The following is a 288,358-nucleotide window of genomic DNA, read 5'->3' as shown; positions in this document are numbered from 1 at the left end:
TCAGGTTTCCCTCTGCTGCCAAGGGCTGGGCTCCTGACTACCTCCCCGGCACCTTACTGTTCTGGGAGGTAAGAGGCAGCTCCTCAAGTCCCACTCCAGTATCTGTGTTGCTGGCAGAGGAAGAGCGAGCCCCGCATTCGGCTGCCGCTTCCGGGGACTGGACGTACCACACCACCCAGGGCTCTGGGTGTCCACTGTTGGCAGAAGCTTCCCCAGGGCTGTGTGCTGCCCTGAGCGAGCCGTGAAGGGGCCCTCACCCTGCTCCCCGGGGAAGCAGCTACTATTTCCAGCTCGGTGATTCAAGCGGGCCTCCCAAAGAAGGGGTGATTGCAAACCCGGCCTCCACCCCTCCCTCTTCCAGTGATTGCAACTCCTGGCTCTGGCTGGAGGTCTAGATTGCAAGATAAGGAAGGAGCGGGGCCAATTTTCTGGTGGCTTCTTGGCACGGAGTTCTCCTGTTTTTGCAGCAGCCACAGGCCCGACCTACATCCTTCCTGGAGACTCTAGGGTGGGGCGCGAGCAAACTCCCCTCTCCCCACTTCCCCAGCCCCTGGCCCGGAGGCTGTCTTGATTTGCTATGCTCAGAGCCTCCCTTTGCGGGGCGGGGGCCTCCAGATGGCCCCCATTAGTGAAGGATGGTTTTTAAGGGGCTCCTGGAAATGGGTTGCAGGTGGGCTCCCGGGCACTTGGCTTCCCAACCGGCCTCTCCAGCTCTGTTTGCTTTGCCTAATTGTGTTTTCTCTGCTGATTTGTCTGAGTAAAGTTTTTCTTCCCCACTTTGTCCGAGGTCTCCATGGTGCATCTGGTACCCATTTGGCTGGGGAGGGGGCAGAAGCAGGGTCGTTAATTGAAGGCTTGGCACAGGACTGTGTGAAGCAAACTGAGAAGAGAAGCAAGTCCTGGGAGAGCTTGGGGAACGTGGTTGGCCCAAGCCTCCGTATGGGGCGCAAACTCCACAACGTTCATCCTTCCACTTGGTTTCCTCCCAGAAGCAGAGCTGCAGGGAGCCTGAGGAAAGGATTTGGGGGTGATTCTGGCCAAGATTGCAACCCCTGCTTCCGTGTACGCCTCAGGGGGGGGCTCCTCTCTCCTTGGGGGCAGGCCGTGGCTTCTCAGCAGGTGGCCAGGGGGCCAGGAAGCCCTGCCTGCAAGGAGTGTGGGACCGCAGGGACTGGGAAAGAAACCTGGTCTCCATTCTTGCCTTCCTCTAGTTTGGAGTCGGGTCTCTCATTCTGCAGCAGGAATCTTGGCGCCAGACGCTGGTCCGCTTCCCAGATGCCGAATAGAAGTAAAAGTGAAGCAGCACCCGTTGGAATCCCCGTTTCTGGCGGGGGGCCCGGGACGGGGGTGCTCTGTGCCCGTTCACCTGCCTGTCTGTCTGTGCCTCTGACTTTGAGAGAGCAAAAAGAATGCACACTCAGGAGTCACAAAGTTTGGGTTTCCTGCGGTTACTACTTCATGCACGCCTTTCAGTCAATGCCTATTCATTTTGGAGCCTCGATTTTCCATCTGGAAAATGGGCCCAATTACACTGTTGTGAAGAGTCAATGAAATGATTCAAAACACGTCAGCTCTGCAGATCTTTAAGGACTGTACACGTATTCCTCCATCCTGCTTTACGGAGGAGGAAACCGGCAGAGACAAGCCAAGGGACGTGTCCACAGTCTCATCGCTAGGGAGGGAGCGAGGCCCAGAGCCTGGGCAAGGGCCATGGCTGGTGGGTACACACGGAATGCCAGCCCTCTCTCTTGCTCCCTCGGGCCTGCCTCCCGGAGGCAGCTGCTCAGGCCACCCGGCAGGACAGCCACATGGAGCCAGCAGACAGAACACAGAAATGAGACGTGAGGAGAGGAGGCTGGGTCGGGAGGACCTAGCAGGCAGGGAAGCTGAGGGGAGCAGGAAGGAACGCAGGAGCTGGGGCGGCCAGCCCTCTTCTAGCCGCTCCCACCCAGGCCACAGCTCCGCCGAGCTGGGTGCTCTCGAAATCCGCAGTCTGTCTGTGGCTCTGAGGATTCCGACCACAGGTCAGGCCGGTGGCCTGCTGCTGCTTCTCTAAACATCTCCGGACTTAGGGCTTCTCCATCCAATTGCTCTTCCCCAGCCTCTGGGCACTGGCCAGTGGGACCAAGGTGCTCCCAACCTGGCTGCCTCCACACGTCTCCTGCAAGAGAGGCCGGTCTCTGGTCTGTGCCCGCCCCCGCCCCTGCCTGGGTGCTGTCATTACTGTGAAGCCACTGCTTCACTGCTCACTGAATCCCTCACAGACCAGGGATTCCTCACGGAGAGAGGTGGCCCAGGTGTTTGCTGGCCGCACCCCTGGACTTCACCCAAACCTGTGAAGGGTGACCTATTGGGTGTTGTGGATGATGAAGCTCGTGGGAAGAGAGTGACCTGAGGGAGAAAGGAGCAGGCATTCACCAGATGGATGGAAGGACCCACACCTAGTGGTCTGCCTGATGCCCGATTCCTGTAAGGACAGTGGGGAAAGGAACAAAGAGCCCCATGGAGAAGCATGTAGGGAGAGAGGCCTCCGAGAGTGAGCTGAGCAGCTGGCCGTGTCTCAGTCCCTGATTCTGTCCGTATTTACACACATCAGATCAGGCTGGGCTCTCTGGGCCTTGGAAGATGTGTTTTCACAGGCCACCCCATGGGCCTCACCCCCCAGAGCAGAGGCATCGGGCTGAGAAGAAGGGCTGTGGATTCAGTCCCTGGTGTGAGCCCCGCTCAACAAGCTGGTTCCCTGCTCGGAGCTTCAGTTTCCCCTGATGAAAATAGGGATAGCAGTGACCCTGTCACTGGAAAACACGTCACCTAAGCTCCCTGGCACAGGTGTGTATTCAAGAGGAGATAGCTCCTTCTTTGTGATGTTGACCAAGAGTTTCTTCAGCATTCCCTCCCACTCCTATGGAAGGCTTTTGGAATGTCCCTTCTTGCCTTCTAACAACTTATAACTTTTTACCTCCTACCTTCTACCCAGGGCCATTGACGTCATGATCCTCCTACTGGAGGGCAAGCAGCTAGCCCCAGAGAGCAGGGACGTCTGTGTCTGAACTCAGGAGATGTGCACAAGTGACTTCCAGAGCTTTCTTGTCCAGTAACTATGGTCAATGGGCAGTACAGCACCCATCTCCTGATAAATCCAAGGCATCAAGAGGCAGACCTCTTCGGGAACAGAGGTCCCTGCCTAAAGCAGTCAGCTTACACCAGCCCTGTGCTGGCTGAGAGCGTGGAAAATGGAGAATGGGTGGTAGAAATAGACGAGGAGTATTTGTTATGACCTGGAGATCAGCTGGTACAAGGAGACCAGGGCTCATTCCACTCACTCTCTAACATTAAGTCCTGGCAGAGCTTGCAGCTTTGCTTAAAGACTTAGTTGAATTGGAAGGTTCATGAGGGTATGAAGGATGCAAGGGACTTCCCTTGTGCCTTACTTAGTTCAGATCCTCTCAGAGAGACACTCCCTACTTGAAAGACTATTGCAAGGGAACAGACTGGACAGGCTTCAGAACCGCTCAGCCCAGCAGCAATGTGACAGTTTCTGCCCCGGGGTGTTCCTGAAGCTGCCACGGGAATGTCCATAGAATGTGCTAGGCGGTCATCCTGGGACAGCCTGGAGATGTGGGGGAGTGAGCGCGAGACGCCACCATTGACCACTGGAAGACAGGAGCCTGTGGGTAGATACTCAATCGTTTCATTCCCTGAGCAGAGAAATCTGAGCTATACCCCCTCGGGCTCTTCAGAAGGTACCATGGGATTGGTTGCCCACAGGGACAGCCAACTCATTCCTACATCTTTGCCTTTCCCACTCTTCCCTGTTTCACTCCTCAGGTCCTCTCTCCGGATCCCTGGGATCACAGGCTTATCAGGGAAGCCTTTGTCTCAGGCACAGCTTTCAGGGGAAATCAAATGAAGACAGCCATTCATAAAGTTGAGAGAGGGAGGGGAAGGTGTGAAAGAGTCTTTTCACAGAGTGGAAGTATCATAAAACCGCCAAGCATGCTGGCGGTGAGCGCAGGAATGTGTTCAAGGTAAACCCTCCAGCACCTCTGTATTTTCTGCTAGAACTTGGAGCATCTCAGCTATGGTCACAAGATATGTGGATAGGGATTTATTCTTGAATGGGCTTTTGCCAGATGGATTTGATGGAAAAAGAAAGGCAGGAAAAATAAGAGAATTCATAAAGCAGTCATCGTAATGGTAGACCGTGGAATGAAGCAGAACAAGGAGGCAAATGAGGATATAAGGAGACACACACACACACACACACACACACACACACACACACATATAAGAGGTTATGTATCTCCTTATATATAGAACCTCCTTCTATATAAATAATCTTTGCATACATATGCATATATATGTTATCTTGACATATATATATATATATTTTTTTAAAGATTTTATTTATTTATTTGACTGACAGAGATCACAAGTAGGCAGAGAGGCAGGCAGAGAGAGGAGGAAGCAGGCTCCCTGCTGAGCAGAGAGCCCGATGCGGGACTCGATCCCAGGACCTTGGAATCATGACCTGAGCTGAAAGCAGAGGCTTTAACTCACTGAGCCACCCAGGCACCCCTTCTTGACATACATTTTGTTTCTTCATAAAGAAAGATACAAAGATGGTAAAGTCAATGGATTGACATCAAAGAGATGTGATGGCAGGGTTTGGAACACAAGCATGAGACTGTGGCTGAGTGGGGAGTAGGGATTAAAGATAGTTGGAAGTGAGGAAGGAGGTCATGGAAGGTATGGAATGGTCCACGATTCTACAACGTTGTTAAGTCACCAAGAATGGTGATGGGAATAGCCTTGGAGAGCCAGATCATGGAATCATTAATGAATGAAGGAGAATAGATCAATAGCCAACAGTTGCAAGTAAGGCTGGCAGGTACTAAAGTGTGACATGAATTTCAAAGGATCTGGGGGTTTTTGAAGGAAGAGGGAAGAGAATTGAATTTCACGTGGGTTAGGACACCTACCCCACCCTTGAGCCCTCTGATATAAGAAGAAAAAGGGGCGCCTGGGTGGCTCAGTGGGTTAAGCCTCTGCCTTCAGCTCAGGTCATGATCTCAGGGTCCTGGGATCGAGTCCCACATCGGGCTCTCTGCTCAGCAGGGAGCCTGCTTCCTCCTCTCTCTCTCTCTGCCTGCCTCTCTGCCTATTTGTGATCTCTGTCTGTCAAATAAATAAAATCTAAAAAAAAGGAAAAAAAAAAAAAAAGAAGAAAAAGGCAAGGCCCAAAGAGCCTCCACGTGAGAGGCTGCAGATGGGGTGGGATTTACAGGCGACAGCCAGCTTCCCATTCGGGCCAGACATGAAGAGACCTTACAACAAAAGACAAAAAGCACAGATAGAGGTGCCAGATCCTGTGTGTCGGGCTGCAGAGATGTGAAGGTTGGGAACCTGGACAAGGAGTGAGACAAGGAGTGAGAAACAGAGCCAAACTTGCCTTGTAGGAATATTGCCAATTTGAGAGGAACTTCATATAAGTGGCCAGGACAGTATCTGGTGACGATGCCAATGATGAAGAAGATGATGATGATGATGATGCTTATGGTCATGGTCATGGTCATGATGGTTGTCATAGTGATGATGGTGATCATGATGATCTCAAGTAGAGCTAGAGTTAAAGACACATTTCAGGTAAAGTCAGGAGAAGCACGGTCTAGGATTCAAGTGTCCTTGAGTCTCATCCTGAATCCTCTATGACTAGCAGTATGGCCTGAAACAAATGAATCACCTTTCCTCTCTGGGCCATGGTTTCTTCATCTACAAAATGTCAGGGATGGATACATCAGGGGCTGCCGCTCAGAAGTGGCAGAGTGGCCATGCATAAAATACAGATGATAATTTCTGAAAGACTTTTTCAAAATGTGTATTTGCTCCCCCCAAAGCCCCTAGCCTTGACCTTATCATCCCCAAGAGATCAAATCTCATTCTCAGGTTAAGGGCCCAGAATATGTATTTTTAAAAAGTCCTCCAGGTGATTTAATAAATGTGTCCCCTGCCCCTCTCCAATGCCGAGCTCTCTTTTCTTTTCTTTCTTTCTTTTTTTTTTTTTTAAATTTAAGATTTTATTTATTTATTTGACTGACAGAGATCACAAGTAGGCAGAGAGGCAGGCAGGGGCGGGCTGGTGGGGGTGGGGAGCAGGCTTCCTGCTGAGCAGAGAGCCCAATGTGGGGCTTAATCCCAGGACCCTGGGATCATGACCTGAGCAGAGGCAGAGGCTTAACCCACTGAGCCACCCAGAGGCCCCCACCTTTTCTTTCTTTAGGGAATTGTTATGCCAAGAAACTGGTCTTTCCTCTCCCAAATGTCATTGCTCAGAAAGTGATAGTGAGAAAGATGTAGTTTGTCAGGCAGAGCTGGGTTGGAACATTTATCAGAGGGACCAGATGCCCTGAGCTCTGCCCTTGGTAGGCAGGTGGCCAAAGAGCAGGCAGAGTTATTTTTACAGCTTTATTCTTTGGGCATTTCCCCATTGAAATGCATAAGAATAAGAACTGAATCAGCACAGCTCAGTTTTGCTGCTGTTGTTTTTGGGTTTTTATTGAATATCAGACCACACCATGCTGTTGGCCAGCCTAGGCATTGGCTTTCCTTGAGTGGGGAGGCCCCTTGGCCAGTCCTCAGGGGGAGATGTAGGAATTAGAGGCACAGTGGTGGGAGTGAAGCCAGTACACCACACACAGGCCTATGTCAGGCACCCCTCTATGCCCAGCCCCTAGAAATGTACTCAGCACATAGTAGGGATGCAAAAAGTACTTGTTAAACTGAAATCTAAGGGAAAGAAGCAGTAGACCAAAAGGATAGCAACTTAGGGAAATTCATTGGTTTTCAATTGCGGGGGAAAAAAATGGCTGCAGAGAACTACAGTGTTGTGCTGAGCCAAACTAGCATCAAAACTGAAGGACAGAATAAAATCCCTGACCTGCAAGGACTCAATCCCCACAGGCCCTCTCTGAGCAGATACACTCAACTTTTTCTAGCAAGAAGAAAAGTGACCCTAAGAGAGTGATCAAGTCACAGGAAAGTGGTAAGCTAATAAAACTGTAAGCTTAGTAGTTAAATCTAAAAAGGTTTTGATGGCACGATGTGAAAAGAATTTCAGTGTGGTGGGTTTGGGATGAAGAAGAAAGTGAAAGCAAGCTAATTTGGGAATAGTATCAAATCAATAGATAACTTTTCAGGGAAAGTTTAGAGATACTGATGAATACCAGAGATTGACAGAAAGATATGTGTTTTTTTTCAAGTGTAAGGATAATCATCAGAAAAGAAATAGAAATAGGGTATAGAATGTCCAAACTTCTGGAGGAAAAAAGAAATTCAAAGAATTCAAAATCCATTAAAACAGATGGTAGAAAAAGAAAGGAAAGCTAACCAAGATTTTTTTTTTAAGATTTTATTTATTTGACAGACAGAGATCACAAGTAGGCAGAGAGTCAGGCAGAGAGAGAGAGGAAGAAGCAGGCTCCCTGCGGAGCAGAGAGCCCAATGTGGGGCTTGATCCCAGGACCCTGGGATCATGACCTGAGCTGAAGGCAGAGGCTTTAACCCAAGGAGCCAGCCAGGTGCCAAGCAAAGATATCTTTTAAAATTGGAGACCTGGAAAACATTAAATAAAGCTGTAGAAATATATCCAGTCATATTAGTTATCACAATATATGTAAATGGGCTAAATTTCTCCTATTGAAAGACAGAGACTCACCAATTGGGTAAAATAAAATCCTCTGTGCGTCATGATGTGAAAATGTTGGAAAGCTTATTTTTGGAGTGTATACCCAGGAGTAAAATTTCTGAGTCAAAGAGTATGTGCCTATTTGTTTTTACCAAATATTGCCTTATTGCTCTCCAAATTAATTGTAGTAGAGTTCCCATTGCCTAATATTGATATTGTTACACTTCAAAATTTTTGCCAGCATGTCAGGTATAACATTGTTATTGTATTTTGTGTTACCTTGCTCACTAATGAGGGCGAACATTTTTACATGTGATTTTGGCTATTCCAGTTTATTATGTGAATGGCTTGTTCCTGTCATCTGTCCACCCACTTATACATTTTGGCTTGCCCTTATTGATTTGTAGAATTTCCTTATAAATTTGGAAAGTAACCTTTTGTCAGCTCTATGCATTGCAATATCTGATCCTTTGATCTGTCTTTTCATTTTGTTTGTGGTATGTTTGAACTCGATTAGCTTAAAATGTCATGCAACCAAATTTTATAGACTATACTTAGTGTGACTTGTTTAAGAAATTCTTTTGTACTTGAAAGTCATAATCAGATTCTTCTCAGCCCAAAAGCTACTTCCTTAGAAGAGTCTTTTCCAATTCCTCGAAATATATCCTGTCTCATTGTTATATGCTCTTGTGATACTGATTCTTTCTTTTTTTGCAGTTATCCCAGAGGTAATTATACATTTATTTGTAAACATTTAATTGACAAAAAGTCTGACTCCTCCCTTACAGGGTAAGTCCAGGAGGTCTCAGACCATGTCTTATATTCTCTCTTTCATTGTAGGAGCTCCAGGGCATAACAGTTTCTCCATGTGATAGCTAACACTTACTAAGTTCTTATTTTATGCAAGCATTATTCTAGGACTTCACCCGTACTCGTTTAATAGTTATGACAGACATATAAGAGAGGCATTATATTGTCCATACTTTAATGATACAGAAACTAGTGCACAGAGAGGCTAAGCAACATATTCGGTGTCACACAGCCAGTCAGTACCAGAGCCAGGATCCATATCCAGGTGATCTGGCTCCAGACCCTTTGCTCTCAACTGTTAACGTATGTTCCTCCAAGGAACTCAACAAATGTTTACCAGATGAAATGAGTAAAAAAAAAAAATCTACAATTTTAGCACAGTTCTCACAGAAATAGAATTTTTTTTTTTAAAGAGAACTGGTATATTTGAATAAGAAACAACAAGCTGTATAAGTTATTTTTAACAGAATTACATATATTCTTCCAAATACTTAGGGAGCAGTAACAAAAATGTACTTCTACTATGATTCAAAGGAAATTTCAATAAATATTAAGTAGCTGAATTTATTTAAATATATTTACTAGCCAAATGCAATTGTACTGTAAATTAACTACAGGAGGAGGGCAAAAAACACACTTTTTGGTTTTGGTGGTGTTGTTCTAAGTGTAATTTACACAGTCAAATGCACAAGTATTCACTGTGCAGCCATAGAATTTTGAGGCACACACCTAGGAAGTCATCATTCGGTGGAAGATCTAGAACATTTCCAACACTCCGAAAAGATTTCTCCTGCCCCTTTCTGGTGATTCCCCTATGCAGAGACAATCACTGTTCTTGAGCTTCATGTAAATAGTGTCATGCAGTAGATAAGCCTTTGTATATGGCTTCTTCCACTCAGTGTAATATTTTTAGACGCAGTCCTGAATGTTGTGTGTAGCAACAGTTCATTCTTGTGTATTTATTCACTTCTTTTTCTTAAAATATTTTATTTATGTCTGTATTTATTTAAATTTACCTATTTATTTATTTCACAGAGAGAGACAGTGAGGCAGGGGTAGTGGGAGAGGGAGAAGCAGACTCCCCACTGAGCATGGAGCCTCATACAGCGTTCAATTCCTGGACCCTGGGATCATGGCCTGAGCTTAAGGCAGACGCTGAAGGACTGAACCACCCAGGCACCCTTATTTATTTATTTAGAGAGCATAAGTTGCAGAAGAGGCAGAGAGGGAGAGAATCTCAAGCAGACTCCATGTTGAGTGCAGAGCCCGACACGGGGCTTGATCCCGGGACCCTGAGATCATGACCTGAGCTGAAATCAAGAGTCAGGTGCCCAACCGACCAAGTAACCCAGGTGCCCCTATTTATTCATTTGCTAAGTAGTAGCTCTCTCTGCCAATATATTGCTATGTGGCAATCTGGATTTCAGTTTGGGCTTATGGTACATAAAGGTAAAAGAAACATTTTTGTACCAGGATTTTTCTGAACGTATGCATTCATTTCTCTCCAGGCACGTACCTAGTAACAGAATCTCTGGTTTGTGGGGCCAGAGTCTGTTTAATTTTATTAAAAACTGCCCAAAAAACTACCACTCTTTTCTGAAACAGTTGTGCCATTTTATACTTTCATCACCAACATTTGATGTTTTAACATCTTTTCACTGGCAGCCCTTTGGTGGGTGTCAAGTGGTATTTCACTGTAGTTTTAATTTGCATTTCCCTGATGACTGCTAATGTTGACTACCTTTTCACATGTTTTTTTTTGGCCATGCATGTGTCGTCTTGATGAGTTGACTGTTCAAATTTTTATTCATTTTATAATGAGCTGTCTTTTCAATATTGATTTGTAGGAGTTCTCTCTGTCTTCTAGGTATAATTATCAGGACATTTAGCACAGGCTTTTAAATAACTCCTAGGTTAAAGAGAGAATCTTCCTGAAATGCCAAATAACTCAGGAATGAATGAGAACGTGAGCACAGTGGTAGACGAAATTTTGTGGGATGTGTGCAAAATGATACTCAGAGGGCATTGGATAGCTTGAAACATCCTAATTAGATAATGAGACAGGTTTGGGGGTTTTTCTAAGGATTTTATTTTGAGGGGCACCTCGATGGCTCAGTTGGTTAGGTGCCTGACTCTTAACCTTTGCTCAAGTCATGATGCCAAGTTTGTGAGATCGAGCCCTGCTTTGGGCTCTGTGTTAGGCATGGAGCATGTAAGATACTCTCTCTCCCTCTGCTCTCACCTCATGCACATGCTCTCTCTCGCTAAAAATAAATAAATAAATAAATATGTTATTTTTAAGTAATCTCTACACCAACATGGGCTCAAATTTACAACTCTGACATCAAGAGTTACATGCTATACAACTGAGCCATCCAGGTACACTGTGAAAAATTTTTTAAAAATAAGCTGAACTTACAAATCAAGAAGCTAGGTAACAAATTATAAGGTAATCCCCCAAAACATAGAAGAAAAGAATACATAAACATGAGGAAATGCAGGGGCTAATGGAGTAAAGGCAAAAATGAAAAATGATCAAGTCTTTGATCAAGGCCAATTATGAACAGAGAGGAAATTAATGAAACATTAGAAGTAAGAAAAGATATATATTGTTAGGACATATACAACATAAAAATACACCATGCTCAACTTCTTAAAATAAATTTGCAGTTGTGGATTTATTTTTTTTAAAGATTTTATTTATTTCTTTCACAAAGAGAGACACAGCGAGAGAGGAAACACAAGCAGGGATGGTGGGAGAGGGAGAATCAGGCTTCCCGCTGAGCAGGGAGCCTAATGCGGGACTCGACCCCAGGACCCCGGGATCATGACCTGAACCTAAGGCAGATGCTTAATGACTGAGCCACCCAGGTGCTCTGCAAATGTGGGATTTAAAATGGGTGATTTCCGGGGCGCCTGGGTGGCTCAGTGGTTAAAGCCTCTGCCTTCGGCTCAGGTCGTGATCCCAGGGTCCTGGGATCGAGCCTCGAATCGGGCTCTCTGCTCAGCAGGGAGCCTGCCTCCTCCTCTCTCTCTCTCTGCCTGCCTCTCTGCCTGCTTGTGATCTCTCTCTGTCAAATAAATAAATAAAATCTTAAAAATAAAATAAAATAAAATGGGTGATTTCCTAGCAAATATAAATTCTAAAATTGACTAGAGAGAGAGAAATAATTACAGATACATGTAAAATTTAGGCCAAGTTAGTTATAAAGCTCAGATCACCAAGAAACAGATAGTTTTGGGGTTATATCACTTCTTTCTGAGCACAGCATAAACTTGGAAGCTTCTCATCTCATCTATGAGGCTTGCGTAACCATGTAACAAGACTAAACAAAGATATCAGGGAGTGGGGAGCAGAAAATAGAGATCAATCACATTTATGAACAAAGACACCAAAATCCTAAATAAAACATTAGTAAATTAAATCCATTTGTGTACTAAAAGAATCAGACATATTAACTAAGTAGGGCTCATCCTTGGAATGCCAGGATATTTCAACACGAGGAAATATTAATGTAGTTCATTTGATCAGGAATTAAGAGAGAAAAACCATAATGTCATCTTGATAGATTCTGAAAAAAATATTGTAATGAGTTCAACAGTATTGTAATGAGTTACATTTATGATGTAATGAAACACTTAACAAAATAGAATTAAAATAAAACAACCTCCTTTTAACAAAGGAAAGAAACCCCTCTCCAAATCTCACGTTCAATGGTGAATCACTAGTTTGAAATCAGGAACAAAGACAAACACTATTATTATTCAACATCCTAGCTAATGGAATAAAATAATATAAACTAACAAAACATATAAATATTGAAGAGGAAAGACAAAGCTGTTTTTCCTTGCAGACCATATGATTGTCTGTTTGGGAAATCCTTGCAAATCAGCTGAAATACGATCTGAACTAATAAGAGAATTTCAGTAAGTTAGCCCGATACTACACCCCGTTAAGAAGCAATTGCAAAATATCATGAGAAAAAAAAAAAAGATGACATTTTTGGAACTCTAAGCTACCCAGAATAAACTGAAAAATGTGTAAGAACGACACGGGGGTGGGGGGAAACCAAATGGAAACAATTTCCACAAATTGAAGGAAACATTATGAACTGTAGGAATTATGAAGGGGCCTGTCAGGATGAACTGGGCCGACACTGTAGCATTTGACCAGTGACATCCCATTAACACCACGGCTTTACTCTCTCACATATAGGGTCACCCAAAATGTAAATGCACAATTCCACGCACCTGTCAAAATTAGATGTTATTTTAGCTCCTTACCCTGATGGCCCCAAGCCGTTTGTTTGTTTATTTGTTTTTTAATTTGAGCTGTAGGTTTTGCAGAACTGAAACCTCACCCTTGGAATTCCCGCTGGCCGTGTATTCCTGGCTCGGTTCAAGGAAGTCACACAGCGCTGTGGTTTCTAGAAAGAAATAAAGTGGATTGGAGGGATGAAGGCAGCTCCTGGCTGGTCTTCGGGCAGCAGGGAAAGGCTGAGATCTGGTCATGGAACCATGGGATTAATATTATCAAAGCATATGGAGGTTGGGGGTTAAAGGAAAGCCTGTTCTCCAGTTATGCTGAGATATTTGCTCAGTATCTTTGGAGGACTGAGTTCACGTGCCATTTTTCTGGTTCCAGAGAACTCGGCTCGCGAGTTCTTATGTGTGTGCCCCGTATTTGAAACTGGCTCGTGGATCCATGGAGGCATAACCCTCGAGTCCTGGCTGGGATCTGCAAGACGCCCCGACCTATGTTGAGAGTGAGTTTTCCCAAGGGCTTTGAAGCTTAAGGGGGACCCAGTGAAAAAGCCTTAGATGGCCAAGCATCTTGGAATGCTGATAACCGAGTAGCCTAACTAAAGAGAGGAGATGAATGCCAGCCTCAAAGTTTGGGAAATAACAGGTGTCAGGATAGAAAAGTTTCCCAAGGGGCGTCTGGGTGGCTCAGTCGGTTAAGCCTCTGCCTTTGGCTCAGGTCATGGTTTCGGAGCCCTGGGATTGAGCTCCGCATTGGGCTCTCCGCTCAGTGAGGAGTCTGCTCTTTCTCTCTCTCTCTCTCTCCCTCTGGCCCTCCTCATCACTCATTCTCTAACAAATAAATAAAATATTAAAAAAAAAAAAAAAGAAAGGTTTCTTCTTTCAACAAAAAAAGGGAAAGTTTCCCAAGAAGTTGGCAGTTTATCTTGAGGCAGGGGGTAGTCATATCAACATAAGCCTTTTCAGGAATGGGGTGACCTAAAAAAAAAAAAATTAGGGTAAAATAAAACATTTTAATAACTCCTGATTCCCATGGAAACTACCAAACACATGGTCGCAGGATGGCTCCTCAATGCTTCACCCTGGGGTTTGGCCAGTGAAGGTTGATGCAACCTCCAGGCTCCAGTCCCAGCAGCGCCGTCTAGGCCAATGAGTCTAGAAATAAGGTCCCATGGGGGACACTTACAGCTATACTGGAAATTTGCCTCCCTGGTCAGTGGTCTTTGTCTGCATGGACAATGGAGACTGTGGGGCTAGGTGATTTCCAGGTAGGGACAGGGCTGATCGTTGCCCTTCTCCCAACACTCCTACCACCACAGACAGCAAAGCAGCCAACCTACTCCAGGCCTGTGTTGGCCTTTGGCAGGTGACAGAGGGAGTAGCAGAGGAAGGGGAAGGAGTGTGCCGGATTTAGGGCAGGGCTGACCTCTTGGACTGAACTTGAGGGAAGCTGGTCAGATCCGGAAACAGGTGGGCTGTTCATCTTCCTCCTCTACAACAAGGAACTGAGTTTTTGTGTTCTCTTCTGCAAACCCCACTTCTCCCCACCTGGTCAGACGTAGCCAATGCACCTGCCCGACACCCAGGCATGGTTCTTCTCGGAACCAGCAAGCCAGGTGCAATCTTCACTCCACGTCAGGTTTTGTGTCTGCTCTCAAGTTCTTCCTTTAGCTCTGCCTTCAGTCAAGTTAGCATAATGACATGCACTGTCTTTGCTTGAAGGTACCTTGCATCCTGTGGGGAAGGAGCCGAATACTTTAGTTTCAAAATATGATGATGAGATCCATGCCAAAAAGGATGAGCCTATTATTAGCTGTCCAGATTCCTTTTAGGTGAACGGGGGAAACCCCACAGCCACCACCCCTCGAGTGCAGATTTTAAAGCAATAACATCTAAGTGCTCAGACAGGTATTTTAAAGCCACAATTTAAAATTATAATCCTATTAAAAAACCAACAGGTTTGGCAGTAATGAGACTTTTTTTTCCAGAATTCTTATTTTGCATTCGACCCTGAATGTTCCTGCTTCACCCTCTCCTCAGAGCATAAACTGTCAAGCTGTTCATAGGTTTTGACATAAAGTTCGTTTGGCCCCAACCACTCTGAAAAAGGGAGTTTTTTTTTTTTTCTTTTTGCATTTGGTTGGTTTTTTTATTCGTTCATTTGTGCATCTTGCTTTTAAAATCTACATTCTCTAGGACCTTTGGAAAGGGTACTTGAGTGGAAGTCAGAATACTTACAACACTGAAAAATCAAATAATCACATGATGAAAAGGAAGGTCACAAACAGACATTGGCTGAGTTTGCCAAATTTTGTTCCAGAGGTTGGTAACCTTCTGTTTCAAAACAGGAAAGAAGCTAAATCGTGGGGAGTCACCTACACACAGGCTTTGCTAGATAATTGTTCAGCTGCCAGTTCAGGGAGCTTAGCAAACCCTGCTCCCTGGTTTCTGAAGACTGAATTCATTTATTGTCTTAAACAAGGGGGAAGAAAAATCCCCATTAGGATTTTCAGATCTGAGTGCTTTCTTTAAGTATGTAGTTTACCTGTTTAAGGCCTTGGCAAAGAAAATCAAAACGCCTATCTTAACAGTTACATCTCAGGCTTTAATTATTCCTATTTTTGATCTTGTAGCTGGAGCTCTAAATTAAACAGTCTTCCTTTAATGTGGGCAGGTGCTTAAAAAAAGCCTTTCAACTTGCAAACTTTAAAAAAAAATTTTTTTTTTTTCTTGCATGAACAGCTTGGGTGGGGAGTTGAAAAGAAAGTGCCGGCTACGGCCTTTTTGTTTTACCGGGAAGCTGATGGGCCATTACTTGGCAATGTCAGGAGTGCGATGTGCCACGTAGACGGGCGAGGTGCTAGGAGTGTGAGGAGTTGCCCTGGGCGGGGAGGGGAGCCAAACAGGTGCGCAAAGCAAAGGTAACGGCCAGGGGTCCCTCTGAGAATCTTCCTTTAATTCTCTTCCTCTGGTTGTGGAAGATATTACAAAGATGGCTCTTGAGGAGAAATATTAAGAAGACCCGAGGCAGCCCACCTTTAGGGAGAGCGAGAGGTAGAGCATCAGTAACCTTTTCTCCCTTCTCCCGCCGAGGTGTGGGGTTGAGCCTGATGGCGTGAGTTGACATGTTGGGGTAAAATTGAGTCTCCATCTGTTTGTAAAATATGGATCTATATTTCTCTGTGTGTAACTGGGGAAGGGTGGATCCACAGAAGTGTGAGTAAACAGATAGTTCCGGAAGAAGAGGAACTGTCCCCAGAACAGGAAGGACCGGGCTGCCCCAGGATAATGATAAACAGGCCGAGAGAGAGAGAGAGACAGAGAGAGTCCAACTGTGTGTTGCAACACAGGGGATTAACTCTGCGTCCTGGTGGAGAGCTGACTGGACAGTCTCTACCCCCTCTAGCAAACCTCTGAAGAACACCTCGGATTATGAGATGTGCCTGAGGCCTCAGAACAGAATAACAGAGCGGTCAGCAGGAATATGGTGTTCCCCCGGGGTTCCAGATGCTCTGGCGAGTGCTTTCCCTGCATCCACTCATCCAGTCCTCGGGACAGCTCTGCAAAGGAGGAGCTGTGGTTAGCTTCATGCTTCAGGGGCAGAAAAGGAGACGCAGAAGTTTTACGTAACGTGGCTCAAGCCACCTGCAGAGGAAGCAGCAATGGCAGTGCGGGGAGTCTGAGCCCGGAGCCCATGCTAAGAATGGCTGAACGTGTAACAGTAAAAGAAGATAGAAATAAGCAGTGAGTCTGCGTAGGAAATGCTGTGACCCAGACTTGAAGGACCTCAGATGGGCGGTGGCAAGTTCTGTTGGAGGACTCAGAGGTAGTCAAGAGGAGAGGAGGAGGAGGGGGCTTTTCCGTGTATCTTATCAGAGCCACAACCCAGGGTGATGAAGTCCTTACCACCTTGCAGTTGGATGTGGCTGCTACCGAGGGGCCGGTGTGGAAGTGGCCCTTGCTCTGTTGATTCCCTCCTGCTCCCCAACTACCTGCGGGTGATGGGGAAATGCGCCCCCTGCTGGTGGCGGGTCTGCAGGCTCAGGGCTGTGCTGATGCATTCCGGATGGGTAGACTTGGTCCAAGTCGGGAGACCCGTCCAGAAGGAGGATGAACTGCTTGCTTATGGTTGGCATTGAGGGAGAGACACAAGAAGGCTCACGGAGTTACCCACCAGCCAACACAGACGCTCAACAGACTCAGTGCCCATAGACGCTGAGCTCCAGAACGCTGTCTCCAGCATGACCCTGGGAAGGAGTGACCTTCTCCTCCTCCTCACAGTGAAGGCAGTGGGGGCTTGGGGGCTTAGAGAGGGCTCACTTGCCCCTACTTGCCCCCAGCCCTTCAGCTGCCAAATGCCAGAGGCAGAATGGGTAAACCGAGGCTATGGACTCGATCCCACTGGTTTAGTGGCGGGGGCCATGCTGAGACCCTGGCTATCCCTCTTTGTGCCGAATTATACAACCTCCTCTTTTCTAATTAAGCTTCGGTGCATTTGAATGCCCAAACCTCACCTAAGAGTTATTTTATGATTCCCATAGAACTCCACTGAATATAGGTGTGATTGCAATCATCAGGGCTTCGAGGAGGGTGGCAAAAATGACTAATTTCTCACCTTTATCTACAAATGGCAGAGGTGGTGTTTCAGGACTGAGTGAAGTCACAGGTGCAAAAAAAAAAATCAGAGCTGTTGGCTCACAGCCAGTGAACCCCTTCATGCTCTCCACAAACCAGGAGGTTCTTCAACCCACATGCCTTCTCCTAGATGAGACGTGGAGGTCATATCAGACTGAGCTCCTGGGAATGCTCTGTCCTCGGGAGACTTTGGGGGAACAGAGAAGGGCTTGGGGGAATCCTTGCGACACAACGAAATATGAGCTACATGCTACTAAACCCTTCGTACCCCCTAAGTACTCAGCATCAACTCTCTAAGTTAGCGCACCAGCCTTACGAAGTGAGGACTATGTCAAAATCCATCTTGTAGATGAGGAGATTAAAACCTTAGCAGATGAAGTCACTTGTCTGAGCCTTGTGGCCCCAGAGCTTCAGCCTAACCATTGGGAATATTCCCTCGCCCACTCTGGTGACATTAGCTTACACACAGCTGTCGCAGTGGGTTGAGTGTGTGGTCCAAAAGGAAACCTGGTTCTGCCATATTTTTCAGGCCCCTGACCCCTTGGCCTGGGAGGCCGTGGGAGTCCTGCAGGGGGAGGTCACCCAGCTCTAAGAGGAAGGAAGCATCTCATCGTTTTCCCACATGAAGCCTCCCACTTCCTCACCTCTAAATGGATTTGGAAGAACTTCTGGGTTTGTCCCGGGATGAGGGCCTCAGGGACACGAAGGGGTCTTTAGGGCTATATCATCTCAGGTCTGGTCAGGGGGTCCAGACACATCTTGAAAAGCCAAATCTGAGTGATGGACTGGAAACTTCGAGGTCTTTCTGTATCACGAAAAGCAGTTTGTAACCTACAGCTAGGACTAGACATGCAGAATGGTTATTTCAGGTGGCGTTTTCCTCAGAGGGCAAAATTGGACTACAAAACGTGGGATTTGGCCAAAGGTTCCTCCCTCCACAACTGGCTTTGAGTGTAGGGCTCAAATTAAGACAAGAAGACTTGAAATTTCCTCTCCAAATGGTGGGACAGGTTTTGGAAATGAGAGTATATTTGGAGATAGGTCATTTTTGACCTGGATACACAATCTCTCCAATTTATAGCTGAAGAAAATAAGACCAGGTGTTCTCAAGGTCATTCCTTGGCTGATGAGGCTGGGAGTTGAACCCATGTCTGTTAACTGAAAAAGTCCAAATCCATGGACCTGTTTATGGCCAGTGGCTCACTTATGCCTTTGAGTGCTTGAGGCTTTTGTATAGGTCGGGAGCATCTGGAAAAAATCCCTCTTCATGATCCCTCTTCTCAGAAAAAAATGTGATATTCAGGCTGTTATAATACCGTCTTAAAGAATAATGTTTAGGAACTCAGGGGTGGGCATTTAAACATCCAGTTTCCTGCTTCCATGAGAACAAAATAGAAACTTGTTGTCAACCTATCCAAAATATTTGAGATCACACTCATACCTTTGTCACTAGAGTTTAGTGAGCAAAACAGACATTTTCATGTGACTCAGGATCCTGCAGTATCTCAAGATCATTGTCCTAGAGATCTCTATGTGAAGCTTCTAAGAAATCACCTAGTCTGACATGTTTTAATTGTTTTTTTTTTTTTTTTTTGGCCAATTTGACCTTTTATGTCTATAAAAGTAGATGGTTAAATGTCTAATTAATCGAGAAGTTATGGGTGGTTGAATTCTGGTTCGTTGAGGTCTTTGTATATTATATAATCTGCTCTGCCTTTGTCCTCCCAGACTCCTCAAACAGGCTGTAAAGAATATTTAACGGCATAGAAACTTCTGGATGTTTGTTCTGCTACTGTGAATTCTTCGTCACCTAGAGTGTGTTTGCTGTCAATCCAACGGGAAAAAGATAAAACACCTGAGTGACTGACACCCAGTTTTGAACCTCCCCAACTGTCTTGTAGTCTCTCATCTTGTATCACAGTCTGCAAGGCTCAAGGGAGCGGGTAGCACAGGGTTTTGACCTCTTCTTAGACCACATGTGCTGTGGTGCCCGTGCTGCTGGCGTAGTGACTTCAGTGTTTCCAGCCTCCCAATGGACAGCCCTTCTGGCAGGAGAGATCAGGCGCCCATCTTTCTCCCTCTGAGGCAGTCAGGTTGGTAACTTGAGAATCTGTATAAATGACAGTGCCTTTGCCTGCCTTATATCATCTGCTTTGGGTCCCGTGATTGCCTCCTAAATCAGAGCTTTTGTCCTCCTTCCTTTGATCAAATAGAATCACAGCAATTAAATGTGTTCTTAACATAATCACCCTTTCCTTTCTGGACCCTGGGAAAGCAAGTCTCCCCAAGTTGTCTGGGGGGTGTGTGTGTGTATGTGTGTGTTTTCCCCAGGCTTATTTTCAGGAAAGGGACAGAGCCTTCTTTTAATAATGTAGTATTTTTTTTTTTAAGATTTTATTTATTTATGTGACAGACAAATAGGCGGAGAGGCAGGCAGAGACAGAGGGAGGAGGAAGCCCCTCCTCAGCAGGGAGCCCGATGCGGGGCTCGATCTCAGGACCCTGGGATCATGACCTGAGCCGAAGGCAGAGGCTTTAACCCACTGAGCCACCCAGGTGCCCCAGGACAGAGCCTTCGTGAAGCTAGACACAGGAAAGAGAATTAATGTTCAGGTCTATGGGCAACAACGAGGAAGTCTAGAAACTGAGGACAGAAACCAAGGTGTATGTAGCTGGGTCATCGGGAAATGGAGCAGAAGGATTCAAGGGGGCTCCCACAGGGTCAGCCTCCAAGTATTCCACCATCAGGGTGGAATACCTCCATTCAAGTGTCCCTCGGTATCAAGGGATACTGAAACTGTTCCTCTGGCTCACTCCTGGCCATCAGTGGCTCCTTGTGCTTGTCCTTTACCACAGCTCGCCCTTAACGTTGGCTGCTCTAGTTCTAAATGTACTTCCTGACTCGTCACAAGTAATTTCTCCTGCCAGTGGGAAGTTTTTCTCTTATTCATGGCTCCTTTTCGAGAGAGAGAAAGAAAGAGATAGAGAGAGGGAATGTAATAGGTTCAGTTCTTTCTCTTCCTTTTACCGAGTTATTTTCTTGGACATCCTATGGCTCATGGGTCATTGGAAAGGTATCAGGTGGTTCTTTTGGTGGGTTAGGCCTCCAACCCCTGACCCAGTGAGCTGTGTAGGAGGGATATGGGTGGGGAAGAATGGTTCAAAGGCAGGCCCCCACCGAAGCTGCAAAGGCTTTACAGTGTGCCTCAGTTTCCCTTTGAATAGCATACCAACCAAGATAAGCAGCATTTGAGGTGCAATCTATCCATCAACTATTGCTTCCATGGAAGACCCGCTTCTGTAGGAGACTGGAAAATGCTGGAAGAAAGGGAGAGATGTGTCTTCCGATCCAATCGCCCAATGCCCATTTTCCAATTTGAGGACAAAGCTGCTGGGCAATCGGGCTACTTCAGAGTGGACTCGGGGAGACATGCCCATAACCTCTGCGCCTCTGCTGCGCCCCAGGCTTCCAGTGCTGCTGGAATGAGAACAGCGTCTTCGTTACGAGCACACGTGTGCACACACCGCAAGGCAGGGGCAGGAACCCAGGGGCTTGGGCAAGGTGTGACACTGCCCTGCGGTCTTGATGGGAAGCCTCCCGTTGCCCCTGTCCCGTTGGCCTGAACCGAGCGGCCGGCACTAGCTCCTGCCCTTTCAGACAGAAATGCCTACAGAGCTGCTATTGTTTCCCTTAGGTGACAAATGCCACGAGCCCGGGCCAGCCACGCCATCCTGGAGCCCAGCTGCTCCCGCGCCACCACATGAGAAGGGAGCTTTGTTTTAATTGTCACATTTGTTGTTTGGAAGGATGCTCTTCAACCATGGAATTTTCTGGGTAACCTTTCCGTATGAATTGCACGCAGATGTCCCCGTGGAAGGTCGTGATTGGTCTGGAAAGGTTATCTTCCTTCGTCTAGTCGGCCGTCCTCACAAAAGAAGAAAGTTCAGGTAAGGAGCCCAGGGCTGGGGTGCAGGCAGGGAGAAAGGTCATTTGGTCTATCCGATCGTCTGCAGAGCCCCCCACCGGCAGGTGGCTGCATCCGTCCCTTTGCTGCTGGCCTACCATGGTTTGCCTTGGCCTAGAATAACCCCGCTGGCTGAAGCTGCATCCCGAAGCTTCCCCCAGATCACCCGCTTCCTGGGAACAGGTTCTCTTTGAGCAGATGTAATGCATCCTCCAGTCTCCCTGAGATAAGCCCTGTAGAGAACTCTCTCGTTTGGACAACCGAGCCTCCCTCGGTAGGTTCTGGGAGGGTTTGTTAAGGGGACAGCGTACTACAAATGACACTGTCCAAACAACACTGTTTGAACAACTGCCCTTTCTAAACCAGAACCGAACCAAACCAAAACCCAGAATCTCTCTGGAAACTTGGTTGAGATGAATATGTTTCTTATTACCACAGAGCAACCTGGTAACCCCTTCTCCTCTCAGGCAACAGGAGAGGGATAGATTTTTCAATGAGACACACTCCTTGAAGCTCCCAAGGAAACAGGCCTCCGTCATGATTTATATGCGGTGAGGGGCTTGGATTTCTTGCCCCTCTGCCCAGTCCCCCTCCCTAAAATCAGACTATTTATTTTCCTTCTGGGTGGAGGCCTTGAGGCAGCATAATTAAGCCAGGAGGTCAAGCCAGGGCAGGGTGGGAGAGAGGGAAGGCAGCACAAAGCCTTGGACAGCTCTGTGCATGAGGGAGAAGAGAGAAGGTTCCAGAGGCGTGAGGGGATTGCCGTGGCCGAGTGCGAGGTTCTAATGAGTCACGTCAGCTGTTGACTGGGGATTCGCAACAGCTGCACGCACAAGCCGGGGCAGGGTCCTTGGGGAAGCAGGTGGTGGTGACGCGAGGGCGGGCCTGCCCAGACCTGCCTCCATTAGCTGTAATTATGCTCAAGACTTCTGCTGGGGGGCAGCACGGAGCCATCCAGGCCTGCTGGGACCACCAGAGCCCCGCGTTTTGAGCCCGTGGTCAGTCAGCTGTAAAAATGGGCCACAGTTGGCAACAACAGAAGGAGTCGGAGGCCTGAAGCAATTTTTCTTTGAAATCAGCTTCTAAATTGCAGGGAGTCCAAGTAAATTGACACATTTACTAGCGTGAGCTCCCTTCCCCGTTGCCGCTTCACTGCCTCGGCCGGCCTCTCCTCGCTGGAGCCATTCTGGGCTTGGGGGGCAGGAGTGGGCTCTCCTGGTGCACATTATCATTACTGACACTAACGAGTGCAGAGTGCATTGTAACTTACCAACTGAAAAGCCCTTTTTTTTTTTTTTTCCGCAAAGGAGGCCTATAATCTTACCCGGGTATGGGGGAGCCCCATAAAATAAAAAACAAAAAGGTAGCAGGTGCACATTGCACGATAAACACAGGTTACCCCGCAGTGTGGGCTCTCTTGCCCATTCGGCTTCCCAGGTAGAGAAAGCCACTCTCTTAGGTGGCAGAATTCTCTTATAATTTAGCCCGTCTGAATCCCTAAGTGTTTCCTACCCTCGCAGGAGCTGGAATCACAGGACAGAAGCAGACCCTCGGGAGTCTCTTGGTCGACAGGCCGCTCAGCATCTACAACAGCATCTTCCTTGCTCCGCCTGGAACTGTAGGCCTGGCCCTGGGCGGCCCCGAAGCTGTCAGAGAGGAAGATGGCATCGACCGTGGGCGGTCCCTGTGCGTCTGCGGGATGGGGCTGTGGGCGCAGGCAGGAAAACAGATCCCCATTTGGCCACTTAGTGGCTGGGCACAGGACTTCATCTCCTGAGACTCAGGCTCCTGGTCCCTCGGTGAGGACAGTGACTCCATGAGGCTCGGTTTGGGAGGCAGTGATCGTGTACCAGCACCAGCATATTGTACCCGCCCTGAGTGAGCATCTGCTATTTTTCTTCTTCCCAGAAGAGCATCAGGCTCACATGTTCCATTCCCAATGCTGGGGGAGCTCAGGCAGTGTGTGTGTGTGGGGGGGGTCGGTCACGTCCCTTGATGTGTGAGCCCCGACTTTCTGCCTTCCATCCCGTACACACAGTCCTCTAGCCAGCCTGGTTGGGGCCTCTTGAACTCTGACCTCTGCTCCTTTGCCTCTGTCCTCCTCCTCCCTCCTGTCTCTGTCCTCACGCACAGGTAGAAGTCCCATTCCTATGGGGAGCCTCCCCCAAGTCCCCCGGAAGGATTCCTAGAACACTGACTAGCACCACTTGGCTCTTACCCAGTGTAACACAGCGATACTAATTAGCAGCCGATGAAGCCACGGTGGCCTCTGAAGCCAGAGGGCGCACAAGGGGCTCTTCCTGTTCTGTTGCATTTTCCTCACCACCCAGCCCAGGGGCTTGGCTCAAAAGAGGTGCTCAGCCAATGCCGGCTCATGCACCGTAAAAATGCTGGGAGGGCTGAAAACTGGCCAGAAGACCAGAGGGTGTCGGGATTGTGTCTGGAATGGACCAAGCACCTTCTCGGCGCGGGGATGGGGCAGGGAACAAAACACGCAAGGATGAGGACACACGCTCAGTGCTGGGATCAATAGTTCTTGCATGGGTGGGAGTGAGGGGCGTGGAGGGGGTCACCACGCTCTTGACAAGTTGATTCAGGCTGGTTTGCCCTCTAGCAAAATGGGTGCTCCAGTCCCCTGACTTCCCTGTCCCGTATGGTTCCAAGTGAGTCCTGGCCTTGTGAGACCAAAATTGGGAAGCGGGAGGTAGAGCAAGAACCGGAGTTCTCCAGCTCCAAACAGAGTGCGCGGTGCCAGCCACCCTGTTGGCTTGTATATCCCGCCAGCTCAGCCAGGGGGTGTGGGGCAGCCCCTGGCTCTGGGGGCCTTCGAGCTCCCACCAGACCTCCTATAGCTTCTCCAAGTCCAGCTCTGCAGCACGGGGGGCCAGCATCTGCTGCAGGTCCCCCGTGGCATCAGGGTAACAAGAGGGTTCCCTGCGGAGTCCGGTTGTCGTGTGAGTCTCAGCTCCCCTTTGCAGGTTCTGGTTTGTTCTCGCTGTCACCCGCAACTGCTTTCTTCTCACCTCGTGGCCTGGTCGACGTCTAGTCACTCACCGACTGCACTGCCAGCCCAGGCCAGCATGCAGCTAGCCCCTGCAGACTCTACAGGTCCTTCCTTGGGAAATCACCCCAGTGGTTCTGCTTCTCTGATTCAACACAGCCTGAACTCAGGGGGTATAGATCACATTTGCGGACCCTCCTACCAGCAGGTAGGGTGCTGGCCACACCTTGTTGCCTATGAGAGTTCACGTGCATGGAGTCAGTGTGGACCCTGAAAATCCCCATCACGGAGGAGAGGGACTGGGGCGCCCGGCGCTCCCTGTCTCTCCTGGGCTGTTCAGATCGTGACTGGGAAGTGGTGGGACTTGCTTATGCAGATGACCACCACTGGAGGAACAGCCTGATCATTAAAGAATCCCATTTCCCGAGATTCACCGGATGCATATGCCTTCAAAGCAGCGGCAGCAGCTGGACCTGGTCCTCCAACGAGGAGCTGCTGGCACCAGCTGGGACCACAAACATTTGCATAGGAGTTGGCCCTTGGGACACAGCGCTGGAGGGCACTTTCCCGAGGGGCCAGATACAGCCCCCCTGAGCAACAAGGCTGGGTGGATCCCAGGCAGGTTGAGATGAGGAAAAACATCCACAAAGGAAGTCAAATAGACAACAGTGTATATATTTACAGGAGGAAAACAAAGGGACACAGATGAAAAGAATGAAAACCGTAAACCTCCCAAGATGCTGGGTTAATGAAACCTCCACATCTGTCACCAGAGTGCCATAATTTTATCATCCTTCTCACGCAATGCTGTGCTATTTTGGGTTCTGGTGTGTGTGTGTGTGTGTGTGTGTGTGTGTGTGTTTCCCCCTGTCTCACCTCTGTGTACCCAAGATGTCTGACAAACAAACATGTAAGAAAATGCTTTATGTTCCCAGGCACGGATGAAGAATTCATTAGAGGAGATGCCTCTCCGAGCTGCCTTCTCAATGCCATCGGACTCTGCCCTGAGAAAGATCTCATCTGAGAGCAGAAGCCTAATTAATTTGCCCACGATGGTTCTGTGCCTGGGAACAGAAACCCTGTTGCTCCTTGCTCGGAGGATTCTTTCCCTCAGCCACGGATCCAAGCCGAACGGAAAAAACCTGCCAGCCTCCCTTCTTGCAAAGACAGTGTGCCTCCCCTCCCCCGACACACACTGTGTCCAGGCTTTCTCTGTCCTGCTTTGTCTAATTTCCTTGGTAAAGGGGGGAAACAAAAAAAAAAGGCAAAACAAAACAAAAGAAAGGAACTTGGAACTCTTTTGAGGACAAGGAAGGAGAAGCCAGAGGAAGTGGAAGCATTTGATGCTATCTGATTACCATCTGTTCACTGAAGTGAGATGCCGAATCCAATGAACAGTCCAGAGCCTAGCAGGACGGTCCTGCTTAGCCATGCCACGCCTTCCCTCTCGGCCTTTCTAGCCAGGCCCCCTCTGCTTCAGAAGGGCTGCAACCCCCACCTGGGCACGTCTTCCCGCCCTGAATGATACCAGAGCTGCAGGCTGCGCCCTACATTCCAGGCTTTGGGGGCACCCCTTCGCACCTGCCTTGTCTGGCCAAAGGAGTGACAGGTTAGCCCTACTTTAGGGGGCGTCACTCTGCCTGGAGCCCCAAGGCCGGAGATTGCATTGTCCTGAGAACAGTATTTGCTGCAGTGGGACCAGCCATGAAACTTAAGAAGGCTTGCCATCCATCTCCAGCAGGGAGGGCACAGGACAGGGCAAAAGACTGGTCCCCAGCCAGCCCGAACAGCCATCTGCTACGATCAAATCATTTCTCCTTGGAACATGGTGACACTTCACTGTAAAAAGGGAACTGAGCCAGTTGGGGACATCGGCTTGGGCCCATTCCAGCCCTGGTAATAAAAAGTTCCGTTTCCCTGGGAGCGTTTTGCAGTGACAGCAAAAAGGGTATGGCCAGGTGCCCCCAACCCCTCTCACATCTCCTCGTGTCCCCAGCAGATGCTGTCATATCCTGCATCCTGCCATTTATATGCATCTAGGTGAGAGAGTCAGACCTCAATGAGCCCCACGGTCTGCTCAGAAGATTTATTTTGCAATATAAAATGCATGACCTCCTCTCCCCAAACCACCTTCAATCCTACATCACATGATTCCCCTTGAACTCTTTACCTGGATGTTCATCATTCCTCGGCAAGCTCTGTGCTTTCTCCGTTCCTTCTAAGATGGCATCGTGTCTACGCAGAGATCGCCAACGTTTGTTCCCAAACACATCCTTTCTCAAGGTCGAGCACAAATGCTACATCCTCCTTGAAGCCTTGGCTGAGACCCCAGTGCTCCTGTTCCCTACCCGGAGGGGATCTTCTTTTCTAGATTTCCCTAAAACTCCCCTATGTATGGTAGCCTATTTCAGGGGTCGCGTTCATTTCTGCATCATTTAGTGGTCGTCTAGCTCCAGAGTACCGTGGTTAAGTACATGGATTCTGGAGGCAGAATTTCTGGGTGCAAACCTGGACTTAGGTATTCACTGTGTGACCTTGGGTAAGTTGTCTAAACTGTCTGTGCACTAGTTTCTCCATTTGTGAGATGGGAATAGTAACTACCACGTATGACTGTTGTACAAACTAAATGAGCAAATTATGTCCAGTGTGCGTAACTGTGACTAACAATGGTCAGGAAAGGTGGTTGTGTTTATTACTATTACTATTATTATTATTATTATAAATATAGTATAATTTATAATAATAATAAATATAATAATTTATTATGGCAGAGGTCCATCTTATCTACCACATAGGGTTTTGCATATTGATGCATGTTTATTTATAAATAGATGGCCGATGGATCCATAAGTCTTCCATTCCTTATAAGTTGATCCCATTTTCCTCCCTTAGGTTTTTGTTGTCTTTTTTTTTTATTAAAGATTTTATTTATTTATCTGACAGAGATAGAGATCACAAGTAGGCAGAGAGGCAGGCAGAGAGAGAGGAAGGGAAGCAGGCTCCCTGCTGAGCAGAAAGCCCGACCCTGGGATCATGACCTGACCCAAAAGCAGAGGCTTTAACCCACTGAGCCACCCAAGCGCCCCTCCTCCCTTAGTTTTGAGTGACAGGGGACTTGACCAAACTGATTTAGACTTTACATGATATTATTAACACACTTCGTAAATATAATACATCAGATGATCTATTCTTTCTACCTCAGCATGCCATCTCATGCTGTCGCTCCCCAGCGGCAATATCGAGATGCTCTTGGCGGCCTTGTGTGGTGGTGTCATAAAGCCAGTCCTGGCCCTCTGGGCATCCATAGCTCAGATGAAGCCTTCTAGCAACAGAAAACAAATCAGGGCACCTGGGTGGCTCAGTTGGTTAAGTGTCGGACTCTTGATTTCGGCCCAAGTCATGATCTCGTGGTCGTGAGATCAAGAGAGCTCTGCATTGGGCCCCACGCTCTGCGCAGGGTCTGCTTGAGATTCTCTCTCTCACCCTCTGCTCCTTTCCCGGCTCATGTGCTCTCTCTCTCTAAATAAACACAATCTTTAAAATAAATCACTGCAGGCCTACATCTATCTGAAGAGCCTGTAGTCTTCCAACATGGTTTGGCCCACCATGCAGAGGCCAGCCCAGTAAGGCCAGTTGTGGGTTCTAGAAGCAGAAGTTAGTGATTCAGACACACCCCAGCTCTAGGAAGGGCCTTGGAGAAGCCATGGAATGTTTGTCATAGACCTGGTACGAACCCTCAAATTTGGAACATGTCTCCACACCAGTATTGCTGTCCACAGGCCTGTCCTGAGGGTCCTTTGTAAAAGGCCTTGGTGTTTTCGGTGTAACCTGGATTCTGCTGGTTCGTGACCTACCTCTCTTCAGAATTCTAGGGCAGATGAGAGAAAATAGGGGATGAGAAAGAATGAGGGGGTGGGGAAGGAGAGAGGGAGTGGGGAGAGAGAGAAGGAGAGAATACCAGTGAATTCTCAGGGAGAAGGGGAGATTTCAATGTGGACATCTTTTTCCATCGTTGTTACCATGAATGAAACAACAGTGCAACCCGTTCAGACTATCAATCCCAGAGGGAGAGTGAGGACCGGGTGCACCCAGGGAAGACAAGGGGACAGAGAAGGTGCACCAGCCCGGTGGACATGGACTGTGGAAGTTTCATGGCGGCCCAGCGATCCGGAAGCCTTCATAGCTCTTGTCTCTCTTGATGAAAAATTTGCAATGTTTACACTGTGGCAGAGCAAATGGAACTGTGAGTTATGATGCACAATTTATGTCGTTTGACACTTGTCTCGTGTTTCTCGCTGGCTCGGAGCTTTATTGCGCTCAGCTTCGTGGAGGGAAGCTGCAGAGGCAAGGGGTGGCACTGTGCCCACTCCATCCTTGAAGTCATGTTGACGGCGGATGTCTATTTATTTAAATTCCTTCACTGGACAGAAAAAGTCTTCGCGGAGCAGAGTGGGAGTCCCGGGCTGCTTACAGATCTAGGCGGGAAAGACCAGGTGGGCTCCGGGATCGAAGGGGAACGGGAAGGAGAGGCTGTCTTGAATAAATAAATGATCAGAGTCAAAACCCTGCCCAGCGATGGCTCGGCTCAGGCGTGATTGTCATGCGGTGTAAATTTCTGTATTTTGTGATGTAGTCGACCTCCTCCCTTAACGAGCTGCAGGAAACATGATTGGAACCCCATGCGGGGATGCTGTCTGCAGGAGGGGGGGATCCAAATAGAGCCAGCCCAGAGCAGCCGTGAGCCTCCCGGGGGGGGGGGGTTCATGGAGTCCCTTTCAAGCTGGTAAATACAGCCGATTTCTGTTGAAAGCAAATATGATGACAATGGTTTAAATAATTGAAAGGCCAAATAAAACCTTTGCAGAGTCGGTTGAGGTGTTAAGCACAAATGTCTCAGGAGCAATTAATTTCAGTCCAGATCAAAGTGGTGAACGGGGCTGCTGGGAAGGCTCTGCACCTGCCGTGAGGGTGTGGAGGGGGGGTGCGCATGCGCACCTTCCTGGGGTTTCCGGGGGAAGAGGAGGTCAGTGCCCCGTTGACTTCCCTCCCGGTGCAGGACTGTGGAAAGGAAATCGTGTCAGGAGCTGCGCTGTGTGGAAGCCTGAATGTTCCATGCAGAACGAACCTCCCTGGCCAGGCCCTTTGCTCGCAAGCGACAAACGTCAAGGTTGGGTTGGGCTCACTTTGTACTGGGAGCTGCCTTCCCACAAGCTGCAGGCCCTAGATTTGGGGGCGGGGGAGGGGAGGGGGTGCCAAATCCCACACGGTGGTCTGAGGCCATCCCAAATAATATTACCTGTGAAGGCCTCAAACTCCTCATCACACAGGCAGGGGCCCCTTCCTTGCCTGAGAACTATCACCAGGGACCCTCTCTTTGCTTGGCTGAGGCACACAGCACAGCGCAGAGGAGACCCCAGGCCACCCCATGAACACCTTGCCCCTTGCCCAGCTACGACTAAGCTAATAACCCTCTTGTGGGATCAGACAGCCATTTAAAGGGTAACCAACCTGTTTCTTACTCATTAGATGGAAGACTCAGTGCAACATGGAGGGACGTCTGGCCCTATCTCCTTCTATTTTAAAGGAATTTACCCTTGGACCTAGCAACCCCCCTTCCAGGCTCCCAGGATACACAGATTTACCTGTGAGTGTGTTCAGTGTATGCAAAAACTGTTCACTGCGGGATTGCAGTAGCCAAAGGTGAGCATTAGCGCAAGTACATATTAATAGGGCACAGGTGAAAGAAATAATTTTACTTCTGGGAAACAGAATACCATGCCACTATAATAAAAGTAAACAAGGGTGCCTGGGTGGCTCAGTGGGTTAAAGCCTCTGCCTTCGGCTCAGGTCGTGACCTCGGGGTCCTCAGATCAAGTCCCACATCGGGCTCTCTGCTCAGCAGGGAGCCTGCTCCCCTTCTCTCTCTCTGCCTGCCTCTCTACCTACTTGTGATCTCTGTCTGTGTGTCAAAATAAAAAAAAAAAGAAAAGAAAAGCAAACAAATCTGCATGAATTGATGCAGAAAGATCTTTAGGATAGACTATCAAGAGAAAAAAGCAAGGTGCAGAGCAGTGTCTGTCATACACTGCTTCCTATAGCAGTGTTTCTCAAAGTTTTCTTCATTATCATCCCCCTAAGAAGCCTTTAGAGGCTTTTTTTCCTGATTGCCACCCCCCTGAAATTTTAATAGCACGTGTATCTGTTTCTGTGCTGCATGTCTAATGTATATTTGTGATTTATCCATGAAAAAAAGGGAAGAATTTTTCGCTTCCCAAAATCCATTTTCACCCCCTTGAGGGTGGTATCACCCCCATTGAGAATGCCTATTCAATAAGAAAGTGAGAAAATAAGTATATTATGGAACACACTGAAAGGCTTCATAAGAAACTAATAAAAAAGAGTTGCCTACGAGGAAGGGAGGGAATGAGGAGATCTGGGCAGAGGTGTGACCAAGATTTCCCCACGGAGGCGCACCTGGCTGGTTCTGTGTGTCGAGCACGCAACTCTTGGCCGTGCGGTTGTGAGATCGAGCCCCATCTTGGGTGGAGAGGACTTAAAATTAACTCTAAGGATTTCCCCCATGTATTCACTTTTCCATTATTTTTGTTTTTGAACTATGCAAATATATTGCCTATTGAAAACAATGCAATCAGAAGACATAGAACTTCATTTTTTTCTGAAGTAAAACAAATGAGAAAACCGAGGACATCTGAGGCTGTTGACACTCTTCCCTACTCACGGGGTGGGGGGTGCAGCTCTGCTCCCCAGTAAGAGTCTTTTGTCCTGCTGGGGTTTATTTCTCAGCAAAAGGAAACTGAGACTATACTCTTCATCCTTTTAAGGGCTGTTTGGGCTCGGGCTCAAGTTTTGAAGATTGCAGCTTCTACTTGAAAAGCATCAGTCTGTTCCCAAGCCCGGGGAGGAGCCCACACAAGCCTCTCCGAGAGAATGGGAAATGCAGGAGGAAATCGCCCGTGCTCTCTCTTCCTCCCAAGGGCACACATAGGCCATCTCAGGGAGGGAACAGGATGAGGCAACCGAGTCCTGTTGGGAAGAGGTACAGAGGCAGAGCTCCTGGGCCCTGTAGGCTTCTGGGCAACCAGAGCCTGGAGCGCAGGGGGTCAGCTTCCTCCATCAGACTGGTGTTTCCTCTTCCCATAGGGAGCACTCCGGAGAAGGAAAGGCCATGCTTAAGGTTGATTAGTAGACCAGAAATTCCATTGTGGGATTAACAAAACAAAGAAGAGCAAAGCATCGGGCTCCCACTTCAGTGTATCAGCAGTTTTAATGTGATTGTGTAATGAGGCAGGATGATAAATAAGATATGCATGATTGCGCCCTCTCCTTTGCTTAAATATCAAAGGCTACAATGCCTGTTTGGTATGAATGGCCTGCCTTTGAATGAGTTTTGTTTCAATGCTCTAGAAAGTGACGTAGGGAGGAGGGAGTTAGTACATTGGGGTCAAGTCCTGGTTGTGCCCCCAAAGCCTCAGCATTCCCATCTATCAAATGGGTACAGTAACAGCTGGCATGTCCACAAGATGACCCTGTGGTAAAGGGTAAATGATTCAATATAAGAAACATTTCCTAAGAGTCGGATACTCTCACTGTTGACATTGTTACTTCTCAAAGAGGGAAGGAGGGAGCGAATCTTGCTTTTCAGGCCTCAGGACAGGACAAAATGGACAAAATGTACCAAAATGGCAGCCTCAAGGCTGGATTTTATACCCTCTTGACACTATTTCCCTTTGGGGCCTCAGGTTTGTCCCTGAACTTGAGTTTTCTCTCCTCTTTCCAACTCTAGGTGATGCTCTTTGAAATACACACTGGGAAAGGCAGTTCAGGCCGGGAAGCCACGCTACATTCCCTTCTGCTGGGCCTCGTCCTGGCTGGGCTTTGGGCAGCAACATTCTCTGTCACGTGAGTTCCTGGGACCCTGTCCATCCTACTGATGGAAGACTCTGAGCTTTACATTTTTAAAATGATGTATTTATTATTTAAGGTCCTTAGTAATACGCACTTGCTGTTTGTGGACCCTTTTAAAGAATCAAATCGTAAACTTGAATTACAAATTAAGAATGAGGTTCTTAGAATTCTCCATTTGACCAGATACAAGACATTTAAAAACCTCTAAAGGTGTTTTGAGAAAAACCAGGCTTTAAAACAAACAAATGAACAAAAAAAAACAAAACACAAAACACAACCCCAAAACCCCACGTGTGTCATTCCCATTAAGCGACGTCTTTAGGTAAAAATAATAGAAACCCCCTTCCTGCCCAGGTAATGCTGGTTATTCTAGTTATCTGGTCAGTGGGTAAAAAGCCAGCACTGAAGGTCTCATTTCTTATTGCTAGAATTTTATATTCGTTCTTGGTGGATGCCTAAACCAGGTGGTGGGAGAGAGGGTAAGCTGGCATTTCCTCAGCCCCGTCCTGCTCTGCTGGGGAGCCGAGTGTCAGCCCGTGATCGGCTGCTTCTGTCCCTGTGCTATCTAGCGGTTTTGGGTTTTCTGGGCATCTGTGTGGGTAACTGAAGTTGTGTGGCTACCGACCTTGAGGTGGCTGCTGACCTTGGTTCTCATCTCCTTGCTTTCTCCACTGCTGTCCTCCTTGGGCTGTCTTTGGCCAGGAGACACCCCTGCAGAATCGCCTTCATAACCCCGATGCATGTTCTGTCTCAAGGGCCTACCTTGCTCTCCTGCACCCCTCTTGCCAGCCCCCCGCCACCCTTCTCCCCTTCTCCGTGCACAGGGTTGGAAAGCTGTGGTCCATTATCATAGTCTCTGGCAGACAGGAAGCTGGGAGCCTGTGGGGACCTAGCATAGAGCCCTTGCTGTTGGGACTGACCTTGGGGAGCTCTCCCAGTCAGTCCCCCATTCTTTAACCCCATTCTCACCGCTCTGGTAGTTCTGCTGGTGATGGTGTGGAGGCCCCAGGCGAGAGGGGACAGTCCATGATGCCTACAGCTTGCTGTGTTACCGCCTTGCCCTGGAGCTCATCCCGGAAGCCTTTTCTCCCTCAGCAAGGGCCAATCCCAGTCTCTCCACCTCCTACACTGAGAAGGTCATTCCTGGCCTCAGGACAGGACAAAATGGACAAAATGTACCAAAATGGCAGCCTCAAGGTGTGGTGTCTCTTCCTTGGTGTCCTTCTTGTTTATTGAAACCATAATCAGGAACCGTTTGACTATTACCCAAGCCTTCACGGCAGTGACCTTGACCCAGCAGGCAGGTGCCTCAGATATGTGAGTCCTCAGAAGCAGCTCCCCAGAGCTTGGCATTGCCTTGTGGAGGGCGGGCAGGAGGTGGCTGGGTCTGGCCCAGTGGCTCGCCCTTGGGGGGACTGTGACAGGGGCTGGGGGCCACAGTGGCCGCTCCTCCTGGGTTCGATGGTGATTAGGCTGGCGGCCGCAGCAGTGGGGCTGCCTGGGGCTCTCTGAGCTTTCTTATTTTATTTTGTTTTATTTTTTTAAAGATTTTATTTATTTATTTGACAGACAGAGATCACAAGTAGGCAGAGAAGCCGGCAGAGAGAGAGGAGGAAGCAGACTCCCTGCTGAGCAGAGAGCCCGATGCAGGGCTCGATCCCAGGACCCTGGGATCATGACCTGAGCTGAAGGCAGAGGCTTTAGCCCACTGAGCCACCCAGGTGCCCCTGAGCTTTCTTATTTTAAATCAAAGGGAAAAAATATGCTTACTGTAGAAAACAGTGATGAAATAAACATAAAATGTATGCAGAAGACAATAGGCATTGCTGGTAATCACATTACTTAGAAATATGGAATATTAACATCTAGTTGAATAGAGGTCTGTGTATTTATTTGTATATATGTATATGTGTGTGTCCATGTATGCCGATATATATACATAGAAAGGAAGAGAAATAAATAGAGATGAATGCACGTGTGTGTGTGTGTGTGTATGTTTGATAATAGGGCACCGGGGTGGCTCAGTGAGTTGTGTCTGCGCTCAGCTTGGGTCACTATCCCAGGGTCCTAGGATTGACCCCTGTGTCAGGCTCCCTACTCACGGGGAGTCTGCTTCTCCTTCTTCCTCTGCCCCTTCCCCTGGTTTGTGTTCTCCCTCTCTCTCAAATAAATAAAATCTTTTTTTTTTTTTTTTAATTTATTTGACAGAGAGAGACACAGCGAGAGAGTGAGCACAAGCAGGGGGAGTGGGAGAGGGAGAGCGAGAAGCAGGCTTCCCGCAGAGCAGGAAACCTGATGCAGGGCTCAATCCCAGGACCCTGGGGTCATGACCTGAGCCAGAAACAGACGCTTAACGACTGAGCCATCCAGGTGTCCCTAAATAAAATCTTTTTATTTTTTTTTAAAGATTTTATTTATTTTATGACACAGAGAGATTACAAGTAGGCAAAGAGGCAGGCAGAGAGAGAGAGAGAGAGAAGCAGTCTCACCACTGAGCAGAGAGCCCGATGCGGGGCTTGATCCCAGGACCCCGAGATCATGACCTGAGCCGAAGGCAGAGGCTTAACCCACAGAGCCGCCCAGGCGCCCCTAAATAAAATCTTTTTAAAAAATAAAAATTTTGGCAATATATTGCAAACAACACTCCAAATTAATAAACATATTTTTAAAAGATTTTAAAATTTTATTTGAGAAAGAGAGAACAAGAGGAGTGTGGGGCAGAGGGAAAGGGAGAGAGATTCCCAAGCGTACTCCCCGCTGAGCATGGAGCCAGATGGGGGCTCAATCCTAGGACCCTGAGATCAAGATCTGAGCCGAAATCCAGTCAGACGCTTAACTGACTGAGCCACCCAGGCTCCCCAGCTTTTAACTTTCTGCTTTTCTTATGAAGTCGTTGTACATTTTCCTATGTTTTCCTTCTTCTGCATCAGGCTTAATACCGTCCTTTGCCCACTTTTTCAAAGAAGTTTTTTTTTTTAAAGAAGACTTTTTAAAATAAGATTTTATTTATTTATTTATTTGACAGACAGAGATCACAAGTACGCAGAGAAACAGGTAAAGAGAGAGAGAGGAGGAAGCAGGCTCCCTGCTGAGCAGAGAGCCCGAAGTGGGGCTTGATCCCAGGACCCTGAGATCATGACCTGAGTCGAAGGCAGAGGCTTTAACCCACTGAGCCACCCAGGCTTCCCCCTCAAAGAAGATATTTGTTATTTTTCTTTTGACTTATAAGATTCGTCTATTTATTTATTTATTTATATTTACATTTACATATTTATATATACACACACACTCATACTTTTTAAAGTAGAAGTGTGGAGCCCAACACAGGGCTTGAACTCATGACCCTGTGATCAAGATCTGAGCTAAGATCAAGAGTCAGACACTTAACTGATGCAGCCACCCAGGCACCCCCTAAGATCCCTTTGTTCTTAAGAGATGTTACTTGTCCCACCTAGGACTTAGCATTGGCTGCCCTTGCTGACATTTGTGTGTTCTGCACAGTGTAATACCGCTAGCAAACTGAATTTGCTCAACTCCATTCAAAAAGATGCTGAACTGAAAAGTCGGTTATTTCCCGCACTGCGTTATCCTAAGTGTTATTTGAATTGTTCACTGTGTCCTGCTTCTCCAGTGCCACTCAGTCAGAAATTTCATTTTTCTCAGCCAACTAAAGCAAGGTCATTCCTGCTTATGAGGCCCCATGGAAGTTGTTCCCATTTCTCAGGTTTTAGTTTAGACATCACCTCCTCCAGGAAGTTTCCCTGATTTCTCCATCTTTCATTGCACTCCTTTTACTCTTTCTTTGAACTCTTGGAGAACTTAATATCTCTGTGACACATTGAGCAGTTTAACTAGATATCCTTTTGTATCATTAGTATATATGTGTGTATCTACATGCATACATATATATATTTCACCAATCAGTGAAGGACCCAGCATTTCTGATAGTCCTTCTAAATGTTCTTTACAGACTGGAGCAGAGATGGTCAGTTGTTACTGATTGGCTAATTCACTGAATAAGAGATTAAGACCCTGAGCATTATTCCCAGGCTTGAAAGCAACACTGGAATGCTTAAGAATATTGAAGGTCACCATCAATGATACACTTTTTCCTCCTGGGTTTTTCTTTGGAACCGTATATGGTATCCTAGTAAACCTCACAGCAATATGCACAAAGAGGTGATCGAATAAGCTCTCCCAATTGCTATCTAGTTGAGTGCCATGCTGTGCATGTTTCACAGGGAATCACATGAACCTGGGTAACTCTTTGTGTCTCTAATACTTGGGAGGAGTTGTAGGTCCAGCTCTTGCCAGAAAGTTTGCCACTTCTCCAGGGAGGAGTACTCATGGGGCATAGACGGGAATAAATCATCCACTGGCAAAATGACCCTTTCTCTTGCCGGTGTTGACCCCTCTTCGCACAATGGTAGCTGTTTATTTTGATGAGGATGCCTTTGAACCTTGGCTCCAACTCTCTGAGAAAGGATGAGGGGAGGAAGGTCCCATCCTACCAGGGAATCAAAGAGGAACATCTGCTGCGTTTGGAGGACTGACTTGAGGAGGAGACCCCCTGAGAACCAGATCTGAAGCCTGATTCTGGAGATGGGGGGCTCTGAGCAATCTTTTTTTTTTTTTTTTTTAAGATTTTATTTATTTATTTGACAGAGAGAAATCACAAGTAGATGGAGAGGCAGGCAGAGAGAGAGAGGGAAGCAGGCTCCCCGCTGAGCAGAGAGCCCGATGCGGGCCTCGATCCCAGGACCCTGAGATCATGACCTGAGCCGAAGGCAGCAGCTTAACCCACTGAGCCACCCAGGTGCCCGGCTCTGAGCAATCTTAACTCTCTCATCCCTCAGCTTGAGTCCGTCCAGGGGAGAAGGGTCGATGCCTCTGGTACTTCCCAGAGCCATGGCAAGACGTAGCCTGCCCTAAGAGTAACGAGGCTTCATAAGGATGTCAGTAACTTCTTATTTCAGTACAGTAATTCTGTGGTGAAACTATTAGGATTATGTGTGTTCAGAGGAGCTCCAAATGCCTAAAGGGGCTATGATTCTTCCCATGTGACCACATGAGGCAAAGGTGGCTGCCATTTCTATTCCAGATTCCAGATTCTAGAATCTAGATTCCAGATTCCAGATTCTAAAACTGGTACTCACGGATGGGGCCAGAATTACTGTTCGAATGGGTGAATTCCACATTCCAGAAAGAGGAAATCCCTTCTTCTTCCAAAGCCAGCTGCTCTGATGGCAGCCCAGGCCCTCTGAAGCTGGGGGCAGTGTGGAGGCGTTGCTCTATGGGCTTGGCCTTGGACGGAGCCTGGAGGACTGCTGGGGGCAGGAGGGAGTTGACAGCGTGGGTGCCCTGTAGGAGGGCTTACCTACAGGGGAGAGGGAGCAGGGTGGGCCCCAGGCTGCGTTTACCCCATTAACAACTGCTGTCTAAAACTTGGACCCCATGATTGTAAATGGAACATTTCGTGTACAAATGCAGATTTGCTGCTTTTCTGGAAAGATCAGCCTCTCCCATGGCGGCCTTGGACTTACGGTGTCTCATGGCAACAAGCTGGTGGGCAGAGTTGGCTCTCCCTTTTAGCTCTGTCCCCACTTAGCCTCTCCAGCAACTGCCATGCCCAGCAGATTCCAGGCTTGATAAGTGTGGGTCCCAAACTCAGGAGCGCCGCTGCTGCCCCACCCCCCACATCCCTCTTGAGACAGAGCTGGGAGCAGAATGAACCCTGTAGAAGGGATGGGGGACTGGTGGGAAAAGTTGTTTCTCCCTTCCTCCAGAGAAGCCAGGGACCGGGTTATGGCGAGGGTGCTCTGAATGCCAAGAAGAGAGGATGGAGAGGACTCGGGATTTTCTCTGCTACACACGTGAGTACTTTGGGACAGGCGTGGACCTGAGGCTTTTCTTCCTAGCAGAGCTCTTCCCAAGGGAAGCAGCAGCACAGCCAGGATGATGGGGCGTGGGAGGGGGGGGTCCCCTGGGGTTTCCCTGGAGGACTGCATCCAGTGCTCCCTGCCTCTCTGGGGAGCCCCACTGGCTTTCCAGAACCTCAGTACTCCTTCTGCAGAGACAGGAGGAAAGGCAGTCCTGGAGCACCTTCGCACCTCTGTGGCCTGCATCTGCCCCCCTCCCCCACCACCCTCGGCTTCCGAGATTCCGAGATTCTGAGACTCTTGTTGTTGTCTGTCTGTTGTTGTCTGGTTTGGGTTTGGGTTTTGCACTGGAAATATTTAGCATCTACACACACGCTGACGCTGTTTTCAGCCGGCCCCTGAAGCCTTCTGGATTCTGCGGTTGCCTGGTTTCTTCCTGCTCAGGGGCGGGACTCCTGCCACTCCTTCTGGTAGGTCTTGTTTACCTCTAGGGGGTATTTCTTTGAAGACAGGATCCTGTAGCACACTCAGCTCTGTGCAAACTGTGACATCATTTTCCTGGGGCTAGTCAGCTGCAGATCACAGAGAGGCTCTGGTGTCTCTGCCCCAAGAATGCCCCGCTGGGCATCCAGTTGGTATCAACCCTCGGAGGTAACTGGGGATCTGTTTCCATCCTTTGAGAGACCTGCTTGATGAGGGAGAAGGGCCAGGAAGTACGAGGCTGAGGTGGGCAATGGAACACTCAGGGAGAAAGTGCTTCCAGCTTCTGAATTTTGAAGCACCAATTTGAGAGCCACACCCTGGACCCCGTCTGCCCACCTGCCCATCCAGGCAGGGGACCCAGCTCGTGGAGGCCTGGGGAGCACAGGGCCCCCATTTTCAGAGAAGCAGAACACAGGAGGTTTCTCTTCCTGGAGCAACAGTTCCAAACTGGTTTTGGATCATGGATCCCCCAGGAAATAAGAAAGCTCCAGGACACGTAGAATCCTAATAGAGATGGATGGGGGAGAACCAATAGGGATTCTTACTGCCTTGTGTGGTGTAGACGAGACATGGACACGTTTGAGAAGTCCACAGTCTCTGACATGCAGCCTAAGGCCCGCTGGGAGTCTGGAGACCAAGAAAAATCTCTGATTGGAACTTTCATTGGAAAACGGCCCAAAGCCCAGACAAGCATCTCTCCATCCACCAGCTACAGGGAGCACAGGGGCTGTTTGGGGGATAGGTTGGAGAGAACTCTTCCCTTCCTTCCATCAATATTCAGTATTCTGGAATATCAGTATTTGAAAAATGCAAAGCAAAAGTCTGTCGTCTGCCAGGGATGTGGGACCTTCTCAGCTGGCCCTAGATTCTTGTCCTGGAGACAGGAGGCAAAGGTTGAGCCCCAGGGCTGTGGCTTTGTGCACAGCTCCCACCAGAGAGGAGTCAGCAAGGCTGGGGAGGACAGGCTCCTATCCACCAGGATTTATGAATCAGAGAGTAAATCTGGCAGCACTGACTCTGAGTTTGGCCTGTGATAACAGGGGCCCCTTAGGCCCTTGCAGCGGGTGTCTTTGATCTGATTTATCATGCAGACTGTGGGGAATAGCGGTCCCCCTCTGCTAGCACGGAATGGATGGCTTCCTGGAATCGGGTTGGGTACATTGCTTTCGCCATGGGAGGACGCATTCATGGACCCAGACCAAATCCCTCAGCAGAGTTACGGGGGTTGACCTTGGCCTGAGTTGTCAGCACAAGCACCTGGCTAGAGGTGTGAGGCCCGTCCTTTAGGGTTACAATCCCTGATTTATAGACAAGAGACCCAAGATCCTGAGAAGGTAGGGGAATCGGTGTTCATGAGGCGAAGATGTGACTTCTGGGGGAGCCCTGGGTTCTGGGTCCAAAGGATCTGGGTTCAAATCAGAGCCCTGCCACGGGGTTACAGGTTTGCCTCTTTTTGTTTTTTAGGCCATTCCCAGCCCAGGTTTCCTTAGGAAATGTCTAAAATGGAAATAATATAATGTATGGAATTGATATGAAAATTAAATGAGAATGCATCCTAGTGGAAATCCTGACTATAACCTTCAAAAGCCCATGCGCCATATTGTTTTTCCCTTGTTCGTATACTATCATGCAGTGACATCTCTTCATAGCCATGGTCCGTTAACAATGACCCAAAATGAGGCTGGTGAGATACTGCCAGGACATTGCCCTGTGTCCTCACACCGAGAAGACCTGTCCTCATTTCTTTTGTTCCTACATTACTTTAACCAACATGAACCCAAAGGTCACTTTCCATTCTCATTCCATGGGCAAACCAGTTGGGGCTTATTTCCAGGATCTCCTTGGTTACTCTCAGGTACCTTTTGGTAGATCATTTTGATACCAAGGCAGACAGAGCAGAGCTGAGGGTTTCACATTTCCAACATCCGCATTGTTTCCTTGAACTCAGAACTCTCCGTGATGGCCTCTTCCAATCCTGTTCTATGGGTTTCCCTCTGTCAGTTTTATCTCTCACGTCCTCTGGCACTGACTGAACCCAATGTCAGATCTTGGCTCCTTAACTGTGTAAACATGCTCGTGTCTGACAGGATCATTAGTGCCCAGTGAGGACGCTCTTTCCTCCTGCCATCCACAGCCTTCCTCACCAACAGACCACCTTCCCAGAAAGAATTCCCAACACCAAGGCATCTCTCCTCCCACAGCTTGAAGGAGCCTCTCTCCTTCAGAAAGCCCCTAGCGCTTGTCTGTGTCTCTCATAGGCCAATTTTCTCCTTTCTACTCTGAAGAATATTCATTCAATCTAATCTACGTGGCTTACCCCTTCTTCTCATAGATGTCCTTGAAGACAAATGCCCTTGATTCATCCTTGTCGTCCCACGATACCAAACATGGTACCTTTCACATATTTTCAAATGAGTTAGTGAATTAAATAGATTAAAACCTTTAAGTATGGAATAAAATGGTTGAACTAGCTCGAATATTGAAAAGTTAGAATATATCTGGAGCAATGTAGTCCTATTATTTTCAAGTATATGTCTTCAAATAGGCTGATCCAGTCTTCATCCATATCTTTAGGGAACCTATTTCAATGAATAATTAAGTTATTATTAATATTCTATCAATTATTTACATGTACTTGGTGCTTCTGAAACAGTTCTCGGGTCTCTGGAAAGAGATTCTTCTCCTCCATATTTTACTGCTTCTACCTTGAAATCTACTTCCTTAAGTTATTGTTCATAACTTGCGCATAGATATACTTCAGCCCAGTGCCTGTCTGAAGCCCAGTCATCCATCCTGGGAGATGCTTCATGAAAATAATCTATTTTGTCATCTAATAATTTTAGGAACTATTGTGTCCTCTTCCTTACTCTTGAAGATTCCACTGCCAGCTTTCTGTAGGAATGCTGCATTATCAGTATGCTTCTGCTTTAATTCAGTAGCCATTTCTCGGAGCCTCCAGCGGGTTTTTAGAACCCATGTAAGGTGCTGGGAGTATATAGGAGACTGTCCCTGACCCTGTCCTCAAGACATTACAAATCCTAACATGGCAGAAAGATGAGGGCAGTGGCAATATGGCGGCAACTCACAGAGATAATCCCCTCTATATTGGAATCCAGCATCCAGAGGGAGTAGGGTCACTTCCCAGGCCCATTCTCCTGCTCTATGCCACCTCCCCCATGGTGGGGGACAGACAGAGGTCTCCCCTGAAGCCCAACTTCACTCTCCACCACCTTTCCCATGCCCACCTCCTGCCACAGGCAAACTTTAAAGGGTTTCACACCCTCCCCACCCTTTCCACTGAGTGATTTTAGGTAAAATCCCATGAAATTGCCGACAGTCAACCAGTTGGTGCCTAAAAATGGCACATTTGTATGTTTCAACTCAACGTTTCTTTCTCCCTTGGCCTCTAGAACCTTCCTTTGGAGTAGGGACCAAAGAGGAATTTGCATAGGAAGAAGCAAAAGGACTGTCCCAGTTGGGGTCCTGTCACTGCACCTCTCTTAATCCTTGAGGAGGAGTGTTTTCCACAGCTCTGATCTCGACCTGTGATTACCTCTTAATACTCAGAGCCCATTCACTCATGATTGCAACTGGCCACTTCCTAGAGAGACCCTGGGGCACACCCCACCCTGTGTCCTGAGATCCAGCCCTACATATCTCACCTGCAGAGGGGAAAAGTGTGTGAGGGTTGTGTCCCACCTGTAATGGCCCCTCACCCCGGACCAAGAATGGGCACAGGAGTGTGGATGGACTTGTACACCCCCTCCTACTTTCGGTGACACAGCTGCAGCCCTGTCCCTCCTCAACCTAAAGGGCACCATCTTCCTCTTCATATGACCAGAGCAATGACTGTCAGGCTGAGGGCAGATCTTTTGGCAAAGATGGGAAACAGGCACAGAGAAGTAAAACAGCCATCCAGCAGAGCGGCCAAGAGCCCTGCTCAAAGGCAAAGTTCAAAAAACATCAGCCCGGATTTTTTTTTAAAAACTGAAAACAAGAGAAAGAGTTAAAAACCAGCTGTCTTTCTGGTAATGGTCTAATGGTCATGTTCTCGGGTGTCTGCTGCCTGCAAGGCGATGTGTGGGGTCCCAGGGGACAAAGGGTTTCTTAACCCGGGGTGGGGAGGAGGAGGATGAGTTCCATAACCAAGGAGGGAGATCATGTTAGATACATCAGAATGCATTTTTGGCTTCAGTGACCTGAGGAATAAAATATTCTCATATATGTCGTGGTCATGTTTTATGCCACGGATGCTTTTTTGAAGAGCTTACGTAATTCAAGACAAACTTTCCCATAGCCATAAATGTGAAGTCAGGGGATGTGTTCCAGAAGAGCCTAAATCTGTAATTACTATGTTGTCTTTTGGCTTGACCACTGTGCATTCCCCCTAGCATTATCTGTAATATTTCGCAAAGCCTTTCCCTGTATTAATAGCATGTCAGAGTGCGTGCATGGGTTTCGCTGTGGCATTTACCACATCTAACTTCCCTTGCCCAGATTTCAAAGTGGGGGAGCTTTCTATCAGCCTCAGCATGAGCACCCCCATTGAGAGATATTTTAGATGACAACAGATTATACCATGCAGATTAACACCAGCAAAATCGTCACCAAGATGCGAAACCAACTCTTGGATTCTTGTGACTATTAAGAAGGCTCACTGATTACGGATCCTGAGAAAGGACCACAGGCATTTCCGTGGCCTGGCACATGGGAAGAATAGAAATGGTTTCCCAGGACCTCTGCTGGTCTTGAAATCAGGCAATTCTTGATGGATTTCAGAGGATTCACATTATGTTCTTTAAAGATTTCAGAGGGTTTGTAATGTGTTTTTATTTTTTTTATAGATTATATTTATTTATTGGACAGACAGAGATCACAAGCAGGCAAGCAGAGAGAGAGGGGAAAGCAGGCTCCCTGCTGAGCAGAGAGCCCGATGTGGGGCTCGATCCCAGGACCCCGGGATCATGACCTGAGCCGAAGGCAAAGGTTTAGTCCACTGAGCCACCCAGGTGCCCCTGTATTATGTTTTTTAAAGATTTTATTTATTTATTTCACAGAGAGAAAGTGCATGTACAAGTAGGGAGAACAGCAGAGAGAGAAGCAGGCCGCTGCTGAGTGAGGCTCCCAATGCAGGACTTGATCCTAAGACCCTGATTTTGTGACCTGAGCAGGTGAAGGCAGATGCTTCACTGGCTGAGCCCCCCAGGTGGATAGGAGGATTCCTATTCTAATTTCGTGTGTTGCATGAGACTGTCAGGTCAGTTCTATTTTCTATCACATGGCTCAGATTGGCCCTGTGTTTGTTGTCATAACCAAATGGGATCCCATGGGCCTGACCACCTCAGCTGAAAATCCTGAGGAGACTGTGGGCAGGTCAAGGGGAGAGGGGGAGCACTGCAGGGCAGGCTGGACCCAGGAGACAAGTGGTAGCAGTGAGTGGGCAGCGAGTTTTCCACCGCAATCTCCTGCCTGGCCTGGGGCTCTTCTCTGCCATCTTGGAAATGGAAAGTCACTAGTGGCCTCCTATATCCCCACAGGAAAATGCCCTGGGAGGGTACTCAGGTAGCTGGACCCCCCGATTCGTTCTAGAGGACTGGTTCGCCAAACGAGGTCCCTGATCAATGACACCCACAGCACCTGGAGGTCTTGTTGCCGTATAGCTTCTGGTCCAGCCCCACTGGGTAGGGCTTCTGCATTCCATGATGAGCTCCCACTGGATGCCACTGCCAGCAGTCCAAGGACCACGTGTTGAGTCGTAAGGATGTAGGGTGCTGTTTCAGGCCATCTGCTTCCATACCTCTTGTCCCACTTACAGATGCCTAAAAATCCACCCTTACTAGACGGTGAGAGGAAAGGTCCAGCACAGCCAAGGTGAGAGAATCAGTGATGAACTCTTGGACAGGATGGAACAAGTGGTGAGTTGCAAAGAACTCTCCCTTCTGCTGTGATGAGTGCCCCGACTCTGACCCGGGAGAGAGGGCGGAGGAAGGAGTCTAGGGAAGCCAGAATAACTTGGAGGACTTGGCCTTGGCCGCTCTGCTTAGGACCTGGCCCATTGCTGCTGGCCTCCCAGCTCAGCTCAGGTTCCCCAGCCCCCACCCTCTCCCATCCCCTCTGCTTTTGTTATTTAATATGTCTGACTTCATAGAAAGGAGCTTTGTTGGGGCAGGGGGGGGGGGGGGGGGGGGGGGGAGCTAATGGAGGCATCAAGGTATACACTATAGACCTTGCCCTCTGGGGACGTGATGCAATTTTTAACTGTTTCCAGAACAAGACTCAAGCAGCCCAACGCCATACAGCTACCGCTGGGATTCATTTTCAAGTTTCTAAAGTACTTTTTTATTCTGGAGAGAGAAGCCGAAAATCCTGGGGGAAACATGCTCGGCTTCGGAGAAGCCACAGGTCCTTTACATGTCAGAATATATTCAGCTTCTCGGGGAAATGACACGCCAACGAATTTTCACATAGAATTCATCTTGGTGTGCCCACAAAGGCCAGCGGGCAGTACGCAGTTGTGAGATTACTGAGATTTCTTTTTCTTCCTTCAACATTCCTTTTCCTGTGGTTTTAATGATGTTTATACAATCAGACATTCATTTTAGGAGGCCACAGCGTCTCTGAACTGTTTCTATTGTGCATTGTATTGGTAGGGATAGAATAAGCTCATTATTCCCGTACAGTCAGGAGAGTGGGAAGTGATTAAACCTTTTGATAAGAAGATAAATGATAGGAAATCCGAGTGAAAGCCTGCACCGCCCGGAGTCAGAGTTTCCACAGGGAGTTTGCACAAAGCCTTCCTTCTGTGCAGGGTGCCCTGGGCAGCCTTCTCCTTCCAGCTGTGGTCCCACATTGGCTGTGACGCTCTTACAGACCCACACCTGGGGCCGCAGTGCTTCCAGAGAGCAGGACCCTGGGCGTGGTCCGGCCTCCGGTGCTGCGCTCCCATGATACCCTTGTTCACTGCGGGCCCCCTGGTGCTTTCTGCTTGCAGATGCCCCAGACTGGATCTGGCTGGCACAGACCAGCACGCAAGAGCTCTTGGGAATAGTTATCTGATGGACAGACTGGACAGACAGATGGATGGACAGATGGAAGTTTATCAAGCTTGAGAAAGGCCGTCATGGAGGGCGTAGTCCTACGTCAGACGTAGGCAGGGACAGATCATTGACAAACCCGTTTCGATCTTACATCCCTTACTGCTCAGAGGTATAAGCTTCCTCGTGGGTGAGGTCAGGGGAAGCCCACCATCCTGAGGAATTTTGTGGGCACACAATGACTTATTTAAAAATGTGTTGACCAGGACGCCAGGGTGGCTCAGACAGTTCAGCGTCCAACTCTGGATCTCATCTCGGGCCTCCATCTCGAGGTCGTGAGTTCGAGCCTGTGTCGGGCTCCACGCTGGGCATTGAGTCTACTTTAAAAAAAATAATAATAAATAAAAATTAAAAAATAAATACATACAATAAAATTCAGTAAAATAAAAATGCATGGACCATCGACGATTTGCCCACATCAGACCCCATAGTGCACGTTCCCTGCGCCTGGGCGTTTCCAGCTCCCAGCTTCTTCTCCCTCCGTCCTGGGTCCTGGCAGAGTAGAGGCTGCCCTTCTTCCATTCTGGAGTTCAGTAGCCACGAAGCCCAGGGTCAGTAGGAGATGAGGGAAAGACCCATCTGCTCGTGTCTGAGCCCACCTCCCCAGTGGGTCTGCCTTTCAGGTCAAGTACTACGTCCTTAGCGTTAGCGGCTGGCCCACGGCCAGCACAGAAGCCACTCCTGTCCTTGAAACTTCCGAAGTTTCGTGGAGCAGGGATACAGATTTTTAAAAGGTGAACTGGCATTCCTCTAGAGGGGGGAAAAACCCAAGAAACAAAAAAAGTCTTCCCTTTTCTTTATGTGTAAGTCAATAAACCAAATGAAAGAAAACCCCCAAACTTTGCACTAGTCACCCTATTTAAGCTCTCGTTCTCTTGCGTGACCAATGAATAGCTTTGTCACTTCCATGAGCCGTATTCAGCTCTCTTCTTCGGAGTTAACTGGGACAGGTTGCCAGAGCGCCAGAGAACGTCCGAGAACACACGGGACCCTGTTGCCCACTCTGCTCACGTAATCCTGCCTCAGGAGTTGAGGAAACCAGGGCTTTTGCTCGTGTCAGGCTAAATGAGAGCACCGGTAAGTATCTTGAGCAATGCTAATAAAATGAGGCCAGTGATTCCATTTGCTGTCTCGTATATGAAATGATTTTGTTTATACGGGTCTATTTATACCAGGTCCTTTACCTTGGCGTGCATAAAGTGAGTTTCTAGATGGCGAACTTCCCCTATTTGTTGTGGTGAGAAAATACAGAATGAGGGACACGGCAATAAACGGAAGAAGTTTCCGGTTTAGGAATCGAAAGATGGGCGTTCGGATCCTGGCTTTTGCTATTTACCTGCAGGCTCTGTATCCAGAGTGGACACCTGACCCGTTTGCTGGCATGGCCCCCCATGTCCCTGTCTTCAAGGAGGAACAGCTCTTTCCCACCCAGGTACCGGGCTTTCCTGGGGGCTGATCCCACAGCCCTGCCCTCAGGAGCACAGGGGCCAGGCCAGGACATTCAGAGTGATGACGAGTAGCTCCAGACTGGACGTGCCAGGTCAGTGTGAAATTCAAACTTGTGGCCTTTACCGACACCCACTGCCAGAGTCTTTTTTTCGTTTTGGCTGGGGCTCCTCAGCAGATAGACCACAGGGCTAGAGCTTCGGGTGGTTATTTGCCACTCACAGGAAGGCGAATTCATTGCCAAGGTGGGGAGAAAGATATATTTGGGAAAACATTAATTGAGCACCTGGATACAGCCATACCTGACGACTGATGCCTGGACGTTTACCGCTAGTAAACGTTCCCACTTGGTCTTTTTATTTTCCCTCCTTTCTGCCTGCCCTTCCTTCCTCCTTCCTTCACTCCCTCTCTTTCTCCCTCCATTCCTCACTCCCATCCATCCATCCATCCATCTGTCCATCTCTGGCTTGGTTTTTCTTCGCCGGCCCTGAAAGAACAGTCACCTCTCTGGGCTTTCGTACATAATTAATGAAGGAGGATAAAATGGGTTTCCTTTTATCGAACAGGGTTGACGACTCTAGCAGACGTTCTAGAGGCCATGGAGCACTTTGGGAAGTGCACTCATTCTGGCTCCCACTCAGAATATTCAAGCACCAAAAAGAGGCAGCGTGTCTTCAAATCTTGCCAACCCTGCGTCACGGGAGCGGTGGCCTCGCTGTCATGGGGGCCGTCGGAGTCATCCAGCGGGGCTGGTGGATGGGCTGACTGCTCTCACTGGGGGAGACCTCCCAAAGCCTGCCGCCTTCATCCTTGGTGTCCTGCTGTCACCAGAGAACGGGTACCCAGCACCCCAAATGAGCTGAGCTCTGGTGGGGACACAGGTACAAAACGGTTTGCCTCTTTCTCACTGTTGAGTCCGCACATCCCTCATGGGGACCACTTTTTACCCATCTGAGGGGGTGAACGCTTGGACACACTCCGTGGCTCGTCCTCTCGTTTACAGACAATGAGAAGTCTTCCAGTCCTTTGAAGTTTTACGAATACTTTCATTTTCATAACTAAAACACGAGTCTGCCCTCACAGTGAAACTCAAACTTACCTCCAAAGTGAAATCTGGGCTCGGGTCTGGAGAGGGACAGGGGAGGGAGGATGCTGGCGTCTTCCCAGTCACCCCCTGCCTGGTCCTTTTTCCTCCCTCCCTTCCTCACTTCGGGGGACTGGTGGTGGCTCCTCCTGGGCTTGGAGAGGGTAGAGGGAGGAGAGGCAGGGTGGGAAAGGCAATATTTGGCTGTCATCGTGCCCCACGTTGTTGCCTCCTGTTTTGACAGGTTCCCGCCATGCTTCTTTCTGTCGTTGTTGTGTGGGTGGCATTCTCTTACTGGGGAGGCTTCAGCTACACTGGGCACCACCTTTGTCTTTTCATCCCCTAAGCATATCGCAATCTGCTCACTCATGGGCTCCTGTTCCCCTCCAGGTGTCTCACAGGGGTCGGGTCTAAGGTCCTGCCAAGCCCCTCCCCTTCTTGTGGTCCAATGTTGACTCCGTGGGAGATTGCCTTTGTGGACATGCCGTCAGCCCCCTCTGCTTCTCTGCTCTGCCTCCATGCCCCCTGCAAGCCTCTGCCTCTGGACTTCTTGAGGTGTGAGTCTGACCCGACCTCTGTTCCCAACACCCCCCAGGGGACACGGGTCAGAATCTCCAAGGGATTCTTTGGAAGCCTACCCCAGCTGGATTGAAAAGAGGCAAGTCTTGCCTCTCCATCTTGACCCCAGAGTAGGAGGGAGGATTTGTGGGGCTCTGCATGCCCTCGCCTGCCTTGAAAGAAAGTCTGGAAGCTTCCTAACCCTCCACCCTTTGGGATCCTCCAGGCAGATTTTGGCAAGAGGACAGATCTTCACAGTGGCCTGCCTGCCTGAGTGGTCTAGCACCCCACTTTAGAGTGGGGCCTTCTTGTCTCCTAATGTTCACGGATACGTCTCAGCTTCTAGAGTTTCAACTGAGACAGAATCATACCGAGTCCCATTTTAGCGTCCTACTCCCTGCCTTGCGGTCCCTGTCAGATTTTCTGGCTTGACTTCTCACTGTAGGTGGGATCTTCTTGGTAGAGGAGTCTCCTGTCCCATCTTTGGGATTCCCCACCCCCCACCAAAGCATCTCTCTGTCCAGGAGCCAATAGGTCAGGGCCACGCACAGTGGCACCAGGAGTGACAGTCACTTACCTTTCCAGGGAGCGTTCGCTCAAGACGCCTTGCTGCTGGGCTCACTTGGGAGGATTTCAGTCCCACGTGTTGGGACCTTCAGTCACTTGCCCACGTAACCGACATCATTATTGAGATTCTGATATAAATGACTGGTCTCCACACCTTTGTGAATTAGACCCCGGAAAGGAGACCCCGAGAGGTTAAGTAGCTCCCCCGAGGTCAGGTGGCAGGACCGCGGCAAGACCTCAGGGGGTGCGTGACCCCCCCCATCCGTGACTCTGGTCTTGAGACCTCGCGAGCTCCTTCTTCAAGCTCATTATCATCCGTTCAGATCCCTTCTCCCATTTTGCACCCAGCCACCGAGATATCTGAGGATTCATATTAAACAGAATGCAAACATTGCCAGAATTCATTTCCATTTCCATTTCCAGCTCTGAGGAGGTGTTACCTTCAGAGTCCTCTGCTGAGCATTTTTCCTCCAGCAGCAATAATTGTTTTTGAAGAACTTGACACACATTTCACTGGGGCTCCGTGCTACCAAGCGGGCAGGGAGCGGCAAGGAACGGAATTCCAAGAGCCAGACTTGCACTGCGCTGTGCCCTGGGAGGGAGCCCAGCACCCCGCTCCCATTAACAATAATGATAGGTGTGCACTAAGCTCTTCTTCGTTGCCAGAAACATATTTCCTCCTTTGGGGATCTGTCCTGATCCTTGGCCCTTCTGTGCACACCGCCGCCACGGCATTTGCTCTGTAATTTATGAAAGATGTGTGTTGCAGCTGGGTGCCTCAGAAAATTTAAAATCATTTAAAAGCATTCAGCATCATCTTTAAATTAAAGCTCCCCAAATCCCTTGCCTGACGAGTATAATTAAACTCAGACCCACACAGGTGAGTCTTTTAATGCATCCTACGGATCCGGAAGGGCCCAGGCGAGGTCTGAGGCAGGAGCAGGTCCATGGATGCGGGGGTGGGTGGGGGGTGCTCTTCACCCAGAAGGTAACACAGGCCTGCTCAGGGCTAATCATGGAGTTTGCCGATAAAGCTTGGCCGAGCACCCTTATGCCAGGATGCTCTCTGTGCTCCCCAGACATGTCTTACTTAGCTTACTCCGCTCATCAGGGAGGATGGCTTTCGCGCCCATTCAACATCCCAAGCCAGCAAGGTCAGGGCTGGCCTGACCTTGGGATCCTCAGAGGGGTGCTGTGCAGAGGACTTGAGTTTGGGACCAGAATCACCCATTAAAACCGTAACAACGACATTTCCCACTTAACCTTAGATTTCTATTTTCCAGACAGTGATTTTTTTTTTTTTTTTTTTTTTTTAGACCTGGGTCCCTAGACCCTCGGGTGCTGTGAAAAGCGGTAGTTTTGGAACGAGAGGGACCCAGCCTTGAAGCGTGGGCCTGCTGCCCCCGGTGACTGGCCTTTGCAAGTCGCACTGCCTTTTAGCTTCAGCTTGCTTATCGGTAAGGGGTCAGCAGATGATGGTGTTTGCTCCGCAGTGGCCGTCTTGCCATGAAACAGAGCTGGGCACTGTTTCACGTTGCCAGGGTTGGCCTGCTTCCGTGGTGCACACTGGCTGGGTAGGTCCCCAAGGGGCTGGGCCATTGTGGCACATTTCCCCAGGCGAGCAGATCATCCTAACCTGCCTCTGATTCCCGAACCTGAAAGCAAGGGCATGTCCATGTGCTCCCAGACAAATATGTCCCTGTGCTCCCAGATCCTTGGAGTCGGGATGCTAGAGGAACAGAATCGCTCTATTTATTCATTCATTCGTTCATGTACATTTATTTGTGTAAATGCATGTAAATTTATTTATTTGAATTATTCATTTATTTATTTAAATATACTTATTCATTTGACACAGGGAGAGAGAGAGAGAGAAAGAGAGAGCGTGGACAAGCAGCGGGAGCTGCAGAGGGAGAAGGAGAAGCAGGCTTTCCGTGGAGCGGGGAGGCCAGTGTGGGACTCAGTCCCAGCAACCTGGGATCATGACCTGAGCTGAAGGCAGACGCTTAACTGACTGGGCCACCCAGGAGCCCCCTATATATTTATTTTTTTTTAGAAGACTTATTTTTGAGTAATCTTCTACACCCAACGTGGGGCTCAAACTCAGAACCCCAAGATCAAGAGTCACAAACTCTACCGTCTAAGTCAGCCAGGAGCCCGATCACTCAAATTAGGTTACAGAGAAAAAGATGACTTAGGACCTGAATGATCCAGAGAATGGCTTTAACTCTGTGCCTGGTGGGACCGGAGGCCCCCACTCCAGGTTCTCCTAGAGATGCGCAAATAGATATATTATCATTTTACATATATATTATAGATAATTAATAATATTATATTATCATAACTTATTATACAATATATACTTATATATAACACTATATGATTATATTTAATAATATATATAAGTATACATAAATTTCATTAAGCATTTTCACATTGATTACATATTGACATAAAATATCTTGGATATAATTAATCTATTTCTTGAAATTAATTTTATTGGATTCTTTAAAACTTTTTTTAGTGCAGCTTCTAGAAAATTAAAAATCACATATGTTGCTTATACAAAAAATGTCTGTACCACCCTCGAGCTTTTGTTTCTTCATGGGGTAGGTGCACAGCAGACTTACCTCAAAGGTTTTATTTTTTTTAATTTTTTTTAAAGATTATTTATGTATTTATTTGACAGACAGAAACCACAAGTAGGCAGAGAGGTGGGCAGAGAGAGAGGAGGAAGCAGGCTCCCTGCTGAGCAGAGAGTCAGATGCAGGGCTCGATCCCTGGACCCTGGGATCGTGACCTGAGCCAAAGGCAGAGGCTTAACCCCATGAGCCACCCAGGCGCCCCTCATCTCAAAGGTTTTAGTCTCTATCCACATGTCATTGCTCTGAAGCCTCAGAACCCAAACCTCAGGGTGGCCACAGCTCAAGGCTGGATCAGGACAGTGTTCCCGGGTCCTCAGGGGCCCCAAGGCCCCCAGCAATGGGGTCAGAAGCGACCTTCAACCTACAAGCAGTTGACACCTCTTGTTCCTGGGCCTTTCCTCTCCTCCTATAGCCAACACAGAGCTTCTCCGGATTTCCTGTTAAATTCATGAGAGAAAGCCGGCCTTGCTAACGCGTCTTCTCCCTCTGCTCTCTTTGTGGATTCCAACAGCACCCCAGCCCTTGTTGGGATTCTGGACAAAGCACGGAGGAGGCCCAGGTGAGGCATTCATAGAGTGAGAGGAAATCTTGCCACTGGGGAGAGAGAGCCCTTGTGATGGGCTGAGTTTTGTTCCCTGCACATTTATATGTTGATCCTCAGAAGGTAGACAGAGGGCATTTAAAGAGGTGATTAAATTAAACGGAGGTCATGAGCTGGGCCCCCATCCAGCAGGACCGGTGACCTCATAAAAAGAAGAGATGAGAACACAGACACACACCCAGGGAAGGACAGGTAGAAGACAGCCATTTACAAGCCAAGGAGAGAGGCCTCCAAGGATGCCAACACTGCCTACATTTTGACCTCAGACCTATAGTTTCCGGACTCATGAGGAAATAAATTTCTGGTTTTCGAGGCAGTCTTCTTTTGTGGCAGCCCCAACGAGTTAATACAGCTTCCCAAATGGACTTGCCCTGGGCCCAGTGCTTCTGCCTGCTCAACCTGCCTGGGCTGCCATCTTGTGACTAGAGAAGGCAGCCAGGGAAATTGAACTACGGGAAGTCCAGGAAGTCCGTCATCCAGCTGTGCCCTCCTCCCCCAAGCCATGGCTGGAAGCACAGGCCAAGCCGGGAGGACTCCCCCACCCCCATGCTTGCTGTGGTGCTGCTCTGGCCAGCCGCTCCTTTCTGCTCTGCTAGCTCCTGGAGGATGAGGTCCAGTTCCCCCACCTGCTGTTTACACTCTGCTTCCCTCCTGAGTTAGCAGCAAGAATACAAGGACTTGCCCTGGCTTCTCGGCAGCTCAGAGGCAGCGGTGTTGCTTTGAGAGTCACAGACCGGGGCTCTTTGTGGCACAGGCCCCAGAAGAGCTGGTGGCAAGGTCGCGGAGGTCCAAGAGAAAACCTAGTCATCATCGGAGGCCTTGAAACTTTTAAAGTGACTCAGCAGAGCTGTGTACACAAAACTTTATCAATTATGCATCATAAATAAGTCATTTAAATGCACAATGTAGTAATTGAATATTACTCTAATTCATAGCAGTATGGAGTAATTACGAACCACACCCCAGCCTTCTTCGAAATGCAGAGGCCAGCAAAACGGACTGTCCTTGAGAGGCCTTGCTGTTGGGGAAAGATGCCCAGAGTATATTAATAGGAGGCAGTGGAGAGGTGAGGATCGCTGGGGCTGTTTTGTGTATCTCTCGACCTGTCTTTGCCCATCCCGCTCTGATGGCGGAAATCTAGATGTGGCAGCCCTCGTCCCCTCCTCTCTGCCGGGCTTTTGAGTCCAAGGAAGGGCCAGCTCTTTGGCTCCTAACAGCCTGTGGCGGACACCCCAACCCCAGCACTGACCTCTGTAGGGCACACCTGGGCCTGGGACCCAGCGCTATCCCCCAGAAGGGGCCCACTTTCCCCTCCAAAACCTGGGCCTCATCCTGAACAAAGAGCTTTAGATCGTCCTGCCTGGTATCTCATTATATTGAGAGAAAACTCTATAGGAGAAATAAGAATACAGAGGAATGGAGTTAGTAACAGGGAGCACTGAGATGCTTATAAATTACATTCACTTACAGTGGTCATCCCCAAGGGGTGAGATCACGGGTCACCTGTCAGTCTGTTGCTCAGCTTTTTGGTCTCAGCAGATACTCATTTTTCTAATGATAGTAAAAAAGAGACCAAGCCTACAAACGACTCCTTTCTGCCCTTGAATCAGATGCCCTGCACCATGGCAGTAGCTGGCCCATGCCTCCAGACTGCACAGAGTCCGGATGGCGTCCAAGTCATGTGACTAGCCAAAAGCTCAGCTCATCTCTTAGAGTCTGGTTTCCAAACAGGCCTGCGTGCTGGAGAGTGCTGGAGAGTGCGCCCGTAGGAGGGAGAATCCAAAATGCAACCTCTGGCAAAGGGAGAGGCCCCTGGGCAGAGGAGGCTGGGAACCACAGCCTTGGCCGTCAGTCTCAGCCCAGATTTCTCTGTTTTGCCTGACCTGTCTCCCTCCGTGAGGTCTGCTCCTCAAGGCCAGATGGTGTCAAGGAGCTGGTTTCCCTGAGAGCACAGCAAAGCATGTGTGTCTCTAAGGGGAAGATAGCTGCAGCTTTCTCTCTTCAGAAACCACAGCCAAGCACCCTGCCATCCCTGCACCCCAGCCCTGCCCCCTCCTGGCAGACACCAGCTTCCCTTCCTCCCACGGTCTTGTCCATTTGACGAGGGAAGGAGGAGGGAACGAGGGACTCAACACTCAGCATTTGCCGTGAGCCAGGCGCTCTGCAAAAAACAATCTAGTTCAATTGTCCCGAGAATTTGGGGAGATTGTTGTGAGGATCCGCTGTTAAAACTAGAGCTAAAGAGGGAAGAAATAAGTCAACTACCACCACCATGCAACGGGTGACCCGGACAGTCAAGATCTGAATCCTGGTTTTCTGACATCGACGTTCAGGCTGCGGCTAGTTGTGGTGCATCAGTAGGGGGGACAACTAGTTCTAAGACTCCACATCTGTTCTTTTTTCAAAGATGTGTTCTGTGATCTGAGAGGCTCTTTTGCCTGGCTTTGCAATAAGCGAAGATACAGACACCTAGGCATGTATGGTCCCTGGAGCTTATCCCGTAAGGAGAACTGTAGGGTGCCCACCCTTGGGCTAGAGAATTGTGGATAAAATAGGTTGCATGGCTTTGCCATCCTTCCCCTGACTAGACAGGGACCACCTGAGTGTAGAAAGTATCATTCCCCCTTGTGCTGACTCTCCTCTCCAGGCCTTTCTTACTATGGAATCTAGCACTAATATCCCACCACTATTATACCTTTAAAGAGTGTTGAACCAGAGTCAAATCAAAGTAGTGAACAGATGAGACTTTGATTTGTCTTCCTTTTTTTATTGACTGTATTCCCCATGCTATACCTTTTATCCCAGTGGCTTCTTCAGTCTGTAGCTGGAAGCCTGCACCTTCCACTCCCTTCACCTGTTTTGTCCATTCCTCTTCCCTGACCAGTAGCCATTAGTGTGTTCTCTGTATTTGTGGGTCTGTTTCTGCTTTTTTGTTTGTTTATTCGTTGGTGGGTTTTGTTTTTATATCTCACATAGGAGTGGAGTCATATGGTATTTGTCTTTCTCTGCTTGACTTACTTCATGTAGCATAATATCCTCTAGGTGCTAGCATGTTATTCCAATGGCACAATCTCATTCTTGTTGACGGTCAAGTAATATTCCATTATATACATATACTGCATCTTCTTTATCCATTCACCTATCAACGGACACTTGGGTTGCTTCCCTATCTTGGCCTCTTGGCCACTGTAAACAATACTTTAAGGAGATGAGCCTTTTATTCTATGCCCTGCTGTGAACCCTACATGGGATGGGTGTTTCAGAATTACATAAAACGTACATCACTGTTGTGGCGCATTTCATAATGTGACCCGTTGTTCTTTCAGCATAGTTTAGGAGGTTCTTGTATGTCCGGCTGTCTAGGTACTATTTTTACATAGCCACCTGGGACATTTCTGGGTTCTGCTGGGGGTAGTTGAGAGAGGAAGGCAGGGAAAGGAAAACTAAGTACTCTGAGGAGATAAAGTCCAGAGAAACAGACCCCTGTGAAGACGTTGGAGCCGTCACTGAGGGCAGAGTTTACCAAATCCCCTTCCTTTCTCCACCATCTGTATGATTTGCGTCATTACGACAGTTTGCTGAGCCATTATTTATTTAATATTTCCATTTTACTTGGTGAAATTGTAAGTATTTTGGCCTCATCTCAGGCAGTAATATCCGTGAAATGGCATACCAGTGATCTCTCTTTCTGAAACACACTTAGATTAGGACATGACAATTTATATAAAAAGTATTTGCCGGGGCTCCTGGCGGGCTCCCGTCAGTGGAGCCTGTGACTCTTGATCTCGGGGTTGTGAGTTGAGCCCCATATTGGGTGTAAAGATTGCTTAAAAATAGGGCATCTGGGTGGCTCAGTGGGTTAAAGCCTCTGCCTTTAGCTCAGGTCATGATCCCAGGGTCCTGGGATCGAGTCCTGCATCGGGCTCTCCACTCAGTGAGGAGCCTGCTTCCCTTCCTCTCTCTCTGCCTGCCTCTCTGCCTACTTGTGATCTCTGTCTGTCAAATAAATAAATAAAATCCTTAATAATAATAATAATAGCAATATCTTTTTAAAAAGCATTTGTGTAGCATATAGAAATCATCTGGAGGGGCATACTTGGGTAATTGATGCCGGGGGACCAAGAACTGTCTTCTTCTGCATGGTGCCCTCTGTACTCAGAGATCTGAGAGCTGCAGGCTGCCAGCCCCCCGACTCCTCCCTGGTGTTGGTTGGGAAGGACAGTGGTGCTGACAGTATGGTCAGGCCCTGTGGTACACCTGGCAGGCACCTGCCCTCTGCAACGGGACCAGCATTTCCTAATACCGATGAGCGCGGCTGCTGCTTAAAGAACAGTCCCCATATTTTCAACCCCAAAGTAGGGGTACATGGGTTGGTCCCAAGAGAGGACCTTTAGAACTGAGACAGTCCCGGAAAATATAGGGAATGAGCTTGCTGTCGTCTGAGTTTCTAAGGGAGGGGAGGTGGGGCTCTTCTCCTGCCCCTGGGGACAGCTTGTGCCCTTTGCTGCCTCACTGGGTTTTTATGAGCTGGCTTTAAAGGAGCTAGACATTTTCGGGGCACCTGGGTGGCTCAGTGGGTTAAAGCCTCTGTCTTCAGCTCAGGTCATGGTCTCGGTCCTGGGATCGAGCTCCATCGGGCTCCATGCTCCATGCTCAGCAGGGAGCCTGCTTCTCCCTCCTCTCTGCCTGCCTCTCTGCCTACTTGTGATCTCTGTCTGTCAAATAAATAAATAAAATCTCTATCTTTTTTTTTTTTTAAAGAGCTAGACATTTTCACACACTTTATTTCTTTGTCTCTTATTATGTAATACCCTGAGGGTCTTTCAGGAGCATCCACTGCTGTGGTCAAAACTGGGGAGAGAGAGAGAGGGAGGGAGAGGAGGGTGAGAGGGAGGAAGCAGCTAAGTTGAGGGGTGGGGAACGGGGGTGGGGCTCACCCCTGAGAAGGAAAATAACATGAAAGCCTGGGAGCCCCCTGTGTCCTCCCCCAGAAGAGGAGGGAGATAGCAGAGAAAGTATAGTGCTCCCGTTGGGCGAGGGGGTCTTTGTAACCTTTACAGAACAAATGACTTACCGTGTGATTTTCCTGCCTCACTCACCACAGGGCATCTTCCTTGTATGCACTGGGCACGTAGGACTCCTGATTGCAAGTGACCGAAGAGCCAGCCCGGATCATCCTCAGCACACGCTGAAGGCACTGGTTATGTAGGCTGCAAAGCACCATGTAGGACTCCTCTCGGGCAGGTCTGGGAGTGAACCTCAGCGTGTTCAGGACTCATTTCCCCTTCAGTAGGCAGTTTGGTTTCTTTTTTCATCTCTGACTGAGTGGGCTTCTGTCTTGAGAAGAGGGTTTTAGAATGGTGACCGTACCCCCTTCTCCGGTTTCCAGGGCATATTCAGCTGCCCCTCAATGGCCGTCAACTTTCTGGCAGATCAAGTGTAGCAGGAAAGGTTAAAGGCCATTTCTACCACGTTCAGGCCTCGCTTGAACTGTAACGGAGAAAAACCAGAGGGCAATGACCGGGCATTGAGCTTGGTTCAGAAAGATGTCTCTGATGCTGTCTGCCCCCGATATGCAAAATAATTTATAGATTGCCATCACCAAACTGGGACCTGGCCTACCAGACTTCTCCACTAAAATGGAGAAAGGTTTTTTTTTTTTTTTTTAAGATTTTTATTTATTTATTTGACAGACAGAGATCACAAGTAGGCAGAGAGGCAGGCAGAGAGAGAGGGGGAAGCAGGCTCCCTGCTAAGCAGAGAGCTGGTTGTGGGGGCTGGATTCCAGGACCCTGAGATCATGACCTGAGCCACAGGCAGAGGCTTAACCCACTGAGCCGCCCAGGCACCCCAGGAAAGTATTATTTATTTATTTTAAAAGATTTTATTTATTTATTTGACAGAGATCATAAGTAGGCAGAGAGGAAGGCAGAGAGAGAGGAGGAAGCAGGCTCCTTGCTAAGCAGAAAGCCCAATGTGGGGCTCGATCTCAAGACCCTAAAATCATGACCTGAGCCACAGGCAGAGGCTTAACCCACTGAGCCAGTGGGTTAAGAAAGAAAGTATTTATTTATTTATTTATTTTAAAGATTTTAGTTATTTATTTAACAGAGAGAAATCACAAGTAGGCAGAGAGGCAGGCAGAGAGAGAGAGAGAGGGAAGCCGACTCCCTGCTGAGCAGAAAGCCTGATGCGGGACTCGATCCCAGGACCCCGAGATCATGACCTGAGCCGAAGGCAGCGGCTTAACCCACTGAGCCACCCAGGTGCCCAGAAAGTATTTTTTTTAAAGACAATAATACACCTGTCCTTGGCAGTGATGGAGACATTTAGAGATGCCCTCTGGGCCAGACGCACTGTGACCTAGCAGGTGCCTGGTGAACTCTTGTCTCTTCTCCACGTGATCTCTCCCACTGGCTCCTCTCCGGCCCCCTGTCTTAACAAGTCTCCCCTTCAGACTTTCTCCTCAGGTTCCCAACTTTAGCAGACAGCACAACCCAAGGATGCAGGCCACATAGGAAACCAGAGGGACTTGGGTTAGAATTTCCTGACCAAGAATACAGAATAACTCAAACTTACCACGAGACACTGATATTTGTTTCCTCCTAGGACGCTTAAAATCAAATCGATACTCTTCATATATCTGTCTGGAGGAAGGGTCTCGGACAACCTCACAGGGCCACCTTTTTCCTGAGACAGGATCAAGTCTCAGTTCCATCATCCTAGAGGGGAGGGGTTTCCTCCTTGCCCCCCGCCCCTACTCACTTGGCGCAGCCCCCTTAAACGTGGGCCAGATGTTGACTTAGCCAGGAGAATGGTGGCTTTGCTGCCATTTACCTTAGAAAAAAGACAAATGGAAGTCGATTTGAGTCCCTTGGATTTACCATCAGCTTTCACTTTTCATACCTGGTCTCGTCAGATTGCCCAATAACCCTACTGGTCACTGCTGTGTTCCCACCCCAACCCCCAAGCTCAGTGGCTGAAAACATCAACGATTGTTTTCTGAACTAGGTAGGCTTGCGATTTGGGATGTGCTCTGTTAGGGAAAGCTCATCTTGGCTTCACGGAAGGCAAGCAGAGTCAACTGGACTGGTGGTCTCCTCCAGGGGCTCTTGGGATTGATTTCCTTAGAGCGTGGTGGCTGGGTTCTAAGAGTGAGCGTCCCAAGACAAAAAGTGAAAACTTGCAGTTTATGTAAGCCCTGGGTCTGGTCACTGGCATAGTACCATTTGTATCAAATTCTACTGGTCAGCTGTCACAAAGCGGGCAGGAAGACCTATCTCTTTCAGTGGGGGGAGTGGTGAAGAATTTGGGGGCCACACTTTTTTTTAAAGATTTACTTTTTAAATTTTATTTTAAAGATTTTATTTATTTATTTGACAGACAAAAGATCACAAGTAGGAAGAGAGGCAGGCAGAGAGAGGGGGAAGCAGGCTCCCCACTGAGCAGAGAGCCCAATGGGAGACTCAATTCCAGGACCCTGGGATCATGACCTGAGTCGAAGGCAGAGGCTTAACCCACTGAGCCACCCAGGCGCCCCTGCTTATTTATTTTAGAGAGAGAGAAAGGGTGAAGGCAAGCTAGGGAGGAGCAGAGGGAGAGGGAGTGGGAGAGGGAAAGAACCTCAAGGAGACTCAGCGCTGCGTGTGGAGCTGGACGTGGGGCTCAATCTCAGGACCCTGAGACCATGACCTAAGCTGAAACCAAGAGTCGGACACTCTAAGGACTGATCCATCCAGATGTCCCAGGGCGGGGGGTGGGGCATGTTTTAAAATTGGCAAATTGAGGGGCACCTGGGTGGCTCAGTGTGTTAAGCCTCTGCCTTTGGCTCGGGTCATAGTCCTAGGGTCCTGGGATCGAGCCCCATGTCGGGCTCTCTGCTCAGCGGGGAGCCTGCTCCTCTCTCTCTCTCTCTCTCTGCCTGCCTCTCTGCCTACTTGTGATCTCTCTCTCTCTCTTCGAAATAAATTTAAAAATCCCCCCCCCAAAATTGGCAAATTGAGATGAGAACCCTGAAGCTCTAAGAAGTTTCCTGACTCGTGTGAGATCACTTCAGTAGACACCTTTCGAGGTTCCTGTCTAATGTTTTACCCCCCTCTCACAGATTTACTATTTATCCATGGGGTGGTCCCTGAAGCCCTGTTCATACTCCGGGACGAGGTACCATAGGATTTCCACTCTCTGTGTCTCTAGGGCACCTGGAGTTTTGCAGTACCAATACGGGAGAGCCCCACTGTGACTTGCAGTGGGGATGCAGACAGCCCAAGACTGTGATAGACTGAGGTTTATGTTCCTGGAGTACTGTGTTGAGGTCAGGGGATCTGGGATCGAGAGCTGGGGCCACTGCTGATACACAGTGGATGTAGGGAAAGTTATTTATTTTCCCTGGCTATCAGTGTCCGGTAAATAAGAAAGGTGAATGATGTTAATAATTGCCCTTCTGGAGGCGTCTGGGCAGCTCAGTCATTAGTTGTCTGCCTTCAACTCAGGTCATGATCCCAGGGTCCTGGGATCAAGCCCTGCATCAGGCTCCCTGCTCAGTGGGGAGTCTGCTTCTCCCTCTCCCACTCCCACTCCCCCTGCTTGTGTTCCCTCTCTCACCATGTCTCTCTCTGTCAAATACATAAAATCTTAAGCAAAAAAATAATCGGCATTCTTATAGCTCGAGGCAGGGCTGGGATGTCCAAACTTGGTCTCTTAAAGCACTTTCGATGTCTCATCTCCTGGTATTTTGATTCCTGTCTTAGCCCTGCCAAAAGACTGAGCATGGGTAAAAGGTTTGTGATTGATTCACATTCTGAAGCCACTGACTGGGCTACTCCAGAGTAGGACGACTGAGGCTCAGCTCCCGAGAGCTACTGAGATAACTGGGCAATGGGTCAACGGGGCCATTGGAAAGTTCCACAGGGCCACTCTTACCTCACAGGGCTGCTGTGTGGGCCAAAGGAAATCATGGCTGCAGAGGAACTTAGCAACCATGGGGCCCTTCCTGACATTGGTTTTGCTCCTCACTACTGTAGCCCAGTGGCTCTACTGTAGTGCAGTGACTGCCCCCAGGAGACACTTGGCAATGTCTGGAGACATTTTTGCTTTTCACGAGTGGGCAGGGGGCACGACTTGGCATCTAGTGGGCTGAGACCAGGGGTGCTGCTAAACATCCTAGAATGCACAGAACCGCCCCAGACTCTCCCCAAGGAAGAGTCATCCAGACCCAAATATCACTAGGATCAAGGTTGACAAATCCCTGCTCTATCGTGTCACCCAAGGGGAAAGCTGAATTTACAATCTGCATGGAATCAAAGTTTAGATTCTGTCTTGAGTTTGTAACACTGGGCATTTCTTTCTGGGTTGTACTTGGTCACCTGGGTGACAGCTGAATTCTCCCTGCATCTTGTGTTAATTTCCTGAGTCCTACCTCCTTGCCCAGGAGACCCGCACACGACCACACGTGAGCTCCTGGTCATCTCATTCTAGTAAACGTGGTGTGTCGGTGTTTCCACAGAAGCGTGAGCGTGCCCCTACACATCCTATGGCCCCCGCACAGCTTGTGTGTGCACGCAGTACCGAATCATGTGTTTGGGCCTGGGTCAGACGGGATTGTAGATCTCTAACGCAACAGTATCCGGGTTCTTCAGTTTTGCACCTGCTGTGCTAATGCACCACATGTAACAATAAGGTTTCCCACAATGGACGTCTGAGGACTAGAGTGAGCAGATGTCATTATAGGTGGCTATGACAGAATGTGATTTTGAAAATGGAATGTTCTAAGTACCAAGGAAAGTATTTTTCGAAATTTTGCGGACCATAACCTTCAGGAAAACAATCTGCCCAGCCCTGCACACCTATCAATACACCTAATTCAAATGAAAGTTTCATGTAACAAATACCCTTCTTACATGCAGTGCTCTTGGATATTTCTTTTCTATTTTCTTTTGCAAAAATGCTGCCATCCACTAAAATCATTGCGTGACTTACCAATGACTCTGATCCACGGTTTGAACATGGTGATGGGCGGGGGGCGCTGCCTGGGTGGCTCAGTTGGTTAAGCATCTGCCTTCAGTTCAGGTCATGATCCCAGGGTCCTGGGATCAAGCCCTGTGTCAGGCTCCCTGTTCAGTGGGACGTCTGCTTCTCTCTTGCCTTCTGCTTCCTCCCCTGCTAATGTTCTGTCTCTGGCTTGCTTACACTCTCTCTCAAATAATTAAATGGAATGTTTTTGGGTTTTTTTTTTTTTTTGATGTTATTTATTTATTTGACAGAGAGAGAGAGTAAGCACGCACGCGCACAAGCCGGTGGGGGGGGGGGCGGTGACAGGCAGAGGGAGAGGGAGAAGCAGGCTCCCTATGGGGCTCGATCCCAGAACCCCAAGATCATGACCTGAGTCAAAGGCAGATGCTCAGCCGTCTGAGCCACCCAGGCGCCCCTAATTAAATGGAATCTAAAAAAAGAAGAAGAGGAAGAGGAAGAAGGAAAACGATGATGAGGCAGAAGTCCTAGGGCCCAAGGCTGGCCCATGAGAAGTGGGTGCAGGTGGGGAAGAGGAAATGAGGCTGTAGGACTTGACAGAGCTCGTAACTGCCGGGCTCGGGTACAACCTGATGCTTCACGGTGGTTTCCAAGTCCTCAGACCTTCCGGGCCCGTGCCACCAGGAAAGGCTGTCATGCAGGAGCTCAAGCCTGCAGTGAGTACAGGGGAGTCCCTGGGATGGCAAATGGGGACAAACCACAGAGGCAGGGTTTGCTCCAAGTCCAGGCACTGCTGGTGGCAGAGAAGAAATGAAGTCGTCCTTCCAGACCTGCAGACTCGTGGCTCCAGAAGATGTCCTACTCACAGCTCGACGGCTCGGCACACGTAGGAAGTCCTCGTTGCTGAATTTGTTCTTCTGACCAGCACGTATTCAGCACCAACTAATGTGGGGTCCGGACACTTCTGCGTCCTGTCTTGTCCCTCCTGAGAGCATCCCAGTCAAGCTAAAACCTGATGCTCGGGGATTCACAGGTGCACCTGGGGCACTGATAACATTTTCTTCCTTCTCCCACACTTAACCCTCCACGCTAACAATGCAAACAAGCCAAATGCAAGAGAGCAATTTAAAAAGTGGAAAATTCTGAGCTTGTTACGGAGGACTGGAAAATGGTTCTTGATCCCATTAAAACATAGATTTTAAGGCAAGATTGTATGACTCCGATTAGCTCAAATGCCTGCAAGAGCGCCGGGAATCAGCAAGGAGCCAAGCCACAGTCTAATGACGGAGGATTCGGGTCATTGGACTCCAATTATGGCTTCAGGCATAATGGTCCTGCTTCGAGCCCTTGGGGAGAAGCCTGAGCTTGAAAAGATCACAGTTTATTTACCTCGCTCAGGCTCAATATCCATCTGTAGTTCTGAAAGGGCAAGACACAACTCCGGAGGCCGCGCGCTCTCCCTCTGTAGCCGTTGGCAGAGTCTGGCGTCTGCGGGACCCATGTGTACCTTCCAGCTCAGCTGCTCACCAGCTTTCCCACCTAGATGTTCATTTTCCATTTTTAATATAGGGACCTTGTGATCTTTAACATTTTGAGCCTGGAGCACATAGTTGAGTACCGGGTTCAATGCCAGCCCCCCAAAATCATCTTTCTTTTGCCCTCTTCCCCTTTTCTCCTTCCTCCTTATTCTAGGTGCCTTATTATCCTCCAGTCTTCACCCCAGTCTGCATACCATTTGCCACGGGACTTTGATGTTCCTTCCATGAGAGGCAAGAATCATGGGCTCTCTTAGCTGACCTGGGCTTGGCCAAGGGAGTGGCTTCGGCCACTGGGATACTGGCAGCTATAACATGACTGGAGGCTTGCACTGTGTTTGGACAGGGAAGCTTATCCACTTATGATCCCGCTTTTTACCGTGACAGCCACAGGCCTCACAAAGCTGCTGGGCCAAGATGGAAAAGTGAGCCAGCGTGAAGACCTCGCCCCAGCCTGCTGCTTGAAGTCCAAGTCGGCCAAGCCCTCTGGGTCTGGCGTGCAGCCAGTTGTCAGCCGCACCATGGAAAAGTGAATGCTGACACGCGTATGCTTCTAAGTTGATATTGCATCTCTGGAACACTAGCTGGTGGGTAAGTACCCCCAGTTTCCATGCTCCATACTAAATTCTGCATCTCTGAAACAACCTGTTTCAAGCAGCGGCACAGCCAAGTGGATCAGGGGCACAGAGAAGGGACTAGAGCTTTGTTCTCTTGCTAACCCCTCTTGCTAACCTTTCGGTGACACTACTTCCCCTCAAGGTCATAATGTCAATATCAGCATTTCTCTGAGTAGGTCCGAACTACCGCCGATAGGAAAGAGAAGCACACCCTGTAGGCAACCAGATCGTATCGATTTGAGAAGGACGCCAGTCCTTCTCCGGGGGAGGTTGGTTGTTTGCTTTCAGTGATCCTAAGGTAGCTGAAGCTATCGATGCTCCCTGTGGTGCGTGGGGACAGAGAACCCCCCCTTCCCACTCTGCGGCCAGCAAATGAAGGCAAAGGAAAAGACGCCCCGTCTCACACGTGTCCAGGAGACGGCATTCCCCATGGCCCTGTGGACTGGTCTCCCAGGAGTGGGTTGTATCCAACAGGAGAAACAAAGCGTGGAGAGAAGCTACAGAAGTGTCCTGGAGGCTGCCTGGGAGACCTCGGCCCCAGAGCGGGTGGGGTGGTTTGCACTCTGCATGTCTGGGAGCTGGTGGTGTGACTGAAGGCCAGACTTGTCACTGTGCGGCCCCTAGCCAGCCTCATGGGACCTGCCTCCAGCCCTGTGCCCATGGAGGGTGGAGCTTTCCCTTCTTAACTCGTCCAGGAGCATGGCAGAAACCAGCAGCCCGGCAGCCCTTCCGGGCAGGAACAAAGCCCCCACTCTGTGGGACGTGCCCTGGAGGCCTGAACTCAAGCTGGATTGTTCCTCACCCCCAGTCCTGTGTAAGGCAAGGAACAATAACATGAAGCCATTTCTTCCGGCTCATCCACTGTGTCTGCTGTAGGATGCCTTCCCCAGCCTCCAGGAAGCTGTCCTGCGGAGTTCTGAGTGGGCTCCTTGTGGGGAGGATGGGCGGGGTGGTTCTTCCAAGGAGGAAACACCTGTTGCCGGGTCACCTGGCAGCGCCTGGCCCTTCTGCGGTGGAGAGTGCTCGAAGGAGCTGATCACAGACTGCGGACGGTTCCTCAAGCCCGGGGGACCCTGCTGTGTATTTCCCTGCTTGCTTCTGGGCCCCAGTAGGTAATGCGGGGACATGCCCTGGGGACAGCAAGAAGGCCGGGTCCCAGCACAGCCTGGTTCCCTTTCTAGCCTCTTTCAAAAGCAAAAATCATTTTCAGCTTTTAATTTTGTGCAGAGAACTCCCACCCCTGCGTCTCCTTGTTTCCTCTGTCCTCTGCGAGTGTGACGCTCAGGATAGACCCAGGTTTTGCGGGGCTGAATGCTTCCACACTTTGGAGGGACTGTTTTATGAAAAACAAATGTAAAATAACAATATGTCTTTCGGTATAACAGTAAATTGCTTTTTTTTTTTAATATTTTATTTATTTATTTGACAGAGAGAGATCACAAGTAGGCAGGGAGGCAGGCAGAGAGAGAGAGAGAGAGGAGGAAGCAGGCTCCCTGCTGAGCAGAGAGCCTGATGCGGGACTGAGATCATGACCTAAGCCGAAGGCAGCGGCTTAACCCGCTGAGCCACCCAGGCGTCCCAACAGTAAATTGCTTTGAGTGTGAGAACGGAAGAGGCTGGAGCAAGTACCAGGTCCTGAAGCCTGAGCTTTACAAACTTCAGGGTACTTCTGCCCCTGAGCACAATTGGTGTGATTTCTGCCGCTTTGGTCTGGGAGGCTGAGAGCCAGGAGCCAGAGCCTCCTCAGAGGGGAGGAGGAGAAAGGTCCCCCCTGGGCTTCCTGTAGGGACAACCCTCTGCCAGGCCAAGGGCGCCCTCCCAACATGGCTGCCGGCCACCATGTGTAGGGTTCCCCTCACAGGGTACCAGCAAGGGCATGGCCAGACTGCTTGGCCAGATTCAACCCTCCTGACCACAGAATGAGTGGGATACTCATGCCGAGGTCTTGCCCTGTGTCACGTGCTACCCTCAGCCCTTTGATCATCCCGTTGGGGGAGCCCACCGGTAGAACAACAGGGAGACTCTGGAAGCATCCACCACCACTTCCTGTTTTCTCAAGGAGCACACCCAAACCTCCCCAAAGACCACTGGCTCTAAAATAGTCTCTTCCAACGTTTCCTTTTCTTAAAATGGCTACAGTGTACTCTTTGAGGGAAAGGTTGGTGTGAGGGTTTTTTGCCCTGCAAATGGGTCTAAGAGAAGATAAAAAAAAAAAGGTGGCCAGGGGTGGGGGGGTGGGTAACGATGTCTTTACTGGGTAGTTTTTCAGGCCTTAGGGAGGACAAGAAAGGAACCCCGCCAAGTGTGGAGGACCTGATATCCAGAATTAATGCAGCCCTAGTTTGGGATCAGTCGGGCCCCACTGCTGTTTTCCTTTATGGGAAAGCCCGCTCAGCCTGTTTTGGGTCATGTTACCACTCCTCGTTTATGACACACCGGGTCATTCTGAGCAGCAGTCCTGTCAAGGAGGCATGCAACTCTTTCTGCACAGGCAGCAGGGGGGCTGGTACCAGGAGTGGAGGCTCAGGAGGCACCACACCAGATGTGGGCTCCAGAGGGGGACGTCTGCCATCAGAAGAGACTCCCACCACTGGGCCATTCTCCACTGGGCAAAATCACGGAGTTGAGGGCCTGTGATGGAAGGTGGGACTTCACGAAAGGTCTAGAACATGGAAAGTGATCATAGGTAAACCTGGGTGAAGGATCCAGGAGAAAGAGAAGATCTGAGCCCTCGAGCTGTGAGGAGGATGCGGAGAACTGCATCACCGAGTGAGATGGGCAGGCCAGGAAGAGGAGGACCAGAGAATGGGTTACAGCCCCAGCTGTCTAGGGAGACTTCTGACCTTCAGACTGGAGTTTCTTCTGTAACTAAGCCCCATCCTTACTGAGTAGCCATTTTCAAAGTTTTATCTTGGCGGCCTAGTCCACGTGGGGTCAGAGAATAAAGGAGGCAAGATCCAAGGAGAGGGTGATTTTGTCTTTATTATCTGAGTGCAAAGCTCCAAAGAGCTCATGTCTCTGCAAGGGATTCTGGGAGATCTGAGGTGTCGCATGGTCATAGGCAAATTTGGCCAGAGACATGTTTGTGGGGAAGTCATGAAAGCCACGGGAGACGATCAAAGGGTCGTTCTCTGAAAGAAGAGAGAACATGAAAAAAGAAAAAAAAAGCAGAGAGAAAATAAATCACTTCTGCATTTTGAGAAGGCAAACTTAGGACATGGCTCAGCCCTGTTGGAGGACTTACCGTGTCCAACAGCACGTCATCGTGAATGCTCAGGAGAGACACGCCAAGGTCCTGAGAGTCATAAAAGGGGAGTGTGCTTCTAGTATCCTACATTCCTTGCACGTTCAAACCATAGAACTATTTCCTTCTCTAGCCGGATTCTCCAGGCTCAGAACACATGTCAGGAGCAAATCCTAGCCTGGCCGACTGGTGCAAGGACCCTGGGCTGGGAACGGGCGGCTGCTGAGACTTGTCAGGGAGGAAGAGGGCATTTGGTTATTGTCAGAGACAGAGAAGTAAGCAGTCCCGTCTTTCTCCTGCAGAGAGCTGGCAAGAGGAACGTTCTGCGGCTTCTTGCTTCTTCCCAGCCTCCCAGGCTCTCCCTCTCCCCCACATGGAGAACAGGTGTATTTCCTGTCCTCATGCCCCTCCAACCACTGGGCTCTGCCTGGAACCTACTCCATTCTGGGCTCCTGTCCCTCATTCACCTGTGCTGCCCTTGGCTTTTTATACAGTTAGAAACCTACAGCACTGATGGGAACAATCCTTCTTTTTCTTCTACTTTTCTTTTCTTTTTTTTTTTTTTTTTTTGGTCCTTTTAACTACAGAGAAGCAGGAGGTACCTGTGTGTCCTTCACCAAGGAATATATTTTTAGATGGCTTCCAAATACATTCTTTTTTTTTTTTTCTTTCCAAACTCCTAGATTTATTCTTGGAAGCAACCCCCCGCTGCTGACTTGACTTCTCTTCTTGGCTGTGCCTAAGAGGACGTCTGAGCCAGAGTCCGTTGTTACCTGTTTTATGATGGGGAAGGACACACAGTTCTACTTTGCAAAAGAACACCGAGCTTATATGGAATGCCCTTGTTTCAGCTCCCAGTTGCTGTAGGTGAGGAACTGTGGACCAATTTTCGACTCACTCTAAGCTTTCTGGACGTGGATTTAAGGACCTTAAGCAAATACACAAAACCCACAATATGAGTTCATCACTCCCTGCTTTAATATCTTTGATGGTTTTGACACCAAAGCCCAGATTCTTCAGCCCTCCTTTCAAAGGCCCTTCATGATTTAAGAGCAGCCAAATTTTCAGGCTCCCACATGTTCCACCGTGACCATGACCAGGACCAGGACAATGCACACCACCTTGCATCCTGCCAGCGCCGGCTGCCCGCCAGCGTGCACTCTCTTTACCCAGGGAGGCCCTCCCCTGGGAGCTCGCCTGTGCTCCATACTGGTCTCCCAGGCACCAGCGTGCCTCGAAAGTGAAGTTCACAGCTCCCGTCTGTGTTTCCATGCTGGGTATTCATCCCTTTACCCGAACATTTAGCAAGGTGCATTTTAACTGTTTACTCAGGTCTATCTTCCTTGAGTGTGAGTTCCCCAAAGAAAGGGGCCACGTTCCTAGTCTTAATGTTAAATCCTAAGGATTTAGGAGTCTGGCCAGAGCAGGCACTCGGTGAATATCCGATGAGTAAAATGAACAATTCTGCAAGAGCTGCTGCCTCTTCGGCACTGGAAAATTAGTGCTTTTTCAATGGACACACGTCTCTCCGTCCTGAGCTGGCAGGAGGTTTGGGGAAGGACTCGCCCCTATTGTCCTTCCCTTGCCTGGCTCTCTGCGGGCCAAAGGGGCCAGAATTCCAGGGTGTTCGCTAATGCCTCTCCTGATGATGCGTTTCCTGTTTCTGGCTAAAGAGAACTCTATGCCATTGTGTATTCTTTATTTTTTCTCTCTTGGAGGACGGGAAGTTGGAAGCAAAGACTTTGCTTTCTGGTGTAATTATTCTATAATTGTTCTATCCCCTCCACCACTGCCTCTTGTCCTTCTTGGCTCTTGCCCTCTGGCATATGTTTTAGAGATGGAGTGGTGCTTTCATATCTGAGCCTTTCCCCGAAAGCCGTGTCACATCCCTTTGGAAGCAGGTGGAGTATAAATAATAAATTAGGGAGGAACATACGATCCAGTGCTCTTCTGACGCTGCGTGGGGGCCTTGCCTGCTAAAGCAGGGCGGGGGGGAGTGATGCCACCCTGTGTGGGGGGTGTGCTCCTGCCCCCCTGGGGGGCACACTCTGAATTCTTGGTCACACGAAAAAAGAGGTCTCTCAGTGTTCCTATGCTCGCTAGCCAAGGGACCAAGTCCCTTGGCTGTGTTACTCTCCAGAGCATCTCTCGCAAATCCCAGAGAAGGGGCTCTGTGCAGGCGGTGAATTCATCTTTACTGCGTGTTGTCCACCCTGACTTGCCTGCCAGGGGCTGTGTAGGAGATTTTGCAGAGGTGGGGTGATGAGAAAACGGTTATGACTCAGAATGACCCGTATGGTTTTACATACAACATGGAGGGGGTCAGGAGCCCCAGCCGAGAAACCCGTTCTCTACAGGGTGGCGTAAACAGGACACTGTTTGAAGTTGGGGGTGAGGACACATTCATCAGGGCTACGTTACATGCGGATAAGTAAGCATGTGGAACCTGCCAAGGAGAAGTGAAAAACAGATGTGATGGCGTTTCATTACGTGCTTTAAAACTATCATAACTCTGGGCGCCTGGGTGGCTCAGTTGGTTGAGGTCCCACTCCTGGTTTCGGCTCAGGTCATGATCTCAGGGTTATGAGATCGAGCCCTGGGTCGGGCTCGGCACTCAGCGGGGAGTCTGCTTGAGATTCTCTCTCTCCCTCTGCCCCTCCCCCCACAGCTTGCTCTGCCCCCTCCCCCCAAAAGATAAAGGACTGATCACAGGAAGTAGACCCCAAACAAGAGTAGGAGCTTGCTGAGAATTTCATGCTAGGCTCCTGTCTCTGCTGTTAGGGCCTGGTCACCATAGGGCAGTTGGGAAGACAAGCTGGCATGGAGCTGGTGAGGGAGAGGACTCACTGGGGAGAAGCAGCGAGGATAAGCTGGAATCTGTGAGAACGAGCTGGAACCGGTGTCTGACTCTCAGCATCTCGATTCGCGGGTGACCTGCCAGAGAGGCTGGAATTCCATGCTAAAGGGCCCCACAGGCAGAGGCATCCGACCCAGGGCTGGGGAAGAGGACGTTGCTTCAGGGCTGGTCAGTGCCCCAAGCGAATCACACGCAAGAGCCCCTTGCCCTTGACAGTGACCTTCAAAGCATAATAGCTGCTGTGTTACTTCCACCTTCTAATTTTTTCTCCTAGTCATCCGTAACCTGGAACCATACAGGAAAGGGAATTGGGGGAAACTGCAGGTCTGTCTTAGCTGGGTTGACGGAGTTCAAAGGGATGCCTTCATTCATTAAATAGGGCTAGAACAAGTTGTACCAGTTTGGAAGACAAGAGGCTTAAAACCGCTCCTAATGCACCTAGAAAAAGAAATGAAGAAAACGGAGAAAATCCATGAGAAAAAAGAGAAAACATTCTCTTTTTTGCCTCCTAAACCCATGAAAAGTTGCTTAACTTTACTAACATTCAGGAACATGGACACTAAAAACAGTGAGAATTTTTACCCATGAGGTTGACCAAACTTATAAAGAGAGAGGCCTGGGACACCTGGGTGGCTCAGTGGGTTAAGCCTCTGCCTTCAGCTCAGGTCATGGTCCCAGGGTCCTGGGATCGAGCCCCACATTGGGCTCTCAGCTCAGTGGGGAGCCTGCTTCCCCTCCCCCTCTACCTGCCTTTCTGCCTACTTGTGATCTCTCTCTCTCTCTCTTTCTCTCTGTTAAATAAATAAATAAATAAATAAATAAATAAAATTTTTTAAAAAATAAAGAGAGAGGCCTTCCAAGGGTGGTGAACAGACGGGGAGAAGGGAAGTCACATTTGATTGTTCTAGACTGACTGTGTTCCTCCCCCCAGTTTTTTTTTTTTTTTTTAAAGATCTTATCCATTTATTTGAGAGAGAGAAAAACAGAGCAAGAATATACAAGGAGGGGGAGGGGCAGAGGGAGAAGCAGCCTTCTCACCGAGCAAGGAGCCCGATACAGGACTTGATCTCAGGACCTTGAGATCATGACCTGAGCTGAAGGCAGGTGCTTAACTGACTCAGCTACCCAGGCATCCCAAAATTTATCTTTTTTAAAATGAGGGATTTGGGGTTCAGAGAGATTAAGTCATCCCCCCCCAAATACCCCAAGCTTTTCAGTGCTCATTCTTGAACCCCCAAATCAGACTATGCTCCCACTTTCTGTCCTTAGATGGCACGTGAGCAGTTCTCCAGAGGACAAGATGACGACTGATCTGCATGGAGACTCCTCAGAGGGCTCCCCTGACATCGGCCATCCTAGCCATCCACTCCCGCCCCTGGGCTCTTATCCCAGTTCCCCAGGCTGAGCCTCAGAGAGGCTGGTCAGTTTCTGCCAAGCGTGTGCATAGGGAGGTGAGGTACTTCGGAAGCTCGAGCCACCGTTCTGAAGTGGCCGCTGTAGCCTCACGTGTAGATGCTAGGAAAGCAGCAGTCTCTGGGACTACATCAAGACAGGACCCTGGAGGCCAAGGGGCCCCAGATGGACGCAGAGAGCACCCTGCTTCTTGACTTTCTATGTTCTGAGTTCCAGGCTCTCGTGAGCCCAGTGAACTCTGGCAGCCAGTATGTGCGATGACCCCACGTCCTGATAACAAACTGTGATTGTACTTAACTGAAGCTTGACGACGTGTCGTGGTAGTTTGGTGCCAAGTTGCACCCTATGTCCAGAAGGTTCAGTGTCCCCTGATTCACCAGTGCTCTGTGCAAACTGCCTTAATCACCATGCCTTCCAGAAGATTGGCAAGGATGATTTAGCTGAATGATGCTGCCTGTGGTCCCACTTGTTCTAGACGCATTATAGTGGCTCAGTCAGTAGCTTCCGTTTCCCATCTCACCTCCTCGTGTGCCGACACGCGCTCTCCCTCTCATACAGCGCCGGTCCTGGTCCTTAGGGGATGTGGATCTTCTACCATCTCCGTATTTGGAGAAGCTTTTGACTCTGAAGCCTGAGCCTGAGCTTTCCGGGAAACATCTGCTGAGGCGTGAGTACTCACTACGGAGGGCATCTTTCTTTTGAAGATTCTGGGGAAAAGCCTTTGGTCTAGCTTGGGCCACCTGTCCACCTCTTGTTTCGGGGAGAGAGAGCAATCTTAATGTATGGCCCCATCAAGATCATAACAAAGGGGACGCCAACTCTCCAAAAGAAAAGTGGGATGATGCTGTTATTAAAAACAAACAAGGAAATATGACCTCCAAATGTCCACCTTAAAAAAAAAAGATTTTATGTATTTATTTGACAGAGAGATCACAAGCAGGCAGAGCAGCAGGAAGAGAGAGGGGGAAGCAGGCTCCCTGCTGAGCAGAGAGCCCGATGTGGGACTCGATCCCAGGACCCTGAGATCATCACCTGAGCCAGAGGCAGAGGCTTTACCCCACTGAGCCAGCCAGGCGCCCCTTCAAATGTCCACCATTACCTGAGGCTTTTGGGTGTATCCTCTGCTCATTTTCCCCTGGGTCCTTACCGCACCAAGGCAAACGGGAAGGTTACTTTGTTCTCTCCCCATGTATCGCACTGTATTCATTTCAGTCCAGTTCCAGCTGCATTAAAAATGTGTAGGCTGGGGTTGTAGGGTCCCTCCAGGGCCTGCCACATCCTTTTGCGTGAGCTGGATCCCTTGAAGCCCTCATGATGACTGACCATCATGTCTGTCAATCTTCTTCTGTTGGTTTGGCATCTCATGGTTTTTTGTTTTCATTTTTGTTTTATTTAAGATTTTATTTATGTATTTGAGGGAGAGAGCGCACACAAGCAGGGGGTGAGGCAGAGGAAGAGGGAGAAGCAGGCTCCCCACTGAGCAGGGAGCCCCATGTGGGGCTTGATCCCAACAGGCTGGGATCATGACTTGAGCTGAAGGCAGCTGCTTAACCAACTGAGCCACCCAGCTGCTCTCACGGTTTTTTATCTTAGTGAAAAGTCTTCAAGTTCTGGGTTTCCCTCCTCCTTCTTGGACAACTGTCCCATCCCAGTAAGTAATCCCAGTAAAGGTCAGTATTAAGTGTGTTTCAAAGACCCTAAAGACATATACTCATTCTCCTCAAAGATCCTGAATGAGACACAACGGTATTGTCTTTAATTTGAAGAAGTTTCCTCCGGGGAATAGAATGCTTACCCAGACTCAGTGATAGTGAAGGAAGGGTGCCTGGGGGTCTGCTGCCACTGCGAGACGGGGTCCATTACCAACAGTCCTCTGGCCCCACCACCTTCTCTGGGCTCTCCCCAGTTCTTTGCACAGATGTGGGGAGAGAGTACCCACGAGCGAACCTTCGCAGGAGGCTGAAGCCCCTGTGCCCACCCACAGACACATCCCAAACTTCTTTAAAACAACATGATGATTTTCCTCTTCAGTTTTTGAACAAGTAAAACTTGAGGCTGGGATGCCTTATTTATTTTAAAATCAGACTTAACTCCTTCCCACACAGCCCAGATGTTCCTTCACTTTTCCTATTTTGATTTCCTCTTGACATGAGGGATGAATGATAGAAACTGGGGCCACCGGAGGTGTTCCTGGAAACAGCCGTGAGCTCCTTGAAGGATTCCTGACCTGCAGACTCCCCCCATCCCTTGATCCAGAGTGTCCCTGCCACCTCTTGACCCTGGTGATCTTGCCTCTGAACTTGGGAAATGGGTAAGCCTGCTAATTCAGGCATCCTTGGCCAGCCTCCATACTCTGCCACATCACAGAGATGGGTGAAGTTCCAGAATAAAAATAAACCTAAAATAAACGGTATTTGAAGACCTTGAAACAGATTAGTTTAGACTGGGTTTGAAAAAAGATTGGTTTGGCAACCCCCCCTCCCCTTTCCTTTAATGTCTTTGCGGGGATTTGTTGTTGTTTTTAAGTGATAGAGCAAAAAGTTCAAATTCTCTTCCTTTAATTTCTTACTTCAAATTGCTGCAGAGAGTAATGAAGGCTCAACTTGGCTCTGATATTTTTCCTTTGTGTAAAGCGGACACTCAATTAACAAGAGGACACTCAGGCTGCTGGGGACCCAAGAGCTTCTCTACCCTTCTCGCTCCCACTGCAGGGAGAGGGAGAAGCAGATATTAAACACCGTTCAAAAAAAAAAAAAATTAAATAAGTGAAGAGGAGTCCTGGTCCTTGAACTACCTCTAAGAGATATCGTGTTACATTTTTTCAGGGTTTCCTAGGAAACCAGTTCCGTGTAAAAACGAATTCTTTGTCTTCTGCTCTTTGCAAAATTGTTTGAACCATCATATCTCATAAAAGGTTGCTTCACAGGCAATTTGAACAGCATTTAAAAAAAAAGAAAGTTTAATCTGCAGTATGCTGCACCAACGAAGGCAATACACCTTTATCGGAGGCTTGAATGCCTGATTGTATTTGCTGCAAACGGATAAGATTATGCCATTATTTCTGAAGCGTGTGTGAAATCAAATCTTGTTGTCTTTTCCCCCTCCCAATCATGAGTCTCCCTCCACCCAACACACCTAAGTTGCACTAAAATATCTCCTAAAATAGTTTTAGGAGATTCTTATCAGCACTTACACAGCAAAGCATCAGGGAAGGGAGAAATAAACCCCTCCCTCCCTCTCTCTCTCTCTCTCTCATATTTAGCGCCTATGGGCTTGGTCTCCAGAGCAGAGACATTGTGTGTCCCCAGTGCCACCCCCAACCAGGTCAGAATCCCACCAGGCCCTTTCTGCTGCCATGGGTCAGCTCTGATGTATATTCCACTACCCCTGCGGAATTCCGTGGGTGTGATGGTTTTGCAAACAAGGGGGTACTTTACCGTGCCCTGGGGCGGGGAATCTCAAGATGGGTAAGGTTTTAGGGTATTGGAAAGTTTGATGGCTTTAAACATTTGAAATCTCAGCTCCTAAATTTACGTCCTATGTGAAAAGCCCCCGGAAAATAGGAGGGGCATGTCCGCAGCATCCACGCAGACGCGCTCCTATGAATGTGTGGGGGATGGGCTGCATATCGCTGTCTGGGTTGTTGGACTTGTGGCTAAGGGCTTAGTCTGCTTACCATCCTCGGTGCCATTAATATGGGGTTCCCTATGGTGTTGTCTTTCTCTTGGTTTCTTATCTTTTTATTTTTTAAGATTTTAGTTATTCATTTAACAGAGAGAGATCACAAGTAGGCAGAGAGGCAGGCAGAGAAAGAGAGGGGAAGCAGGCCCCCTGCTGAGCAGAGAGCCCAATGTGGGTCTCCATCCCAGGACCCCGAGATCATGACCTGAGCCGAAGGCAGAGGCTTTAACCCACTGAGCCACCCGCTGAGCCACCCAGGTGCCTCTTTCTCTTGGTTTCTTACAGGCATTCTTGGTCATGTTAAAAAAGCATCCCCTAGGCCACCTTGCCTGATCAGATCCAGGATGATTAAAAACACCAGCCATGGGTTCACCCAAATGTACATTATGGGTCCATCAGTTAGTTACCAGCTCCCCGAATGTAGGAAAGTTCTTCAGTTTCTCTGTGCCTTATCTTTCAAATGCACATAACAAAGGGTAGGATTCTCATCAAATTAAAGGAGCTCATCCTGGTACCAGGCTTGTGCTGGTGGAAGTGGGGTCCATGCTGCGGCTCTTAGGATGATCGTGGTGGTAATTTTGTTTCTGTATGGATGAATTGTTGTACACCTACTATATATAGTTCCTGCCCTTGATATGCTAACAGTCAAATGGAGAAGCAGATCTTTCCAATGCATGGTGGTACATATTAGAGACTTTTATGCATGGGGTACTTTGGGGGAGGAGAGAAGGAGAACCCCATACTGCCTGGGAGCGCAGGGAAGGCTTGCTGGAGGCTGGGTTCCTAAACCAGGTCTTGATATAGCACATACACTGGCTGATTGAGTTTTATTTTTGTAAAGTGTGTCTATTCATGTATGCACGCATTTATGTGTCTACAGCACGTTTGCACCATGCAGTGAGATGTATGTGTTCTTCTGTGTGCAGAATGGGGAAGCCTGCTGATTTTCTACAGGATCCGTTCCCTCTTGTGTCTTTAAAGTAGTGCACGAGGGCACCTGGGTGGCTCAGGAGGTGAAGCATCTGCCTTCAGCTCAGATCCCAGGGGCCTGGGATCAAACCCTGCATTGATCCAAGGACACCTGGCCTCAGGTACTGGTGGCCATGGGCATACACCTCGTGGACAAACGGGGTGAGTGACCGGGGTGAGTGACCTTTCAATTTTGTCCTTTGGAGTACATTCTGGGGTCCATTCTGGAGACCAGAGAGTCTGGCCCGGAGGGAATAGTTCAGGCTGAGCAGATAGGAAGTGTCCTTAGGTAGGAGGCAGAAGGCTTATTTAGTGAGGGCACCTACCTGTCCTCCAGAGCCCTGGCATCGGGGGAGGGAGGAGGAGGAGAGCAGCTCTCAGGTGCTGAGAGGACCCCAGCTCCCCCCGTGCAAACATCCTGTGGCTGAGGGGGTTACATGCATGACAAAGAGCCAGACTCTCAGGCCAAGCTCCTCTTCTGTTTAACCAGGTCTGGCTGGCTGCTTTTGTTGGCAGATGAGAATTTAGGAGAGAGAAAAAAAGAGACATTTTCATTATCAGCAGGATGGGGACTTCAATCATTTATTTATTTATTTTTTATTTTTTATTTTTTTGTTTTTTAAAGATTTTATTTATTTATTTGACAGAGAGAAATCACAAGTAGATGGAGAGGCAGGCAAAGAGAGAGAGAGGGAAGCAGGCTCTCCGCTGAGCAGGGAGCCCGATGTGGGACTCGATCCCAGGACTCCGAGATCATGACCTGAGCAGAAGGCAGCGGCTCAACCCACTGAGCCACCCAGGCGCCCTCAATCATTTATTTAATTTGAAGATTTTGAGGACCGGGATTTTGGTTTGGAATGGCAAGCCGGAGGAGGAGGACACAGCGCGATATTTGAGTTTTCCAAGCGCTGGTAAACATTCACCTCGTGTGACTTTTCCACACTCCTGTGAGGCAGGCAGGACAGCCGTAACTTAAATTGACTTTGCAGATGGAGAAAATGAACCCCGGGAGAGTTTGAAAGACCCCCCCCACCCCCACCGCGAAACACAGAAGCCAGCTCGGACCGGAAGCCAGGCCCACAGACTCACAACGTTGGTGCTTCTGTCCAAGCTTCTTTGTGTTGCGAGAAGCAAAAACTCTTAAGTTGCCAGATTAGGGACAACTGCTCCTAGGATCCTCTGGGGGCTGGCCTTTGGAGGGGGAAGCGGGCCTCGGGGAATGTCACCCTCATGGTATCACTACCACCCAGTTCTTCCCTGGGCCCAGGCTTGTCTGCTGCTCTGGCCAAGTAATTAGAGAGGATCTTTCTGGGTCACTCTTTCCTGAGGACAAAACAAGCCCTTTGGTTTCTCGATTAGAAAGCTCAACAGATTGAGTGACAAGAAAAAGTTTTTGATCTTGCTCTTAGAGTCACCTAATTAAAATGAAATGCAGATGCCGAACACCTAGTAATTTTCACCTCACTTACTTGGGATCCAATTACAGGCCTTCCCTACTGACTTGCACTGTTTAAATTACAAAGTCAGGAGAAAATATGACTATTTACCTATTTCTGTTTATACATATAAGTCTAACACGTTATCTTCTCTCCAACCAAGAAATGTGATCACAGGTCTTCTCTTCACCCTGGAAACAGAGGGGGATGAATCCTGGTCCTTAAATAAAATTAAACACCAATAAGAACTGAATTCAGACAATACCTGGGTCCAGCTTCAATAGACAGATCTGTTTCCCACACACCAAAAAATGTATCCTTTCCCCAGGAATGTTCTAGAAGGCAGGTCTTTTCTGTTCAGCATGACTTTAGCATTTGGTGTGGTCCTGGAATGCATGCTTTGGCATAGAAGACTCCCTTTTTAGAGTCAGTTGGTTATTGACTGGCACCCTTCAGATTAGGGAAAGTCAAATGTTTCTGAAGGCTTGCTACCTTTCCTGAGAACAGAATTGAATAGGTAGCCCTGTGTAGCAGTTAGAATTACATACAAATTTTCTACCAAAGTTAGCAAAGTTGGTGGCAACCCAGGCTAAAATGCATTTTTGTGTCCTGGGAAAAGGCTTGGTGGGAACAGGGCTTCAGCTGGCAAACAAGCAGATGAACCCAACAACAACCAACCAACCAAGCAGAAAGAGGACAATGGAGTTCTAAAAAGAACGGCCATTTTCCTCTCCCACTGAGTGACGTCTGTGTGCGGTTTCCTGTCATGGCGGTTGGTGGAAGACACTGGCTTTTTCGCGGCACTGCAGAAGAGTTCTGTGTGGTGACTGGCTGGGCCATACTGTCTCCCAGGCAGGAGGGAGGCCCGGTGTCCCATTGCGGAGAAGATGGTCCTGTCTCTTCTTCTCTTCTGCACTGAGGCACTCACACCAAGTAGCTTATTAATAATGGGAGGGCCAGTCTGCGGTCATAGCAACATAGAATATGTACAGTGATATGGAGGAGGAAGATACATACCGAGGGAGAGATAATCTCTACCTTCTGTCTCTTTCTGGGCAATTTTGCTAGCTCGCCACCAAGTTATCCCACCATTGACACCAGAGAGGAAATCTTGGTGTCGAGTTGGTACCCTAAGTGGCTGATGGTGCCAACTTGAAAAGACAACAGTGATATTTCTTACTTATCTTTCCTTTCACACTTCCTTTATCTCCATCTTCTATGATGGGAAGGGTGAGCAAATTCTTTACCCTTGCAAGTGTAGGGCTCTTCTTCTCTGTTCCCAATCAACCCTGTGTTCTCTTAGACGCTTCTTAAACTTGTGATGTGTGCAGCTTGAGTAGGATGAAGAAGCTATAAAAGCTGGCCTTTCACCTCTTTTTTGGTCCACTGAGAGTCTGGCAGAAGTGGCAGGGTGCGTCTCAAGAAGGGAGGTCGCTGAATTTGGATTCGGCTCTCCCTTTTCCTGCTTTGTGGACAGTTCCTAATAACACTGCAGGCCTCAGGACTTTGCAGACGCAGGAAGGAAGAGATGTGTTCTTTAATGATGGAAAAATCTTAGAGCACAATGCCCTTAAAATAGAACGTGTGTGCCTAGCCTTTATTTTGGGGCCTTTATATTGTTATAATCATCTCTCCTGGGAAATGCTGTGGGAGGCTTTTCCCCTTTGGTGAAGCCTAGTGCTGGTGTAACCTGAGGTGTCCCCAAGAGGGCTGAAGGAGTGACGTTAGCTCACAGGTTTTTGAAACATTACTATATTTTCACGGTGATCCGTGATCCAATAGATTCCTTCTCTCCCAATCCCAGTCTCTGTAAACTGAGGACAATCGTACATGGGCTGACCTGCCCCACGAAGCTGTGAGGAGAATGAAGCCATATCATGGACACGATTAGGTTGCAAACTCTAAGATGCTATCAAGGTAAATTGTCATCATCGCTGACCATTGGAAGCCCTGCCTCCCTTGGGCGGTACCCTTCCCCTTCTAATGTCTTTGAAATAAACCTCAGCCCTACTGTTGAAATTCATGCTTTTGCACTATGTGTGCAGTAAGTTCAGTATCCACACCAGAGAACAGACACTAAGTTTGCCAAGGTCAGCTCACATCGTTACCAACCCCATAACACAATGAGGGCAGTTGTCACGATGAGCGGGAGAAAAGAGAGCGTTGGGCTCTCAACACAGATTTTCCATCATCTGGCTCATCCTAGGACCCCTGGGAATCCCGCCTGAATTTCTTTCATGTTGGTTTCCTGGCGTTTGGTATTGTGTCCAATGTCACTTTCCTCCATTTTTTTTTTCTTTTTGGCTGAAAATCGTCCGTGAGAAATGCTTCTGATTTCATGGTTACCTATTTTTCCCCTTCATTAGCATCCCCTTATTTGGACCATTATTGCGGCCCATTAACAGGACCGATGACTTGCTCTGGGTATGTTAATGATTCTCAAGAGACTCTTCTATGTGAAAGTGATGAGAAGAATGAAAAAGTCACTGGCCACCTGAGTTTATTGTCAGCGGAGCTGGAAGGGGCCTGTGTCCAGGCACCTCCTCTTCCGTCCCTGAGACTATTGTTGATGACAGTTTCTTTTTTACCAGAACACGCTCAGGCGGAGCCCACGTTTTACTAGGAAAAGGGGCAAAAGATCTTCCAAAGGGTCCCCCTTCCACAAACACAGGCTCTGACCATTGGGACGTTTTGGGTATACCCAAGAGGAGAAAGCTTCGTGATAAGCATTTGTGGGTGCATGTCTGTGTGGACGTGTTTGCAGAGGGGGATGGGGAACTCCCCACGACTCAGCTGCCTCTCTTGATTTGCTCAAATTTCATTTCCATTTGCTAGAGGGACATCTGCACATTTTTCTGCCCAGCCACATTTAATGCGCATCAGTGCAGCCCAGCCCTCTGTGGAGGTCACCCACCCCTCGCCCCCAGACATCCCCGGGGGGTTAGAGCTGAGGAGACACAATACTCTAAATGGAATATTGAAGATCCCCATCTGTCTGGCAGTTCCAATCAATAAATGGGAGCCCTTCCTTCCTGATTCTGTGCGAGAGACACGTCACCAACCGGGGTTAAGACAAGCGTGAGATGGGGGTTTCTAAGGGTTACCGAGTGCACTCACCCAGCTGTCACCGTGCTCAGCTAAGACGAGGATTATGTCCTTAATCATGTTATTTTGTTACAGAGGCGTTCTTTTAAATTCCCCTCGTCCCTTTCCCTCGAGCAGAAACATGCCAGTGCCTGACTTTGTAGGTGCCTTCTGGATACTTCTACGCTCAACTTCCCGTATGACTTTTTGTGAAAGAGCTTTTGTTTGGGCCGTTCAAACATAGGCACTGGGGTTCCGGGGTTATGCTTTGTGTGGCTTCTGCCAACTTATAAGGCTGAACTATGAGACCTGTTTGGGTTTACTTGACACGGAGGTTAAGGAAAGCTGGTGGTCTCAGATGCCAGCTGTGGCCCCCTAGGCTGCCTAGCCCGTTGGCTGTATTGGGACAGCCACTTCTTCGGGCCTGCGGTCTAAAAGCCCTCTGCAGAAACCGCTCACCCTGCCACCAGCAAGCAACAACCGAAGAGCTGGGTTATCTGAGGCACTTCTTGAGTCTGAGCGAGGAGATCCCGGGGGCCCCAGCGAAAATGCCGGCTGCACCTGTCTGTTCTTATCACCCCTTCACCAGACCGGAACAAAGCTGACTGCGGCTAGAGCCACCGTCGCGGGTATCCGGTTGCAATGCAGGGATGATCCGGCTTCCAACCGGTCTGATTCTAGCTCCAGCAGGCCCCCTCAACTCAGCCCCCAAGAAGGCATTTGGGGTGCCCCACCCAGGAAGGGGAAGGCGTGTTCTAAGGGCTGCAGGGGCATGGGGGAGGGGTTGGGCAGTGCATGTGGGCGGTGTGTTGAGGTCTTCCTAGCTAGTCTTGCTCTAATGTTATAAATGAATGCGGGTATGAGACAATGCATCTGTTCTTGGAAGAGCTGCTCTCCCAACAGCTCTGGAATCACGGGCAAATCCTTTCATTAGCTGGATTTCAGCTTCCCCATTTAAAAAATAAATAAATAAATTCAGATGAGCTGTCGGTCATTCTTTCAGTTTTATATTTGGCTGGAGCTGGGCAGGGCAAACCCATGGGTCACACAAGGGGAAGGAAAGTCTTTGGTTTGGCACATTGGGGGGACGGTCACAGAGCTGATTCGGTTCAAGTTTCCTAAGAATCTGAAATCAGGCGAGGAGTTATTGCTCGCGGTGCTCCTACCTACTTGGCGTGCCGTTGGGCACGTTGCCCCGTGGCCACGGCCTTTCTTGGGACCAGTCCATTTTCCACATTGCTGACCGGTAGCTTTCTAAAGCACAGACACATGGGGCTTCTGCCTCGTCTACTCCAGATGCTCTCTGCTGCCCATTCGGCTCAATTCCCAGCACACGGTAACCAAGCCCTTCCTGGTCTCCCCTTTCCCAGCCTTGCTTCCAGCAGCTTCTCTCATAGACCCTGCTCCAGGCCTGATAAACCTTTTGTCTCTCAATGGCAGTGCACCTGGCCACATTGTACACGTCATCCCTTCTTCCTGGTCTAGCTGTCCCTAAAGAACCACCCTGGGGGCACCTGGGTGGCTCAGTCGGTTGAGGGTCTGGCTCTTGGTTTGGGCTCAGGTCATGATCTCAGGGTCCTGGAATTGAGCCCCAAGTCGGGCTCCACACCAGCGTGGCGGCATCTGCTTGAGATTCTCTCTCTCTCCCTCTGCCCCTCCCTCCACTCACACACTCTGTCACTCACAAATAAATCAAGCTTAAAGAAAAAAAAAAAAAAAGAACCAGCTCAAATGTAGTCTAGTGCTCCTCAACCTCCGGGCCACTCTCTCAGCACTTTGTTCCTGTGTCCTGGTGGCAGCTTCAGAGAGTCTGCCCTCCTTATAAGTGAGGAGCCAGGAACTGTATTCTAGACAGCTTCGTGCCTGACACGCCTGGCCCTCTGGGTGGGATTCCCGAAATGGAGCTGGAAATACCCAGAGGTAACTGCATCACTATAGGGGGGAACCGAGGCCCCACCCGTAGCTTCCCACATGCAAGCTGACTTAAAACACTTAAAAAAAAAATGACTTCAGAGGGTCAAAAGTAAAATACTGAGGCTGAGGGCTTATTTAAATAACGGTTTTAAAAATACTCCAGAGGGGAAAACCTTATCTCAGCATTTCGCAATGCTAGTGCGCAAAATAACAGGGTTACATCCCAATATGCCTCCACCCCAGTCTTCTGGGGTAACAAGCAAGAAATGCTAACAAGGGGTGAAATCCAGCACCCCCCCGCTTATTAATATGTAAAAAGGCTTAAGTCACATCTGGGCAAGAATCTATTTTTAGTGGACCCTACCTACTAAAATCCTAGTCTTGATCTCTTAAACTATCAAACCTGCCATAAATGTTTGATGGTGAACAAGCCCATAAAAAGAAAATGCGTAAAATGAATGGAGGGAGTCAGTGCGTGCCCTGCCTTTTAATTACTGGTGGCTTCTGCTACAACCCAGCTCCAGGCTGGGGTACAAGGAGAGAAAACACATCATAATTGGGGTTGGGGGTTGAGGGTGGGGCGGGGTGTGAGTACTGACCCCACTGTTGTTTATGCTCTGGAAACCAGACAGCGATGGGGAAAGAGTAGAATCCAATCCCAGGAGCGTGGGATTCAAAACAGAAAGAACTAAGAGATAAATAAAAGCATTCATGACACAAAGGGTAATGTAGAACAGTCTTGTTTTATTACTCTTAAGTAATAAAGAGCCTTTTCCTTGCTTTTTTTTTGTCTTTTTTTCCCTTTTTTTTTCTTTTCTTTTTTTTTTTTTTTTTTTCCCCTGTTTTACAACATACATTAAGTCATGAATCAGATGTTACGGGATGTGGAGATGGAAGGAAAGTTGGTGACATCACAATATTTTTTACAACTTTACAACCAATAGAAATCTTGAGTTTGTTGCATCTACCAGTGTCTAGCAAGGGTGGAAAGCAAAGGCACACTCAGGTTTATGGACCCTCCCCCCACACGCAGTGGGGGAAAAAAAAAAAGAAAAGGGAAAAAAAATACTTAAATGTAAAAGACCAGCTCAATACATATGGGCATTTTAGGGAGAACACCACAAGTGATAAGTTCTTGGGAGGTAGGGACGCAGGATGAAAGTTTTGACACAGGTCTCCGTAACACAGCTGAGGCAGTGAGGCCCACCCGTGGGGACACAAGAGTGGGTGCTGCCTGGTCAATACTCTTGGGGGACAAGCTTCGGGGAGAAGGGAAACAAGGATGATCGGTTTCTAGAAAAGACTTCTTCGCAGTTTCAGGGGTACAGAGTTCAGGGGATGTGAACATTGATTCCACTAACAAAAGAGAAGAGAAACATAACAACACCAAACAACAGAAACCTACCCCAAAGAGCAGCAAAGCTGCGAGGGAGGTTTGCAGGAACGCGAAGCTAATGCGGGAGTCCTCGAGACACACCTAGTCTCACTTTGATTACAGAGGTACCGCTTTTGCACCAGCCAACTCAAAATTGTCCCCAGTCGTCTTTTTTTAAAAGATTTTTTTTCCTTTTTTTTTTTTTTTTTCTTTTTAAAGACAAGACCAAACCCAGAAGATCAAACTGGAAATAAAAAGAGACCAAGAGGCCACTAAATATACTGTTTAACTATAAAAACAGTTAAACAGTTTCTACTTTAAAAACACAACCCCAAACAATGCTCACTGTTTACATTCTGTTGACAGTTCTTTTGTTCATGATAGAGTAAACAATAGTCCCCTCTGTGTCCTCCTGCTAAAGAGAACCAAGGGGGGGCAAGCACACCCCCCTACCCCGCCCCTGTACAAACAATAACAACAAATGGATGAAGAAGTGTGTTAAAAAATTGAAAAAATCCTCTGCCCCAATCAATGTTTTTGCAGCATCCATTGTGGTTGGCTTTGTACTTGGAGTTACTGTTCCATCACAGCATGGACCAGCCCGCCTGCATCTACTTCCATGTCATTTCTTTGTGTGCTGAGCCCACGGCTTGGAGACATCTCCCAGGTGCCCAACAACTGCGCCCACGGCATGTTCTCCAGCCAGTGGACCCAACGGAAATGAGGGCTGGGACGTTAGTCCCTTCTTTGCTGGTCAATAAGGATATCACCGTGTTGAAATGATCTGAGAATACCAGGGAAGCAGGGAGCTCTGGAGGGAGACAGGGTATTGCCACCCACCACACTGGTGTCCATGCTGGGTAGCATGGCCAGGGGGTGGTTGGAGTTGGCACTAGAAGGAAGTGTGAATTGGAGGGTGTGCTGCCAAGGAAGTGTGAATTGGAGGGTGTGCTGCCGCCTAGCTCTCCCAGGGGGCAGGCTTCTAACCACCGCCATTGTATTCTTCTTCCATCTGCTAGATGCTAATCTTTCCGGAGGGCTGGAGTGGGGGTGGGGGGAGGGAGGGTCAAATAAATATCTGCATTTATTTCAAAAGGCGGGAGGAAAGTTTATCATAAGGACAGTTTACAAGTGTACACAACTCAGGTGTAAGGCACAAATTTACATGTGGAAAAGAGGCTATTCACAGATGTAACCCCACGAAAAACCCGTGTGAGCAAACCATTAATTTATGCAAGGTAGCAGCCAGCATATTAATTAGTTCACGCCTTTAGTGGATTTTGTTTGCTGTCTCACATGCAAGGTGAAATGAGATGGGTATCACAAGCTGGTGCCTTCACAGAAAGTAAGAACCACTGACAAAGCCATGTTGGCAGCAACGGGACGCAGGACATGTCTTTCTAAAAGTTCCTCTCCCGGATGCTTTGTAAGTTAGGATCTGGAAGGACTTTTAAACTAATTAATTTTTTGCATGTTATGGGCCAGAGACCTGACCAGCAAATTAATGGGTTGATTTAAATAAATATTCCCCTCTCAACTTTTTCCTTTAGCTAGAGATCAGACAGTCCAAACACAAAGCTCAGAATTGCAGCTCCAACTTATTTACTCAGTGAATTTATTGTAAAAATAAACTCAATTATTCCAGTTAATGGATTTCCCGTTAAATAGTTTAACTTTCAAGGGGCCTTTCTGAAGCGCTGTTCATAGGATGGTAGGTGGAAGAGTCCTTTCCTTAAGGAAAAAAAGGGTGAACAATAAATAAAGAGTTACTTGCGTTAACGGTCACGTTATTTCATTAAAAGAGAGGAGCAGAAATCTATGACATAGTTGCCCAACATGGCATTCATCTGCTAATAACAGAAAGCTGTAACACTGGTGGGCATTTCACAGTATCTGCGCATAGTAAACTTCTGCCATTGTTAAAAGTCTGAGTTAGAATTATCAAGGAATTCTTTATTTTTTTATTTTTTGTCTTTTTAATTTTCATGATTTTTAAAAAACGTGTTTTGTGTTTTGCCGGTGGAACGCCAGCCCTGCTGGGCAGCGCCCCGTGCAGTCCTGGACAACAGGTTGCAGTCATTGTTCCCCTGCAGGTGCGCACGGTGTGGGTGTGGGCGTGGGCGTGGGGCGTGGGTGCGGGTGTGGGCCGGAGCGCGTGCGCGTGCGCGCGCGCATGCGTGTGAAGGTTGGGTGGGGGGTGGGTATGTGCTTTTGGCTCATGTTTGTGAAGAGAATTCAAGTCTCTCGTGAGTCCGACCTGCTGCACGGCGTGAGGGGACAGTGAAGTCAGAGAATGGAGGTGAGTCCCGCGTCGCAAACCTTCACCCCACCACGTGGCCCAATTTTCCAGAGTCCCCCTGCGCCCCCGAGGGGGGGACCCAGCGTCCTCCGCGCCGCCGCGGCCATCTTGGTCTGGTGGGTACTCAGGCAGTGGAGGGCCTTGCCGAGCTGGGCGCGCGCCCGGCCGTTCCTGCTGGTTCGACACCTGACCCCTCCCCCTGGGATTATGTACACGCGTCATTGGGCTTCATGGATGTGGAAAGGGGAGCGAAGGAGGGTTTGGGGGGCACGTCCGGCTTTAGCGAGGGGGTGCGCTTCAGCCCCGACCTCGTCAGCGAGTTGTAGGCGTTGAGGCTGGGCTGCCGCGAAACAGTCACGGCCTGGCCGGAGGGCTGCGCGCCGTGCACCTGGATCGAGTCCACCCTCTGCGGGGCGGGGGGCGGGTTGTCTCCCCGGCCAAAGCTCTGGTTTCTGGACAGGTGGGAGGAATTGGAGCAGTTAGTATTGTTTCTTTTGAGAGTGGTGGCCTGGTGGCTTCTCGTGAGCGAGTTCGTGGTGGGGTAGCTCCTCTTATAGTCAAGGCCGTAGGAGGAGGAGTGGTGCATTTCCAGCCGCTTGCTCAGGCCGTTCTGAGACAGGGAGGCTCCCGGAGGGCCCAGGGAGGCTTCCCGCTGGGGGACTTTGGGGGGCAGGCTGTCCAGGTTGTCCACCAGGTTCACCCCGTGGTTGGGGCTCTTGCTGCTGAGATGCTCCTTGATGGTTTTATACTCCAGGGTGGCGGCCTGGTCCTCCAGCGCCATCTGGGCCACCTCGCTCATTTTGGGCTGGTCCACGTACTCGTGCTGGTAGCCCTGCTGCGTGATGGGCAGGACCACCACGCTGGGGATGTGGCTGGGGGAGGCCCGCAGGGGCAGGTCCGTGGGGATCACAGGGGAGCCCATGGGGGGCATGTCCTTGGTGCAGGCGTTGATGAGGTTCTGGTTCCTCTCCCACTCGCGGCTGCCGCGGCTGGGCTTCCGCTTCTGCTGCAGCGTCGGGGTGGACTCTGGGGTGGGCAAGGCCGCCAGGTCTAAGTGGTGCTGATCAGCCTTGATGAGCATCTTGGCGGTGTTTCCGGGCGTGGCGAGCTTGCCGTTGTGCATGAGTGGCGTGAGGATGGCCTCCGGCTTCGGGTCTTTGGACTGGGTGTCCCCAAAGAGGCCACTGAGCTTGGTGACGCTGCTCATGGAGCCCCGGCGCGAGTGGGTGAGCTCCTTCTCCTTGCGCTGCACGGAGGACACGTCCTTGCGCCTGTGGTCGCAGACGCAATAGACGATGATGCCGGAGAAGACGGCCCCCATGACAAAAGCCAGAATGACCGCAATGGCCAAGAGGGTGACAGGGACGAGCTGGTCATGGCCTTTGAGGTAACTTTCCCGAATCACTCCTGCAATAGACATCGTATTGGGTGTTAAGAAGTGAAAGCACGCCGCGGGGCTTTATTTTTGTTTAGCGTTCACCCCGTTAATTAATAACTGTAATAAGTGACAATAGCACCTCTGCCTAACTTGTCTTGGGGCGCAGCTTGCCAGACATTAACTAATTAATCCTCTCCAAGTCGCCTCCCCTCCCCATGACATATGTAAATAGACTTCATTTGTTGCCTTCTTTGTGTTCTGAAAAAGTGCCTTTTTTCCTACACCTTCTCTCAAGCATATGCTCTTTCTACTTGCTTCAGTCTGTGGAATAGGACAGTTTTCATTTACAAAATTTGTCGTCCCCCCCCCCCAATCTTTTCTCAGTCTTCCTCTCAGGAAATTGGGATAAGGGAGATACTTTGAGTCTGGGTGGTGGGTGGGGAAGAGGCAACAATTTTATGCCTGTTAAATGAACAAATGGCCCAACGCTCCAGGGTTCCAAGGTCTTCTCTGCTGACCCCTTTGTGGGCACCATGGCCTTCGTCTGGAGAAAAAGCTATGTGTGCATTTCAGGCAACTGGAAGAAAGACCTTGTGTGTCATTTATGGTGAAAAAACCAAAAACCAAAAACCAGCTAAAGCTCACATTACAAATGTTTATGCTGATTTTGTATCATCCTTCAAAAAACAAAAAAACCAAAAACTCATGCACACTCAATTTCAGGTAAATATGCTGAATATTTGAACGGAGCTCTTCCCTTACTTGAACTGAAAGAATATTTAGAAAAAAAAAAAAAAAAAGACCATTTGGGGCCCTGGAGTGGGTTTGAGAAGTGTCAGGTCTCATTATTATGGCTAGAATTTGCTGTCACGGTGAGATTCTTCAGCAGAGCTAATCTCTTCAATTTAATAAAAATTATGTGACTACACCCGTCAATAATCTTACACTACATTAACCCAGAGGCTGTGTTTCTGAAGAAAGTTGCCTTCCCTGTTCCTGCTTAATCAGCCACCAAGCTGAGAGACTATAATCAAATGCAAACACTGAGACTTTTATTTTTTAATACCAAGTGAGAATACACATCACAATTGTCAGATCTTAAGTGCTTGATGCGGTAGGTAAAAAATAAAATCTCAAATACCTCAATTCCTGCCTCTGGAGAGTGGAAGAACATGAATACATTAGAGGCACAGCATGGGCTGAGGAAATGTAAACATTGTTCCTATTATGGAAATGATAGTAAGACAGAAAATGTACCTTCTCTGGTCTCAGGAGACACATTTTTCATCTGCTAAATCAACTCTTTCTGGTATATGTTTAATGTATTTTACTGGCAGATATCACTGGCACAGAATTAGAATGAAATGAAATAAAAACCTCTACCCCTTCCTAAACCCACAACACGCAGCCCTTCAACTTCTGCTGAAATGCTTCCTATGTCACAGCTGAGACCTTGTAATGCAGCTTTGTCATAGGGTCTTTCTGCTAAAATATTTTGATTAGGGAAGCAATGGTTTTAAATCTCAGGTACCTCTGCCTGTGGGAGAGAACATTCTCTTTCTCTTTTCTTTCTAAACATTTCTCCTCCCCTCTCTTGTGACATCACAGTTGGTTGCTGTGGAAATGATTGTCCTATGACAAAGGATTGTGACTTCAGGGGGAATAAATAGAAGCATCTCTTGAGAAACAAAGATTCTGTGATTAAACAATTGCCCTTGGTAATGAAGGGCAAGGCAGGGGATTCACCCCTGGGGGGGAAGGATGTGTAAGATGGCAAGACCCTGAATAATTTCCAAATGTGACACTTCTTAAATATTTCCAGATTTATCTTCGTGAACTTTTAAGGGTTGGAAATGGAGAAGCAAAGAAACAGCAGGAAATTAGGCTATAACTCACACCTTTTATAACCCGGAGCTCCCCAAACTTTGAGGTGTCTTGCTTTCAAATACATTTAAATACCTAGTTACCAAGAAACTGTGTTAATGAAAATTTCTTCCTTAACTTTGCATTTCCTTGTTGTAATGCTAAAATAGCAACTGATTTTCTTTCAGTTTTGATTGTTTGGGGTTCTGTTGAAGATCATTTTTAACCACCTATGTACAATGGCACAAAAATGTACACCTGTGAATAAAATGGGTTTAATTTCCATCATTGACTTGGAGATCTCTGGAATGTAACCACAGGGTAGACCTCACCAATGCGGGTGTGGGGGGTACCAGGTAGGTTTTTCATGGCAGTGGGCATTTCAGATATCCCCTCCTGGCAATCACCTTCATGGGGGCTATGTTTTCCCAATAAATGCATCCTTAGAATAACAGGTATCTACAATTGACTTTGGTATTTTATGATTTAAATTCACCTCTCAGCTTAAGAGGAACAGGGAAAGAAGGCGGCTCAAATAGTTCATTTGTCTCATTCATTGTTTAATTGGGAATATTGCAAAAATTTCAAGTTTATTCATGGCTTTTTTTTACTTAAAGCTATTCTTCTTTCATGTCTGAAGGTCCTTGACTATCTTAATCTCATGGAAACCACTTGCTCTTTCACTGGGTCAGACTTTTCTAGGGGATGACATTTGAGTTCAGGTTTTTGGCTGTTAACAAATCAAGTAGGATATGACCTTTGAGAAAAATGGTGTCTCAAACAGTCCCCCTACCCCCATCTCATTTTGTTATGTAAATAGTGCCCTTAAAAGCCTGCATCTCTTCACTTTTGAGATATCTACCCCAAAGCAGGTGGCCTTGCCTCATTTGCTTGTGCAAATTCAGAAATCCCATGTACAGAGTTAGAAACAGATCAGAGATTAAGTTGAAAGCACAAGTCAGGAAGATAAGTTTTAAGTCATTTTTGGAAAATGCCTTCCAAACTTAAAGCTTTCTGCTTAAACAAGGAAAAGAGCAAAGGGGCATTCATAGAAATGATTAAATCAACTTTGTGACATTGGCCACTGTGAAGGATTGAACATAGTGGTCTTGTCAGAGACGTAGGGGGTGGGTGATGGTACAAGCAACACCAGAGATCTCCACGGGCCTGGGGTCTTTGGAGCCCATGTACTGCTGGGTGACCTTTTGGCCCATCTCTGGGTCTCAGTTTTTTTCATTTGTGTTGTGGGGTTAATACACTTTAATGCCTTACTGGGTTCTTGCAAGAATCAAATGAAATAACGAATAAGAAAGAACTTAAATGCTGTAGTTTGCTGGACAAATCTGTAGGTCGAAAGAAGAGACCTGGTGGGCCAGCAGCTCATGGAGGGTTTAAGAATTAACAGCTACAACCTCTCCATTTGGTTGCATTTGCTATGGGTCTCCCTGGGGAGGGGGACAGACCTGTTCTTCTCAGCTCCAAACCTTGTACAGTCCAAATGTTGCCAAAGGGATTATGTTGGGGCAACATAAGGGAACACGTACCTCTGTCTCAGGACTGCCCATAGGTCCTGCATTTTGAAATAAGTAAAACAACAAAAGCAGGAAATGTTGAGCAAAATGAAGCAATTCTAGTTAGATGCCCACTGGAGTAATAATCCTGCATCTGGCCCCTTGAGGGTGGGCCCTTTTTTTTTTTTTAAATGCATTTCTAACCCTCACTGTCACCAGAGCTCCTTAGTTGGGCACTTAATAAATGATTATTGGATAAATGGTTTTGCAGTACATTGAACAGGCACTTTCAAATGGGCCTCTAAACTTGGTGGGACATTTTTGCAGTGACCATAACCTTCTGAATTTGCAGAACCAAGTTATATCTCCATTCAGAATATAGTCATACTAACATCCATTAGACAAATGAAATCTATAAAGGTGCTCAGTATATGTTCAAAATAATAATATAAACTATTTCAAAAATGAGAAATTCATTCTGAGATAATTCCAAAAGAGATGATGAGGGTAGATGGGTTACTTGTAACTGGCTTGTCTGGTTGAGTTGAGTAATTGAATAATTTGAAATAAATACAGCTCTGCCAAGGGAGCTGGTTGAACGTCATCAGTGCTTCACATGCTGCATGTAAACTCTGGCACATGGAGGGGCTTTTGTAGGGGGAAAGTCCCTCTCCAGGTATCTCCCCTGCCCCCCACCTCCCAGGGAGACCAGTCTCTATCCTGGAGCACTGAAGTGCCTTCCTTTACCAACTCCTGGGCCTTCAGCTCTCCGCAGTTGAAAATGGGGCATTATGATGAAAACAGTATCTGAAATATCCTTTGCATTGATTCATTAACCACCAGCTATTTCTCACCAGTCATGAGGTGCTAAATGGTTATTCTTTCCACCTTCCTATTGCAGGAAGCAAGGCACACAATGGCTTAGAGATTTCTCTGAAATCGGGCCTTAAATTGGCAGAACTGAGAAAGAAGAGAATCTTCACTTTTTTCTCCCCCGAGGTGACAGAGTTTTCAGATGCCTGAGGGATGCTAGAGGGAGGTCTCAGAGGGACAATGGGCTGCTCTGTAGAGGCTGAAGCAATGAAAAGGTTATGAAAAACCCCACCCTCCAGGCCCCACAAAATGTAATTAAAATAAGAACAGTTACAAAGCGTAAAGAGGAAGTCCAACACAGTTGTGAATTTTCCTATGATGATCATGTGAAGGCATTTTGAGATTTCAGACATCAGATTCTTTATTTAGAAAACAGTGAATGGTTTCTGGTAGCCCTGCTGTGGGATTGTCTGCAATTGTCTGGTCTGCATGGCAAGCCCAGTGACAGGCTCCAGGACGGCATGTCCCAGAAAAGATCTCCTAACTCAGGGTTGAACTGGGATGTTCTTGGTTCCTTTACTCTCATTGTCATGGCATAACAAGGGTTCAGCTCCCATCTTTGTGGGTGCCTTCAGCAAACATTTCCTGAGCACAGACCAAAGCACTGTGCCAGGTGTTGGAGACAAAGTGAAGGGAGGCACAAACCCTGCCATCCACTAGGGGAGAAGGCCTGTGCTAATGTATGAACTGCTTCCAGAGTGGGGAAGCGCCGTGAGATGCATTGCTTCTAGCTCAGGATGTCCGCTGAAGCAGAACAGTAAGAGCTAGTATATGGAGGGAAGAAAAGTGGAAGCTGTGTTCCTTGTGGTGAATGGCCTAACTCCCGTCTAGTCTCTCATGCTCTAGGCACGAGCTGCTTGGCTGAACTCTCCCTTGCTTCTGGGCATTTACACAGGCTGTTCCCTGTGCCTGGAATATCCCTGCTCACCCCTCATTTTTCCGACCTCGTCCTTAAGGCCTTAGCTTAAATGAGGAAATCTTTTCTAACTTACTCCAACCAGGTTAGCTCTTCTATGAGTGCCCCGGCGATCTGCACTTCTTTCTTAAAGTCACCACTCTTATATGTTACTTTATGTTTGTTTTTTTCACCTAGATTGTTTTAGGAGGGAGATTCACCCCTCAGTTTCCAGGGATGCAGGTGCACAGTAAGTATCTGCTAAATAAATAGTGAATGAATGCAGGAGGACTTGGCAGAGGAAAAGTAAGAGCAAGAGCTAAAGACCATTTAGAAGCAGACAGTGGAAAGCCTTGAATGACTGAAAAAGAGATTTAGAATACACGTCCATTTTGAAGGAAAGTTCTTGGTTAATTTACCTGCAATTTTAAGGGTTGTCTTGCCTGAGAGAGCTGACTTTCAGCTTATTCTGCCTGATGTGGGATCCACCCTTGAAAAACAGCTGGCTTCAGAGAGTCAGTACCTTTGTGTCAGGAGCACAGCTAGTCCACCTAAGTTTATTTTCACTGTTTTTAATTTAAAATGAAAGCTTTTTTTTTCACCTACACTTACCCCCTGCACCTAACAGAAATAGCTGGAAGAGGGCTGTCCTGTCAAAGCATGAAACGAGACAAATGCAAACACATAAACTCAACTGCACCTGTTAAGCCACATGCCAAGGAAGAGCCCTCCCCACAGCCACCCCATTACCTTACTCAGTACAGGAACCCCCAGCAGCCAGGCCATGAAATGGTTAAGTGCGCACTTTCCCCTCTCACCCCTGCTCACTGGACTGCCTGTTTCGGAGCTGCTGTGATATGATGGATGTGTCTGTCTCCATAGTGAAGTGATTAATAGGCATCTGTGTAGAGCGGACCCGGTGACCACAAAGACAACAAAGCCTCTCTGTGTCCTTTAGAGAAATATGCAAAGGCAAAAAGGAGGATGGACATTTCCTTCAGGGCCAAGCCAGAGCGGGTTTCGTGTTGGGCCTGAGAGCTAACAAAGATGGCAAAACACCAAGAAAAGCCCTGGAGTAGGATCCCCTAAAAATAAACTCTTGATTTTCCTTTAGAGTAAGACAAGCCTGCAGTTTCCTTGAAATCCTCATAACAACTTGGGTGAATGGAATCTAACAACCCAATTTTTGTTTGAAAATCTTCTTGCAACAAAATGCCAGGCTCCCAGTCCTGCAAGGCAGTATGAATGAATGACCTAATCATGGGCCAGGCATCATGGCTGCTAACCACAGAGGGCCGGCTGTAATCCCTAGTAAGGAGAGAAGAAAACAAAATGGGGGGAAAAAACCTCCTAACTGGAGACAATTTATCCTCAAAGCCACACCCCACTGGTGGAGATGACTGTAGTGAAAATGCAATGGGAACTCTCTGTGGTTAACTTGGCAGGAAGGAGCCCTCTTCTTGTCTCAGGGCATAACGTGAACCAAATGGTTTAAGAATAAACTGAAGAGCCGGCAGCCGTGGAAATGGGCTCAGAGTTTATAACTCAAACTTTCCTTTTCCTGCCCCCCACCACCCTGAAGATTAGGTGCTGGGAGGAGCCATGGTCCTCAAGGGTATTAAGTTCACAACTCACCAAAGTAGAGGCAACTTCCCGGCTGTATTAAGTATCCTCAGTTCAAAAGCTATTTTAAAGCTCACATAGTGAAATAGTGCTTACTGTGGTTGCCTGTGGATGAAGCCACTTCCAGTCTTGTCACCTGTGAAATTGATGCTTTTTTTTTTCCCCTTTCTTTCTTTCTTTCTTTTTTTTAGTTGTTGGGATGCCATCGCAGGCCGGAAAGGAAGAACAGGAGTGAAATTTGTTCTGTTTCACATTTTTTAGAGGAGAAACAGCTTAATTTCTCTTTGTGCCAGCGGGAGCCCTCGGGTCTGTGAGGTCTCACACTTGGCACTGCCTGTTGGGGTCTTGATTGGGCCTCATGATAAGATGGTTTTTAAAGCCATGCCCTGAAGTGTTGGTCTGTGGTTGCATGTGTTAGAACTGTCACTGTCTTCGTAAAGGTAATGATATTTCACATGGGCAAAGTTTTAGTGCAATTTATGTGGTTTACTTTCCTTCTTTTTGAGGTTCTCTTCCTAATAAGACTGGAAACCCAACATCTAAGCAATTTCTCAAACCAGACAAAGCATTTCTGTTTTCCAGCTTCCTACTCCCATTGTCTTGCTTTCCTCTCTCACAAGGCATCAAAGCTACAAAATGGGGAAGTGGATCTCCCACTAAAATTTCACTAATATTTGAAATTCAGGTGATTCTTTGAATCATTTGCAGTGCTTAGATTTTTTTTTTTTTTTTCTCTACAAAGCAAAGATAAATATGAGGAAACAGGTCTGAATACTAAAGCTGCCACGGAAATACAGTTCTTGGGACCTGGATTATAGATGAGGCTGGGTGTTAACTGGTGAAGAACCTAAACCTAGAAGTCATAAAGACCTGGATTTGAGTCTTGGGTTTATATCTAACTAGTTTTGTGACCTTGGGCACGTCACTCAGTTTCTCTGAGCATCAGTATTATGAGATGAATGTTGTTGGAAGAATTAAGAGGTTAAATAAATGAATGCATGTAAAGCATTTGGCATCGTGGAGGACATTTGTTAAGGTCCGATTAATAATGTGATAGAAGGGGCGCCTGGTGGCTCAGTCGTTAAGTGTCTGCCTTCTGCTCAGTTCATCCCAGGTTTCTGGGATCAAGCCCCGCACTGGGCTCCCTGCTCAGCTGGGAGCCTGCTTCTGTCTCTGTGTCTCTCCGTCTGTCTGTCATGAATAAAATCTTAAAAAAAAAATGTGATAAAAGTATTTCTAGAATTTCTGGCAAGTTACCTGCCTCGTACAGGGTCCAAGATAGGCTCTTTTAATCCAGCACTTTGCTAGGGTTTGACTGTGTCAGCCAAGAGTAGAAAAGTAAAGATTTAAACATAAAATCTTAGAGAATGACCTTCATTAAGATAACCCACAGCCACTTGCAAAGTGTCTTAAATCATTGCTGCTTGGGGCGCCTGGATGGCTCTGTCAGTGAGGCATCTGTCTACCTTTGGTTTAGGGCCTGACCCCCGGGGGTCCTGCTGAGCAGGGAGCCCGCTCGTCCCTTTGTCCAGGCTTGTGCACACTTTGCCCTGGCTTGTGCATGCTTGCACGCTCTTGCTCTCTCTCTCTCACTCACATGTGCACTCTCTTTCAAATAAACAAATAAATAAATAAAATCTTTTAAAAAATTTTTTAAAAAGTCATTGCTGCTCAGCAATCAGCATCACCTGGAACTTGTTAGAAATACACATCCTTGGGTCCTGCCCAGACTTTCTGAATCAGAATCTTTGGAGTTGAGGTTCATAAATTTGTGTTTTAACAAGCCCACCAGGTGATTCTTATTTTCACTAAAACTTGAGAAATCCTGTCCAGTCTGACATGAATGATAGGCCAGAAAACGCATGTTTAGCTTTAAAAGTCCAGCCTCAGATACCACCGAGGCAAGCCAGACATTCATACTGATGGCTAATATAAATAAAAAAATTTAGTCTTCCTTGGTGTTCAGAGCCTGGGTCTTTAGCAGGCCTTGGGTATGACAGCTCTTTACTGCAGTTCCCATTTTCTGGCAAAGAATACAAAATCAGTGTGATTTAATTAGAAAGACAAACAAATCCCTAACACTTTCCCTTGGTACCTGACAGAACCTTGACACAGGGCCTCAAATGCGGTGGCCCTGCTGTAGCAGAATCAACCCAGTTTGCTTAGAGCCACAAGCTGTTGGAAAAACACCTGTGGTTTATGTGCCCCAGCATGCAGACGGGGAGGGGAATGTCTGATGTGCCCCTCTCCATCATGGGGGCCCTCCAGGAGGGACTGATCCTGCAGAGCCCAGGTGGGTCCTAGGTTGGGTCAGCCCCATTGGGACTGGGTCCCAGGGACAGAAGCAGCAGTGTCTCCGGGAGCTCACTCTAACTAGGCAGCCTCCTCAAGGGGCCTGTGCATGACATCCTGTCACCTGGAAACTGACTGTAGTGAGTGCACAGCCGTCAGGCAACGTTTGACAGTGGGTCAGGACCTCCTTCCTCCTCCTCCTGCATGCTCTGACAAGAGAAACTCCTAAAGTTTCTTTTATATTTCTGAATTAGAGGAGGGACTGGAGCTCATTCCCCAAATCCAAGTCCTGCTTTCCACCTTTCATAAAGGTGCCAAGCTCAACAGCGCACTGCACACAGCTTAGTGCTTCCAGATCTGCTGAGTCGAACTGAATCTGCAAATCCATAGACTTAAGATGTAAGACATCTTCAGTTACATTAAATTTCTGCTGTGTGCTTTTAAATCACGCAGCGCAAGGCCCATCAGCACTTAGGGTATATTTATTGCTGTAACAAATGTCAGATGATTGTGTCCAGTGTTATCCATTATTTATGAATAACAGAGACTGTAGGACTGGAAACGACAAGCTTTAATATGTCCAAAAGGTTAGGCATAATGCAGATTGCTGCTCTATAAATTTCTTGACACTATTTTCCCTCCTAATAAAGCACTGTCAGTGCTGACCGTACTGAACTTTGCATTATTTCTGTACCATTCATGACTGCCTCTGCCTTCAGTGAAGACGTGTAATTGTAGGAACATATTTAACAAGAAAGCATCCTTTTAAAAAGTAGGAAATTTTAAAAGTAATCAGAGTCGGAAATTCCTCTTTTCCCATTAAAAATTAAATCTCTTTATGAAGACAGTTCCTCGGCTGTAGGCTTATGAGAGCTTAAGAAATACTAATTAAAGATGACAAACCCTCACACTGCCCATAATTAGCTTTCTGACACTGATTAAGATCCTGTCTACCATGCACTCGGCATGTTTGAGCATAGCCACCTACTTTTCGCTAGTTAACTTTTCACTGGTTAACCTTTCTGTGACTGGAGGTGCTGGGAGGTTTACAGGTGATGCAGTCTGGGGGGATCTTGTCGGGCCTGCAGCTCGGGCCATATGCTTCACGGGACTTGAACTCTTAATCCCGCAGCCTGTCTCTCCCTGGGACCCACACATGGATACAGCTTTCCCATCTTCTCTCACTCTCTCTCTCTGGTAAGGACGTGAATTTTGTATTTTGAGCAACACTTGGAGCTTTCAAGGCTGTGCTCCCATATAATGTCAAGAAAAGAGAAGCCGTCCTCAGGAAATTTCCCAGTTCTCACTTTTTGGCCCTTCCTAGGCTACTTTGCTTATGAAACAGTATGGTTTGTAAAGTGAACCTTGTAACAAGCTCTTTCTTTAAAACAAAACAAAACAAAACACAAGGAAGTGAGGCTATCAGAAAGTTTTGAGATAAAGCTAATATTATTTTTCCATTATTATGCATGATCCAAAATACAAATAGACTCTTTGCTGTTTTATTGTTAGAACAAAACAAATCTTAGAGGAACACCGTGCCGTCCAACCAATTAAAGAGCAAATTTTTAACTTCTCCAGATGTTCAGTTAATAAGATCATGCCTAGGGCGCCTGGGTGGCTCAGTGGGTTAAGCCTCTGCCTTCGGCTGAGGTCATGATCCCAGGGTCCTGGGATGGAGCGCCCCGCATTGGGCTCTCTGCTCAGCAGGGAGCCTGCTTCCTCCTCTTTCTCTGCGTGCCTCTTTGGCTACTCATGATCTCTCTGTGTCAAATAAATAAATAAAATCTTAAAAAAAAAAAAAAAGGATCATGCCTAACCTAGTCCCTATAGTCCTTGAACGTTCTATTAAGCTGTCAGAAAACTTTTTATCATTGTGTGTGTTTTTGTGCAAAAGATAGAGAATGGGGAAAAAAAAAAAGATTGAGGGGAAAGGGTTGGGGGTAAAATGAATTCATGTCAAGGATGATGTGGCTTGGAAAAGTGGCTACAGATTAAAGGTAAGAGGCACCTCTAGAATGTGAATTGATTGGTAAAATACCCTAAGGTGTAAGTTGCTTATTTTAGAAGAAAAAATTCAAGTCTGCATAATCATAATTTCAGCCTTTTTTTTTGAGAAAATGGATGTTAGGTGAAGAAAAAGATTTTAGTTGGTATCTCTTAAAAAGAAACTTTAAATATTGGTGTGCATATGCAGGCAGGGAGATGAAATAGCTTCCTATACGAATGACATTTAACTTTTTTTCCCCCCATCTAACCTTTCCACAATAATCTCATCAAGACCTTAGATAAATTCAGCAAGTTGTCAGGAGGATACAAAATTCATTAGATCAAATCTACATCTCTGCCTGCACCGCTGGGCATGTCCTCTCTTTCCATGTGGGCTGCTCCGTCCGGCCCATCCTCCCAAGCACAGGCTCATGGGAGCCATGCATATCCTCAGTCCCAACTCCTGGTACCCGAAATGCTTATGGTCCCGCTTTCCTTTGCTATTCAGATTCCGCCTTTGGTAGGTGGCTTGGAAATTACTAATCTAGTAAACCCTAGGTTATATCAGCGTTTCTTTCTCAACTTCCCCCAATCTCAGAGTCAGATTTGGACAAAAACTCGGTGCCATGCATCCCAGTGTTTCAACTAGAGAGACAGAGAAGCACAAATTGGGAGTTGAGCTGGCTTAGAGCTCTACCTAGGATAGAGCTCGTAGCTTGGCAAGGAGCATCTACCAGGGAAATGCCAGTGAGGTGTAGAAACAGACACTTTAGATCCAAAACAGATGTCAAGTTCCATTTCCCCAACTTGCTGTATATGTGTAACTCATAACCTAATGTTATTGAGGGATCCATTCGTTACATGTCTGTCATCCTCTTGATCTCCGTCCTTCCTTCCCTCCTATGCTCCTTTCATCCCCTTTTCCCACCCATCCACCTTCTATCCGCCACTGCCCACAGCTGCAGCCCAAAGCCCTTAGCGTAACTTTGAAGGCTCCAGACTACCATTTCAATCTCAGGTCGAGTTGTGGCCCTCCAAATAGTCCATCACGCTAGTCACAGCACACTCTGTCTTACACTCTGTACTTTCTTAGCTTCATGTTCCGGTCATGTGGCTTATTTGGCTCGGAATGGCCACCTTCCTTCTTGTTATCCTTCAGTACTTTGCAAGGCCTTTCCCTCAGATCCCAGCTTGGATTTGAGCTGTGTCTCCCTTCCTACTGTCTTAGATCACCACTGGTCCCTCTTTCCTTTTCTTGGACTTCACTCTGCCCCACTGGCTAGCTAGGAGGTCACCTGCACATAGCCCCTGAGAAACTGATTTCCTTGACTTGAAGACTTATGTTGAATTCAGATCTGTAGCCACTGTAACATTCAGTTTATGGCTAAATGTTTGTGGAAAGCTTGAACCAAGAAAGGGAGGTTGCCCTTATGTCTTGCTTTTAGCTGGGGTTTTTGTCGCCATTATTAAACAAATTTTCTGGTGCTTTCTAGATTCTAGTTGATCTCTTTCAAAGGCGTGGAAATGAGAAATGGAAAAAAAGGGCAGCCGAATAATTAAAGAAGAAAAAATTTAACATATTAGGTTAACATAACAGTTGATATAAACATGAGGTTAAATAAAATTAAAAAGAACCAATAGTTTTAACCATGCCCTTGTTTAGGAACAGTTTGATTTCTGAGTCTTTCTAACTTAAAAAGGGCATTTGAGGTGAGCCTGGGTGGCTCAGTCAGTTAAACATCTGATTCTTGGTTTCAGCTCCTGTCTTATCTCAGGGTTGTGAGATCAAGTGGCCTTGGGCTCATTGCTCAGCAGGGAGTCTGCTTGTCCCTCTCCCTCTGCTCCTCCCACCACTCCATGCTCGCTCGCTCTCAGATTTTTAAAAGTGGCATTTTTAAGTCTACATTCAGTGATAATCTGTTGAATTACTCTATCACATTTCAAATGCAGGTATAACTTTTAGTGATCATTCTCTGGTAATATTTTTCACAGAATGAAAATTTTAATTCCTCTTATGTGGGTTATTCTAGGGTTTTCTCAGAGTTATAGGGTAGATGTAATCTAGACATTAGATTTTATGTACGCACTGAAGAAATTAGCAGCAGTCTCTCCCCAAAGGATTGCCAGGTAGCAAGTATGCAGAACATCCAGTTAAATTTCAACTTAAGCGGAATGATAATGTTTTAGTGTAAGTATGTCTCAAGTGATCTGTTGGACATACTTACCTAGTATTTATGACTTATCTGAAATTCAAATTTAACTAGGAATTCTATAATCTAGTAACTTTACCCTGGGACCCCTAAATAATGTGCTTCTAATGATTCCCACAAATTTTCTTTGGACCCATCTGTACTTTGGAGATGGAAATAACAGTAACAAAAATGGTGCCAAACCTTTATGGGGCCAGTATAGGATAATTTACAAATTAAAATACTAATGGACTAAATATCAAAAATCGTATCTTATTTTTCATCATCATCAGCAGTAGCAACTTTAGATACTTTTCGTGAACTTTGAAGGATTGCTTTTCTCGAACACAGCAGAAAAAAGTGCACTTTAATTCAGAATGGTGGTTGGTACAACAACCATTGTCTGAGATGCCCACTCCTACCCGGTCCAGTCAGGTGTGGATTGTGGAGGGGCAGGTGGGGCCTCCTGCCCCATCCACTGGTAGTCTTGCCCACCAGACTGAACCCTGTGCTCTGAATTCTCCAAGACTGCCCGGCCATCACATTTGAAAATGGTTTTACAATAAATGCTGTGCAAATTATCAAGGGCTTCGTTTTTTTGGAACAAAGTTAAGGCTGTTGGAAAAAAAGCCCGAGTTTGGCAGCATTTCTACCAAACCTTAAAATGTGAATGCTACATCAACCATACCTCCCTCCTCTCCCCTCATCTCCTCTCCTTTCTGTGTCCACTGGTGCATGACGCCCACAACATGGTGCTGAAGGGAAGGGCTAAAGAAATGGGTTTGAGAAACCGTCTTCCAGAAGCTGTGTCCTGACATCAGCCAAGCTGATGAGTTTGTCTACTACCCTTTTCTAAAATCTGCTGTGTGCACTTCAGCTTTGTTCACGCAGGCAGTGGTGGCCAGAAAGGCTTTTCAGGGCACATCTTTACTATGTGTGTTTTGTCTGTCTGACAGTTTGCTGGTTCTTGGATAGGAGCCGCGTCTATCTCTAGTTTAGCCTCTGACCCCTTATTGGCTTCCCATACTGCATGTGCAGCCAGTCATAAATTTTGCTTGAGACGCCTCAGAAGACATTTTTGTTATGGCAGTGGTACTGAGGAAATGGCAGAGAATATCTGGCCCCAGTGTGGGAGTCAGGAGAGGCGGAGGACCTTGTTTTTCTTCCTTTACTGTTGTCCTCCCTAACAATTCTCTCTGGTGTGAGATCACCTACATGAGACTTGATAGGAGCCAAGAAATTACTTTCCCCATAGAATTGGGGCACTTTAAAATCCCCAATCCATTAGATTTTAAGGATCAGAGGTTGTTAAAAAGCTAGTGCCATTGGGGCCATGCTCACCTCAAATTGGATTTCTCAGCTTGTTAATGAGGAAAGCCTGGCTCTGAGGTTTTGAGGCTCAGCATAGGTAGAGTTTGAATGGGATCAGAGGGACAAAGGGGTCAGGAGTAGGCTGCCAGGTCAGGGGAACACTGTGTCATGAGTCCAGACCGGTAATGGAAAAGCAGATGGGCAGCAGAAATGCTGACGCTCAGCTTTCCCTCAGCCACAACTTGGGGATTCACTAGCTACAGGTATCCTTGGGGGCCCACAGCTGGTCTGGAGAAGCTGCTCACCAGATGCTTAGCAAGACTAGAATCAGTGATTTCCTTTTAGTCTAAACCCGTTTTACTCTCAATTCCTACTTGACCAAACTTCTCATCCCCAGTCACAAAGCTCAGTAGTTGGAAGAGATGTCAGAAGTGCACTAGATCATAACATTGCAACACAAGAAGCCCAGCCCACAGAAGCATGGTGGTTGTAAATCTTGTTCCTCCAAATGCCAGAAGCCATGATTTGATAGTAGTCGAATCCCCACTGGACTCCTCTAATTGCCTGAGGCCAGAGTTACCCAAACTTTAGTCATGCAGCTACTAATACTACAGTTTTAGTGGTACCTGTGAGTCTTACCTACCATATTACTTAGTAATTTTATCCCCCTGGACTTCCCACATTCTCATTTACTTAGTATTTTATTTAAATTACCTTTAAAATGTCTTTGAAGTAGAAACTTTGTCGTTATCATAAATGGGGGTAAAAGCATCACTTTTCATAGATAGAAGGTAACCATAAAAAAGTAACTGAAAGCAAAACCGCTGTAATTTCCAGTTGGTTCCAGCTGCATGGCAAAGCCCCCAGCCCAAACCTGTTTATTCTTCTCAAAGTGGAAGCGGCAAGTTAAGGGAGTTGTTAACAATGAAGCACCAAACTGAGACTCTTTCCTTGACATAACCAGGAAGGCCGAAAGAGGAATGAAAAGGACGTGACCTTCCCGTACAGGTATCAGTATTCTTGAAGGCCGTGATGTCCCCAGCGACCTAAATCCTGTCCTATAAGGAGCTGCCTGTCCCACTGTGAGGCCCTACTACTGGAGGCCACATGGTGTTGGAGGAACCATTGATGAACTCTATCATCTGGAAAATTCTGTTCAGGATTGTTTTTGAAGTATGGACAACATACTCATCACCATACTTGACAGACCTTATGAATCTTGCTGCAATGTTATTTCCCAAAGTAGGAATTGCTTACACAAGTGGCTTGTACATTGATTAAAATATATTCAACATTTACTGTATGTTTTAGTTTAAATTATTCATCTGATGTCTAATTTAAATTCGGTTTCCACATCTTTTTCTTGTGTGCAGCGAGTATATATTCTCTTGGCTAAATGTAATTTGATAGTATCTCACTTTAGAGATTTTCCAAAATATATAAGCATACTACAGCGCTGGCATTTCCAATCAAATAGGAACATCTTTGTATATATTGACTATTTTATCTGTTTTCTGACAGCTCACAAGAACTCTATAAAGTCTTAAGTAGGGGATTTTCTCCTGCTCTGATGTATTGTATCCTAACAGCAGTGGTCAGCATTTACATTTTATATTTATGCTACACAGCTCCCTTGGCAGATCAGTACATGGCCAATTTCCTCACAGATCTCTCAGTCTTCTTGGAAATCAGGTTTTATGGTATTAGTACTTTTGGTCAGAAACAAGAAGCACAAGAGTGGCTATTAATTTTCAGTATTGCTTAACCTAAAAAAGAAACCTCTTATTTCTTTCACTGTGGGAAGGGGGTGGTGGGGGGGGAGATGAGCCAGATCTAAAAATAAAGTGGATTTTCTTTCTTATTCATATGTAATTAGAGCCCCTTTGTAACTACTCATTACCACCTCAATAGTTATAGGATGAATAAATAATATATATTTTTAAATGTGGCAAAACCAAGAAAGAAGTAGCCAGGGCTGCATCCAATTTCTCAACTTGGTGATTAAAGGGCTGGCTCTAGAGGCTCCAGACATCTAGGGACCCAGAGATAAAACAGAGCAGTTGGCTGTGTTTTTACTAATGAATCTAGGGCTTGAAAGGTATCAGGCAATTTTAAAGAAAAGCAGCAAGGACAAGAGACATTAGACAAGGCCAGTAGGGTAATGAAGGGCAAGGCCAGTTACTGAGAGAGAAAATTACTTCATTTTCAGTGATAATGCTTCTGCAAGCCTTACAGGCCTCTTATTATGGCTGTCTCTGTACACGTACAGTGTCAGAAGGCTACTCACGGTGTAGAAGGAAAGAGCCTTGGAACATTCCACAGAAGGGCAGAGGGCTTGGGTCTATTATTTGGAAAGGGGGAGGCTGAGAACAATGGTAGCAGAAGGGGTTAGATCGCAAGGTGAGGATTGGTGCTTTGACAGAATGTGAGGAACGCACAGGATTAAGTCAAGACGAAAGACAACAGCAAGGAAAAGAAAGAAAAAGACAAGCAAACATACTCTGGAAATGCAGAATTGTTTGGAGGATGACGTGGGACATAGAGTGGGGCCGGCTCAGCGGTGGTCAGCAGATCTGCAGGGCAGAGCTGCGGGCTCCTGGGCTTGCTGGCTTCTTACTCAGCAGCCAGAATGAAAAAACAAGGCATGGGGCACTTGACTCCTCCTCAGCAAGCTGGTGAGCGGGACACCTTTTCTGCTTAGTGGGGAAATGTGTGATGTTTTAGAAACAATTCCAGAGTATATTTAGCTCCTAAAGCTGGGGCACACAAATGTCACATTCCCTTGAGACAATTGACCCAGTGAAAAGAGCACCCGCCAGAGGCCCTCGCCAAAACCCATGAAACTCTCGCATCCTGGGAGATGCTTGCACACACACGGATGTGACATCTTTAAGGCACCCACATCAGGAAATGAAAAGAAGCGAGGAGCTCACGGATTGGGCCAAGTTAAGGGACATCATCATGAGTCAGAAAAGAAATAAGACTTTTCCAACAGAGTAACGCCATCACCAAGTCATACCACACAGTGCTTAGCAAAACGGAACAGAAGTTGAAAATAAATCATGAACATTAAACAGAAAAACAATTCAGAGCAAAATGGAAATTAAAATCATAAAAATCATGGCAAAAGGAACATTAAGCTACAATTTTGTTTTGTTTTGGAAAAATTTTTCTGCATAACAACCCATTGTCATTGCCCCGTCAAACCGTAATCAATTGTCAAAAACCAAACTTGAATTTGACAGGGCAAGGCAAGGAGTCAACAGCACAAGAACAGTGATCATGTTACACACCCATGCAGTCCCCTCTGCCACCATTGTTTGACAATTTGTAGACTGCTTCCAGCTTTGTCAATATTCATAATAAGACCCAAGAGAATGAACAATGCCGGATTTTAAAATGATCTGTCAAAGTGTTAATTGGACTCTTTGATAACCTCCATCCCTTGGGGAGTTAACGACTGGAGAAGATTCACGCCACCCGTCTCGGTGAAGTGAAGAGGAAATGATTGGAACCAACAGCCAGCTATTTGGTTGACATATTGAATGCTTTACAGGGATGGCTGTTTGGTTTTTCAGAAAGTCACAGTGGGCAAACACCCAGTGAGTTCACAGAGCCGTCTCTTCTGGAGAACTCGACCAAGACCAACACATCTGCAGTCTGGAGCCACACATGACAAATAATGGCACGTGGTAGGCTTGTGGCCTGCCGTGATGGTTCTGTCCCGCCCCCCGTGAGCCTGGCGCGCTCTCGGAACGGGAAGAGCGGGGATGCCTCCAGCTTCAGGAGGCTGCTGAGGCAGAAGCCACTCTTCTTAAGATTTGGGGCAGGGAATACGAATCAGAAGTTCTAGAGGAGTAAGAAAATGGACTTTGGAGGGGACATGCTCTGGAACAAGTTACAAGGGCTGCACCTGCGCACGGCAGCTTGGCCCATGCAGCAGCGGAGATGAGTTGCAAAAAAGAGGGTGAGAGTCCAGCGCATGGGTCAGCCTGGCAAACGGCCTCTTGAAGTAAAGATGGAAATATGTACATAGAGAACCCCGGGAGGGGGTACGCGGGACATGATAGAGACTGGCCTCCAAGGGTCATGGTGGCTGATCTGCCCTTGAGACTCCAACCCCCGCTTGGATGAAACTCTTGAAAACATATAGAAGTGAACAATTCTGAATGAGGGGAAGCAGCTCGCGACATAACTGGGCTTTTCAGGCTCTGATTTACAAGACTGTTTTCTGGACAAGTAAAGGCCTCTTCGATTGCAGCTGCAACTAAAGTAGGATGTGTTACCAGAAGCAGCCACCGGCGAGAAAAGAGAGGACATTTCCTGTCTCTCGTTGAGCAAAGAAAGCAGGGGAGAATTTAGGACAGTTCACAGTAGAGTCCCTTTCATCGAGCTCAGCTTCCTTTCCGTTTTAAATGCATAGCAATTCTGCTTGATTAAATGACATATTTTTGTCTCAGCCGTTGTCCTCAAAGGGCAGTTACAGTTACATCGCGGGATCACGGCTCCATTCAAATTCAGCACCACGCGTGAGTGAGGGACGCTACCGGCCAGAGGACACTCTGGCCCACTGTTTCCCCATTCACGCAGGAGACGGGCCTTTGCTTGGATTGCATGCACATGCTGAGGCCGGCTGTGCCATTCGTCCGTTAACGGAATGGGGGAAGAGGACCTAGAATCCCAGAATGAGCTCAGAGGAGTGGAGAGGGGTCTGCTTTGGGCAAACTGCACCTCTTTTGAGTGGAGGGAGCTTAGAGGATGTGTTATTTGTTTTGTGTGGTTTCTCCTTGATCACGGGATAATTTGGGATCAAGCCGAACACAGAAGACTGGATTGCAGTCTTTTTTTTTTTTTTTTTGGGAAGCTTTCAATCGGAGTGTGTTGGACGTTCCTTCAACACTGCACGGTTCAGCTGGAAGCAGTTACACAGTCCTCCTCACTTTTCCCTCCCTCTCCCCCCAGAGGAAGAGTCATTTCCAAGGCCTTACCCTTCTTGTCTTGGTGATTACGGGAAGACACCGCCCCCAAAGAGTCTGTGCTGTCGGGTGAATGGAGCAGGTCCTTCCAGTCCAGCATTCCCGCCCTAGACTCATACCCCTCTTGAGCCGCCGTGTCTGACGTGGTGGTGCTGGGCAAGAGGGAACTGGAGTGCCCTGTTTTCATCACAAATACAGTTAGGGAGAACATCGCCGGACACCCCCACATTTCCTTTGCTCAGAGGCCAGGAGGGGGGCCCCAGGCTGGCTGGAGGACTGAAAGGAGGTTGCCCTCCAGGTAACAGGCTTGGGAGTGGGGTTCTGCAGAAGACTCCCTGCAGGTGGAGGGTGAAGGGCCACAGCCTGTGCCTGCTGCTTGCTTGGTGAGCCTGGGAGATTCACTTAATCTCTCTGGGCCTTGATTTTCCTTATGCACAAAATGGGGATGATGACACCTTATCCTCCTCACACGGGGAGGAGAAGGTGACATCGTGGGGAAAGTGCCCAGCAGTGTCTGACACACAGCACGTGCTCAAGAAGGACCGGTGACCTTCTCTGATATTCGTGTAGCATGACTTAAGGCAGGATGTGTCCACTCTGGGGGACACCCTCTGTGACTAATGGGGTGGGTGGATGGTAATGGAGGAGCCTCTTGCCTGTTAGGAACAACTCTTCGGTCCCAAGCCCTTCTCTCTGAGCCTCTCTCATGGAGGGTGTGTCTTGCGTTCAGCTTCAACTCAGCTTCACGGGTTCCCCATTTCTAAGGGAAGTGACAGCTTTCTAAAGGGACCTGCTCCCACCACCGCTTCTCTGGAATGATATCCTCCGCTGCCCCGTGTTGCCATGCCTGTGCCTTCTGTGTCTTGTTCCAGCAAAGTCAGCTGCATGGCTTCCTCACTCTGGCTTGGGAGAGGCCTTTCTTGAGGCCGCACTGACTGACATGCTTTGGATTAGAAAGGGACAGCTTTTTGACATCCAGAGGCTACCAGAGGATGACGTAAGGGTCAGGAAAAGCATGGCCAGGTTGGGAGTTAGGGCAGAAACTCTGGATACTTTTGTGAAAAAATTCCTAAGCTTTCCTGCCACCATCCCACAAGGTTAAATACAGGTCGCATCAGGTGCTTTGATGTAAACTGTGATTTAAAGAAAGTGATTTAAACAGTGATTTAAAGGAAGCCTCACTACCTTTTCTCTCCGGGAGAAATAAATTTTAACCTCTCCGTGATTTTCAACTTGAGTCTTTGGCTCATTAAACCATCTTCGCTATGGCAACCTCCTCTTTCACAGTGTTTGAAAGACCATCAAGGCAAATACTGTGAATGTGGAGTCAGTGGCTTTGGCAGAAAGGAGGAGAGTCACAGGTGGCTCCAGCCTTGGGCTGTGATCACCACGTATGTGACAAATAAAATACTGGTGACCAGGAAGGTAAATGACAGTGATCAGTGCACTGCATTCTTCTTTATGACACTTATTATAATAAGTTGGGTTCCCAGGAGACTCCAGTACTGCACGTAACAGACAACGTATGTAAAAAAGACTGAGGGAAAAGCAAAGAAGCCATGTGGCTCACCTACACTCTAATGATTTCTGCGGAAACACCACTCTCAAATGCCACCACAGCACGTGCCTAACATTTAAGAAACCTCTTTCTGTGTAAATTTTGTTCGCCTCCACGCAGCTTCCAACGTTGGCTTTGGTGCATAGTCTGGTTTCTATCCAGCTATTAGGAACATGTTCTTTTGCAACTCAAGAATGCTTGCCTCGAGACTTTCTCTTTTTTTATTTCTGGGTTTCACAGCGCATCTCTTAATACTGATAAGAGAACAGGAGTAGTGTAATTAAGCCAAACTTGTAAATGCAGATTTTCTGACTTCTTTTTTGCTTATATTGCAGTCTGAAACAGAGCCTCTTGTTTTCTACTCCTGAATTCTACACCGCTCTTTGGTGATACATGGTCATCCCAAGAGAGAATTCAGCACCCAGCCTAGGCAAACCATTAGAAATCGCTTTGTAGGGAGTTAGAATGGAGGTGGGGTGGTGTGGGGAACAAAACCTTTTCCTCCAAGTAGCGGGAATTTCTTTTACCTGAATTGATAAGCATTTTGAGTACTTTCAATTTAACTGTGTTCAAGGGGCAATTTTATGGTAATGCCATAAGTGTGGTTTAGGGAGAACATTTCTTAATATGGTAATCTAGGGGAAATATATGCCTAAGGGACACATTTGCCGTCGAAAGATTTCCTGGACCATATGCTGCAAATACATGGAAAACTCATTGGTAATGGAAAGCTATGGCTATGAGAGGAAATTAATGTGGACCAGATGGTAGTTAGGTAGAAAAATGCTTTACACAAATGTGAGAAATCAGCTCCTTCCTATTGCTGAAGTGTTAGTCTAATACCCACCGCATCCCCATTTTCTATATGTAAATCTAGAGAAACTGTGCATCTGATGTATTCAAGATTAAAGAAAAAAATTGAGCATCCTGAGGTTTGTGTTCTTTTAAACTTAGGCTTGAGATAGGCAACACGTGTCACTAGTGAGCCAGACAGTTGGAGAAAGCAATGCCTGATTCTCAAAAATTTTAGAACTGCCTTGTAAGAGCATAGTTAAACAGCAGTCCTTCGTTTGATATCAGAGGGGTATGTCATTACTACTTCTCCAAGCTTAAAATGTTAAAAGGAAATCACTTACATTCTTTCTTAAAATCTGATTCTACAGGCTGTCTCATTTTTGTATATTCCCTAAGAGACTCCGTAACCAAAATAACGCTACGCAAATAGGCATTTATTTGTAGATATGGTGTTACAGGTCAGTAGATTTGGAGCCTATGGTTTTGTCTTGTTCATCCAGTAAGAAGGGTCATATTTTAATCAGTGGAGCTCAAGATGTGTTCCTCTTTTTTTTTTTTTTAAAGTAATCTCTCCATCCAACGTGGGACTTGAACTCACGGCCCTGAGATTAAGAGTCGCATACTCCACTGACTGAGCCAGCCAGGCGCCGCTGATAGATTATTCTTATCATATGCAAAGGAATAGATTTTAGGAGTTAATTTTAATATGCATCATATTGTTTCTCTATATCTACAAGTCTTTGTGACTCCAGAGGTTAGAGACCCTTCAAACCACTGTTATCTATTAACAATGATTGTAGCCAATTAGACACAAAACAAGAGATACTAAATCAATACAAGAAAGGGAGAGAGAAGGAAAATAGGGTCCAATTCACTAAAAAGAGGTTCTTGCAGTTGTGACTGCTGTTGCACAGAATTTTTGCCAAGCAGAGAGATTGCAAGACTTATCGCAATGATTTCTTTTTGTGAGTCAGGCAGTTTGCGTTTCATGGCTCTATGAGCCTCAGCTCGGCCACTGAACATTTTAGGGGGATGTGCAAAGGACACAGCTAGAAACGGGGGGTGCATTTTAGACTTTGTGGTTGGCTTCTTAGTCTGTGTCCGTGCTCATACAAATAGCAATTTGGTCTTTGATGGTAGAAATACAGTGCCTAGTCCAGCACCTGACACCATGGTGGGCATTCAACCCATATTTGAGTGAATTAATTAAATCTGTTCTAGGTTTTTAAACTCCAAAATAAGCATCTCTTGGAATGGTTTGTGAAAAGAAAGTCTCCTGTGCTTTTGTAAGTACTGTCTGGACCAGATCTTATTTTGGTGGTCAGTCAGTCATCTAGCCACTTGACGCTGGACAGATGTAGCTTAAAATGGACAGGATCATGAGTTGAAAGGGAAATTCCAACTCTTCTTTAGTTTCATCACAGAAGCCACTGATCAAGAGCTGAGGGTGAACAGGCATCATTCCTTAAGATATTAATATGGAGGAATTAAAATGTTCCTTTCCCTTTGTAAAGGAACTAGAGATCCATAGCTTGGAGGGAGACTTTTTGTTCATAGAAAATGTCCCATCGTCTAATTATTCTTTCTGTGTGAGAAATTACCTGGGAGTTAAAAAATGGTCTCCGTCCAATTGATGAATGCTCGGTAGGTTGCTGGTTCAATTAGATTTAAGACCTGAATTCCTCAGTATCTGGTAAAGATTATTCAATTATAGGAAATGATTGCAAAGCATGATAGTGGAGGAGAGCAGATGCTCAGTGGGTTCTCCTTCTGAAGGTGAGCTAAGCTAGACGACATCTGCCTCCTGAGAAATTTTTGTTCATTGTTGGTGTTCAGCGTTCTGGCTTGAGTCACAGATACAACTAAAGGTGGATGAATTCTGTGGGCTCATCTGCTCTCGTGGCCCCCCTTCACAGGGGAACCAGGCATTGTTTCCCATATCAGCACAGCTCACTTAGGAGTACACAGGCTTTAGGCCTTCCAAAGAGGCTTTTTATTTACGGTAATTAGACACAGGGAGTAAGAGTTTATTACATAGAGCTGTTAAACACATTTGTAGCCATCTTGAACTATTTCTCTGAATCCTAAACCTGCCTCCCCCCCCTCCCCCCCGCCTTCCTTTATGTCCTGCCTCTACATTTAAACGCTGTCCTGGAATTGTTACTGTTAACATATTTTTAACACAAAAGCTATACAGCGTTTGTGCATCAGTGAAACTCTTAGTCCCCATTATAATGCAAAGCTTCAGTCTTCCATCACATGTGTTTTCCATATTTAAAAAAACACATGAATAGTTTATCCTATAAACGTTTGGGGGAACTCTGAGAAACAGCAGTGGAACACTTCAGTTCCATTTCAGTTTTTCTTATAAAGGGCTCAGAATATTCTGTTTATGGACTTCATGGCTTTGTTTAATGTAGTGTCTGTGTATTTCAGAGCAGGAACAATGGGGTAAATCCTGTTTGCACATCGTTTCCCCTGCGTCAGTCTTCCTTGTATACATTTGGGAGAACTCTCACTGAAAATACGTCTAAATACACATACTCTTTGGGAACTTAAATTTCGATGGCTAATTTTCATGTGATATTGGAAAGGTTTGCCTCCTAAGAACTGGTCTCTGCATGATGTACAGATTTTTTTCCCTCCTGCAGAGGGCAGCGCCCTGAAAGTCAGCATTTTCGGGAATGGTTCCCTGCCAGTTGAGAGCTATGGCCTATTACTTACACGCACTGTTCTTTTATCTTGGATATACTTATATCCAAAAGCAATTTCTTCTCCCTTAAGAACTCATTAAATATATTCACCGAATTCCCTGAGGTTGGCGAATTTCGTGTTCTGTGGATTAAAAATGTAGAAGCCAGTCTCATATGTCAATTGTCTCTCACAGGCAGTGATTTTTGAAGCATCATGAGATGGAGAAATAATTTTAGTGAATTGGGGCCCTGAAGTAATGAAGAATCTGGCCCATGATGTTTAGGGATGAAAACTATAAGCTATGACAGGATAAGTGGGTTGGAATTACCAAAAAAAAATAAATAAATAAAATTTAAAAAATTCCGTAAACTGACCATATACTGTGTTGTAAGACATTTCATGATCTGGAAGAGGAGTTGAAATGTCTATAAAAAAATAATGAGGATAAAAAAATTAATTAAAAAAGAAACCTAAGGTTTGAAAATACTCAAGAGGATTAGTGAAACAGGATTTCCCACATAGATTTCCATCGATATTAAATTATGAGTAATATCTTTCTTACCATTCAGGGCCACGAAGGAATCTGGAAGACAAAAGGGAGGAGAAGGTTACTTAATGTTTAACACTCTGCTTAGCGTGACTTACATAATAAGCAGGAGTGAGCTAATAGAGAATTATGCTTACAAATGGTCCCCAGTACTAAGTGCTTTTTAATTTCTGCTTTATATCGGGTCCAATTTCACACACCCCCGTCTCTCCCCGAGTGAGTTTCCTCAAAGTCACTGCCCTTTGTTGTCAAGACTCAAATGCAAGAGTTAGTAGACGGAATGCGAGCTGCTAGTGTATGTGATTCTGGGACTTGAGGCCTTACTCTAATAGAGAAGGACGTGTATGTGGGCAAAAGAAGTGACACCTGGACCACACTTAGAAACGTTTTTGTCTACGGTCTCCGTCGTGTCATCGTCTTAGCCACACAGGTATTTGCATGCTGTGTGTGTGAGTCACATCGCTGGTTCATTCAGCTTGCTCTGAGTTCAGCCTCTGACACTGACTTCAGGATTTCCTCATTTCCTCTTAAAATCCTGTTCAGGAGTCACTGTGCACCAGTTATCTAAACCCTGAATGCCTGTATGTGAACACGTCTGTAACAGAAGTAGGTCATGCCCCAGCAGGAGCAGAGAAGCCACCAGGAAAGGCAGAGGAGCGGGGGCTGTACTTCCTGCCCTGAGTGGCTCCCCCACCCTGAGTGCCTTGCTGGGACTGGAGTTCAAGGTTAGGGAGCACACCATAACACAGAGATTGAAGAGTAAATCGTGGGCTGGGGACCTGAGGGGCTCCCCTGCGTTAGATACAGAGGTTTCCTTTGGTTTTCCTTTGCCCCAGAACACACAGGTCATGTGGACACGTGACAGAGATGGTAACAGTCATTTTCACAGCTTTCATCCATTCAGTCATTCAGTCCCAGTCGACACTCCTGTTTTCTACAGATGCCCATACCACCAGATCATAAAAATAGGAAGAAAATTATTCACTGAAGTCAGCTAATTAAGTTTGCTCACACAGACGCACACACAAACCAGAACTTGTTTCCCTGAAAACGGAGCCATAAGGCTCCATCCGACATGACTAACATGATTTTAAGATCCACTGATCAAACATCAAGCAGTTTCACGGCACACAAGTCATGCAGGCCTTTTGGTAAGGACACTGTCTCCTAGGTAGATTTCTTTCCCTAAGTTTTGTGTTTGAAGACCTAATAAAAAGCTTTGGCCAATATGTAATATTTGCAAATGAAATAAAGCAAAGAATTTGGGAGATAAGGCTGCCTGTAGTCCTCTTTATTGGATTATTTTTGATCTCCAAAAAAGGTAAGGTAGAAATTTGAGTGGTACCTCAGAGTCTGCGAGTTCAGTGTTCATGCCTCAAGGATTGAGGGTTGGACCCGTGATTTTCATTATGGAATCCGGTATCAGAGTATACCTGATTTTAATTCCCCCAGGAATTTAATTCCCACAGGAGTTTAATTCCCTCAGGAGCTATTTTTTGGGTGCCATTTTGAATGAACAGCTTTCTAGAATTCATCATCTATAACACTGTAAACTAACACTTTCTAGAATTCATCATCTAAAACACTGTAAACTATTTTCCAAGAAAGTGGCATTGTTCTCTAAATCAGCATTAATAAACCTTTTCAGGAGAATACCCATGTTAATCAGATCATAGGACAACTGGGCAAACTTTTGACCAGGATCTTTTATATGAAGTTCCAGCTAAAGTGTTACAACTTAATAACTTTTGAGATGAACTCTGAGGTAAGCATAATAGATTAATTCCTATAAAAAAAGGTTATTTGGAGTCATCTTGCACTTAGTGGGTTCTTTCTGAAATCTTTTTCTACTGTGAGTGGTAACATATCAATAAAAAAATAGTTTTTTATTAGGCATATGTTCAAGAACAAAACACTCCCATTCAATTAAAAAGCTAGAGTACAGCGATCAGTCTTTTTATTATTCAGCTAAAAATTATGGTATAATAAGACATTTTTTAAAACAACAAAACCAGTTTTTTAATGGAAATGCTGATTTGATTTATTTCTCGACTATAATTAATATCCTCTGGAATGAATTGGTTCTACAGTGTTATAACAAGGAAACAGGCGCCGGCACTTGACAGCAACAGCACTGACACACTGGCTTTCCAACACACTGTTTTTTCTCTCTGATATTTAGAAGATGATTCCTGTTACTTCTGCCTGGTTTGGGGCCATCCATACCCAGCCCCACATGTGGGGGTCGTGTTTCTGGGCTATCCGACCAAAGGGTCTTTGCACAAAGATAAGCATGGATGAAAAGCAGTACTTACTGTGACAGTCTCCCAGGCCCTCTGTGCTGCCACGTTCTATGTCCTGTTCAAAAGTCAGTCTTAAAAAAAAAAAAAAGAAAAAAAAAACAGGGAGAAGAAGGAAACAAATTCAATAATGCACGTCCTTACTCTGGAATGAGTCTGAAGTTTCACTCCAGAAATGAACATGGTTTGATAAACTGAATGGCAGGTGCAAAAAAAGAAACAGATCACAGCTGGAAAATCTGTCTCTGAAGTTTATGGAAACAAGTCTTTATGGGACTCTTCAAAGAGAAGGCAGGGTTTAAGCCACTAATTCTGATATTATTCAGGGAGCTAATTAGTTGGTGGATTATTTATATGCTTCTTTTATGGATTCGTTGAGCATTTCTTAAACGTTAAAAAAGTTTAAATCTTAACACAACTTTTTTTTTTTTTTTTTAAGATTTTATGTATTTGACAGAGAGAGATCACAAGTAGGCAGAGAGGCAAGCAGAGACAGAGAGAGGGAGGAGGAAGCAGGCTCCCTGTCTTAGCAGAGAGCCCAATGCGGGACTCGATCCCAGGACCCTGAGATCATGACCTGAGCAGAGGCTTAACCCACTGAGCCACCCAGGCAGCCCATAACTCTTTTTTAAAATATTTTTACTCATTTAATAGAATGATCACAACTAGGCAGAGAGGCAAGCAGAGAGAGAGGGGCAAGGAAGCATGCTCCCTGATGAGCAGAGAACCCGATGTGGGGCTCGAGAGACCATGACCTGAGCCAAAGGCAGAGGCTTAACCCATTGAGCCACCCAGGTACCCCTTATTAACCCCTGTATTTTTTTTTTTTTTAAGATTTTATTTATTTATTTGACAGAGATCACAAGGAGGCAGAGAGAGGAAGGGAAGCAGGCTCTGAAGGCTGGGAGCCGGATATAGGGCTCCATCCCAGGACCCTGAGACCATGACCTAATCCGAAGGCAGAGGCTTTAACCCACTAAGTTGCCCAGGGGCCCCTAAAATGTTAACATAACTCTTTATAAGTGAAATAGAAGTCTATAAATTAAAAAAAAATAAATAAAGAAAGAAAAAAGAAAAATATGTCCCTAAAAAAAAGAAAGAAAAAAGAAAAGAAAAAGAAAAGGTCTCTTTCTCTTTCCTTTTCCTTGACCCCAGCACTGTTTTCCTAGACCCGGATCTGTTTCTTTGCCTAGAAAAGACCTGTGTGACAGTATGTTCCAAAGAACAAATGGCCAGGGGCCTGTAGCACCCTTGAGGGGTGTGGTGGTACATTGTGCTGAGACCCCCAGAGACCCTGCGACCCTGTGACCTTGAGAACCTTGCTTTATTACCTCATACTTGCCCACAAGCTTACTCTTCTTTCAGATCCCTTTGGTTACCATTAGGCTGCACAAGGTATATAATAAGACCAGTCTCAGCATCTCTATTTTGATTTTTGAAAGAAGCACGCTGGACTCACTCAGAGGAGTACTGTCCTTTTTGGGGGGACGCTCTGTGCTCCTTCGCACAACATTGTTGACACTCTGTTTTGCAACTGCCTTTAGAGTTGATTCTATGGACCGTCTAGGAAAACCATCTGGAAAGTCACAGCCTTGATCGAATCATTCACTGTGTTTGCTTTCCAGTGTTTTTCTCTGTTAAAAATCAAATTCGTATTCCAAAGATAAAGATTTTCAGAGGTATCGGAAGCCAGGATTCATCAGGCTCTGAAGGCTGTTTTCCAAAAAGAGTTCCACATGTTTTGAGCAATGAGACATAGATGTAGATCCTTAAGGGAATAATTTTGGAGTTCAGATGTTGACTTAAAAATTACTTTCTTTTTAAGATTTTATTTATTTATTAGAGTGACTGCACACAAGCAGGGGGCGGGGGCGAGGGAGAGGGAGAAGCAGACTCCTCACTGAGCAAGGAGCCCAATGTGGGGCTTGATTTCTGCACCCTAGGATCATGACCTTAGCTTAACCTACAGAGCCACCCAGGAGCCCCTACCTAAAAATGATTTTTAAAAATCAGTCTTATCACCTCAGGTCACACCTTGAATATAGAAAGGAGATAAGTCATTTCTTAGCTTCCCTCCCATAATTTGTGATCTTTACTCATCACCTCAAGGGTTCCCAGGAAAAGATACAAATCTCTAACGCTAGTATATCAGCATTGCTACTTGTGAAGTGATCTAGATAATCAATGAATCATGAGGCAGATTTCCAGGTCGGCCTTGACAACTGTCCTGAGTTATGTTTGTGGGAATACTTTCCCTCAAATTAGTGTGTGGTGGTCATCAGATCCACTCTCCTGCCTCTCCAGCTATTCTAAAATGGGAGAGGAGGCTCAGAGTCATGCCAACATGGTTCTTTGCCCTCTAGGATCTGGGGACATTGAAGGAATGGTTCAGATAGAACTGTGCTGCCATATGGCACCTTCCTTGAGTTGCCCTAACTTGTCAAGGACGTGCATGGGATTTCATATCCACCAAAGTAAAGACAGAAAAAACAAAACAAAACAAAACAAAACCTTCTAACTAATGCCATCTAAGCATTTAAAGCCAGGGTAACAATTTTATGCACCAAAATCACAGGCATGATACGCTGGCCTGATCTAGCTGATTTGCTGGACAACTGCCAAGAACTGATTGACTCCCTAACGAGTAATCGGGTCAGCTGTTCTTCAGTGCCTGGAATGGCTTACTGGACTCGCTGTACCGATGCATCGCTGAACAAATGCTCTGTGACCTCTTCTCAGCCCTGCACAGTCCATTAGAGGAGTTAGTTTGGCTGTGGCCGGACAGACCACAGCACTAATCTAATCGGGACCCTGTTGCGCCTTTTCTCTACTGTTCCTACACTGCTGCGATCAAGGCGTGCACCTTCTTGTTCCTCTCTTCAGGGAATACTTAGAAGCCCACTGTGTTTCTTTTCCCTGTGTTTTTCAACAGTTTGAGGACGGATGATGAATCAATTGAAAATCTGCCACATGTGATGCTGGCATGTTCTGTGAATGGGAAAAGGAGGGAGAGGGGTGGCAGTCCCACTGATGAGGTCTGTGCACAGAAGGCTGGGTGGCAGTGGGGTGACGGTGTGTCTAGGATGCACTGCAGCCTAAGGCTGCCTTACCCTCCCACACATCTCAGGCTCCTTACCTGCTGCTGGGTGACAGGTGGGCGCAGGCACCACCTTCCTTTACCCACCCGCAGTACGGGTCTCTGGAGGCGATGCAGGTTCTGCGGGAAGAATGGGACCGTGAGCTACTGGGACTGCTCTAAGCACTGTGGACCTTCTCAGGGTCAGCGAGGCCAGATACCTACTTTTTACACTTCCCGTGTCGTTCACACCGGCCAAGGGGAAGCTTTATCACACAGGTGGAGAATGCAACATACAGAGAGCTGCTGGCTTTGTCCAGCTGCATGCCCATGATCCTCTTGTCCTCCACTCCGTCGTAACTGCACCTGGTGGCACAAGGCAGGATGGTGCTGCTCAGAGTCTCTCTGGAGTCTGCTCTCTTTCTCCTGATATGCCCTCCCATCCCGCCTCCCAGCCTACGGGGTGGTATCTTAGTCTGGTCTCACGGAAGGTGAAGCAGATCCTTTAAGTTGTCCCCCTCCCTTTTGTGTGTATATAAACACACATTACTGGCAAGGAGAAAACAATGCTTTTTATGAACTAAAGTATTTTTTGCAAATACTAAAAGTCACCTAAACATGCTATCCTCAGATAGTCTCTGAATGAAAAGGATCATAATGACCAGTAATTACTAAGAAAGAGCCAAAGATTCTACTTACTTTTCAGGGTTATAAACGCTCATCTCCTCCAGGAAAAGGCTGTCATTTAGGAAACCACTGTTTCCTACCCTGGCCAAGAACTTCAAGATGATTCCCTTCTCTGATCCCAGGAAAACCACAGTGTGATTCTGATACGGGCCGGCAGCAGTGTCCACTGCAATCTTGGTCAGGCGGTATCTAAAATGACAGGATCATGGTTTTTAGCTCTTTTGTCGGTCTGTCATTAAAGGGTCCCCTTTTCCACTTCAAACAGTTGTGACATAGCTTTCTAGTAATAACCCCAAGAAAAATACATGCATGTAGATAATGTTCTCAAGCTGTTCTGGTCCTTTATTTCCACATGCGGAGCATTAGGATGGCTCCAAGGGGAGGACGGAGGTATGTGTGGAGGCCAAGTCACATAACAAATAGACAGCCATTGCCATCTGCAACCGCTCAGCGGTGATCTCTTCCATGAGCAGCAAGGAAAGGCTGAGGTCTCCCAGGAAGAGGAGAAGAAATACTAACCAAACTCACTGAACATTTCATTTACCACCATAAAGGCAAGCAACAGATACCAGTTTTTCGTACTCTGCCTCTGAAGTGCAAAGCTTTGTCAACAAATTGGAAGGCTTTCCACGTGTACATAGAGGGGCTGAGAAAGTGCTGAGGGATGGGAAGGTGGCGTGCCGATGGCACTGTAAATTAAGACAAGGACATGCAAGCCAAACAGGGTCCATCTGAAGCCATAGATGAAGGACATCAGGCCTTTGATAAGTCCTGTCGGGCACCGTCTTTCGCGGGTATCTCTCAGCCATTGACTACTCGGTGGATACCTGTTTGTGCCAAGCACTTTGGCGGAAACCAGAAAACACGGGCCCTCCTGCAAGTTTTACACCACAGTTTCCAGTTTATGGGCGAAAGCCATTATCGTCCTTTAACATCTTCCCCTAAAGTCACTGTTTAAAAAATGGTGTAAAGATGAGTAACATTTTGTTTATTGGCTGCCACTAACAGGATGGTACTTGGGAAATCCTGTGGAATGGTTTGGAAAAAAACTCTAAAGAGATACAAGAAGGAGTATTTAACGCTAACACAAACTTCTGATCAGCTGTCCCTTCTCTTCTGGCCACCCCTTCAGATTACAAATAGTACAGTGTGACTCCCTCACTCTTGCGTCCTTGTGCAAGTGCCGTCCATCCCCGGTCTGTCTGACAGCTAAAAAGCTGGGGACAGGACTTGGATGGGATCTGGAGCATGTTTTGCAGCCATATCCAACCACACATGTATTCACATCCATCGACTGGCTCTCCTTCACTGCTTCTCTGCTTTTGCCCAGAAGGCTCTCACTCGGAAGGAGGAATCTTTGTTCCCTCTAGTTGCTGGCACGGGTCCTCTTAGCCTGGAGATATCAGAACTCTTCCCACTGGGAATGTGGTGATGAGGGTTTGGTGGCAGACCCCCAACTGGCCAGCATTTCCTAGCCGAAGCAACACCAAGGATAACAGAAGATGTTTGTGGCATTTCAGATCATGATGTACTGGCAGGTTCTGTGAGCGTGAGATGGAGGAAGGAACAGCCCGGTTAGGGCGTGATCTTCTTGACACCCACCTGACCATCGTCCTCAGGAACCACGGCCTGTTGATGACAGAAGGCACGGCCTCATCCATGAGGGGGTGGGTTTTGATAAAGTTCAGGGTATCATCGGGAAACTCATTGGAGGTTGTGTATTTTTCTAAGGATGATGAGCCAGCGCAGCAACCTGGCCTGGAAAGAAACAAAGGGAGGGAGCTTTTTTTTTAAAAATGCCTTGGGACGCCTGGGTGGCTCAGTTGGTTAAGCAGCTGCCTTTGGCTCAGGTCATGATCCCAGCGTCCTGGGATCGAGTCCCACATCGGGCTCCGTGCTCCGCAGGGAGCCTGCTTCTCCCTCTGCCTCTGCCTGCCATTCTGTCTGCCTGTGCTTGCTCTCTCCCCTTCTCTCTCTCTAATAAATAAATAAAATCTTTAAAAAAAAAAAAAGGCTTATGGCAAATTCTTTGAATGGACTGCTTCCCTAAGCATCTGGAATGAGGGAGAATATGCTGTAGGCTGAGAAGGGGAAGTTGAACGGTGCAGAATGCCACCAAACAAAATAGGCTTAGCTTCTCTCCTGGCTGCCTCATTCCATATCGAAGTTGCAGCCAGGGCAGCCTGGCTTCCCCCAGAAGCCCAGACCAACCTCCCAGACAGTGATGGAGCTTCAGTCAAGGCGGGAGGTGTGGGAGGTCTGCCCACATGGCAGGAGCTCCACTGCCCGTCCTAAAACCCTGCTGGACGTCCTTTAGGCATATTTGCTCTACCAGAGGAGAGAAGGCAGCTAACTTCTGCACGATGTAGAAGACAGAGGTGCTCACAGAGTGGCCAGCCAGTGTAGAGCCCAGCAACACTCACTGTAACTGGCTCTCTTTACCTGGAGCTCCAAGAATGTGCAGGGTTTGTCTTTAGTGTTTTTGATTGATTTGGGCAGGTATGAAAAGCCAGTTACACTGAAGATTCTCTCCTGAAAGGTCATTTCTTTATTTCTGAACAGTGACAGCAGAAAGTCATCTCTACAAGCAGTACCGTGGTTTCAGGAGTCTGCAGACAGCCTAGTAAAGTCAGGTCAGGGAAACCCGACCCCAGTCCTGTCCACACCCTGCCTCTGCCTGCTAGTTCAGGAGAGTACACTGGACCCTGATAGCCCTGGCATTATCCAGCCTCATCTACGCACCGTTTTACGGCACTAACACAGCCAGTCTGTGAAAGCATCCTGATGTCGGCCAGAGGCACAAGGAGGCCCGTGGAAGGATGGGGAGAAACCCATTGTCACCATCCGAAAATCACAGTTTGTGTCCTGGCGATAGCTGGCTGTCACCATTTTCACACATCAAGGGGAGCAGTCTGTGAGTATCCTTGGAATCTCACTCCTCGAGCCTAGCTCCCCTTCCTGCCTATCTGCAAAGTAGCTAACGTTCCCAGGCAGTGACTTTTTGGGGATCTCTCTGAGCCGGCCACGGTGTGCCTTTTTGCACCCGGTCTGCTCTCCGTGAGTAGTAGCGAATACACACGGCAGATAATTCGGGTGATGAAGACCGATGAACCACAGAGGGCTTCCTGTGGTTGGGGGGGGTGGTTGGAGGGGGCTGGGTAACATTACCTAAGTCAGTTCAGTTGAATGGACTGGCCGGCTCTGTGTGGGGGACTGGTGGCTGGAGGAGAATGTTGGAAACCAAAAAAAGGAAGATACTGGGCTTTTCTGCAGAAGCTCAAAGATTCAGTGGAGGAAGCTGGACACACACGTTTCTACAGACCTTAGATCGCCTGTGTTCTAATGGAAGTGTGCAGCGCGTGCTCCATGGGGAGGGCAGGCATGGAGGTGGGGCAGAGTTTCATCCTGTCCCTCTGAGAGAGAACGAATTTGCTGACTCCGTGCAAAGATTTCGCAGAGGTTACACAGGACCAAGAGGTCTCTGCATTGTCCTGGGACAGCAGGTTCCCCATGAAAGCAATTCTGGGGCTCTACATTTTGGTGGAGGGATGTGGAATGTGTCTGGATCCATAACAGACTAGAACCCAGTAGAGCAGAGCAAACAAGATGGTCCACTCTACCCACTGGTCTCTACCCACCCTTGCCCCAGAGTCCTGGACGCAGCTCTGATCCAGCCTGGTTACAGAATCCAGGGATCACCATGTATATTTCACATTTGATTAGGGTGTGAGGACGTGGGTCTCTGTATAAGGACAGGAAAGCAGGGTGGAATAGTGGTAGTAACCTACTCAGGTCTGTGCACTTGCACAAGACACATTCTGCCTCTCCGGGACTCCCACTTCCCAACCATACACCAGCAGTGCTAGATGGGATGGATTACATTGGATAAGCCACTGGGATAGAGGTTAAATAGAAGACTTGAGCCTTGTTTTGAATATAGCTAGAGGTAATGCTGAGTTTAGGTTAAGGGGATGAAGGCAAATGGCCCTCTAGGTCTTTCTGTTGTTCCAGCATTTATATCTCTGGGGCCCCATGGAGGGTACCGGTGTGCGGTTCTCTAAGACATTCACTGTCAGAGGGCCAAGGTGCCCATTTTTTGCTGTTCAGAATCTCCACAGAAATATTTACACATACCTGGGCTTGGGTACTCGTTCATCAGGAACTGGTGTCCAAGTGGAATCTGGAGACTTCTGCTCTTTGAACCTCCCCGTGAAAACATTGGCAATATCGAGCATGTCGTAGGCACACACTGCAGACCCTGGGATGCTGTAACATAGCATTTCATGCTGCGTTACTTTCACAACTGTTAACGCATGCAGCTTGGAAAACAGACTCGAAAGCACCTCTCCTGTTACGGGCACTGGAAATTTCAAGTCTGCACCCCAATACTGTAAGGAACGCTGGTATACACAGGGAACGTTTCCCTGAATCACGTTTGCATGGGTGGCTTTAAAGAAAAGACTGCTTACCAGCAAAGAGGAAAAAAACCTCTTCCTTTGGTTATTGACTTTGGAACTGGGTTCTAGTCTGTTCATAACTGGTGGTTCAGAAATTCCCTGAATTTTCACTCACTAACCTTAAAGTCTTTGAAAAATGTTTTACATCTCTAATATTGGGGTACATTTGAAGTAAAAGTGTCTCCATTGTCCACTCATTGCTTTTTTGTGTTCAGTTTATTCCATTCAGAGACCCTGGGAGGAGGAATGCATGTGTGGGGAAAGCATGCTTATTTTCTGTTTGCCCACTGCCCATTTCAAGTTTTACTTCCTGTTTATTTGCATCAGACAAAGCAGCTTAAGCCTCTAAAGCACCAACGTTTTGCAAATAAAGTGCTCTATTACGTGCTAAATAATAATAATGGTGGTAATCTCTACCTGTAATTACATCCTTCTCTGGTACTCTTGGAAGGACGGGGGGGGGTTTTTAATCAGTGGGGAGGAGGCATGAATTATTCATTCATTTGAACCCCTGTTTGTCTCTAACTATGGTCATTCCTTGATTTTGATCAAATAAATGGCTGGTACCAGCTGGCCGAGAGTGCTCACCAGACTTTGAGGTAGTGACCAAGACATGGGCGGGAGCAGCGGGGCCAAAGACACGGGCGCTGTGCACGGTGACTGCGCCGTCCAGGGCAGAGAGACCCGTTTAGTCTTGACTTTGCAAATATTGAAAGGATATGGAAATCACTGCCTAAGTGATTAGGGGTATTTTCTGCCATCTTTAATTTCATAACATGGTTATTGAAGTATTACTAATAAAGCAAGAATTAGGGAGAGGATTAGAAAGCTTGTTTAAAACGAAGTGGCAGGATGAATTTTCAAACATGTGGACTATATATACATTGTGTACAGAATTGGATAGATAAGACAGCGATCCCTTTGGTTTTGGAATCTTAGAACCCTAGCATTACTTACTTAATTTTGTGAAAGTCTTTTCACATCTCCCTATTCTAACAGTAACAGGGATACATAATGTGAATATTATGGTGAATAGGATAGCTACTGAAGTATTTTATGAGGCATCTCATAATAACTAAAGTTACCCTAGAGTTCCATAATCTTCCCAAGGTTAGAATCACTTGTGAAAGGATTACTCCCTCCCACCTTCTGTTCGTCTTTCCTTCATTCATCCTTTCTTCCCACCTTCTGTTCCTTTAGCGTGACTTACGGAATCCCAAATCTCCAGCAGCAAATGCTCAATAAATGACAGCAGGTCTCAGCTAAGACACGTTGGTGGGACTGGCAGACCCGGCAGAGGAGGGCACGAATGGGCACAGCACATCTAAGAACTACCTTTTAGCTCCAGTCCATAAACAAGTGCAGCTGGAAGAGGAGAAGGGCCTGACCGTGGTGGGACCGGGATGCTCACCGGGGAACTTGGGTTTTGTCGCCAGGGCAGAGAGGAGCACCTAAAGGGCTTGAAACAGCCCTTCCCGACCAAGTTTTTGGGTATGGAGGATGGGGTGGAAAGGGACGAGACCAGAGCCAGTAAAACCAGGGGCACACTCTATAGATGAAAATGGGTAGGTGCATTGTTACCATTTTCTCATTTTACTGAACGAGTAAGGTTTCTGAGAATGCATAAGCATGTACTAAGTGGGGGCTTCTTAGGGTACTTCTAAGAGAATACTTTAAACGGAGTATCTGTAATGGACAAGAGTCGACTACTGTGTTGTAATTATACGAGTTCTCCCCCTCAACTCCCCACCTAGCCCCCCATCAAACTAGAAACGTGCTGTGAAATTCCTCTAGCCCCTGCATTCCCATGTACCAAGACAGGTTCTTTTTAAACAATCCTAGATACTTGGGTTCCAAAGTATGAATAGTCACGGCCTAGATTTTGTATCTTTTCTGTGCTCAAGCCTAAAAATCCCTGCAGATGGTTAAGCTCACTCGGATGGAACTGAACACATCTCGCTGCGTTATGGACTCATATTGTCACGTGTCTTCCGTGGAGAGCTCTTGACTCTCGCCCTCCAGCTAACTGAGGAACATTAGTGTGTCCTTCGGTGTGTTCTGCTTCAGACTCTCCCTGGTTTGTAAGCAGCATTTCTGTGTGCCGTCCTCCAGTCTCCTCACGCAGGTGCCTGTCATATGGACACCCCTCAGCTTCTTAAAAGTCTTCATCAAAAGGATGATTAGGATTGCAACAGTGTTTATCCAGAAGAGGGGAATATGGAACATCCCAGGTTCTCCACAGAAATGAGAAAGATATTCCATGTTTTAAGATTTTATGACCATGTCCGGTCATACAACAGTGCTAGGACTCTAAGGTTTAAGGTTTGGTAGAGCTTAGTACCAGGGAATCTCTGCCTGACTTCCTCCTATTTTTTAATTTCTGCACAGTTCTGCTCCAGGAAGAATTTTTAGTTCGTCATTAGATTACTCAAAGCCTTAGCCTAAGTAAACATGAACATAGGAATGAACAGGCTGCCAGCATTTCTAGGTTCATTGCTGGATGACTTGTAAGTCCTCACTCAAGCCTCCGGAGTCAGTGGCGGTTGGGGTCCAGGTTCCTCGAACAGGGTAATAAGCAGGGCCCCTTAGGTAGGGTGCATGACGGACTTGTTGGAATCTCACATGTCACTCTGTAGCCTTTAAATACATTTTCAGTGGTTTCGCTTCCAAAGTTTTCAGTCCAGTCATAGAAATATTTAAAGTTACACAGAACATTAGATGACCTTGAGGAGGAAGGAGAATCGAACGCTCTTGAGTTCCAGGGGTGCCTCTTTCATCTCCTGACTACTTGGACCAGGTGACAGAATTGAGGTTAGTTTCCTCAGGTGTAAAAAGAGGGCAACAGTATTCAGTTTCTGGTACGACTGGAGAGATTCAGAAATAACACGAGGCATGTTTCCATGCCGGACATAGAAATAGGAGATACTGTTATAATTTATCTAATTACTTCCCCTAAAATCCTAATCTAATAATGCTTGTGACTTGTTAATTTGTTGATGAAAACTGAGTGTTAAGTGCTTTTAACCACAAACAGCGGGTGGCACGTTTGGCGTCAGTTGTGAAGCTTGTGCACTGGGAGAGAACCCCCCCAGAGAAGAGGAAGCCGGGAAGGACCTGTGAGGCGAGCACCCCCAGGGCATGGTTACCTGTTATAAGGTGTGGAGAAGGTTGCCAGCACGACATCGCGCCCATTGATACGAATCACGTCCGTGACCGCCTGGAGTATGTTAAAATAAAAATGAGAGTCTCCAGGAACCGAGCAGTTGAGGCGAGCCTTCAGGAAAGACGTCCACTGTTTCTCCAGGACTCTCTGAGACCCTCCCATGTCATTCTTACACACCTGAGCCACTCTCGGAAAGACTACCTGCAGAGGAAACATACCGGGGACAATCAGATGCACGGAATGTGGCGAGATTGTGGTGGAATTTGTCTTTCTTCGAAAACAGAAACACAACAAGGTGCTTAATTTAATCCCATTTCTCTAAAGTTAGTAGCAAAAAAAAAAAGGTGGGGGGGGGGAGACTCATTGGAACAGTATGTTTTGAAAGATAAGGCTGTGGTATTTAATACAGAGCCACAAATCCTTCAGGGGATCAGCTCCCAGCCAGATAAACTCATTTCCATACAGACTGCTTAGCTTTTTATTTCCTCAAACAAAAGCATACTTTGGAGGCGTCTTCTGTGCCATCCTCAATGGCTGCCTTGGGGCCCTCTCAGGCTCCTCATTCCTCCAACCCTGCCAGCCGCTGGGCACTGACTTTGTGCCCTCCAGCTTTCGGACTGTGACCCACCCTGTGATAGAGGTAACTGGAGTGGACATTCAGTAAGTGCTCTGCTGTTTTTTGCAATAAAGACAATCAACACTCTCAGTTTGCTTAAAGGTGCTGGATATTTACTCGCCTCTGGAGTAAATATGGAACAGCTATGGAACAGCTCCGTTAAAAAGAAAATTTAAAAAAAAGAACAAAAAACGATGAGTACACCAGGAAACCACCTCTCCAGACACTTGAGACTTAGTATGAAGTCAACCAAACAAACATCAGTCAGTTGCATTTTCAGTAGAGGCGGTTCAGAGATTCCCTGTGATCTGGGACTGTGCTGAAAAAGGCTCCCAGGGCCCCGAGGCAGAACTGTGTTTGTTGCCACCAGTCTTGGGCTGAGTCTTGTCAAAATGATGACCTTGAGCTTAGATTTCTGGTTCTTCTTTCAAGGTCATTCGTCACAACATTGGGGCGAGTGAGACTTCAACCCTCCTTACCTTTCCCATGGTGTTGTACTCCACAGCTATTTCCCTGAAGAAGAAGTAGATGTAGTCTCCATAATCCACTGCTTGGACAAAGTACGGCTCTATGGGCAAATGGCATTTTAATTGGGGACATGTCACACAGAGTTAAAAGAACTTCAAATCAGTTGCAACCAGAGACATGGCATTAATTAAAAGTGTAGGGCCATTAGCTGTGGGGTTAACGTGAACCATTTCTAATGACCACACATGCAAGTGCTAGGGATCCAGGAGGCACTCAAGCCTACCAATTCTGTCTTTCAGAAGTGGTTACAATGAATAATGAAGAATAAATGAATTTTCATATGTCTCTAATTTTATTTTCCACAAAAATCCCTGCATCACAGAAGGGGTGCACCTCTCCTTGTGAACCCTGACTCATAAAGGGTCGTGAATAGCTTTTTTCCTGCTCCCCACCACCTCCAGTCCCTTCCATGAATGAAATATTCAGTTCCTTTCACGTTAGACTCTGAAATGAGAGCTCGAGGCAGGAAAGATGAATGTACTGTATTCTGTTGTAGTGACATTGGTGGTTGTGTTAATACTCCTGAAACTCAGGGTAAGTGAAAGAGGGAGGTAAAGAAATCAGTTGGGGCAAAAGATGGCATTTCCACCTTCCTGTCTGTCAGAAGCCATTACTAAAATGAAACTACAGTCTGGTCTGTCCAGGCTCTAAATCTCCCTTAAGCTACGTATCTCCACCCCCACTCCCCTCTTCTCTTAATTATTTGTTCACCTTTCAACCATTTGGAATCATGCTTGACGGTCCGTAGGGTTGGGCTGTCTCCAAGACTCCGGTAAATGACTGCATCGATGGCAAGGAAGTCAGTCACTGTGGCTGAGTATAGCTTTCCATCTTAGAAGAAACAGAAAAGAGGTGAGCAGGGTGGGAACAAGGCGGTGGGTTTTGGGGGAATAATAGAGACATCCCCCGGACGGCTTTCCTACATCAGGCAAATGAGATAGGACAACTGGGAAAAATCCAAGAGTCGCTGGGAAAATACTTGGCCCGCATTCCTAACCATTTTAAATTAGGATCTTGAGAGATGAAACATTTTTCATTTTTAAATTGCATGGCAATTTCTGAGCAGCAGCAGCAGCAACAGCTCAGGGAACAGGGCAAATGAAAAATGTTGTTTGCTTCACTTGATGAAATGGACCTTGGCTGGAATCTCAAGGCTGAGGGCCCCTGGATGCTGTTGCTGCCACCACGCCGTGGCCCGCTGAATTAGGTGGGAGCCCGGGGAAAGACAGAAACTGACAGTATCACCAGAAATGTGAAATATGAGAAGTGATGGGAGTCCTTAGCCTGGGCAGGTGTGGGGAGTCAGAGAGAGGGGTTTCAGAAGCAAAAAGAAGTGGCTGAATTGCGACTTCGATCATGAGACTCGCTGCTTCTCTTTACTTCAGTCGCGAGAGCCATGGAGCCCTGCCTGTAGAGCTTCAAGAAGAGATGCTTGCTTCCGTGTTTCAAAGTCCTAAACCGAAAACATTCTGACACTGAAGATGCCAAAGCAAGGAAAAAAGGGGAAGGGATGCCCCAGTCCAGCCTGGCCTTTGTTTGAGAACTCATGGCTTTTGGGGGATGCGCTTTAAAGGTCTATCCAAGGCAGAAGAGCATGAGGAAAGTTGAAGATTAATCCCTAGTGCTTTTGGTTCTCTTCCTGGATTCATAAACATGCTGTGTACAAATAATCCAGTAGGATCATGTGGAATAGTAAAATCTAAGCAAGTTGTGAGACAGAAACAGTAATTACGTTCAAAATAAAAATGTCCTTCCGTGGTTCATTTTTTTTTTTTAATTTTTTTTTTTAAAGATTTTTATTTATTTATTTTACAGAGAGCGATCACAAGTAGGCAGAGAGGCAGGCAGAGAGAGAGAGGGGAGGAAGCAGGCTCCCTGCTGAGCAGAGAGCCCGATGCGGGACTCGATCCCAGGACCCTGAGATCATGACCTGAGCCGAAGGCAGCAGATTAACCCACTGAGCCACCCAGGCGCCCCCATGGTTCATTTTTAGTGGATGCCCTCATCGGCTGTATGTCCATGTGGCTTACATACATGGCAGCACAGTTTCAGCTCTCCCGCTGGTGGGATAAGCATCATGTTTTTTTAGAAAAGTTTATCCCAACAGATCTTAGCAAAGTTCTCGATGTCTCCTTTTGGTCTAAAAATAACTGAAATTTGCTGAGGTTGGAGGTAGAGCTGTCTTGAACATCTACATCGTTAACAGCCGTCTATCAATAACGTGCTGACTGGTTAGATCGGACCTGCAGATGGCAAACCTAGCTATTGATAAGCACATGTCTACAAAAATCACAGCTTTTCTTCAAGAATCCATCAGAGCCCCAGGTCATGTGGGTATGCCGGGTAGTGGGGGACAGCGTGTGTGCAGCCATGTGTGTGTGTTTATGTGTGTATTTTCTGTCCACTTTCCGTTATGCTTTCAGTTTTCCATTCAGCATTGGCTATCTCACCAGAACTTTTACTTATAACACAGAGCACTGTTCTGCCCCTCTTGCTAAGATGACAACCATTTTCCTTGCAACAAGGATCTTCTATTAATAAGGGCTGAGCTTTCATGAGATTTCCAACAGTCCAATGAAAAGCTCCCCAGGTATGCTTGTCGGGGAGTAGGAGGGGTATTTGGAGTGTTGCCTATTGCTCACAGGGCTTGCTCCGTGGGGTCCTGGAAGGTTCCTGGAAGGCTGGCGACCTTAGCCACTCCTCTGATGCTCCCACCCCCTTTGGTTGACAGTTAACTTCTATATGGCGGCCCACATCCTCCAGGGGCCCAGCAGGTTCAAGTGTCAGGAAGGGGCTGTAGCAGAAGTTACGCACTTGGGTACTCTTTGCTCTGGCTTTGCTCCTGCCCGTGCTGACTGATGGGTTTACAAGACTCTTCTACAGTGTCGATTGTCCCCCTGATACTGTGTGCTACTATTAGGGAAAAAGCCTGAGGAGGCCTTCTTGGCACAAGTCATTTCCCCACCCTGGGACTGCAGCCTGAGACTCACAAGCACGTGGCACGGAGGATGAGGTTCAGGGAGCTGAGCTTATTTCATAATGGAAGCCCTAAAGTTTCCCATCGAGCTGGGATGTGCCAGTTTTGAGCTGTTGTGATGGAAATTACAGCTAACTGCTTTATTACATGCTATAACCACCACTATTATACCAACACTTCTCCCCGCACCCACCTTCGCACAGCTGGCAATGAATTCCTAAATAAATTCCTAATTAAAACACACACACACACATATACACACACGCGCATGCGCGCGAGCATAAGAATCCCAGTCTGAAGATAACGGTTGCTGCTGCTTTCTACCCTTGGCAGGGGAGGCAAGGGGAGAGGATGATGAATATGCATCCCCCCCATTATCTTTCCATCAGAGAGAAGCACACACCCTAATCAGGTCAGTGGTATTTGAGGTGTCTGCTGGAAACTTGTGGGCTTATGGACTCCTGCTTGGACATCTTCCTGCAGCTTTACCTTGTCTCCTCCCTTTCCCCTTATATGTGTGGACAAGAACACACGTGTCTGTGAGAGCAGTCCCTCCTTCTCCAAGGAAGAATTGAAAGAGCAGAGACATGAAAAGGCCCTGTGTCCCAGATCATGACACTGAGCCACTGAATCATACCAGCCCCAAAGTCTGTCCCACCTTGAATAATCAATCTACATTGGCCATTCAAGGGGGAATCTTTGATTATTTGAACCCAAACATGCCCTACTCAATGTGTCAACACACTGAGTGTGAAGCCGTGATCCTTTCCTGAGGCACACAGGCATGAGGTGGTGGACACTCCTTGTACGAAGCAGAAGTACAATTTCCATGCGAATTTCAAATGGAAGAGATGCTATTAATTACAGTATTCCCCAGAGAATCAGAGGACAGCCATGACTGCACGAATCCTCCAGGGGACCTGCAGAGACAAGCATGTGAGAGCAGATGCAACGAGAGGAAATCAGGTCGTTTACCTGCAAACAGTGCGACGTTGGCATGTTTGGCATCATATGGGCATCTGGCCATTCCACTGAATTCATCTCCAGAAGGTTCCAGAGTATCCATCTAAACGAAATAATGGGACTTCATTAGGAACCAACAGTAGTCAGAGCAACAAATACCTATAAGTCACTTAATACTCGAACTCATTCGTACACATAGTACAAAGGATCCTCAGATCCCCTGAGATAAGTCTGTTGGTTTCAGGTTTGGAAACAGCTTCAGAGAGATGAACTCACTTGTCTGAGGTTCTGCAGCTAGGAGAGCCAGAGACTCAGTCATGTTTCCTTGACTCTTAACTGTTAGAGTCAATAGCTTCCTGTATCCTTTAGAAACGGCCTAGAAATAAGTCTTTTCCTTGGAAAAGGAATTTTTAAGGCAATTTTTAAGGGGAAAAAAAAAACCCCAGAACTTCCTCCTTTCCTCCCCTACTGCCTCTGAATTAAATGTTGAGTCATAAACTCTAGAGAATGATCTCAGTCTTTGGTTTTGTTTTGCCTGAGGAGCCCTGCCTTTGTGGGTTAAATCCCAGTAGAAGACACTGGAATTCTTCCTCTGGCTAGCTGGCAGAAGAGGGTGGCGTCAGGAGAGGCACAGAAATGTTGATGCAAGTGGAGCTCTGGTTGGCCCTTTGCACCAACTTCAGAAACCTGTCCCACCCTCCAGTCGTGTCGATAAGAAGGAAAGGTCCAGAAGATGAGGGGCTCACACAAGTCAGCGGCAGTCAGGAGTGGGGCTGCCGTTTGACACCCACATGTGTGCTCACCCCAGGCCTTGTCCCTGCACGCAGAGGGTTCTCACGGGTCTGTCAGTGAGTTTTGTTTGGCCCTCAGTATGGAAAGAAAGACGTGGGGGAGGGGAGGGAGAGAGAGAAAGAGGAGAAGAGGAAAGAAAAAAGAAAAACTGAGCTCTATTTTAAAACAAGGAGATTGTAAATGAAACCCGATTTCTTATTTTTGAGCAAGTGGAAAAGTCACCTCAAGCCTTTCTTACCCAAGTGGCAGCAACCAGCTGACGAAAATGGCAGGGGGCCGTTACTTCTCTTACAGCTGGTTGCTGCCCCTTGGGTAAGAGAAGTAACGGCCTCTCCTCCCCGCCATTTTCGTCCAACAGGCCCATAGACCTCAGCACCAAGGCCTCTTTGCCCACAGAACGTGAGCACGCCCTGCTTGTCTTGCTTCTGCAAGTTACCCACCTAGCTTCCTAGGGTTTGCGGGTATGCTAAAGCCTCACCGAATTCTATTTCCCTTTCCTCCACATCACACGGAACTCCATTTCCCACCCTCTCTTGCAGTTAGGTGTGCTCACAGAATGAGCTCTGGCCAATAGAATGTGGGCGGGGGGAGGCTGTGTGCCCCCTCTAGGTCTTGCCTCTATAAACCTTCCAGTGTCCTCCACGCCAGGTCTCTGTATTCCGCCCTGCTAGATACAAAGGATCCAGTCCAGAATCCCAAGATCCTAGGAGATGGCTGAAGTAGGAGCAGGATGAAGTTGAGCCTTCTGCATAACCTAGTGGAGCAGAGCCTCCGTCATTGACTGAGCAGGAGAGAAAGTTTTCCGGGCCAGCCCCTGGCCTCTGTCAGATGGGTTGGCGCACCTTGGCCAGTGATTTGGTGGTCTCTGCCTCCTGCCCTGTGGTCTTTCTCCTGACACTGTGGGATCTCCCTAGCATTTATAGCTCCGTACCAGATTCCACACAGTTATCTCCTCCACGTCGTTATAGTTTTTATAACCCCCTGTGGCTCAGTCTTCTTTCTATAGTGGGAGGTATCGTGTTTACCTCTGGTGGTTGCTTGGTTTGACTACAGGGCCACAGAAACAGAGCTGGGAGAAGAGAAGCCTGAGGACAGCGCAAGTGCCCAGGGACGACCCGCTGAAAGGCACGGAGTCGGGAACCCTTAAATCACGGTATATGGACTCGTGCGGGAGGAGTGAGGTGCTTCCTGAGCAGCTGGGAGTGGTGTCCAGTTGTGATTTTTGCCCTCAAGCCCCAGGAAACTGTTTCAGGGAGATAGTAGAAGTTCTGTCTTCTCAACTGCTTCAAAATAGCTCCTATTAAAGCCCGTCCTATCTGCTCAAACTCGTTCACAATCCCAAAAGCAGTTGTAGTAAAAACACGTATTTTTAGGGGAAAGATGTTCAGGTGAGATATCCTTTAAATGTACTCTTCTCCCCTCAGCACACTTATGGAAGCTTTGGTTTTTAAAAATTTAAAAATTTTTTTTTATCCCAATAATAACATTGTGTTGAACTGTGACAGACTTTGTGGTCTGTGGGTCTGGCAAGCATCCAGAAGTAATGCTTAGTCCACAGTGATGCACTGGAAATGCCTTTTCCCCCACCCATGCGTGCTGTAATCCTGGCAATGGGGAGACCGTAGACAAGGGGGGATTTATGTTATTAAGTGTGCCTACTTCTAAAAAAAAAAAAAAAAAAAAAGGGAGTCATAGCTATAGCAAGGCAAAGGCAAGAAGCAGTGAAGTATTAATGTTTCGGTTTGTGAGTCTGGAAAGGTCCAGAGACAAAAAAACAATGCCATGGTGAAATCCTCTTTCCATGAAGTTAGAACTAATCCTTGTTGTAGTCTCCAAATCTTAGACTTAACAGTAGCCCCTGGAAATTAAATCACCATAGTGTACAGGTAATTATACTAAGAGCCAGCCTGACTTCCTGCACAAGTTGAAGAGGTTTAGAGAGCAGGAGGGAAAAGACATGGAGTATAGTTTTGGGTTTATAGTGGGTGGCCTGCGGAGTGTTTCCCCAGGTAATCTTATTTGGGGCCTGTAATCTTTCTGATACATTCGGCTTACTTCTGTTTTAAAACTGTGCAAACTGGGGCATAGTGCAGAGGTGGAGACCAAAAATTTGTCACTGTCCTGCTTCAAGTTAGTATGATCCACTTGATGCCTCTGTGCTAAGAGACTTGGGTTTGGGATTTTGGCGGGGGGAGGGGGGAAAGATGGGCCATTGTTTTTGCTTTGAACCTGTAGTTCTGATCTATTCATAAAAGGTGCTTAAGAGAGTCTGTCCATTCTTCCTGCAGCCAAGTACATTCTTGTCTTCTACTGTCAACAAAGCTTGCTGTGCCCTGAGTCTGAAAACACACTTCTTTGAGCACTGCCAAGGCAGACAGAACTGTGCGGGAAGAGTGTCCCATGTGTGGTGTCTGAGAGGCCCAGGCTTCTGAACAGGTCCCAGCAGGTGTGGCTAGAACAAGGGAGAGGTGACGGTCTCGCCACAGGTGAGGCGTCCCGGGGAACAAAACATGTGTGGGGAGAGTGAGCGAGACCACTTCTGGTCTGTGTGTCACAGTGCCAAGAAAACCTGTCATTTGTCATAAAAGATAGCTTTCCAGCTAGGGAATTGCTTGGGAATTGTGAAGAGCATTAATCTTAATGAGTCCTAAACAATGACAAACGGGGATGGAATATTAAGTGGGAGAATGAGAGTCAGAATGTCAGCTGTCACTGGCCAGAGGAAATGTTTGCACTCACTGCCTGCTGCAGACCGAATGGGTCCTGTTGTTATTAGAAAGTTTGCTATTTTAGGACAGTGTTTTTTACATTAATTTAGATTTTTCTGAATTATCACTTACCTTACCTTGCCACTGAATATTTTTAGTGGGTCCCCTACATTTTGTGCCTGGGGTGAATGCCTCCCTTGCCTCACCCTAATCGTGCCCCTGCAGGTGCCCATTTCCAAGTGTCAGATGGAAGTTGAGCATGAGGTTAATAAGACAGACCCTCCCTCTGATGTCTGTGTGAAGGCCGAGGGTCTTTTTTTCCCCCTAATTTTAAAAAATGATTTTATTTATTTATTCGACAGAGAGAGAGAGATCACAAGTAGGCAGAGAGGCAGGCAGAGGGGGTGGGGGGAAGCAGGCTCCCTGCTGAGCAGAGAGCTGGATATGGGGCTCAGTCCCACGACCCTGAGACCATGACCTGAGCCACCCAGGTGCCTGCCCAGGCTGATGGTCTTTTAAAACTGTCCCACGAGGGGCGCCTGGGTGGCTCAGTGGGTTAAAGCCTCTGCCTTCGGCTCAGGTCATGATCCTAGGGTCCTGGGATCAAGCCCCGCATTCAGGCTCTCTGCTCAGTGGGGAGCCTGCTTCCTCCTCTCTCTCTGCCTGCCTTTCTGCCTACTTGTGATCTCTGTCTGTCAAATAAATAAATAAAATATTAAAAAAAAAAAAACCCAAAAAAACTGTCCCACGAAACGTTGCTTTGGATATCAGCCCATCATTTCTCTTTGCATTCTTTACACCCTGGGGCTTCACTTTATGCCGGTGATACCCAAATATGTATTTCTCTCCATGTCTCTCCCTAAATTAAGGCTCACTCATCTGTCTTCTTGTTAGCTCTTCCTGTTCACATCTCCCAGGCAGTGCCATCCACGGGGCTGGGCGTCCTGAGTGGGAACCCAAGCCCCACCTTCTGACAACCTGCTCCCAGCCCCAGTGCTCTTTTGCTCTTCCTCCCGGTTGCAGTGCGGGCAGCTCCATCCGTCCACTTCCCCACGAGCGAGCACAGCAGTCATTCTTACCCCCTCTCTCTCCTTATCTTGGGCTGCTTATCCGTTATGACGTCCTACTGGTTTTTGTCCCTTGAGTAGTTCCCGAATCTGTTCTCCCTTCGTCCCTAGGGGGCACCTACCTCTCCAGTCTCTGCTGGTACTACTTGTCGCTTCAGAGTCCAGCACTTAGACCCACAGGAAGTTTCTCAAGCTCAACAGGCTGTTTCTTCTCAGTGCCTTTGTTCCTGCCATTCCCCCTGCCTGGAATGTCCTCCTCTCTTCCTTTGGCTAAGGTCTACTTTAAAACAAAGGTTAGACGCCGCAGTCCCTGTTACCCCACACAAGTGAACAGAGCACGCGTTGGGAGGCACTGGGTCAGGCTCTGGACGTTCGTGGAGCTTGAGGGTGTCTCCCGGGCTGGGTGCATTCATGTTCCCTATGTGAGAACAGTTGCGGGGAGCATCTCCAGAGTGGGGCCATCTGCCCCCTTCTGGAAGCCTTCTCTGATTCTCCACCTCAGGCTAAGGTGAGCACCTTTCCGTTGTCCTTCCATAATGCTCTGCCCCTCATGGAATTATAGTTGTCTTCTTCCTGTGTGGCTTCCCTAAGGATGGAGGCCCCCTCTTTGTTCTTACGGCCTCAGTGCCTGGCCACACGAGGAACACAGTACATGTGTGCGGGAAGAAGGGCCGCAGCGGGAAGGACGGGCAAAGGGGGAGAACAGATGTGGGGCTGCTTGAGCAGCGCCTCCGTCTGCCGCTCAGAACTAACTTGATCTGTTAATGCTCCAAGACTTAATTTTGCTTTCCCTTGCATAAAGGCCACAGTGGCGAGTACTAAATGGAATTAAACTTCTGCATTCTTAGAAGTCTCTCCTAGAAGAAAGCCCACAGTTTGCACTGGTGTGTGTTTGAGATACCTCTTAAAATAGGAATCACTCACAACCTAAGTGTGTTTTTGTGCTCAGAGAGGAAGGTGAGGTGGGAGGGAGAAGGTGGGGGGGGAGAGAGAGTAAGTCCACATGGTGTACATGCAAAAGTCTGTTGGCACTCTGAACAATGAAGAATAGGGTCTTAGAGAAACGAACTTTGCTGGGAAGGCTCCTTAAAGATGTGTCAGTCAGTCCTGCACAAACAGGAAGCTTAGGAGCCTGCTCAGAATCACTCATGTGGAGCAGTACATTAAGTCCAGTGGGTGAGAGGAACCCACATGGTGTTGAATTACCCCTCTTAGGTCGCTGCAGGTATACTCACAGTAAATCACGGAATACCTCCGGCCCGTGTGGTTCTAGCAGACAAAACCGCACTTACCTTATAGTTTCTGCAGGAAGGGTTGAAGGCATTCGTTCCACAGACAAACAAAGTATCATCGTTTTTCTTTAGAAGAACTTTAATAAAGTTGTGACACTCATCCTGAAAAATAATTCAAACTCTTTTGTGTTCTGTCTGGCCAACAGAGAAATCCATCCTTCACCATCTCCCACCATCTGCTGATGGTAGGATTAAAGAGTTCCCCTGTTAAGAATTCGAGCCCCTGGGGCACCTGGGTGGCTCAGTGGGTTAAGCCTCTGCCTTCGGCTCAGGTCATGATCTCAGGGTCCTGGGATCGAGCCCCACATCGGGCTCTCTGCTCAGTGGGGAGCCTGCTTCCCCTCTCTCTCTGCCTGCCTCTCTGCCTACCTGTAATCTCTGTCAAATAAATAAATAAAATCTTTAAAAAAAAAAAAAAAGCGAGCCCCTCCTGATGTTTAACCAAAAAATGACGTGGACAACAACGGCTTTTTTTTTTTTTTTTTTAAACATTAACTAAAAGCACAGGGTAGAGAGAACGAGCGTGCAAGTGCCAACCTCCCACTGTATTAATTTTAATGCCAGATGTCCCAAGGTCCCTTGCTGGGCAAGGCTCCTGGCTGAAGTGTGTTTTTATGCTGTTCTGGGACTCAAGGTACAAACCCCTGTCTGTCTGTGCAGCTCTGTTCTGAGCTCTTCCTCACCCTCCCCAAGGACTCAGGTCTGTGCGGTGGGCTACTGGCCAGTGCGCTCAGAAGAGCTGGGGCAGCGGGCTTGGTGTCCATAATCCCTGGTGCCCCTAAGTAGTTCATGATGCAGCCCTAGCAGCTGTCGTAATATTTCATCACATTAAAAGCAAACTGTTTTTGCAAATTAAAGCCTTCAATAAGTTGATGGAAAAAGCAATTACTGGGGGAAAAGGGACTAGCATGATCCATTCCACATCACGGTCTACGGCTGGAGATAACCGTCAAAAACTTAACCCAAAGTGGCAGCTGCAGGAGGAATGAAAATTGCCTACCTTATGTTTTCCCTTCATTCTGCATGTGTCTACATCAGCCTGTCTAGATTTCCATGTCAGTTTCTGCAGGGATCAAGAAAGAAATCAATTAGAGCCTAGAGGTTGTTGCATTTGATTTTAGAAGTAAGAGTTCCCTTGGGGAGATGGTGGCTGAACATATATTTATTGAAAGCTTTCCGCACCCTTTCTCCATGATTAATTCACCATAACAACAAAAGATTGGAGATGGGAACCGTTCATTTAATTTTGAACTCCTATCTATTCATTAAACTACAGAATGAGCTGCTTCTCCTTGAGATAAAGATGAAGGAGAAAAGGAAAAAACAAACAACGGCATGGAAATTTCTCATAAAATATCCAAATCAACTTGCTAAATGACGCTCATTTTGATAAACTATATGTCCTTGCCCTTTCCTTTCAGTTGATAAATCAGTTTTCATAAAGCATGCCTTTTCCCTTAAAATATGGAAGTCATTTACTTAAACATAAAGGGGACATTCACTTTTGGTGGACAAAGGTTTAATTCAGGTTCCACTCCACGTAAATTCATGGACTGAAGGGATCGTCTACTTCTGTGGCAGATTTTATTAACTAAAATACCTCCATGTGGAGTTATAGGGGAAGCTTAAGTTATATTTTATGTCTTTCTGAAGTGGTTAATGATTAGATTCCTGAGCCACAACAGGCAAATCAAACTTAATACTGCAAGACGTGGAAACATAACATTGAAACATTTGTGGGGCAGAATTTTACATATGAAAACTTTATTTTTCTGGACAAACATGGTATTATTTTTTTAAAGGAATTTGGAAATGACCTAAAACTCCAGGGGACACAGGCACACATATTTGGTGAATAAACTTTGAAGTAGATAGCTGTTTTCAAACACAGATTCATCCCACGTTAGTAGGACCACAAAAAAAAAAAAAAATCCAAATTATTCGCCATGTCATCTCACTCAGTGCATTTCAAATACGTAATCCTTTTTAGAGCTATCCTAAACCTCTTCGTTTTAGAAAGATGGTTTTAAAACTACTTACTTTGCTACAATAGATTTCTTCTGTGTGTGAGGTGTCCATATCAACAGTATAAATATGGTCCCTGCAAACAATGAGAAATTGATACCATGTCAGATACAGGGGTCAGGATAGTTAATTTTTTCCTGAATGAGTGTCTGTCTCATTCAAGGCAGATAAATCCATATCCACTTTATTAGAAAAGAGACCTCCGCATGCAAGAAAAAGGGAACAGTTCAGCCTGCAGGAGATACCCCTCGATCACACTTTGCTACTTCCGACAAGTCGTGGCATCTTGCTAAGAAGGACACCTTTTATGAAAACTTTGCTGTTGTCTCCCTCATACCAATACTACAATCTCTGTATGTATGTAGTTCAGGAGAGAGGACTTTGAGAGTGAAACTGTCCCAAAACCCAGAACACAGGTGGGTTTCCCCACGCCCTTTCAGTATCTTCCAATCCATGTACCAAACACGTGGTAATCAACAGACCACCTTCCTTCATCATGGGAGCTAACAAAGAGCTCATCTCTGGCTGTTTCTCCCCGTACGAAACTTATTTCCGGCCTTAGTTTTGATGATGTGATTGACAAGATGGGAGATGATAAAGGTGAAATTATTTCCAGAAAGCACTGTTTTCTTCACACAGTGATGGTCAATTAAGGTCTAAAATGTGCTTGAGCTAAAGTTTACATTTCTTGCTTCTGTTCACCTTCCTGTTCTGCTGAGAATCTGGTTGCCTTTACGATCTGCTGCCAATCTCCCCCTGGAAGGGAAGAAACAGAATCAGCAGCTCAGGTGTGGGGCTATATTTAAACATCCCCTTCTGTGTGAGCCGAGTACAAGGGCGTTTTTGTCTGGGATTCAGAAGAAAGAAAAGAAAAGAACTCACTCAACTGAGGAGATGGGGGGCTAGTGAGGGAAAGCAAAACAGCTCATTTTCCCTTGAAATAACATTGACTTTTTCTAAAACGCAGGAAGTCCTGGGGCTGGAAAATTACCCACAGCTTTTAACCAGGACCTCAAGGCTCCCATGTACTTTTAGGGCGCCTCATTACTTAGGAGAAAGTGGAGAGAGTGGGGAAGGAAAAAAAAAAAGGAAGAAGAAGAAGAAAGGAATGATCTGCTGTCAGGATTCCCTTTAATTCCCCCTCCCCCCACCTTCTTTGGAGATCTGCTACTGCTTTTAGGAAAAGTACAACAGAGAAAAACAGAAATACAAACAGGCTTTCTCATGTGAAAATAAAAGTTGGGGGCAAGGCGGTTGGCTTACAGAATTTCCTTGCAACTGTGAGTCTTTGAGCCGTGTGTGTGTGTGTGTGTGTGTGTGTGTGTGTGTCTCTTTCTGTCTCTCAGGGTGGTGAGGGGGAGAATGGTGAGCCTGTTTTTGTAAATTGCTGAATTGGGAAGTTCTTGGAACCTCAGTAGGTTGCCAGAATCACCCTGCCCTTTAATTTCAAGGCAGTTTTATTGCATTCGTTTATTACTTGTTTGACTTTATTGGTGGTGCTGTGGGTCAGGCTCATTATTGGGATGGAATTGCCTATTACTTTGGTATCAGGTTTGAGATGACTCTAGGTTTTTCCTTGCCCTTCCTCCCCTGAAAACTTTAAGTAGGAACAGAACATATGAATTGTAAATTAACAGCTGATTAATATGCACTGGCAATTCCTCTGAAAGCTCTGGGATTGCCCCCTTCTGGCATGGCCTGTTTATGTTAATTAGCAGTTTGGAGATTACACAACAACAAAAAAGATTTTCAAAATGGATAGTAATAAGGCAGAATTGAAGGGTCCCTGCTATCAAGGCTCACTCAGTCTCTGGGTTCTGGATGGGACTTGGCTTCTGATGACTGACTGACGCCAGTTGTCTACAAGACTCAGGAAGCCCATTTTAAAAATAGGATTCTGTGAATGAAGTCTTTTGGACCACTGCAGTCTTTTTCAGTATCCAAGAGAGCACACTACCTAGCAAATAGAAAGCACACTTTATGCTAAACCTAAGGCTGTGGTGGGCGGTTATTCCCTCCTGTCCGTGTGTACATCTCGGGATTCATAAGCTTCTGAATTCAGTTATTTGAACACAAATTGACTTAGTCTGAGGACTTCCCTCTTCCCCCACTTTAGTGAGCAAAACTGAATTACGTTGCCGTGGTTTGAGCCTGGGGGAAGGACTGGACTTCACATCGTGTCACTTGCTGCCCAGGAACTGGGATATCTCTGGGCTGTGCTGGGAAAAGGGAGGGGAGAGACCCTAAACATAGTGACCAGGAAAATCCTTCAGGAGTTTTCCCAAGGGTGGGTACTAAAGGCAAGTTGCTGTGTATAGAATGGAAACCGATAGGTCAGTGCAGGGGTCTTACAAATTTGACCTTTATGAAAGGCAGGTCTGTTCTGACATCTGCAGTCTGTTCACTTTTTAGTTTTAAAAAAAATGAATGTGTTTCTCTCCTTTTTCTCCTTTACGTTTCTCCTTTTGGCAGGGGGCATGGGGAGGATAACACTGTCTGGGTTTTAACGAGCTGGAATAACTGTCACTTTTTAAGTTGACACAGCACTTTGCTCCTGACTCAGGTGCCACCCTGGACCTGCAGTCCACACCGGCACTAAATCATCAGGTACGAGGGTTGTCTGTTATCCTGTTTTCACTCTTAGAGACTGAATTGCAGACTAAATCATTCATAGAAGATCCAGTGTTGAATTGTTTGTTTTGACCAGCCTATAGACAATCGACTACACGTGTAATCTTCCAGTGCGGCTGCATTTAGGAATCCAAAAATGATATTTAAAAAGGAACTGATGGGAGCGCCTGGGTGGCTCAGTCATTAAGTGGCTGCTTTCGGCTGAGGTCGTGATCCCAGAGTCCTGGGATCGAGTCCCGTACTGGGCTCCCTGTTTATCGGGGAGCCTGCTTCTCTCTCAGCTCCTAGCCCCACTCATGCCTCTCTATCAGATAATTAAATAAAATCTTAGGCCCCCACCCTAAAGAAAGAAGGACCTACTCTTCTACCAGAGGGTCACCTACTGAGGACCTCATTGCAGCTGAGGAATACCCACGCTGGCTGTGTTCCTGCACAGAAGCTGGGAGAAAGTTACTGCTAGGACCAGTGGTCCCAGCTCACCTCCTCAGCAGGCTGCCCAGTACTGGGAGTCAATGCCCAGCTTCTAGAGCAAGGCCACCCCACTTCAAATCCTGCCTTTGTCATTTTGGTCCCAGGCATTTCCCCTTCCTCTCCCTGGGTTTCTTCCTGTAAGACAGGGAGATAATAGCTTCTTCACTGAACTAGGGTTCTTTTCCAGGATCGAATGAACAAACATTTGTAAAGAACTTACACAGCACATACAACTAATATGTAACATGTACGTATTTGTGAAGTACAGTTGTTGGAAAGGGTTTCGGCATTGCTCCCCGGGACATGTTGTGGGGTACTCGCAGGATATTGTAATGTGGCCATCGGTTTTTGGTTTATGTCACATAGCTTTTCGTTTGAGAACACCTAAGGGCTTTAGAAGAATGAACCACTGCTCTTATTGACCCGCTCCTTATCCACACTCACAGCCATGCAACTATCACAGACATAATCTCTGTTCTTCCCACTGTGCAGTGATTCTTCAGTATGGACCCAGGTGAAGATCACTCTGGAACCCCACAAGACAGTGTTCTTTGTCACTTTTCATTTAGAATTTTTTTGAATGAACTAGGCACCTCCAAGATTGGGGATTATCCATTGTTAGAACCCCAAGGGACTTCTTAAAATAATCTGACGTCTAATTTGAGAGAGACACATCATGGCCAGAGAGGTTGTGGTCCCGGTTAATGAAGAATAAAGACATAAGCCTAAATCCGTATGAGCCCTGTTTGGGCTGTTTTCTTGCTATGCTATTCAGCCCTTAAGACATGGTCTGTTTAAATGACATTACCCAGTGGTTGAGTATTTTGTTAACTAGATCCAAATTAAAAACTCTTTTAAAACTGGTGCTACTGTCATTCTATTGCAGTAATGATATATACTGCATACTCACTACAAAGTGACTATTACACTTACACACACACTGGATAATACATGTTTACACATTCGGATTAATTTAACAAGTATCAAGGATGGAAGTGCTCTCCTGGTTGCACGATTAGCTATTTGCATATATTTTCAAGACAAACAGTGGATTATTTAAGTCTACTCTCCAGCGTATGCAAACACTTCCATCTAAATCCACCTGTAGTTAAACAGACACAGAAAATCTTAAAAGCATGATTGACCAACAGAAGTAGCCTTTTTAAGCTCAGCAGCGCATTGTTTGGGAATGTCATGGTCTTTAAAATGGTGCATCACAGGTACGTTCAGATCTGAGCCCTCCAGACGCTCTTCAGGCAGACATGAGGCAAACGCCACTCACCTAGCAGCAACGTAGAGGGTTCTGTTCATGGTCATAATCATCTGGATGTCCAGTCGGTGCCTCTGTGTGGTGTTCCGTCCTGGCTTGTGGCCCACAAACACCGGATACTGTTTTGTATCTGTGAAAAGAAGAGATGGGGCAAGAGAGGGAGAGGAAATCAAGCCAGGAATTGACAGGGCAGGCAGGGGAGGGCCCTGGCCCCAAAACAAAACCATATTTAAGTCAGTCCATGCCACCCCTTTCTCTATCCAAGGAGTCTTGTTATTTTAGGAAAGCCTGTGATAGATGGGTGCTCTGTGAGGACGATCAAGTTACAGTTTCATTTCTAGATGATAATCAGCCCAGACTTCTGTTTCTCGGTGTCACAACTTCTGACTTGTCCCTCTTTTGGGGGGTTAAACTTGCAAGTGAACCCTTTACACGAAGGTGCTCTTTTCTTCCAGTTTTCTTTTCATCTTCTTTAGAGTGCTAAGCCTAAGGGGCAGCCTGCCAAAGATCTTGTCTCCGGACAAAACTATTTCAAAGCAGCTTTCCCATCAATCACCACAAAGGCAATGTGGTCTGGAGGCGAGAACCCTCATCCAGGAGCCAGAAGAAAAATACAGTCTCCACAGGCGTCCAGTTGGAATAATCTACTATTGAAGGCAGCCCCGCTACGTTGGTTGGCATTCTAGGAACTGTGGGAAGTTCACTCTTGAGTTAAGCAATTGGCTAATCTCACAGAAGTGGGGGCTTTGACAGGACAGGGTCAAACGGAGTGTAGCCAGTCGGGTGATCTGGAATTTTCTCTGACTTGGAGATCTGTCAATGAACATATTTCTGCTTTCCTCCTGTTCTCTTGAGCTGAGAGCGGGCAATTTGTAATAATATCTGACCTTTAGAAATACCTACATTTCAAAAATCTCTCTGCCTTTAAACCTACACTCTCCAGAGCACTGGCAATCCTCCAGAGAAACTCAGAAGGAAAGAAGGATGAGTCATATTTAAAAATGTTTTTTGGGGTGGGTTGTAAATAATGGCTTGAAACCCATTCACAGATTCATGCTCAGACCCCAGCACTGAAATCCCCGAGTCTCCGAGCATTACTCACAGTGGGTATTAGAGAGCCTTGGTATATTTGACTCAGAGTCAGGCTTGGTATGGGATTATCTCGTGCGTTCCCCTGCACCCTCAGAAGTTTCATTTACCCATTCATCAAGGAGCTTGCTAAGATAGTTTGTGTCCCTCTTCTGTCAAGGATTTGAGTGTCCACTGACATTTCCATTTTCAAGAGCATATTTGGGCTGGGGACTCTTCTTTACAGGGGCACCAGAGATCGAATACCTATCCCAAATGGGGATTAATAAATGTGTATGAAGGTTTGGTACCTTGAGTCAGGTGGACTGCCTCTTTAGTCATTTTGAACTCCACAGTTTGGTCCTTAAGCACGCCCTGACTTTTGTGCACTCATTGTCTTCTGTGCCAAGTCCTGCCAGCTCACTTTCATGAAATTCTTTTCCTTTTCAGGGACTGTCCAACCGAAAGCCACATATGATGGTTCTCCTTCATATCCCCTGTAGCTAAATACTTTCCTTAGGGTCTGTTCAGTGTTTGTTTTGGGATGGCTACGGGGAAAATGGATATTTGGGTAGAAGGGCTCCCTTTCACCTTTACTACGATAAAACATTTTGTCTTTTGGAGGGAAGGGAAAGAAGTAGTATATGGGCTATTGGATCCCACGTGCAGGTAGGACTTTTCCCCTTGGATAATCATCTGAACTCTTAATTACATGACTCTCTACCCTTCACAGTGAAGCAGAGACCAAAAGACAGTTACAAATAGTTAAAATAGGTCCTCTGTGAATCCAAAGTCCTGCAAAGTTTTTACCTCTAAATCTAAAAGAAGAAAATAGTGTTCTTTCTTGTTCTCATCTTGTAACATTGTCCACATATTAACCACGCGTGAGAAGGCATGCTCCGGGCGATACCCACATGGTAGTGATACTCTCCCACTGCTGGTTTCCGGGCACGATCGAGGATGGCCTCCTTGTCGTGGCCGGACACTTCATCAGAGGGACTTGAGGAACGTTTCAGATCCTCACACACATGTTCACACAGGGGTCGCCCCGACAGTATTTAACTGAGTTATAGAACACCTATCTCCCCAATTTGATGAGGCCCTGCTGTTGTCTACTAGCAAGTCTCCTGTTTTTTTAAGTTTTAGAAAAGGTGGGTGTTTTGCTGGGTGATGCAACCTAAAATGCCCACAGAAGGAGTGAATGACAGTGATGATCGTGGGTACTTACAGTTGCCATGCGAAATACTGATTGGCTCAGAATCTTCTGGGAAGCCAGCCCCAGCGAAGTGTAGCAGTGTGAAATATAGCAGCAAGGCTTCTGACCTCATAGTAGTTCAGCGGAGAGACTTTATTTCTCTACTTCACCCTGCCAGAGAGCAAAGAAGGATATTATTAAATATATATATATATATATATATATATATATATATATATATATATTTTTTTTTTTTTTTTTTTTTTTTTTTTTTGGCAAGTCAGCTGTGTTCACCTCCCTAAAATGAAATGACCTTGAAGATAAATTTAAGAGAAAAGGGGTCTGTGTTTCATATCTTTTCATTGTGAATTCACGGATTCCTGTGTTTTATATTAGAAACCTGTATCTGTTACCACGGCAGCCTCCTTCCCGGTGCATCAGAGCCCTTTCACAAAGCTGCTCCTGGAACACAGGACCCAGAACCTTGTTAGTTCCTCTGTCCAAAGCCATTTTAAGGCTGTCAAAGGTTCCTATTCACGGTCACGAAAACACATTCCAAAAGTATGGAAAGCATTTTTTTCTTTTTAATGTAAATACTTTTCTTCTCAGCAGGTTTAAGGCAGCCTTCCACCCCCCAGATGTGTTTTGTTTGTCCAGCTCTGGTTCTTTAAAAAAATTTGAAGTGGTTGCCAATATTTGGGGGGTGGTGGTGGTGGAGAAGGTTTCTGATAAAAATCAGAAGATCTGACCTCTTGACCTAAATGTGACTATTCCCTTCAGGCACCACACCCCACCCACAACACACAGGCAGACTTGCTTACATGTGCGTGTGCTCGCGCGTGTGCACACACACACACATACACCATAATGAACCCTGTTTGTTAATTTCTGTTACCTGCTTCACCCCTTCATTGAAATAATTCCATAATTCCATAGTAATTCTAGAATGACCTTAGACATAAATAAAACCACACAATGTTTGTTTAAAAAGAAAGAAATGTATCCTTTTAGACTCTGAAGAATACTATAGGGAGAATCTGAAACCACATCCTGAAATGGTATTTTTTTTTTTTAAAGACTTTTTTTATTTATTTGAGAGAGTGAGCACAGGAGTTGGGAGGGGCAGAGCGAGAAGCAGAGACTCTGCTAAGCAGGGAGCCTGACCTGGGGCTTGATCCCAGGACTTGGCAATCATGACCTGAGCTGAAGTCAGACACTTAACCAACTGATCCACCCAGGCATCCCCTGAAATGGTATTGGTTAAAAAAATTTTTCTCTATATATTTTAGTTTCAAATACTGCCTTGCACTGGAACAGTAGTGAATAAAAATGCCAGATATACTCTTCTGACTGCTGTATATATTCTTAAAAATGCTGTATTTGTGTAGAAAATTCTCCTAAATCTTAGAAATAAAAGCAGTCCCATTGGGGCTGCTGATTATGGGGAAAGAAGGCACATAATTCAGTAAATATCGCATAATTCTCAGACATATTTCAAATAAGTCTTAATCTATAGGGGAAATCATGTAAAATGGGGATACCTTTTCATCTTTCCAGACTGGTAAAGCCTTTGAAGTAGCCTGCCAAAGATGATCTTTGTTGAACAAAGCTATCTTACAGTAGTCCATCGATCGCTTAAGATTCGTGTGTAGGAAGGTCAAACTTAGTAAGTGAGGGGTCTTTGAAGATTAATTTGGTGAACTGACTGCCAACTTACACTTTTGAGAACACTTAATGTTAGATACCTGTGTCTCTCTTCTTCATGCCAAAAAAAGCAGTAACAAGTCCCAAGTGTAGCATCGCAACTTACAGTTTCACAGACACAGCTTGGTCTTAATCATTTCTTCAGTTGGAAAGTACACATTAATTAATTTGATTTATCTTGAAAAAGAGGGAGAGAGTGTGAGAGAAAAGCCCAAGCCGTTCCGTATCTCCATCTCTGGTGTGGAGATTAAAATTAAGCTTTAAATGATGACTTGCTCACCAGGGCAATCCATTACCCAGAGACATAAGCATGTATTTATAGATAGGTTAAAAGCGATCGTCTGTTCATTCATTGATTTGCTGGTTCTTCCTATTGCAGAAACTCTGAACCCAAAGGGAAGAAGCCTTGAGGTCCCCTTGTTTGTTTCTCCTGGCTTCTGTTCAGTAGAACACTAAAGAGGAGAAATCAGTGACGGGAGTAAGCAAGACATAAACCAGATCCCAGTCAGCTGTTAGATGTTAGATGAGAAACTATAGCAGGCCAGCAGAAGTGGCAACATTTACCAAGGGCTCCAGAGTGGTATTGTAGCCTAATACAGAAGCAGATACCTCAGGTCATTTGCAGCGGGCGAAGGAAGAATAACAGACTCAGAACGCTGGTTCTCAATCTTGGGAAATACACGTGTACTTTCAAAGATTAATTTGTCTCGACACGACACTGGAGTCTTTGGCCTTCCCCAGTTGGCATTCGTCTTTGTACATGTGCCCTACAAGCCAATGAGGCTGAGCCCTGCTATTTTATTGCATCTCCCAAGTTTCATGGTTCCCACGTTAAGACAGCATGGGGCAGATGCACCGTGCTCCACCCCCAGAAGCTGGCTGGCAGGGCGATGCTCGCAGAAGAAACCTGTTCTGCACACCCTTTAATCCTTACACTTAGCCAGGACTGAGGCTGCGATGGGGTATTTAAGTATCTCCAGGTTTACAGTAGGGCTCCATGCCAGGAAAAATAGCTGTTTTATGTGTCTTTCTATCTTCATATCATCAGATTGTTAACATGTACATCATAGGGGAGGAAGCGTTCTGGCAAGACTGTGGGCCATCCACACGAACACTTTACAGTTGTCTTCGGCCAGGGTTGTGATGTATTACTCCCTTCCTACACAACTTTGGGCTCAACCCTTGTAAATACGTAGACAATATATTTTCTTGTTGAAACGATTATTTCATGGAGAGATCCCCATTCAATCACATTGTCATTTCCCATTCCACGGAATGAGGGCTGGGTCTTCCCACTAAGACTGCGCGATGTAGACAGGCCTTGAGCTTAGGAGAACAAAACACAAACAGGCACTTGCCTCTGAATTTCAGACTCTGGAGCTAGCTGGGCTCTTGCAGGTAAAGAGGTTGTTTAAGGAATTTTTGAGACTTGGAGCAGTTGTACCCACAGACGGTGTGTTTCTGGGCATCTACAGCCATTTGCTGGTTTCCCTCTCTGTTGACTGTGCTTCTCTGGGCTCCACTAGACTTAGACTTCAGCAGATACCCAGACAATGATAGTGGGGAGGCTGTCAACATGAGCATTTTTTTTTTTTTTAAGATTTTATTTATTTATTTGACAGAGATCACAAGTAGGCAAAGAGGCAGACAGAGAGAGAGGAAGGGAAGCAGGCTCCCTGCTGAGCAGAGAGCCTGATGTGGGGCTCGATCCCAGGACCCTAGAATCATGCGTGACCTGATCCGAAGGCAGAGGCTTAACCCACTGAGCCACCCAGGCGTCCCAATACGAGCATTCTAAACAAAAACATTTACTTCAAAAGTCAGCTTCTCCTGCCTGATTTCCCATCTCATCGTCTCAACTTTCCACTCTTCTGAGCCTGAAGAGAAAGGGCCTTTGTAGAATCCACCACTACTTTAAAGGTATAACCCTCCTCTTCTCCAACCTGCAGTATTTGTGGAAAACCTTAAGAGCATTTTTAATTTTAATAGGCATCTGCCGGGTGAATTTATTAGATCTGTTTGGATTCTTCTAAAATTAATTACATGACTTTACTCTGAGTCACATGGGCAAGAATTGTGTTGACTTAACTACACGCTCTCAGCCCAGATAAAAATTCTCTTCTACTGTAATTTTTCCCCTACAATTTTTAAGACCAAATTGACTTAACAGATCCACGGCGTACAAGTGGTGTTGGAGTTATTGGTTGCCTTGAGCTGAATAGTCTGTGCAGAATGCTGATTGGCCAGGAACCCAGCTTCCAGTATTCCAGATTGAGGGCTGAACAAAAGGGGCTGAAAGGAAGTCTGTCTGAAAATCCTGTGGCTGCATTTGTGGTGATAATTGTGTTTTGAAATACTCAAGTATTTTCAGTAGTTGGAGCTTCCATCCACCTCCTTCCTGCACACCCCTGTCATACAGCAGCAGGTGACTGTGTCAGCAAAGCATGAAGTAAAGGGGATGCCACTGAGGTCACAAATGACCACGTCTTCCTTCTGATTAATCTGGTGCCATAAGGACTGGGAAGCCACGACAAGCCTTTACAGCCAGAGTACCACTCACGCTTAACCCCAGTCTTCTGCCCAGCCAATCCCCCAACGCCTGCCCTGGAAAATTCTGCTCGGGCTCACAGACTGGTAGGACTTGGCCAAAGTTTGGCTCACAGAGCAGAAAAAAAGCAAAATTAGTTGCCAGCATTTCGGGGGGGGGAGGGGGGAATTGGAGATTTAACATAGAACTCTGGGTTTCTGGCTTCTTAAAAAAAGAAAAAGCAGCCATCTGCCTTCACTGGCCAACATTTCACATGGCCAGTGCTCTGGAGCCGAGTCGAGTGGTGGCTGCCCCAAGGAGAGCATGCTAGCCCTCTCCACTTGGAAACATTCCCGCCATTTTCCATTGTCTTAGGAAGCCTCATCACCCTCATCTGTCTGACCCTTGAAGACTCTGAGGGCAGCCTTCATGCCCCTCAGGAAAAGCACATCAGCATGGCAGACAAGGGAAAAACAAGCAGAATAGCTCACATCAGTCTTAGTATGTGAGTCTTGGGGGACCCAGTGTCTGCACACAAATGTGAATGGACGTTGCTTGTTTTGAAGACCCACAGGGGTGCTCCACACATGGAGGACATGTGCCCCAGCAGCAGGGGTGCTTGCCTTTGTACCTGGACTTGGCTGGGTAGATACAACTTGGTGTACTTTCTTCCCGAGTGTTGGCATCCGATGAACTTTTTTTTTTTTTAAGATTTTATTTATTTATTTGACAGAGAGAGATCACAAGTAGGTAAAGAAGCTGGCAGAGAGAGAGGAGGAAGCAGGCTCCTCGTGGAGCAGAGAGCCCAGTGTGGGGCTCAATCCCAGGACCCTGGGATCATGACCTGAGCCAAATGCAGATGCTTTAACCCACTGAGCCACCCAGGCACCCCCCCATGAACATTTTAATAATAAGTAATAATAATAATAAGTGCGAACAGTGAGAAAAATAATTTATCTGGAGACTTGCTAATGCAAAGTACTCTTGATAATAACTCTATATATTTGTTCTAGGAATGAAGAGGATGATGGTAGTGGTGGGTTTTCTTTTTTCTTACGAGGTAAATCATTTACTACTGCGTTTCAGTAATTCTTTTAAAAAGCCCATTTTCTGCTGACATCATAGAAGTTTTACAGCTAATCAGTAATTCACACTGTCATTAAAAGAAGGAAGGGCACACTAACAGGGTGACCCTAGGCAAGTCACGTAGCCTTGCTGGCTCTGTTTCCTCAGTAAAATGAAAGCATATGAAATGTTATGGGCTCTGGAGTCCAGGCTCTGGGGTTATATGATTCTGAGTGATTCTGCCATGGTGACAACAGAGTGAGTATGTGGTGATTAGGGAGCACAGGACATGGAAGGACTTTGAACCTGGGCACTCCTGTTTCAAGTTCCTTGAGCTAGAGCTGAGAAATCCTGGCCTGTGACACTTAGTTTCAACATCAGGACAAGGTTCAAGTTCCATAAGGAGTTCCGATCTGGCCAGAGAGACTGCAGTTGTTACCACTTAGTTATATTCTGATAGTTGGGTTTTACAGTAAGGATGATGTTTCCATTTTTATTGCTCTAGCTTTAAAACTATTATTTTTTCTTTTTTAAAAAAATTGATGTGTAACTGACATATAATACCCTATTAGTTTTAGGTCTACGTCATAGTGATTCAATGTTTCTATACATTACAAAATGGTCCCCATAATCAGAGTGGTTACCATCTGTCACCATATGAAGTTGTTGCAATGCTATTTGGCTCTGCTCCCTACGGTGGACCTTACATCCCATGACTGACTTGTTTTATAACTGAACTTGCAAACCTCTTAATCCTCTTCTTCTGTTTCACCTGTCCCCCTCAGGCATCCCCCCTCTGGTAACCCACAGTTTTGTTTCCTGGGCCTATGAGTCTGTTTCTGTTTTGTTCTGTTCATTTATTTTGTTTTTAAGATTCCACATAGAAGTGAAATGTGTTATTTATCTTTCTCCGTCTTCCTTCACTTAGCAGAATACCCTCTAGATCCACCCATGTAGCAAATGGTAAGCTTTCATTATATTTTATGGCTGAGTAGTATTCCACTGTGCATATATGTGTGCACACCTACATGCGCGCGTGCGCGCGCGCGCGCGCGCACACACACACACACACACACACCACTTCTTCTTCCTCATCCGTTCTTCTATCAGAGGATACTCGGCTCACTTCCGTACCTTGGTTACTGTGCTCCAGCTCTCTGACCTCATAGTTTGTGTCTTTGTAATGTCACTTTCTTTCTTTTTTAAAGATTTTATTTATTTATTTGACAGACAGCAAGAGAGGAAACACAAGCAAGGGGAGTGGGAGAGGGAGAAAGCAGGCCTCCCACTGAGCAGGGAGCCCGATGATGGGCTTGATCCCAGGACTCCGAGATCATGACCTGAGCTGAAGGCAGATGCTTAACCAATTGAGCCACCCAGGCTCTGTCTTTAAAAATCTGAGTTGACATTGGTGTAAAAGCTCCTCAATGAAACCAGACTATTGCTCATAATGTAGGTAACATAAAGAGCAGAGAGTTTTGAATCCCACTTACCAGCTGAAGGTCTCTGAGCCAGATTCCTCAGCTTTAGGGTGGTCAAAACAGTATCTCAAGCTTGGATGTGAGCTAATAATGCTCTGAAAAGTTGTACCCCTCAATAAATGTGCATTCTTCTGTTGAGATACTTAAAAATGGCTAGTAGCTTTTCTTGGAATTCCTTAAGAAATTCTCAGGTGGACCCCAGATTAGCAGCTGGTGTTGCCTTTCTTCAGTGGGAGAGGAAGCCCCCTCTTCTTCCTCCTCCTCTTTTCCTCCTGCCCTCACTCCGCCCTTCCCCTTCCAAGTCACGAAGCTTCCTGTCTCTGGGTGGGGGACCATCTGGGAGAGGCGGAGAGCCCATCTCAGAATGGCGTAACTCTCATCGTGTGATTGTAAAATGTGAATCCTGACCGTCAAAGGAAAATAGCAGTGTGGAAGATGGGCGAGGGATGGGGTGGGCATGGAGCTTTATCATGCACTCTCTGTATACAGGGTCCATATGCATACTGTCTTATTTAAACACTGTGGCAACCCAGGGAGACAGGCCTTATGGTCTTAAGGCCTTAGGCACACAAGGAAACTGAGGCTCCGGGAGGTTAAGGGATGTGCCCAGGTGCCACAGTCAATATTTACAACACCATCAGTAAGAAGGGAAGGTGCAGATGCAAGCCCAGGTCTGTGTGACACCAAAGTCAGTGTCCTTCCAGGACATCAAAGAAAGGGAAACAGAAGGAAGGTTGGAAAAGAGAGAGCTGCTGACATAAATAGCGACTGTGCTTAAGATAGTAGTTGAATATATGTTGATGCATCACTGCTCCCGTGAACAGAGTGGTTTGACGTTCCTAACGGCTTCAGGAATAAAAATCTATCAGAGGAGTACGCAGTTGCTTCCACACGTGTAGGCATGCAAAGGCTCATTCCACTCTACAGCCCTGTGATTGCAGGCTTCACATAAGAAGACGCAAATGCTTCTGAGCCACAGCATTAGGAGAAGTGGATTGGCTCATGACAACACTGTGTTAAGTGGAGCCACTTGCCTGCTGGCCGCCGCCTCAGCATCAATGTTTTAAAGTCAGTACATCCTAGAGAACAGAGTCTGTTGGGAAGGGTAGAAACAAGCCCGCTTCAGCAGCTGATAAGATAAACAGATCTGGACACCCCTCAAGTCAGCGGAAGGAAGCTCTCTGCCCAGAGACAGGAGGGAGAGCAGGGGTTGGTGCAGAAAGCCCAGCTTGCTGGACACTTGTCTCAAGGGGACCCAGCTGCTGATCGTTCTTGCACCAGAGGACCGGTTCAGGAATTGAAGAGTGCTGAGGCAGCAGGTGGCCCTTCCTGGGCCTGCACAGCCCTGTTTCAAGGCCTGCGGACACTGGGACGCTGCTGCTGTCCTCAGGATGCATAACCGGGCCACCAAAGAACACTGAAACCCCCATTTCAGGGGAAATGCCACATGCCCATTAGAGAATGGCATGGGCACTCAGTGGCATCTAATCATGAACAGCCACTGTGTGTAATATCCCATTTTAGGGCCAAAACCAGTTGCAAAGGAGCAGGAAAACAGCTGTGGATTCAGAAGTCCTATTAGGAAAAACAGTTTTGTTGGAAAAATCAGGCTGTAAAGCTATTTCATCTTTAAAGGGGAAGAGGCAAGTCTTCTCTTTCAGGAGGTTCTGTGTTACAGCGGCTTTCCTTGTGTTTCCCCTCCTCCCAACACATGCACCCCTCAGCCGGCACATCCGGTGGGCTTCGCTTGGACATTTCGGATACAGTCCCCTATCTCACTGGCGCTCCTCGCGTGAAGTCATGACCTTGGCCCCACTGTCTGGAGCTCAGAAGGCTACAGCAGTCCCGGCCACAATGTAGCCGCGTCTCCCACCAGCTTCTGGGCACCTCCATCTTTCCAGCTTTTATAATATGGCTGAACTCAAACATCTGCTCCAGAGGCAGAAACACGCGCCCCCTTTGTTTTACTGCTAAGGAAACTGAGGCCTGAGAAGGGAGGTCACTTGCCAAGCGTGGCACAGCTCAAAAGTGGCAAAGCCGAACAGCAGTGGACTCCTGACTCCCTCACAGAGCTCTGTCCCTGCGTTACACTGCCTTCAGAAAGGCAGCCAAGACTCATTCATTTCTCCTGGGCTTGCTGCCTGGTGTTCACTCCTGCCACTGCCCAGTTCCCTGCCTTCTGTTGGGAGCCAGGCTCTGTGCTCGCTGCTGAGGCAGGCGGCGATGGGAGAAAAGGTCTCCTCGCCGCCCCCCCTGCCCCAGGATGTTCTCTTTAGTAGATGGACCCCACAGCTCCTGCCTGTTGTCCCAAGATAGAATACATAAACAAATACCCGTAAGGTTTCAGAAAGAAAGAAAAGAGTCCTGATGGGAAGAATACTGTCTAGAGCGAGGAGGTGTTGTAAAGGCAAGTGGCTGGGGTGATCACCCTAGGGCCTCCAGATGGAGAGAGGCTCGGCACGGTGCGGGGTGGGGGGTTAGTGTGGACTGGGGAGGGTAGAGGAGGCGCCGGTGGGAGCTGAGAGATTTTAGGCGGACTAGGTCTAGAGAACAGTGTGTTACCATGAGCAACTCCATGCCGATCGGATTTTCAGACACTGGAACTGGACCATTTCCCTCTTTGCCTAAGGAATTTCAAGTATTTGTCTAAAGTAGTGGGTGGATTTTTGCACTTCTCCCGAAGTTCAGTTTAAAGAATTCTAGGTGAGAATAAAGAGTGTATCACGTTACTCTTTCCTTCTAAGAATATGACCTGGGATGAAGAAGGACGGGGGCGGGGAAGCTCTGCAGCAGGAGCTCAGAATATTGGTGTTCGTTCACCCAAGGTGCTGATTATGGGAGTTTTTTCCTCATTACTCTCCCTGGTTTTCTGTACATCGCTAATTTCATTAAAAATGAAACAGGGCAAAAAAATAACAGGCTTACATTGAAGGAAAGTGCCTTTAGAAAGCTACTTGGAGAGTGACTCTATAGAGAGCAAACTCGAGATCAGGGGCTTTCCACGAAACTTTGTCAAAATCCTGAGTTGCTTTCAACTAAAAGGCAGCAGTTGCCAACCTTTGATGGGGTGATTCTCCCCAGTCACTTCTCCTCTGCTTGCTCTCAGCGCAGTTAATGGAAAACAGACTCTCCCAGCTGCAGCCCTCACCTTTCCGCTTCTTACTGGCCTGGGATTGCCTCTGGCTGAGTTGGGCTGCCGGGCTCTGTTCTTGCTCCTGTTGGAGTGGAAGTCAACTTCCAACATGGCTCCGAGAGAAATGAAAACTACCTGCAAAGTCTCTCTCCTCCTTTGAGCTCAGAATAACAGCCCAAAGTAACAATATCATCAGTCACACGTGATGGACACTTTGAGCCCTACACGTTTTATGGCCTCCCCCCCGCCCCACCCCCGGCTCCCGGTTAAAACAGCCTCAAGATCAGGCAGTGAAAAACACCTTCTTGCACTAAACCTTATGGATCAGGTTCTCTGGTGTTGGCTGCATGCTGTCTTTCACTGTGTCCCTTGTCTCTCTCAGTGAGCTCTGATGCTCTTCCAGGAACGTGAAGGCCAAAAATAGAGTTTATGTTTGACGACAAGCTTCTAATTGTATATAGAGAAACATAATATCGTTTCAGGATCTGCTCCATAACCAGGCATGATATTGCCGACTGATTCTTATCATCCCTGAAACATCTACATGCACAGTGGATTATCTGTGTCTCCGTCTAGATGAGACGCACCCAGGACAGAAACGAGATGGAAGCATTAGCTCTTGGCTTTCCATTATTTTCTTACATTCTTTAGGAAATTCATTTCGTTTATTAAGAGGAAAAACTGGTCATCTTTATATCCTGGTGAATCGGATGAAAACCGCAAACCCATGCATTTAAAATGATTTAAATTTACTAGTGCCATTGGTAGATAACTGCTGAATTTTCCTGAAATTGAATGAATGATACCTTTATTGGCTTTCTTCCTGTTCTTTATTCGGCTGGCTTGATTGACTTCGAGCAGGTATCCCTTTGAACTGGGGTAGAGAGAGCACTGTTCACTAGTTCCTTCTTTTTAGATCAAGTCCAATCTGGTGCTAATACTCCCTATAGTGTTCGTTTATTTGTAATGTGAAATCCTACCCTGAAAATTAATAACGATTTCCAAACATCCTGAAAATATGCTTCCTTAAGGCCAGTAAGAGTAAGTTCCAGGAAATTACGGGTTTGTTTAAATGTCTCTGCCACTTAATGACTTGATTCCTTACATAGGTGACTTCAAGTTCACTGCACAGAAACTTTGAGATTTAAAGCCCTGTTCATTGAGAGGAAGGCGGTAAGCATATGGATGAACTATTTTCACAACAGTGGTTGTTTTGAAAAATGCCTCACTTTTTCTTAAGTGTAAAGAAAAACAAGATTTGCTTTTCTGTTTCTCTAGATCTGGATGAAGCGAGTTGGTTTTTGAAATAGAGGCACACAGCCCCTCATTTGCAGTTACAAAAACCAGACCAAACCAAACCCAGGGAGCAAACCCTGAAAACCAAACATTCTTTCCTATTTATGTGGTGACAAAATTTGACCTAAATTGGCACGAGACCATCTATAGACTTTATTGATTCCTCTTGGGATGAGTATTTATATATTTTACTGCAAAAAAAAAATTTTTTTTTAATGGAAATGTAGTTGACATACAGTGTTACTACATTCGTTTTGGGTGTGGGGCATGATCCTACAATTCTAGACATTACTCAGTGCTCACCACAGGTGTGGAGTCACCATCTGTCACCAAACAGCATTACTGCAACTTGACTGTGTTCCCTGTGCCCCACACTTCAGCTCTGTGATTTACTTAATTTGCAACTAAAGGTGTGTACCTCTTGCCTCCATTTCATCCATCTTCCACTCTCCTCCCTTCTGGCAACTACCAGGTCCCTGTTTTTAAGAGTAGTTTCTTGTTTGTTTTGTTTCTTAAATTCCACATATGGGTGAAATCAAATGGGATTTGCCTTTCTCTGTCTGACTTCTTTCTCTTAGCATTAATATCCTCTAGGTCCATCCCTGTTGTTGCAAATGGCAAGGTTTCATTCTTTTTGATGGCTGAGTAGTACTCCATTATAGTCATATGCTACCTCTTCTTTATCTATTCATCTGTGGATGGACTCTTGGGCTGCTTCCACATCTTGGCTATTGTACATAATGCTCCATTGCCAAAAATATGAACAACTTGGTTACTGGATGCTGCCCTCACTGGGGTATATGTCCCACGCCACTTTTCTAAAATCTGAAAAATTAAAAATGCTGAAGCACATCTGTTGCAAAGCTTTGAGAAGGAGAATGTGGAACTGTATTCCTTGGTCCCTGAGGAGATTAAAATCAGGATAAAAGACAAGAGCCAAGGAGATGCTTTAGAGCCTAATTCCCAGCCCTGGCTTTGCTAAACCCAGGAGCTCTCTAATTATCCCAGACCAGACGTACTGCATTGAGTCTCACAGTGAAAACAATGTAATCTGATTCCCCCCCCCCGCCTTTTTTTTAAAGTGTATCATATGATACTTGAAAGAATAATTCAGAGATTAGGAATTGCTGACTGAATCATCTTGTTTCCATTTCCTCTGCTCTGTGCTCCTGGTGACGGGTTTCTGTCCATACTAAGGGCTGACAAGAACAGGCTTTTACAGAATGACCACAGCTCACGGAGCGGAGGGGATCTTGGTAGAGAGGGTCTCAGACGCGGGTGGGTGAGTAGCGGCATCCGCCACCAGCAGAAGGGATTGCCTCCCCAGGCAGCGCCCCCCCCCAATGCCACACCCCCGTGTGCTACATTCCTCCTCCCACCTGACAGCCTTCCCCTCTTGCCCAGCGTTCAGTGGGTACACTTCACGGCCATTTCTATGCAGTTAGTGGTAGTTTCTCCAAAGGAGCATTCACAGTGCCTGGATGCCTGGAATCTGGAGTCTTTGTCTTTCCCCATGAAGTGACCCTGCTTGTGGCTTTTTTCCCCGTAAGCAGAGGGAACTGTCAACTGGCAGTATTTGCTTTTTGTACTGGCCTTTAGTTTTCAAATACCTGCAGCTTTGTTTTCTTAGGTAATACTGGTCCATTGAAGGATCAGTTAGTAGAATGAAGCATTTGAGTTTGAAGAATATTTTGGGAGGAGAGCTTTTATCTCAGGCAACAGGTGGGGGAAGGGAAGGGACGAAGACATACTCGCTTCTCTTCTCTGAGGGCCTCTGCACAAATGATCCCCTCCACAAACTGCCTGCCTCCATTGCCTCTCACAACAGGGGCCCTGGGCATCAGGCTCAATGGTGATCAATTCTAGCTCTGAGGTAAAAAGAGAGGCAAATGGCGAATAGCAGATAGCCTGGACACAAGGTTAATCACGGCAGTCCAAATTATCTGGAGGGAAAACAGCACATTGTTATCAGCAATTAACCCCTAAATCTAAGAATGAATGAATGAATAAATAAATAAGTCACAATTCCCTTAATTAATAGCATAGCAGACAATCAGTATAATTACTATCTGTGTGAGAGACCAGAATCTGGAGAAAAGTGAAATTATCCAGGAAGCCCAAGCATGACAGGTAAAAGCCCAACCTAAGGGCTGAGGGTCAGACAAGAGAGAGAGGCGATAAATCTGGATGGAAGGAAGGGCGAGACCCCTGCCCAGCCCAGCAGACAAGTCCAGGCGGCTGGTCACCCTGGGACAGCATGGGGGTCCCAGTACACACAAGCAGCGCATTCCTGGGGGAGGCAGTGGAGGCACAGGAAATGCAGAAATGGCCCTGAGAGCTCGCCATCCTCTGGTTACCGGACAGTGTAGAGGTCTGGCTGGGTCCTGCAGGCTTCCTCCCTGGGAAGGATCCCTGGGTCAGAGCTGTGAGATGGGGAGAGCACAGCTGTGGAGCACACGGAGAGGAAATAACGATTGAACTTCTTTCTGAAAGGGAGATTCCCCAGGTTCACTTTGATTAAGTAAAAGACTGAGGCAGAATAATTTTCTACTCAAATAGCGATGTTCTGCCTGTTGAGTTAACAGTCTTCAGCTCTCCGAAGAGTGAAAAAGGGGAGTCATTCAGAAGTGTTCTGCAAGGGTAGGCACATGGGCTTCCCCACATTTCTATTGAATCAGCCCTTGCCGGCAGCACTGAGCCAGGAAAAGAAGGCTGTCTCCTCCAGAATCTTATTGAGGAGGGGGCAATGTACTGTGTGGCATGTGGCCGTGATGACCTAGGCTCGGACGCTGTGTCCCCGTCTGAAAATCAAGGCTATGCGGGGTGCCTCTCCTCCCTCATGAAAGGTAGACATGGAGGTTGAGAATCACCAATAGTAATTTTTCCATTTTTCGCACGTGCTTTCATTCTGAAGGAATGTTGCTTTTGTGCATCATGGATTACTTCTTTAATGTTTGGGGAGTGAGCAGTGAGAACGTGAGACATGGGGGGAAGTATGAGCCGGGGTGTTGGCCTGGGAGAGGACGTAATTGTCGGTGTTCAAGTTGAATAAGCAACTGCTTTGGTTAGTGATTCCCCTTCATCTGTCCATCTGCCCCACACATGGTGGAGTCTCCAATGTGCCAACAAAGCTGGGACATGGGGATACTGAGGTCTTGGGCCCCAGAGTGGGTTCTGCCCTTTCGGAGCTCCCACCACTGTAGGAAGCGTGAACAGCTGTAACAGAGCAGACAGCAGCAGAAGCTCAAAATACTACAGGTTCAGAGGACTGAGAGATAACCCCGGGTAGAGATTTTACAACTGAGACACACCATATCCTTCTGCCTCTCCACGTGCTAACCGAGGGGCGGTCTTTTGAAAACTCAAGTCGCACCCTCCCCTGTATAAACTCTCCAGTGGCTTCTAACTACATTTAAGCCAGAATTGAAACCGCCAGTCCTGGGTGCAGAAAGCACCACCTGATCTCCCGGACTGCATCGTGTTCCATTCCACCCTTTCAGACTTGGCTCCTGCTGCCCTGCCTGGCGTCTCCTTCCTGCCTCACCAACCTGTGCCCCTCACCTTCCACCACTTTGAATTACCTCCCGTTCTTCAATTGTCTGTTCACCTTTGTCTTTTAGAACCATGTTAAAACATCACTTCTGGGTGGCTCAGGAGGTTAAGCTTCCAGCTCCTCTGGTTGTGACCTCAGGATTCTAAGATTGAGCCCCATATCTGGCTCAGGCTCTGTGCTGAGCCATCTGCTTGAGATTCTCTCTCTCCCTCTGCCCTGCTCCCTACTCCCTACTCCCACGCTCTCATTCTCTCTCTCTCTCAACTAAATCAATCTTTTTTTCTTTCCTTTTTTTAAAGTCACTTCTTTGAACAGACCTTTCCCGACCTGGAAAACAACCCAATCCTCCCCCTGCCACCCCACCTTTTAAAAAAATCACATTATTCTAAGTTTCTGAGTGGATTTGTCCTTAGTCTGATATTTCCACATTTATAATCTTATTTGCTTTTATCTCTCCTTCTCCCCCTGCCCATCCATCAGAATGTAAGCTTGGTATGGACAAGCTTGTCTTGTTAACATATCTACACATTCTGGAACAAAGCTTATTACTACACAGTGAACTTTTAATAATACTCATTGAATACTGTGTAAATGTTACCACAAGAAAGAACATCAGAACAATTTCTGACAGACTGGTGTTAAAAGGAAGTGGAGATGCAAGGAGCAAGGGTGGGTGTTCGCAGATACCTGAAGAGAAACCCTGAAGACAAGAGGGTAGAGCTAACATCGGTGGGTAGAAATCACTAGCATAGACTTTCTGCTCAAAATAAGGAGGAACTTTCTAGTAGTCCCAGGAACACAAAGATGGACTGGCTTGCCCAAGGGGCAGGAGGCCAGCTGAGTGCTGGAGTGGAAGGAATATTATCTAGGGCAGTCAGACATCGGATGTGGGGCTAGACTAGACAACATGTAAGGTCCCACTGGAGAGCCTTATTGCCTAGGATTCTTGGATCCTCTGACAAGTTCTTCCTCCCACGTACTGAGGAAGCACTGCTTAGGAGCAGGAAACCACAGATGGTCCAGGAAAATCCTGCTGTTGACTCAGGCTTTTGCTGGAGGCTGCCCATATAGCTCTGTTGATGAAGTAACCTGCCTAGAACTGAAGGACCGAAGAGAAGGTTCTCAGGATTTGTCCAGGCCTCATTTTTCCAGGATCCCAGGTTGACCAGCGTGTGTAGGGGATAGGTCTGTAGCCCAAGTGTGTGCGCAAGGAGAGGGATGGTCATAACCTAATGAGCATCATGGGCACTAGCCAGAGGCCTTTTGGGGTGGGAATGTCCAGCATCCATACTCCCCCACCTCTTCTCATCTCTGCTCAGAGGGCTCAGAGGAGGTCTTCAAGTGTGGGATCCAAAGTTAAGCTCTGGTGTGTGGCCTTTCTGGGCGTGAATGTCATCCACTGGCTTGTTCCTAAGGCGCTATTGCCAATGACATAGAGACCCCAAGAGATGATTTAACTCCACTCTTGTCTCAAATCCCTTCCTGGTGACTCATAACTTTCTCTTGACACCAGAACAGCTGGGCCAGCCAGCTGGAGAGAAGACATACAGATGTTGCTGGCGGGAGCTGGAGGGGGCGGTGGGGCGCTCATCAGTGCGGTCAACCCACTGTGCCTCAGTGGGCTACAGAGTTGGGGGTGTTTCCCCTTTTGCAGACCAGACATGGGTGGGGATGTCGGCTTCATCGTGGCTCACATCTCATCCTTAGCACATAACGTCTTTCCACACAGAGTGCCACAGCTCTTCTGCAGCTTGCACAAGTTTTATTTCTTTGGGGAACATTAGATCCTTGAACCCATCCATCTGGAGAAGGTGTGAGAGAGAGTTCTTTGGCCTAGAACGTACCACCCACCCAGATATCTGGGCTTAAAACAGATCTCAAAGTAGGGAACATGTGAAAGACGCAGAAGTTAAAGGAGGGGGTGGGGGGGGCAAGAAAGAGATGATCTTTGTTTCTGAAAAAAAGATTTAAAGCAAAGACATAAAATTAGATGTGTCGATTATACACCAGAAAACCTGAAATGCGTGTGTATAAAATCCTCTGTACAGAAGCCTTGCTTAAGCACCATCTTGTACATTGGACGTACTTGCTAAATATTTGTTGATTGTGATTCAAGTGGCTTTGAGTATTTTTAAATATCATCACATTGAGTTCTACGGTGGTTGTGAAAGGGGCATTTTTTAAAACAAAATTTAAATATAAGCCAAGACTGATTTTCTGAGGTGTTGTGAATATTCCAGTTCCATTATACAAATAAGTAGCAACCCAGGTTCGTCTCTGAGGGAGGGGGGCCTGGAGGTGAGATGTGGGAAAGAAACGCACTTTTTATGTTGTACTCTTCTAGGCTTTTTGAAATTCTTATTCCTCGTGCATGTGTTTCATATTGGGGGGAAAAAAAAACTGAAACAAGTTAGTTTTTAAAGTCTGTGTCTCCCGAGGCGAACCTGGAACTTGGGCCTACTGATACCTGCCAATTCCCACAGTTTTCCCCAGGATCCCATCCCTTCACAATCTGTTCAGCCAGTGGTAATATTCTGGAACACAGAGTGAGGGTGGGGGAGGTTTACAGGCCTTGTGGCGTCCGTTGTGATAACTTTGGGGGTTTATCTGTGACACAGAGGGGAATATATGCCGGCTGGTAGTTTACACAACACCATAAATCCGCCTGTAAGACGTGTGAATGGGTGCCTAATTTATCAACTTTCAAATAAAAATGTAACCAACTCGAAAAGGCAGGGCACAGTGAAGTCAAATCCAAAGAATCAGATGAGCTCAAAGCAAATACCCTAAATATTTTTTATTTTCCATAAACAAGATTCCAGTACTGTGTATGGGAACTGTATTTTCCCTCCTTTTGCATCTTCGTTTCTGGGCAGGCTCCTGCCCCCATGCCTCTGGCATCCCTGCCCCCTTTCTTGGGGTTCATCCCCCATGTCAAAGGAAGGCCAAAGGCTGCTTCTCGAGCTGCCCTAAAGGATGCCGGACTTGGGAGAAGCAGGATGCGTGTTTTCTTCTGGGAGTGGTCATCTTAGAGTATCCCAGAATGACTGTTCCCAGAGAGGAGGGAACGTTGACTGGACTAGAGAGAAAATAGGACTTGAGCAGCAGAGCAAAGAGGGCAGAGTGGGATGATCCCTAGGGTCCTGGAGTATGGTCAGTGAAAAGTCTCCTTTATCCTAATGTCCCTTTCTGGGAGCCGAGCTCCAAGGCTCTGCTCGCCCTTCCCTCTCCACTTGTTTACTGGACAAACTCTAAGCGAGGCGCTGAGCCAGGCGCGAAGGCTGATTTCCTTGGAATCGCCTGGAGAGCTTCGCACATGAAGGGCGCCTGTGCCCCATACCCTGTGACGGTGACTTAATTGCTCTGGGGGTGTGACCTGGGCTTTGGATATTTTCATAGATCCCCAGGGGATTCTCCTAAGCAGACAGGTTTGGGAACCGTGGATATAAACAGATGGGCTCCAAATTACAATCCTAATCCTTCCATTTCGATGCCTTCCGTTCTAACCAGGGATAATTGATCATGACTCAAAAACCTTGTACTCGTGCCAGCAGAGTGGCTCTTAAAATCTCCAAGTCTATTTGGTGCCCACCTCCCCTCATGCCAAACCACTAAGAAAATAGGATTTAATCCATTAACAATGACAGGGAGCCAGGCGGAGACTTCTTCTCCAGCATGAGGCTTGCGATGTATTTTTAATGTAAACACAGACAATAGGTATGTTCTCTTTTATGACAGAGCTGAAATAAAGCAGACCTCATTAACCCTCCCAGATGCTGTGGTGTAGAGGCCCTGCGAATCCTGGGTTCAGAAGCCTATCTCCCAGCCTTATCGAAACGGCTCTTCTCTTCCACCGTGCCCCGGTAACCTGGGAAATATAAATTTTGATTACTGATTCCTGCATTTGTTAGTAACCGACGATGTATCATCAGTAGCTGGTCACCAGTGTCAGCCCAGACTTAATTATCTGAGCCGAGGAGAAAGTAACCCCACGAAAGAACTGCTTTCCAATTAAAGCAGCATGGAATACGGGATTTGTCTCTCCGGCGATATTCAATTCATACTCCTTTTCATGTTATTTGTGTGGTCTTCTTTTCCTCATTACAAGCTCAGATTTGTGAATCTTGGGCTCCCTAGCAAGAAACACATAAATATCAAGAGGGCAGCTGTCAGACCTTTAAAAAAAAACCCTGCACAGTCACCACCAAAAACACAACAGTAATTACAGTTTCCACTAGCAAATGCTACAGTTAAGGTTAAAAACCTCTTTCAATGTAACCATTTATTTTCACAGGTTCCTAACCTCTGTAGAATGTATGATTATGTGTATACAGACACACACACATACACACACTCTTAATTTTTAGAAGATACTGATTCAGGGGTCAGATGTTCTGTGCTTTGTCTTAGCTCTTGTTTCAGTGACAAGGGAAACATGTTTCTCCTAGCACAGGAAACAATATTTTGGGGGAAGACCTAGGCCAAACTCTTGACTCTTCTTCCTCCTCCCTGTCTTGCTCGTATTTCCTGCTGTTCCTCTTCCATTCTGCCCGCTGGCCTATCTCAGGTGTTGCTCCTTCCCAGGACCAAGTACAAAAGATGGTCTTCTTCGAGACTAACTTGACCGTGACCACTTTGGAAACACAGGCTTTGGAGCTTGGGTTGTTCCAGAAAACAATCACTGAGCGCCTACTGTATGCTGGCCATGTTCTAGGCCCTGAGGACAAAAGAAGTCTCTGCTCGATGGAGCTCAAATCCATTCTAGTGTGTTTCCATCCCATTCCTTCTCTCCGTGGCTCCGTGGCCTTGCATTCATTTATTTTGTCTCCATAAGTCCCACGTTCGTCCGCTGTAAGGTGGGATGAGCGTGATGTCTTCATAGGGTCATTAGGTTGAGAAGAACCCAAGTACCTCCCATAAAGACCTGTTTAATCAACGTACGCTTCCATTTTCTTCTCCATCCCCTTTGAGCTCAGGGTTGGCACTGGGAGACCCTTATGTGGCCTCTCGTTTCCGCATTTTGATTTTGTATCCGGATGCAGCGCTTGCTTCCTCAAAATACTTCCTCACTAGAGTTTGTTTTCCCATTTTCCCCCCACACCTCTCAACCACAGCCTGTGTGTCTCACGGGGCAGAGCTGCCCTTCTCCGGACACCGCACTGCAGCCTGGTGCTCCACCAGGACTTGACCGAAGTTTAAATTACTCCTTGCAGAGGGGCGGGCTGGTACTTTCTGGTGATGCAGTTGTCAGAGCGGCGTCAATGGAAAAAGGAGGAACCCTTTGTGGTCACTGCTGTTAGTCACTATCGACCTGGCTCACTCATATCTCCCTTTCCAGCCACATTATAGGCACTTACAGGGAGAGGCCCTTTTACAAAAGACAACAAAACTGAGCATTCATTGCCTGAATTCATTAGCAAGACACTGTCTTAGGCACTGTGACCAGTACGAAGATAAGGGATGGCTAATGCACAGGAACTTGGGAAGTAGGCAGCATTAGGAGCCCTCTGGAACCTTCCTACCTGGCAATCCCAGGTGAGGGCCTTGTCCTAGTGCTGTGGCCGTGGTTTTTCTGCCTGTGCCCAGGGTTAAATACACCACGTTTTTGGTAAACTGCCTCTACCAATAAGGTCGTGAATTTCTCACAATTCATTTGAATTGGACGAGTTTGCAAGAATGGCTCCTACCAGATTTTCTTTTGCTTTCTTCTCTTTACTTTCATTCTTTGTATCTTGTACTGCTCTTCCCTTGACTAGGTTTTTTCCAGTGCTTTCCCCCGTGCCTCCCACCTGCTGCCCCAACTAGTTCTCCACCCCATTCTTTTTCCTGCCTTGGAAATTCCTACCCTTCCCTTAAGATACTCTTTAACAAATATCACCTCCTCTGTGAAGTCTTCTGGGATTTCCTCTCCACCCCTCCAGTTAATCACTAATCTCTTTCTTTTCTCTTTGGCAAGAAAGAACTCTATCAGAGCAATCAAACTGACATTATTTGTTTAGTAATCTACCCACCACTAGACTGTGAACCTGGCAAGGACTGACAAATGTTTGAGGGACAAACAAATGGATCCGAGCGGGAATAATCACAAATACAGTCACCGTCCTCAGAGGATTAACAACTTATGGGGGACACAGACGTACTGATAACTAATTGCAAAATAAAGTACAAATACATATGTGCTATTAGAAAAATGCTACATATTTTAAGTTTTAATTTTTCTAGCAAGGCTTAGACGTACTCACGTAGCTCACTTCGTACTGGATTGGAGCCTTGAAGCAGTTACTACGCATTATACCAGAGTTTGTTTTTTGAAGGCCTTAGTGCTAGCTGGTCTCAGAAACCCTATTATTTCTACAGGCCCTGGTAACTCATATCAGACTGATATTGCACTAGCCTTTTAGATGCATATATGTACATACACAGGCTCTTGAAATATACATGAAATGTAAGATGCTGGTACTGGTACAGTAACAGGCAGCCCTCCACCTCCTATGAAATCCCTGACCTAGTTACATTACTGAAGGCATAGCTTAAGTGCATACAATGCCCTGCACGTGGAAGAAATTGTTATCGTGAGAAAAGTAAATTTTACATTCCCCAAGTTCTGGATTATTAAATCTGTGACCTTAATATTGCATTAGAGTAGATATTTTATTCAATTGTGTGGACAATGAAATAAGAACTCAGAAAGATACAGCTGGCCCAGACTCCCCTGGGTGTGAAGAGATGATATTTATTTTATCAACTCCTGACAATGAAGTTTAAATTGTTACTTAAAGCTCCTACCAGCAAAATATTCATTCAGACAGAGGTTAATTCTTCACAGCAGTACTTGGTGTTGAACATTTTGTCATCAGAGCTAAGCAACTGAACGTTTCTGCCCTAAAAATGGGTGGAGTTGGATCTTCCAAAATGCTGGATAAAGAAAATTAAACATGGCCAAAAAAGACAGCTATTGCCAAAACAAACAAATGGATTTGGGGCTGGCTAAATTCACTATTCCTAATGATTCAATGTAAGGAAATATGTGGACTTTCTTCCAGTGCATTGTGAAGTATTTCTCACCTAAGTACTCTGAGAAAGTGATTTTTCATTCACTGTAGGTCATGAAAAGGTGCACGTCTACAGAGGCTGGAGAAGGAAATTCTTTTCCATCGTCCTCTGGACAGCTGATGTTCTAGCTCTGTGTTGGTGCAAAGGGCTAGATACATGTCTTCATGTATCTTTGTCAAACCAGTTGGTTCTAATGAAGTCTGATGGTTCCTCTCATGCAGCCGGAGTTAAAAGCCTGCAGGAAAAGCTGGTACCAACTCTCAGTTAAAAGTCAACTCTGAGACCACAAAACCTTAGATAAGATTAAACTTTAACATCCAAACAGCTCTCAACTGATAACTCCCAAGTCCAAACATCATAAAGCCATCTTAGAAATGGAATAAAGATGCAACTTTGAGGGAAAAAAAAAAAAAGGGAGGATGACTTGGGTGGAGGGTCGGGAAGAAATACAGATTTTGCTTTAATTAACAGCTTGAGCAGGATGTAAGTTGCAGGTACAGTTTCCTGAAGGTCAGATCATTTCAGTGAAGGTGGCCTCAGACAGCAATTTGCACTGTGCAGGCTCAGGAGAGGTTAAACACCTAATCAACAAATGTGTAGCCCTCTCTCCACTGGCTTCCTTTTCCTTTTTGCATTTCCTCTCTTAACAATTGGATACTATTCTTGAGTGATTAGCATAGCGCAGTGGTCTCTTTTCTCATTTTCCAACTTCATCCTTTGGAACCAAAAGTGAATAACAAGGCTTCGTGAACTTCCTGCCCTGTTTCTAGCTCAGGAATAGAATAGAATGCAGAGTTCTGAAGTGCCCAGTTAAAGGGCAGAATGCCCCCCTAAGCCCCAGAGGCCCTGGGAGCAGCAGCACCCCACACCCCACTCCATCCCCGGAGTCCCCTGGGGTATGGTGCTGAGACTGCAGAAGCGGTGGATAATCAGGCAGTCCAGCTCAGGTAAATTAACTTAATGAAACAGATGACTTTGTATATGTATTAAGTATACCTTTGAAACTGACGAGGTTCAAATTTCCACTCAGCTAATGAGTCTGTGATAGGACCTTGGCAGAAGTGTCCTCCTTCTGCCGCCACTAAAAGCCTTTCTGCACCCCTGCATCCCATCTCTCTCCGTTTGCGGGGAGGGGAGCAATGGGGGAGTAGGCAGAACCTTAACAAGCTGCCAAGCTTCCAAAATGCAAACAGCAGTAGTGGCCTATCTGAGTTGTGATTGATGGTACACAAGAATGTGTGGCTCCTTCACAGACGCTCTGGCCGGCAGCAAATGAAGGATTTAAACCTTTGCGCTCGGCAGATAGCCAGGGTATTGTTGGGGACTGCTGTGGCTCTCTAATTATATCCAGCCTGATAATCATCCACTCAGCTGCTGGGAATGGCTGGTACCCGGGGACTTTAATTTCACTGTCCCCCTCCACCAGATAATGCCCGACCCTGTGTCACTTGGTGCCGCACACTGAAGGAGACAAATGAGTTTTCTTCTGACTCTTGTTAAATTAACTAATGGATTCTGGTTGTGAAACTGGCATGATGATAAGCCAGGCCTCTCTGTGGGTCCTGGGCGGACACGTAGACAGTCTCTTAAGGGTGTTATTAACTTCAGGCGTTAAAGTAAAAGAGCAACAAAAACAAGAAGCTGGCCAGGGTGAATAAAGAATCTGTTTACTATGAACAATGATTAACTGAATGGTTTATATCTCAGCCGGTTATTTTAGTATCTCAAGATGCAGCTATAAGAGAGCTGTTCCAAACTAGGTCTAAAACTAAGGATTAAGTGACCAGTTTTAATCAGTATCTTCCTCTTTTCTTTGAGTGCTATGTTTTGTTTTTATCAGAAGGTGGCTTTTATTCAAGATGGCGGTACCTCGGGCCATTTGAAATGAACGTTGTAAATCCTGAAGGACCTTAGGATGAGAGGAGCTGCTATTTACATTACTTTCATTCTACTATAAAGGCCCCAGCACTTCTAATAATTGGTGAAGGACATCGTACTCTGTATGGCAGGGTAACTGTGCAGATGCTAACGTTGTAGTTGTGTAGACACTCCTGTTCCACGTGGCCTTAATTTTTAATATGTATTTTTCTTTCACTTCACTCAAATATTGTGGGTCTCGTTTTTATGCAGCTGAAAAGATAAATGTCCTTTCCCACGTTCCCATCAGAATTCTGTGTGTTCTGGGAGGTTAAAAAATTAAAACTCAGCTGTTCCATACTGTATTAAGACCAAAATTTGGCATCCCAGATGTGAATTTGTTTCCAAAAGGAAACAGAATCTGGTAATTTTTTTTTAGAGGAAAAAATATTTTAAAAGCTTAATTTATTATTTAAAAAGACTCCCAGTTTTCTGCTTCGTATACGATTGTATCCCCTTTGAACTTCTGAAGAGTGAAAACCCGTATTAATCTAAAATTTTTACCTTTAAAAACGGGCTGTGGAATTTATAGGAAGGAGTTGTAGAACCTCTCTTAATCAGTGACCGAAAAATGCCTGCTTGCCTTCATTTTAGGTGGCATATTTTCAGAAGGGGTCCCTCTGCTCACGAGGAATTTACTTTTGCAAAATAATCATATTTTGTTGTGTTTACCGTGTGTCAGGCTCCGATCTAACGCTTTACTGTTATGACTCATTCAATCCTCACAACACCCTGAGATGTATGCCATTATTATCCCCATTCTAGAGGCGAGGAGGCTTCCCCAGGTCATATACTAGTACGTGGGGCAGATGGACTTGAACCCTGGGCTAGCTGGCTCCAAAGCCCACATCCTTAACTACTGTGTACCCTGCCCTCTAATTACAGTATTTCCCAAATCTTAAATTCACTACACGTTTCCTAAGTGCCTATTTGTGCTCAGGGCATGGTGGTGAGGATGTGGGGGAGGGTCTGGAGTGGGAGAAAAAGAGGGAACCAAGTTTTGAAAACACACATTTTCGACCGCAGTTTTGTAAGCCGGGTGGATCTGACCCAGTGGCCGTACTAGGATGCAGCGAACCCCAGCCTCTTCTGATCTTGCAGTTTGAGGAATCATGGGACCCAGAGCTTATACAGTGTGTCTGAGGCATCTGGGTCCTTGATGGGGGTATAAGGGCATGATCAGGCCCAATCTACCTGGAGATATTTGTAGGGCTACCCTTCAACCCCCCCCCCCACCCCCGCAGAAAACCCCAGGGGTAAAAGTCCTCACTTCCGTTCCAGGGCCTTGTTATTTTCCCCCAGACTCCTGCGGACTTCAGTAACAATGGCTTTGTAACTGCTGGCACGGTCTCACACAAGCCAGTTGTTAAAGTGTCATTAGCCCAGACCCAGACAGAGATGACAGGTATCAACAGTTTATAATTTACAAAGTGCAGGCTCAGGTTTCCCCATGCCTTCTGCCAGCAGCTCACCACCACACCTTAGCCTGGCCCTGGGTGGGGACTGTACACATTCTCACAGCCCTGTTTTCAGGGGGATCCATCCTCTGCACCTAGGAAATGCCCCTCTTTCATAACGTCTCGGTCTTCCCAGTCCTTTAAACTGTTCGCTCAAACTGTGCAGAGCTGTCGATCCATTTCCAGGTTAACATTTTAAAATGCCCCATGCAACAAAATAAACACAGGTGCCGCGGAATTCTCCTGATGGGACTGTTTTTCTACTGTGTTGTAGGCTTCCTTCTGTGTTTTCCCTCTTTCTAACCCGTGGTGCACCAGTGCGCTGGGTGGGACAGGTCTGGAATGACCGGCCTTCTCAGAGCACCGGCTTGGCTGCTCTGAGTGCAGATTCGGATTTTCTGAAGCTCTTTCATTCAGCTCACTTAGCTGCCTTCTGTCTTTTTCAATGCTGACATGTTTCAATAAAACTTGAGACTAACTGGAATACTTGGGGGAGGGGCCTTTTGGGTGAGTGATTTCCTGGTTAAGCTAAAAGTTGTTTAGAAAGCCCTTGTTATTGAAAATCTGTCCAAAGTACATCAGTGCGCTTCTCTCTCGAGTGAGGCAGCATTGCCGGAGAAAACTGGTAGGGAGCTGCTGGGAAGGACAGCCAGAAACTCTGCAAAGCTGCACAGGGCTGGGTGTCCCTCTTTTGCTCAGAGGCAGCTCCTCTCTGGGTTGGTGAGGCAGCTAGGACTCCACACCCTTACTGCTCTCTTCTGAACCCCTTTCCCGTCTCAGGCCAGAGGCCTCTCACCTCTACCATGTGGATAAAACGAAGGCTAGGAAGCCATCGGCCTTCCCTTACATATCCACCGCCAGACTTCCAGTCACCGCTTGCACTCAAGGCTGCTGCCCCTTCCTTCCGTTTGGGATCACCTCCCACCCTCCCCAAGGAGGCTGCTCAGCACTTGGTCCTTTCTCTCCCAGTCCACTAACATCCCCATGCCACCCAGAAGTGCTCGGGCAAAGTCCATCAAAGACAGAGCCCAGCAGCTTATCTCAGCCAGCCTGTCGATTCCTGAATACGGCTGGAGCTCCTTTCCCTCTGCCCACCCATGCTGCCACCACCACTGTGCTGATCTCACGTGCGCAGAGCATAAATCAGACCATGTTCCTCACTGCTTAGGCCCCTTCAGAACAACAGGCAGTCTTGGGTAAGCTTGGCTCCTGAGAGCCCTGCCCCCTCTCTCATGTCGCACATGAGCTCGTGGCTCCACAGATACCCGAAGCCCCTTCTTGCCTGGGGTTCCCTCTGCCTTCCCCTTGGGCCGCCCTGGCTGTCTCCTCCTCCTCCCATGGTACCTCCTGGCATCTTTTTTTTTTTTTTTTTAAAGATTTTATTTATTTGACAGACAGAGATCACAAGTAGGCAGAGAGGCAGGCCGAGAGAGAGGAAGGGAAGCAAGCTCCCCGCTTAGCAGAGAGCCCGATGTGGGGCTCGATCCCAGGACCCTGAGATCATGACCTGAGCTAAAGGCAGAGGCTTTAACCCACTGAGCCACCCAGGCGCCCCACCTCCTGGCATCTTATTCTTGCCTTTTTATGCTAGTCACCACAGGCTGTAATGGAAAATGTACTTGTGTGCTTACTGGCTGAATTCAACTCCTTTAGTCCCATGAGTCCCTGGGTCACGTCCTTCTCATTCACCATGAGATACCTAGTGCTGAGCCCCGGATGGAGCACATAGAAAATGAAGGAACGAGTGAGTGAATGGACACACACGGAGACTTTATACTTTTACTATGGAAGTCTTCTCCAGAAGGACTGCAGAAATCCAACCGGAGACGTAACTGAATAAGGAAGGTCGGGAGAAATCTGCATTGTAAGCTTTCTAGCGTTTGAAATGCCTGACCTATCCTTACCTACACATAAGTTAGGCCACTCTTCCTGGGGGAGAAGAGCATTTAGCCTAATACAAATATCTGTCCTTTTCTAAGGAAGTGAGGTTCGAAAGCAAAGCACAGAGATGCTGTGTTGAGACTAGTGACCAGGGTGGCCTGAAGGCAGGCAGGAAGGAGAGCAGCCTGGGGCCCCTGTGAGGGGCCTCCAGCGTGAAGAAGCAGCAAGTGGATGGGGGGTAACCTTGCCCAACGGAGGAAGCTAAAGTTAGACCAAGTAACAAGGACATCGGCCTGACTGGGAAACAGGGAAGCTGGATAGCAAGTGGGACACAGAACTGCAAGTCTGCACAAAGAGTTGGCTTTTAGGGGAAGAGGACAGGAAGGATTTGGGTGGGGATGAACAGAAATTGCAGTGAGGAGCAGAAGGCCACAGTGGCGGGCGGAGGCTATTGTGAGCACAGGCAAGTAAGCAGCAAGGGTTTCTTAAGAGGCTGTGCCCTTCGGAGTTTGCACAATTCAAAATTGACCCTGAGTTTGTGTTCTGACTTTGCGAATGGATGTTTCAGATGGGAGTGAACGTCAAGAAAGAAGGCGGCCCCCAACCTGCGGGAAACAATGGGCAGCTGCCCATCAGCCGAGGTTCAGCTGTAAGGCCTCCCTATTGGTGCTGATTGCTCACTCCGGGAGAGCAGACATCAGTCCGAGAAATGGCTGGTGCTGAGCCGAGGGAGAAATCAGGCACCTTCCATCACAGGTTCAGCTTTTATACAGGTCACAATGTAACAGAGAAGGGAGCTGCCGCTTAAGAGGCTCCACCAACCCAAGATTCTGGGACATAGGTCACACCCACTCCCCTTTGGTTTTCATCCACCCAGGTGTTCCTCTACTGGGGAAACTGCTTAGAGCAGAGATCTTCTAGAACGTAGAATGTTCTAAACCAGAAAGAGACACCAGGCATTATGCACAGCCCTTTAGTTTTGCAGGCATTTTTTTTTTTTTTTTTAAACAGGGGGAAAAAAAAGAAACGCCATCCTTGAAATAACTCCCATCAGCTCACTGCTGTTTATTAAAAAGGAAGTGGTTTCGGATAAAGATGCCCACCTGGCTTTTAGGTCCCCCCCGCACCCCAGCTCTGTCTACTTGCAAGGAAGATAGTCATTTCCCTGGCACTGGCAGCTTCTCTAGCATCATCAGAGAACACAGAAGGCACAGGGGCACAGCCACAGCCAGCACCAGTCAATCTGCCGTCATTGCCCTCGCTCCACCTCCCTTTTGCAATTTGATTTGTGCTTTGGTATTATTATAAGAGTGATTGGAATTTAATTTTAGTTAGGAAGATCTGAGTCCGTTGTTTGCTTACAAACAAACAAAAGAATCCTCTTCCCAGCACTAGGATTCCTGCTTGGCTGGTTTTAAATAGATGAGGCTGACCAGATATTTACCATCAGCTTGGTGAAGAAAGAGACATTGTCCTGCAGAACCAGAGGCCTGGGAACTGAGTCCGCGCAGTGATATATTGCTAACTGGTAGTGGATACTGACCAGTCGCCAGCTCCCTGTACATTTCACAGAGGTGGGACCAAAACAGGGGGAAAAAAAAGTCCCCAAGTCCCTGCAGGGTGGGAAAGGCATAGTTGCAGTCACCTTGTGAAACAAATGACTGGCAGGCAAACCATGAGAAAACCACAACAGCACACTGGCAACATGCTGATCGGGGTCTGACCAAGAAAAAAACCCCCCGATCTTTCAGGCAGTGGACACTGGCAGAACTCCCAGGTCCTTCCACTCCTGAATCACGTCCTGTGCATGGCTGCCTTCAGGTACCACATTGTCAGCGGAGAGATGTTCTCAGCGGTCAGGGAACAGCTCACTATGCATGCAGCCTCTGAATGGCTGGGGGTGTGGGGGTTTTCATTCAGGTCTCCTGTGATTGCAAAACAAAACAAAACCCCCCTACACCACTGGTGTTCTTTTGTACTTTGCAAAGGCTGTACTTTTCTGGCTCCAAGTTCAAGACTCCTGGGCCATTGGGAGAGGCAAGATGGACAACGTGCGTGGAAAAGTGAAGAGGAGGCGTGCCTTAAAATCGAGGCCCTAATAAGAGGAGCTCAACATTTGGAACACCTACCTAGCCAGAAGCCATCCAGACAGCAGTTCGAAGTTAAGTATTTTGATTAATGAGTTGTTGATGAACACACACACACACACACACACACACACACGTACATTTGCAGTGACCTATCAGTAGGAAACCACAGCACATATTCATAATAAATACGTATCTTAAGAGGGGGGTAGGCACAGAAAATGACAGAACGATTGGAGCTAGAGATCATCGAATCCACTACCCAAGTCTGCAGGAAATCCCGTTCTTGCGGAGCAGTTCAGTGGCTAGCCCAAGGACATATAGACATGGCACAGATCAGCAAGACCTGAACACCCCTTAGGGGCACATCCTGGTACTTGGATGTTCCCCTCCATGTGGCATGGTGTTGAGCGGTCTGTGGAGACCAGATTGTGGGTTTTGCCAACAGTTCGGCTTGAACCCCTAGAACTGTTGTTTTCCTAGGGAAAGATTCCTCTACAGAATCTTTTTTTTAAAAAGATTTATTTATTTATTTTAGAGAGAGAGCATAGGCACAGTAGGGAGGGGGAGAGGAAGAGAGAGAGATGCTCAAGCAGACTCCCTGCTTAGTGCAGAGCCCCACTTGGGGCCTGAGTTGAGTCAGGAGTCGAATGCTTAACCAACTGAGCCATCCAGGCTCCCCTCCTCTTCTGAATCTTAATTAGCTTGACAAAAAAATGGGAATGGTAGTAATGCCTGCCTTCAAGGTTGCTGCAGAGATTAAATGAACCAATGAGAAGCACTTAAAAAGCATTGCTATTAGTAGTAGTAGTCCTCGTTGGGTTTCCACCTTCTTGGGAATTTTAATACATTTAGAAAAGAGAAAGAACAGGGAGGACATACAAAAATAACCACAAAGATAGATACAGGAGTATGCATATGGGTAATAAATGCAAGACAGATCACACGGGCAGAGCATTTAATGGCTATATCTGCTCTTTAAAAACACGGGCCACATGCTCTGTGGGAGTAACTGTCTACGGTCTTCACCAATGAATATTATACCTCCAGTCCTTCTGCTTGGGCTCAGTGGTTTGAGTTTGTTTTTTCCAGTGTTAGTTAACAGGCATTTGCTGATTCTTTAAAAAAGTTCTATTTTCCTCAGAGTAACGGATTGCCAGACTTTACTATGTTCTTCTTGATGACCGGTGGATGTCCCGAAGTAATGAATTTGGCGGGGGGGGGGGGCTAAGATGCAGGTCTTCCACTGGTAGAGCCACCCAGAGGGTTGGGAAAATAAATTCTTCCATGTTGCTTAGACTCTGCATTTTCCAAGGCTCTTCTAGCACTATTAGTTTGTGGGAATTTTCAGGGTAGTTCTGTTCAGAGGAGCAGAGTTTCACTTGAGTGTGGTTACCTGTGTTTCTGCTTTCATCAATAGTTGGTAATATTTTTGTCTGTTACCTTGGTTAACATATTATGTATCTGTTTGAATATACTTACTAGATGCTTTTCATGTACTTAACATTAATCTTGGAGTTGACAGTGTTTTTCCGTGGAAGTCACTTGTGGGAAATAACATTTTCTCTCTCTCTTTTTTTTATTTTAAAATTTAAATTCAGGTAGCCAACATATAGTACATCATTAGTTTCATATGTAGAGTTCATTTATTCATCAATTGCATACAATACCCAGCGCTTGCTACATCACATGCCCTCCTTAATACCTACTGCCCAGTTAACCCATCCCCCACCCACCTCCCCTCCAGCAACCCTCAGTTTGTTTCCTAGAGTCTCTCATGATTTTTCTCCCGCACTGACGACTTCCCATCCAGTTTCCTTCCCTTCTCCTATGATCCTCTGGGCTGTTTCTTATATTCCACATATGAGTGAAACCATATGATAATTATCTTTCTCTGGCTGACTTATTTTGCTCAGCCTAATAACCCTCTAGTTCCATCCACATCGTCGCAAATGGCAAGATTTCATTTCTTTTGATGGCAGCATAGTATTCCATTGTGTATATATACCACCTCTTCTTTTTTTTTTTTTTTTAAAGATTTTTATTTATTTATTTGACAGAGAGAAATCACAAGTAGGCAGAGAGGCAGGCAGAGAGAGAGAGAGGCAGAAGCAGGCTCCCTGCTGAGCAGAGAGCCCGATGCGGGACTCGATCCCAGGACCCTGAGATCATGACCTGAGCCGAAGGCAGTGGCTTAACCACTGAGCCACCCAGGCACCCCTATACCACCTCTTCTTGATCCATTCATCTGTTGATGGACATCTAGGTTCTTTCCATAGTTTGGCTACTGTGGACATTGCTGCTATAAACATTCGGGTCACTACATTTGTATCTTTAGGGTAAATACCCAATAGTATGATTGCTGGGTTGTAGGGTAGCTCTATTTCAAACCTCTTGAGGGATAACCTTACTGTTTTCCACAGTGGCTGTACCAGCTTATGTACCCACCAAGTGTAAGAGGGTTCCCCTTTCCTAACAAACATCGGTTGTTTCCTGACTGGTTAATTTTAGCCATTCTGACTGGTGTGAGGTGGTATCTCACTGTGATTTCTATTTGTATTTCCCTGATGGCTAGTGATGTGGAGCATTGAAAATAACATTTTCAATCATGTGTTCTACAGTGAAGCAGACTTTTCTTCATGGTGTATAAGGTGCAGTTTTAACCATCCACACCTTATCCTTATGTACCACAACCCAATGCCCCACCTTTGGAAGTCAGAATAAATGGCTTTTCTTTCTTCAACACCAGACAGCTTTTTACAAAAATCGTGATGATATGGGCAAACATTGTGTGGTAGTTTTGTTTCTTAGAGCTGGAGGCGATATTGGGTTGGTTTGGTAGTTTTTGTTGGATTTTGCTGTTCTTCTGAAATATAGGTCACATATTCCTAATTTCAGGCTGTTAAAGTTTTATAGAGTATTGAGTACACACATCACCTGATGTGTGACGAAAAGCATTTTTCCTGTTTTTGCAATCTTACAACAAAAGGAATCACTCACAGTCATTGCTTGGAGAAATTGTCTTGCCCCTATAACTGGGTGAGCCAGCGTGTAGGGCTGCTGTCCATACTCTCCGGATACACTCCATAGAAATGGCTCCCAGTATACCAATGGGATAACCTGTACCTTTCATTGCCGTACATTTCAGTAATTCCTCTAATGCTGACTCACATGGCTTCTGAAAACATTTGTGCCTAATTAATTCTGCTCAAATCACACATACATGTAAAAGATGGATTTCCTTCAGTGACGGGATTTTCATCAGTAGAATTGTGGACACCATTTCTATCCATGGTGGATGCTCAGGTTAAATTATTATAGCTCTTTGAAGCCCAGATGCTTTATATTTTAGTTTCATTTTACTTCTGTCCTGGATATTCTTAACCTTTTGATTTTTACATAAAAATTTAATTATTTAGGTCATCGTTTGCAGCCCTTGCTTTTTCCAATATATCATAAATTTACCCTAGACACAGAAAGCATCATATTGCTTTAGTTAATTTTTAGTTTGTTGAATAAGTGTTTTTGGGAATCCTCTGATGTCATTGTTGTGTTAAGTCTTACTTTCCATGACAGGTTTATCTTAACTCATTTTCTTGTACTAAGCTGTGTATTTTTACTCCTTTCCTTACATTGTAACATCTTGGTTAGGTAAAAGATGGATCTTCTTTCTATGCTCTGATATTTTCTTTAGGTAATGAGATAGCATTAAAAAACTCATTGTTTTCAGGGCATGTAGTTATTCTGAAACAAAGAGATAGAGAGACTGACAAGGTAGATAAATGTATTTTTAATTGGGAAAAGTATCCATTAATCATGCTTCTGATTCACATTCATTTCAAATACCACTTCCAGGGGCGCCTGGATGGTTGGGTGGGCTAAGTCTCTGCCTTCAGCTCAGGTCATGATCTCAGGGTCTTGGGATGGAGCCCCATATCAGGCTCTCTGCTCAGCGGGGAGCCTGCTTCCCCCTCCTCTCTCTGCCTGCCTCTCTGCCTACTTGTGATCTTTGTCTGTCAAATAAATAAAAAAAAAACTTCAAACCCAAAACTAAAAGAAATACCACTTCCAAGTAGGTGAGCAAAACACAAGTATGGTAAATGCAGGCCATCTGAACCCTGTTCTCATCCCCAACTTTGTGGCCGGCTCACCATTTTCTGGACCCAGCCTGTGGGTTGGATCCACCATTGGAGACCACTGGATAAACGATTCCTGCATAACCTCCTGCTAAGGGTGTTTCCAAAGATCCCCTGATTTCTGGCTGTTGCTGCTTTTCCAACCACTTTTGCGGGAGGGGCTGTCCCCTTGTCTTACCCTGAAATGCCACTTCAGTCTCTCGTGGTCAGAGCCAGGACATGGCAGGATGAGGGGGTGGGGCATGAAGCTGCCTGGGGTTGTTGCCCCAGGATTCCTTGTTTGCTTGTAATTGGGCATAGCTCACAGAGACTGATGTGTTGTGTAGGCCTGTGTTATTGCATACTTAATTTCAAGAATGGGAGAGAGAGAGAGAGAAAACTTGGCCCAGATTATCATTTTTCACTCCTGTCTTCCTTGGCAGGTTATTCTCCTCTGACTGGCACCGACACCAACCCACAACTTCCACTTGAGATCAGCATCTTTTGGCACTCAGGTGGCAGTCTCTTTCTGCATGGCTGAATGCAGACAGGAAAAAGTCTGGTGTAAATAATATTTTCCATTAGCAACATCAAACTGATGTCAGAGCTCTCAGTCCGTCCCAAGACAGTGAAATTCACAGTCACGGTCATAGTTAAGACGGCAACGTAAATGACTTACAGTGGAGATTGTCGGACCCCACTTGATAATGACTGGAGCAGAATAAACGAGTCACATCAGGATCGTGTCCTGCTCAGGCTGCAAAGGCTTGATAACATTCATGTGGATCAGTGTGAGGACTGGTGGGGGTGGAGGGTGAGCACAGAAACAGTCGACTCACAAGCTGGCCTGGCTGCCCAAAATGCTAATGAGTGATGATCCCTGTGCCCGGTGCATTTTTAATATTTAAAATCACAGTTCAAATGAGCGGCTTTTCACCTAAACTGGTTGGGTCTGTTTTGTTTTCGTTTTTGTTTTTCGGAAGTTCTATTATGTCTGTTGTGTCCTGGGGAGGAGAGAGGCAGAGTCATCAAAACCATTATTTTATTTTTAAAATAATAACTAGCCTCCAAGGACATCTGAAAGCAATATTTGTAAAAGGCAAAAACCCCAGACTAACATGAGTCAATAAAGGGTTAATTGCTGTGCATGCTTCTATGCTCAGAGGCCACCCACACAAGTTCATACTGCCAGTACCCAGCCCCAGAGTTACTGTCATTACAAGTTCAAACGCTAATTAATAGTTAGAGTGAACTTGGTAACATCTTATACATGACTGGGTATCTAGGGCAGAAGAAAACTTTTGGAGTTGCTTAAGATACTCTCTTTGTCCAGTACAGCAGTTCTCATGTGGAGCTAAGCCCGTGTCTTGTCTGGGTACGTGCACAGAGAGTTGCCCATTCCTTTGGATAGGGAGTTTGAGATCATCATTTCTTACATCCCTTCCAGACGATGTTTGGTAACCCAGACTGTGTTAAGTTCAAGAACTATGCCACCAGCACTGCCCCCCACTCTGGTGTTTATAGAACACTCTGGTGTTCCATAATTTCAGGATCTACTTCTTTGGGAAGTAGAGTTAAAGGACACTCAGCATTTGCCTTTTCATCTTACTCTGTTGTGTCTTACTTCTTCCCAGGAGACATCCTCACTCCCAGCTTCTTTATGTGCAGATAGCATTTTCGATAGCCTTTTTAAGGACCTAACAGCCCCCTTTTCTTTCATTAACAGGGTTCAGAAAACACTGGTTTTCTTCCCCTCTCATTTACCTTAGACTTCAGGGAATTAAAAGCAAAACGGTTCTGCTGTTCAAAGAAACTAAGTAAACAAGCACGCAAATTTGAAAAAGGGCAGCTGTCACACGTCAGGATTCCAAAAGAATTCGGTCTTTGAAGGTGAAGTTGGCCTGTGTGCAGATACCAGTGGGTCAGGGCCAAACTGGTGGGGGTTTTCATCGCTTGAAGCCTTGAATACAGCTGGTTCCTGCGATGGGCTTGGAGAAGCTGGACGTGTCTCTGGCAGAGCGGTGAGAGGTGCGAGGAAGTGAGGGCTGTCCAGTGTCCTCTGGAAATTTAGGGCTACTTCCTGCACTCTCCATCTTCAGTTTCCTAGACTGGCACCCACTTCCTTTACTCCCAGAGGCCAACCTTGAACCCTTGCCCTGATATTTGTTTGTTATTTTGGAGGGAGCATCATATTTCATTCTGAGCATTGAAATTCTGTGCATGTATGTCTGTTTGAATATCACAAAGCACAAGCAGCATATCATAAAGTTGAAGGTTTTGTTTTTTTTTTTTCCTGCTAAGCTCAAAAAATACTAGCTTTTCTCTTTCTAGATGATGTCAGTTTCATCTTTTAACTGCTGTGGGATGATGATCCCTTTCCCTGTTAGGCCTGTAACTGAATTTCTTTAAGTCAGGGAAGTGCTGTTTTCCTATTTTATGACTAACTTGTTGGTAATGTTTTTGAAAAACTCTTAGGACCCCTGGGTTCAGTCGAAACCCCTTTCCCCTGCACCCTCCCACAGAGCCGGTGAGCAAAAGGACCCAGCTCAGGAGAGGTTCTCTACCTGGAGCCCCTCTGCTCTGGGGGAGTCTTCCAAACTGTAGATGGGTCTCAACTTCTGCTTTTCCTCTTCGTCTAGTCTAGTTCCTGCCAAAAATACTTTTTTCTTCCTGGAATAATTCTCGTTACTCTTGAAACAAAACAGACTGTATAGAAATACCCACTAATATACAAACCCTCATCTGTAGCATCTAGACTTTTAAATCAGGCCAAGAATTTCTGTTTTAAATTCAGAGTGGTCAAGACCAATCAACAGCAGGTGCTCAAGACAGATCTACGTGGGATAATGTCTTCTCCAAAGGTTTATAATCTGACAGTCTTCCTGACCTTCCAGGGCTGTTTAACCCAGATTAGGTAGCAGAACTAGCACCCCCATGTGCTGACCAGAGTCTATGCTGGAAGAAGGAAAGTACGACAGTAGGATAAGGCAACCAAATGCTAAGATAAGGTGGTCCAGCCTCGGGGCTCTTAATCAGGTCTCTTGTGGGGTTGAATTTAGGGCCAAAGTAGACCCTTTCACGTTTGTGGTGGATTTTATAGACTCTCTCTTCTCCTTTACTTCTCCATTTAGTGCTTTAGTCTTTCGGGCAGCTCTTAAAAATACATCTGGAGGGTCTTTGATGATATGGCAGTCAATGTTCTCTGCCTCATTTCTCATTCAGATTAAATGCCCCTTGTCTGGGTAGGAAATAAAGAACTCCCTTTGGTCCCTAATACTGCAAAGAAATAATGTGACTACCAGAAAAGCTGGAATAGACTCAAGGCTTATTTTTTAGTAACATATTCACACTTCTGGTGTCTTACTGTTGAAGGTATTCATTCCTAACTGCTGGCCTGCGGGTGACCCTTCCTTATCAAAGTGGCTCTCTGGGGTCACTGAGGAATCTCTTTCCCTATCCTCTTTCCCAGTCCTGGGGCTGGGCATAATCTAGGGCCCAGATGCGGGGTGCAGTTTCCTTGTGTGTTTCTCAGAAGAGGCCCCCCACCCCATGGACTCTCGGGATGGGATGGGTTCTGCCTGCCTCACAGGACTGAGATCATTTTATCAATAAGTTACAAGGACAAAAACTTGTGTAATTACTGTGATATCACCATTTCTAGTCAATGTTTGTCTAGCTTGGTATTTATTGCTTTTAGACTTTGGCACAAAAGGTGAAGTGTCCGAGGGTTTATCTACAGCCATACCCACTTCTGTTGTAGAAAACTCCTCGACAGCCTTTAGGACTTGGTTGCCCAGGAAAATGGCAGCCCGAGGTGGGAGATTTAAGACAAGGGCCAGTCTGGTCTCTCCATGTATGGCTGGGGATGGCACTCAAGATGGGGCGACAGTTTGCTCTGCAGAGAGGGGGTCTTGTCATCCCGCCATCATCTTGGCCCCGTCCCATTCCCTTGTCCATGGAGATGGGGGGGGGGGTGGCAGAAGCCAGGGAAAACATAGTACTGAACTGAGTTATCTCGTGAGGCTGTTGTGATGATTAAGATAGTTTTGAAAGGGCCATCGAGCATTTTGGAAGCAGGAAGCTTTAATAAAATGGTAAGTCATTTCAATAATAAGTATGTGCTGGAAACCAAGGGCAGAGTCTTGGTTGACTGGAGTCAAAGCTCTGGAACCAGACAAGAGCCATAATCTGCAAGGCCACTGAGATTAGTGTCACTTCTCTTACCTCAGCTCCCCCTGCCTATGTGGCCTCAGGGCCATGGGGCAAACTTTGGGCTCCTATGACTCTAGAAGGCTTCATGAATGATAAACTGCTGACAGGACATGCTCACAGCCCTACACTGTGGTCAGCTAGCTAATCTAGAGAGCCTGCTCCATTTTCTAAGACAGCCCTGTTTTTGGACTCTACCCTCCATGTGTTCTCCTAGCTCATGTCTAGGAGTCCTTTCGACTGGTGCTTCTCACACATGGACGTGGACACCAGCCACCTTGTTGAAATGCAGACTCTCCTTCAGTTTGTGTGTCGTAGGGGCCTGAGCATCTGCATTCTTGTACGCCCTCAGGTGGGGCCGCTGCTGGCTGGTGAGCAAGCTGGTTTCAGATCACCTGTCCGCTGGACCACAGGGCTGTGACTCCCCGGAGCCAGCTAACTTTCCAGATTCCCTGGAGAGTCCCCATACTGCTCACACGGACCCTTAGCCTCCCAGCCCTCCTGCAGTTAATACAGCAGCCTAAGGGAGAACGACGGGGCTCTCAGAACTCAGGGTTCGGATTCAGAAAGCTGTCCAAAGCCCACCCACCCATTCTCCCAGGCTCCCAACTCCTCACCCTTCAGCCATTCCCACCTCTTTTTACAGCTCATTATCACTAGTCTGAGCAAACACAAGCTTCAGCCTGATAAGCAATCAACTGACTTTTCCATAAATATAGATTGCCATGAAAAACAAAAAGAAAAAAGAGAACAGAATGGAAAGGTGTTATATATTCAATTTATTTTCGGTTCCAAACCTATTTTTTCCCCTAGACTTGTTGCCTGATTTCCATTAAGTCATCTTGTTTGCTCTTTGCTTTTGCATCAGTTTTTCCTGCTACTTTAGAAAGATTTTTTAAAGGATTAAAAAAAAAATCTATTAGCTTAAAAAAAAAAAAAAAGGAAAAACCTATCCTTTTTATTCTTGTGGCCTCAAAGAAATGGTAGGTCATATTGGGCCTGTGTACTAAGTGTCCCGAAGGGCCACAGCCCCAGTTCCACTGAAAAACCTTGAATTCGGTTCTGTGGAAATATTTGCTTTCACACTGTTCTTCCATGTCATCCTAACTGGACTCCTAGTCGAGGCCTGTGCTGAACCCTGTAAATGTGTTCCCCCGACATTTGTATTTGTTTATTTTTCAATATTCAGACATAAAAAGCGACTCCTAAGAATTAACTCCTGAAGCGTCAGCAAACAATGGGTGCGCGGTGTCGAAATTTATGGTTTGTGTGTATATGCTCCAGGTGAAAAGGCCTGCGTTTTAAAGCACTTGACATCTTTTTTTTTTTCCTCTCTTAACTATTTGATTAATATTAACATGCTGATTAAGAAAAGGCCCTTGTTTTTGTCTGTTAAGGAAGCTTCTACAACAGAAGCTTTTATTTTATAACAGTATTACTGAGAAGCAAGCATTAAGACTGGCTAATAATGGCTTTGGATCTAAACCAGAGGAGAGGCTCCAATGATGTAAACTGCTATACGTCTGATACTTAATAAAAGAAGCTGAATAATCCCTTGAGTCAACACCCATGAGCAGGAAGCATTCTGCAAATAAGGAGGGAGCATGATTAGCACTGGAAATGAAGGTTTATTATCCTGAGAACCTTGCACTATGTAAGCTCCTCTTTGAGAGGAGCTAAGGTGTCTTCAGGGGTTGTAAATGATTGCCATCAGCAGAAGCACTGTACCTTCTCCCCCTGCGTCCCCTGGTGCTGGGAGACTGACTGCGTGACCGTCACGGTTCTTGTGTGGGACCGTCTACCCTGCCACTGACATCTGCACCCGCAGACCGGGATGTCTGGCAGCCTTGGGACTTAACTGTCGAGTTTCGAGTTGATGGGTCTTGAGCCGGTTCCAGAGCTCTGTGGGCATCAACAACAGCTGGCCTTCCCACCCAGCGAGGGCCCGGCTGTAACGCCTTTACCCTCGTTGACAGCTCTCTTTTTTCTTTCTTTCTTTGCCGTACTTGAGGCTTGATTTATGGACCTTAACTCCTGCTTCCAGGGAGGACTGGCACGGTCCTGATACTGTCCATTTAGTGGCCATGTGCGTGTCGGCCCAGCGCCGGTTCTGTGTTCTCAAGGCTCACGGTGCGTTTCACTGACTATCACATTTCTTGTCACACTGGAGCAGAAAACTGGCTTTGGGGTGGGGTGTGGAGGAGAGTTTTAAGCTACTGCTGTGGAGGACAGGAACCATGCATGCCGTTCCATACAGGCAGCATTGCAGTGGGCTCTGGAGGGTCACCGTGGGCTGCTAACACATCTCTGGGTTTTTGATGGTCAAGAGTAATAAAACACACCTCCCCGTGTCTGTATTACATTCAAAGCTCTTTTCAATCTGTAGTCTGTAAATTTCATGGTCTGTACCATACAGACACTGTTGTCAGGCTTAAATAACACATTTGTCATTGATAAGGCTTCTCCAGCTGGAGGGCTTTAAGATCCGTTTCCCAGCATCCCCTTTTCAAAGTGGAAAACTGAGGCCAGCCCTCAGATTATGCCAAGTCAACATAAGATATAAGCAGACAACTTTATTTTCTTAGGCTGTACAGCTTCGATTCACCCAAAAACAGCCCTGCCCCACCCACTCCCATTCCTTAAGCCACAGTGGATAACCAAAACAGTTTTGTCCAAATGATCCAAAACAGTTTTAAACTCTGTTCTCATATAAATGCTACCTTGGAAGCTAAAGGAGTTTATTGGACAGGCCCAGTCTTCTCTGCCTGCAATTTTTACTTCTAGAAAGAAGTGTATAGTAACTAAAGTGTTATCTTGTAGCTACAATATCCTGAACCCCTAATTTAAGGTTCTTGGGGCTAGCTGATGGGAAGAACAAATCAGCACTTTTTGGCCTCTCAATGGATCAACTAAAACTAAAAATCATTATAAGCAAATAAGAAAATGGACACGATATATCATCTCTTAGATGTCTCTGAAAATGAGGGTTGAGAAAGCACATACTAAATTCCCTTAATATAACCAAGGAGCATGTAAGAGGCTGCTTTATAACCCTGTGCCATTTGAAGACTGAATCAAGAAAGAAAAATGTCTCTCAGAGACTGAGGAATTAGCCTTAATGGATAAAGTCTGTTTGTCACCATCCCAAAGCCTATGGAGATCATAGATCCTGTAGCACCATTCAGGCTAAAGCCTGCAGAGAGATAAGAAACAGAAGGATCTTGGTGATTATGAAGTATGTCCTCTAGGGAAGTGTAAACTTCCACGAAACCCTCATGTCATTTAGAAGCGGGGAAAGCATGGGGGACCTGCATGGGGATGGCCACTAGCACCCACAGTTCCCTGCTATTGCCTATCCTCTGACTGGTGGGCTAGAGATGCTACCTTTCCACCTTTGCTAGCACTGACCAGAGAAACAAAATGGAGCTGGAACTGGAGATGGGATATACAGGAGATAAAAATGATTTTATTTAATATGGACATTGGGGAGGGTATGTGCTGTGATGAGTGCTATGAAATGTGTAAACCTGGTGATTCACAGACCTGTACCCCTGGGGATAAAAATACATTATATGTTTATTTAAAAAATAAGTTAAATTAAAAAATGATTTTATTTATAATAAGTGAGACATGACACTCTCCCTCTTCTAATGAGGTGTGCATTTCTAGTTGTTGTTCACAGAACATGGCACCTGAGTACTTTTCCAGTAGCAGTAGGAACACAGTACGTCTTTCATGGGAAGTCCACTGGAGCTTTCCCTTACATCACTCATACCACGTATAAATTCCAAATTTTTGGAGTCTATAATGGTGCACGTATGATGATCAGAATGCTTGGCCAACATGGATGGACCATCACAGACGCTGTTCTGCCAAAGGCCAGTGCAGCCTTTGAAGGTGGTGACAGCACATACTCCCTTCAGTGGGTTGTGACTGCTGTCACCATTCACGGGCATCCTAGGATCGTGTCTAAATCAGTGATGGATCCTAACCTTCCACAAACAGAAAATAAGGAACTGCATTTCTTTAGGATCTGAATGGAAAGGGGCTGGTGGCTAAGGAATTAATCCATCTAGAGGCATTTTAAGCCACCGCCTTTTTAAAATATAAATGTTGTGACTATTACATTATCATCATTATCAATGACCTCAGATCACTGATTTCCATGATACTTATTTCTGTGGTGACTTCTGACCCTCCTCAGTTGTATTTTAAAAGCGAAATAAACGTATCTACTGAAGGTTGGTCACAAGTTTCACACGGTCAGCATGTCTGGATTATTTTAAGAGAGAAGAGATTACCTAGAGAAGGATCCTGGCCAAGGTTATCTGACACCATTACCCCACCTTTTAGTTCGTGAATTTGAAACCAGGTCTGTGAGATAATACTCTAAAAGTGCTAATGTTAATAATATCTTAATGGTAGAGAACCCCATGCCAGGCTCTGCGGGCTTGAAACCTTGCCTTTGACTGGCTTTACTGAATCCTAGCCAAAGCAGAGATGATGCAGGGGAGATGTCTCCAGTGACCTGGAAGCACGTGCCTGGGAGACAGCTCTGTGCCCTGCAGACCTTCCATGGCACTCAGGGAGTCTGCCTCTAACAGGAAGAACAGTGCCTTGGGTTCTCCTGGGGCTTTACACGGTGTAAAAACGTATCATATCACTTGTTCTGCACCACAACCCTGGGACAAAAGATGGGCTGTCTAATCATCTCACACATGAGGAACGTCATTCTCAGAATGACTCATTAAATCAGAGGCTCCCAAGACTCGCTGACCATTACAGTTACCTGAGGGATATTTGACTCTGGCATATTCCCAGGCCTTAGCCCTAGAAGATTCTGATCAGGTTGGCTTCTGGCAACCCTGTTTCCCAAATAGCTTCATTCCTACAGTCCGTACCCTTCAGGGTAGGAATCCAGCATTGGCGAGAGAGGTCTTGGGTCAGCTCTGGTTTTTTTTAAGTATTAGCTTCCATCCATTAGCTTACATTCAACAAGTAACTCTGAACGCAAAAATGATTGGGTATAGTCTCTGTTCTTGGGGACCTGAGAGGGGAGGGTCCTTAATGAATTCATAAAGCCTCGCTTAGATGAGATATAGGCCTTGATCAATGAAAACATGGGCATAAGACCCTGAAGCAGGGGGGATGTGGAGGAGGGTAGTGGCAGAGCAGGGCACTGGGTGGAGAGAAGGTGTCAAAACAGGTCAGGTAGGCATCAGAAACCGAGTTTGCCCATGTTAGAGTTCAAGTGTGGAATCAGTTCTGCTTGATAGTTTCTAGTGCATACACACACAAACACACACACACAAACACACACACAAACACATTCTCTTTGCAGCTTATGCCTCATCAGCATGCTTACATGAACAGATTTTGGGGGAAAAGAGTAAAAATAGGAGATACTTAGCTAGCACTTACTATAGAACAGGCCCTTAAAGCAACTTACACATATTGACTCCTTTTTCCTCATGGCAACCCTGAGGCAGACACTATTACCAGGCCATTTCACAGAGGAGGAAATGGAGGCACAGGGAGGCTAAGTGGGTTGCCTGAGGTCATGCACCTGTTGAGTGGTGAATTTTGGGATTTGGACCCAGGCTCCTTCCTCTCTGCAGGTGACTGCGGACTGGCCTGACGTTCTCTCTTCCCTCTCACCCTTAAGTTCTGACCTGATTATTGGATTCAGTTATAATAGGTACCTCAGAGTATGTAATCACAACAAGCTTGCTCTCCTGACTTCCTGTTTACAATTAAACGCAGACCTCCTACAACAACATCATCAATAATCCCACGAAGGAATTGGAATGTCTGGGCTGACACGTTCAAGTATCAGGTGCCATCAGCTTTCTGACAACTAGGGCAGGGCTGTCAAAAAAGTACCCGCTGATGTTCACCACAAAGACCCTCCTGAGAGGCTGTCACAGAATCCTGTCTATAGATCTGCACTCAGTCATTTACATTGACGTGAAGAATGGTGATGACAAGAAGTGTAGACATCCCAATCCTGGTCATGGACACCAGTGGCAGAATTACTAATTAACCCGGAGAGAGGGAGGCACGGCCTTTGTTCCTCTTTCTTTAAAATTTCCCAGAATGTGTAAAATAGCTCTATTCCCAGCCTAAGGCTGCCTCCCATGTTCATGTTTCTTTTTTTTTTTTTTTAGAGGATTTTATAGCCAGCCGTCCTTTTCAATATGTTTTAGTTTGCAAAGTTGAAAATTACAAAGTGCCGTAGTTGGGCATAGGGATGAGAACAGGTGACTTTACCTCGACCATCTCCTTATTCAATAGGAGGAAGAATGTTTCTTCTCTTTCTCCTTGGAAGGATGAAAGGGGGGACGATGATGCCTCTGAAGAACCCTGAAGGGTCTCGCCCCCGTTATTAAGTCCTTGCAGGTCAGTGGGTGCTTTGGTACAAAATGAAATTCTCCAAGGTTGGGCCTGTTGGGAGCATACTCATTCCCGTCTCTTGATATAGCTGCATGAGGTTAAGGAGCAAGTTGGGTAAGTTCCCCAAAAAGTGAAAGGTGAGAGAGGGCTCCGTCTTAAGTGGGGGCATTAGGCTGCATTCTGTCTGCCAGCAGAAGTGTTCACCCTACATCAGCCTCTCAACCTCTGAGCCCAGGTCAGCGTCACTCTCAAACCCTTCTGATACCAGTGGGGGACAGTCACGTACACTTATTGCCAGGAAGTGTGAATACTGGGGCAGTTTCACCAACCCAACAGAGACTGACTTCCTAAGTGGTGCTACATGTTGCCAGAGGGGCAGAAATGGAAACATGGTCATGCGACCATTGCCAAAATGCAGGGATAAATAAGCAATGGTAGTGATCCTTTCTCTAGGAGAAAAGTGTCTCCCTGTACTGGTGAGAGTCCAGGGGGAGCTGGCTGTGCTCTAGAGAGCACTCACTCATCCCCAAGGATCCTTGTGAGTTGCCAAAGGACACTTCTCCATTTGGAAAACAGAGACAATATTGCTGGCTTGCAAACTGCCTTGAAACCTATACAGGAAGCCTAAGGAGGTGTCTTCCCTTTGAATAATGTATTCTACATTACATAACTTTGGATCAGACCTATTTTTTTGTGGCTGTATTGGGAAGCTCTCACTAATACATTCACTTTAAACCCAAATATCCACCTCATTGACTTTTAAACACTTGGCAGGGGGGAAGCCCCAAGCCCAAGTTTTAGCTGAATTTCTTAAAAACCTTGGTGTAACACAACAGGGAGACCATCTCTGAACTCCCAGGTTCCGCCCCTTGAAGGTACGAAATCTTAGACCCGCCCTCACTTGGACCACTTTGGCTGATCACACTTGGTGTCCTTAGGGTCTGTGGACTACGGCACTGATGCCTTGTGGGCCCTTGCGAATGGAGGAGAGCACAGCCTCAGAGAGCAGTGAATTCTAATGGCCTGCCACAGGACTGTGTGGCGCTGCCGGTGACAGTGGCCAATGGGGAAAATAGGAAAGCATTAGAGAGGGTCTGTTGTACTGACAAAGTGCAATTCCTAGAACACACTGTGCTATAAAACGAGATTTGGCTCCACAGTGCTGAGAGCAAACAATGGGCTCAATAGGGCCCAGCACTGGTTGCCGGGCATATTCTAGCTCCTTCAGTGGGAGCTGCCTTTCATTCAAAGAAGCAGGAGCCACACTAGAGAATGGGAAGGAGGGGGTGTTATTACCGGCCCAGAGAAACCCTGGGAGTAAGATGTTGGGGCAGGGGGGAGCCAGAGACTTTCAGCCGAGGGAAAGATTACAGTGCGATTCCATCAGATGCTCAACACACTTCAGCCAAGTCGATCCTTTGGGATAGAAGTCACTGCAGAAGTGACGAGTAGAATGTGTCCGCCCTCTTTTGCTGGGTTAGTGTAGTATAGGTTGTGTTTGAGAAAGATCTGGGTGGACGATGGGTCTTCCTTAGCTCTTTCTCTCTGGAAAGGCGTGGGGCCACAGAGGCGTTAGTGAGCGTGAGTGGGGGCTGTAAGAGCTTGGGAGGGTCTCTCTTTTGTGTCCTAATCCATGTACGTCTGATTGGAGTCCCCGGAAAGCAAATAGTGAACAGCAGCCTCCGTCAAATATGTTCTAAACCACCTGCAGTAAAACTACATTCCGCCTCAGAAAACAGTTTTTTTGTCAGTCTCTAGCTGGGTAACAGATTCTGGTAGGAAGAAGCCAGGAGTTAAAAGTTTGCTCCCGGGACGCCTGGGTGGCTCAGTTGGTTAAGCAGCTGCCTTCGGCTCAGGTCATGATCCCAGCGTCCTGGGATCGAGTCCCATATCGGGCTCCTTGCTCCGCAGGGAGCCTGCTTCTCCGTCTGACTCTGCCTTTCACTCTGTCTGCCTGTGTTCGCTCTCACTAGCTCTCTCTGACAAATAAATAAAATCTTTAAAAAAAAAAAAAAAAAAAGTTTGCTCCCAGCTTGCAAAACAGAGGGAGAAGAGAGAGGAGAATAATTCCTACTCAAAAAAGTGCTCCGGGCATTCCAACGACAGTTGAACTGTTGAAATCAAAGACAGTAAACTGTAGCCTGTACATGTGGGGGCAAGTCCACCTAATTATGAATGCGTCATTGTCAAACCAGTTTGCCCCTGAAATCCTCCCTTTAAACTGATTTAGGTTTTTCAAAACTCCAGTTGAACCAAAATCTTTGGGAAAAATCACATTGCAGCTATTACAGTTACAATCAAAGGTATGAGATGAAGTAACATTCTGCTTGAGATTCACATGACGGCAATACATAATTATTTCTGTGTAGAAACTATCTGTCCAAGAATTACCACATCAAAACCAAATTCATGGAGAAAATCTTGCACTTTAAGACTTGCCTTGAAAGGAGAGGCAGGTGAAAGGCAAAGGACCCTCGATTTGGCCACCTTCTCAAAAAATTTCATTCGTTAAGCACGTCCCTACAAGCATACATAGACACAGAACAGACAATGAAATATCCCTTTGGGAGGTTTTATGTCCAGGAGCCCGGGGATCCCCAAACCCCTGAGCAAGGAGAAAGCTGTTTCCCACCAGGCCTTCCCTGTAAGTGGGAGAGGCAGGCAGGCCAGGGTGGGGAGGTGACATGGGCACAACCCACCCACTCCTGCCTCATTTGTTCACATCATTAGGAAGGTGCCAATTAGCGCCTATTTTGGTGGAGGTTTTGTGTTGGGAACATCTGTCCACTCGCATCTGGCCAGGGCCCAAGTCCATTTCACAAAGAACACCAAACAGCTGTCAGATGGTCTTGGGTTTGGATGGAAACCAAAGGAACACAATCCTCCTGACCACCGGGGAGGCGGGGCCACCAGGGAGGCGGGGCCCCAGTCCCTATTCTCCAACTCCGGATGCACCAGTCTCCAAGCTCTGACTTGTTAGCATATTCCCCAACTCCCAGCCCACAACTTCCTGATTTTTGTATAGACGGCTTTGCCCATCTCAGTAAATACTCGGGATGTATAAAGCCAGAATTAACTTGTGTTTACTCGAGAGCTAATGAGCAGTGTGGCCCTTGTTTTTCTTCCGCGATCACCCAGCTTCTTCTCTGCCTTGCGGTTACACCGTAGGGAAGTCGGGGTGAAGGCTGGTTGGACTAGGGATTTACTTTGCAGTCCACCCACTTTGCTGTTTTGTGGTTCAACTACTAGGTTTTCTGAAAAACAAGGGTTTACAGGCAGTGAACCACTGTGACATTTTCCATTTATTGGTATAAGTGGGCATAAGTGGGCACATACTCATTCCAAGTCCTGTTGTAGAAAATGACCTTTTTGTATGTATACATTGGTTCTGAGTCAGATACTAAATTAACAGAGAAACCTGAATTTTGTGATTTTAAATACATTAACTACAATCAAAATACTGCATATAGAAACTCTACATCCTCTATTTCCAGAAGACAAGAAATTTGTAGCTTGGGGCATGTGGCAGAAGCCTGATAAAGGCAGGCTTGTACCTGAGCACCAGACCCCCCAAAGGCAGATTAAAATGGAACAAAATCTGCTCACCTCACCTAACTCCATATTTAATATTTTGGAAACAACCAGTACGATCCAGTCTGTAATATAGCTTGATGCACATAGTAGGTATGCACTGAATATTTCCTAAATAAAATAAGGAGTGATGATTCATGTTATTATGAATCATGCCCTGACATACAAAAGAGCAGAGAGACAGAGACAGAAGCAGGCAGAAAGACCCTTCTGGATGCTATCATCTTGTCATCATCTTGTCTTTTCAGTTTTAATTTATATGCCAAGAACCATACTCTGCTGGTGACACAAAACACTGAATTTAGTCAATTCTAGTAAGAGAACCTGTTGTCAAATTATAATAGGCTCATTTTTATTGACTGCTTATTATGTACCAGATATCGTTCTGGTACCTACAGTCTCATTTAGTCATGAGAATCGCTTTATGAGATAGGCGCTCTTAGTATTCCCATTTAACAGATGAGGAAGATGAGGCATGGAGAGCTTGGTAACTTCCCCAAGATCTCAGCCAGGAGAATTGGAAACTCCAGAGCTCATACTTTCAACTACTCTCTCTTGTCAGCCCTTCGGAAGACAAGAAGTCAACTCCCAAGGGGAATGTTGACCCTCAGCTCTACTCTCTGTGTGTGTAGCCCTCCTGTGGTCTTGTTCTTCCTGAAGGGAGTTCTAAAATGGTAGAGAGACCCTCATGGTCATCAGTAACCATTTTTATTGAATTCGTGTCAGTCGTTCTACTATGAGCTGGATGTTCTTGGAACCTTATCACGTTACCTTCGGAGCCTGCTGAGAACCCGCTGAGAGAGCCACTGAGTGGGAAATCCACTCTCTCCACTTACTGTTGAGTTTGGAGTATGCTTATTCTGACATCCCAGAAAAAGCAGAGTTGGCACTACCATCAGAAAGTACTTAATGCCACAGTTGAGGCTGTAGTGCGTGCATCTCGCCTTCCTATCTTCAGAGAAAAAACTACGGAGGACTGGAATGGGGTCTTTGAAGGTTTGGAGCAGGGGACCCTATGGACGGTTGAGAACTCTTCTCTGAGGGCTAATCATGCCGGAGCCTTGGAGGCCATCTGGTTGAGCATCTCCCACCCAATGGTGACTGAAAGTTTTTCTTGACTGTTGTAATTTTTAGTTAAACTTAGGAAGGCCTTTTAGATGTATTTAGTCCGAGTTTATCATCTGTCGCTCTTTTGTGCATGCACATACACACACACACACACACACAACATATACGTGAAATGGGTAACATCCTCGCACTTCTTGTTCAGTGCTTAACTTCATATTCGGGAGCTCGTCTTCAGTGCGCACGTCATCAGGGCGTGTGGTTCTGGACACTGTTGTCCTTTGTGCCATCAAGAGCCTTGGTGATGGGCACCTTCAGATTTGTTCACGATGTATAAAACCTGAGCCGCTTCAGCTTCTTGACCCCATAGTTAGAGACTGTGTCTAGCCGGGTTGGGTTCACTGCAGACTAGCTAGCTGGTGGGAATCTGTTTATGTTCTTTCCCCTTTCACGGGAGCTGAACAAAAGTGGTTGTGTTGAGATGAAGTAACACTAGAGGGCAGCCTACAAGTTGGAAACAAATCGCAGGACACCAAAACAGTGATTGGGCATACACCAATAGGTAAATAATCCATGGTTCAGTCTCTCAGCACTTGGAGACAAACTCATCTGTGGGGGTCCCGCATAATGAAACTGCTCCTTAACATTTCATTTGAGTCGACCTTTAAAAATGAGACCTGAAAGCAACTGTACGAAACTTGTCTGCCTTCTGGAAACTCCCTCAATTTTTTAGAGCCGCCTGATGAGACCCAGCCGGTTTTGTTTCACTTCTGTTCTTCAACCTCTTCTTAAAATACAGACCAAAACTTTCCCATTACAAGTTGTATTTAGAAACCCCTGAAAGAATGTGATGTGAAGGGTAAATATAGAATCTCCCATCTTTTTAGGGTTCTTTTTCATAGCATTAGTATTAGTTCTTCTCAACTCGTAAGGGCATCAGGGGATTCTGCGGGACAGCTCTGCTATACTGACCCTTATCTAGAGGTTGAAACTATGAAGTAAAACCCAGTATACCTCAGTCACTGATGTAATGAAGATTTATTTCTTCCCAAGTGAAATCTTATTAGATGCATTTTTTTCTTCCACTCTGTAAGTGGTGTCCAATTTTAGCACAGTGCAGCAGATAAGGCCTTGCAGTCTGCGAACGCTGTGTTATTAAATAAGCAACACAATTCAGGTGTTATTTGTGTTTTGTGAATGACGTCATCTGTAACATTGTACAAGGGAGCCGAAGAGGTAAACACATACACATATGCCCCAGCACAGAGTGGGATGGGAAGGAAGGGACCAACCATGTGAGTCTGACTTCAGAGCTCCAAGTAAAATTGTTCAGAATGAACAGTTGTTCAGAATGAAGTAAAATTGTTCAGAATGAAAGGGACAGGAGCAGGGGGCTTGGTATCTGATCTCCCATGCGCCCATCCTGAGCACTCACCTCTCCAGCGCTGTGTAACCCATTTTTATAGATGTGCTGGGCGGTGCTTTGGTTTTCCTCTGATCACTCACCTCCTGTGTTGGTATTAACCTCCCTAACGGGGGAGAGAGAGGTCCCAGCTGCCAGACCAAATGGGACAGTTGAAACGCTCTGAATTTCAGCCTCTTCAGCACTCCCTTTACAGAGCTCGGTGTGAGCACAGTAGGGCTAGGCTTTGGTGTCTGGCCTACTAAGTGTCGTTTAAATATGGGGTATATTGGCTGTGAAATGTGTACTCTCTTGTGTATAAACCTGAGTTCCGCTGGCCCCCCACTATCCCCTCAGGTCCCCCAGTAGGACAGGGAGGAGCCAGTTTTCCTCCTCCTCCTTCCTTACCCCACAAGTCCAGCTGGTCGCCATGTCCTGACGGCTGTATCTTGCCAACACACTCTGACTCTGTTTCCTTTTTTCTGCTCCCAGTGCTTGCAGACTTACGTTTCTCAGACACACATCTGATGACATCATCTTCTTGCCAAAAAGCTTCAACAGCCTGCAGCTCTGGGTCCTCCTCCTGAGCCAGGGACAGCGCTCCACAGGGAGCTCCCAATCTCCTGTCCTCGGACTTCCATGCCACATCCCCAGTCTCCAGGAAGACGCCCTTGCTGCTCAGGAACCGAGTCCTCCATTTCCCTGCCTTGGGCCTTGGCTCCTGCTCTTCCCCCAGACCCATGGCTCTTCCTCCCCTCCTTCCCACCTCCTGAAATCTTCACGCAACTCAGATGCCTCCTCCTTCACAAAGTCCTGCTTCGCCTCCCAGCGCCCCTTCCTGCCCTTCTTAGCATCCTCAGCTCAGGGCCTCAGCTTAGCAAACACACTCTGCTGTGGGGATGGAGAACCGTCAGACCTTACACCAAAATGATTTTTCACGTTATCTCCCTTGCTTGCCAGATGGGGGCCCACTGTCCAGCCTCTGTTATCCATGCGTTCTGAACTAGGTCATCACGGTGTCTCTGCAGCACCCGGAACTTGCCTAGAATAAGTGCCACCTCTGTACTCCACTGCCTTCAGTAGACCTGGTAGCAGGGACCAGAGAATAAAATGACCTTTGTTGGAGGGAAGATCCACCCACATTGACCTAGACGGTGTGTGTACTCCTTGCTAGAAGCTTGCGTCTGTTTGATGAGCTACAAGTTATGGGCCCCGGGAGGATAATCCTGCCGGAGTATCTTGTTCAACTTTCTGCCCCTCAGGATCCTCCCTGTACCACAGTCACCATTTATTTGTGGCCCTTCTGCAAAACAGGACCAGAAGCCCCATCAAAAACGTCCTCAAACAGCCTCCATTTTTCAGTTCATTTTGTTTCAGAGGACCACTCTAGCCCCTAGGAGCCTCTGGGGACAGTGTCCTGAAATGGCCTTCCGCTGAGAAGCAGGATCTTGGAGTCCAGTTGCACTGACACCACACTTGGTGTCCTTTTTTAAAAAAATTATCCTTATTATTATTTTTTTATTTGAGAGAGACACAGAGAACGAGCAGAGGGAGAGGGAGAAGCAGGCTCCCTGCTGAGCAGGGAGCCTGACGTGGGGCCCCATCCCAGGACCCTGGGATCATGACCTGAACCAAGGCAGATGCTTAACGACTGAGCCACTCAGGCACCCCTTGGAAAGCTACTTCTGAACTTGCTCTTTTTCTTTGTTAAACCTGTGTAACAGGCAGAATGTGATGGCGTCTGTGCTTAGGAGGCTGTAATCATTTTTCAGAATTGTTTACGTATTGAGGAAGTGCAGTGGAGTGGAGGTGTTCAAAACTCGGACTCAGAAGGTTGGGTACCCTGTTCCAAGCCCTTCCCTCTCTGGAGGTGTACTCAGGCAAATAATTTGACCTCTTTGAACCTCGGCTATCTCATCTTCAAATTGGCATCACAATCCCTGCCCTGCCTAACCCAGTTTGTAATGATGTCCAGTGAGGCAATGTTTATAAACGCACCTTGAAAGATATCCTTATAAGTAAGGTCTTTTTATTCATAATAACTCTCATTTATTGGTGATGCTGATGGTTATCAGCTAGCCTGATTTCGGAATGTGATAGCCTTCCTAGGCTGAACAAGTCCCGTGTTTACACTTTGTTGCTGGAAGCCAGTCCATCCTCTGCCTCAAAAGGTACCACTCGGGGAAAGTGTGTCTTCACTTGAAACACAGGCAGTGAGAAACTGTGAAATATGCAAATGCGTTATGATTACTTTCAATAGAAGAAGCACTTGGAGTTACCACCACTAGGTAGGGTCGACAACAAGCAAGAAAAGATACTGTCCTAGTTCTACATTTAAAACCTTTTCAAGATCTGCTCAGAAGAATTTGCATTTCAATAACACTGTGATAATGTCAAGCTATTCACAACATTTCAAAGCCTTCTCTTGCACACCTGGCAGTTGTAGGAGCTGCTGGGGAACTGGATGTGGCTGTTTCCTACCGGCAAAGGCAATTATGTTGTCCTTTTCATTCTCGGGAACGGATGTGTTTGGGCAATATTAACAGGTCTTATGTTCTGGACATGACAAAATACGGGAACGAAAGCTCCACCCTCCAAGATATCCCATGAGAATTAATTAATCAGCATATTCAACATGGTGAACTTCCCCTCACCACAAATGAGAGGAAACACCTTGTAGATAAAAGTTGACTTTTGAATAGAAAACCTTTCCCTGTACTCTGTACATCCCTTTAAAGAGAAAAGGATCCAGTGGATGTTTGTTACCTTTTTTCTTCGCTACACAGGAAACTTACTCTGTTCTTTCTAATTTTGATACCATCAGCATCTCCCCTTGGCTGGGCAAGCCCGAGATCTTTGGGTAGACTTTACTTCCACTAAAAGTAAAGCCATATTGCATGGAACAGGACAACCATCTTTAAAATTATCTTAGATAATCACTACCCTAGAACACAGTACAGCAAATATGACAGATCAATTTAACTTAGGTAATTTCTCATTATAATGCTTATAGATTGGTAAGATTAATTGTGAAAGTTAAGCATTTATAATTCATAAGCGCAAATTATGCCAAACTAGATGGGCCATGTGCTATTAGAATTTTATATAAACTACAGAATGATTTCTCACACAGAAAATTAATAAGAAATTTATAATATATCTAATTAATATATATCTTTTATTAGACCCTCTAGTTAAAAGTTGAACATTAAGTAGTGCATTAACTCGATAATTCAGCTTCTTGGTATCTGTTGTAGAACTCATGACACAGGAAAAAGTACTTTTAACCAAAAAGTAAGACCTATTTCTCTCCTGTGCTTATAGTATTCCCCAGTCATTACATTTAGCACATGGTAACAGGCACTTTAGGGCAAAGGAAATCCCACTTGGCCCACTACCCCTAGTTCTTATATTTGAAAGAACTCAAAGTCCCATTCAGTCTTGGGAAGGAAGGGCCTTGGGTCCCCCTAGGAGCCAGTAACTATCAGTTTTGATAAGTAAATTCCTTTAAAATGAAAAATGATTCCCCCAAAGATTAAAAGTGCTCTGTATCATGTAATAAATTTCAGTTGTCCCTCAAGTGATACTTCTTCCTTTGACCATTTTGCAAATGATGCAGAATCACACTCTTCACATAAGAATCTAATATGGTTTGCAGGGCAAGATAATGGAAGCATGTTCAAGTCACTGCTGTCTGGAAATGTTCCACCAAAATATAGCCTCCAAGGTGTTGGTGTCTTGGAGGCACAAAAGAAAATCTGTAATCAGAAATCATTAATTAAGGTTAATTAAAGTCCACATTGTATCTGACTGACATTCATACAAAAGTATTGCTTACTTTTCTTTAGGCTACATGTGCAGTACTTTGTCTGCCCGGATACCAAAGAGTAACGACAATCTTGTTATTGCCGAGAGGACAGCCAGTTGAATTCACCAAAACTCTTCTTCAAACGAAAAAAAGCTTCTGATCTGAACTATTAGTGGCAATGTCCTCCCCATCCCTTTGCCTTTTTAAAAAACCCAAAAAACAAAAAACCAACTCACCTAGGAGAATACTCTAAAATGAGCAAGACCTATTTTCTACCCTGCCAAATAATCAGACGTCCATCATACTGAACTTACAAATGCATGTTTTCTTAGCTTCCCAGAGATATGGGGAGGGAGCCGGAGAGAAAGGCTGGGGGGAGAGGGGTACAGTAATTGCAGCCTCTGGGTAAACCAGACCACGTGATCAGAAACTGCTGTGACACTTAAAAGTGTTTCTCCTCAAGGAATTCCGGTGCCCAGAAGCCTGGTGAAGCCAGTAGCAATTAAGGCCATGTTATCCTTTTAATTTACTTGAAATTATTGGCCTCTAAAATCAGTCATTTAGTGTGGTTGCGTGGGGGAGGGGCCAATATAATAGGCACGTGCATTAAAAATGCTTGTTGATCTTACAAAAAATTTTGGCAGGCGGGATCTGGGGAATTAAAAACGGCTGCTTTGAAGCTCACCCTGCAATAAAACCCAGTCATTTTCTAGTAAGGAAAAAAAAAAGTAACTAATTTTCTAGATGAGACCCATTTGTAGTGAATTCAAGGTTTCCTCCCTGTGCATCTACCTGGCTTTGTATCTGATGCCTTGCATATCCTGAATTCTCAGGGCTGTTTGCTTCAAGTGTGAGGTGGTTTTATTTTATGTTTTAATCTACAAAGGAATGAAATGGCTTGGCTTGAACTGGTAGGAGTCCTTGAAAGTCCACTTGAGAAATGGGAACTAAAGCATTAAGAAGTGTACCAGTATCTGTTACACGAGGCCAAATGTACCTAACAAAGGAAAGCTGTGTTCTACATCACCCACGAAGCACATAAATCACAGAGTGTGTGTCTCTCCGTCTTGCAGCAACTTACTCCTGCCCGCCTTTCCTTGACTCGGTTGTCCAGTGTATGTACACAACCGGACAGCTTTTCCTGATCAACCCTGAAGTCGCAAACCTAAAGGCAAAACAGCCAAAGATGCTGAGTACAGAAAGGAAAGAAATGCTCCCATACCCAAGAGCTAACAAAGCAGGAGCCCCCACCCACCCCCACTCCCCTCCCCGGGGCCACTGTCGCGAAATGCGGTGAGCGGTGAAATGGTCGTTAGTAATGGGCGCCAACCCTGAAAAAATAATAGAGGTTAAACCTGAAGGAAAGCCCAGAATGTTTCCACTGCCGTACCAGAGCACAACATGGCCAGCTCTCCTGAGGTCATTCTGTTTATTTAGCCATCCGCAGAGCCGAAGCCAAATTACGAACCTGAAATTGTGAGCTAAGCCATGAATGCCCTCATTTACCTCCACACTTTTGAGGAGGCTTAATGAAGAGCTTGCACCCTTTGGCTTTCTGGTGGAAAGATGAAACTGACAGACATCAGTCCATGGACGGTACTTTTTATTTATTTTTTATTTTTTTTTACCAGCAGGACTGAGCAAGAGGCAGATCCTGGAGTATGTGTCAGCTGGACGTGCACATAACAAGGTCCAGGGAGACACTCAGAAGTTGCCTCTTCTAATCCAACCCTGAATTACATGCGAGGTGGTTTTTTTGGTGCTTTCAGAGCCCCACCAGTGCCAAAATAACTGCCAGGCGTGCAAGCCCCCGTCTACCTCAAACCTTTCCCCAGACACCCCAACACTATCTGAGGCACTGAAACTATGGCAACCGAATAAGAAAGCAGCCTCCATGATTAATAGATGAAGATCCCAGCGACAGTGTCTAGCTAGGGCCATCATTCATGACGCGAGAAGAATTAACCCAGAATCCATCTCGCGGACCATTTACAAGTATTCTCCTTGTCAGAATCCACCCAACTGCCATTCTGCTGCATAGACTCCGGTTCAGAGCGCGAGAAACAATTTGGTTTCTATTTATCACTTGCCCTGCAGAGATGAGAATGTTCTTAGTAACTCACATGCTCACGTTTCTGGAATAACGAAAGGCTTCCTAGACTAGTTTTCCACCTGGGTATTTGAGGCCCAAGAACAAATGCATTCAAACACCAAGATACGTGAATGGAGTCCTGTGGTTCTCCAGGGTAGAAAGGAGGAGACAGTTGTTGGATTGTTTGAGAGAGAGAGAGAGAGAGAGAGTGAGAGTGAGAGTGTGTGTGTGTGTGTGTAATGCAGTTTTTCATAAAGCATTCCATTTTCAGGAAAGGAACATTTCCATTCACCAGCTCAATCAGTATTCTCTCAGTTTCCTCGTTCAAGGACAGTAGGAGTCTGCGGGAGGGGTGGGGAAGCACTGGAGTCTTTGCAACATTAATGAAAAGGTTGAATCCTCTTCTTAAAGAGAGACTCAGGATAGGAAAAAGGAAAGGAGAATGGATGCATCAAAGAAACCTTGTCTCTAAAAAAGTCTTATCAAACATCCAACTGTAATTAGTACCTTCTTTATTTCGTCCCAGTTCTTAAAATGTTGGTTTTCCCAGGGGGCATGTTTTCACGGTGTTCAGTGTCAGATCCTGTTGTGTTCTAGAAGTGCTTCCCATCAAATCATGGCCAAGACTTGGTTTTAAACATGGAGGAGGACAAAAGGGATGAGAGGGGGTGAAATAGCATCATTTAAGAGATTCTGCTAATTTTTTTTTAATTGGCGTGGATTCTTTGAATTAAATTTTCCACAGATGGCAATGATAGGTTAGTTGGAAACCACGAGAAAGTGCCGAGCTGTGTTCACTGAAAGCCTCAGGTCCACAGGCTGTACGTGGAAATACCTGTTAACAATATTTTCAGAGCCATAGTCAGCATACTTGCTGCTAGGAAGACGTTGCCCTTCAGCCTTTGGGGCATGTTAATTGTGGATTTATTTCACTCTCTTGACATCCTCTTTCCACTTACAAAGTTTAAGAGACATTTCTTTTTTTTTCTCCTGGGTGAAAATAACTGTAATTCTAGGCCAGGGAGGGAGTCTTGTTCCCCCTGGGTGCAAAGAGGAGTCTGTCAGGGAATTGTGGTGATCATACCAATTTATTGCCCCTTCTGCTGTGCCTTTTAGAAGTGAGATGCTTCTCACTGATAAGAACTTGGATAACTATCATTTGAGTCTGATGTCAGGTAATAGGACAGGATACCAGTCAGGAGAGTAAATACCAGCTCTCTTCGGGTCAGCAAACTAACTCTTTGCTACATTTGGTGGGAAAGGTTAGTGTTTTGCTTCTACGTGGAGACTCACTGCTCTCCCAAACTGATTTCAGGCTTGGCCAGGGAAGAGTGACCCTGCATATGGACGGAAGGCCACTACGACGGCCCTTGGGCCGAAGTCCCAGCCACAGCCTTCTGGAGCAGTCAGCTGATGAGCTTCTCTCCTATGACAGGTAGGGCCCTTGGGATCATTTCATCTCAACCCTGAACCAACATGAGGGGCTGCTCTCAGATTCTCGAGTGCATGCAGACTGTGTATTTTATTTTAAGGTGTTTGAAGTGAAGGCGATCCTTTTTTTCCTTCATCCTTTAGGCTCTTGTCTAATATAAAGTCTTCTGCTGCCCACAGTGGTTTTACTGGTATAATGTCTTGTCTTACATATTATGGGTGTGAGATGTCAACATCCATAGTCAGGAAGAGGATCCCGGCTCCTCTTCCCATGCCGGTGACTTGTTCACAGGCTTCCCAGCTGAAAACCCCCGTCACCAGGGCCAACCCACAGTGGGAATGTTCATTTCTGGTCCCGAGGTGGCTTCCTTTGTACCCTCTCTGACTGTTACCCTTTCTACTCTCCCCACCAGGGCACTCTCCCGGACTTTTGTCACCCAAATAAAAATAGCACGTAATGTTTCATGAGCGAGTATCATGTGCCACACCTCAAGGTTATGAATTTTTACAGATGTTACCATATTTACTCTCCCCAACAACCACATTGGCATCCTATTAGCGTCTTATGGATGGAAACTGAGGCAAAGAAGTAACTGGCTCAAAGTCATGCTATTTATAATTGGCACACACACAAAAAAAAAGTGAATCCCAGTGTGTTGAGTCTGCGTAAGAAGTGTGGTCTCTGCATTGTCCCTTTCGCTGCCCACTGCCTTCCCCTGACCATCCCTTCACACTTGTAAACCCGAAGTCGCCAAATCTTAGTAAATTCGCCCTTATTACGGCAAGGACCCAAACTCCTCTCCTCCTACCCCTGGTTCACCCTGACACTTCTGTCCTACATTAATGCTTACACTGACATGAATTGTTTTAGGACCCACCTCAGCAAAAACAATGCCCTTACTTTTTCCAATGCCTGGCTGAGTGCCACGCCCGCGACCTTGCCCTCTTTACTGGTCACACTGAAAGCCATTGTTGCTTGAGGCAGTTGGCCTTTCTAATGGACAGGGTTGCTGCTGTCCATGCTCTGTGAAGACTGTGAATTTCCATTGAATATGAGGACCTTATTTAATTTCACAATGTGGTTTATATGAAAATGTGCCATCCACGGAATATAGTCTCGCTTTTATGATTTAGAAAACAATGAAGCAAGATCTCTGCTAGGCCCAGGATCTGGGGTGGGGAGAAAGGAACTGGCATCAGAGTCTCCCAGGTCTTCAGAGTACATTTCCTGATTTAACAAATACCTTCACATCTGTGACTTCCTATTACTCTCCCAGAGGTCCTACAAGGTGGAACACACAAGTTTACTATTCACAGATTTTGTTGAAAATAATGCAGCCTCAGCGAGGTTAAGAGACTCGTCCAAGGTAGTAGAGTCTGGAACTCAGGACATCCAAGTACAGGATCTTCAACTACAGTGACCACAGGACAGGGCGGAAATGTGGGTTCATAAGCATGTTGTCCTCTCCTGCCAGAAAGGTGAATTCTAAAAAGGACCATCAGCAAACTCCCAAAAAGCACAGCAGTTCTGTGGCCAGTGGTTAGAACGCAGAACAAACGAGGCCAAGGTCAAAAGCTCAAGCCCCATCAGTGCTGGCTGTCTTCCTAGCGCTGTTTCTTGGCAAGTTGCTTTTATCTAACTCCGAATCCCTCCTGCTTCAACCAGGTGTCCCGCAGATGTGTGCTCTCGGCCACAGGAGGGGACTGGGTGAGAGTGTGGGAATGAGCAGGCTTCAATCCATCACCAGAGCTGGGAAAACAACCCGCAGTGAATGCTCCACTAATGGTGCATGAGACAGATCACCTGCGTACATGGAAGACAGTGTGTCCGTCCCCCCCCCCCCCGCCCCCACGGAGAAGTGCTACATTGGATGAAAACTTAAGATAGAGAAACAAGGGGCACCTGGGTGGCTCAGTCAGTTAAGCATCTGCCTTTGGTTCAGGTCATGATCCTGGGGTCCTGGGATCGAGTCCCACATCAGGCTCCCTGTTCAGCGGGGAGTCTGCTTCTCCCTTGGCTTCTGCCCCCTATTTGTGCTTGCTCTCTCTAGTGGTCTCTTTCAAGTAAATAAAGTCTTTAAAAAAAAAAAAAAGTAAGATGGAGAAACAAAAGCAGATAAGAGAGAAAGACGAGATGCTTGTAAAAAATATTTGCTCTTTTTAGATAGATGAATCAATTAATTGACTGAACAAATACTTGTTGGGAAGGGCCATTGGCATGCCAGGCACAGGTGCTGGAGATGAAGCAGTAACACATGCAAAAGTTGTTCCTTGTGGCATATGTTCTAGTGGAAGACAGAAGATAAACAGGAACAACATAGTCTCTCAGGCGGCAGAAAGTGAGAAGGGGAAAACATTGAGGCAGGCCCGGGGGTTAGGAAGTCTTGGGGAAAAGGGTGGAGTAAATAAGGTGATCAGAAAAGGCTTCATGGTGAGAGTGACATTTGCAGAGAGACTTCAAGTGGTGAGGAGCAAAGCACTCAGCTATCTGGGGAAGGAATCATCCCAGGCCATGGAAGAGCACATGCCAGGCACAGTCACATAACCCTGAAGACCGGGGGTGGGGGATGATTTGAGAGGTGTGGTCAAGAGAGCACAAATGGCGTAGGGCTGCGAAGGCCCATAGGTTGGACTTTGGCATCTGCTGGGCGAAGATGAAAGAATCTGAGCTAGGCCTTGATTTAAAACAAAAAAACAAAAAAAACACTTTGGCTGCTGTGTTGAGCATAGACTATAGGGGTCCAAGAGCAAAGCCGCGGGACTAGTTGGAAGGCTGGTACAATAGCCTGGTGGCTCAGCCAGCATGAGGGCCTCAGAGGTGGAAGAGTTTGGAGAAGGCCAATGTGCTTTGAAGGGGGTTAGGGTGGGCAGCAGCATCTGCCGCTGGGGTGGGTGGGGGCCTGCAGTGAGAGTCAAGGATGACTCCTTTAAGTTTCGACCTGTGAGCAGCTCCAGGATGGCAATGCCATTTACCAAGATGGAGATTATAAGAAAGCATCCTTGGGGAAAGAGGTCCAGAATTGGTGCTCTGAATGTGTTAAGTTTGACACGCCTGTTAGATCCAAGAAGAGCTACCTAAACCTGTTCGATGTATTAGTTGAGAGACCCAGGAGAGAGGTCTGGGCTGAAGAGGTTACTTGGGAAACTCTGTCTTGAGTCCTGACACTTCTAGGACACTCTCCATTAGTATAATGGGAATTACTCTAATCAAAAAGTTTAGCAAGAACTCACCTGCTTCACAGACCAGGATACCCTTGTGTATATGCGCTACTGTAATGGTCCCATGCTGAGAGGTATCCTGTAAGCCCTCTCCCCTTGAGGTTTATGCGGTATGACATCTTCCTTGCCCATTTCAGAGGGATTAAATGCCTCCCTCCCTCTCCTACCTTACCATATCCCCAGGAGGCCACCAGTGTGGTTGCCAGCAGAGAATAGCTCAGTTGATGAGAAAAGCCTTCACTCTGGAATAAAAACATCTCTGAGACAGCTTGGCTCCAGGGAACCTCAGAAGAGTAGGGGACACTGATACGGGAGGGTGAGCAGGCAGGACGTTGCAAGGCTCCACCTTCCTCTGGAAGTGGGAACACCCAGGGAACACCCACTCTGAGAGGAGGACAATGAATTGTCTAAACCTGGGGCGGGGGAGGCAGAGGGAGAGGCAGGCAATCTCTCTCAGGCTTTATACTGCTGCAAACGGCAGATGCTTAATTAAAGCATTTGCAATTAGTTTGGCTTGTTCTGTGATTCTTTTCTGCAAACAAATAAGATGGGAGAATATATTCGCCTTTGGCAATCTAGTTCTAAAAAACTTCTCCTGTGATCACGCTTTTGTCCTGTTCAGAAAAGAGCTGAACCGCTATGCACACATAGTGAAATATCTGCCTTACCTCCTTGTTCAAAACAGTATTTTGCCTTCTATTTCCTCTGGGAGTGCAATTACCCATTTGCTTTTAAAGCATGCGTATTTATTTTGAATTTAATACAAGTTCTTAATTTGGGTGGCTTATTTTTATTCAATGAAGATAACAGTCTTGTAATTCTTGCTATCCTTCTGATTCAACATACTAAGAAATGTTATCCGCCTACTCAAGATGCAAATGCTATATTTTTTTAATGATGGGAAAAAGCTTTCACTAGACTTGAAAAGAACTTGAGGGCTATGTGTTTGTGTATTTGTGTCACTGTATGTGTAAATACAGAGTTGCACTTATTGCCACTTGATAAGAACCACTCACTCGAAGCCACTGTAGAGGGGGGAGACAACCGGTCCACTCTTAGTGGAGAAATGGAAATTCTGTGGGCCCGTTTCTTTCATCCATCTATTCAACATTTACTTGGGTTTCTACTCCAGTTCTTGGGAATTTTTAACCTATTGAAATGTAGATGTTTTATCCAATAAGTATATTCTGCAGATGGCTCCTGAAACAATGATTCTTGGATGGCTGCTGGAATTTGCATATGTGCTTCATATGCATTCTTGAAGACTGTGGCCCATCTCTACAGGGCGATGGCTTGCAACACACAACACTTCAGGAAGACTGTCACCACACAAAAACCACACACACAGGAGCTAGAGCACTTGCTTTCTATCAAGCTGAAAAAAGACCTAACACAGAAATGAGGTTTTAAACCTGATACTCCATTCTTCTCTGCTTTCGAATTGGTTTGCAAAGTGCCTCATTCAAGAATATCGTAAAACCACATAGTACAGAGTGGGGGTTACTCAAGAGTCAAATAAAAGTCACCATATAAGCAAGCATGGGTAAACCAAATTCAAATAGTGCAATTACCTTTTAACAGATAGTTTAAGTTAATAGGTGGAGACACCGTTCTGCCACAGTATTTAAGGTTAGGTTAATAATTAACTTTGGGGCCTGGAGTAGTTTAATCAAAGCTTACTATAAATCATAAAACTCCATGCAGACTAAACAGGGTGTTAAAAAAACACACACGAAATGCTTGCAGTCTTGACCTGTCGTAGCCATTTGGATAAGGTGCAAAAATACGATATTTTCATTCAGAATTGAGCCCAGGCATCTTTACTCCGCGTGAAAAAGCCTAAAGGATGCATGTGTCTGGAACCAGCAGTCTTTCCCCTGCCATCAGAGTGGATTTGATGCCTGAGATGTATGTCTGAAGGAAGACTGACAATTACCAGGATTAGAGAAAGACAAGGCAAAGACACTCGACCTTCCTACCCCGGAAAGACTTAAAAACCAGCGCTGGGGGGCATTACATAGCTTTCTTGAGACCTGCTGGCAAAACGCTGCAACTGGGTTAAACATCTTTTCAGATTTGAGTCAGAGAAAGTTGTGCATACAAGCATAAGCGTCTGAGTGTTTGTGTGTGTGCCTTTGCCTGCATTTTAAACCTTTCATGGATCACAGTCAATAAGTAGCAACTTGATTTCCATCTGGTGTAAGCAGAGAGTGATCCCACGGTGGCCATGACTGGCCACCGCATTTTCAAAGCAGCCACCTTGCTCCCAAGGACCGACTTCAACGGCCACTGGGGCTGCCCTCTGGATGCAGGCTAGAGGCCGCTGCTGGAAGTTCTTTCCTTGGCTGTGAAGACAGCAGTTCCTCCCCCACTCCAGGGACACCTGGCTCCCTGTTCCGTTCCTCCCTGGAAACCCGCTGCCTGGAAAAATGCGCGTGGCACCGGGGGTGGGGGTGGGAGGCTGGGGATGTTGCACTTGGAATTGGTACCTAGTCCCGGCCTGTGTCCACCCGCACCCGTGCGCCAGCCGCTGTCCAGTGGCCGCACCAGCATCCCGATTCCTGCCCCTGAACTTCCCTTCCTGCCGCCTCGCCACTGCTTTCTCAACTGGACCAGCAAATGCGGCGCGGAGACCCCAACCCAGCTGACTGCTGGATGGGGAAGCCACTGGCTGTGGACCAGACCTAACTCCACGCATCCTGGGCGGCCCACCCTTTTCCCTCCGGGTTCGGTTTCCCGTGGGCTGCACAGGCAGAGCCCCAGTACTGTCGTGCCCGCCGCCCCTGACTTTCAGAGAAACTTTCCAGAAGCGCTGGGTCGAGTGACCCCGTGCTGGAAGAGGCGGCTCTGGGCGGAGGGGTGGCGAGGCGGCGAGGGAACGGGAAAGACGGCGGAATCCTGTTTCCTTTCCCGAAACGCGCAAGTTCGGGGCTGCTCCCTGGCTCCCCCTGTACGGCTCGGGTCGCAGAAGGAGGGAGCGGACCTCAGGATCCTTTTTTGCAGCATATACGACAGTGGGGAGCTGAGAAAAAAAGCAGAGAATCTGGAGCAGAGACACTTGCCACCCCAGCGGGGTCCTACAGGCAGGGTGGGCACAGTCGGGCTAGCTCCCCAGCGCCCCACTACCCTCCAGACAGCTCTCTAGGACCCAGCTAGTCGTTCGGACATCCAGACCCCGAGGCCCGGACAGAGCTCTCGTCTGGCTAGCAAGCACTGGGTCATCTTTTGCAAGTCTTTTCCACCCTTCCCCCTCCAGGACAACTCCTTTTAGAGGGACCTCGTAGATTTCGGGGGAGAGCGCAGCAAGGCGGGTTCTGTGCTGGAGGGGGACGCAGCCGCTACAGATGCTGTCCTCGCCGGCCAGAAGGGAGGGACGACAGCGGGGGTTAGAGGACCCAGGGCGGGGGACGCCGCGCCACACCGGGAGGAGACCATTCCTGGGCACTCGTTCGAGCAAACAAAGCCCGGAACCCCTGGTGCCAGTGGCCGCGAAAGCCGGGATGTCACCAAGCGGCAGGGCGCACGGGTACCAGGGCCATTACAAGTTTCCCGCACTCCACCGAGCCCAGCCCGGACCCGGAGCGGACAACAAAAGATTCTCTTCGCTTTCCCACCGTCTCTGTGGAACCCCTTCTCCCACCACAGAACCCAAACCTGGTGCTGGGCGAAAACAGCGCTCTTCTAACCAACGTCCTCCAGCCCTCGAGGGCAGAACCCTTTCTCCAGCTCGTGCACCAGGACCCGGCGCTTCTGAGGATCCCACCCTCTCGGGGCCCTCTGCTCCCTGCTGGCCCGAAAGTGAGGACGAGCCCCGGGTCCTGCACTCACATTCCCCAGCCAAGCAGCACCGTGCGGTCGCGGTCCCGGGCGGTCCCGGGCGGCGCCGGGCGTGTGCGCAGCGCGGGTGGGGAAGCTCGCTACGCGAAACCCCGCGGTCTCCCGGGCACAGGGCGGAGAGGAGCGGCGGGCTGGGCTCACCACTGTCCCCAAGGGCCGGACAGCGCTCGGGAGGCAGACACCAGACAAAATAAAACACAGCTACCACAAAGCCCGCAGCGAGTGCCGGCCGCGGCCCCGGGACCCGATACCTGGAGCCGAGCCGCCGGGGAGGTGGGGCGCGCCGGGGCGCCCCTGCCGTACCTTTTCGGTGCATCGACGTGCAGGCGGCCGGGGCTCGGAACGGGCTGGTACAGCGTGTATCCCATTTAGTAATCCATTATCGAGGAGATCTCTCCGGGCCGCAAGCTGCGCTCTCTCCTTTGCAAGCCTTTGTCATTCCTACATGTGTGCTTGTCTCTTTGGGGTAACAGTCGCGGCGACTACTTTCTGGGAAGCAAACGCGCCGTGATCATCTCCAATGACAGGCACAGAAGGGGAGAGAAGAAAAAAAAGAAAAAAAGAAAAAAAAAACCAACAAGGAAGGAGTAAATGTTCAAGAAACTCTTCTCCAAATCCAAATTCCACTTGGATTCCACTCCGGTGAGTCCCTTCGGTGGTGTCTGCGCGGATTAACAAGTCATTTCAGGGTGGGGGGCGGGGTGGGGGCTGGGGCTGGGGGCGCGCTGCGAACCCGCTCTGCGACCGCGAGCGCCGCTGCCGCGGGCGTGGCGATGCTGGCCGCTGCCGCCGCTCCTAAGCGGGCATCGCGGGCGGTGGGCCCCGCGGAGAAGCGCCGCTGCTGCGTCCCGAGCGTCTGGGCAGCCGAGTGCGCGGGGAGCGGAGTTGGCTGCAGCCTCACCGGGTGCCGCTCGCTACTCTGTCACCGGAGAGGCCGCGGCTCCCGGGCGGAGCCAAGTCCCGGACTGGATTGCGCAGAGCGGACTCTCCTCCTGCAACCCCGCCTCCTTTGGCTGGCGTCTCCTCCGACCCAGAGGAGGGCTGTGGTGTTTGTGTGTGAATGTGAGCGAGCGTGGCGGAGAGAGGGAGAACCTACGCAGTGTGGCTGCAGGTGGAGCCTTGCACCGACTGGCCCGCGAGGCTCCTTCCGCCGCGACTCCCGGCCCACGCCGCGCTCTGGGTGGAGGTCCCGGTGGGGTTGGCTCGGGCTGGAGCGCGGTCCCAGCTCCCCCCACCCCCGCATCTGCTCTAGCCGGGGGGGGGGGGGGGGGGGACGAGGGGGTGTGGAAATCCCGGATAGCATCGCTGAGCCCTGCCAAATGAGAAAAATAAATAAAAATAGACGTAGTGCAGGAGCGAGTTACAAGAAAGGATCTGTTCATCGATTTTCTTAAATGGAAAAGTTTTAAAGGAGGAGGTTAAGTGAACGATGGGCCTTTCTAATTCTGATTACTGTATCAAGAGGTAGATCCCAGAAGTGATGGACGCTCGATGCACCCTAAGAACTGGATAAAAGCCAGTGCGTGCGGTTAAAAACACACTTCGAGGAGATGAACACGGTTACTAGTTAACGCACAAAGAACATGTTAGTAAAGCATTTCAAGCAAGCGAGGAGACTGTAGTACAAAGAACGGGGTTAACAACAGCCGTAATCTGTTGTCAGACTTGGGACCTGTGCGGACCGTCCTCAGAAATAAGTAAACTTCAGCAGTAGAACGCAGACAGCCCCAGGGAGGATCCAGCAGCTTCGCGGGAGAAGTACATCGCAACTTCTTACACCGCGCTATTGTTACGGCCGCACGGAGCGGGGCAGGCACAGCCGTTCTCCGCCGCGCGAACTTGCCGTCGCCCAAACGCCCTGCAGTTCCGGGCTGGTGTCGCTGCGTCCGGCAGCACCGCGTCCCCCCTGCCCCGCCCCGCTCCGCTCCCCCGTGGGCTTCGCAGACGGTGCGGGCCGGAGCCACAGCCTTTACAGAAAGTAACGCTGGGCGGCCGAGCAGTTCTCGAAGCCGTGTTTTACCAGTCGTGGGGGCGGCCGGCCGAGAGAAGCATGGGGAGGAGGACCAGGGTCTCGGGTGCCCTTAGGCCGAGGGTCTGCAAAGTGGATGCATTAGAAACTGTACCTGTTCCCTAATTGGGGCCGGGGCCCACGTTCTCTTTTCTGCGAGGGAACCCAAGTTACGTACAGACATCTGCTCGCGAGGAATCACGAAGAATAAATGCACATGCGACGACACCCTGGATCTACTATATATATATATATATATATATATATATATATATATATATATATATATATATATATATATATACACACACACATACATATATTCCACAAACCACCTGGAAAGGGTGTCCAGAACGGTGAGAGCAGTCTCTCTGCTGTTCTCCAGAGCTGCCAGCAGGGGCCGCTATCCCCACCTTTCCCGAGTTAAAACCACAGATTCTGGGTGGCGGGGGGGGCGCGGCCCTGGGTGCGCGCGCAGTGCCCGCAGCACGCGAGCGGGCTCCGGGAGCGTGCACCGGGCTTGGGGGGCTGGCGGGCTCGGCTGCGCGTTCCGGTGGTTCGGGTGGGGGCCGGTTGGCCCCGCGAGGTCTTTCTGGGATCCGGACCGGGTTGGGGGAATTGCCCTCGCGACCCGGGCTGGTTTGATCCTCAGCTGCGCTATTTAACGCCCCGATTTCGGCTGGTGACGGCCGGGCCATTGCGAACCGGGTTCTGGAGCCAGTCCCTGCGCCCCCGGCGCGCTTCCTCAGTCCCAAGGTCGAGACCAAGAGACTTCGGGGGAGAAAGGGGAAAGGGGTTCTCGCCCAGCACCTCCACCCCGCCGGGATCATTGAGGCCCCCTCTTCGCTCTCTGTCGCCGCTTTACATGCTAATTGTGTCTGGGAAAAGTTCTTTAATTGGCAGAATTAGGCAGAGCAAACGAATTGTTTCACAGGCTGAACCAAATTAATTCCGGGTTTAGCTTCTTTCCTTGGAGAAACAAACAATTAAGCTGTCTTGTTTGCTTTATGGATATATTGGAAATGCCCCACATCGAGTTTCAGGATTTGTTTTTAAAGGGAAATTATTTCCATTATTAATACTTGCGTGTTTAATTTGCAGTAACGCTGAGCCAGGTAGGGAGAGATTAAATTTACCTGATTTTAAATTATGGAATACAAGAGGAAAAGAATTTGGGTTCACTTTTCACATGGCTAAAAAATACCACCCAGAATCTTCCTGGCAATTGCCAGATCCCAAAGTTTCACCATCCAGTGAGGCGGCCATCTGTCCTGACAAGGGGAGATTACATTTCCACCTGCCAGCCACCAGAGAGATGCTCTGGGAGCTGGAAGAAAAGCCAGCTATTGTGTCTCTCCCAAAGCCCTCAGGGGAGCACCTGTAGGGAGGCTACCCAGTGAAACCTCATGATGTCATTTCCCCTTGTCTGCACCTCAGACTGGCTACCAGAGCCTGCCTTAACTTTTCAGTAAAACCTCTGCCTTTCCAAAGCCTTTGAAGTCTGCAGTCTACCCTGTCCCTTTAGGGAAAGAAAGCCAGTGGGGGTTAAAGAGTCCCAGAGTGTAAGAACTGGAAGGAAATTTAGACTGCTTGTAGGTAAATGGTATGAAATGTAGTGAAGCAGGCTCCACTTGGTCTCTGAAGGGGGGCTGTGCTTACATAACTTAATAGCTGGTGACCTTGGGCAAGTCACTTAACCTCTCAGAAGCCCCAGTGACCTCCTCTCTCAAGGGGGATTCATGTCCTCACTTCCCAGGGAGCGTGTGGATTGAATGAGAGGCTGAGTATAAACCGTGAGTCTGAGTCTTGGGCCTGGTGCACCCCACTCTGTCAAGGTTAAGTGGTGTGGCTGTCATCCCGTCCTCCACGTTGGTCCCACCAGCACGTTTTCCAGCAGTCAGATGGAGGTGCAGGGGAAGGACGAGGCTTGTTTTTTGTGCTGGGAGCTACCCCTCACAACTCTTCCACAGATGTTCCTGTGATGACACCACCTGCTTTTCCCTCCACCCCCCACATCACGTGAGCAAAGTGTGGAGGAGCATTAAAAAGGTAGACTCATATGGATCCTTTTAAGGACCCCATCTTGTTGTTCCATCAGGAACTCTGCTTTAAGACAAAAAGGCAGAGTGGACTGGGGAGAAGAGGGGTCTGCTAGGCCTACCATTCACCTTCTTGTGGGTATGAGTTCCTTAGGGAGCCTTGGGGAGTACTATGTGTACATTCACACAGGTATCAGTCGTAATCAAAAAAACCTCTGGATCTGAAGTACTTTCTCCAAAATTCCCATCAATTCCTTGCCTTAAATCAGGGATTTTAAAATCCATTTGATGTCAGAGTTACTGGTGAACTTTTATGTGGTTTTGTTTTGTTTTGGTTTGGTTTTTTGACAGAGATCACAAGTAGGCTGAGAGGCAGGCGGGGGGGGGGGCGTGGGGGGAGTAGGCCCCCCCACTGAACAGCGAGCCCAATGTGGAGCTCCATCCCAGGACCCTGACCTGAGCTGAAGGCAGAGGCTTAACCCGCTGAGCCACCCAGGCATCCCTCTGGTGAACTTTTAAGTGCCGCAGGTCCCCAGGCTTGAGAGATTCTGAAGTTACCAGGCTGGGGGCAGGACCTGGACATGGTTATTCTTCTCTAAGCTCCCTTGGTGATACCAGTGTGTGGCCAGAGATGAGAACCACCATCACAATGAATCCTGGCTGTGTCCTAGAGCACTCCTGGGGCTTTCCTTTTCCCTCTTGGCCATTTATTGCAGTGTTGGGAAGTGAGGTCATTGGCTTCTCAGATCCTTTCTCCTCTCCTCTCTAAAGCTCCTAGAACTTTGGAGTCTGTGTTCTACAAATACATTGATGCTGTTTATCATCCACAGACCTCATTTTGTGCCATTTCCAAAGACTTAGCACTGGGTGAAATGTCCCCCAGGGGTCCCACCACCTGTCACCACTCATGGAAGTGTTAGTGTCCACCTGACTGCTGACCCTCTGTTTTTCCCAGGTTCTTGCCTCCCTCATCTACACTGTGCTTTTTTCCCTTGCTTACTTCTGCCCCCCACTCCAGGGCTTCATGCTGGGCCTTATTATCTAAAAAGGCTCTATTCCTTAAATCACTAATTCAGACATCCCACTCTCCAGACCCAGCTTCCTCTCATCACTTGTATTCCCTCTGCATGCACTCTGATTTAATGAAAGCCTGCAAGCTGTGGGTCCTTCCACTCTCTGTCCATCCGTCTGTCCATCCCTCCATCCCTCTAGCCAGCCAACCAGCTGTTTGGCCATCCGTCCGTCCCTCCATCCCTCCAGCCAGCCAGCAGCTGTTTGGCCATCCATTGTTCATCCCTTCATCCATCTATCTCTCCATCCCTCTAGCCAGCCAGTCAGCTCTTCTTCTGTCCACGCAGCCAGTCATCTCTCCATCCTTCCTTCTTTCATTTGCTTCTCCATCCAGCAGAGCTTCATGATAACAATGTCTCGTGAGCAAGCACTTCAACTTCCTTGAAAACCAGACTGTTGGTCACTCCCATCTGACTGGAAACTAATTCTGAATGATATAGCTATTGGCCCACTTTGCCTTCACACTGGCCCCCGAAGCCTGATAGAACACAATTTCAGTTACCAACCTCAGTTGGTTGAATACTGCCTCCTTGTCATCCTCCCTTTCTCTCGTTAGGCTCTCACTATCTCCCCTTGGCCAAATCTTTTCACCTTGGTGCCTCCTACTTCCCTGAAAACCCAGATTCTGTCATGTGGGAAATTTTTGCCCCTGCACTCATTCTTTCCTATATATCTCCTTGTCCAGGGGAGGTCGTGCCTCTCTTCCAACCTAAGGCCAGACCCTCCACCTGTTTGATCCTTTACACTTTCTTAGAAATTCTTTGCTCTCTCTCCACCTCCACTGTATCTCCCCATTGGCAGGTAACCAAGCTTGAGTCTCTTCTTCTAGTCTTAGAAACAAGCCCTCCCTGGGTCCTACATTCCTTTCAGGCTTCCCTTTCTCTCCTTTCAAAAGCCAGATCTTACCAAGGATTAGTGGCAAGCACCCCTGCTGTTCCCTCCTATCCTCTTCACTCCTTCCCATCTGGATTCTCTGCCCAGCACTCCAGTGGCCAGGCTTTTGCCAAGGTCCTCAACAGCATCCGTGTCCGTAAATCCAGTGGACACTTAAGAGTTTTCCTGTTATTTGTATCCTGAGCAGCAACGAACAGGACCTCTTCTTCTTCTGTGAAATGCTCTTTGCCCTTGACTTCTACAACACATTGCTCTCTCCTAGTTGTCTTCTTGTTTCTCCCTTTCGTTTCTTGAATTTGCTTTTCTTTTGAGGAAATAGGTACAGAAATTTTCAGAGAAAAATCGAACCTCCCAATTTTCATTACACAGAATTAGCAGCTGTTAATATTTTGTCATATTTGTTTCCTGTCTTTATTTCAAGACACAAAACATGGCATCTAAAGCTTCACTTCCGGGGCGCCTGGGTGGCTCAGTGGGTTGAGCCTCTGCCTTCAGCTCGGGTCATGATCTCGGGGTCCTGGGATCCAGCCCTGTGTCGGGCTCTCTGCTCAGTGGGGAGCCTGCTTCCCTCTCTCTCTCCCTCTGCCTGCCCCTCTGCCTACTTGTGATCTCTCTCTGTCAAATAAATAAATAAATCTTTAAAAGTAAATAAATAAATAAAGCTTTACTTCTGTGTGGTCCACACTGCTCCCATTCCCCTTCACCTCTCCTGAGTCTTTTCTGCACCTCAATTCCTATTCTTTTACATATACCATAGGTACCCAGAATCAACATACAGCAATGTTTTTGGTAATTTTTCCTCCAAAGTTAGTGTAAGTAAGATCCCATTTACTCTTGTCCTCAAATTCATTCTCCAGATTGTAGCTAAAATGATCTTTGAAAGAGGACTATCTGATCACATCACTCCCCTGCTTAAAATACTTTAGCATCCTGAGGCCTTCATAGGGTCTTCAAGGCTGCACATGGTTTAGTTATCATTTACCTCTCTGATCTCTTCTTTCTGCCATGCTGCCATCAGTTTTGTTTCCTTGAAATGTTGCTGGTGTGAATGTTCCATGCTCCTTTCTAAACACAGACCTGCCCTTGTGCTTCTGCCTGGAATACCTTACCTGGTTAACCCCTACTTAACCTTCAAGAAGGACTTCCCTGATGTTGCGGAAGACATCATACCCTTCCATCATGTGTTCACAGTCCCCTGCCAGATGAGTCCATGTATCACAGCTAGAATTAACTGTCAGTGCAAATATTTGTTTGGATGCTTCTCCTTCTTGTTAGGGAAGAAGCTCCTTGGGTCCTGGGACTCCATCTCTTTTGTGTCTCCTGTATCTCCAGCATCTAGAAGAGAGTAAGGCATCGGCACAGAAAAGAGTGATAAATCAATGAAAGCAGTGAGTTCTTTTTCAAGGATTTGGTAGGAAAAATAATAGATTTTTGGATGGCATAGGATCCTTTAAAAAGGGAAAGAGAAAAGAGCAACAACGCTAGAAAGTTGTTTTGAGTTTCCAGTTCTCAAGATGCACGAAAAGTAGGCTTTCTCCCAACTTTGAACTTCTAATGGGTAGCATCTGATTCCTTGTTGGAATGAGGAAAAAGGGATTTGCAGATGTAAGTGATGGGTCAATAACCACAATTGCAAAATGAGGTGCTTGAAAATCTGCTGCCTTGGGGATAGAAAAAGGACTCGGAAAGAACTGTGGAAGGAGATAAAGTGCAGTTTGAATGCACTGGGAACAGGGTCAGAGCATCTCGGAGCGCCACTCTCCCAGCAAGCTGGAGCTCCCTAACAGTGATTTACTGTCTGCCCTCCATGAATAGCTTCACGGGTGACACCCTCTCGGGCTAACAATCCCTCCACTGTACCACCCAGAAGCTGGGGCCCCACTCACTTCTGATACCAAATGACCGTTTGGAAAATAAAGAGAATGGAAGATTCGAAATAAGGTAATGAATGAACAATAAATGTTAAGTAAACCAGAACTCCCATTTCTCCCCCCCTCCCCTACCCAGCGAAAGGTCTTTACATTTAACGGGAGTCTTTGGTTATGGAGGACAGAGCGAAGGCTGACTCTGGCCTTGTGGTCTGCTGTTACAACATAACTGCTCTTAACTGCCCTTCTCACTAACATTTAGACTTAAAAGTATCGACTTGGATATAGGTTTGTTTAAAAAGGCAGTGACCAAAATGTAATTCATACTTTTCATAACCAGATAAACCAGATGATTAAACACCACTTTGGAATTTGCTGTTTGGCCAAAAGAATGATGAAAAGCAAAATAGAACGTTTTGGAGGAGAGCCGTTTTCAAGCCCTTTGCTCCCAGGTAGTGGAAGGCCTGGCTGGAAGAGGGAATTGTTCTGCCTCATGCTTAACTATAAAATTAGGCTTCAACTGTCTCTAAATCTACATCGTAGATAATGTGAGAAAACACTGAACTGATAACAACCGAAAGACTTTTTCCAGACTGTTTAGGATGAATGTGTATTTAAGAGTAATTTTATAACCAGAGAAATGGAGACAATGAGGGTGTTTTGTTTGCTTTAACTTTAAAACAGAAGACAGCTGTTTTAAACATCTAAACTTTGGCTGGATAATTGTGGACAGTGAAAGTACCTAAAAAAGCGATCCGATCTGCTCAGATCTTAAGTTGGTTTTTTAATGAAGTTTAAAAAATGACGTCATTACATACAAAGTTATCCCCTGAAGACTCACCTATACGTGTGATTGTTTCCTAGTGTCTTAACCTGAAACTGGATTTCGTACCTGGGCAGGTCTCTAGTTAATAGTCCCATAAAACACTGATGCCACTTAACGAGGTAGATTTAAGAATGTTTTCAGAGATAACTTGTGGGTAGAAATGAGCGCGAACATTACATTTTGCAATAAGTAACGTATTCTTTGGTACTTCCTGAAAGTTTCAGATGATTCACTAGTTTTTCATTCTCAATTTGTACTTGACTGAAATTTAAGACACGTGAAACAATTGATGTCAGTAAGTGAAGTCTTCAATATGTTTTTTCATAACCAGGTACTTATTAATATAAATGAGAGTGTCACATTTTTACATCTGAAGACCTACACACCTGTTTTCTTTAGAAATCCTGTGTCAGGAACTGTTAGTAAGACTCTTATAAAGATACACATTCATTTCCTCATAGCCCCTTTCTTTTCCATGCTTCAAAGCAATGGAGACATTTCCTTTCTTCAATTATAGCCTTTTAAATCCTTTTCTTGTTTAAGAAAACTTTTGGAAGTCCCTAAGGCTTTGCCTCTTCCTCACCACTATTGTGCCCTCTTCTTCCCTACCCTCCAAACACTATTGCAAGCAGACATTTTTCAATTTATTATGGTCCAATGTTGACATTGCCCCACTGGATTCCTTGCCTCAGGGACAATCTTTAATCAATACATTACTTTTTCCAGTTGCTTTTGGAGGGGGTATGTGTGGGAGAAAATGTTTAGCTATTTTTCCTACAAAACACAGCAGAGAAGCTGTCGTAAGAATGTAGTGTGGTGGTGTTCATTCACTCAGATGGAGCGAGAATCAGTCTTGTGCTCTTCACTCCCTATCGGTGCGCTATTGGGCGACAGTAACCCACATGATGGTCCTTGACTTATCAATATCGTGTCTCTTGGTCACAATGCAACATCCTCCTTCCGGCTGCTCAGGCCCGACCACTCAGAGTCATGCTCGACTCCTCTCATTCTCCCATTGGTTACATCAGCTTCCTCAACCAATCCTGTTGGTTCTACCTTCAAAAATATATCCAGAATCTGACCTCTTCTCTTTTCAACCATCACCACATGGGTCCAAGCCACCGTCCTTCTCATCTGGTGCCTTTCAGGAGCCTCCTAACTGTGCTCCCTGCTTCTGGACTTGCTGTATTGTAAACCCTCCACTCTAGTCCCCAAAGAGCAGCCAGAATATTCCTTGAACTCTTCTAATGAATTCCTGTCACTCCTCTCCTCAGAACTCTCCAGTGGTTTCTTTCCCTTCTCCTTCAGAGCAAAAGCCAGAGCTGGTGTCCTGTGGCTTCCCTCCCCAGCCTCCTCTCTTCTTTTACCCTCACAGTTGCCACACTGGCTGGCCTCCAGCCTCCTGCATATGGTGCCTCTGGCTCTTCTTTTTCTTCCTCCCAAAACACCATTTCCTCAGCTATCCCTAGGGTGCCTCCCAGTCTTGGGCAAATGCCAGTGCTCCTTGACCACCATATAGGAAATTAGCACCCCTCAAGGTGGGGTACTTCCTCCTCTTCCCCTTTCCCTGCCTGGTTTTCCTCCTAGCCCTTACTGCCGGATGACCCTGTATGTCCTTAGTTGTTCACTTGTTTAGTGTCTGTCTCCTGCCACTCAGACGGAAGCGTCCTCAGGGCAGGAACCAACTTTCACCAGCCACCATATCCCCAACTCTTAGGACAGCAACTGACACACCCCAGAAACCCAGTAAATATTTGTTGAGTGAATGAGTAAAGCACCACACCATGCCTTACCAACATTTAATGTCAGTCACACAAGGGTCATAGCGTACATGCACTGTGTGCCCCATCACAGGGCAGAGCAAGGAGCTCTCTTGTCAAGAAATGCCCGTCGATGGCGTTCTCCTTGACAAGCTGTCTGCCTGCTGTGACTACAGGCAGCACAAGGTGTGTTGTTGTTTTTCACAGTTTACTTTGAGGCAGTTTGTGCTGTTTGGTGGTAAGAGAAGGAACAGGGATGCTGAGCTGGGAGGTTCTGAAGGAGAAACCCTTGCTTGTGGACGAGGAAGATTTTTGTTGCTACTGGGCAGTGACTCACGTGATCACATGAGTCTCTTGGTAGAGACCAAGAGGAAAAGGAGAGCTAACCTCCCTTTTAGCTTGGCCTGCATTGGTAGTGCATCACAGATGGGCTGTCTTAAACAGCACATGGTTCCTTTCTCACCATTCTGGAGTCAAGAAGTCCCAGATCAAGGTTCTGACAGATTCCGTTTCTGGTGCGCATTCTTCCTGGCATGAATGTTGCTGCCTTTTCTCCCTCTCCCTGTGTCCTCCCTGTGTCCTCCCACCCATGTGAGACAGTGAACTTTCTTCTGTCTCACTGTTGAAGGACACTAATTCCCTTGGATAAGGGCCCCACGCCTATGACCTTACTCAACATTAATTACTTCCTTACTTCAAATACAGCTCCGCTGGGAATTAGGCTTCAACACAGGACCACAGGAAGAACACATGCAGTCAGTCCCCAACAACCTTCCTTCCAAGCTTAGCTGAATCCTGGGACATCCTCTGCCCACTGCCCCCCAGCAGGCTTTGATACCACTGAGTGGCCTGTACGCCATTTGCTGTGGGTCTCACATTCAAGAACATTCTCCACTAATCTCTTTTAAACTTTTCTTCATACCATATTCATGCACGCACCCATACCATATACAAGAAATATGTGTAACATATGTATGTATGTAAAATATGTAGAATATATATAACCCATAAACCTCCATGTTTTTATTTTATAAATTAAATATTTGTACAGTGCTTATGAGCCCATTTTAGCACTCCTTATCTTTTAGTATGGTGGGACAGCTAGCCTCTCATTACAGGCACTGCCTTCTGGACTTGGGGTGCTGTGTCCATCCTGTGCCATCCCTGTTACTCTTGGTTATTGTCCAGACATTGGCTCTCTCGTCCAGCAATCCTTCCCTGTGTCTGCCTGTCCATACAGCTGCATGCTGCTTCTCCCCCAGCTGGGTCTCCAGCTCCTTCCAGACCTCTCCCTTCATTGTCCTTTCTCTTTGACACTTCTGCAGAATGAAGAGTTCCCCGCCATATCCTCAACGTCACTACTGACTAATCTTTCCAGCTCTGGTTCTCCCTTAATATGGCATACGATAGGATTCCGGGCTCTTTGTGGCCATTCCTGGGTGATGAGGACTTCATCAGTTGTCAGGGAAGAGCCAAAAACATGTAGGGCTCATGGTGAGGTGGGGTGTGCAAATAAGGACTGAGGCCTGGGTTCTATAAAATAAGGGCCTCTGCTAAGATACGGGGGGGAATGGGGAGGCAGCCCGTGTGCTCATAGCACAGGTGGGGCTCTGGACACCCCTCAGATGTACCCCATGATCTTTTTGCTGAAACCTAGCACAGTGCTTCTTACAAAAAACCCCAGTGAGTCCACATTAGCAAGTGTGCTCTCAGATCTTACTGGCGGGTAGGAACTGCGCCGGCCGGGAGCGGACTTTTCATGGCGACTGTGAGAGAGAGGATCCATGATGGAGCCTCAAATTTCCTTGGAATCAAGGTGAAGTACGGGGATCTGGACACTTTCCTCATCAGACTGGCCACCAAGACATTTCCCAGGTTTCTTTGACAGTGAATTTGGGACGAAAGCTCTATTTTTGAAAATACACAAGGAAAAAAATAGTAGTAAGAATGAAAAAGAGAAGTAGATCTGAAAACATGGGAAGTTTTTTCAAAAGGACAAAAGTGGGGCATTATGAAAGCAGCTGTCTGTAGGGCCGAAGGCTGCTTAGGACACTAAACACTGGTCATGCTGGAGATTTTTCTAGAGCTTTCTGGGTATTAACCATTTTGTTTTCCAATGATTCAAATAGTGAGTGTTTTTATTGTCCATATTCAACATACAAGGCAAACAAATATGGCCAAGGACGCCTGGGTGGCTCAGTCAGTTGAGCATCTGCTTTTGGCTTGGGTCATGATTTCAGGGTCCTGGGATTAAGTCCTACATCAGGCTCTCTGCTCAGTGAGGAGCCTGCTTCTCCCTCTCCCTCTCCCACTGCTTGTGCTTTCTCTCTCTCTCTTTCTGTCAATTACCTTTAAAAAAAATATATTTTAAAAAAGAAAAAGAAAAAGATAGAAAATATGGCCAAAGCAGTGTGGTTATAAGGTGAGTAAGGTAGAACTCAAGCCCAGGTCTCCGGCACCCAGCCACTGGCTGCACTGAGCAGTTGGGCAGAGGAAGCGTGCATGCTACGTGCATTTGTTTCCCTGTTCTAGCCCTTTAGAGAAACACATGGAAGTCCACAGCTTCCTTGAGGCATGTGGTGTTTAAGGCTGCTGCTGACTTGACAAAATAGCGTCTGGTTCAAAATGTGTGTAGCATTATGGTGAATCTTCCTTTAGCCCGACTTCAGAAAATGCTTTAAATGTAAACGTGTGCTCATTCAACCAAAAACCCAATTTGAAGAAAATCTTAATTATAAAAGAGATAAAGCAGGGGTTGATAATTTAATTTATAGAAAAGACAATTTGCTGGTGAGAAGAAGTGTCAATGTTGAAGTGATCTCTTGATTCTGGGTTAATGTTTAACCTACTAAACTGTCACCTATAAGCTATATCTGCTGCATGAGGAAACGAGTCCCCGAGCCCCATGGTTCCCAGGTATATGGTCCTGTCCTTGTGGAGAGCGCTGGGTCTGGCTGTGTAGACCAGCTCATTTCCTCTTGACCTGGATCCAGAGACAGGGAGACAGATACGTGTTTTCTCATCTTGGAACTTAGGCTCCCTACAGAAAGAGTCAGCTCCCAGGGTGCCTGGGTGTCTCAGTCTGTTAAATGCCTGACTCTTGATTTTGGCTCAGGTCATGATCTCAGGGGGGTGAGATGGAATTCCACATCTGACTCCATGCTGGGCGTGGAGCCTGCTTGGGATTCTCTCTCCGTCTCCCAACTCCCCGCAAAATCAACTCCCTGCACTGGGACAACTGACCATCCGTTTGGAAGATAGTAAAGTCAGCTCCTACCTCACATCATTTTTGAAAGTAAATTCCAGATGGATTAAAGACCTAAAAGGAGAAGGAAAAAAATGTAAGAGAGAAACGAGTATGTAAGAATATATACTTAAGTTCTTGGCACAGAAATGGCCTTCTTATAATACTAAAAGCAAAGCTGTCTAAGAAAAAAATCAGAAATTTTGACTCTTTCCAAAATAAAAACTTTCATAAGGCAAAATGTACCATAAATAAAATAAAAAGGCAGTTGGCAGATGGGGAGACAATATTTGCAACCTAACTAACAGACAAAGGATTTGCATGTGTATGAAGGAGTCCTACAGATTGAAGAAGACCAAGATAAACAATTGGATAGGAAAAAATATGGTCAAAACACATGGAGAGGCAGTATTTAGGAGGGAGTACTTAGGACTTGGCAATAAATATCCCAGAAAATGCTCAAGTTCACATCGAATAGGGAAATACAAATTTAAATAATAAGATAACATTTTGGGTACTCATGGGGTTGGCAGAGAATATTCAAGTTTGATCATTTCAAATGTCATCCAGGGGGGTTCAAGCAGCCTCATAAATTACTAGTGAGAACGTAAATGGGCCAGCCACCTTGGAGGCCAATTTGCCAGGATCTATTAACATTGATAATGTGCATGTTCTGTGATCTGGCAATTCCGCTTCTGAGTATCTGCCCGAGAGAAACATTCATCTTTGTGCACAGAGATAGGTGTAAAGATTTTTATTGCAGAATTGTGTGTATGGGGGAAAAAAGATCAGAAATGACTTAAATGTTTATCAATATGGTGGTAGTTATTTAAAGTAGCTGTTAGCTGTTAGGGGACACCTGGCTCGCTCCATGGGAAGAGCATGTGTCTATTGATCTCAGGGTTGTGAGTTCAAGTTCCATGGTGGGCATAGTGATTACTTGAGAAAAATAATAAAGTAGTTAATAGGATCTGATAGTCTTTTTTAGAATATTATGCAGCAGCTAAATCATCACCGTCATCATAAAACAAGTTGAAGAGGTCTGCATTCAGGAAGATTTTGAAAAGTGCGCAGAATAAGCCTCATACAATCTGTAGGTTATTATTTTTTTTTTCTTTAAAAAAAGAAAGTCTAGATATATTTCCATACCTGAGGCTTGGTCATGGTGTCTTTTTTTTTTTTTTTTTTTTTTAAGATTGTATTGATTTATTTGAGAGAGAGAGGGAGAGAGCATTGTGTGTACAAGCAGGGGAGAGGTAGAGGGAGAGGGAGAAGCAGGCTCCCCGCTGAGCAGGGAGCCTGATGCAGGGTTCGATCCCAGGACCCCAAGATCATGACCTGAGCCAAAGGCAGAGGTTTTAACCCACTGAGCCACCCAGGCACCCCCTCATAGAGTCCTAATTGGAGAAGTAGCATCTGGGTGGGGGAAGGAGAGGAAGGACTGTTGTCATGGACTGGTTGTGTGTGTCCCTCAGAGTTTTTATGTTGAAGTGCTAGCCCTCCAGAATGACTCTATTTGGAGTAAGGAAGTAATTAGATAAGGGCATGAGGATGAGGTCCCCCTGATGAGATTAGCGCTCCCATAGGAAGCGACTCCAGAGAACCTTCTCTCTCTCTCTTTCTCTCACTACTACCATGTGAGGACATAGTGAGAAGGCAGCCATCTGCAGACCAGGAAGATAGTCCTCACCAGAAACAAACCCTACAGGAACTTTACCTTGCACTTCCAGCCCCTGGAGCTATGAGAAGATAAATGCCTGTTGTTGGAGCCACCCAGTCTGGGGTCTTTTGTGATGGTAGCCTGAGCTTTAGCCTTATCTGACAAGTTAGCTCTTTTAAATTTATTCTGGGATGAGAATGTGTTTACCTATGACCTGTGTGATGAAAACATTAACTTTTTAAAGTCAATTTAATCTTCCCTCTTCCTGTGAAACTGGCCTTCTCTACATTTCCTTACTTTTCCCTGAGCAGTATTAATTCCAGCAGAACTTTCCACGAGGACCTCCTTTCAGGTCAGGGGGCCCACCCATGAACCTCTGAGGAGACACCATTAAATGCACTTGAGGTCACTTCACTAGAGCAAGGCAGTGTGAATTGGTAAGGGGAAGTAGTGTGGTGAAGGGAAATCACTTTCTATTAGTGTTAGAGGACAAGGCTCAAGTGAAAAAGTCACTTACTATCATCTTTGACTACATAACGTACACTCAGTGTTTTAAGTGCATTACCCTAATGACTTGATGGCCAACATTATTTTCTTCCTCAGTGTGGGGCAGGCATTCCATAAACATTTTTGTTTGTTTGTTTTTAAGGATTTATTTATTTGAGAGAGAGTGCACATGCATGCAAGGGGGCAGGTGGGCAGGGGGGTAGAGAGAGAGAACCTCAAGCAGACTCCACACTGAGCATGGGGCCTGATGAGGGGCTCAATCTCACGACACTGAGATCACAATCTGGGCCAAAATAAAGAGTCTCACACTTAACCAACGGAGCCACCCAGGAGCCCCCCACCAAACATTTTATATACAACCTCTGACTTAATTGTACAAAACCCTCATGAGGAAGTTGAAATAGTCATTCTTAAATCATAGAGTTTTCTCACTAGATCTTATTTATTCTTAAACAGTGTTGTACCAAGATCACAGGACAATGAAAGAGGAAACAGCTTTCCTCTTCCCCTCCACTGTAAACACAAACAGTTTCCATTTTCAGTGTTCCTTCCTAGGCTACATCTCCATGCTTTGATGCGTCTCTGTTGTCATTAAAGGCTTAGGTAAATTTGTACATACCTTACTTCACTTAGCATCCTGGTTATGTGCGCTTTGCAGTTGTCATTTTAATGGCTGCCCAATGTTTCATTCAGTTGCTGCTTTATAATTCAGTTACCTGTTCCCCGCTGGTTGATGTTTATCCGTTTCCAACTTGTTTTCATAGATGATGCTGAATAGACATTCTCACACGTGTGAACGTCTAAGTTTGGGTTCGTTCGCTAGTATTTTCCTAGCTCACCATCCACACCCTTGCTCTAGGAACAGCAGGCACCCCGAGTTCCTCTGGTCTCAGTCTGAACGGTTTGATAGGACCTCTGTCCCATCATCAGATCCGAGGGCTGAGATGTAATCCAGCATCGTGTCCGTCCCTCTCGCTGTCTCTTTCTTTCTTTCTCCCACACACACATATATGCATGCATAGAGGAATGGAATCCACAAAAGGCAAGCAGAGCCCCAAGGAAACAGTGACTGTAAGTTCTGGTTACAGTATTTGAGTCCCTAGAGCCAGCCGAACCTGATGCCACTTACCCTTGAAATCAGGGCCGCCATATTCGGTTGAGCAATTTGTTACCTCTGCAGAGTTCCCAGATAGTGGGTTCTATGGGGATGAAATCCGTATGGTGCACTGGGGAGCAGGGCTGCACCTACCAAGAGGAAGGGCTTGTGTTTTGTTTCGTACAAAGGTTCCCCTTGCTCACCGAGCCATGTGCTCACTTGGGACTCCAGTTTCCCATTCCACAGAAGGGGCTCTGGGGGTTGCTGGTAGCTCTAGAGCTACACGAAGCAGCGGAGCTCATCCCACCTGTCGCGTTATGTCGGTTTGAGGTCTGCTCTGTCACTTGGAATCGAACTCATCCCAGTTACTACACCAGATCAAGAGATTTTTCAAACCAGAATAGACCTTAAAAATTCCAGAGTACCTGTGGGTATGTGGCAGGTGAAATGACTTGGGGGAGCGGAGTCAGTTGCCAAGGGTCAGGCCGTGTGTCAGGGCTGGCCAGGAGTAAAAGGCTGCTTCCCAAGGTAGTGTTCTTTGCAGTGTAATAGATTTCCCCTCCTTACTGCCTGCAGTGCCTGTTCATAAGCTTGGCTTTGAGAGCCTCACTTTGCAGAGACACCTTGTCTCCTCTGGGCTTCCCTGCCTCCTGTGTCAGGGTTGGCCTCTTGGATCCGGCTTTGTGACCCGACCTTGTACACATCTCCATGACCAAAACCACAAACATGGGGTTCGAGTGGATAGATTGATCACTGTGTGTAAGCAGTCAACTCAGAAAGTGCCAAAACAGTGTGAATACTGTATGACCGGGGATATTAAACTTCTGTGCTCTTTAGTCTAGATTGAAAGAAAGAAATGTATTTAGATGTAGTTATTCCTATCCTTTGGCTGTCACCAAAATCTATTTAAGGGGTGCCTGGGTGGCTCAGTCCGTTGATTGCCTGCCTTTGCTTCAGGTCATGGTCCTACGGTTATGGGATTGAGCCCCACATCCACCTTCCCGCTCAGTGGGGAGTCTTCTCTCTCTCTCCCTTTGCCACCTGCCCTCCCTTCCTTGCTCTCTCTCTCAAATAAATAAAATCTTTAAACACATGCGTATTATTTGATTTGTGTGTGGTCTCTTCCTGGGCCTGAGTAGAAATTCATGAACTAGGTCCTCTCAGACTCCCAGATGACGTGTCAGAGGGAGGTTTACCTGGCCGGTGCCCAGCTAAATGCTGGAAGGAATTACTGTGTCTCCCGATCTCAACCCATTTGGTTGGCCATTTCCCCCTACTTATTTGGACTTACTTGAATTTAATGTATCCTGGAGAATCTGTCTTCTGTTCTCTATGCCTCCTTAAGCTGGGAACAGGAGAGAGCTTTCAGCGTTTCGGTAAACACGCAGAAAAGGCTACACAGTCTCTCTAGGTTTCTGTCAAAGCCTGTTATGGAGTTATGAGAGTAATTTTCTTCTACCAGACAGCCTTCTTCCAGCGCAAATTTGCCCTGTGACAATACAAAATCAGATTCTGTGCCAGATTCTATAGATAGCCTCTTGTTTTGAGGCCTCGTTTCTTTGACAATGACCTTTGAACAAATTACTTCTCAAGAAGCGAAGCCCCTTTCCTTCTGCTCCTTGTGACATGTGCTGGAACTGAACTCTTCAAGGTAGCTCCTCCCCTGTCTCATTTTATCAGTGAAGTAGTGTTCAGACAAAGGTGTGGAAAAGGTACTATCAAGGGGAGCCTGCCCCTGCCCCAGGTGCAGATCTCCCCTCCTTGCTCTGCTCAGGAGCACTCTACTCTCCACTGTCCTTCTGTACCTGTGAACCACATGTTAATCGTGTCCAAGGCTTGCTCACGTATAAAGCCCACTTCTTCACCCAGAACTTTCTCCCAGGTATCACCTTCCTTGCCTTTATTCTCTCCCCTTCATCTCCACTTTTGCTAAATGTCCTGACTTCCACCCCTGCTTACTCGGGTCTCCCTAAGTGTCCTCCTCCACCTCTCCATGAAAGCAGCTTTGGCTGAAGGTGTTACTTAAGGAAACATCTGGAGGTCTGAGTGGCTCAACCACAGTAGACCTTCTCTGAACACTCAGTTTCATTTCCTGCTGGCTTTTTCTCCTCCATCCAGTCTTCGAATGTTGGGATGCATTTGGGTTCTGGAATGTCCCCTCCACTCCGCCTCCCCAGTGTCTGCATTCCAGGTCATGATTTTCAAGTCTGTCACTATGTGATGGCTCCTGAATGCATCTCCAGTCCACAGCTCTTCTCTGAGCTTCGGATTCATTCATTCGTTCATGACCCACACAGGATTTGGCTTTTTTCCCCAAACTCAATGCACCCTTAGTCTTTTGCATCTCGGTGTTCAGACCAGAAGCTGAGGAATGCTTCCTGGTTCTCTTTACCGCTTGCAGCAGCCCATTGTGCCTGTTCTTTCTCTGCGATCTGTGATGTCATCCTCTTCTGTCTCTCCCATTCCAGCCACCAGCCCCACCGAAGCACTGCCCACTGTCAGCTGCTGCACTCCAGTGGCCTTCTCACTGGTTCCCCTCTGCCCCATTACTCTGATGGCATCTAGAATAAAGATAGGCTATCCTATTCTATCATTCTGTTGCAGAAAAACATTTAATTATTTACCATGATCTGTAGGACTTGGCTGAGCCTCTGGACTGTAAGCCTCATGAGGACAGGTGTCTCTCCTGTCTCAGTCTCTACTTTATCCCCAGTGTTTGACGAATGTAGCGTCTGGAAGACATTCCATTAATATTTATTGAAAAAATGAATTACAGATCCTTGACTGGGTGTTGTTATTTATTTAAGGTGTATTCACCCAATGAGAATGTAAGCTCTATAGAAGTAGGAGCCATGAATTTTCTTATTTGACCTTTTATATAATAGCTAGAAAACAGGCCCATCATTAATTTACGAGAATTAGAAATAATGGAATGGGTGTCTGAATGGCAGTATGGCCAGATCTGAAAACATACTGCTGGAATGCTTGGGTGGCTCAGTTGGTTAAGTGTCTGCCTTCAGCTCAGGTCATGATCCCAGAATCCTGGGATCGAGTCCTGTATCAGGCTCCCTGCTCAGTGGGGAGTCTGCTTTTCCCTCTGTCTGCCACTCCCCCTACTTGTGCACATGCTTCTCTCTTTCTCTCTCTCTGACAAATAAATAGATAAATAAAATCTTGTAAAATAAGAATAAAAATAAATAAAAACACTGCTGAGCAAAAGCACTGTGAAAGGAAATTAGATCTATCACACAATACCATTTTAAAAAGTTAAAAATACATGCACTCAAAACAGCAGTTTTTCAAGAATACCAACAAAAAAAAAAGAATACATTAACATATTAGAGTGGCTGCTTCTAGAAGGGAAGGATGGACATGGGAAATAAGATCGAAAAATAAATGAAGTACGAGGGGCAGACATTTGTTGAATGATCAGTGTGTGCTGGTGGCGTGAGATTCCAAGGTGAGCGAGCGTGGATAAGGAACAGCCAGACAGAGAATGGATGGACGTGACAAAAATGCGTCTGTTAGCTGGGAATTCCCCGCCAGGTTTTGAAAATAATGATGGAAATTATTACCAGGCACTTACGGCCTGTTGCTTTATAAAAGACAGAATTCCTTAGCACAGACAAAACAGAAAAATTCTGATTTCCACTAGCATCCCATGTTCCAAATAACAGTGCAAAATTGTTCTCTCTGTCCTGAAGGGCAAAGTCCTGGAGGGGAGCATTCCACTGTTCTTTCCTCTTGTGCGTGCTCCGCAAGTATGGTCACGTTGTCGTGTCCTCTGAAAAGTGGTTTCTAGGTCTGATTTTGCTGATCACCCTGAGAACTCCATGCATGCCTCCTAATTCCTCAGACCAAATTTGTTTTAGTTGACTTTAATTAGGACAAGTAAATTTACATTCTGCAGCACTTTAAAGAGAAAAAAAATGGATCATCACAACACATCAGTGAGGCTAGTCATGATAGGTGGGGCCATGTTGTGTTGGAATCAAAACCTTGGGCCCTGTCCAATGCCATGGAAAGGTTTGAGGCCATTTGACAATTTTCCAAGGTCATCATATGATCTATTAAGGGCTCAGCCTGGGAGCATAGAAAGCCTGTGCCCAGTGAGTCCAGCACCTAGAACACTGGCGGGGCCAGAACAGAATTTAAAGTCTAAGCAGAGGGGACACCTGGGTGGCTCAGTCAGTTAAGCCTCTGCCTTCGGCTCAGGTCATGATCCCAGGTTCCTGGGATGGAGTCCCACATTGGGCTTCCTGCTCAGCGGGGAGCCTGCTTCTCCCTCTCCCTCTGCCCCTCCCCCTCTCATTCTCTTGCTTGCTCACTCTCGCTGACAAATAAATAAATAAAATCTAAAATCTAAGCAGACATTAATGAAGGAAGAAAAGGAAAGCAGGCACAATTGCAATGAATCTCATTATAATGAAGTTTATGAGTTTTATCCAGGAAGGCCAACCTTGCTATCACAGATACGCACGCACACACACACAGACTCACTTTGTTGTATAAATTAGACAAAATTCTAAGGACGTTTTAAAACTGCAGGTTTTCTCATGAGGTTTATTATTTGGTACCTGTAGTGATAGCATGTAGTTGATTATGAGATATTTGTAAATTCAGGGGCTGTGAGTTCCGTGCTTTACCACGGAATTTCTTGTATCAATTTAATGGTCGTCATAAACTTGGCTTAGCATCGGGATCACCACATCCTGAGAGTCTTGATCATCTTAAAAGTTCCACCGTTTGCATTTCCAAATAGAAGAAAGCGCAGATATTGCCTGAGGATCAGTTTCCATTTATAAACTACGACCAACGTCTTTTGTAGTGACAGATAGGACCAGACTGTTTTACTTGGCTGCAGTAACGAGTTTGGCCCAGGTAGTTGGATTGAAGTACTAGTAACTCCTTTTTCTCGAATACTCACTTTGTGCTGGGTTGGGTCAGTCAGGCTGATCTGTCCCAGTGGTTCTCCAACCTGATTGTATTAGTGGACTCATCCACGGGGGCTTGTTACAACATAGATCCTAAGCTCCATCTCCAGACCCTCTGAGTTCACGGTCAGTGGTGGGCATTTGCATTCCCAGCGCGGTCCCAGGGGATGCTACAGTAGAAAAGAAACTCTCAAATCTCACTAACGCAACACAACCAAAGGTGTGTCTCTTGCTTTAGACACAGCCTCTAAGAACAGAAGAGGAGTGGTACCTTTTCCACCTGCCTGCACCACGGGTTCCTTGGCCCTTGATCCACTGACTAGAAGCAGAAAGGTGGGTGTGTGCACACTGGGTTCAGAGGAAAGAAACTGGATCTCTGGGGGAGACTCATCCAACATCATTTGTGGAGCCCCACAGTTGCAGGCTGCGGCAGACTCCTTCCACAGCCCCTCTCTCCATATAGTTTGCAACCTGAGAGTCCCTCGAAGTAGAACGAAACAGCTTGTATATTTTTACAATGGCTTATGCCCCTGCAGTGGCTAGATGGTTAGAGGAGAAAGATCCAGAGAAAGAGAAAGAGGTCTTGGGAGGAGAAACCCTGAGAAGATGGCAGAAGAGAGGTCAATATGTCATTACGGATTCACTGCTCAGTTGGGAACACTGACCAGAGTCTGCCTGGCTCTTGGTCTGGTCTGTTGTTTGAAGAAATACACCTTTTCTCCCCTCCTTCTGTCCTCACTACACCTCCCTGTAAACAATACCTACTTGATGTTTCAAATATAAATCTTGAGTGAAGCAGAACACAGTGATGTCCACATGTTCAACCCGCCCTCCCCCTGCCATCCCCAACACATACACTGTAGTTCTTCAATTCCTGGGAGACGGAGTACTGAGTACTGAGTACTTACTCAGTACTGCTTTCATTGACTCTCAGAATGGTCCTGTCTGTGGACCCTGCTTGTTTAGTTCTTTCTCCAGTTCACTCCCTCTGGTTGGTCTAGTGTTCAAAAGAGCTTTCCAGAGAAGTTGGTGTGTTACAGAAGATAGAGCCAAAGTCATTCCTTCCACCAGTCCACCCATGCATGTCACTGTCCTTCTAGTCCTTGTAAGAGAATTAGTGGCAAAAGAGACTGAGAGGGGCGCCTGGGTGGCTCTGTGGGTTAAGCCTCTGCCTTCGGCTCAGGTCATGTTCCCGGGGTTCGGGGATCGAGCCCCGCAATTTGCTCTCTGCTCAGCAGGGAGCCTGCTTCCCTTCCTCTCTCTCTGCCTGCCTCTCTGCCTACTTGTGATCTCTCTCTCTTTCAAATAAATAAATAAATAATCCAAAAAAAAAAAAAAGAGGACTGAGATATTGTCTGGACATTAACATTTTCTGTGGATTTGCTGCTCTGTGTGGCTAATTGAGAACTTAAAAGATTTACCAATTCCACCAGTTCTCTAAGTGAAATTTCGTGTTCCTAATAAAAGTCATCCAGACTTCCATCTGCTTCTTTAAGGGCGGGTCTGTAGAGATTTCTGATCTAATACTCTTTCAGATAGTCTTTAAAAAGCATTGTTTCAACATTTCTAGGGGAAATTTAAAGTTCAGTTTATTTCATTTTGCTTACACAACAATAAAGTTGGTATCTTACTTCAGTATTAAAGAAACCCAATCCTAAAATATGTGCCATTTAAAAGGAATCACTGACATGGTAAATAAAAAATTAATGTGGTATTGTTCCTTCTTCCTTTTTGGTTCACAAAAGTAAAATTAGCTATATCATAACAAAAAACAAGTGTTGACGGTTTGTTTTTTTTTTTTTTTTTCCCAAGAAGATGTCATGAAACTGCTAAAAATGAACATACCCATTTGGAAAGATTATTAAAGTTTTTGAAACTTTCTGTAAATGAATAGGCACATTTTAACTATATTTGGAAACACAGTGACTGGACATTAAGGAAAATCACGTTACTAAGTGTTGTGATGTCTTCATCCATGATCCAGTATGACTCTTTGAAGAAGGCCCTTCTGCTTAATACGTTTGGTTATGCTAAAGGTAATTTGAGCCTTTAACAAAATTTTTTGACAGCGAGGTCAGAAAATGTATGTACGTTTCACAGTGATGTAACTTGGGCAGATACAGGGTTTATCAGACAAGCTCATTTCAAAAAGCAAGCCTAAAGAAAAACATGCAGATCAAAATAAAGTGAAATGAAGCATTTTAAAGTTAAAACAGACTAGGAGAAAGAGTTTGTAGTGTATGTGACAAAGACTGAATTTGATATCCGGAATGTAGTTTTTAAAAATGTCTATAAATCAATAAGAAAACAAAAAGTGGAAAAATCTGTAAAGGTCATGAGCAGACAGTTATCCACATTAGTTCAAATAGAACTGACAGGTGTGTGAAAAAAAATTCGAATTCCCCAAGGATCAAAGTTAATCCAATTGAAACAAAGCAAGATGCCATTTCTTAGGTTTAATTATTCTTTTTATTTTAATTTATTTTTAATTTATTATTTCTTAATTTTCTTTACCTGTTTTACCTTCCCCCGTCCCTCTTGCCTCTGGCAACTGCAAGCACGTTCCCTGTGTTTATGACTCTGTTTCTCTTGTGTTGTTTGTTTTGTTTTTTAATTCCACATGTAAGTGAAATAACACATTATTTGTCTTTCTCTGACTTCTTTCGTGTAACCTAATACCCTCCATGTCCATCCATAGTGTTGCAAATAGCAAGATTCCATTCCTTTTTTATGGCTGTGTACTATTCCATAGCATGCATACACACACACACACACACACACACACCCCACTTCTTATCTGTTCATCTCTTGATGGACACTTGGCTGCTTCCATGTCTTGGGTGTTGAAAATAACATTCCCCTAAACACAGAGGTGCATATATATGGTGGAGTCATGGTGAGCATCTTTTCTTGAGTTTGTTGGCCATCTGGATGCTTTCTTTGGACAACATCTTTACAGGTCCTCTGTCTGTTCTTTAATCAGATGGTTTGTTTCTGTGTGTGTTGATTTGTATAACTTTGCATATTTTGGCCATTAACCCCGTATCGGACATATCAGTAAATACCTTCTTCCATTCAGTAGGTTACCTTTTTGTTTTGTTCATGGGTTTCCTTCACTGTGCAAAAGCTTTTTAGTTGTATGTTGTCTCAGTTATTTATTTTTGCTTTTGTTTCCTTTTCCTCAGGAGATGTATCTAGAAAAATGTTGCAGAGGTTGATGACCAAGAGATTATTTCCTATGTTTTCTTCTAGAAGTCTTATGGTTTCCAGTGTTAAATTTAGGTCTTTAATCCATTTTTATTTTGTTTCTGTGTATCATGTAGGATAGTGGCCCACCATTATTCTTTTGCATATAGCTGTCCAGTTTTCTCAATACCATTTATTGAAAAGACTGTCTTTTCCCCATTGTATATTTTCCCCATCTCAGTTGTAGATGAAATGACCATATACCCATAGATTTATTTCTGGGCTCTCAATTCTCTTCCATTCATCTATGTGTCTATTTTTGTGTCAGTACCTCACTATTCTGGGGGTTTCCCTTTTCACTCCAGCTTTGATCACAGTAACATTGACTTCTTTTGTCATGTAATTTGGGGAAATTCCTCAAAGTGTACAATCCTCACACAGACACTGAACTATTGATAATGGCTTTGTGGCACCTTTTGAGGTTGTTCTCTAAGTGGTAAGGAAACCTAGTCCAGAATAATACTGAAGTTATATACGGAGGACATTTTCATATGAAGATCTAATCAGAAGCCTTCTGGAAATGTTGATGTATTTTAATTAATATCAGTCAGGGCCATGGCTCTACCACAGAAATAGGTTGACTTCCACAGTTCTATGACTGCTGCTGCTAGTACTGTGATGTCTGCTCTCAACCTGACGCTATTTATTAATCCTCTTCCTCTGCTCTGACCACTGTGTATACCCTCCACAAACCAAAATCCAAATTCTGTTTCACTGGGGTCTGATCTTAATAAGGGTGAGTTTACTTTCACGTATTCATTCCGCAAAGATCCCCTGAGCACCTGTCTAGGTAATCGTGTAGGTGTGTGAGATCCAGAGGGTCAGAAAGCAAAGTTTTTACTTTAAGGAGGTTTGCTTTCTATTGCAGGCAATAGATAAGCAGCAGTTGAGAAAGTAATATGATTTTTCAACAGTATTAAGTCCTAGGAAGGAAAAAAAAAAGGAAGAGTAAGGCCATGAAAGCAACCCAATCAGGGAGTAGGGAGGGAACGTTATTTTAGAGGGTGTGTATATGTTTCCTATTGCTACTGCCGCAAATTACTGCAAACCTAGTTACCTAAGATAACACAACCTATTATATTACTGTTCTGCAGGCCAGAAGTCCAAAATGATTCTTACTGGGCAAACGCCAAGGTGTCCACAAGGTTGCCTTCCTCTGGAAGTTCTAGAGAGGGGGGAAAAAAAAGAAGGTTCTAGAATTCACTTCATTCCTTGGCTCATGGCTCCTTCCTCCATCTTCTAAGCCAACAGCCTAACATCTGCAGATCTCTCTCCCTGACTTTGACTATTGGGGAGGCCGTCTGGAGGACATGAGCCCTGGGTGACCCAGGAGCTGGACCTGGACAACGGGAGGCTCATCACCCCCACACCTGTCCTTGGAATGTATGTTCTGCCCCCTGTTCTGACAGGATGAGCTGTTTTAAGCACTCAGCCTTGAGGGAGAATGGTATTGTTGGGACCATTTGGATGGTATACATGACTGACCCCAGTTAAAGCCTCTATACAAGAGTTTAAGAATCTGATGGCTGGTATGGAGATCCACTCGTCTCATGTTTGCTGAAGACAAGCCTTGTGTGTAAGAGTTCCCGTGCTTATTGGAAATGGCCACCTACCACTCTGGAGTGGTCTTTTTCTTCAGATTCTTTGTCCTTTGTGTATGGGAGTCAGTTTGCAAACCAACACTTACCCTCTTTCGATGACACTGGGTCCACCTGGATAATCCAGGAAAGAGCAAGTACAGGAACCATTCGGCAGGATGAGCTGGGCACATACGTAGGAACAGGAGCAAGGTTGGAGCAGAGTAGACAAAGGGCAGGAGGAGGCAGGGGCTGAGGTCTGAGAGAAGCTAGAGCTAGCTATATGAGCTTTTGTAGGTTTTCTTAGAAAATAGTTGGGAATTTCATTTGGAGTGGGGTAGAAGGCTTACTGGAGGGTCCTGAGAAGGGGAGGCAGCTGATCTCATATATTTCTAGAAATCCATGAACTTGTACTCATTCCAATCTTAGCAGAGGTTTTAGGAGTACACCGAACTGCTTTCCAGGCTCTGGTGAGTCAGTCACTGAAGCAAGCAGTAGGTTCTAATCAGAGTGAGATGTCGTTCATGTCCCTTCCCTCGTCTGAGGGACTAAGTCCCATGTTGAGGGGTGTTGTTGGGTGTTGAAGGTGTCTGGTGGGATGGAAAGTAGAAAGTGACTGATATTCCTACTATCTGAGTGGAAAAGCTGAGATGATCTCTTCTTTGTTTTTTTTTCCCAGCACAGAGAAAAGACAAACGGTGTGTAAGGATTGGGAATATAAGCCTTCCGATAGAGACCTGAAAAAGTGTACATTGCATAAAATAGTTTGTTAGCAAGGATTGTTCTTAATTTAATTAAAAATCACTGTCATCCTGATTTATCACCCAAGTCCTTAAGTTAGCTACATAGAAATATTTCTGAACTGGTATATCTTGATTTTACCTTGACAGTATATTGGTCCAGCTTGACTTTCCCATCACACAGCCATATTGGTTGGTGTTTCCTCATTACTGCTTATATTCTTCGAGCAATTTCATATTTAATGTATCTCTGATTTGGGCTGGCATTTGAATCAGGTGGTAGGATCTAGTATTGAAAGCATTAATTTTTCTCCCTTAAATTATAGAGGATTTCAGGACGAAGTTTTTTTTTTTTTTTTTTTTTTATCTCTAAGCAAAAAGGAAACCCAAACATTAAGATGAACATGACATACCTCACTACCTCCAGGACTCACGCAGTGATGATTTTAACACCGAGATATTTTCTCTTCTCTTTTTGACACTGTTTTTTCTTAAAGAAGAAGCCAGCAGTTTAGGACCAAGGACAATAACATTCTTCCATTTGGCAGCTGGTTTTCCTGTTTGTATGATCCAAGATGACAGCTAGCCTTACAGTGTTATTTGGAGAAGAAAAAGCCTTCTCTGGAAAGGTGGAAAAGCCATCCAGACAGCAGCATCATGGGTTCAATGCTGTGTTCACAGCAGGACTTCAGAAAGGCAGAGCGTCAATCAGGAATTTAGGGGAGATTGCATTTGTCTTGGCAAGGTCCAGAGTATTACAAAAGAAGACTGTGGACCAATGTAGACCATAACCATGCCTCCCAAAATACCCCAAAGTCAAGAAAGGGTGTAATTGCCGTAATTACAAGTAAGTGGCCCAGAGGCATCTGTATTATATCACGGGGGGTTTTATATACACTTAAAACATTGAACAGATTGTTAAAAAAATCAATTGAAAAATAATAGAAAAAGCGTGAATAGGTAAATCCGAGGCTGCTCCGGTGACCTTTCCCTGGAATTCTGCCACAGACGTGGTCGGGTCGATTGGACACAAAGCAGCCTCCCAGCAATTTTGAAGCCATTTTATGTCTTCAGAGGCATGGCTGTAGGGTTTTAATTGAAAACTTCATTTGTTCTGAAGCCACTCATTTTTCTTCTTGGAAAGAAGAAGGCTGGAAAGGAGAGTACACTGTTTTAAAAGTTTTATGGTAGAGGTTGTACTAAAGAGAATAGTCACAGTAAAAAAGAGAGAGAGAGAGAAGAAGAAAAAGTATAAAAGATAAAGAAGCTAAAAGAAACAAACGGGGGGGGGGGGATAGAAGAAAACAGAGAATGTACTCCAAAGAAGAAGTAGAACCGGGAAAGTTATCCTGGAAAAGCTAGGGAGAGAGAGGGTTTTATTTTCTCTGTTAGTCTTTAGAACACAGCTCATAGTTGGCTGTTCTCTGGAGCTAAAATCGGCTGACTGCCAAATGCAGATGAAACGTGAAAAATGGAATCAGTTATCCAGAGGTTTCCAAATATCTGGATTTTTGGCATCAAACAGATAAATCAGCTCGGGGGTGGACTGAATTTTCAGCTTTGCTTGTGTGTATGTTGATATCATGGGACAGCTGGAGATGGTCACCCATATGGAGTGTGTTTCCAACTTGAACCTGTCGCACATAGAGTGACACCGAGGGCGTCCTTGCCAGCTGTGTGTTTGCCCGGATTCTGGCTTCGTGCCGTGCTGCCACAATCTTTGTAGATCAGAAGAATTAATGTGAAGCACATTGTCATCACCCATGAAAAGAGGTGACAGTGTTTTGAAAGATATTGCAAAATACTTGGAAAGAATGAGAATGCTTCTCTTTCAACAGCTTGGTGTTCGCTGGGGCTCAAGAATTTCGAAAATCATTTTGATTTTCTTCTAATCCTTGGGAAAGATTGAAGAGGACATCCCAAAGCCATTCGGGGAGTTGGGGGGCGGGGCGATGGGGCACTGCAAAGTGGGACGGAAAATAGTTTGGGCTCTATGGGCCGTACCATCTCTGATGCTCCTTTTCACCTCTGTCGCTGTGCCATTGGAAGCAGCTGTAGACCGTCTATACGTGACTGAGAGTAGCCGTGATCCAATAAAACTTTACTTATGGACAATAAAATCTGCATTTCATGTAATTTTCATGTATCATAAAATCGTTTTCTTCTGATTTCTTTCCATCTGTCTAAAAACATAAAAACAATTGTTAGTTCCCTGACGGCACAAAACCAGGTGGTGGGCTGGATTTGGCCTACAGGCCACAGTTTCCTAACCTCTGCCCCGAACAGGAGAGATTTAGATGAATAAAAATGCAATCATTGTAGTAAACATTTGCAGTATGTTTACAATGTGCCAAATGCTATACTAAACACTTGACGTGTTCTATCGCAGTTTAATCCTCAAAACAGCCCCATGAGGTAGATACTGTCATTTCCTTCACTATATGAAGAGGAAATGAAAACGGGTTGGAACTCATAGAGCCACTGTGTACAATCATGTAGATCGCTTCCTGAATGTGGATGCTCAGTCGCCGTGGAGAGTGGAAGTCAAAAAGGAGCTCTCCAGCCTCCTCGGGATTTCCTCTGCCCCGAGGGACACCTGTTTCCAATTGCAAGGAGGTCTTAAGGGCTGGTCTTTGAAGTAACTTGGCCAAGGGTACACAGTCATTAAATGGCAGAATCAGAATTTGAATGCAGGATTTGGTCTGTAAAAACACTGCTGTGCTGTTGAAGCAATTGTTTGCATGCCTTCTGAGGATATTTTATGTTCTACAGGTTTGGGGGGTTTTGGTGTGTATGTGTATTTTTTGTTTTTTGGGGTTGTTGTTGTTATTTTGCACAAATCTTGTTTGTTGCTTTTTAAATTCTCACTCACTTCCCCAGGACTAACAGATGGCAAGTGTTCCTGCAATTGGACACGTTTGTCTTCACAGTTGCCTTGTGCAGTGGTGTGTCTAAGTGTGGGAAGACATTAAACAGCAGTACCACCGAACATTACAAGAAGGAAAACATTTCACTTTTGTAATTCCTTCCCAGCCCAAACCAACACAGCACATTTCCTAAGGGACTAAGGTGAACAGCAGCTTAAAATAGCAAGCTAAAATTTGTCACGCGACTCTTGCCGGTCATATTACTTAGATGGAACGAGCTGTCTTGTGCCCGGTGTCATCATTTGGTTGGACACCCACCTAAACAGAATGCTGAAATGACGATCGCTCTTTGAAGTCTTTCCTTCCGCTCTTTTATACCCTCATTTCTTCTTCCGTCCACCCGGAATGCAGGCCTTTCCTCGTGTCTTTCCTAGGTCACAGAAATGGCACCCCATACTGCTGCCTTCTTCAGTATCACTGGCTCTTCATGCTCTGTTGATTCCAACTTCATATTAACCTTAGAATATAACTTCCAGAAACCATTGCGCAGTCCGGGTCAAGGCTCTTGATGGCCTACCGTATCCCATAACGATTTTGGAGCCAGACCCTCAAGACCCTCTGGAGGGCAGCCCCCCTTTTATTTTGCTGGTCACCCACTCTTCCCTCAATCCAGTCTGCCAGTTGTGTCTCCTTCTTAGCATGCTTGGAGATGCTCGCGCTCAACTCTGAGTCCTTGTGTGCTGTCCCATCGCCTGGAAAGCCTGCCTTGTCCCCTGTACTTGCTGGTTTTACTCTGCTGAGAGACCAAGTCAGAGTCTACCCTCACCAGAGTTTCATTCGGGGCACCCTTCTCTCACCACTACCACACATTCTGCCATTTTGCTCCTTTCTGCTTCGTTGTTGTTGTCAGATTCGCTTGGTGTCTGCAGCCCACAGAGGCAATTATAAACTCTGTGGTAGGATTCACTGCAGGGTCCTGGTGTGGCCAAGAGTCCCCTACCCCCAACTCTGGTATACAGTGAGGGTGCATCTTTTCACTCGGTAGGTCTCATCCTGAGATCTAAGATTTGCTCAATTGGTTGGACCCATAGAAAACAAGCCAACAAGCAGAATGCAACTAAATTTCAGTTCTTTGAGAGATATTCTAACCACTTCCCTGAAGTTCTGGGATGTTCCACAGAGCAGAGGGTTGGGGAAGCAGAAGACAGTGGGTCCTCTGTTAGTGCTCCAAGACAGCGGAGGCCTGAGAGCTTATGTCTCTGTGCTCAGTTTTAATGGTCCTCTGCTGTTCCCATGTCCTGCTGGGGGCCCAGGAATCTTCGTGAAGGCTGCTTATATTTCTGTCAATGTGCACAATGTAGCCGTCCCTCTCGGGGCTGGCAGGCTTCCTAGCAGCCTGCTTAATGCAGGGCCCAGCTTGCTGCTCTTGGGACTGGTCCCAGACTCCCGCCTCTTGCACACTTCCCCTAAGTCCAGGGACCTGGGAGAGTTTAGAGGAACTTCTCCATTCCTGTGTCTCTGGGATGTGAATAGAGAATCTCTTTCCCCCTGGGTTAGGCTTTTGTACAACAAAGACACAAAAGCTGTGGTTTGCCCTTTTTTCCACTCTATTGTGGGCCCTTCCTGAATGAGTGGAGATCTGGTCTTATGCTGGAATGGGGTGGGGTGGGAGGGCTTTACTGGGAAAGGAAGAAAAAAATGAAAAATACAATAGGGGAGAAATTTAAGTGAATATTTTAAAAAATAGTAACACCAGGTGGTGGGTATTAGAGAGGGCACGGATTGCATGGAGCACTGGGTGTGGTGAAAAAATAATGAATACTGTTATGCCGAAAATAAATAAAAAATAAATTTAAAAATAAATTAAAAAAATAAAAAATAGTAACAACCTCCAGGCCTTTTTTGTTTGTTTGCTTTCTGTCATGCTTTATGCAACATTGGTGATAATGTGAAAGGAGCTCACTACAAACTGTCTCATTTAACTCCTTGAGCTTTTAATTTGTATATTTATAGTGAAAGCAATAGGGACATTCACTTCTAGCATTGAAACAAAACGAATGATCAGAGGAGAGGATAAAGAGAGAGGCAAACCAAGAAACAGACTCTTAACTCTAGAGAACACATTGATGGTTACCAGAGTGGAGGTGGGTGGGGGATGGAGGAAATAGGTGATAGGGATTAAGGAGGGTGCTTGTGATGTGCACTGTGCACTGTGATGTGCTTGTGTTGTTGGGAGCTGTTGGGTCACTAAATTGCACGTCTGGGGCTCCTATTAACTGTATGTTAACTAACTGGAATTTAAATTAAAAACTTAAAAAAATTTATTAAAAAGAAGTTTTAATGCATGCTTCTGTTGTAGTTACTTCTATAGCTGGGTTGGGTTTAACTGACATTGTCACAATTGAAGCAAAAAAGATCTCTTCCGAAGAGGTGCCTTTCCATCCTGGATATAAACAACATCCTTGTCTGTAGGAGTGAGGGAGAAAGGTAGAATCTGTTTACGGAGAAGAAGCCTTGGCTCTCAGTGACATCAGCGATTAAGTAGGTGGCCGTGAAGTCTGTGCAAGTAACTGGCAGGAGACCTCCTTTTGTTTACCTAATTCCTTGGCGTGAGTCATTTGCAAACACTGTCCACGGAGGCTCTGCCAGGTACATCCCTGCCAGGACGTCTTGCTTCATCCAGATGAATCCTAGGTATGCCCACTGGTTCTCAAAGGAGGCTACACACAGAGAGCACAGGGAATGCCCAGTGTCGATACTGGGGTATTTTTACACATCTCCTTACATTAAGGAACAAAATGGCAGACACTGTAGTGGGTGACAGTCCAGCACTGGAACGAGACCCTTTGCTTGAGTTGCAGCTGGGTATTAGCAATAGGGCAAGGGGCAGAGGTGTGGCGTTTAAATAAGTATAATATTACCACAAGATGGTTCTGAGGAGTAATTGACTTAATATGGCCACTGCCAAGAAGACTGCTGGACACTCGGTAGGCACACCGGAACATTAGCTGTCATTGTAATCGGGTCAGTGTTCTTTTTTTCTCTGCCATTTCCTTCCTGATCACACCTCTTTATTCCCCCCTAAACACTCAGAAGGCCCAACCTGCAATTCGTCACAGTTTATGTTCTGTTCGACATCACTGGAACTGCAAGAGCGCCTTACTATGATCTGTCATTTTGGGAAGCGTAGACTCGGGCTGCTTAAAGCCATTGCTTTGAAAAGGGCATCTACCTTCTGATTTTTTGTGTTCCACGTAGGTCTTTAGGCAGCTGGGTTTCCCAATCAGTCTGCAATTGTATCTGTTTAAATGCATCTGATGCAAAGATTCAAAAAACCAACAAAGACACACTTCAGCATTAAAAGCACGTGGAGGAGCCTGGAGAGCCCCGCAGCACACAGGTAGGACAGACCTTGGGATTACTTCAATTGAGTAGCTCAGCGAAGCAATCAAGGCTTCTATTCATCTCTCCTCTTGGCTCACCACAACAGAGGGTTCACCCGTAGGCTGGTCTTACCTCGTGGGGGTAGTCTGGCTGCTAGCAACTTCTCAGGATGTTTGCTTTCACAGGTATCTTTGGAGAGGTCCAGAGAGACGACCAGTTTCAGAAGTGCTCTGAAAAGAGCAAGGATGGGTCTTTTTTAGAAGTTATAGAAGAAAAAAATTAAAAAAGAAAAGCTTCTTCAGTCTTATTAGCCCATAATTGTCCGCCCATTTGGTGGACAGCCCACTTGAACCAATCAACGGAACCAGGGGAGGAGAGCACGTGGATTCTCTTGAGCCCAAGCTACATGGCCCATCCTCAGTGGGAAGAGGGGACAGTCACCTCCTTGAAAGCACGAGGTACTCATGGAAGGTATGGCTACCAGGAAACAGACTCAGGAGAGTTACCAGGAGAAGCAGGAACAGATGCTAGGGGGTGTTTTCAATCTCAGGTACCACAACCGTGCCACCTGGCTCGAAGCTGGATTTTAGCTTGTTTAGCATTCATCAGCTCTCTGCTAAAAATGTCCCTTCAGCTCATTACCCTCGACAAAACTGGTTTTGTTTTTGTTTGTGCGCAAGTTTGTTTCATTCTGTATTGAGAGTGCACCCAGATCCGCACTGTCTTGGTTGCAGCACTGGGTCAGAAGCCTCGACCCTCGGCCAATTTCGTATTAGACAGTACTCAAAAGAGTTAAGTGCCTACCAAGATTTAGTCATATATTTTAAAGTAATTCTTTATGGTGCCCCACTTTCAAGAGAGGATTTTAGTGGAATGAGACTTTCATAGGTTGGAGGTGCGTCCGGATACGTTCGATTTCAGTTCCTAACTAACCCGAGGAACCCACGGTGGGTCATACACAATCCAAGAGGGAGGCAGGTGCTTCTGCCCTCCAGCCTTGCAGCTCCGGTGTGATAATCTGCTGTTCTCAACGCTTTTCCCACTAACTCACAAGGGAACGAAGAGGTTCACCCTGAGGACAGGCTCCCGTGGGCACTTCTCAGAGCATCTGTGTCTCTTTCACCCCCTCCCTTCCCCTCCACAGAAGCTCATCAGAATGCAAGTGAGTGCAAGACATGTTTTTACAGGTATGAACTTGAATCTGCTCTAATTTATAAAAAGAGACAAATGACTGTCAGACCTTAATTTTTGCATCAGTCAAATTAGGCTGGATTACGCCGTGGTCAGAAACAACTCTCAGTGGTTTAACGCAACATTTTGTGTCTTACTCACTGGGAGCTGCGGTGGAAGGGGCCTTCTGCCGTCAGGGACCCCAGCTGGCAAAGGTGCCGTCTCAAAAGAGCTCACACAGTCACAGAGCTGGGAGAAGAACCAAGTCCCCAACACCAATCCCAAACTTGTTCTTCATGATCTTGCTCTGGAACAACGCACATCGCTTTTGTTCCCCTTTTGTGGCCAAGATAAGTCACACCAGCCATGCTGTGTGGAGACAGGGAAACGCTGTCCTATGATTTGCTCAGAAAAGGAAAAAAGGAATATTTGTGAAAGCCCGAGTGGCCACTGCCGATTTAAAAAGAAAAAAATGCTTAGTAAGAAATGAGTTATGACATACCTCACTGCTCTGTGCATTAATTGTACCTCCTGCTAGCCAAGAAAAGCTCCGCCGAGCAGCCCCATAAGCAGACTAGTGCTCTTCTTGTTTCGTTTTCTCTTTGTTTTGCTACCTGGAAAGAAGGACTTCTTGGATATTTTGCTGATAGGGGTTCGTTGCACACTGTAGTTGAGCGGAATCTAGAACTGTGCATCTGTACACGGGCACACAAGCATATTACACAGATAAACAGAGGGCTGCTTTATAACATATGCTCAAAATCTGAAGATGGGAACAGTCATCCAGGCAGACAGCAAAGAACTGGGAGCTCAGTTGAAATGGCTCCCCAATATCACACAGTGCCATCTCCATCTTGTAAATGCCCAGCTATGTATATGTGTTAATGCTTAGGAGAAAAACTGGAAATTGAATCACTAAAATGCTTAAAGTGACTTTATGTGGTTATAATAGTGAACACAATATTAGTTTGTATTGAACTTCTCTTTCATCTGTATTTTCTCAGTCCTCGATAATAAATGCCTTCCGCAGAAAAAGGACTGCTGCTTTTGTGGTTAGGCGAAAGAGCTGAAGAGCAAATTCTGAGATGGCCCCAGGACTCTTGCCCCCAGGGTGTGTGCCTGGAATCATCTCCTCCCCTGAGTGTGGTGGGACTGTGAGTGTCATGGGCTGTCACTCCCCCACCCTTAGGTTCTGTGTGTGGCTAAAGAAGTGTTGCTTATACCATCAAGGTGTGATCCGTTGATTTTGAGTTCCTCAGAAGGGGAAGGATCCCGGGTGGACATGAGCAACTCAGGTGGGCTTTGTAAGGTGGCTTCTTCCTGAAAGAACAGTCCACTCCTGGCCTCAAAAAAGTGAGCTGCCATGTTGGCAGAGAGGACTGGAGGGTGGCTTCCAGGAGCTAAGAGCAGTCCCTGCCTGACAGCTTGCAAGAAAACAGGGACTCAGTAATTCAGCCATAGGGAAAGAAATTCTACTACCAACCAGTACACTGGGGAGAGGGTTCTGCTGCTCCAAGGAGACAGTAGCTGTGGCCTCTACCTTGATTTTAGCCTGGTGAGGTCCAAGTTCCTAGCTCACCCGTGCCTGGACTCCCAGCCCCTGGGCATTAAGAGAGAACACATTTCTGTTGTCTTAAGTCGCTGAGTTTGTGGCGCTTCCTGACACGATAAAAGAGACCTAAACTTCTATGTCAACAACCACAAAATCTGCTATTGAGTAGAATCAGGAGAACACGAGAATGAGCACATATTTGCAAAAGAAGGAAAAGATACTTCAGCTAGAAATCAGTGTTGCACACTTAACTTCGTGAGGAGTTTCTGGGAAGGTGCAGGGGAACTTGGGAGCAGTGCCGGGAATTGTTGACCTCTTGTCATGGGGACTTGATGTGGAGTGCTGGTATGTACACATATTACAGGGTATTGAGACTTACGTGTATATGACTTGAGTCCCAACAAAAAATAATGAAAACCCAGTGAGCTTGATACTAATCAGTACCAAAACTCTATAAGGTAACAGTCTGAGTGTCTTGTGTATGGTAGGCATTCAAAGAATACTTTCCCAGTGTGGTGTAGTAGATGTCACACGAAGTTTACCCATTTAATCATTTTTTTTTTTTAATGTTGTTTATTTATTTGACAGATAGAGATCACAAGTAGGCAGAGAGAGAGAGGAAGGGAAGCAGGCTCCTTGCTGAGCCGAGAGCCCGATGTAGGGCTCCATCCCAGGACCCTGAAACCATGACCTGAGCTGAAGGCAGAGGCTTAACCCACTGAGCCACCCAGGCGCCCCCAGTTTAATCATTTTAAGTGACATTAAGTAGATTCACATTGTTACTTTATACACCCAGCTCCGCTATCCATCTCCAGAACTTTTTCATTATTCCAGACTGAAACAAATAGGTTTTTATTGTTGAGACACCTGGCTTTAGTTTCTTTTCGCCACGTGGACAAGCCAAGAGGCAATACAGTGTGGTTATGAAGGCAACGCTAATATTATGCTTAATTTATATGTGAGGTTTGCCATGTGCTCTCATATGCTTCTGAGTTTTAGTGGAGTAAATATTCTTGGAAGACAGCCATTTATTTTACCTAGTTTCATAAACTGGGATTTCTAGAATCCCTTTCCAGTTTCCCCTCTCATCGCTTCCTCGCTCAGACTACCTCCTCCGTTGTAAAAAGCTTGGTTCTCAGAACCAAGACCATTGATTCTTGTTCCCGACCCCTGCCTGAAATGCTGTCATGTCATCCCTGGCTGACTTAGTTAACTCATTGAGAAAATTCTGTTAGGCACCTCCCACGTTTAGGTGCAAAGGGGTATACCAGCGGGTGTGACGTTAAAGGACTTCATCTTGTCGTCCTGGCACTAGTCCTTTAAATCTTCCTGCAGATGCCCGCTCTATGTGAAACCCTTCTCAGTCATCCTTCTGTACCCTTCTCACCCACCAACATCACCTGAGGCCCTTTTAGCGATTTCTACATACGCCTCCCTTGAGAAAAATCCCTCCCTGTATCACATTTATGTGTGTATTCCACTGCTCTGCTTAACCGAAAGTTCCTTGAAAATTGGGCTCTTCCTGGTTCACCTTTGTGACCTGCGTCCCAAGCACCCTGAGTACTCATGGAGTGGATGGGTGTGGGTAGGGACATGAAGGTTATAATTAAATTAGAGATGCTTATTCAAAGATCACGGCTCTTTCACATTGGTAAGCGCCTAAAAAGTTTAGTTAATCGTTAAATGGGTAGAGAAAACGAGGAGGGCGCTTTTAAAGTCTCCTTCTGATGGATTTATATTATTAATTAAACAGAGGTATGTCGGAACCTGTGAACATGTACTTCTTCCTCCAGAAATCGGCTCCCTTTCTTCTTAATTAAGTTGGCTGTGGCACGGTGTAAATCTCCCTATGGTTATTCCACTCATTTCATACATACTAATGAGGACAGGCATATGAGTGTGGTGGTGGAGGTGGAAATCATTTATTCAGCTGTGGGAAAAATAACATCAGGACTTGGACCCCCTGCTGACTTTGCACACAGTTTTTCAAAGCTTTAAATTGGCATGCTAATTAAGTAGCTGAGTGCATTAAATAAAGGGCACACCATCGGCCTCCTGGGGGTTGGAAGGGACTCCTTGTGTTTCTCCACTTCACATCTCGGACGTGAGAGTGGAGAGCATAGGCCCATTCTCCACATTCTCCACATCTTCCCTTCAGATGTTATCTCCCATTTACGAGTTTTCTGCTTCCATCAGAGACTAATCACAGGGAGTTCAGAGGATTTTCAGAGTTCCCGGTAACTATAGGAGGACTAGTTTTGATGGAAGATGTCAGTTATGCTTGTCACTCTTATACCGTGTGCATTTCACATTTGAAAACGTGAGTGATAGTTCTCTTAGCTAGGAAAGAGTGTCTGAAAACATCTACTCTTGACTCTTGAACAACAGTGGGGTTAGAGACACAGGCCCCCACTCCGTCCCTTCCCCACGCAGTCGTAGTAGCCCATTGTTGCCCAGAAGCCCTACGGATCCCATAAGCAGCCTTTGTATGTTATATGTATGATGTATTGCATCCTTACAGCAGAGCAAGCAATAGACTAGAAAATGTTATTTCAGGAAATCTTTTTTTTTTTTTTTTTAAGATTTTATTTATTTATTTGAGAGGCAGAGATCACAAGTAGGCAGAGAGACAGGAAGAGAGAGGGGGAAGCAGGCTTCCCACTGAGCAGGGAGCCCGATGCAAGACTCGATCCCAGGACCTTGGGATCATGACCTGAGCTGAAGACAGAGGCTTTAACCCACTGAGCCACCCAGGCACCCCTATTTCAGGAAATCTTAAGGAAGCACAAATGTGTTTTCTCTACTCTCCTGTGCTCACTGAAGAAAATCCACTTGTAAGCGGGCCCATGCAGGTCAAACCCGCGTTGCTAGAGGGCCAACAGGATTCTGAAAACAGATACTCAGAAGTGGTGATTATGCTTACAACATTTGCTAATTTCTAGTAAGAGATAAAAGGTTAAGTCCCCGATTCATTGTCATATCTGCAGGAAATGGTGTGAGCTCTTCCTGGAAGAGAAATGTGTGTTATTTTCTATAAGCCCACTTGCTTAGTCAGCTCTGTCTATACCCCAACAAAGGTTTGGGGTGGCAGACCTGAAACCTGGCAGTGTTAATTTCACAGTCTATCCACCTCCTATTTTTTTTCTCAACTGTCAGGACAAATCTTTCTTTAAATCACAGAGAAAACATTTGTGTGTGTGTGAATATGTAAAGATGACTTCAGTGATTTCCTAGGGACACTAAAATGAAACAACCTTCCTACAAGAAAGCAGGTGACTTACTGTCACAGTGTTCTTCCCTCCCGTGTGCTTCTCTGAATGTTATGGGCATAAAAAGGTCGGAACAATTCATGCCAAGCAAGCACTGGTGGATTGATAAATTGGTTGGATGTGTTTTGATGGTGCCGGGACCAAAACCTCAAACGGAGGGGCCGGAAGCAGGCAGTGTCTTGGCCAGTGTCCCACAGCTGGTTAGCAGCACAGCCAAGACCCGACCCTCAGCTCCCACTGCTAGTTGGAATACCATTCTGCTGGAGATCAGAGACACAGTTGCCAAAACTTCCCTCTTTCTTTTGTTTCCTTATTTATTTTTTCCCCACGCTTTCCTCCATCTGTATCTTAATATGGTATATATTAGCAGCAATAAAAGAACTCACTTTTGTTTTCATTTCTAATTTTTCTTGAGGCATCCAATTTCCACCCACCCCGCCCTACAGGGCTCCCACCCAGCTAACTCTTTGCACCCCTTCACCATATTCTTTTCCTCTGGGAGCTGGGTCTGTTTTTCATGTTTTCCTGGCTGAATTGAGAAAGCAGGAAGAATTGGAGTGCTGACTTTTTCTTGTTCCTTATTTTACTGGAAAGTAGAGGGAGATGGGAGGTAGGGAGGGAAGTCTTGGGTAATGGTAAATAACTGCTTTTTGTAACCCTTTCATAAGAGGGTCTTCCCATCATACCAGTTACCTTGTAGTGCTAACTCAGGGATGGAACCCGTTTTCCCATCTGTATTGGGAAATGTATTTCCCATGACCATACTGGACAGGATGGGATTATGTTTTCACTCCGTGACATCCTCCTGGAAACCGGCACCTCAGCTAGAGAGACGTCGGGGGAAGCACCAAAAAGTGAGGGGATGTGTCCAAAGTGTCTTGGAAGAAATGTAAGGTACCACTTAAGGACAGGCTGCAGATTTGATCTTGGAAGGTCATGACCTCTTTGTGTCCTGTTCCCTCATCTGCAAAGTGGAGATGAAAAAACCCATCAGGTTAGGTTGGAGAGATTAAAGTGTTTGGCACAAAGCCTAACCTGGAGTTAGTTGAGATTTTTAAAAGTTTTTTATTGTTGTTGTTTTGTTTTTTAAAGTGAGAGAGAGAACATGTGAGTGTATGGAGGAGAGCAGGGGGAGGGGCGGGAGGATCTCCAGCGGGCTCCACGCGAGGGCGGGACCCAGCACCGGTACTCAATCTCACCACCCTGAGATCATGACCTGAGCCCAAATCAAGAGCCCCGTGCTTAATCAACAGAGCCACCCAGGGGCCCCTTAAGTTAGTTAAGATTTTTATTAAGTGGCACCAATAGATAAGGCATAGTTTCTGGGAACACTCACAGATTCTCTCTGAACTTCTTAGCCATGAACAGAGCTGTTTCATCAAATTGCCTTTTTTGTGGGCTGAGGTAGAAGGTGTTCATGCTTCAGGAAGGGTGAAGGAGAAGGATGACAAGACCTCGATAGGACATCAGAGCCTCAGTCAAAGGGCCCGAGTCCCAGCTGTGCTCTAACCCTGGGAAAGAACTGCAGTACCAGGCTGGAAACCGAGGCAAAGGCCAAGCCCCAAGAAGAGCAAGTCTCCTTCCAGTAATTCCCCTGCCCGCTGGCTGGAGGTTCTGAGCTCTCTGCTAAGGACTGCTTCCCAGCTGGACCTGTGCAGTAATGGCGTCACTTCATCCTGCCAGGCTGACTTCGGTTCCAGGTTCTCTCACCACCTGGCAGCTGGGGGTGCCCTCCCGGCATCTCCACGGCTGCGGTCACGTGGGCCCCCTCCCTGCACATGTGCATGTCGCTTTCTTGGGTGCTCCAGGTTGCTCTGCTCCCTGACGAGCAGCACCAGACATTCTAGGCTCCACCCTCTGGGCACTCGGAAGGTTCTCAGGTTCTCGTGCTTTCTGGAACGGTGGCTCCCTTCATCCCCACATTGTAAGCCCTGGCGTTTCCAAAGCCACTTCTCTATATGCTGTTCAGTTGTGTCAGCCCTGCTTCCTGTCTACACAGGAAACACCCCCCAGGCTCCCCACCCCATGCAGAGAAGCAAATAGTGGCTGCTGGTCTACAAGGGCCCTCAGCGGACCTGGAATCTCTTGTCTCAGAGGGACATGACAGGATGCTTCTGTGGGCCATTTCTAGGTCATGTGGGGTCTAAACTTCCAGCCCCAAGCTTCGCTGAACCTCTTCCCTTTCTCGTGCCCAGTGTGATGAGAAGGGTGATGAGGCCCGCCATCCTGCAACGCAAAAGAGCGGAGAGGAAGCAGAATCCAGGGTAGAAATTCATTTTTCTTGTTGCGATATTTCTTTGCTTGTTACACTTTCTTTGCACCCTCCAGCTCTTGTCAGAGACCCATTTGTGAATGGAGACATTTCTGCTTTGAAGTCATAATTTATCTTGCAAGAGCTGCTAAAAGAAGCACTTTTAAACTCGGATCTGAGCGTAGGCTGGGAATTGTAAGTCACCTCCTAGCACTTGGGCAAATTGCAAAGAGTGGAGTCTTTTTTACCTCAGGGAGTCAATTTTAACTTATTGCTTTTTTTCTCCGAAGATACTTTCCTCAAACACTTCGCCCACCCCCCTTGCTTTCCTTGCAAATTCTGACTTAGGTTGTATGAACCAGCCGTCTGCAATTTATTGATGATGTTTCATTGGCTGCAAGTTAACTGGTATTTACTTTATCATGAGCCATCTAGCTGAACAGGAATTTTAAAAATTAGTCTATGGAAAGCCTAAGGAAACACTGTATTTTTCCAATCTACTCCAAGAAAATTATAGTTACCACCAGTCATCTCTCTCTTCCAGAGCCTCAGAGAGAGGACATGGCAGAGGAGGAGAGATGGTGGATGCTGGCATCTGCGTGCCTGGATTCAAACCGTGCCCTTAACCGCTTACCTGCTCTGTGACCTAGGGCAAGTTACTGAACCTCTCTGTGCTGGAGAAGCGAAGCCCCTACTTTCCTTGCGTATTGTTGCAAGTAGTAGCTGAGTTCAGATACAGCTCAAGACAGAAGGGTGCTTGGCACCTAGAAAGGAAAAACGTAAGTACACTTTTCTTCTTGTTAAATTGTCTTCTAAATGTGTAATATTTGAATTCTTGGAGGAGCAAAACCTACAGATGGACCAGGACAGCACAGATTTCTAAAAACAGCTATCTTTTGCTTTTATGGTTTGACTGATTATAAAAATGGAGGTTAGAAGCAGATCAGATTGAATGCAAAGGGGTTGCTAGTTTTAGTCACTGGACGTGTTTTGTTTTTTTATTAAATGTGGTCAGGTGCATTATCTGTTTGAAGCTTCTGCGTCTCTTGACAGTGTTTTTTTGAGTTTCTTGTTTAAAGGGTTAGACAGAAATGTGTGAGTTTGCACAACACAGCCCATCTGACCCAACAGGACTATATTAAGTGGCCAGCCAGCGCCTCTGGCAGCCCCCCCCCCCACCATTCCCTACCTTTCCATACCGGCTCTGGAGCAAGGGACAAGAAGCACAGTTTATGTAAGCTTACAGAAAAGAAACATCGTAAAAATATGTATCTATCTCCATATGTTCCCACTCTTCCTACACGCTGAAGTTTCAGGGTAACTTATTAAATTTGCCTATTGCTGACAAAGCTATTCAGGGATAAACAATACCCTCTGTCATTTGCTAGGCAGCCAGATTTCCCTCAGAAGGTTCTTTTGGGGCCCCTTAAAATGTACCTTTGTTGTAATCCACAGAAAGTCACAAGAGAACAGCTGAACTGTGTAACTGAGTTTAATTTATTGTGTGTTCTCTCTCTCACACACACACATACACACAGCGTCCTTGTCCCTCATCCCTTTGCATTTTTTCCTGGGGGTGGGTAGCCAAGAAATGTGGGGCTCCTTCTGCAGGCCTGGGGGCCGTGACTGCTTTACCTTGCTGGGAGTTCACATACATTGCAATCATTTGTAATCTTCACTGTGACTTCAGCAAAGCTCTCCTATCATACTCATTTTATTGCCAGGGATTTGGCCATTTTGGAGATAAAACATAGTCATCACTTGGCAATTGTGTTTCAGCCACATGGACGCAAGCAGCTCTTAAATTTTGGGGGGAGGGTTCTGAAGGGCAGGTCATGTCGCTTGAATTTGTGGGGAGGGTGGGGTCTAGGGAGTGGTTCAGACAGTCTCAACCTGGAGGCTCAGAGTTCTGTTTCTAAGCACTGTTCCCGGGCGCCTGGGTGGCTCAGTGGGTTAAGCCGCTGCCTTCAGCTCAGGTCATGATCTCAGGGTCCTGGGATCGAGTCCCGCATCGGGCTCTCTGCTCAGCAGGGAGTCTGCTTCCTCCTCTCTCTCTCTCTGCCTGCCTCTCTGCCTACTTGTGATCTCTCTCTGTCAAATAAATAAATAAAATCTTTAAAAAAAAAATAAGCACTGTTCCCTTCCTTCTGATCCCTTGCACACAAAGGTAAAGCCCTCCTCTATCTTGGTTTCCGTGTCTACTGAAATAATTTTCTGCTAATGTGTGTCATGTTATAATCCTATGCTGGTCCTTATGAGCACCCAAATAATCTGTTTTCTCCAGGAGGGCAGCAACGCCCTAAGGAGGCGTTCTGTATTCTCAGCACCTAACCTGGTGTCTGGCATACAGTTGGTGCTTAGTAAATAATGACTAGTTGAGTGCTGTCCTCTTTATGCATGTTTCTTAGGGCACTTCTGTGTGTCCTCCATAATGCCATGGACTCAGTGCCGATGGGGGCCAGATGTGATAGGGGAGGTAGAAATTATCACAGAGCTCTCTGGGCAGGTGTGTGTTCCACCAGCTGATAGTTTAATAAGAATTTATTAGATTTGCACTGTAAACTTCTGTTGCTCTCAGCTAAGAACTTGAGGGAAACATCAAAAAAAAAAAAATAGTATCCTTGCCTAGAGAATTTCCAAGCCTAGCTGGCAAGGTGAGTCTTACCTATCTGTGGGATTCCGGGATAACTCAGTGCTAGCCCAAAACCCCACCCAAACCTAAGACCGATTCTAAGGGAAATAACATTTCAGAGAGTTGGATTGCTGAAGGTACTTTGAGGTGGTGGGAAAGGTTCATGCAGAGTTAGATCCTAGGTAGGAAAGATGTGTGGAGTTTGGATGTGTTGAGGGGCGGAGACGAGACTTCACATATGGCAGGGGTAGGGGGGCAGAGAGAGCATGAGTGAAGACGTGGAGCCTGGTGTGAGGACCTGGGCACAGGCGATGTGAGGAGAGAGGCCACTAACCTTGCCGGAGTGGCATGTACTTGAGAGAGAACATCAAGGCCAGGCAATGGAGAACACAGACCTGTGTTTTATTATCATGATACCACTCCTTGATCAGCCCTGTCAGGTCGGGAAACTTTGGTGCCCAGAGTGGCCGAGAAATAATTTGGACAGTAGTGGAGTTTGGAGGGAGATACAGGAGCCTATCCTGGTGCCTCCACTCCACAGCCACCTCTTAGTTTTGATTTCACTACAGTCAGCAAAATTTCCTATTGATGAGCAAACCTTCTCTCTCTCTGTAAGGCAGTGGTGCTCAAACTTGGATGTGGATCAGCATCCCTTTGGGGTCTTACTGTAAGGGCTGATTTCTGAGACCTGTCCCCTTCCCCACGCCTGAGTTCTCATTCAGTAGAACTGGATCAGGACCTAGGGATGTGCGTTTTTGCAAGGACCCAGCACGTCCCATGGACTGCACTTGGTGAATAGAGCCCCAAGGAGTAAGTGGTCCAAAGAGGCAGTAAAAACAAAAAACAAAAAACAAACAAAAAAAATGGGCAGCCAGCAAAAGATATTTCTAAGAGATGCAAGCTACACGGTTAGTTACTAAGACTGTGTTCTCTGATGAAATTTAAACACTGTCCAAACAATTCTTATCTGTCTCATCATTTGGAGCTTACCTTAATTTGATGGGCAGTGTGATATGTACAATAGGCATGGAAATGATCTGATTTCTAGAAGCCCCGGTAGGGAGAATATTAAAGCTCACCTCAGTCCAAGGACATCCTAAGAGCAGCTCTTGAATTTATTCTTTGCTATCAGCTGGACCCAGAGTAGCTCATTTTACACTACAATTAGTAGCAAATTACAGTCAGACAGACTTTCAAAAGAGCTGGTTACATTCTGCTAGGAGACAATTTAAAGGATCAGATTGGTGCTCCATTAAATCAAGCAAGCTCATCTGGCTCCTGAGACTTGGGTCTCCTAACCCTGCAAGGCATGCACATTGGCTTCCCTTTTAGCAAAAAGCTGAGCTCTGGGCTTTGGTGTTTCTGATCCGTGTTCACTCCGACAGTGGCTCCATCTTCTTGGGCTGGGTGCAGACATCTCACTGGCAAAAACACAGATTGGTAAAGACACCGGGTCCTTGTACATGTCCATGTGGGAAAAGTGCCAGTGACTTCTGGGGCACCTGACCTGGTTTCTGCTGTCCAGAGATGTGGAGTTTCTGCAGACCTCACTCCTAGGTCAAGAGGGCTTCCTGGGTGGATGCAAAGGAGGGGAACTCTTCTCTGTCAATGTTTTTTTTCTTATTCAGTACACACTGAAGAGGTGGGCGCCTGGGGGGCTCGGTCCTTAAGTGTTTGCCTTTGGCTCAGGTCATGAGACCATGGTGGGATGGGTATGGAGTCCTGCAGTCAGATTCCCTGCTTGGGGGCGCAGGCGGGGCAGGGGGTGGGGGTGGGGTGTCTGCTTCTCCCTCTTCCTCTCTCAGCGCTTGAGCGCTCTCGTTCTCTCTCTCAGATAAATAAAATCTTAACGTGCACGCACGCGCGCACGCACACACACACACACACACACACACAGAGGCAGTGCAGAGCAAAATCCTTCCAGTGGGCTTGCCGCAGAGTCACACCGTTGCAGTGTGACGCCTGGAACAGTGTCCGCTGAGACGGTGAGGTACAGGTTGGAATGTGGGCTGCACAGGATGGGGCCCAGTTTTGAATGGGTGAACCTCCTCAGAGTCTGAATCTGAGGAAATTGCAAAAAGCCTTGTATTCTTACAGGTATAGGAGGGAGAAGCCTCCATAATACTTTACAGGCAGTCTTTCTTTTCTTTGTGTTTGCCACTTTCTTACAGTTTTATAATGAGAGAAAGCAGAGCAAAGAACTCTTAATAGTGAAGAAAACACATTATAGGACTAATCCTGCTTCTCTCTCTCTCTCTCTTTTTTTTTTATAAGCTGCCAGCAAGAAAGAAGTGTTTGGCTTCATTTTATGTGATGCTGGCTGGGCAGAGGCAGGCATTCATCAGGGAGGCAAGCATTCACGGAGCTGTCTGTCTTAAGGTTAAATGGGTCCAGCGTGGCTACCTCAGCTCTTTCATGCCCAAGTACAAACACCTGTGATGCCTGGAGTTAGGGAAACAAAATCCCCCCCCACTTTTGTGGAACTCCAGCCTCAGGCACCAAAGGTCCCCCTCAGCTCGCTCAAGGACAGGCAACCTTCGGCTCTCCCACAGGCAACACAGGGCAGGGAAGGAATGTTGTTGAACTGCACTGATTTTGAATCCAAAGCCAACACCCTTTTCAAATATGTAAAACATTTGGCGTGTGTAGGATATCTGCTAGGCCCCAATGGGTCCCCCGATGCTGATGGTTCTCCAGGACCACCCAGTTCTTGGCCTGCCACCCAGGTATCTTCCAAACTCCGGCTCAAGTTAAAGGAGAGACACCTCCTTTCTTTTCTTATTTCATTTTCTCTGATCATTCACCGCCTAAGACAGGAGAAAGTGGGGCACCTGGGGGGCTCAGTCAGTTAAGCGTCTGCCTTCAGCTTGGGTTAAAATCTTGGGGTTCTGGGCTGAGTCCCACCTCGGGCTCCCCGCTCGGTAGAGAGTCGGCTTCTCCCTCTCCCATCTCCCCTGCTCATGCTCTCTCTCTCTCTCTCTCAATTCAGTAAATCAATATTAATAATTCAATCTAAGCCAGACTGTTTGGTGTCACCACAAGGGACAGTATCTTATTAAACAAAAAAGAATAGATGAGTTAACTGTCTTAAGGCTGTCTTAAGGGTGGCTGCAGATGGAGTCTGTGTCTTCCTGTCCTCAGCTGTACACTGAGGAAGAAAGAGACACAAACCCTGGACCACATGCTCCTAAACATTTTGGGAGTGAAGGGAGGGAGCTGTGTCTTCACCCTCCTAACCTGGGCCCTTTGAGACCCGAGGAGAGGAGGGCGGGTGCCCCTTCTGAACAACGCCTGGTGTTTTTTTCACCCCCGAGCTGCGTCATAATGAAACATCTCCCTCGGGTGTTATCTTGCTTCACCTGTATCTGACATGAAGGAAAGGGTAAATTCCCAAGGAAAAAGGGAATAAGGTGACCCATTTCCAAGACAGAAGGGGAGGCTAGAGTGTGCCCATCATGTGACACGTGTTCGGTACTTCGGGAATCTGCATGTTGAAGCTGTCGGGGATATTCGCAGTCTACGCTTTGACATGTCTTCAACATCCCAGTAATGCCGGTTTGAAGAGCGAGGCTATAGGAGGGTGTCTGTGCAGCAGGGATCTGCTTGAGCCTCTCCTCCGCCTGTCTACCTCTCGTCCTCTTGGCTCAACAGAAGGTGTGATGGGAGCTAAGGAGGTAGAAGCATATCCAGTCTAAGTGCAGCATTTTTGGTGTGTGCTGTTGAACTTGAACCCTGCCTACGTTGGTTGAATTGGATTTATGCTGGTTGAATTCTGGGATTGGCGTCTCACTGGGACCCACAGGGAACCCCTGTGGTTCCCTCCAGGACAGCATTTTTAGTCTTCGTGGAATTCTGTAGACTGTGATCCCGTCTGCCATCCTGCTTTGAGATCTGCCATTCCTGAGCTCTCTTACTTCTTTTCTTCAATCTGGAGCGCTTCGGTTCTTCACAGGATCATCAAAACTGTGCAACCCAGCCTCTTGACTTTCCAGCTGAGGACGCCGTGGCCATGAAGCTTGAGTAACTTTTGCATCCAGCTGTGTGTTCCTCTCCTGATTCCTGTACCCCTTGTGTCTTGTCTTGCCTTAAGTGTGTGTGAGAGAGAGAGAGAGACAGAAGGACTGATAGTTATTGGGATCTGCTATGTGCAAGCTTCTTACCTGTTGTCTCTCCTATCAGCTCTGTGAACTAACTTACTGCCACATGTACTGTAGGAGAAGATGAAGGCGCAAAGAGGTTGAGTAACTTGCTCAAGGTTACATATCTCTGGGGAGCTGGGGAGCTGTGTGGAGCCCAGATGTCCCAAGGGAGGAGGCTCCTTCTCATGGGGGGCTAGAGGTGGCCTGGCGGGAGCCAGTGTAGGCCCTCAGAGGATAGGGTCTTTACCTTGGGAGCGTGATTGAGGAGACAATCTGCTGAGGACAGCAACCCAGGCGGGAGAGGCTGTTCCGCTGCTCCTGAACTTCCTGCCCTACTTCTCTTCTTTCCACTTTGAGGATTATCCGCCCCCACCCCCCCACCCCCACTCAGCCGCCTCCTGAGTGGACATTGGGAGGAAAAAGGGATCTGGCATAGATGTTAAGGATAATGACACTAGTATCAGGGTCCCGAGTCTGTGGTATGGTGGCACAGGTGCTTGCAGGAACCTGGGTATGGATGGGGAAGTAGAGGAAAAGGAAGGGTGCGGGTGTCCTCCCTTTGGGGGACAAGGCCTGTCCAGTGGCCAACAGAATAGGAGGATGCCATTTCCCGGGCCGTCGGAAGAAGGGGCTCTTCAGGCAGCACCTCCTTTGAGGCAGTGAGGCTGGCCCTCTGAGAGAGGGGAAAGGAGACGATCGAGAAGAACATTGACGTGTGTTGACCAGGTACAGTCCAGTCTGTCCTCCTGGCTTTCCCTGCCCTTCTTCAGAACCAGGGAATCCAGTGCTTTCTGTCCCGGGGAGATGCTGATTGGGACCCTCTGTCTCCATCTGCAAAGACTCTCTCTGTGAGGTAAGTGTTTGCTAACGGGGTGCTTCTCTTGGAGGCACACCTCTGCAAAGGAACACCCCTCATGTAGGAAGGACGCAAGCTCTTCGTTTTCCTTGCTTTCTGCCATCATTCATGACCCCTGCCTTCTTACCCCTGGGGACTGGAATTCATTTCACCTTCTCTTTTTCTCCCGGGATTTGACTAGAGCTCCTTTTAGGATGGCAAATTGCCAAAACCTTTTCTCCCCCACCCCATCTCTCCCAAAGAAGTCTGCAAACTGATGGAGCTGTTGAAATGTGCATCATCCCCAGAAAGTTCGTGTCATCCGTTCAGACGTGGATTTTACTTTCAGAAGAGTACAAAAGTGACTTTTAGGAGTTCACAGGAGCCTGAAGTTATTTTATTATTTTACACAGGAAAGCAAAACCCCGAGATCTGAGAATAACATCAGACTGGTTCTCAGGCCTTTTAATTATCACGAATACTCGCTGCCCTTTTCCCCGCACAAACCTTGTTAGGAATACTGACATTACTTCTGCTTTGACAGCCTGGAAAAGTCCATGGGCAGGCATGATTCTGACGGGCCAGATTCTCACTGAAAGAAAGCCTACAAAAGTGTGCGTTTTGAATGGCTAGGACAGGCTTTTAAATTTCTGTGATAATCCCTCCTCTGTGTTCTCCTTCAGTACAGTGGGGACTGACCTACTTTGTCCCCCCATTCCTGAGTTTTGCACAGGTAACAATAGCAAGATGAGGAGGCTCTGGGGTTAAAACTCATCCCTGATATGCAGCAAGCCTTCTTAGCTTCAAATCCCGGGGCCAACTTCGTGGATTTTATTTATGCATTCATTTATTTCTGTGACGTCTGGTGCCGAGACCTGGATAAAAAAATGAAAATGTGGGTTCATCAGAGAGACCCGGAGTGGAGCGGGATGAAAATTTGAACCCACGAACTTTCTGACTCTTTCTGCCACAGAAATAACAAGATCCTTACTGATCCGCACAAACGAAGGAAGGTCTCTCTGCTCCCCGACAAAGGCCGACCTGAGAGTAGTCACACCTCTTAAAACATCACTCACAACATCCCGGACCAAAGCAAAAGCAGTGTGCCAAGGGGCCAAACAAACAGGCAAGAAATCAGTAAGCCCTGGTGAGTTGCCAAATTTGGCTTCTGGCTGTTTGCCCTGCAGGGAATTACGTAATTCCCAGAGGAGAGCCCTCCCCTGCCTGCGAATCTCAGCCTCTCCTGGGAGGCTTTTCCTCCTAAGGACTGGCAGCCAAAATAGGTGAGAATCTCACTTCCTCTGCCGTGAGGCAGCTGGTTTTTTATGAGCTGATTTTGTTGTCAGTGCCGGTGGGTTGGTGTGGAAGGAAACGCCATGTTTGTGACATTATAGGATGGGTTTCACGCCGTTCTTCCGAAAGAGTGACTGAATTATGCCCTCCATGTGATACTCCTAAGGCATCCATGCCTCAGCTCGCTGAGCTCCAAAACAGGGATATCCAGAGCAGGAGGCCCTGATTACTTGGTTCTTACAGTGGGATCGCGAGCTCAGCCCACAGAACTGGCCTCATATTGTGGGGAGTTCACTGAAGAAAGAAGAAGTGGGAGGGAGTTGAGGCTGGGGGCTGGGTTCAGAAGCTGTGTTCATGAAAGGATCACGGGGCACCAGGATTCTCAATTCATATCCGTGTCAGCCCTATAAAGCCAGTGTTACTCTCTTGTCACAGTGGAGGAAATTGGGTCTCCGAGAAGTCGGGCAGCTTGCTTGCAATCACGCAGCTGGTCAGCGGAGACCTGGCCTGCATGACTCCAAAGCCTATGCCGTACCCCAGGCCGAGTGTTACTCCATCAAGTTCAAGGGGTTTACGCGGAAGCATCCAGTGCCTCCATTTGCTCTGTGGGACCTTGTGTGATTGAGCCTCTGAAGGTCTTTCTCTCCAGGATGAAGACCTCTGTATTCCATAGTGTCTGGGCTGCCCACTGCAGTAGCCACTAGCCATTTGTGACTATTGAAAATTTGAATTAAACAACTCAGTTCTCGAATGACAGCTTTCTAGCAGCACATTAGAGTTTTTTTTTTTTTTTAATTTTTAAAATTTATTTGAGAAAGAGAGCAAGTGCACATGAGCAAGGGAGAGGGGCAGAGGAAGACGCAGACTCCCCACTGAGCAGAGGGCCCAGTGTGAGGCTCAACCCCAAGACCCGAGCAAAAGGCAGACACTTAACTGACTGAGCCACCCAGGGGCCCTGCCAGCAACGCTTCAGTGCTGAGTCATCATAGGCAGCCAGCAGCTATCTTTCTGGACAGCACAAACTTCTAGAACATTTTCATCTTCACAGAAAGTTCTGGTGGACAGCAATGACTGTCCGGAGCATTCTAGTTGTTAGTGGGGCCTCCCCTTTCAGGCTGCACCTAGTCCTTCTCAGCCTGGAGAATCCGCTCCTCCTGCTTATCAGAGCAGAAATGCTCTGTCCCCTTCGGGGCTCCTTGGGAGGAATTTTCCCTAAGCCTATTTCTGACCTCTCCCTGCCTCGTGACTCCTGCTCACTGGAGGTTGGAGGTGCTTCACTGCTCGGTTAATTTGGGAATGAGCTACCTGTGGGAATACAAGTTCTGCTCTTCCCCCAGGGCTCTGCCACTGTGCTGGGCAGGCTGTGGGGTGTCCTCAATATCGTCTCTGTGCCTTTCAACACGTTCTGTGCTCTTCACCCCAAGCTAAGCTCTGGGAAGCTCCCTGTCTGACCCGCCTCCCTTGACCTCTGTCAGCCCCACCATATCATGAGCTCATGCACTCCCAGCAGCAGTTGACGGTGGGATAGAAGAGCTCCGCCTGGCCCTGGACACGAGGAGGGTCAGGCGCCCGAGGAAATCATCTTAGCAGGTAACACAGATGCAAGCGTGAGTCTGGAAACCTAGCTGTGGCTCTGCTTCTGTCATTCCCAGGAGACCCACTTGGGGCATTTTTGCTTCCTGTTAACTGCACTTCTAGGCTTTTCTGGGTTTAGACTTCTCAGTTTCCAGAGGGAGGACATTTCTATCAGGAAACTCAGCAGGGGTCACGTTAAGCCTTAAGCTCTACCTGCTGACTGACCTTTCTGCCAGCGTCTGCCAAACAAGGGAGATCATCTCCATCCAAGCAGGAATAATGGACTCAGGTGATTGGGAGGGGAGAAGTCAGCTCTCACATCCTGGGGTGTCTCTTGGAACGCGCTTACCCATGTTTCACTATCCGTGGTCTAAGGCACTAGTCGTGCCTGAGAAAGGCATGGTGACCATGGGCTCAGATCATCTTATTGGTGAAGGTCAGGGTGACCCCACCAGGTGTGCCACTTGGACCAACAGAGGTGCTAGCTAGCCAAGAGCCCGAGGAATCTGAAGCAACCGGGGGAGTGGACAGTGATGTATCAGTCACCTTGAAGCCACCTGCAGCAACAGGATCTGTAATTCATGTCACTAACCTTTCTCTTGTAAGTTTATCCAGAAAAATAGGCCAGCCAGAATCCCTCAAGGAGCTGTTCCCAGATTTTACCTTTGAAGAAAGTGGATCCAACTGACCCAGCGCTGAGCCCTAGTGAGCGCCATGGGGCAGGGCTGGATCCCCCGTTTGGACAAAGGACATCATCTCCCCACCAAGCTGCTGAGAATGTTCATGACTTGGTGACCTGGGCCTCTCAGCCAAGGCCATCTCCAGGACCTGCCTTGCGCCAAAGAGGGCCGAGGTCACTCTCTCCCCAGCTCAGTGTCCCCTCCCCACAGGCAGCCCCCATTCAGTGCGTGGTCGGCATAATGGCGCAGGACATCTGGGAAGGTTCATCCCAGTCCTTGGATCAGTTGAGGCCTTCACTGCGACTTCTTTGCAGCTCTTCCCCTCCCTCTGCCAGTTCGGCCTCTCTCACTTCCCCCACACTGTCTGGGTCTTGAGTGTGCTCCCCAGTGGACGTCTAGCATGCTCTCTCTGACCCTGAGCTTTTTGCCGATAGCACCAACTTAAGACGGTGCTGTTCTTCACCTCAGAGTACTTGCTCTGGCCATACTAGTCGAAGAGCACCCTCTGAACCCTGCTGGAACCCTTGCTAATTGGGGGAGGGTCACGGAGTAGGCTTGCTCCGGGCCTCTGACCCCTCTGGGACAGGCTGCCTGATTCTAAGACCACCCATTCACAGGTAGAATCCATAGCCTTAAACCTACTAATGTCAGCTTGATAAAGATATTTTGGTCTCTATATTCATTCTTTGTTTAAATTATTTAAAACAGGAATGGGGAAGCTACTCGGTGGTGGCTTCTTCAGAAACCCTAACCCCATCAAATGCAGTCTGTGCCAGATTTGGGGGAAAGTGTTTGGCCTGTACAGGGGCACCTTTCAACACTGTGTTTGTGTGGAGTGTGGGGAGTGTATATATGGTGTGATATGTGTGTATGTCTGTAGTATGTAGTGTGTGTGTGGTGTGTGTGGCATGTGTAGGGTGTGTGGCATGTATGTAGTGTGTCTGTGTGTGTGCTGTATGTATGTTTGTGTATGTGTGGTGTCTCTTTGGTTGTGTGTGTGTGGTGAGAGTGTGGTGTGTGTGAGGTGGGTGGTGTGTGTGTGTGGTGTGTGTATGTGTGGTGTCTGTGGTGTGTGTGGTGTGTATCATATGATGTGTGGAGTGTGTATGGTGTGTGTTGCCTGTGTGGTATGTGTACGGTGTGTGATGTGATGTGCTATGTGTGTGTGGGGGGGGGCATCTAGGAAGTTCGGCCTCCTTTCAATAGGACATCTACTGTTACCTCCAGACGGGCCCTCAGAGGACAGGCAGGTAGACTGGATCTCTTCAGTTCTCAGGGGGATTTAAGCCACTGATATATTCTGTGTCTAAAAGTTCTTTTCTGAGAATCATTTTTTATTGCATAATTAATAAGTAAATTCATTCTCTTTGTTTAAAAAATAATTAAAACATTCCAGATAAGGCTTAAATCCCTTTCAGCTATCACACCAGTCCCCTCCCCAAAAGACAGACTATTACCCTCCAGACCTTTTCCAAATTGGCAGTATCTATTGAAATTAAAGTTCATTTTCCTTGACCTGGAAATTCCACTTTTCAGAAGTTATACTTAAGGAAACCTATTGAATGTGCATGAGAAAGAATGAGCCAGGATATGTCTCCCGGCATTGTTTATAATAGCAATAAAGGTAAACAACTTAATGACGGTCTAAATAAATGGGTGTCTATTTTTACAAGGACACTGTATGCAGTGGTAAAAGCCTTGAGGTGGGTCAGAGTACCAAAGTGGAAATGTCTTCAGGAGGTGGCGTTGAGTGAAAAAGGAAGCTGCAGAATGATAAATGTTTTATCAGGGCTGTTTAGGAAAATGATTGCCTAATACAAATGACCAGGGTTAGGGACTGAGGAGCATGGGGTAAGGGAGAACCATTTCTTCCTCATTTTCCTTTATCATGTCTCCCTCCCCCTTAGCTCCCCATTCTTCCCTCTCTTAATCCTTTCTCGTCACGGGTTCAAAACTGGGAGCCAAATCTACAGACGGTGCACTGTTTCTGTTTACTCTCATTGACAGCCAGTTGAATTTGGTTTATCAGCGGCGTGGCCAATCCAAACTGGTACTTAAAATGTCAAAATAAATGGCTCCATCGCCTGAACCCCAGCTCCCACGATCAGACTGATGAATCATTGAGCAGCAGCAGTATGACCTGTTGGACGGAAACCTGCTTGCCTTGGCTACTGGAAACGCTTCAAAGATAAACCAACAATTTGACGAAGTTCCAAAAAAAATACATAAAAATGAAACTTTGAGTATGGGCGCCGTTATGGAAGTCTAGTGTTTGCATTAAAGGAAGTGCAGGTTGTATTCTGTACTACTAAAACATGTAGATTATTTGAATCGAAGAATTCCAGTCCACTGGCCGCTTTTTGTATTAGAGTGAAGAGTGGCCCAAGGAAGTGAGGTTGCAGAGGGGGACCCCCAATATGGCTGTTTTCTGAGGACATATTTTATAGACATTACATGTGTTTGTTCTCCGTTACTTTGGAAATGATCTCGTTCTGGTATGGTAGGATGCAAGCCTGTGTTCACTCATAGGTCTGTGTTAGGGGCAAAGTCTTTATGGGATGGACCAAAATGGTGGACACAGTGCTGAATGGGGTAGCAGCAGGAAGGACGAGGTCTCAGTCACTCGGAAGCTCTGATTTAAGGACACGTCAACGCTAGGGGGTCTGGGAATAAAATTATATGGGAAATGGTTATAGGAACTGGAAAGTTGGATTTTTTTTTTTGGAAGGTTTTATTTATTTATTTGATAGAAACCACAAGTAGGCAGGAGGCAGGCAAAGAGAAAGGAAGGGAAGCAGGATCCCCACTGAGCAGAGAGCCCAACGTGGGGCTCAATCCCAGGACCCTGGGATCATGACCTGAGCAAAAGGGAGACACTTAACCAACCAACCCCCAGCAGGGGTTAAGCCAGGCTGGAAACATACCCTAGGCTTAACCAACTGAGTCACCCAGGTGCCCCAGAACTGGACAGTTTTAACTAGAAGAAGAAATCCAGCAGTAGGTACATTACCAGATATATATAGGGCATCAGTTACATTTGAATTTAAGATAAACGGGTACCAGGGTGGTGCAATGCGTTAAGCATCCAACTCTTGGTTTTGGCTCAGGTCATGATCTCAGGGTCGTGGGATCGAGCCCCACATCAGGCTCCGTGTTCAGCAGGGAGTCTCCTTGAAAATTCTGTCTTCCGCTGCCCCTCCCCCTGCTCATGCTTGCACATGTTCTCTTTCTCTCAAGTAAATACATAAATCTTTTTAAAAAAGATAAGCACTTAATACTTTTTAATGATAATTGTGCCCCAGATATTGCATGGGACAAACTTACACCAAAAACATTATTCGTCACTTACCCAAAATTTAAATTCAGTTGGGTCTCCAATATTTTTATTAGTTGAATGTGTCGAGCCTATGCAGGGTACATGCTGCTGTACTTAACTGGCAATGTCTTACAAGCCAGTTATTGAGAGTGGGTTATTCCACATGCTTCTTTGTCTTCCTGACTCTGAAGTTATAAATTATGACCAATACTTGGAACTCAAACAGTGTTGGCCATTACATCAATTCAAGGACACAGTTGCTAATAACTAGGGTGTCCTACGGTGGAACAGATTGCCTTAAAAATAGTGCATCTCTGAGCCAAAGATAGTAGCGTATCCACATTTTTAATAGCAAAAAACTGGGAGGAACATGGAAGGTCATGAATAAAAGACTGTTTAAAAATGTTAGGGGCACATCTATGCAGTGGAATTTTCCACAAGTAGAATTGCCCTCTCTAGCCTCAGCGCCTTCTAGCTGCTTGAATGACAGGACTGTTACTGTTCTCATAACATGACCAACCGTTGCCCCAACAGGCAAGTGACCGTCAGGACTCCTCCAGGTCACGTCTCGTGAGCTCTAGGATGGTTTCCTGTGGGTACATAGTGGGAAGATTGCTAAGTAGATTAAATTTAAAAAATAAATAAATAAAGAGCAAAACAGCATGCAGGTGAGACTCATTTGGGTAAATTTTAAAAAGCAGAATCATAAATACAGGTTAAAACTTAACCTTTTCTGGTTAAATATCTAAGAAACTCTTTTTTTTTTTTTTTTAAGATTTTATTTATTTATTTAAGAGAAAGCATAAATGAGAGGGGCAGAAGGAGAGGGAGAAAGAATCTCATGCAGATGCCGGCTGATTTTGGAGCCCAATGCAAGGCTTGATCCCATGACCTTGAGACCATGACCTGAGCTGAAATCAGGAGTTAGACACTTAACCAACGGAGGCTACGCAGGCACCCCTAGATACCTAGGAAACTCTTAAGACTGTTTATTTTAGGGAAGGGGACCAGTTATTGAGGGTAAATGAGCAAGACTTGATATTTATTTTATCCCTTTGTGGGTCAGATGAAAGAATAACTGCGCCCATTGAGCCAGGCTGGAAACATACCCTAAGGAAGATGGGGATAGCATTCTCAGCAGTGGGCTGGGATATTGGGTAGAAGGAGGTCATCACACATTACTTTTGGTTTAAAGACTGCGCTAGCTTGAAGAGCCACATTAGATAGTTTGAGTGAAACCACGGATGACTTTAAGCACTCTGTGCCTCCCCTGTGCACCTAAAAGCTTAGGCGAGAAAAGCTGTTCCCCAGTGTGAGCATGGCCAGTTGTCCACGTTGGCCACTGAATGTGTGTGCAGCACCCAAGGATAAAGAGCACTTAACGGATGACGCATTTCTTGGCCTTGGGCTCAGGATGGGCCCAGAAACTTAAAAAGACAGGAAAAATAAACATTTTATCCCTTCCTTTATTAATTCAAATCACATGAAATTGCTATTGCATAGGCAATAAAATTGTCTAAATATCAGCAGTTTTACGTGATTCAACTAGTACTACTTCTGGGACCTCCTCCCCTTTACTTCCTCCCCTGATCAATTAGGAAAACAAATTGAAACAGCGAAACTATGTCTATTTCCAGGCTTCCAAATGCTTCTTACCCTTTATATTACATTATCTATTATTTATGACAATTATATGTATTAATAGCAAACATTATACAACATTTTGGGGATGCCAGGTGTTTACATCTCTAGGCTCACTGACACTTCACAGTAAAGCTATGAGATGATTCTGTCTATCCCCTTCTGCCCGTCAGACACCTGTGACACTGAGTGTAAGCACTCTGCCTGGGTTGCTGCTGTGCTAGGTGCTGGAGCAGGCTGGCCTCGGATCCCAGGCCGTTCTGGCTCCTCCCATCACGGGACCTCTTCTTTGTCCTGGGCTGTGGTAGGCCTGACATCCCTATCTTGTAACCTGATCAAGGAGATGGGTTGGTTGTTCTGGATCCCACAAGGGCACAGCTCACACTCTCCAGGATGGTCCCCCGGAAGTGACATAGGAGTTTCACCAACCGCGCCATCTGGCCAGTCCATCCTGGTGAACCTTGTGTTTGGGATGCAGGCCCTCGAGGCGGCCCAGTCCTGATCCTTCTTTACGCCCATGGCCGGTCTCACTCCAAGGAAATGTAATACTAATGTTTGGGCATGGTCACATGCCTTCACTAGCTCCCGGATGCAAAGCCCAGGGTCACATGGAACACTTGGGAAAAGACAGAAAGAAGCAGAGCTGGGGCTGGCATCCACTTCTGCACTATACTGGGTCTGTGGGGGTGGACTAACACAGCTTTTCCTGGCTTCTCCCAGATGTCCTTTTAGCAATAACCATCACATTAAAGGGCGCCTTTTGACTTCCTAATCAAATCTTGGTATCTGAAAGCGAGGCAGTTTAGACCCACTGTGTTTCCTTCTAGGAGCCTGGAACTGGGCTGGTGTTGACATCTTGGTCTTGGTCCAAAAGAAGTCCAAGACATCTTCTTGATTCACTCATCCCTTCCTCTGGGGAGACATGGAGGTGGTGACATTACCTATGTTGGGGAGCTTCTCCTTGCCTTTCTTCTTTCTCTTGGGGCCTCATGTGGTCTCTTCTGTTCCTCTGGAGGCTGCTCCCCAGACTCACTGGTTCAGAATCTGTGCAAGGAAGACAGGTTCCACGTCATGGTTTCTGTTGAAGTATGAGAGCATGGGATTTTTCTGAGCAATGCATCTCAGAAAGCGCATTAGAATTCAATTTCTCCTTTGTTCACAGACCAAGCTTTGGCTTTGCCAGAAGTTTCAAATGCTAATTGAATGCCGTGCATTGCATATATTCAATATTTTAGTAGGCAGGAGCTACCGTGTTAATGGGAACATTTGAAATTTGCTATTTGAGATATTTGAATAATTTGATACTAGAATATTACAGACATCCATGCTGATTTTTAAATATGTGATGGCATGTTAGATTTTTTTCACTAATTTCTGTGACTATTTTTCTTTTTTTTTTCTTGAGGCCATAGACTCAGTTTTGGAACAAAACTATCACAATATTCATTTTAGTGTGATTGAACTGTTGGCTCACTGATGAAATGAAGGAGTCTGTTCCCTCAAAAGCACCTCACAGTTTTTTAAATCAAGTAAAATTAACATATGGAAAAGTGCATTATAATGTAACCATCACCCAAACGAAGAGAGAGAACATTGCCAGCCCTCCAGAATGCCCTAGCAGGTGGCCATAACAACAACCCCCCCAAACTAAACTGTGACCTTGACCTCTCATGTCATACATTAGTTTTGCTGATTTTTGGACTTCATATAAATGCAGTCATACAGTATGCAGTTTGTGATATCTGGCTTCTTTTATTTATTTTTATTTATTAATTTTTACAGAGGGAGAGAGAGGAGGGGAGGGATGGAGAGACGCTTAACCAGCTGAGCCACCCAGGTGTCTGTCCCTGGCTTCTTCTAATTAGCACCACCATATTTTCTTTTCATATTTGCAGATAATGCTGTGATGGTTTCTAACCCAGTTCTTGGAGGAAAGGAGGGAGGCAGGGAAAGGAAGAGAGGGTGGGAAAGAGAATGAGAGGGAGTGTTGGTGGGTACCATTTGTCTGTAGCTACTCCGAAACAATGTAGTCCATGAAAAATTCTGGGAGAATAGAAACAAGCTACATTAGCCAGTTCGTGACTACCTTAGACCTTATCTACACAATGAAGTACATTCGCTCTAAATCAAAGTCTTCGTGAACTAACTTGCTTTGGCTGTGCAGTGGGGACGCAGACACATGGGCACGTGATTCTGATGTCTGTGCTCCTTAAACAGGACCCCAGGGGATTGGCCTGGCTGGATTTTACAGGACTGCCCCTCAGTCTCCTTTGCCTTAAATTTATAGTCCTGTGCTCCAGAGTCTGAAAGAAATCTCCGTGGGGACAGGTTTCCCTCTAGGTTTTCATCATAGTCTTAGACAATAAATAGATGACAGCATCCTAGCTCATTTACACATCACAAGTCCTCCTCAGAACACTAGGACATTTTGAAGATGAGGGAGACTGTGTTTGTCATGGCCATAGTCACATGATAGAGTCAGGCTTCAGGATGGAGGCAGCCATGTTTGTCCTTTCAGTGCCCCTCAAATCCTTAGCCTTCTGTTTCTGAGGACACACCCCCAGCACTGTAGGAGCCTTATGTTACCTTATGTCAAGGTAGAGGGGGAAGTTAGGGAGTTTACATAGGATACCAAGTGAGAAAGAATCTTAGTCTAGCTGTCTGACTTCCAGTATGATGGTCATTTATTATGCATATATTATACTGCATGGAGGGAGCCTAATGGTCATAATCAACCTCTTCAATTTTTCAGGTGAGGAAAGGAGATTATATAACTCTTCCAAAGTCCAATTCCCTTTTTTTTTTTTTTTCCTTTTGTAGGATTTTATTTTTAAATGATCTCTGCACCCAATGTGGGCCTTGAACTTAGAACCCTGAGATCAAGAGTCATATCCTCCACCACCTGAGTTAGCCAGACACCCCAGCCCGGTGCCCTTTTGACTACCATCCCATCTCTTGTCTTCCTCACCTCCTTGCCGGCCCCTCCCCAACTTTGCACTGAGCTCCTACTGACATCGCAGAGTAAGTGTGTGTTTTAGCTACTTGACTGCACTACTCTGGACTAATAATGACGGAGTCTAAAGGCAGCTCTAGTGGGACACCTGGGTGGCTCAGCCCATTAAGCATCTGCCTTCAGCTCTGGTCATGACCCTACGGTCCTGGGATCGAGCCCCACAATGGGCTCCCTGCTCTGTTTCTTCCTCTGCCTACTGCTGCCCCTGCTTGTGCTTTCTCTCTCTTTTTGACAAACAAATAAAATCTTGGAAAAAACAAAACAAAGATAGCTCTTGTAAGCTAGAGAGGAAGGAAAGGTATTGCCTTGGTATTGAGGTGGGAAAGCTACTCTGGGACAAAAGAAGCCCATGACGTCCCTAAAAACCACACCATGTAAGTTCTCTTCTACTCCATTGCTGCACAGATTTTGTCTTCACGCTATTCATTTAGAAATTACTCATTGAGCACCTTCTTTGTGCCAGGCAGTACAGTCTAGGGGTTTACAACACATCTGTGAACAAAGCAGACCAAAAAAAAAAAAAATCTCACAAAATCTTGTGAGATTTATATTCTAGCAGGGAGTGATGGAGAACAAACAGTAGACATTATAAATAATAAAAGGGTAAATTAAATGGTCTGTTAGACAACGAAAAATGATAACAAAAAATAGAGCAGTTGATAAGAGGGAGTGGGAATGCCAAGAGACGGGTCACTGCAGGTAGAATTGAGTGTTTGAGGTAGACTCGCAGAAAAAATGACATTTGGATAAAGACTTGCAGGCAGTAAGGGCATAAGCCATTCACATATTTGGAAGAAGAGCAGTCCACAAAGAGGGATGAGCCAAGGCAAAGGCCTTACTGTGGGATCATGCCTGGAACATTCGAAGTAAAGAACAAGGCCAATGAAGGAGGCGGGGAACAATAAAAGGTGAAGTCAGAGAAGTAACCAGGAGTCAGACCGTGTAGTGACTTGTCAGTCATTGTTAGGGCTCTAGCTTTCCCTCTGATTGAAATGGGAAAGCACTGCAGGGCTTTAACCAGAGGAGAGACATGATATAACTGATATTTTAACCAGTTGTTTTGGTTGTACTGTCGAGAACAGACAGTAGGGAGGCAGAAGAGAGAGGGGGAGACCAGGTGGGAGACAATTCTAGTAACCAGTAATGGGAATAGCTTGAAACAGTGGAGAGAAGTGGTCATAGTCTTGGGTATAGGACCTCCTGATACAATGGATACAAAACATAAGAGACGGAGAAGTCAAACACCACTGCAGGGTTTTTGGTGTACGCAACTTGAAGATTGGACTTGCCATCAACAGAGATGCGAAAGACTACAGGAGCACAAGGGCGGCAGGTAGACAAGAAGTCACTGCTGGACGTGTTAAGTATGAGGTGGTTCCCAGGCATCTAAAGCAGAGATGTTGAGTCTGGATTGGAGAGAGAGTTCTAGGTGGTGAGACATTATGGGAGTTGTTTCCCACATAGAAATGGTAATTTAGAGCTTTGAGACTAGAAGCTTTACAGGGGAGTGTGGGGGTAGCTGGAGAAGAATTCCAGGTCTAAGCTTAGTGCACTGAACATTAAAGGCAAAGAAGAGAAGGAACCAAGAAAGGAGACATAGAAGAAATGTCAAGGAGGTAATGGGGGAAAAGTGTAGTGTTTTGGAGGTCATTTATGTATATGAAGGGGAAGTAGGATGTCCCCTGCATGCTGATGGGTCAGGCAATATGGGGAATGATAATTGGAAACTGGATTTGTTACAGAGATGGTCCAGTGGTGACCTTGATAAGAACATCTGTGGTAGAGCAGTAAGAGTGAAAACCTAATTGGGATGAGTTTAAGAGTCTGAGGAGACACAGATGGAAGAGCAAGTGTGAACAACTCTTTCAAGTAACTTTTTATTTTATTTCAATGCAGGACAGAAACCAAATGAGCTGGTGGGTCAAGAGAAATACCTTCTAAGATAGGAGAAATACCATCATATTGTTAGGCTATTGGAATTGGTGAAAAGGACAGAGGGAGATGGCCTATGGGGAGCACCACGGTGGGTGGGACTAGAGCCCAGCATTAGAGCAAAGAGACTAACTTTCGAATGGGGCATAGATTGCCCATGGATGGCAGTGGTGGGAAGACAGAGGGCCTCTGTACAGAGCCCTGGCTGGACGATGAGAGGATGGGGGTCTCTAGGGCCTTCCTTTGCACTGCTCTGTTGTTCACAGAGGGAGTAAGTTCACCAACAGAACAGAAAGATGGAGGAGAAGATGTGGAAGGTTGAGGAGAGAGGAGAAGGTATGAAACAGACATCTGGGAAGGGAAGGACTAGGGAAGCACAACACAAGTGCCATGAACAAGGGCCTCCTTGATGTTCACAGTCATGGAGTTAAAATGAAACCTGTGAGCATGATTGTATGTTTTTCTCCAGGGAGCTTCCACTGATGTACAGGAAAGGTGGGCAATTGGATCTTTTCTCCTTTGGAAATTTTTTTTTTTTTTAAAGATTTTATTTATTTATTTGACAGAGAGAAATCACAAGTAGATGGAGAGGCAGGCAGAGAGTGAGAGGGAAGCAGGCTCCCTGCTGAGCAGAGAGCCCGATGCGGGACTCTATCCCAGGACCCTGAGATCATGACCTGAGCCGAAGGCAGCGGCTTAACCCACTGAGCCACCCAGGCGTCCCTCCTTTGGAAATTTTTTAATGCAGTGATTTAAATGTTTTGAGAATGAAAGATCCACTTCAGTTAGGTCTGCCATTTGGCCTTCCAGCTTCTTCCCCTCCCCCACTCCTCTCCCACCTCCTCTTTTTTTTCCAAAAACACTTGTGAGTGTCTCATAGGTCCAAAATAAAGTTGATCCTTAAACAACACAGGTTTGGACCATGTGAGTCCACTTACAGGCAGGGCTTTTTTTTTTTTTAATAAATATATTGAAAAAAATTTTTTGGAGATTTGCCATAATTTGAAAAAACTCACAGGTGAATGATGTAGCCTAGAAATACCCCCCAAAATAAGAAAAAGTTAGGTGTTATTGTTAAGAACATAGTATATAATACATATGACATAGAAAGTATATATTGATCAACCCTTTATGTTATTGATAAGGCTTTCAGTCTGTGGTAAGCTATTAGTAAAATTTTGGGGGAGTCAGAAGTTATCTGTGAATTTTCAACTCAGTGGGACAAGGGTTGGTGCCTAAAACCTGTGCTGTTCAAGGGTCAGCTGTAGTCCTACCTGAAATTGGTTTCAAACAATCCACAGTTCTTCCATAAACTTTATTGTGGGTTTGCGAAGTGCCAGGAGATGTTAGGTACTGTGACAATATAAATAGGGAGAGAAAACCCCTAGAAGCTCATAGAGGATAGAGAAGATGGCACATGTCTGTGATAATTACAATTTAAGATGGAAATCTATAAGCCTCGATTTGAAAATCAAGCATTGTGAGACTTTTTGGAAAAAAAAAATTTTTTTTTTTTTCAACTCAGGTCATAATTCCAGGGTCCTAGGATAGAGCCCTGCATTGGGTTCCCTGCTCAGTGAAGAGTCTGCTTCTCCCTCTCCCTCTGCCCTTCCTCACCCTCCACTTGTGCTCTCTCTCTCTCTCAAATAAGTGGAATCTTTTTTTAAAAAGAAACTATATCCTTGGGCGCTTGGGTGGCTCAGTGGGTTAAAGCTTCTGCCTTCGGCTCAGGTCATGATCCCAGGGTCCTGGGATCAAGCCTTGAGTAGGGCTCTCTGCTCAGCAGGGAGCCTGCTTCCTCCTCCTCCTCTCTCTCTGCCTGCCTCTCTGCCTACTTGTGATCTCTGTGTGTCAAATAAATAAATAAAATCTTTAAAAAAAAAAAAGAAAAGAAAAATATCCTCGCCATATCTACATTTTGAAAAGAGTTAATACCTTTTAAGACAGTTTCATATTCATTAGTTCCTTCTTTCCTTTAAAAACTTGATGAGGTGGAAAGAGCTAGAATTAACATTCCCTCTTGTGAGATGAAAACTGGAGGTAGTGGATATTTAGGGCACTTGTCCCAGGTCACCCCGATGCCTTAAAGGATTAACCAGAGTTCCAGAGGAGATGACTTTCATCCCTCTGTTCTCCCTGTTTTGCATGAAGCTGGTTCCGTGAGGACAGTTAATAGATCCACAAAAGTCTCTACATTCATTAGGAAGCTGCGGAACAGAAGCAAGAGTTCTGGAGCAGCGAGATGAACACCTTGGCTCTCCTGCCTGCAGACTGGATGGTCACCACTCTAGTCTCTTCCCTGAGTCCTACTTCTGCTCCCCTCCAAGGGCTAATAATAGAGCGATTATAGGAGGGTTATAAAGCAAGGTGTCATGTAATTGGGAAGTGTTACTAGTCTACTTATTCATGCTCTAAATTCTCCTTATATGTGCAAACACATAGTGACCTTATCATTGACAATTACACCTCATGCTAGTTCAACATGTGAACAGTTTCATCGCAAGGTGGGCTCCCCTTGTTTGATCGCTGTACATGGGATTGGTGCCGTCAGTCCTTCAGGCTTGAATCCTGTTTCCCACAGCTTGTTTTTCTTGCTACCTGTTAAGCATGCAGTAGTAAAGATGTTCGATTTCCAAAGAATAATTAAGCCAAGGACACTGTGTCCCATCTTTGATGAAATGCAGATTTCACATTAAATTCAGATCCTTCATTTTTAAAGGTTGAATAGAATAGCGTCTAAAAAAAGAATTCCCACTGGTTAAATTTAGGCTGCTGGAAAAATTAAAAAAAAAAAAGTTTAATGTAAGATTATTCTTGGTACAGAAACATTTTCACTTTGCTGTAAATTGGATACATTTAAAAATCATTGTCGGCTCTTGCTTTTGGAATTGTGTGTGGGATCATCAAACGGTATGAATAGACACCTTGGGTTCAGTAACGCTGCTTCCCTGTTTCTACCGAACTGTTCCACAGGGTGAGTCAAGTAACAGTGGTCTTCTGTGTGCAGGTGCATTTGTCCTGCATGATGGGTCAAGAGGAGCTAATGCTGATCTTACACCCACTGGTTCTGCATTCAGGCTGCCCTTACCCCAGGATCTGGACAGGCAGGACACTTGTCTTACTTATTTAAAGCTATTAGCCTTGTGGCTGCTTGGGTGGTACAGTTGGTTAAGCATCTGACTCTTGGTTTTGGCTCAGGTCTGATCTCAGGGTTGTGAGAGTCAGTGCGGAGTCTGCTTGGGTTTTTCTCTCTCTCTCTCCCCCACTGCCCCTCCCGTCCCCTCTCAAATAAATAAATTAATTTAAAAAAGCAAACAAAGCTATTAGCCCTACCTGTACAGGCCAAGGCACTTAAGTACATTGTGGGCAGCCATTTCAAGAGACTTACCAGTTTGGACTCTCTGTTGTGCATCTTATGCATATCATTATAATAATAGATGACACTTCCTGACTCGTATTAGGTCCCAGGTACTAGGCCGATAACTTTACATAGTGTTTTTCACTTCATGCTGTGAACATAGAAGTTATCGAGGAACATAAAATGACTCGCCCGGCCAGGAAGTGTATAACACTTTGTTATACACAAGTGTGATCATCACTGGCTGGGAAAGCAAAAAGAGAAAAGGGCCCATCTTTCCTTAAAATCTAGAGATTTTTTTTACTTTCTTGCTGTTTTACCAAAGAAAGAACTCTAAATACAAAAGTAGGATCATTCTTTCTCATCCAGTCCTGTTGCATTATATCTCCCATACTGAAGTAAGAAAGTAAAGGCTTAGGCTAGCTCCCTACCCCCCGTGCCTCTAACTCTGTGTGCCCTAATGGACTCAAAAGAAGAAAGTCATGCTACAGGAGAGCATCTCTCTCCCCAGCCCACCCACTTCGTACCAGGCAGAGCTATTGGCATGTGGCCATTGGGCAGGCTGCCCTTTGATCAGGACTGTTTCCTACAGTCACTTGCAAAGCCTGGTAACACTGTCAGTCCTGGAGGACCTTTCGGGGGAGGGAGGTGGGCATAATGAGGTTGGGTTGCTTTCCCTGCTGTGGGCTCTGGGGCTTTGGTCATGAACCATGACGATTGACAGAAGAATGGCTGAGTTATAATCATACCTGTCCTCCTCCCCGCCGCAGGCGTGTCATCAGTATGAGATGACATCATGGATATAAAAGTTTTTTGAAAAGTATAAAAACATAGGTCAAAATAATAAAAGAACAAAAAGCACTGTGATTCCAGTGATGTCAGAGCCATCCACCCCAGGACAATTGGAACGCTCGATGACCAGCCAAGTTCTCTCAGTAGACCCGTGGGTTTTCACCCACATTTTTAATAGATTTTTGTGAAGGAAAAGAAGAATGAAAAATTGCAGTGAGGTCCTATTCTGTGTCCATACTGCCGTGGATTTTCTCTCACACACATATGCATAGCCTCAAACACACGGCAGATCATGTAGGAGGCGGGGAGAGTGCGTTGAGTGTGCAGGTAGCACTCAGTGTGTTGGCAACAGTGAAGCCGGGAGTTCTCCATTCAGGACATATCCCGCGTCACCACTCCTTTCCAGGGTGGATTGAGAGCCTCTTTCCAAAGGCTGACTCTTCTCCCTGGCCCTCCTCGTTTCTGTCTGCTCCCCACACCCCCATCCCTGATCCCACAGATATCTTCTCCTTGGAGCACCCCCCCCACACACCCATCCCCAAACCCCAATGGAGGGTGGGGCTCCTCCCCCTCCAGAAAGCACTCTTTCAAACAATGAAGAGGGCTTCCAAGTCAACCTAGGGAATGAATTGTCTTCCCTTCCTGACAAAACTGTGAAATATTTACATGTTACTTATAAATTCTAGGGCATCTTAGGACTGAACACTGATAACAGAATCATGTGCAATGCACTTTGGCTGTGACCCTAAATAGGTCTTTTAGTGAAATCTTTCGCTTCGATGCCACTGTGTGGAAAAACTAGCTGAGGTAGATTCATTTCATGTTGCTTCGTTATTCTACTGAGAGAAAGACAGGGGAGGAAAAAAAAGCTTTATTTCTGTCAGTAGAAAAATGATGAGCTGTCTAAAAATAATGTAAGGAGAACACCCACTACTCTTGTCCCTTCTCAGATGTCACATCACATTGATCTTGGTAAGCCAGGAAGTCACTTAGGGCATTCTTTAAAGAGTCACACTGTCCAAGGAAAGAAGGACACCTTCTTTTCACTTCCAATCAGCCAACCCGTCACTCCTGTCCTCCATTTGTAGGTTTGCAGAGTAATTTAAGAGGTATGAGTCATGTTCTGAAAATCAAAAAGCACATGCAGAGCATAGAAAATGAACCTGGAGCAGAGTAGGAATTAGAGACACAATGTGGCCCTTTGTGAAGCACGACAACATCCCTGGGGACCAAGGTTTCTGAGTGTTGTGGAACTGGGGATGGATAATGACAGGGTTCGGAGTTTGCCAGAGAGTGTGTCATAACATGGAGATTTGGGGAGAAGTGCTGCAAGCCTTTAATCAGGCGTCCGAGGAGCTTGCTAATGGGGCCCTGTCTGTCAGTTGTTTATGCAGTGGGTGGGCTGACATCAGAACATGACCATTTTTTGTTGGGAAAATTTATAGGGTGTTTATCTAATTTGTGTCTTCTGGAAGGACACATTTGCAGAATGTGAATTATAGAGATTCTAGATTTGCCTTTCCTGAAAGATGGATTCTGGAACATTACTTTTACTTGAGGTCACCTGTCTTAACTGGGAACTTCAGTTTCAGTGACTTGGTATGTCACTGTGAAGGACTATCTGCCAGTCCGAAGGGATCCACTGGGAACCACCACATTTTGTTTGGGGTGGGGAGGGGGGCAGTGTGGGGGAGAGGTGTTATTTTATGCTGCATATTTTGGCTGCTGGACAACACTTTGGGAGGAGCCCAACGCCACACAAATTTCTCCTTGTTATGACTTACAGTTTGGAAAGGTAGTTATTACCTTTTTTTTTTTTTTTTTGGTAGTGGTAGTGGTTCAATCACAGAGTGTTATGGTTGAGTCTTTGATCCCATCACCCAGTTAACTGTAAAACTTCTGAATGATCCCCTGTATTTCTCCATGACAAAGTGACACTGTCAGGTAATTCTTTTTATTTTATTTTATTTTTTTTTAAGATTTTTATTTATTTATTTGACAGCCAGAGAGAGATCACAAGTAGGCAGAGAATCAGGCAGAGAGGGGGGAAGCAGGCTCCCCACCGAGCAGAGAGCCCGATGTGGGTCTCGATCCCAGGACCCTGAGATCATGACCTGAGCCGAAGGCAAAGGCTTAACCCACTGAGCCACCCAGGTGCCCCACCATCAGGCAATTCTTATTGTTGTGGGTAATTGTCAGAGAGAGAGGAAAGAGGATAGAGGGCCAGAATAAAGAATGAAAGTAAACACTCACGGGGAACATTCTGCTTTAGAAGAAGGCCCTGCATTGTAATAGCATAATGATTCCAGTCCCGAATCTGTGGTGATTTAATGAAATAAGCAACATGCATTTGTTCTAAACCTATGTTGACAGAGGCAGATTGAATATCAGATATTTCCATTGTAAGGTAGTGATTTTTGTGTCCAAAATGTCAGTATCTTCAAAAGATAGTCCTTTGAGGTCGGAAAATACAGATAGTTCTCCTTTTAATCCTCCTGGAGCTTAGAACTCATTGTTTCATCTTGGAAGACACTTGTTATTTCCACGTATGGACATCTTAGTAGGTTTTGCATTTTAGCAGTCAGCAGTCCCAAGGCTGTTCTGATAGAAAGGCTGGTGGAGAATGCGAAGACTTCTTATTCTGGCTCTCAGAGGTGATGATGGGGTTTACAAAGGACTTCAGCTAGAATGACAAGTTGGACAAGGAGAATTCAAACCCCAGTGCTTTCTAGTCAATGTCACATTCTGCTTTTAAGTACAGCTGGCCTCTTCCCTCTTCTTCATTTGCCAAGTGACACACATTTCCTTAATTTCTGGGGGGAGAACCCTCTGCCAAAGCGCGATGGGAAACTCTTGATTTGGAATCATGTCAGATGAAAGAACCAAAGGAAGGGGTCGAACCGGCTAGCTCTACCCGAAACAGCTCTCCAAGGTTGGTGCCGCAGATTGTACCATCGATGGCAGAGAAGGGCAAAGCAAGCGCAAAATTGTGTTCATGTGGCAACTAATGCTTTCCTAACCGTATCTGCCAAAGGTGGGATGCAGGATTTCACTTAGTTCCCCTAATAGTTCATCATGTTGTGATTTGAAACTTAGGGCCCTTTTCCACACAGAACTAGGAATCTTTCTTTTGGTTTTCAATAGGAGGATCATGTCGTTGGCTACTCATCTGTTGCTTCCTTCCAATTGTCATTGTTAGGCCATACTTCTTATGTTGAGTTTCAAGCAGTATAAACTATTTGGTGTTTCATTTTATTTTATTTTATTTAAATATTTTATTTATTTATTTGAGAGCGAGAGAGCACAAGCAGGGGAGAGAGTCAGAGGGAGAGGGAGAAGCAGATTCCCCGCTGAGCAGGGAGCCTGATCCTGGGACCCTGGTAACATGACCTGAGCTGAAGGCAGACGCTTAACTGACTGAGCCACCCAGGCGCCCCATTGATGTTTTAAATTATACCTGCACTTCTCATGTTTCTTTGAGGGCAGATCTAGGAAATTACCATGGAATGAAGAAATTCAGCAGCTCTGGTTTAATATTTTCTTGTCCAGAGGCCTCAAATTCTTTTGCTTATTACTCCAGTCTTCATTTACCCCAACATTAGCATACAAGATTTCAGAGGTCCCTTTTCCCATTCAATTCTCCATGTTTTTGTTTTGTTTTGTTTTGTTTTTTGACTGGAAGAAAAGCTCTCATCATTCACCCAAGAATTCATCCAAATTTGAAGAAAGTTCAGCTGTTATTCCAAATGCATGTTAAAAACAAAACAGGACCAAGCAAAACCAGACTATCAGAATGAAGGTAATATAGAACTGGCTAGGAAAGAAATGCTTCCCTTTCGAATAAACAAAATTCACAAGATTCTTTTTCTTGAATATCAAGAAATTTCAAGATTTAGAGTTTCTATTCATTGAAAAGCTTGACTTATTTTCTATGACGGTAACATATATAGATACCACAATTATTCACCCTAGACAAAGACCAAGAAAAAAAAAGGGAAAGAAAAAAAGAGGTTCCCCCCCCAACACGGCCCCCATTTCTCAGTTTGTGTGGCCATTCCAGATGTTATATTTCAGAAGGGAAACTTTTCTTCAAGTTGCTGAAAGAAGTGCCCCTTAAGGAAATAAGAGCTGCTGAAGGAAAGACACAGGTTATCTATTTCTTCAGTTAGTGACACAGTCCTGGTCCTGATCCTGAAGAACTGTGCGGTTTCTAATTGAAATATTCGAGTTCCCTCTCTTTTGCACCCCCTACCCCAATGCTCTGTCAAAAGGGAGACAGAATCTCAGGACTCTGTCTTGGGAAAACCCAGTTCTGATTTTGTAGCTACGAGAACAGAGTTGCGCCATTTCGCTGATAGTGCCGTTTATTAAAAGTTTTTCTCAGTAAGACAGCAAGCAATTACGTGGAACAGCTGGGTTACGAGGAGGACTGATCACATGTTATTACATGCCGAGGAATTATGGATTAGGGAAAGATGAACAATGTAATTATGTTCATGGAGTGTCACTTATTAATTTTTAAGGTGAGATTTGCAGTAATTTCATAATAGCTGTAAAAATCAGAGCAAAGGCCCAGGTTTCTAAGGGTCTCCAAGGTTTGAAATTGGTACAGGGCTTTAATTTTGTTAAAATGTGGTGGTGGGGATGACAGCCTTCAGTGTTGCAAGGAGAATGAAATCCTACCAATGCCAAAGACAAAATCTCAAACTCTTAATCTAAAATTCTCGTTTCATTAACTTTCATTTATCACAACGCTCCTCCCTTCCTGGGTTACTGTAGTGATGGACTCATACAGGATAGCCCACAGCTGTCTTGAATTTCCTCTGAGTAATTATGCAAAGTGAAAGACACCATAATCCCTGAAGTCAATTAACACCTTTTCTGGCTTCACCATCTAATTATTTGAGAAGCGTCACCTCCGAGAAGCCTGACAATCCCTCAAAACTCAGGGCCATCCTTGCCTTTCTTGGGGCCCTGCCCTAAACGGTTTCAAATAATTTTTCTCGAATATTCTTTCCATTGCCTCCTCCACCCTCTTGCTTCCAGTGTCTTGTTAGCATGGTTGCTAATTAGGCTCGCTTTTTCAAACAGGGTGAGGACAGTCTCTGTTGCCAGGTTAAGTAGGTGGTATTTGCCATAAGCAATTAAAATGAGCTTTGCTGAATTAAAAAAAAAAAAGACTAATAACAATAGTAAAACAACAACAACAACAGTAGATGAGGGTAAAGAAGTGAAGTGATGGAGAGATTAAACTGAGTGAACTGAGGTGGCCTAAAAATCCAGTGGGTGTAGACAAGTGGGTTGTCTGAGCAGTGGCTTTTGGCCGTCTCATATAAAAGTAAAAAAAAAAAAAAAAAACAAAGGAATCCAGAATCTTTACTACCTCCCATCTGATAAATTTTTAAATTTCCCAGCTGCTACCTAGCTTTAATTTTTACCTTTGAGTATTTTTCTCCAAATGGTAATAACTTTATTTATATTTTTTAGCCTCTAAATGCAATACAATAGGTACTCACCAGGCAAAATTAAAATTAAGTAAAAAGCTCCCAAAATCCCCACGTGAAAAGCTCTGCTAAAATTTAGCGTCTATTTTTCCAAGCCCTTTCCATATGACACATGAATACAAATGGTAGACACAGATCTTTATCATTATAGATGTAAATATTATATGCATTTTTAATAAAATGTCATTTATTCAGCATAGTATATATTGAGCCTCTCTTGTGTTGTAGGCAGTGGGATATTGTGGTGAGCAAAAACAGACATGGTCCCTCTTCTTGTAGAGCATAAGTGCCTTCCGCAAGAGAGAGATGTTAATTAATCCTATAATATTATAAATGCAACTGCATATTATAAGATCTTATATTGGGGACTTAATCCAAGGGCTTAATCCAGGATACCAGGGATGGTCTCCTGGAAGAAGGGATGATAATTGAATTTAGAGTTTTCTTTTTTTAAAGATTTTATTTATTTATTTGACAGAGAAAGAGATCCCAAGCAGGCAGAGAGGAAGGGGGGAGGGAAGCAGACTCCCCACTGATCAGGGAGCCCGATGTGGGACTCGATCCCAGGACCCTGAGATCATGACCTGAGCTGAAGGCAGAGGCTTAACACTGAGCCACCCAGGTGCCCCTGAATTTAGATATTAAGGAGGAGGACAGATGATACCTAAAAAAGATGGGGAGGTCAAGGAGCTAGAATTTCCTGTCCCCTTCTAGGTATATGTAGCTGGACTAAGAATCAAATTGATATGAGACCAATTAACAGAAAATCAAATTTACTTTCCTAGAACGTACTGGGGATTCACACAGACACAAACTGCAAAGATAATCAAGAAACAGGAGGCGTATCATGGCCTCCTGAGCCAAGGAGAGGGGTAGGGTCTGGGGATACGAAGGGGAGAAGGGGAGGAAGAGGAGATGTTTGAAAAACAAAGGTTGCCTTATTAAGCAGGTAAGTTTCCTAGGTAAAGAGGAATTTTTTGTTAATAGGTGTCTTCTTGGTAGAGGCTCTCCTTTCCCATATAAATTTAAGCCTTTGAGGGGAGTTAAAGAGCTCCTCTTGAATCCCCTGGGTTGTGATTGCCTTTAACTCAAAACTATGTTCAATGCCCAACTGGTCCATCTTGGGGTGGCTTCCCCTTGGCCCCTGCAGGAGTGAGGGGAAAAGAAGGATCCAGAGAAACTGAGCTTTCTAGGTAGAGGAAGCTGCTTGATTAAAGGCTTTATGGTAAGAGAGGGCATGTGCATTTGGGAAAAATAAGCAAGGCTAATATCCAGAGAGTAAGTTTGTCACTGGGGAAGATAAATTCAGAGTGCCAGGCTTTGTGGCGCCTTGTAGACCCTGCTGGGACTTGGGTCTCAGCCCCAAGAGTAATGGAAACTATGATTCAGTCTTGGGGGTGACATGTGTTTCATCAAGTTCAGCCTGGCTTCAGGGTAGAGGGCTCACTAGTTGCGAGGGGATTCCATGGGAGGCCATCATAGCAGAAGGGAGAGGGAAAGGGAAGTGACCATGAATTAGGGTATTGGTGAAGTTTGAAAGGAAAGAACTGGTGCTGTATTAGGGCCCCTGGGTGGCTCAGAGGGTTAAGCCTCTGCCTTCGGCTTGGGTCCTGGGATTGAGCCCTGCATCAGGCTCCCTGCTGGGTGAGGAGTCTGCTTCCCCCTCTTTCTCTGCCTGCTTGGGATCTCTTTCTCTGTCAAATAAATAAATAAAATCTTCTTAAAAAGTAAACAATTACATTCATATCAGATACCCTCTTTTCCCCACTAATTTGAAATAAATTCCCATAGCCAACACAGACACAGCACACACTCTACACAGACACAGACGCATGCATATTTAGGAAATGGTCAATACATTATTCTAGCTCATTGTTCTTGTTGACTTTTCTTGTGCTAATCACGTGGTATTTCAGTTAGTATAGCTTCACTTAATTCTTAAGAACGATATTGTTAATTATTTTTGTATGTTTTCTTTCCCCCCAGACATCCAGAGAACTACCTTGTCAGTTCTATGAAAGAAATTGTGGGTGTTTTACTTGAGATTGCACTGAATTTATAGATTAATTTGGAAAGAATGGACATTTTTATCACATCAGTTCTTCCTGTCTAGCAATGTGGTCTGTCTCCATTTATCCGTATCTTCTTTTATGTCCTTCAGTAAAGTTTTATGATTTTATTCATACAGGTATTAAGGCGAAAGCATTTTGTTTGACTTGAATTATCTTATAGTTTCCTACTTCTTCACTTCAGCTAAGTGTATGAACAGACCTGTCTTCTCTGTTGAAAATATCTAGGCTGGTAATTTCAAGAAGTTTGTATACCTCTGGTAATTAAGATGTGTCCCCTCTCTCTAAAATGTTTGGCATTTGTTCCTAGTGGGTGAGTATGGGGAAGGTAAATTTTCCTTTTCTTGGAATAAATACCTTTTTGGAGAATTTCAACTCAATCTCTGTAAGTGATAGCCTGACTTCTCTAGGACAGTGTTTAACGTGGACAAAGGCTCTGGACCTATGGCTGTACAGCTCCATCTTTAGAAACGCACTCTATACTATGGAAATTGGAAATATTCTGGCATAATTTTCTTGCTGGTGTGCGTTCAAGGCCCAGCTTTAGAATCACTCATCCTGGTTCTTGTATGTTTATTTGCTTGCTGATCCTTCTCTGGCTTCCTGTCTCTTAGACTCATTGCAGGGCTGAGGAAGTCTAGCCATAGGCCCTTAAGAAACTGACCCTGAATTTCATCTTCTGTGTTCTTGAGAGACAGTCTCCTCTTGCCCCCTCCCACCCCCAGCCTGCTCAGGCAAAGAGAAGAGTTACCATTTAGATATTATGGTTGATTGTGCACATGGGGGCACACACAAAAAAAGCTTAAGGACTCCAAGCATGTTTCCCTGTTTGATGGATCCAGTGTTCTTTGTTCAAACAGCTCTGCTCAAAACGGTTCTTTCAGTGTCCAAGTTACGCCTGTGTCTGATATCGCGGACTTCATGTAAATTAGAGCGACGTGGTGAATTCCCTGGGAGAGCTGGCGGGAACAAAGCTGGGTTCCCTCAGCCTCCCTGTCTCCTCTCTGTTTGCCCTCAGCCTCGCCGATGTTGCTTGCTTGTGAGAGTCCCTCAATGGTAACTTGTGTCTTCATTTTGTTGCCATAGCCTGGGCTCTGCAATTTGCAGCTTACTATCGATTTCATTTGGGGTTAATACTTTCCTATTATACCTATTGTCTGGCCCTCACTCTCCTGCCTGGTACCGTAATACACAGCTTTCAGTATTCTAATGGGATCGCATGGGTCTGCCATCGCCAGCTTGATTTTTAACAGGAAGCCAGGACAATAAAGGCCTTGAGAAAGCAAATGTGAGAAATGCATGCTTCTGTCTGGGGACATAAGTGCAAAATGAAAACAATACTGTCTTTTTGCTGGCTTCTGCCGCCCCATTTTCACCCACGAGGAACTAGCGCCCTTCTCCCTACCATGGGCACAGACAAAGAAAAATGGCCTCAGCCATCAGACATTGAACTACAAGATATAAAATACATTTCCTGGTAAACATGTAATTGCTACCTATCAGCTGCTTTCTTTCTTTCCATTTAGTGCTCAACGCTAAGAGAATTTGCATACCTTGATTAATAGTAGTAATAATAATACGTAGCATTTTGAAAGAGAAATTCAGAAAACCTAGCGAGCAGTTAATTATTGACAACTCCTTTGTGCATTAATTGAACCTAAGTGGTTGATGCAATCCCATTTCCGTGGGGGGACCAGCTCCACGCACAGCCGGCCTTTGAGAAAGGAGCCTCTGGTTCTTTCCAAACCCAGTTAACGGCGTTCTATTTAATAACGACAAGTTAGCGAGACTTTTAACAGCATTTGGGGACACCTAGGGGAGAAGAGCACTGAAGAAGGAATTCTAAGTATTCACTATTCTAAAGGGTGTAAGTAGGAGAGTCAGAAAGGTCTCTGTTCGAGCTGTTAGACATTGTCAGCTTTGCTTAGAGGGTCCTTATCCTCCTTCACTGCGGTTACCTGGCCGTTCTTGCTGACTCCTCTTTCCTTACCCCGGTTTTTAGTGATACTCTTCTCTGCCCTCACATGCCTTCCCCATCTTGTACTGAAAGAGAAGGACACTTAGTTGTTCCCCAAATTCTGTTCCTCCTTTCACCAGTCCTAGCGTTTTGGCTTGGCCTGTGGTTGCCTGCCTCGAAACTACATTTCCCAGGTTCCCTTGCAGCTCAGATTCTGGGTATAGGTTAGGCTCCGCTGGTGGAAGTTCTCATAGGAGATTTAGAAGAAGAGGGACGGGGATAGTGGCCACCTCTTAAGCTCATCTCCAGTCTCTGAGCACACCCTCTTCTGTCCTGCTTCCTGCTACAGCCGGGACCTCAGGCTCTGCCACGGGGGTAGCTCTGCCTCTGTGTTTGCTGCCCCTCAGTGAGGCTGGGTCTGGGTTGTTCTGGGACTCCTTCCAAGAAGCACTTCTCTCATCTTCAGTGATGTTGCAAGACTCTCCACTCCTGTATTAAACCCATTTTGTTTAAAATAGGTGGGGCAGGGCACC

At 46.4% G+C, this 288,358-nt stretch overlaps 1 protein-coding gene and 1 pseudogene across 3 annotated transcripts; both read right to left on the bottom strand.

Annotated features, from left to right (window-relative positions):
* Window positions 1–84,080: 84,080 nt before the first annotated feature.
* LOC106006505 lies at window positions 84,081–85,727 on the bottom strand (annotated as a pseudogene).
* Window positions 84,081–212,264, bottom strand: SEMA6A (semaphorin 6A). 3 transcript variants are annotated; one of them, XM_004759076.3, is made up of 20 exons: window positions 211,430–212,264; window positions 146,844–146,981; window positions 144,560–144,677; window positions 140,191–140,251; window positions 139,151–139,213; window positions 138,151–138,252; window positions 132,304–132,394; window positions 129,063–129,182; window positions 128,303–128,391; window positions 127,191–127,408; window positions 123,722–123,853; window positions 121,190–121,345; window positions 119,600–119,776; window positions 119,126–119,266; window positions 118,961–119,041; window positions 115,840–115,898; window positions 113,540–113,560; window positions 113,352–113,402; window positions 107,943–108,107; window positions 84,081–88,437 (listed from the first exon to the last, which is right to left on the bottom strand). In XM_004759076.3, exons 2-20 carry the CDS (start codon window positions 146,941–146,943, stop codon window positions 87,236–87,238), a joined length of 3,147 nt encoding a protein of 1,048 aa, XP_004759133.1. In that variant the 5' UTR covers window positions 146,944–146,981; window positions 211,430–212,264; the 3' UTR covers window positions 84,081–87,235. The 3 variants fall into 3 exon arrangements, with proteins under 3 accessions (XP_004759133.1, XP_004759134.1, XP_004759135.1); XM_004759077.3 differs by lacking the exon at window positions 113,352–113,402 and having other exon boundaries at window positions 211,430–212,263; XM_004759078.3 differs by lacking the exons at window positions 107,943–108,107; window positions 113,352–113,402.
* Window positions 212,265–288,358: the final 76,094 nt, after the last annotated feature.

Source organism: Mustela putorius, unplaced genomic scaffold, assembly GCF_011764305.1.
Source record: "Mustela putorius furo isolate JIRA1106 unplaced genomic scaffold, ASM1176430v1.1 tig00003923_pilon_pilon_pilon, whole genome shotgun sequence".
Classification (NCBI taxonomy): domain Eukaryota; kingdom Metazoa; phylum Chordata; class Mammalia; order Carnivora; family Mustelidae; genus Mustela; species Mustela putorius.
Note: the sequence above shows the minus strand (reverse complement) of the source record. Positions and strands in the feature narration are given on the sequence as shown.

Coding starts and splice junctions, on each gene's coding strand:
- SEMA6A (XM_004759076.3), bottom strand. CDS start 146,943: ATGAGGTCAGAAGCCTTGCTGCTATATTTCACACTGCTACACTTCGCT. Junction 139,214..140,190: donor AAGAAATCTATTGTAGCAAA/GTAAGTAGTTTT, acceptor TGATCCCTGCAG/AAACTGACATGGAAATCTAG. Junction 119,777..121,189: donor TTCCTGAGGACGATGGTCAG/GTGGGTGTCAAG, acceptor CTGTCATTTTAG/ATACCGCCTGACCAAGATTG.